This window comes from Aythya marila (assembly GCF_965140915.1).
Source record: "Aythya marila genome assembly, chromosome: 4".
Classification (NCBI taxonomy): domain Eukaryota; kingdom Metazoa; phylum Chordata; class Aves; order Anseriformes; family Anatidae; genus Aythya; species Aythya marila.
Window position 1 is genome coordinate 52,370,440 of NC_139045.1, and position 241,275 is coordinate 52,611,714.

A 241,275-nucleotide genomic window follows, 5' to 3' on the forward strand; every position below is an offset into this window, starting at 1 on the left:
TCTGAGTGTTCATTTATCCCACCTCACCTGAAATTGAAATAAATGTGATGTCAAATTGCAACTTAAGAGCTCGAGCAGAAAAGTAGTGCAGCTCTGAAACATGTTATCCAGACACTAAGGCATCTCCATCCCCATCCCCAAAGGCCTTCAAAGGAAAAGCAGCAACTGCCCTACCCACCTGAGGCAGGTATTATTTAACTCAAGAGAAGGACTTTGAGGGTCCCTTGAAAGCAGTATTTATACGGTGTCACATGCAACTCTGGAGAAAGGACATGAACACTGAACTCCACTTAGTCTTCCAGCAGAAAGTTTTATTCTCATTAAGGACATGGAAATATCAACCAACAGCTCAATTAACAGACACAGATTAAACAAGCCCTGTTAAGCATTTTCTACTTAACATGTGAAAAAACAGAGTCTAAAGACATCCAATGTGTCTAAACTGTTCACGTTAAAACTTGAGCTCATCCTTTAACATAAGCTCAACTGATGTTGCTCCTGTGTATAGCAAAGGGTGGAAACAATTTAAGTTACCAGAACAGCTGTGTTTAACAAGTACTGAAGCACTGGAGTTTAGACTGCATTTACTGTGTGCTATTAGACTGTTTTCCTTGCGCCTCTTCAGAGTCTCAGGCAGACTTGCAGAAAGCCACAGCAGAAAAACGAACTTCTCCTTTCTCACGTTCTGTAAATTGCCTGCAGATCTTAGCAGAATCCTTAAAAAGAAAAACAAGGTTTAGATGATTGGGACACACACTTGCTGTAGAGGCTCTAGGGAAGTCTGTGGCTCCTCCAAGTCCCCACAGAGAAATTACTAACAGCACCAGCTAATAAATATACTTACAGATATCTAGGTCTGTATGACCTTATTACCATGGTGTAAGGAGTAGTTTCCACAGCAAGTACAGAAACTATATCCTGCAAGCACACCCTTCAGCCTTTTAGAAGCCTCATTTTCAGGGAATGAGACAGACTGGGAAGTCTTACCTTCAAGAGCAAGTCATCTGAGCTTGTGCCATGGTTCACAGGAAATGGCATGCGCCCATCTGTAAAAGAAAGTGCTATCACTCAGTGTGCTTACTACTTCTGTAAGAATAGAACTCAGCACAGCAAGCCCAAAAAACAAGTATATAAAGGTCTCTGGAGAAGGTCAGAATAAGTTGTCAATACATGCCCAAATGATAAGGGGACCAAGTATTCCCAGCTCTACAGGAGATGACATGCTTTCCAAGAGAATGTAGGTGTTCAGTGCAACTCACCTTCTATTAAAAATCTAAAAGTGAAAACTATGAATTGGCTTTGAGGATGTCAGTAAACAGCTTGACTAGCAGCAAGCTTCTAGCCCGATCCACCAGCTCTGCTGTACAGCGTGAAGCAGGCACACTCCAACTCTAGAGCTCTCAGGACCTTACCCAGCTCATACAGATGTCCATCCACGTTGGCAAACAGGATGAAGTGGAAGTTCACGCTGTTGTCATCAACCTTAGGACAGACCATTAGATACAGTAGTTAGACTGAAAAAAGCTTACTACTATGAATCCTACCTGTGACTACAAGACAATGACAGCATCAGCAAGAAAAAACACCAGAGAACTAACAAACCAGCTGAAGAGGCCTCTGCAAGGCTTCTAAAAGGTAAAATCCCAAAAGCCCTAACACTAACACTTTAGGAAGTCTGAACCTAAATTTCTAGCCCATTTGAGGAAGAAATCCTGCACATTCACCTGGAAGTCATTTGTTTCTCCTGCCTCATGAGCCATAAGAGTTATCTGCCAGACAAAAGCATGCAGTGCTCTACCACCTTCTATATTCTCTTCTCCCAGGATTTTACCTATTCGGATCTTACCCGACACTGTCCTTCTTGTGCAACAGAGTTGTGGACTTCTTGTATAGCCTGAAAAAGAAAGCAGATACAGGTTACTACATCTGTAAGTGGTGATAGCCATCAGCTACTTGTATAGTTCATGTACCTTATTACTTGCAAAGTGCTTGGCTCTCTCTTCAGGAGAGAGATCAGCTGTTTCATCAAGGAATTTCTTCAGGGCAGACCCCTCATCTGCACAAGATAAAAGATTTTGTTCAGCATAGGTAGAGACCAGACAGCTTACAACACTCAATGCTCATTGTGCTAACTAGGAGTAATTGTATTCAGCCTGGAACCATCTCCAGCATAAACATATTACAACTACCACTTAAAGTGGAAGTAAACTATTTATCCAGAAGCTATTGATGACAATCTACACAAACAGCCAGAGTTCCAGTGCCTCAGGATACTCTGAAGACTCATCTCAAAACAGACTTTCAACTGGGACTTGGCATTCCTGATTTTCCCTGCAGACTTGGCAGAAGCTTACCAGCTTCATGTGTCTTAAAGAACGGTACCAGTGGCAAGAATGCAGTTTTATCTATCCATATTCTGTCAACTGATATTTAAGTTCTGTCCTTTGAGACTCTGCAGATGAATATAGCTCTTGGTTATGCTAGGCTTATTTTGTCTTCCCAGAGCATGAACTAGTAGTGCAGTACTAGGACACACTGAATTCCTAGTCTTACCTGAAAAAGATGCCATAGCACTCAGGGGTGCTATCTCAGAGACACCTTTCAAGGAGCATAAAGCAAAGCTGGTCTGAATCTTGCCTTCCACACATCCTTTTCCTTGGTGTAAGAACCCCTTGGGTCATGTGGGATTTCAAGTTCAAGGGACAGTGACAAGAAGTTGCTGTATTTTGCAGTTTGAACAGGAAGGTACTTTTTGACCCAGTGACAAGCCTTTCTTTTCAAGAACTTGTAAGCCTGCTTGCTAGGAAATGGAAGGCTCCAGTCACCTGTTACCTAGGCCAGTTTTGTATCTTTTCCTATAGAAAGGGAACCAATCAAACCCATCCTTTATAGGAAGTTTATTTCCACACCCATATCATCCTGTATTACTTTCCTACAGAAAAATGAACAATTTAAATTGATTTATGGACTACCCTGAGCAAATCTATGACAGACATAACTGTCATTATGAATTTTATCTGTTCAGTTGACATCAACACCAGTGACAGTGGCCACTTCTGAACATGATGCTTCCAAGTTACAGATACATTGGCCAGTCCTGCCGTGCATCCTCCCCCACCCTACGATACTCACTAGGGTACCTCTGCAGTCACCAGAGTCAAGACATTCACTTCTGCAATTTGTGCTTCTCTCCAACATATACAAAGCCCACTTACCAGCAGCAGCACAACATGTCTACTACAGCTCACACCCACTTAGCCTTCCTCTGTTGTGAAGAACACTGGAAATTCAAGCACTCCAGAACATTCATACTCACCAAGTTTCACCTTGTCTTTGTTATTAGCAACTGCGTGTATCAGACCAATTGTCCCACACGAGTTACTGACAGTCTGCTTCAGGAAATACACCTTGGAACTGATTTCTTGGTCCTTTATTTTCTCAGTCTGTTGTTTCCTGAAGTTCTCATGCTGTAAACACGTAATCATTTCAAACATTTCACTATAGCGTTACCTTTTTATTATGCAAATTGCCACACAGACAGATATGCAGGAGAACCAATACCAGGTCTAGACAGAAAAGACTCGCACAGAGAGTCATCTTCATGGCATGGGTCCAGTAAAGCATTGTAATGCCTACTCTGGATGCAGGCCAAGCCTTAATGGACTACCTGCATGACTCAGTCATATCCAAAAGCATTGCTCTTGGCCTCTCCATCTGTGTCGTACACTGGAAATAGCTTGAGGGGGAAGTCATAATGGACAGGCTCTTTTATCCTCTCAATTGTTTTGCCTATTTAATGAGACTACTCAGCATGTCTCCGCTTTTGTACCGTTAGGTTACCTCCCTTCACAAACCCCTCCCTATCAGCAGGATGTATAGACCAGTGTAAAACCCATTGCTACTGAAAGGTTATAACCTTTCAGTTAATTAACATCAAGCATCTTTTGTTTCAAAGACCACCTCCTCATTCAGTTCTTCAGCATCGGCCGGACAAAGCACCTTAATCACCCAGGAGTGGTTTAGGCCTTCCCGAGCAATGATTCAGCATGATGGCTGAACCACCATTCCCCACACTCAAGGCGGCATTTTCTTCAGCTGGGCACACAAACCGAAGCACAGGAGGTGTATCGGAGCAAGCAGCCTTATTTTCTGGCTTGTTTTCCCTCAGCTCAAGCTGTTTGGAGGCGAGTGCTGAGCACAGGCACCCACCAGACCACACCCACTCCGCAATATCTGACCACTGCCTGCCCAGACAGCATCCCTACCAACCGGGAAAGGTACCCTTACTAAACAGGAAGGTTATAGGCTGCCAGCTTGTTTTTTTATTTCATTTTAGGCACAACCCAGCCTGCAGAAACCCCACAGAGCACTGCCTGCTGTGCAAGCACCAGGGCGAGCTGCAGGCTGGCAGCTCACCCTGCCACCAGCGAGGGGATGGGCAGGGGGTGCCCGGCAGCCCTCGGCACGGCTCAGGGCCCCACCTACCTGCTCGGTGAGGGGGAAGAGCAGCAGCAGGGCGCAGGCCGGGCTGGGCACGGCGCCCAGCGCCTCCTCCTCGAAGCCCAGCACGTCCACGAAGCGCCAGCCGGGGCTCACACCCAGGCGGGCCAGCACCTGCGGGGCACAGCGGGCGGGTGGCACGGCCGCAGCCCCTCAGGGCCCCGCCACCCGCCGCGGTGACACAGGGAACAAGGAAGAGGAGGAGGAGGAGGAAGGCGCCGCGCACTCACTTTGTTCAGCATCTGCAAGACAACGAGGGGGAGACGGGGGCTGAGTGGAAGCTCAACGCCTCGCCTCCCCTCCCCTCCCCTCAACTCACCGCCCGGCCCCCCGCGCGCACCTCAGGGTTGATCTCCATGGGCTGCCACGCCATGGCTGCAGGCAGGAGGCGATGTCCCCTCACGCGGCGATGTCCCCCGGTAGCGGCAGCAGCACCGCCCGCACCTCGCCGCCGCCCTCAGCGCTGTGGCGCGGAGCCGCCCACCCCGGCCCTTATATAGCGGCGGGACGGACCACGCGGCGCCGCGGTGGGGGGGGAGCGAGGGAGGGAGGAGCGGGGCGAGACCAAGGCGGGGGGAGGAGGGGGAGACCCCGGCCCCTGTGGTGTGGTGAGGCGGGGGGGAAGGTGCTAGAAGGGGCCCCTCGTCCCGCCCTGCCACCCAGCGGGGCTGTCGCTGTCCCCAGGGCCAGCATGGGGCAGGTGCTCCCTCTGTGGCTTAAAGGTGTTCAATACAGGCAGTACGTGCTGTTGAAACAATAATACGACAAAAAAAAAAAAAAAAAAAAGATAATAAATGCAACAAAACCCGTCGTCGTCAGCCTGCTGGTTGCATCGCTGCAGCTCGGCTCAATTCCTGCCTTCGAGTCGAGCCCTCTGCAGCTAATTATAAAACACCGGGCTTTTTATCTTTTATTCATGACTGACAGCTTCTCCATTCTGGCCTCGGGTGTGAGCACAGCAACAAACCCAGGCTCTGCCACACAACCTGTCCTGATCTCAGCTGAGCAACCCCTCTGCTGTGAGCAGGAGCTTGGCATGGAGACATCCTAAGAGCCCTTCCAACCCGAGGCATCCTGCGATTCCTCCTGTCACAGTAAAGGCAAAGCAGTATACACCGATCAACACCAAAGATTTCTTTTTTGGGGGGGTGGAAGATGTCACAGGAAACGACAGCATCATTTATTTCTGTCTTTTCCCCTTAGGTTTTAGCTGAAAGCATTGACACCCATCAGAAAGCCCAACATGTCTGTTGGGTACACAGTACCTTTGACTACCATACTTTTTGTGATCTACTCTGCCTGTGCTGGAAGATGCAAGTATCCCAAAAACTTGAATCAACAAGTATGAAGCTAACGATTGCTGATACATATGTAGAAGACTGCACGCAGCTCCTCTGAGAGGATGACAAGTCTTGCAGCCCAGAAAAGGGAAGGCTATAAATGGCAAGAAAAATCCTGCTTCTGAATTGCTCAGTGGCAAATGGTGGTTATAACTCCAGCCTGCCTCGGAGTAGTAGCAGCGCTCAGATCTCTGGGTTACTGTCATCCTTGGGATGGCCACTACATCTGTGCAAGCAGCACACAAGGGCCATAGCATTTCTAAGGGATGATCTGCCAAATCTATCAGTACATTACACTTAAATAAACAGTAAATGTAACTGGTAAAAATCTGCTGCAGTTGCATAAAGATGCCTGCCTCTGGGAAGCCACGTAAAAGTGAGTGCTGTGTCATATCCAGTACCCATCTACCTCCTTGCAAAGAGGAAGTCTCTGTACCATCTTCCCTCAGTGCAGGTAGATGCATATGGCAAATTTAACCCAATTCTTTCCCATCATTGCAATAAAATCAGATCACCAGAAAAATTGACTGGAAATATTTGTAAACATTTTGCATTGTCCAAATATAGTAATACTTGTGGTGTTTAACACTGCCTGTGAGTAAAGCTTTCACTCAGATGCCTAATCTGGAAGGAAGAATCTTCACTACATATATAGTCTTTGGGCAGATTTCTTTCTCCTAAATATAGGGCCCAGTGGTAATATTTACTTTCTCCCTGTGTTTCAGTTTAAGGTTTACACAAGGAAGATCTAGACCTAAATTTAAGGGCCTTTTCCGAGTTCAGAAGCTCTCCTAACAGGAGTGACTATGACAAGCAGGGTGGTGTGGGAGATGGAGCTGGTCTTATGCAATGCAGAGCCCCTGATGTGGAAACTGAGGTCATAAACTGCTTTAGAAGATCATTTTCCTATTTCCTCTGCCAGAAGCTAAGCCCTGAGACCTTCCAAGTCCCTACCTTCAGCTGCATTATCCACACCTCCCTACCAAACACCTCAGACCTGTGCCTTCCTTTGTTTTCCTGTGATATTATTCACTTCCCAAAAGAAGGACCCCAAACCCATTTCTGGAAATCTAAACTCCCTACCTCCCAAACAGACAAATCGTATCCTTGGCTTGCCGGTTGGGCCCAGGGCAGGAGGAGCTGTGCACCGCTGCATCCCACAGGAACCCATTGCTGCAGGTCAGCAATTTCTCGGCACCTGCCCATATGCACTTACACTGCAATGTGCTGAAAGCATCGGAATCACTGTGATTATCTGTTGTAAGTCATTTATTGGGCTGGGGTAAAAGCCTGCCTGAGAGCAGTTATTACAGCTCAGTTATATCATAGTAGTGTGCTTGAGGGAGAGGTTGCCCTATACAGAAATGCAGCATCCTTGAAGAGTTGCTTGGACTACTTTTACTAAGGCCAGTGTCGACATAACTCGTAGCACAGCTATGTTGATACCCTTCCTATTATCATAGGGGCATTTAGGATCCCTTCATAATTAACAGCAAGAAGAAGAAATCTGAGAGTATAACTCAGTGGACCAAATGGAGATGTTAGCTTTGGGCAGAGACAAACTGCTCTAGAAACACCAGTTTCTTTCCCTTAATAATAAAGGGGATCTGTGGGACCCAGCTCAGGTGACTTTTAGATGGATGAATCCAACCTTATCTGCCTGGATATTAGCAAATCCTTGTAGCTTGCCATAGCTAATGTTATGATAATGTATGATTGAGCATGCATTATGACATATAGCAAGGACAGACTTTATTTCTGGTTTGGAATTTCCCAAAAGTCAGCAGGACTGCCATAAGCCTGCTGAGGCAAGACGAGATTTGCAAGGACTCCACATGCACAACTTACTGAAAGCATGAGAGGCTTTTAGCCTGGTAGGTAAGTGGCTGTGAAACAAGACAAGTTCCTATCACTTAGCAACAAGTATGCAGTAGGTGATTGGAAAGCTAATAAAACACAGTCTTATTTTCCACCACTATCTTTTTCCCTGTCAGGGTATCTCCACATGTCAATGGCTGCATCGTTGTGAAGGACAGATGTAAGGGAATTGCAACTGCGTTTGCATACAGGTTCCACCAAGCACACGTTATATTCTGTGTATCACCATTCCAGCTATACCACAAAATGTGTATAGCTTTCCAAAAATGAAAAGCTGGGATGTGCTGAAGAAAGCCTTTCTCCCAGATTCGATGGTGGGGAAAGCCCCTTTCTGGTACGTAAACCCTGGTGGGCAGCTGAGCCCCGCACAGCTTGCTCACCACCCCCCAGAGAGAATCAGAAGGGCAAAAGTGAGAAAAGCTGTAGGCTGAGATGAAGATGGTTTAATAAGTTAAGGCCTTAAAAAAAATAAAATAAAATAAAAGATAAAAAATAACAACAAAGAACAAATGATGCAAAAAGCAATCACCGCCAACTGTCTGACAGGCAGCCAACCCCTGAACAGCAGTCTCCTGGGAAACTCCCCCCACCAAGATTTTATTGCTAAGCTCAATGTTACACGGTATGGAATATGCCCTTGGTCAGCTGGGAGCAGCTGTGTCCCCTCACAGCAACCTGTGCACCCCCAGGCTCCTGGCTGCGGGGGTAGAGTGGGAAACAGAGAAGGCCTTGAGGCTGGGAAGCACTGCTCAGCAACAGCTGAAGCATGGGTGCCTATCAGCACTGTTTTGGTCCCAGATCCAAAACACAACATTTTATGAGCTGAGGTGGAAAAAATTAACTCCATCCCAGCCAGACCTAGTACACTATGCCATAAGGTGCCAGACATAAAACATGGCAAATATTTCTGAGGCCATAACAGGGACAGTGGGCATCTGGGGGCTGTGTAAGGTAGTAACATCTCCCTTTTCTTCTGGTAAATTGCATGAACCGCAGCAGTAATTCCTCTGTATTAGTGCCTCAGCCCTTAGAAGATCAGAGAGATCAATAATGAAAGCACAGAAGACTGTTATCATAAAGGGCCTGTGTCCATGAAAGCTTCGAGCAGGACCAGAGGTGTGTGTTTGCATTGCTGAGTTGCAGTCAGCTTCATTTAAACACTTGTGCGAGGATTCTCAGTGACTCAGGAGATGTTCTGGCCAGGAGGTGGAATGAGTAGGGACTGCTGAGGTGGCGACCTGCTGAAGCATATGAATTCTTGGTTGAATATATGATGAAGGAGGCATCTGGTAACTGGAGGCAGGCAGCACTGAAGCTCTGCAGATAAAAGGGTTAGGATGGTGAGGCTGCTCTGCCAAGGACTACCTCTGTGCATATCGACTGCCAGCAATGATTCTGCAGTCACTGCAGCCAAGTCCTCTAGCATGTAAAAAATGCCTCCACAGAATGCAATAGCTCTTCTGGAAATCTGTAGGTGGAAGTGTTCCCTGAGGTGCTAAAATGTAGCTTTAAAGGCCTGCCTTCAGCATTTCAGCTCTGAAGAGTGTGGCTGTGATTTTCCAGGATTCGGATTTGTCTGGCAGGATGCTCGAGATTCTTCACCTTGCTCCTCTGCAAAGTTGTGTCCACCACAGGCGATGGTGCTTTATAGGATGCTTTGTTTCCTGGTCGAAGCAGGACGAACAAGGAGTGACTCCTTTCTCTCTCCGCAAGGAAAGGCAGAAGGGAAATAACTGCTGACAAGGGTTTCTTAGTTCCAACCAGATGATACACTATCTGTTTTTACTTGGTATGAAGGCTTGCTGGGCTTTCAACAGATGAGGAAGACACATGGGCAGTTATGTCTCATTTTTCTTACATGCTTTCTTTGGGTGACATTAGCAAGCTACCCGTCTTCCTCTGTAGGCAAGAACAACCCATCTTTCCAGTCTGTAGGGGAGAACAATCTCTCTCTCCTTCCTCGGTCTTTGTTTAGGTAATCTATACATTCTCGGGATTAGGATTCTTTATCTGGAGATGCCAATTACACATCTCAAATAAGAGGACCTCATTTTGTGTGATGTTTTTGTGTAATACATAAAATAGGTAATAATAACGAATTCCAGTTTTGATGTAAAGGTTGGATGATATCTGTGATAGGCACCTGTGTCACTACTTATTTTTTCATCCACCCAGTGCCTCTCATATGAAGGGGTTTTATTCTGAAATGTTGTTACTCCGCCAGTTCAGCAGCACAAAGCATCTTCCATTGTGTCCTGGAGCTCAGATTTTTCTTTCTTTTCTTCTCTCTCTCTTTTTTTTCTTTTCTTATTTATTTATTTATTTTCCTGGGGGCAAGAGGGGCTAGTGATGGGGATTAATCCAGATAGAAAAGGCAGTCCTACAACCCATCTTTTCACACCAATGGAGACCTTTAGCAGGATGTTGAAGTAGCTGACAATGGGAATAAGTGAGCAACAAAGCCACATCATAAAAAAGCCATTCAGCTTAACTCGGTCACAGTATCCTGAAAGATGCCTGCTTTGTTCCAGGCATCTGGCACAGTTCTGTGTTCCTGCTGGATCTTATAAGTAGTTTTCTGGTGAAACATTTCCATCTGTTTTATACATGTACATATATATATATTTACTGCCACATATAAATTCTGAAGCAAGGTGTGCTCAGCTCAACATGTTCTGCTGAAAGCTGTGCTTCAGTAACAAAATTGTCTCAGGTAGTACAAGTCTCACTACCATTCTGTACATCAACGGGGACACACCACAGTAAGTATTGACTCCTGACCTATATGTCACTCTTGGGAAGTCCAAGGATTTTGTTTTTAATAAGGGAAGCACCCCGAATTAAATCTTCAGGCACAGACCAGTTGTGAGTTCCAATGTGAGTTCATTTTCTGCATCTAAGCCAGCCCCAGCTACCTCCTCTTCATCACTCCTAAGGCCCGTGGCATATCTTAGAGCTCCCAGCCACAGAAATACACAGGTATTTTTGGTGTGCCGCTCTGGGGGGCTGCTGGCTTGGGAATGACTCAGAGCAGCACAGCTCTGAGGCTTTCTCAGTGTGACTGCAGCAGATGCAAAGCCTCGCAGGCCTAGATCTGCGCTGTTCTTCTGATCTGCTAAACGGAACCAGCTCCCGTGTTAATTACAAATTAACAGTAGCTATTCACTTGTACTTATAAGACACGGCTTTGATTTCAAAATATGTAAGAGCAAGAGACTTAACCCCATGTTTACAACCACTTTCCAGAAGTACATCTGGCAGATCATACCCCTTTGGTTCAGCTTTAATTCTGTCGCAAAGTCTTCTACAGATGGTGACCACCCAGGGAACTGCTAATGGAAAGCAGTTGTGCTGGACGTGGAGCTTTCACCGGCTGGGGGACACGGCAGCGCCGGGGCCCTACCACTCTGTCTCCCCAGGGCATGCCACTGGAGGAAAGTTATTGGCTGTGGATGGTTCAACTGCAAGCGAGGAGCATTAAAACACAGCGAAACCAGCCCAGTTGTCCCTTGTAGGCCTGCCTTTGCTCTGAGCTGCTCTCAGAGCAGAAATCTGTGGTGCCACCTTTGCATCTACCTCAGAGCATCAGCAGTGGGGAGCAGAGGGAGGCTTTTTGTCCTCTCTGTTCCAGGAATTTTTCCACATTCTTCAAGGAGGAGATCGATTCCAACCCCCCACCTTCAAGAGAAATGTTTCGTGTTTGTTGCTGATGGAGAAAGGGTTTTCCTGAAGATCAGTCTAACAAGCACTGTTTTGAAATGCTTACCGAGGCCGCATGTAAGGATGAAGAACACCATCGTTGGCCCTCAAGCCTTACTCGTTTCAGTGGAGGTGTTTGGTTTAGGAATGTGCATGCAGAAACACATCCCTGTCTCAGTGGAGAAAAATATTTACATGGTGAGGGGAACTGCAGCATGGATCAGAAAAACAACGGGACTGTATCGCATTCTGCAGCTGTAAATACAAATGCAAAACATGCCACTCTTTCCAGGGTATGTTTGTACACACAGGGCAAAATTCCCATCGAGTGCATTTGCAGCCTGGGTTTTTCTGGCTGTATTTAGCGCACTAGACACTGGACTTTTGTCTCTTGCTTCAGAGACAAAGCTCTCCTGTTAGTAAGCTTACTGTTTCCATCTTTGTCTTAGCTTTTTCACCACTTAATTCGTGTTTATTAGTGGATGTGAATGTGTAAACAGCCATATATATGGAAAATGAGTGGGATAGCCATTCTGACCTGAGACCTGGGTTTGCTGATGGCCTCGCTGGGAGCTACCCTGCTGCACCACCTTGGATGTCCATCGGGAGCGGAACCAGCAGCACTTCCAGCAAAAGTTCCAAGGTGTGAGAGGGCCGGGGCTGAAAGCCAGCAGCTGCTGGCGTATTCTCAAAATAAGGAAAAAATGTAGTCTGAAAGGCAAGCAGCACTCCCAAATCTTTGTCTTGTACTCACTTTTCAGATATAAAAAAGTATTGTAAATCACATGTGTCAGTGGCCATCACAAAGCAGAGCTATATTTCTTGCATTCGTTTTAAGCATCCAAGGCAAGACTAGATACCTTTTAGCTTTGCAAATTTGAGCTATTTTCTTTATTTGACTAATTACAGCCCTTGCTTTCTTAGGACTTTGGAATATTTTTTTGTGTGCCAGAGACACAAAAAACAGTAAATGGAGCTTGCTGAAAAGTCAGCCCTTCCATCCCAGTGCCTAAGCAGCTGTTGTAGGATTTAAAAATTCTGCATCTTTTCTTAGTTTTCCCTCACTTGGTTGCTCTAGCTAGAAGGAAGTCCAAAATGGGTTGTTTTCCTGCAGTGATCAGATGCTGAAAGTCTTCTGGTTCTTCCATTTTAAATGTGTGGGTTTTTTGTTTGTTTGTTTCAAATATTGCTATAGTTTTCAAGCCAACACCATCATCCTGCTTGCCTCCCCCAAAACTTGTAATGATAAAAAATGGAGCTGCTCCAGACTTGATGAGTGGTTGGTCGCCTTTCCTTCACCTCACTGTCAGGAAATCCCTGTATACCACTGTACAACAGACAGGGAAAGGATGGATCAGAGAATTCCATCTAGTAAAATATCTCAAAGATCATAAGCCTGTAATGAAGAGAGATATCCTGTGAGTCTAATTCTTGAATCTTCTAGCTGTATGTGCGTGTGGTGGTGTTCTTTATTTGGGGAAATTTATTTGATTTAGCATTTTGAGATGGAGACTTGATAATACAGTGATCAGTGTGAAAATGTTAGAGACTCAGTTCCAAAGCAAATTACTGTTCTGCTATAACTGAATTTTCCTCATTAAGTTTCTATGTTAAGCTCAGTTTTTGGAATAATATATTCAGTGAAAGGTTATTTGATGGTGTAGGTTCCTCTGAAATATTAAACCACGATTGCACCGCTAGATGGTAGTCTTGCTTATTCCATATTCACCGCTTTTCTACTTTCATCTGCAGAGAGAAACCGTTTCTCATGAGACAGGATTGGTGCGTACTTTAACTATCCCCCTACAGGGAATAACCCTTAAGTAAAAAGCTGGGATATAAAATAAGGCAGAGGAAGAAACTGTATTAACTTCTCCTGAGAGGGCAATCAGAGGCACAGTCAATCTCAGAGTAGGATCTGTAAACCCATGCTGCACTGAGGAAGCTAGTGTGCAGGCAGCTATTTGCCACTGGAAGCTCAGATGGTCGCTCATTCCTTGTTGCAAAGTCAGATGGACATTGACCAAAATAAATTTGCAATTTGCATTCGTAGTTCAAACATTGGGACAGCAAGATGATGATGAAATGATTTGGTTATGAACTGGTAATATAGAAAGGCCTCTCCTCTTATTATTTGTAATGTTTAGAAGTATTGTTTCAGTGGATGTTTGTGGCTTACAAAAAGAGGTAGTAAGGGCTTCGTATCAGTACCTTTAGCCCGCAACTGCAGGAGCCATTTCATTGTACTCGGAAAGTTAACACATCAGATTGCTCTAAAACAAGAGATCTATATTTGATGAGACTGGCCGAGCCTATGCAAGCAGTATATCCACATGGAAACGTTTCAGAGAAGTCTGAGTGTATTGAGCTGCTGTCCATTTAGGATGTATATGAAATTCCTTATTTAGTTTCCTCAACACTTCATTTTTATGACTCTGCTTACTATACTGCAAACCAAAGTGCATTATATGGACCATATAACTAAATGTTAATCATATTTTTAACCACATAGCAAAAACCACAATGCAGTGCTTTTACACTTCTCATCAAAGGAATGTGAATTTATGACCGTCTTGCTTGGCCACTGATGTCAGGAGAACATATTAATAGGCTATTCACTCATAATCTTGGGTAACCCAACAGTTGCCTTGCATCTCTCCGATAGATGAAGTGCAAATTCCAGAGAGAGTTCTGCTCCATTATGCCTTCAAAGTCTCTGCATAAAGGCTTTCCCTGCTGCTGGACGATGTGCTTTCTTGGAGAGGAATGCACCCTGATTTGCAGACATTGGAATTCGATGAATCACCTTTGGATGTCTCAGGAGGTCATCAGTCCTTCCTGAGCTGATCAAGATGATACATTTCTATCACAGATAATTAGGACTATTTGGAGGGTTTTCTTTGGATGTCCACCATAGTTCTGGATCTGAAAGAGTGAATTAAAATGTGAGTCTTAGCATAAGGAAGTGTTGTTCTTTTTATACAAATCTTGACTAACTCATGTCCACATTTGAGAAAAATGCAAGTACCACTGTAAACAAGAAGAATAAATTTAGGAGTAAGTGTTAAGTGATTAAGTATAATTTCCAAGTGCTTTGCTCTGAACTATGACATCTTTGTCTAATTGTCGCTTCTTCTTGTTCATCACAGTAGTGCTCATAATTGCTTTTTTTTTTTTTTCCTGTTCTTTAGGCTGATGGATGTCAGTATGACCTGCTAAAAACACGAATATTTCTAATTAAAGATGTTATATTCCTATTCATCTTAATTGTCCCTATAATTATAGTCAGTCCATCCAAGTTCTGCTGTTAGGGGCATAAACCCAGAAAACAAAATAGTGAAGGTTCTGGAAATGCAAAGAAAAAAAACATCCCTTCTAGATTAATAGATTCACCATTAGAAATGGTGCAATAAATTTTGAAATGGTCTTGGGCACTCTTAATAGGATTGCTGAATGTGTTTTAATTTAAGAGAAAAATCAGCCTGGCCATTTCATTATTGTAACTGTCTTCTTTGACCTCCTAGGGCATCTTTGGTTACTCTGATGTGGCACTGTATTTTATTAGTGATTGTTTTGCACCTGCTTTTCCAGTCTTTGTAAGATTGTTAGGTGGAAGAATGAAAGATCTGCTTGCAGTTGCCACTCAACTACTATGTCATTTTATTTTTTTTTGCCTCAGTAATGAGTATTTTTTTCCCCTGTAACCTCAAAAGCTTACGTTGAAAGGACAGAACCCCAAGTATTTGGTAAGGCTTTAAACAGAAGGAGCTTCTCATAGGTGTGCTCTTTTAAGCCTCGCTACTAACTCCCCACAACGTCGCTGTGATCCCCTGCTCCTTCCTCTCCAGATGCACCCAGGGCTTCACTCGCAACCTGCTCCTGTTGTTCTGCAGGTGCCTTAAAGCCTCGAGGTTTCCAGGACTGCTCCTTTTGCTCATTTTCCACGTTTGGGAGCACACCCTGGACCTTTCCCCCCTGTGCGGGCTGGGTGCCTTTGGAGCCCCCCCACCACCACAGGGCTGCCTGGAGCACCCCCAGCGCGCTCCCTTTGTCAAGCAGCCGCCTGCCTCTCCCTCCTCCCGGGGGGCAGCACAAACCACCGCTGCCTCCCCACACAACCCCTAGCCCCTGGGGGTCGGGAAACCTGCCCTGGAAGCCACCTCAGCCCCGGAGGGAAGCTCCTTGGCGGCCGGGAGCCGCTCCCGGAGCCGCAGGTGGGAGCCGGCCGCCCCGAGGCACCGGCGGCGCCATGTTGTGCGCCCTCCGCCGCCGCCGCCCCGCCCGGCCGGCCCCCTGCGGGCCGCGGCGCTGGGCGGCGGCCAGGGAGGAGGGAGAGGAGCCGGGAGGAGAGAGGAGAGGAGAGAAGAGGAGGGGCGGCGGTGGCGGCCGGCGGCCGGAATCGTTTCCTGGGTAAGGCTGGGAAGCGTTTCCGGAGGGCTGGCTGCATCCCGCAGCGGGCTCCGGGCGCCTCGGGAGCGGCGCGGTGCGGTGCGGTGCTGCGGGCAGGGCAGGTGCGCGCTCCCCGCGGCGGGGACGGGGCGGTGCGGGGCTCCCGGGCAGCCCCGGAGCCTTCCCCCGGGGAGATTTGGGTGGGTTTCGGGGCTTCCCGCGATTTCAGCGCTGGTTACTGCTGCTCGGGGGCCGTGCGGGTGGGAGCCGGGGGGGAGCAGCCCTCGGGGCGCAGCGCGGAGCCGCGTTAATGTCGGGCGGTGCGGGGGGGCTTGATGGCGGTGTCCTGCTGGGGCTCAGCCTTGTGGCTCTGCCCCTCCAGCACCAAATATTGCAGCGCACACCGCCTGCAGGGCGCAGTTGTGCTGCTGCCGTGCCGCAGGCTGTGCAGGGCACTGCCCGCAGCGGGCTGGGAGCCGGGCAGGATGCGCTGCGCTGCGCGGCGCTGCCCCGGGGGCCAGCTCCGGGCGTGCCGTGCCCTCCGGCTTCTCACCGGGTCCCTCCGGCTCCTTCTGCAGCCCACACGCCACCACCCTGCTGCCTGATGCTCTGGTGCTTTCCAAAAGCCCCAGCGAGTTGGCTGCCTTGCGGTTGAAAGTGTTTTCTGCCTAGGTTCAGCTGGAGGGTGTGCGGATGCTGGAGCACTCGGAGGGGGAGACATCCTCGTGCGGTGACCTTGTGGCAAAATCTTGGCTGGTTAACTTCTTTCCTGAAAGCAGCCAAGCTAAGCACGGGTGTTTTGACTCTTCCCTTGCAGCAATGAGCGTGCGATGGAGCACTTTAGGGCTTTTCTTTTTTTTTCTGGTTGTTTAAGGGAAATCAAGATTTGGAGAGGACTCTTCAAGAAGAATACAAGTTTTGTTGCATGTTACCAGAAATTTATGACTGTTCTTAACACTGAGGCAGCCCAAGTGAACTTCATCCTCTGTGATGAAGGAGAAGGTCTAAGCAGTGGGTCACAGCGGTGTGGGAGCCATTTCTTAGCAGAGGGGATGCACAACTTGCAAGCCTGGGTTATTGTTGTTGTTTTCAATTTTGCAGCTAAGGAGCCAGTGAGCAAAAATGATCAATTTTGGTGGGGCACTGGGTGGATTCTGCTGTTCCCTTGGTCAGAAGGGAGAGTGACGTGCTTAGGAAATGCTTGGGGGTGTGTAGTGAGGACTGGTGCAGTGTTGGAGCTGAAGAGAGTTGTGACTTGAGGAGCTGGTTAGGAGGAATGTGAGTGCTTGAGATTGCCTGCTGTAAGGATTTCTTACCAGGGGCTGGGAGAAGGCCACAATGAATCCTGGTAGTTGGTAGGTGATGGTAGGTAATCAACTGATTGCATCTCCATAAGATGGCAGATCTGTGTTTTACAGAAGCTCTGACCTAGGATGTGCAATCCCACTTGAAATCCATGCTGAAAAGAGACTATACCACCCGTATGGCTCCTTTGGGTAGAAGACAAGGGTTTGCCTCTGTCCTGTGCTGTAAGCAAGGAACTCAGCTGCTGGGAACACCAGAGCAGAAGGAGATGTGCAGGGCACATTAGCTCCTTACTTGCTAAACTGCTGCTGTCCTGCTGCCATGGAGAAGGTGACAAATGATGGGGCGTGTTGGGCAGGAGACTGGCAGGAAGGACTGGTGGGATGGGTGGGAGCTCCGGGGGTTATCGGGCACATCTTGTCACTTGTGCTTCTGGTGGAGCAGGTGCAGAGAGTGGCTGGGGTAAAGAAACAATCGCACCAGAGGAGACAAGGAAAGCCTGGCTCGTCTAGCCTAGGAAATGAGGCCTGAGAGGGGATACAATTGCAATCTGCAGATACAGCAGGGATATAAACAGTAGAAACAGAGAGGAGCTATTTAAACTAAAGAACAATGTTGGCACGAGAACAAATGGATGTAAACTGGCATGAATAAACTTCGGCTGGAATTTCGTTTCTTCCCTAAATGGAGTGAGGTTCTGGAATGACCTTCAAAGGGGAGAAGTGGGAGCAAGACCCCTGGCTGGCTCTTAAAGATATATTGAGGAAGTTTGTATCATGTGCCTGGCTCTGTGGCATTAAGAGCTGAGGCTCGGTGACTCAGGGAAACCTTTTCTGTACGTGTGAGTTAACCAAGTATAGATTTTCTGTGTTAATGTTTCTTATTTTAAAAATCTGACATTCAGAACTGACATCAGAATAAACTGCTCACTTTACGGTTTGTATCACTGCTTAGAAAGGATTGTGATGTGCTTAGTGGCTGCTTCCTGAAATATTTTACAAGTTTAGGTTTTCTTTCCTCCAAAACGTTGTATTGGCTTGCAGCAGTATCTGATTATGGGGAAATGTCTATTTTTCATTGTGAAAATTGTGCAAAAGACTATTTTTTAGTTTGTGTATCACAGCAGTTTGAGTTTATTCTTCAGGTTACAAAATAAACCGCAGAAAAAGTGTTTCTTGATTGAAGAAATTGTTAAATCCTGTAAAAGCAGGAGTTGGAAGGGGACAGCTGATCCAGATGGTGTGAATTGAGACCAGTGTTCCCAGCTACGCTGCGACTGGAGGGCTTGAAAGTAACTTTGAAGACAAGTCTAGTTTATGTAGTTGTCTGCAGGTTTGTTTCATTTACTGTTAGGCAGAACAGCTGAGAGTTATCTTGAGTGGTGGTTATAGCAGTCCAACTCGTAGAGAAGTCTGTAGGCCATTCTAAAAATATGGTGTGCAGCACAAAACACAACCAGCTGCAGATCCTGCGTAATAGGTCCTGTGACTGTCAGAAGTACGTGACAGCTTCCAGAAGATGCAATAAATATAAAAAAGGAAGAGCAGCAGTGGTGGGCCAAGGCCTCACCTGTCTGCCCTGGTAGCCAGCTGGGGCTCGACCCAGCCACGTGGCACTCAGCTGGCTTCATCTCTGAGCAGCACCTCCCAGGTGTCTCCAAATGCTTCTGCAGCTCGATGGGCTGATGGCCCCCAGCCCTGATGGGCAGCATCCCAGCACCTCTGGACCCGTGTCACTGTCCTCGTCTCTCTGTGGGTGAGCACTGCTGGCTGCTGCCCCGTAGCTGTGAGGAGTTGGGAGTGCTCTGTGTACTGTTCTGCTTTAGCTTCCTTCTTAAAATAAACAAACAACTCCTTCACCTTCAGCCTCCTTCTGTTCCAAATCCTCATCTGATCTGTCTGCAGCCCCCCGGGACTGTATTGCAGCCTCCACGGCCTTTGCCCAGGAGCACAGCTTGTCTGCAGGCCTGCTTCTGGTTGTGTAAGAACTCCCTCCTCCTGTTTCTTCTCTGCTGGATTCCTTTCTCTGGTGGCTCGTAGCTCCCATGTGGCAGAGGCAGTGAGAGATCCTGCATTATGACATTTATAACTTTGTAGTCCTCTGTCTTCCTCCTCCATTTGTAGTTTTACCTGACTGAAGAGCTGCTTACTCAGCTGTTCTTTGAACAGAGGCTGTCCCTGAGTTTGAGTGCCCTTTCCAGGAGTCCTTTCTACCTCTAAAGATCCTTTTAGGGTGGGAGGATCGGGACTGCATGCAGTTTTCAGCAAGTAGGTGAGCTCTGGGGCTGTGCAGTGACATAACCGTGCTTTGTTTTCGTAGCGATTTATAACGTTTGATGAGCTTTTGGGGCTGCTGATGAGCTCATTTCATGGATGCGTGCAGTCGTAACCTCGCGATGTTGCTCCAGCGTACGATCATTTTGGGGCCTATCAGCCACGTAAAGTTGCGGTTGTGCCTTTCCCATGTCCGTGTCCTTCCATCTGCTGTGTTTATTTGCATTAGTTCTCATCTCTGTGCTGTTGACTCAGTCTCGCAGGATTGTCTGGAATCCTTCACATCCTGTCCTTGCCGCCCGAATAATGTTTCATCAGCAAACTTCCTCGGCCCGTTGCTCCGTGCCCTTTCCAGGTCTCATGTGAGCATCTCAGGCAGCCCGAGTCTGAGCACAGGTTGCTGCTGAACTTCACTGGTGACTTCTGGTTGCTCCAAGAGAGACTGTTTACCTTTATCCTTACCCTGCTTCTGTTTTTCCACCCTCTGCATGTCCACGTGAAACCTCTTCTCTTACCTCTCTCGGCTTAGTTCCCATGAGGAGCCCAATACCTGATGGTAAGCCCTTTTGGAAACTCAAGGAGATGGAAACAAATGGATATATCCCACGTTTGGTACCAACTCTGAAACACTTATAAAGCAGGGCTACTCCTCCTGAAACTGTGGACTTTTCCAAAACTCTGTCCCTTTATTACCAGCATCTGTTAAGCTCATTTTGAGCCCAGTAGAGGTGCTTGGCCGTGCAGTTCATGCTTCCCTGAAGCCCTGCTGAAATCCTCGCCTTTTGCCACTTTCCTTTCCCCTGCTGCATAGGATCCAAGGTGGATCTCTAATTCTGTCTTCTGCAGTCAAATCCTTTTTTTTCTTAAACTAAATTATGCTGAGCTTCTGTCTTCTCCCTTGAAAATATGTCATTCGCATAGGCAACTGCTTAGATATTTTCATTTTTTATTTTTTTTACTGCTGAAGAAACTTTGCATCTGTGTGTTACACTGATGAGTGCCTTTAAAGTATTCTGCGTAACAATTAGGGTGATTAAAAAGATGCAGATTCCTGCTTTTATCAGTAGTCTGCGTGCTGCATGTGTGGTGCGCTTAGAAACCTGCCGTGGATCTCAGCTGAATGGAGTCAGGTGCGATTTACTTGAGGATATTTCCTCGGGAATGTAAACGATCAACTTCAGTCGTAGCACATTAAGAGTAACAATATGTGACAGAGAAGGGTTGCTACGAAATCAAAACATGTAAATTTTTGCTTCTGATCTCAATATGGGATAGCCGGTGTCTGTAGTTGTGGTTTATTTTACCTTGTGAATAGTGCTGCTGCTGTTAAAGTACTGCTCTGCAAATTTCTGGCAGACCTCTTATTGACAGCTTAATCTTTTGGACTTCACGACTCCAAAAACCTCTGCAGAAATCTCAGCGGTGTCCCTCTCCAACGTGGCCAAAACCGAGTAATAACCTGCTGATGTAGTCTCCTAGCCCTTATTGTTTGGCTGTCCTTTTTTTCCCTGCAGAAATCTTTCTCTCTCCTTTGTCTTCCTGGCCGGGTTGTGTTGCTCCCCAGGTAATGTATCCCGGCAGACAAGCATCAGCCCTGCCTGCCCTGGGGAAAAGCCTCCTGGAAGCACGAGGCTTGCTCTGCAATGACACGCTCTTAAGCCATGTTGAGTTCCTTTGTTGAAGGGTTTTTTTTTTTTTTTTTTTGTTTTGTTTTGTTTTTCTTTTAATGCAAATATAGCTTAATTTTCAAAGGCACCAAGAGGAGTATTTCTAAACTTCTGCAGATATCCACGGAGAATGGGTGTTTGAAACAAAAAAACACCACACCCCAAGGGCTGGATACAGGCACTAAACGTAGCTCAGTCAGGACTAATTTTTCTTATGTTTATTAGCTGGCTGTGGGGGGAGGTTTCCTGGTTCCAAAGGGAATGAAAACAGCAGGAACAAAATGTTCCCTACCGTTATGAATCAACTTGTTGGAGCAGAATAACCCACCAGAAATTTTACATATTTTTGTTGTTGTCTATTTGTAGAAACATGCCATTTCTTTGTAGCATTTTCAGGGTAGAAAGCACTCCAAACAGTTACCAAATTACAATAATTTGGTGTGACTAATATTGGCAGGATTTAGTGAAGCCTTTATCGGGAACCTCTTAAGTGTAATTTCTCAAATGGGATGGAGGGAGATGCTGCAGGGCGCTTGCTGGCCAGCTGCCTGGCTTAGAAAATTCGGAGCTTGACGTGAAGCCATCCCATGTATGCGGTATAGAAATTCACTGTAAGGACCTGGAAGCAGTAGTTTGGGTAAATGTGGCAACTAATTCATGGCTAAGGTGTTTACATTTGCCTAACTAATTCTGTTTGAGGGGAGGATTATTGCGAGGAAGGGATGCTTCTCAGCGAGGTATTGACCTGTGTGCCTGTGGGAGATGAAAGGGAGTCGCAGGGTGTATCCAGGAAAAGAAAAGCCATTTCTGCAAGTGTCTCTTGCTGTTTTTTCCCCAAAGTGCCTAGCTGGGCGTTTTTCCCTGGGTGTGTGCAGCACTGAGGGTGTTTTTGGCGGCACAGCCCCTCGAAGAGCTGCGTGGGCCTGACCCCTGCAACCGGGCTGAGGTGGGGCACGGGGAGAGGCTCTGCAGTGGGGAAGCTTGGGACCAAAAACCCTGTGCCCTTTAAGAAATTAAATTTCATTTTTATACTAGTTTTTCCCAAAGGTACAGACATAAAAGTCAGCTTAAAAATACAATAGAAATAGCATACATACTGGTGGGTGGGTAAAGGGAAAGGTTATGAAGATAACTGTGTAATGCATGCGTAAGGAAAATGTTTGGTACCTGTGTATATGGAAACTGGAGCATTAACAAAGCAAAATAGCTTCAGTTCGTTCCATCTTTGTTCTTCAGAAGTATTTGGGATTGGATTTGTTGTTATATAAGTTTGTGGGCTGATAAGATGACTACCCAAGGAGATTAAAATAACTTGGTGACAAGACAGTATTTGCTTCAAACATGTGCTGTTATTTAAACATGCGCGAGAACTGCTAGCAAACAATGCTTGACTATATACATGTATTTTAACCTTATTTTTATAATCTTTGCATGCTGTTACATCAGCATTTATCTGTTTGTTGGTTGTTTTTTGTTTTGTTTTGTTTTCACCAATTCTTGGCAATTCTAAACTCTTTTCAGTAAAATATCCTGTATGTTTTCAACTGATGCAAGAACAAATTGGGGAAAAAAACAAAGTGGGGAAAAAAAATGAATAAACTTAATGGTCGAGATATTATATATGCCAAAACAGTATCCAGAAAGTTGACTGGTGGAGACGTGTGGGCATTTAGAGGTCAGTAGGTCTCTTTTGAAGACGAAAGTAGATGTATCTGAAGGTGACAAAGCTGGGTGCTGTTGGTCAGGGTAGTCACATCCATGGTCCTGGGGAAGGTTCTTTGCAGCCTGACAGCATGCTGATACCTCGGTGCCCTCACGTTGAAAGATGTGTGATGGAAGGCTGTTCAGGGAACTGAAAATAATGACAGAAAGCTCAGGTGTGGCAGTGAGGGATCTGTGTGGGGAAGGAGGATCTGGAGGGAGAACCAGGAGGCTCCCGGGGATGTCACCACTACGGTGAGGCTCGCTTCTGAGGAGGACCAGGAGGAGTGGGAACATCAGAGCATTTGTACCAGCTTTGTCCCTCAGGTGGGAGTCAAGCTTTTGTAGTTTCCCAGCTTGCTTTAAGCTGAGAATCAGCCAGCTCTGCCATGGCCTGGTTGTGCTACATCTGCGTGCACGTCCCTACCGCTGCGGCCGACCTTGCCGGTGGGCGCTGTGTGGAAGATTTCCTCTGGTAGCAGCCACTGTGGTGGTGCTGGGAGCTCCTGGGCCTTGCCTCGTGGTAACCTGCATGCTGTAATGAGCCCAGCCACCCTGCAAGTGCCTGAGAAGACACAGGAGCCGGCGCCTGGCCGCTTGCCACCCTGCAGCACAGTGCGTCTCGCTGCTGTCCCAGCCCAGCAGGTAGGAGTGCTGCCGGTGTGAAAGAAAGACATTTTGTGGGATCTGTCCAAATCCATAGCGGGTTGAACAGGAGGGAGACCGAAATTCTTCAGCTGTGCCTTGTTCAGCCTTCCAGTGGAAGAGAAACCCGTCTTCCTCCTAACGCGTGCCCAAGGTTTTGCGAATATACAAGGTAAAATGATTATTATCCTAGATTTAAAGCCTGGATTCTCCTTCCGTGAGTTCCCGTGGATGGCTAAATCTGTGCCACTTTGAAAACCCCTCTGAAGACAGATAACCTGGGCTTCTCTGAACCCTTCCTGGAAGATTCACTTTGAGGGATTTGGCCTGCTTCTCTGCTTCTGCTGTGTGCTTCTGAATAATCCTTGAACTGTAAATACAGCGCTGGAAAAAATAACATTTGAGCTGGCTGACAATATTGTGGCTCACATTAGGACTTAAATTAAGAAATACGAGCTTATGCTATAAATCAAAAATTTGGGTTTGTAACCCCTTAATTTTTGGCCTGATAAATCCTATTACTCCCAGAAAGCTGTTAAGGTTCATCTCAGTAAGTGCTAAGGATGTTTTAAATCCATGGATTATTTAAGTTCCACCTGTGCCAAGGTTTAAAATAAGACTGCTAATGCACGGGACACGCCAGCTGTAAAACCAGGAGTGGATGGTGTGGAATCAATGCAGGAGACACCGAGCGACCTATCCAACTTCAGACCTACCTAGCGTTCAACTTTAACTCCTGCTGCCTGGACTGCTTTTGCTAGCCTGCTGTACAGGGACAGAAAATTCACTATGCCTATTTTTTCACTAGTATCATTAGTATTCTTGATTAAAAACACTCAAGGATGACCTTATGAAGCCAAGTTGCCCACTGAAGGATCCTTTTCTTTATATTTGATAACTGCGTTGTGTGCCCTGCCAGGAATGCTTCTGTGGAGGGATGAAGATGCTGAAGCTGTTGAGTTCAGGCTTGCTTGCCTGCCCCTTGGCCATCGAGGCTGAAAGTTGCACACTTTTCATTTGGTGTACTCTGCTGGGCAGGGAAATAGGGGCTGCAAGCGTGCTCCTCGCTTGGTGGTGGTGTCCCTCTCTGGCTCTCCTGTGGAGTTCTTGCTTGGTGGGTGGGCATTAGCACCTCCTGGGCTCTCCCTGCTGCTGAGTGGAAGTGTTACAGAGCTTCCTCAAGCAGGAAACTGGGCTTTCCCAGTTTTGGGGTTGCTTTTTGAATCGAGACTGCAAGAAAATGGTTTTGGCGTAGGTGAATGCAATGTGTTGCTATGGCAGGATATGAAGCCTCCAAGCAGGAGGAGGTGTGGAAATTCTAGATCTCTCAAGAGAGAGGCTTAAGCTGAATTTGCTTAGATTTTAAAAACTGATGGAGGTAAGGATATCTAAGGATAGTGATGCGCATACCCTGTGAATCTAAATCGAAGGTATCGATGCTTCCAAACAATGGCTCAGGAAAGGCTCGTGCCAGTGAGCTCAGGTGGAGGCAGCAGCTAGCATATAAATAGATTGACAAGAATTTTAATTACACAGCGGAGCTAGATGATGAAACCGGCTGCAAAACCCAGGAGCAAAATACGCCTAAATCTCTTGGGCAGCATTAGGCACCAACCTGGAAATAGCACTCCACCATGGAGCAGTGGGGAGGAATGCTCTGTACCAAGTATAACATAAACACGCCTAAAAATGTTTTCTAGGCTTATTTTATTTTTTCCCCTCTCCTTACTTGTTTTAAGGCCTAGATTTGTTCTGAAAGATTCTAAAATTATCTAAATTTGAGAATAAAGCTGATTTGTTTCACAGAAACTAAGTTTGGGTCTGGGAGTTTTAAGCTATGCTCCTTTGCGGTTTCTTGGCAATTCCTAGCGTAGTGTGGTGTCCGTAACTTTTATTTATCACTTTTAATTCAGAAGTGCTAGATAACTCAACTGCTGTCACAGCACAACAGGAAATTCTAAAAGGCCTTGAGAGATTCAGTATAAAGCTAGCAAAACGGCCACAGCTGGATGGTAAAAATGAAAACAAAACCAGGCATTTTCCAACAAGATGTCATTTGGATGTGACAGGCTCAGGGACGAGCAGCAGTTCTGCCTTCCTCAAAAGCTTTTCATGAAAGAACCTTTTTTTTTTTTTTTTTACAGCAGAGCAGTACACGTGTTGAAACTTGGCTCTTACAGAGAAGCTTTCTATAACGTGATACTGGAAGTATCTGCTTGCCATATGGAAATTGGTAGTAACATTACCTGCGCTTTTGAAGTGAGTATTTCCCTATTTGTTAGCCATAACTTGAAAGCACCGCAGTATCTTAAGCTCAACGAAATGCTTAAACTTGAAGCAAAACAGTTACTTTAAAGGAACTTCAGTGATGGAGAACCTCTCTGTTTTGCAAGGTGGGAGCAATGCAGCTGGAGCAGGTTGGTGTCACTGAGCTGCAGGAGGCTGATGGACACAAACCATTGCCCTGAAATAACAGCATGGTCCCGATCCCCTCCAGTGGGGAACAAGTATTGGGACAACCCAGAGCCACTACTGAGTAGCCTAATTCTACACTGTTGTCTTAAAAAACACCAGAAATGGCTTCAGAAATTGAACTGTTGTTGTAGAAAGCTCTCTGTAACAACCAAGCTCAGGATACTTGCTTTCTCGCCTCAGAGCAGGTGTGATCTCTGGGCTACTATTGCACATCTCATGGTGTAACAATTTGTGTTGAAAACACCTTTTTTCCTTACAAGATAGAGAGCAAAGCATTCCCACTGTTAGCATGGGGTTAATGTCTTTTAATTACGTGCTTTAAATACAAAGCGAAGAGATGTTGGATAAAACTAGGGCTCAGGAGTGATGGTAGCACACAAGTTTCTTCAAGATTGCTTTTAGCAAAAGGGATCTGTTAGGCTAGATGTTTGCTGGTGAGTGTTATCACTTAGCTCCTTTTGTCTTGATTTAACTAATCTTACCTTTAGCCTGCATCCTGTTTCTGTGTAAATCACTAGTTGCTCTTCTGTGAGCAACCACCAGCTTTGGGATCATATGACTGCTGAGGAACTCTTGGTGTTTGAATTGTGTGTGATGTCCCCTGGCTGTGTACAGCACTGCCAGTTTTGTTGTTTATTTTTTCTGTGAATTTCTGAGCTGCTGCTCTTAAGATGAGCTTTTAGGTGGAAGCCTATAGTTGCTTCTCCCGATAAGCTTGGCACATAAGCCCCGGAGAACTTCACTATGCTGGATGCGTTCTCATGCTCTCGGGTATCAAAACTGGCTTAAACCTTTCGGTTTGATTTCATGTCGGTGACCACTTTGCACAAACACATGCTTGGGTCACCCTGGGACAGGCATGTGGAAGTGCTGAGGAGTGTGGCGTGCCGAGGGGAGCTGAGAGGAGGATGCCCCACGTGCCCCTTCCCCAGCACGGGGCAGTTCAGTGCCTCTTCCAGAGCCTCATGGCAGGGCATCGCTTCCCTGCTCTAGAAAAGGTTTGTGTGACTTAAGCACAAGTTGTTTGTTTTCCACTCGTACATCAGCCCTATTTGTAGAGAATTTTGTGGGTTTTCAGTGTTTTGCTTTTTTTTTTTTTTTTCAGCCTTGAAAGAGTTTTTAAACTTCCACCCTGCACATTGAAGTATTATTATTACTATTTTATTTATTCTTTGCTATTTCTTGGTTTTGGTTCTAATAGAACATGAACCAGTGCACAAGTTATTTATTTGCTTAAATGGTAGCAGCCTCGGTGTGTTTGCAGCGAGGTGTTGTGTGTTTACAGAACAAACAGTCTGGTAATACGTAAAGTTTTAAAACAAATATCGAAGGAAAGAATAACTAAAAACATGAAGGGAAATGGGAAAAATTGCAACATACGTTTATCCATAGCGAGGCTGTGCCAGAGTAAATGACTTTTATTTCTTTGTACCTTGAGCTGTGAGTTGGGTTAAGTGTGTTACGTTTATCTGGTCTATAAGGAAACATTTGTTATGGCATGAAGAGGAAAACGCTGAGCCACGGGTGCTAAGGTGATGAAAGGCCTGGTTAAAGGGGAAAGAGGAGGCTGAAGAGCAAAGGAGCCGCCTTGGCTGGAGGAGGACTCGTGCTGGGATATCTTCACAAGAGCTTTGGCAACCAGAAGTTAGGAACGTGCAGAAGACGTGTTAATCTTGCTGGTATTCAGCGAGATGTTTGTAGGCATGGCGATGTATCGAGCCGCTATGTAGCGTGCTGCTGGGGTCTCGTCTAGGAAGAAGTGAATCATATTGATAGTGAGAAAGATGATTTGAGATTCTGTGTGAAGGCAGCTCCTCGTACTGAACACGTTCATTGGCTTTGGCCCAAGTGGTACCCAGCTTTTCAGGGGGAGATGCTCTGAGCTTTCTCGTCTCATGTTTTCTCAGGTCTTCCCCAGTTTCCTTTCCGGCTCTGCCTCAGTTTGCCTTGGTTTATCACACTTTCTCTTCACAAAGTAGCACAGTACCCTGCTATGCTCAGGATCCCGGAAAGCTGGTTGAAGCTAGACTGTGCTAATGGGCTTTGGAAGCAGCACTCAGGGTAACTTGGGCTGCTTTACTCGGCCTGGGAAAGGGAAGGACCTCTATAAGGCCTATAATCCAAAGATTAAAGTCTCTATAAGTCTATAACCCAAAGGCCTATGTGTAAGGGCTCTCTCTATACGTTTGTATATGTCAAGGTCTATATATAAGGTGTCTATAATCCAAATATTTGGTCTTTGGACTGCCTGTGGCTCCATATTTTCCCAGGCTGAGGATGCAGCTTCTGATGTGGCCTCTCATACCTTGCCGTGAGGTGGATTCACAAGGCGTTGGTAGAGCTCTGGCTTTTCCCTGCTTGCTTCAACGCAAAGACTTGAGGAAGGACTTGACTGCTTATGTGATTATAGTAACAGGACATTAAATGCAGGCGGTTACCTCATACGTTTCTATTAATTAAATGGTGTATTTGACTGTGAACTAAAGTAGACTGTGAGTGACCTGAAGCCCCATTGGGTTTCAGGCTTAGCTTGTGCTTTATAGTTGTCTGTCGTAATAAATAAATATAAAAATAACACACACAATCTTCCTTCCTTGATTTTTAAATGTCAGCACAGCCCTACTTCTGTGCAAGTGATTTTATCTTTAAACATAGCACCGGGGAAGGATGAGCAGTCCTAGGAGCAGTGTTTGGAGGTCAGTTTGAGCCCTCCTCCTGCTTAATTCTGTAAGAGATGTTGTCTCCAATATCCTCAGACCTATGGGTCTGAACGGTTTAGGATGCTGCTATTCAGTTACCACAGGGATTTTGATGGTCTGGGAAGATGTTTTTACCTGCCAGAAAACGACTTTGTTCATTTTACTTAGCTCATGAGGCAGCATCAGGGTCTTGGTTTGGCTGTGGGCTGACGGTGCCTGAGCACCAGCCGGGTTGGAGCGCCTTTTGGACAGCCTCTCCTGGCAGACAGGGTGACCTTTGTAGTTTGAGGATATTGTTTTACAGATGTGTGCTTTTAGGCCTAATGGCTCAGCTGGTACTTCTTTAAAATTGATGTGTATCCAAGAGCTAAGTCAAACTGTGTGTCTGGGGGCTGAATTAGGCTGCCGAAGGATTGAGGTCAGGATACTCTTTGGTTGCAAATATTTTCTCGTTAGCTTTGACAAGTAGTGTGTCTTCTTGCCATAAAGAAACTGCAGAACATGAGGCAAAATTACCGGAAGCCAAAGATTTATTGACTCTTAGATTTTTTTTTTAATTTTTTTTCCGAAAAGGGCTCTAGTGCTCTGTGGAGGAGGATGGCTGTATTTGGACTCAAGTGCCCAGCGTCTGCTTACTGACTGCAGCACTTGATGCAGAGCAGCATTCAGAAGCCACGTGGCTTTGCGTGGAAAGCAGCAGCACAGCTGGGGAAGGTTACTGATGGCTCTGTACATGATTAAACATGGGCAGAGGCATGGAAGAGGTGGCACAGAGCAGAGGAGGCACCAGCACGTGTGCCATTTGGCTCTCGTTCAGCCTTTCCTGGAGGGTTGGGCCATAAACTTCTCTCCTCCATCTCCCCCTGCAGATTGTGCTCCCTGCCAAGGAAAACTTAAACCTGCAGAGTTTTCTTTTCTGTGCAGACATACCTTTTGACTGTGATCATGATGGAACATCTCCCTTGCCATGGGTAACCTTTTGCAGCACCGCTTGTGTCCCTGCGTGAGCACAAGTATAGGAAAAGATTAATAAAGGCTTTCCAGCTGCACCTTTTTTTTTCCCCCTCCAAGGTGAAGTGCATAGGAAAGTTCAGTGTGGCTGATGTTCTGATTTTTTTAAATGTTTTTGTAAAAACAAATAATTCAAGCTTGCTATTAAATGCCCTTTGATTTTCTTTCTTAATTCATCTGGTTGTATCCAACTGCCTACCTTGTATTCTTAGTGTTGTTTGGGGAAAGTTTTATATTTAGGAAAACACTTTGTCAAACACTTTTAACATAATATTAAAAAAGAGTGACAGATAATATTAAAAATGACCAATGAGAAGATTTATGTTGTGAAGGCAACTGTGTTTCACCTTATGAGACATCAGAACAACATGGGTGTTGGGGGTTGTGCCACGAAGGTGCCCGTCTCCAGTTCCCCACGTAACTGTGTAATTGTGTTTCATCACGAGAGGGCCTGTGGATGTTGGTGGTGCTGGGGAATTCAAGACGTGCTCTAATGTCTGGTTTATGCCAGGATTCCTGCATATATTAAATAGTTGGTAACTGCGCTGATGCGTTTTGGGAGGCGGCTTGAGTAATGCTGTGCAGTCGGCGGTAAGCTCGATATGCATCTGCCTTTTCTTCCTGAGTCACAGCGGGATGGGAGATGTAGGCGTCCCACGGCTTCATTTTCCATAGCCTCTGGGGAGATTTCTCCACCTCCATCCCTTCAGAACCTTGGAGGGGTGAATTCCTGTCTCAGCTCCTGCCTGGCTGCTGCCAAGGATGCTTTTTGTGGTGCTGTGCACACCCCCCTTCCACAGTTACCTGGGTGGTAGTTTGATCTGTTAACCTGGCTTCAGTTTTGGCTTTCAGATGGAAGCTGTAAGTGCTGTGGGTGCCAGCATTGCTGTTAGAAATGGCAGCTGCTGGTCGTGTAGATGATAACTTGCACATTGGTGGATATATCCATGGATGTGGTCTGACATCCAGGAGTTGGCACAACTGAAATTTGTCTGGCTGGTTACTTGCAGTTCATCCCTTTTTTTTGTAGAGAATCTTTCTCTTTAAGATGAGAAAAGACTTCATAAGTGACCTGGAGTCACCGACAGAAAGAGCTGTCTAGGCCCTGCTTGAAGTTGTTTAAGTGTTTAATCATTTTGTGTTTAATCAAGTGTTTAATCTTTAAATGTTTAATCATAAGTGTTTTTTTCTTTTTCCCCTTCAGTGATCACTTTGGTCAGAGCGGAAGGCAAAGCCCACCAGCTTGTTTGCAACCCAAGCAGCTGCACTGTTCTGGAGGACTGCTTCTGGCACTCTGATGAGCTGGGGCTCTCCAAGTTGAAACGGGAAGATTTTCTTGGAAATGTAAGTTAGGTGCTTTTGAGACTTGCCTGATTCCCTAAAATATGTGCAGTTAAAAGTTTGGTCAAAGCTGTGATGCATCAGTATGATTAAATGAGAACAAAACAATGTTTGTGGCTAAGGGCTGCATTTCATAAGTTTCCTGTTCAGTTCTTTAAAAGCATTGATATTCAGCTACTTGGTTCCAGAGCTCTTTCCTCTCCTTAATGGAAAAGTTCAGTTCTGGTGTTTTTTTTCATGCCTTGACAACTGCACTCATAGTTTTAAATTAATTTACAGTAAGACAGGTCAAAACAAGGGCAAACAATTTGGAAGGGAATTTTTAGACTTTTTTTCTCCAGACTTTTTTTTTTTTTGGGGGGGGGAAGAGGGTAGTAGTGTTTTTTTCCTTTTTTTTTTTTTTTTTTTCTACAGAGAAACCAGACTTGAGGTTTTAAGGCAAAGGTTTAGGCAACAGCAGAACAGCAGTAGTTATGGCCATCTCATCTGCAAGGATACAAGGAAGGTGCTGCTGTTAGCTCTTCCAAGAGTTAGTAGTTGAATCCAAAAAAAGGCAGGTTTGGAAACCTTCAAAGACCACATTCAGGCTAAATATAATTTTATATTCATGCTGCTTCTTTTCAAGAGCTTTTATTGCACATCACTGAGAACAAGCAGAAAGAATATGTGGAGAAAAGAAACGAACAATAATGTGTATGTTGTTAGAGCAGAGTAGAACGTGATGAAAGTGGTACAACTCCTGTTACCCATTTCCACTTTTTTTGGCCAAACTTGGCAGGGATAGTTGCACAGCACCTAGGAAGTGCAGGAGGAGGTGAAGCCAAAATGTAATTTAGTATAATAGCAGACTCATGAGACACATTTATAGTTTATAAATATGTATATGATAAATACAAATATATATGCATTGCAGATAGTGATGAATTCAGTGCCACCTCTTACTGTTACAAAATATATATGGCCTGTATAAAAGCAGATTGTGGAGCGGGACTCCTTTCTGCTTGGGGCTGCTAACTGAGGGCATGTATACTGAGTGATTAGCAATTTGGGAAGGGTGTTGCTTATGTCACTTTTGTGTTGTGCAGTGGTGGGGCAGCTGCGGTTTAATCCGTCTTGGACGTGAAGATGGTAGTAGCCTTCTTAGCTCAAACATAAGTTGTATAAATTTGTGTTTCTGAAAATCTTATCAACTGTTAAGATAAAAGATACACTGTGATAAGTCTGAATTGCTGCTGAAGGAATAATGATGAGAGGAAAAATGGAATGTTAGATACTGTTTTAACTTAGCAGCTGCGGTTTCTGTGATAAAGGCACATAAATCCCTTCACATGAATCAAACCACAGTTTAGGAATTCTTTTAAATATTTTGAGCCTGTTTTGATTATGTATTTACATTTAAAAATACTTCAAATTCCGAGAGGAAGTTTTCTTCACTCTTCCTGATGCTGTGTGAAGTCCTTTGAGAGGAAAGGAAGGGAGTGTTCAGAAAGCTATTTCTGACATTAAAGGGCTTCAGAAATGCTGAGTGCATAAAACCTTGAATTTGCCTTTTGGGAGTTTGCGTTCGCAGGACGGGAATGGTTTAATTTAGAAGTCAGTGGTCCGTGCAGGGCCAGGGGAGGCATGCACAGGTCTGGGGAGCCCATCAGGCTCTGGCATTGGTCCCCAGCCCTGCTCTGCTGGAGGTGGGACTGGCAGGATGCTGCCACCTGGCCCAGGGCTGGCCACTCAGCTGAAACCCATCCCCAGAGCTCCCCTCCTGCCCAGTGTGCCACCAAGCTGAACAAATTCCAGTGCTAGTGGAGCTTGTAATCAATTAGTCACAAGGCAAAAAGGATGGGAAAGAAATACAAAAGGCAATAGCTGGGCTTCTAGAATCGGCAGGGACTTATTAAGGGCCATGTGATTGACAGCTACTCAGCACCTTCATTTGTGTGTGAGCAAGCTGTGCCAAAAGCATCCATAGCATAGGTTGCACATATGGAATTGACTTTTATCCCCACATTTAACTATTTGCACATCCAGGGACATTCTCTGCTTCGAAAATAACCTGACCTGTATCGCTGCTCTCTCCAATGTCGGTGTTTTTCCACCTCATTCCCCAGTAGTTTCTGGTCTATGCATTCAGACTAAATGTGGTTTCTTCAGATCCTTTAACTTTGTCCTTATCTGATTTACATCAGCTGCCTGAGGAGTTGTGAACTCCCCTCACAGTTTGTACTCAGCATGCTTTTCTTTTTAAATTTTTTTTAAAGAAGGTAGATGTGAAGTGCATGAATCAGACTCCAGAAGCGTTTCTCCAGCGCCTGCTGTCTATGCATGAGAAGGGAAACCAAATTCTGGAGGGAAAAGCTGTCATTATGGCAGCAGAAATAATTTCTGATTGAGACTTGCTATTCAGATGCTTCTTTTATGTTTCCTATTTCAATCTCTAGCAGAGTCTGTGTATTATATGGTGAATTAAATGGCTTTTTAATAAGCTTGTAACTACTATCTCCCAAACTCTGTAATTTAGACACTTCTGTGAATAATAGCACATGATGTATAATAGCATGTTGCCTTCAGTCTTCTAAACTCTAATAGAGGGCAATGCTGCACAAATGTATAATTAATTAGGTCTTAATTTTTAGTACGTTGCAGCCTACTTTATGCAGATATCTTTATTTGTATTGCAGTGCAATTGAATCACTGGAATAATTAATCTGCTGAGGAGTTAGGCTACCCAATTACGATAGCAGAGAGAATAATAAATGGATCCCCACTGGAAGTTATTTTTGTTTTGATTGAGTAAAGCATACAGGCAAAACTGGCAAAAGTCCTCAGTTTTTAACTTTGGAACTGGGTTAGTACACACATGCACACCTCAGGGATCTCTGCTGTTAGTTTCCGATGGAGCCCTGCCTCCACAGCACGGCTGGTGCCTGAATGGGAGCGTTGACCCCTAGCTTCTGCCCAAGACAGCTGTGTAAGGGCCACTGTCACCCTGCTGTAGTGGGAAGAGCAAATAGTTTGTTTCTGGACAGGACTAATGAGGCACTGCAGTGGAGTGGGATCTGCCCGTGCCTCAGGTCCTTACAATGGCTGGGATTTCAGGCACGTTGAAATGTTCTCCTTTAGAGTTATGGAATGGTTTGTGTTGGAAGGGACCTTAAAGCTCATCAAATTGCAACCCCTCTGCCGTGGGCAGGGATACCTCCAACCTGGCCTTAAAATCTAACACTGCCAAGAGGTGAGTGTAACTGGGAGCAGCGAGTGGTGACATGCTTTCTGTGACTGGAGCTGATGAGCTTCCAGAGGAAACAGTGGAGGATTTCCAGTTGTGTCTCCTTCACTGATGACACTTGTGTCTTCCAGCCAGGCAGACCTGTTGAGTGTTGGTAATTCACTGTTATGCAGGAAAAAAGGAAGGAAATTGCAAGCTATTTTATGTACATAACAGTCTTGTTGATGGCATTGCACTTCTAGCATCTATACTGAAATAATTGGTGTTGAATTATTTACTTGTTGATGTTCCATCCCCCATGAGGGATTGTCTTAGCGCTGCTTGGTGGATTATTGGAAGGTAGCCACTGAGCATTTTTCCAAAATATGGAGTGGCTTTCATCATACTGAAGGACTTCAGTTCAATGGAATTGGTAACAGGAGAGTGAGAAGACCTGGTCGTCATCTTGCAGTTGGCACTCAGATAATAACTGGGTCTTTAGTCATGCAAGAAAATGAGGAGGCCCACCCAGAGTCCAATGGGTTACATTTCCTGAGCTGATGTCTCAGGTCAAGGGGACTTTTAAAAGGAGATCCTGGGAAGAAGATGGGATTTGAACGATCTGGAGGTTACCCACTTCAGAAGGTAACAGCCTGGAAAAGCAGGGACTTGGACAGCAGTGACGGTTGCTCTCCTAGGACAGGAAGGCAGATACTTGGGCCTAACATGAATGTTAAATACTGCATAATGCAAAGTAAGGTTTTTCGTATATCCTGGCTCTGTAGTGATCCCTTTGGGTAGAAAAACTGTTTTGAAGCAGTTGCCACTAAGCCTTGCTTTAGTCAGCTGGTGTCACAGTTTCCTAGAAGGAGACGTGCATAGGCCCAAATTCTCGACGGCTCCATGTGTCTCCACAGTGACAGCAGCTGGAAAACTGCAGGGTTCGCAGCCTGGAGGAGTGGAGGCTGGAGGTTGATGGCTGTGCTGCTCTGCCTGGTGAAACCCGAGGACACGAGGCTCGCTTCAGAAGCATAACAAATCTCGATGGCTAAATTCTTAGCCTCCAAAGACAACTTAATTACTTTCTCTGTGTTCAGAGCTGATTGTATTTCCCTAGCTTATGAAATGCATAAAGCCTTCATTTTTCTTCAGTGGGAAATAAATTCTTCTGGTTTCCTCTCAGAGGGCAGTGAGGTGCTTTAATCTATGGGGTATTGATTTATCTAAACTTCAAGCCAGGACATTAAGTTCTCTGAGAAAATAGATCTTTGCCCACGCATGGCTCTAAATATATACTTCCTGAGGTGAAAGGGTTGAGTTGTCTTTAGCAACACATGCACTACTGAGATAATCATTAAGGAAACTGTACATTCTCCAGTGCTTAATATCTAATTCTCAGAACAATTTAAGCTTTGGGCAATTTATGTGGAGTGTCCTGTTGCGTCCTTTTTCTGTGGAGCAACAAAAGGAGGAGGAGAGCTCTGTGGCTGGGGTAGATGGCTTCCAAAAAGGTCTGTCAAATCAATGGATAGGAGATGCACTAAAGCATCATCGAAGTCCGTATTCTAGAGCTATGTAAGAGGTGAGTCTGAGATCAGACAGCACTCAAAGCAAAGCTAACTTGCTCTGAGCAGCTCTTGGGTGCTGTTTGTGTGGGGTGTCTTCCCCACTTCTATGAGTGTCAGAGGCTCCAGTGGGCTGCGCAGTGAACAAACACTAAGCCACAGACTCTCCGATCTAAAAGCTTGCATTTTAAGGTTGACTGTATGGTCTTCTTTCTGGATCTTGGCACTGCATCTTCCTTAGAAGGTCCTTACTTCTTTTTCCATTTCCAGAGCCAGACACGTTGTCTATTCCTGAAAACATGTTGGCTTTAGCAGCATCTGTTGGGGTGGCTAGCACAGCATGGTATTCTAGAAGAGCCTGCACTATTGTCTTCTGGAAGACAATAGTTAGAATAACATCATTCATTATCTCAGTTCTGTTCATGCAAGGCTATGGAATTTGTGGTTCATTTTTTTTGTTCTTTTAAACCATGGCTGCATCTTGAATATGGATTTCTGCTGAGCCATTCCAAGTTCCTTTCTAGAGTTAATGGTTTATTTAAAAATCATAAGAGGTTTTATAATGAAATGTACAAGTTTGCATTTGGTGTGTATTAATTTGCATTTGTCACTACTGAATTTCACTGCTGTTATTCCTTGTCCATCCATATCGCTTAATTCTCTCTGAGAACGGATAGTCCCTTCAGATATTGCCTTTCAGCATGTCAGCTGCTGATGTTACTGCCCTTAACCTCTCACTCCTCCATCCTTGCTTTCAGTTCATTGAACTATGAAATACTTTAAAACACAAGGGCATGGGAGGCAGGCTGCTGCAAACCTTTGCTGCTGTTCACATTAAGCCTTTATTTTCTCACTGTTGCTGGTGATTTCCTAACCAGGGTTTAGTATGTGTGCATCCCTCTACCCATCCATCACCTGGGAAAGCACAAGTGGTAATCCCTGTTTCCATCCTCTCTTGACTGGGTAGGCAACACAAAGCACATCTTGTTCAAAACGCTTCAGGAAATACCAAATCTCAAAGCTGCTCTCAAAAATCGCTGTGTTGTGGTTGGCCAGGGTCTTTTAATGTAGTGACCAGAAAAATTTGGGCTCGCTTGCCAGGTCTTGGTGGTATTCCCAGAGCCAGTCCAGTATGGGTTCATTTGTGCTTTTAATTCTTTTTGTAAAATACATCTGTATTGATAATTGTGTGTGTAATGTGGTAGGTCAAAGAACAAGGAGCAATTCAGGCAAGTAGTCCAGAGTCTTACCTTAGTGACTAGTTATTTAAGAACTATGAAAAATAATAATTTAATATAAATGTTTTAACTGAGATTAACTTATTTTTTGTCTTTGGCCAGTAAATGTCAATTGCTTTAGAAACATGGAAAGCTTGGGTGTGTTCCAACCTCATCTTTCAAGCCTTTCTTCTTCCTTTTCCGTCTTTACTTAGCTTTATGCCAAGAAATACATCAACTCTGGTGACTCAGATGTGAGAACTCTATTTCCTTTCATTTTTAGTCCACCTCTTATATACATGTGCCTATATACTATTAACTTCTAAAAAGCCTCTATTTAGAATTAACACTAATCAGTAACGATGAAAGCGTGTGGTTAATTCCATGGTGTAAAAACTTGTATTAGTTGAAATTTCTGGAGCGTGGGTCTGATGTGCAGTGAGATGTGGCTGCACAGCTGGGCACTGGGCAGATGCTGGCGAACACTCAGAGCTGCAAAATGGGAGTGTTCAGCTCAGGTTTCCAGCACGGTGCTGGTTCCCATCCCCTGGTCCAAAATTGCTCGTTATGACTTCAGTATCTTTAGATAGCTGACGGAAAAGCACATGCTTTGAAATACAGCTTTACGAGCATTTCTCTGTGCTGTAGTCCAAATTTTCATGAGTGCTGTGGAGATAGTTGTGTTACTTTTTATTGACCCACAATGGCATTTTTATCTCAAAATGTGTGCTCCCTATCCTGAGGAAACAAGGCTTTATGGTTCTATTAAATAAAACATCACATCAGAATCCATACACATGTGGTGAATGTGGTGTTACGCTGGTTAGAGTTTGGCTTGATGAAAGCATCACTTGACATGTAGCTCTGGTTTTGGTGGGTACGAGCCTTAGTTTTTGAAGGTTCTTATTTCTTCTGTATTCAAATGTTAAAAGATATTTTGGGGTAGCTTCCAACAATAAAATTAAACTGACTGGCTTTCCTGTTAAACTTCCTGTGCTTCCTGCTTCTGTTCTGGCTTAAAATTAATGGTGTTAAAAAAACACCCTTTCTTGTGTCATTTCTACTTATGATTTTAGCCAGAATGTGAAGGCAAGGAAGCATTATAACACTTTAAAAACAAACAAACAAACAAACAAACAAAATAACAATAACAACAAAAGAAAACAACTAAAAACCAACCAACCAAAACAAACAAACAAACAAAACACCTTCAGCATGATTACCTTTTTTTTTAAATGACAGCCAGAATTTGAGGTTTCTGTCACCCATTTTTATATAAAATGGGTATAAAAGGCTTATCCTTCCACACATTAACATCTCAGTGCTTATATGGACAGAGAAAAAAAAATGAGTTAGTAAGAAAGAGCAAGCAGTCAAAAAAAAAGGATGCTCTCTGTAAAAATTACTTGAGTTGATGGAAAATTGGAAGATTAGCCCAGGTAATGGCATGTGTGTTAATTTGGGGAAGTTTTATCAAGCAACGTGTGAGCACACTGCTGGGATTAAATGGTGATTGAGCATTAGTCAGTAATTCTATACGTGTGGGTCAAGTATATGCTCTTGAGTTGTTTCTGTATATGGTGTGCTGATCGTACCCATTATTTTTGTGCTTTCCAAGACAGTAGCCACTTTCTTTCTAATTTAAGTCGTCTTTTCTTAGGACAGTCAATGCCAATTACTTCAGAAGCATTGAAAACATGGTGTGTTGCATGAACATCGTCCTGGCTTGTGTTTGTGATTCTCCCTGTGCGGTTGTGAGGTGGTCATTTAGGATAGGACAGTTATTTCTTTCCTTTGCAGTGCTTGAAAATCGCCTGTTTGGCATTTGGTGCTGCACAGTACAGATGAAGGTGTCTGGAAAAAGAGCATCATGGCAATTTTTGTTATAATAATGTATGCTAAGTGAGAAAAGTGAAGAGGAATCCTGCAAGCAGACTCTTGCTCTGGAATACCTTTACTCTGAGTTTTCAAAGCTGAAGCCCAGTCTGCACTTTCTTCTTGAGAAGCTGTAGGTCAACTTCCCAAATCTCCCCAAACGCACAGCTACAATGCTATGGGTAGGATGTGTTTCTGGGAAATTAGAGCCAACACACAGCAGAAGTGTGGGAAGGGAAGAAATTAAACCCAAACTTTAACAAGGGTGAGGGAATTAGGAAGGGTTAAAAAAAAAAAAAAAAAGTGAGGGTCATTAGTATTAGATATGTAAATTAGTGTAATTTCTGATGTAGGCTTTATTTGTTGGGAAGTAAAGCAAGAAGACTTCAGGCAGCAAGATACAGAAACACAGCAATGCCAGCAGCTTGTGTTCCTGACTTTGCATCTGGATACAAGCAAGCACAGCAGTAGCCCCCTGGCTGAAATTATTGCAGGGCTGTATAACATTTCCAAACAGCACTTTGAATTTGGCCCCACTGGAGACGAGAACAGTTACAGTTCTGAGTATGCCCTATCTCAGCGTCTTCTCCTGAGAGCATGGTTCCAGAGTGTGGTTTTTCTGTTTTTAAAGGTTGTGCTCAGGCACGGATCGTTTTAAAGGTTTTAAATGCAAGAATGGAAGAGCAGTGCAATGTAGTAAATGGGGATCTAGGTTAGGACACCTGAGCTGGTTGAACCGAACCTGTGCTCTGGGTGGGTGACAAAATTGCACTGACTTGAGTAGCATTGGGCTTTCACACAGTTTCTAGTCTTGGCCAGCGATGCAGGGGATGCAGGGCAGGCAGTGCTGCTTCCACGTGTGCTGCTTGCCTGCCATTCCTTGTGCCTTGCCCCATCTCTGCAGGAGTGCCTCTTGCTGCATTATGAGCTGCTGGTGTTGGATCCAGAGGGCCTGTCATATCCTGACAATCCAAAATGTGTTTTTTTGTGTTTTTTTTTTTTTTTTTTTTTCTAAAGGGGAATACAGGGAGAAACTAACAAACCTCCGTCACTTTTTGCAATGCCCTTATTGCTGGTCAATAACCCACCTATGTACCACGTGCAGGCTGCCAGCTGTCTGAAGAGGTGTGTGCGCTTTCTTCCCTTGCCTCGCTACAGGATATGTTTCATTTCATGAAGCTGGTACGCTGAAGTAAGAATTAGGAACTCACAGCTTTTATTTGTTTAATAATCATCAGCAACAAGCAACTTCATCAGTCTGGGCTGATGCTGTGGCAGGGTGCATCTGTGCTTTGGAATCAGCCTCACTGGTGTTTCTAATGTGATCCTGTACCCTAGTTGATGTCTCTTGCATTATTTCTCCTTTTTGCATTTAAGAGACTGTTTAAAAGAAAAGGGTTTATATGTTAAAAAAAAAAAAAATAATAATAATCACTTGTAACGAGTCACTTGTCCAGGCTTTCTATCCTTTTCATTTTTATAAGGCAAATAAAGTTGTAATGTATGTAAACAACACTTGGACTCTACGATAGTATTATTTTATGGCACTATGCCTGAAGGTCTTTAAGCCTTGCTGTTTTATAAATTCACTTTGGGTTTCTGTGGGGGGGAAAACTGCTGATATATTCAGTGAATCTAAGGGATTAAGGTGAGGAGGAAGCTAAGTCTCCTCAGCTGCGTGTTGGAGTTCTAGAAACACCAACAGGAGGATGTGAAAGATGTTAGGGAACAATCTGTTCTCTGTTACAGTTTTAGAGACCTCCAGTGAAAGAGGGCTTTTTTTGTTTCTGCACACCCTGAGGAATGCACTCTTGTATAGGTGGGGTACCTTTGAATGCTTTTAACAGCTTAATCAGTGCATAAACAAAACCACCCCAAAGGCTGCTTTGTTAGTGGAACAACAGTGCTTGTGTGGTATGCCTTTCTGGCTAGGTCTAAGCAGGGGTTTTCTGGAGGCCTTTTTGCATTTTTGGTGGTAGCCCTGTGAACTCAGAGAATACCCCCGCTGCGTTCCTTGCTCTTCGGTCTTGTCACTGGTCAGTGCTGTGAAAGCCTTGTCTACAAGAGCATTTGCTCATACCTTTTTAAGGTTTGACACGTATGTCTCTTCTTGGCAGTTTGCAGGGGTACTTTTCTTTCTGTTAGGTTGAGATTTTACAGCGTTGTTCACAGCAGTGCACACCAGCGTAAGCTGGCGCTTGTGGCGAGGATGCCTTGTGGGCAAGCTGCGAGCGTTAGGCTACAGCCTTAGCACTGCGGGCTGCTGCCGGGTTAGACTTGTGTGCTGGGAGCAACTGGACGTGTTTCACGGCTTCTGGAGAAGCTAAGTGTTCAGTTCCCCAGGGTGAATTTCCTTGATTAGCTGTCAGACTCTTTAACTTTCCAAAAGCTGGTTCTTATCTGATAATACAAAACGGAGCCTGACTGTTCAGGTTGGTGCTGGGAAGCAAGGAAGACTCCCTGTTCCTGCTTGTGCTGCGAAGAAGCTGGGCACCCGAGGTATGTGGCTTATGAAATGCTTCTGAGAATTGTCTGAATGTGGTTTGTTTCCCTGCAGAGCATCAGGCCGTGTGGTGGATTCTGGACCTGCTGCTACATTTCAAACATTATCTCAGAGGTTAGAAGAATCTAAATTCCTGTAATGCAAATGTATGGCTCTAGTGCCTTCACACTGCTTACAGCTGGCTTGCGTTGTTTGCAAGGCCAGCAGAAGCACAGAGGGACCACTACAACCTCTGCATCCAAACCCCTAGTAGAGAACAATGCACCAAAACGTTGGTGTGGTGTTCCTCGTGAATAGCCCTGCTCATGCACTGATATTTATTTATTCATTTTTAAGGTCTCAGCCTGGGTTTTCTGTGGTTGATTAAAATTGGCCTTGCCTTTTTTTCACGTAAAGCAACTTGACGTTTGTTAGCTGGGACAGCTAAAGTGTGCGTACATGTGCTCTCCTTTCATTGCAGCTGTAAGCTAGAGATATTTTCTGAGGGGTTTTGGGGCCATTTTTTGATGTGGAGCAGTTTGAACTGTGCAGGGATTTTCGGTGTGTCCAAGTGATTTCTAAATACTCTGAGCCACTGGTTAGCAGTGACATTAACTCTGTGTTAGGAGGAGTTCTGAGCAGTTCAGGAATGAAGTTGTTGGAGCAAAGAGAGGAGCATTGGCACAAGCAAACCAAACAAATGAAGACGCTAGCTAAAGTATGCTGCAAACTGAAAAGTGGGAAGGGATTTGTTTTTAAAGGACTTAGTTCTTTTACAGCCGCTTTGAACAAGAGCCGAGGAAGAAGATGACAGGACTTGTGATGCTCATCTAAGCATTTTGCAGCTGACAGCATTTCTTTCAGAGTAACTCCCATGGCATAAAGAGCTAAGTACCAGGCTGGCGTAACTGCTCAAGATGGGCAGGGTGACAGCTGGCCACTCTTTTGCTATGCACGTGCAGTCTTTCATCTTATGGAGAGCTTTCTGTGCTGTAAAATGAGGACAGGAATCATCATCTCCCCTTTTTTACCATCATCTCTTGTGTTCAAAAGCCTATGTCCTTGCATAGGTTTATCGCACTACAATATTTCGTGCAACAGAAGGTTGGCTTGTGAGTGTCTGGACAGAAACGGAGTGCTTTTTCCTTTTAATGTATATGATGGTGGATTGCTAAAGACGCTTCACTGACATTTGTACCTTCCAGTTAGTGAAGCACAGTGTGAAGACCAGAGGAAGAGCTAAAAGCAGGGAGATCCTGTTGTGTTAGTAGTGATGGTGACCTTTCTACTGCTGTGATCCTGGGAGACCCATCTGCTGCTTACTGCTGGATTAAGGTTGCTATACGTGGACAGAACATATTCCAGTCTTGCTGTATCTCACAAGCTCTTATTTAAAGAAATTATTCTACTGTGTAATGTTACTCTTTACAAGTCTGAAGTAAGCATTTTAGCAAAACTGAGTGCTCATTCACTGGCCTCGACAGCCCACAGAAACCTGGTGCTTTGCAAGTGTTTTCTGTTCCACAGAACTCCCGTTTCCCTTATTTTTTTGGACTGTTTCCCAGTATTGCCGTTTCATGCTCTCCACATCCAGCGGTGAGGTAACACAGCGTGCCTTTGTCCCCGCTCAGACGGTGCCGTTTTGGAGTGGGAATCGGTGGGAGGAAGTGGGCGGCTGGTGCTTGCAGGCCCCAGGAGGAACGGGGCAAAATGGTCCCCATTGATGGGGCCCTGCTAGTGAATACCTTCCCAGGTCTCTCACTGCTTGATTTTTCTTGGCTCTGTGAATCGCTTGAGTTGCTGAAAGCTGCTGGCTCTCAGTGCTCAAGGGTGTTTTGCGTGGTTGAGCCTGAGGTACCTCAGGCGGCTTCCTCGCCATCTTGGGGCTGCTTGTCCCCCTGCAGCCCATCCAGGCTGGTCCTGTGTCGATCAAGCTTTTGTGGCAGAAGGCTTGTGTCCTGTGGTGAATAGTTTGAGCTGGCATGGCAAAAGATGATTTCAAAGACAGAGCAGCCCTCAGGTGTGACTGAGCAAGGGTGCCTTGGCTGCCTTCTGCGCCATCTGGCCTCTGGGCATGGAGAAGGGGAATGTGGTGCTGTGGGGTTCGTGCTGTGCTATGCTCAGGGTTTGCTTTCCTCTGGTTGCTTTAGGGCTGTCTTGCTACGAGGTAAACCGTCAAGTATTCTTGCTGGACTTGGGTAGTTCTCAAGGTCCTGTTTAGTTTCACTTGGGAATTGTGAATGTATTATAAAGCTTGCAGCAGAAAGGGGGAGGATTTCCTCTCTCCCTGTTAAAAATAGCCTGTAGCCTAAGGAGGAATCAGAATTCCCAGAAGCTTGACTCAATGTGCTGGGCAAAACTCATCCTGCTGCAGGCTTGCTTGTGGCCTCCCAGGGGGAATGGGTTTTGTACAGCCTCTAGCAGACTAAAGGCCACGGGGAGAGTTGCTGCAGGGGGGAAAGTGGGAGAGAAATAGCCTATAAAAACCAGCTGCAGTTGACTCTGAAATAATTTCTCTGATAGTCTGGGAAGTTAGTCTCTGGTATTTGAGGCTAAAGACTAGTTAGTGCCTGGGGCTGGTGTCCTCTTTGGAAAAGGATGTGTAACATATATCTTAGTGTATTAGACTTCAATAGTTGGAGATGCTCCCTGCAGGCCTGTGGTGCTTACAGGAGGCAGGAGCTGCAAGGGAGCCAGCCTAGCCAAAGGCTGTTCCGGAGCTGCAGTGTTCCTAGCAGCAGCACCCTGTTGCAGCTCTTCCCAGATTAATTAGCGGTGTTTAATAATGAACAGTGCTCCCCATGATGGTAGCGGTACTCCTGCAGCAGGTACTGGTTCCCCACAGTGTATCCAGTCCTTGATCCCTTATGGGAGAACAAGCTTGAGCCTGTTTCCTCTGCACAAGCTGTATTTCAACAAATAGGTGAGATGATGTCAAAGCAGAAATGCAATTCTTATGCATTTTGCTTGGTGTGTAATGCATACCTGGCTCTAGTTCTTGTAGTAAGTCTCACTGAACAGGGTAACTTACATGAGTATGCTGTTACCGTGTTGGAGAACATCATTGTTCTCCAATACAATTGAGAACTCATGGTTCAGTAAAGACTTGGCTCTATTTAAGTCAAGTCTTTTCTTATTACTTTACAACTCTCTTTCTTTTTTAGTGATTCTACTGTTTCAGACCATGGGGAATGAAAACATTCGAAATACGAACTGCAGTCCTCTCACCAGTTACCATAGAAATCTAAATAAAGAGTGCTTTGCAAATAGTGTAAATATAGCACTTTAACAGCTCTCACTTTCTTAAAAAGACATGCCACTGCTCAGATTTCTGTAGGAGTGGATCAGGTAAGGGCCATTGCATGTATTCAGAATAAAAGTGCTGTAGAAATGCTGCGTTAACACTATTTGCAAAGTATTTTCAATATTAGAAAACTTTTCTGTTTCTGATTTTCATATCAGTTTGCTGTTGAGATTAGCAGTGATAAAAGAGACCAGAAAGGATGCTTTGTGCTCTTTTATAGAGTTGCAAAGCACTCAAGATTGTGTGGATTGTGAATGAGTCACTTACAGAGCTGGTCCTGTAGTTCCAGTGGGAAATGAGACCTGGTGACATGCAGAGGAGCTTAAAATTGCAGCCAGAAATTCAGGATATTAGAAGCCTGGAAGTGCCTGCTTTTCTGGGCACCTCTCAGACCCTCCCCTGCTCTCACAGCACTCGTTGTACAGCTCCAGAGGGGAAAAAGGAGGGAGTTGAATTTGGATTTGGGCTGCTTTGTGCTCTGCAAGTGGCATGGCAGTCCTCAGTCTGATCTGATCTCAGACACGCTGGCTTGTGACCCAGCATTGTTAGGAGAGGAGAGCTGCGCCAGGTTTTCCCCCTGCCCTGAGGAACACGTGTGGTGCGTGTCTCCTCTGGTGGGAACTGCTGTGTGCTCAGAAGTGCTGCGAGAAGATTTGCTGCAAGAGCAAATCCTGTCCATCTACCTGTGGCAGCGTGGTATTCTCATCACTTTTCATTGTTATCAAAGTAAATATGAAGGCGTTTTCTGAAAGCAGTCACTGATTTCAGCAGTCTTCATGTGCTTTCAGTCATCTGATATCATGTAAATCACTTTCATATTCCATTGATTTTTTTTTTCTTTTTTCCTAGGGCTGTCTGGATGGTAGTAGGAACCTCCTTGTAGAAAGGCAGCTAAGCATGTAAGAATTTTAAATGAGTTTCCATCTGGTGTTGTTTTTGGCTTTGTAACAGGAATAAAAATGTTTTGCATTTTTACAAAGTGGAGGATTTTTTTTTTTTTACCCTCCTGATAATTAAAAATTGGATCTGAAAAGCAAAATGGAAATTTACTGATTTGCAGAGCTAGATAACTGAGCTGTGCCCTTACACTAGCACACAGCTGGGAGTCCAAAAAGCATCTGCACCATATGATGGATGGGCAAATGTGGCTTTTTTTTTTATATATAGAAAAATCAGAGCTGATACAGCTTTTTGCTGCTCTCTGAGCAGTGTGGAGGTACTCCTAAGATGCTGTGCTCTTGCAAGCTTCTTAATTAGCTTTACCAGTCATCTCTAATTAAAACAAATTACAGTTCCTAGGTCTACATCAGGTTCAAGTGTTAGGTCGGATAATTCTGTGCAGTGCTTCCTTGGGTGTTGACGCTTCCATTGCTACTTAACACCCTGGCATAGGTTTGGAGAAAACCAGGCAGTAATTCTGGACTGGCAGGGTATTGATGCTTTCTGGAATTCCTTCCTTTTTTTTATTTTTTTTTCTTTTTGCAGCTTGTGCTCATCACCTTGTCCTAGCAACTCTGTCTGGATGAAGTGGTTGGGACTTCTTGTCTGGGGAGAGACAAGGCTTTTGCAGGGTGTTTGTTTGTTTGTTTGTTTTTTTCCAGTTTTGCTGCATTTGTCCTGTGGTCCAGAAAAGCAGACACCTTTCTAATGAGTGGGGTGATATTGCATAAGGACAAATGGGAGATGATGACTAATTTTTCTACATTTGTTTTATAACTTGACACTGGGAAGGTTTAATTGAGCAGGATTTCAGCAGGCTTCAAAATTCACTTTGGCTGTGCTTTGTCTGAATGCTTTTTCCATCGCTCTTCCTTCAAACTGTTTTCTTCCCTTTCTGATCCTGTTTTATGGTTCCAGAGGCTTCAGGTTGCTTCAAAGGCTCAGGTAAGGCCAAAACCTGGCTCTTGTATTTATCCTGATGCCTGCACTGTGCTCTCCCCTTGAAGATTGTCAGCCCTGTAGGCATAAGTCACAGGGCTGAGATCCTTGCTTTTTGAGGGCAAAAGGATCTGGGGGACATTTTCTTTTTTAACAGGATGCAATTGGTGGTGTTTTGAGTCCATCTTCTTGACATTCTGCCAAAAGAGAAATAGTTGTTTCACTTGCAATTTTACCCAACCTCTGTGATGAGGAAGAAGCTGATCTGAACTCCGCTGTGTTTTTTTAATTGATCTACAATTACACTTTTTTTTTCTTGTCCTGCTCTCTAAAACAGCCAGCTCAGTAAATCTAGCAGCTATTACAGTAGTTGCCTAGTGGCTGTGTTTTTAAATGCTTGCAAAAAATAGTAGATGGTAGAATTGAGCTAAGCACTTCTCTCCTTAGATCTGTGCTAATATGGGGTTGCACTTCTTTTCCTCCACCAAGTCATCAAAATTGAAGGCAGTTCTCATTAAAGATTAACGTGATAAAGAAAAGTTGAATTTAGATATAACGCTGCCAACTAATTACAGGCTAGCACTTGTGCACTAATATAAATCTTGCTTGTTTATATGTTTAATTGCATTTGAAATAATCTCAGCTATAAACTACTATTTTTTTTATTTTTTTTACTTAAGGCCTGCACGTGGCGTTTGTTGGTCTGCGTGTAGCTAGTGGCTATTTTTCTTTCCCTCCACACAATAAAGGAATTTAACATTTAATATTTAATACATTTACTATTTATTTTTCAGTTTCTTCTTCAGTTATCTAAGATCAAATGTTTCTGAGGTCAGGGGCTCTGCCTGTTTCTCTCTTCAAAGGAACTGAGATTCGCAAAACAGTGCAGAAGTGCTAAGCCAAAGGCTGGAGAACAAAGATGAACATTTTAAGTCCCCAGCTTCTGACTTAAATGAAAGGAGGGAGGTCAATGCAAGCTCTGCCTCCAAAACTCATGAGCCGTGTCCATGAGAAACACAGAACTGACTTAACGTGATGCTGAGGAATGGGGAGGTGGAGTTGTGCTGCCTTCCGAGATACAATACCATTTTTTTCCTGTATTTGTTTCTTTTTTAATTATTATAAATTGAAGTGTTACGTGCAATCACTGAACTATGCAGCCACTTGGTTGTAAGAAGTGCACGTGGTTGTGCAAGCTGTGCGGTTCTGAGCGCTGCAGAAATAAGGGCTTCCACTGAAATGCTTCAACTTTAATTACAAAGAGAGAGAGAGTGAGTGCATATTGGTACAGAAGGCTCTCTGGGAAAGGAGTTCTCACAGAATTAAGAACATCCTTTTAGCCAAATACCTTTGTGTGGGAGGAAAACTAATGTTATAGCAAAGCTGGTAGGTTACTGCTGAAAGGGGCTATCCTTATTTTATTTATTTATTCTTATTTCCCTGTGCACGTTGTGTGATGTGGCCCTGCCTCCTTGTTTCTGCCAGCGCTGGCACTTTTTTTTTGATTCAACGCTAGGAATTAAATACACCATCAGGGTTTGTCCTACTCCTTATCCCTTGGGGTTCTGGTGGCTTATTTCCCTGTGTAGGACCCTGTACAATGAAATGGATACAGAAGCTCATACAATTCTTTCACTGGGCACAGCTGCTTCAGATTTGGGGTGCATTGGATTTCATTTTTTCAGAAATATCACGAGTTTCTTGGGATGCTGCAAGAGTGGTCTGTCAGGGCTCCTGAGAGCTGGAATTGAGCAAAGACATTGAAATGCAATGGATGCTCATCTCGTACGCTTTGCAGTAGGTAAAAAGGAAGCTTTTTGCCCTTGAATCCTTAGTGTCTTGCAGCGTATTGCTGCTGCTCGTGATCTGTGCTGCTGGGTGGCTGGTAGCCCTGCTGTGTTTCACACCTGTGCCGCTGGTGTGGATTCCCAGAGGTACCCAGAGCAGCCGGGTTTGCCTTCAGTGCCTCCTACCTGCGTCCCTGTCAGGAAGAGAAATCTGCTCTGTGCACCTAACCCCCTCTGTGCACCTAACCCCCTCCCCAGCAGCAAAGTGGCTATCGAGCCTTTTTCACTGAAGCTGTTTACTTTGTCAGAGGAAGACAAATACACGCTGATTACCACCACGCTGATTGCACTGTGCCATTCCCTCAGTCACTGTAAATTGCAGCAGTTCTCTCCCACCACCAGCTCAAGGACCTTTGGTACCAGACTGGCCCTGAGTGTTGCAGACATCAAATATGTACTTGTTACTGCAGAAATCTGCCAGAAAAGAAAGTGTTGCAAAATGTGGATGGATTTTGAGAATCAATGTTACTAAAGCTTCTCTTGTGCAAGGGCCAGGCGTGAGTGTAAGCTTTTGTGCTGTGCAGTGCTGTGGCTGCTGTCAGCTCTGAATCAATCACTGCATTTGACAGCACTTCTGCAGCCAGCTCTCGCAGCTGTAAGACTTGTGCAACTGCAGCAGTGTTGTACAGGTTTTTCAGATGGTCTAAGTAAATGCATCTTCGTGGTTTTATTTAGTTCTTGCAGATGTTGTCCTGAAAGGCCCTGGTTATATCCTGTAGGACGCTGCGCATCGCTTCCTGGAATTGCTGAGGGAAGATTGTGATTCTTGATGTCTTAACAATTGATCAGGATTCAGCAATTTTTCCGGACCTAAAGCAAGAAGTTGAGCTAATTTGCTGTGTGTTTGCCCACAGCTTGAGCATAACCCAGTAAGGATTTGAGGATCAAACTGCCCCGTCCTCAGACATCTGGCTGCTGGGAATGGCTTCTGTCGATTGCAGTGCTCACACTAATGAGCTGGTGCAGCAGTTTCTTGAAACACGTGCCCTGTAAGGGAGGTGGAAGCTTCTTACACTCTTCAGTCATAGGCTGTGGTACGTGTTACTCCTCAGCCTGCAGTTTTGCTCAGTCTCCAGTTTATTGTTGTTACCAGTCGTTCCACCAAACAGCAGCTAAATGGGCCGCTTGGGAAGAGCTGCTCTTGTTGCAACCATTTATAGGCACCTGGGTTTGCTGTGAGTAAAATTAATGGAAGCTTTGTGCTCCACTCAAATGGAGCCAAATTTATTACCTCCTAACCTTCCAAGGGATACAAGTAAAACTGCACATAAATTACACACTAATTAGGGCTTCATGATAAAACAAAACAATCTTTATATAGCTTTTTTTGATATAAAGTGCCTTACCTGGACCTGAAATGAAGGAAACCTTAAGAACAAAAAATGTGTAGCTTATGTTTACTAATGATATCTACTTGTGTGTTGTGTTTTATCAGTGGATCTGGAGATGTCATGTGGGCTTCCAGCAGCTTATCTCGTCCTGTAAGTTAGGGGTTAAGAGCACCAGAAGCTGTGCATTTCTAGGCAGCAAGTCGCATTACAGGGGGAGGTGACAGCAGGCATTTGGCTCAGCTTCCCTGCCTTGTGGGCAGGTCTGGCTGAAGTCCTGAAGATGCTTCTGATCTTGCAGGGGTTTGGTGTGAGAGTTGTCAGTCTGCGGCTCCTCTGACTGCCTGCTGAGGCTTTCTTGCTTGTGAGCAGTAGGTGCCTTTGTTTTTCTGTGGCTTGTACCATATCCCATTTGCTTGGTTATCACTTTGTTGTACCCTGCTGTTGTCCTCTGGGTGGAAAATTGTGGAGAGAACTCAATTCTGTTTCTTATGTACAGGGCAAATCTAAATGGAGGGTCCATAAGCAGTGTCCAAAAGAGTTATTTAAAGGATGTTAGGTGTTATCTCTTCCAGATTGTCTTATCACATCTGTCAAGAAGCCACAGGTGCTATTTGTGGTGCTTGTGTGTTTTAGTAGGCGTCTTGCCCATTTGACAGCAAGCATGGACAGTTTGTACAAGGCTACTCTCACTGTTAATAGTGAAAGAAAATCCTTGGTCTTCCAGTTCTGAGCTCTCACTTTGTGTTTGGCCTCAGTTACCATTTTTCATTGACCTAATATTTAAAGAAATCTCTTGAAGTGGTACTAGTTCAGCTGGATCCAAAAAGAAGTTTAGGTGCCTGTAAGTACCCGGCAGTTGCAGCTAACTAGTAGGAGCACAGCTTGCACAGCTGCACGGTTGTAGATATTTACCTCCCGCTGTACTTGAGAGCAGTTCAGCTTAAGGAAGGCTGAGGCTTGCAGGAATTACCATGTCCTCCCTTTATGTTTGGGGAGATTAAAGGAAATGTATTATTGCTGTTAAACTGCGTCTCTGAAGAAACAACGGAGTCTTTAGAAACAAATTTTAAGTGCAAAAGAAGAGTTTGATCTTCTCGTGCTCTCAGGTGAAATAAATTCAATTGTTTTAAGACCTCTATAGTAGCTCTCTTTTTTTTTCCCAACTGTAACCACTGTTCCCATGTTTCCTCACTGAAACCATGTTTTGTCTTCAACAGTTATTTGCAAAGAAACCGCATTTGTTGTAAATGTTGTAAATTTGTTGTAAACAAAGGCAGTAGAGTATCTTAATTTTTTCTGGTGCCTCATATCTTCATCAGGAAGAGAGGGGCTTTTTCTAAGTTGGGATAGATGACACCATCAGTTGTGTTTTGTGCAATTTGTTAATTTCCAAGTAACAGTTGTACCTTCTTAATGGAAAACCGTAGATGACAAAATTTCTAGTTGACATTTTAAACATGACCTCGTAGCTGGAGAGGAAACATGGCATGTTTGGAAAAAGCATGCCGATGCACTGTGTTTCTGAGCAGATGCCTCCTGTTTCAATGTAGGTTAAACTCTCCAAGAACAAGTTTTGAAACAGGTTTTGTACTGAGATTTCGCCTTGTGTTTTACTTTATATCCATGGTTCTTGGAAGATGCAGCACAACATACAGTCTAGTCTGTGACTGTGGCAGCGAGCCCCCATGTCAGCAGTGCAGAGTATCTATAATATCTATGGTAATTGGCAGCTCTGACAGAAAAAAAACACGAAATAGATGGCATGATTTTTAGTCCTCTGTGAATTCTAATTCTTATTTTCCTGTTGAATGACCTACAATTTCTTGTTTTTTTTTTTTCCCCTATGTTTTTGACCCTAACAAAGTGATTAATACGTGGGTTGCTGGTGGCTAGACTACCTACAGTATAAGAACAGTTTGGCTTGTAACTTGTTGAATGGCACTGGGGCTTAAAAAGGCTAGAAAACTGCAACCTTGGCCAGTGAGAGTGCCTGGCGTCACGTCTGGCAAATGAGCTGGCTGGGAGTGAACTTCGCAGGAACTGCGGAGAACAGCCCAACTTGAAGAAAACCAAGAACGTCACTTTCTTTAAAAGGTATCCCTTCAGAAGTCTTCTAGACTATTGCAAAGTCAGCAATAATCTGCCCCAAAATTACTGAAGAAAGGTAATGTTTTGGGTCATTTTTCACCGCTATCTTCTCTTGCTACCCTGGCAAGGCGTGCTTTTGTCTGGGCACTTCATCCGCTACCGAGTGCAGAGATGGGAGTGCTGCTCTCTGCCTCACCTGCAACAGAGGTAACGTGCCAGATGACTCACTTCATATTTATTTCCTCTCCTGGGGCCTGTTTTATTTAAGCCATCAAAATAGAAATCTTTGCTTGGCTTACACAAAGCAGAGTCACTTCCTTTCCTAGCTGTCAGGATTCACAGAATTAGCCTAGTTACGTTTTTGGGCCATTACAAACCTGCTAGTGAAAAAGAAGGCAAGTGCTTGTGTGGTGTGTGTATTTTTTTTTATTTTTATTTTTTAACTGTTCTTTTCATTGTGAATTTCTTGCACAGAAGTGGGAAGAGAAGCTGCTGCTGCTTCTGCTTTTTGGTCTGTCTACTCTCCAAGTGCTTTTTCAGCCTGAGGCAAGCTGCTGTGGCCGACCTACATTAGATGTGAGGTGGGCTGCTGTGTCCTCAGCTGAGGCTTAAGGTTTAATCGTAGAGCAGAGTGCTTGTCCTGGAGTAGTTATGGATTATTTTCTAACTGGAAATAGGCTCGATATTTTATTTCTTTTAATATTCTGTTTTGAAGTTAGAATCACAGAATCACAGAACTTCTAGGTTAGAAGAGACCTCAAGATCATCGAGTCCAACCTCTGACCTAACACTAACAGTCCCCACTAAACCATATCCCTAAGCTTCCTCTAGAAGCAGAGGCAGAAGCAGGATTAATTAGAAGGATGGTCAGTAGCACCCCAGGGGGCAGGTGGCAGATGGCTCCTGGCAGGAATGTCCTGAGAACATGAAGGTGTTCTCTCAAACCAGGTTTTTAAACACACATCTATCTCGGTGTGTTATATGTAGGGTCTGTTGTGGGTTTTTTAAATCCATTTAGTGCATTGACTTCTCTACAGATTTGATAGCTTGTGTGCACAGAATTGAAAAGAAATGTAACAAACACCACTGGTGTTAGTGGTGGAAGCAACGGGCAGAACCCACTGGTTTCACTAGGCACAGATTTTGTCTGCTAATTGCTGCTGCAAAGAGGTTCCTCCTCTGGCTTGTACCAAAGCACTCTGCGCTGATTTGAGACCATGCTTAAATCAGTGTGATGGAAAATCCCTCTGCCAGTAGTGCTTTTTAATTCCCTCGGGAAGGGATGCAGAACTCCCTGGTCTCTGTTATGTTTTTTAATCTTTGGCTGTCTTTGAACTGCAGTGTTGGTGCCTTCATCAACTTTATCTACATTTTGACTCTAATACTGTAGGGACTGTTGCATCAGCTATTCAACTTGCAGTAGCACTGTCACCTCTTTGCCAGGTAAGCATTTTTCTGACCAGGTATCCAGTGTACAGGGACTCCTGTGATGCTTCTCTAAGCAAAACCCCATTGCTGCCTGCTGCACTCCACCTCCTGCACCTGCTGAAGACCGCAGGACTTCTGGGCATTGCCCAGCTGATGCTTCTGACATAAGGTCTCTCTCTAACAAATGCTTCTTTGCAGCTTGTTACCACGGGCTGTGCATGCTAGTTTCTTTTGGAGGGCTTTTGCTCTTTTGCTTAGGCAGATGTTGGGGTCACCCTTCCCGTGTGAGCAGGGCTGTCTGTGGCAGCTGCTGTGTCCTCCGTCTGGACCTTCAGAGGACGAGGACCTGTTCTGCTGTGCTGAAGTTAGGTCAGGTTCCTCACTGCCTTTCTCTGAACGCTGTCTGGTATTTATTCAAGCCCCTCTGTGTGTTCCTGTGAGCTTCGGGGAAGGCTGCAGTGAGAATCCCCCCTGCAGTTCATTAAATCACTAATGAATGATGGAAGCGCGGTTGGCCAGGATGTGAGTCAGGCGCGGTGGTGAGGTTACGTGTGTCATCTGAGTCACTGTGCTGATGCTGCTCTTGGCCTGTCCCTGGCGTTAGGTCTGACATCTTTCAGTAAGGTTTAAAGGCGTGGTGAAAGATTACGGGCACGGTTTCACATCGCTTCAGCCTGCTCCAAAGTCAGCGTTACGGCTGTTACCGACAGCAGCTGGTGAAGGCTGTCCCTGTTCTTCACGCTGCTACAGCACACCTGCTCCTTGTCCCTTGCACCCTCGTGGCCTCCTGTACAAGCTGAGTGGTTTGATGACCCAGCTGAAAACTAACCCCTCAGAGAAGAGGAGAGCTTTTGGTCTTGCCCAACGTGGATCCAACCCATCATGGGAGCCCTGGAGCCAGCACAAGTCGGGAGGTTGACCCTTAAGAAACTATTGGATTCCTGCACGGCCTGCTCTGTCCCCACGAAAAACCATCACCACAGCCCAGCTCTGGACAAGGCATCGCTTTGAAATCTCCTGCCTGGAGCAGGGAGAGGGATTGCCAGCAAGAGGGGAAGAGCACAGGGGCGGGCAGGCTGGGGGTGGTGGTGCTTGGACTTGAAGCAGCCGCAGCCAGCATCCTTCTGGCGGTGTCACTGCGGTGAGACAGCTGAGCTGCTCCAAAGCCAGCTGCTGCTGGGAGGGACAGGTGGCTTAAATCAGCGTGGATGTGAAACCCTACCATGGCGTGAAGCATTTGACTTGGCTGGCTGTGGAACAGCAGCATTCACTTCGTGCAGCTGAAGGTCTGTGAAACGATCCCTGAAGCTGAGGTGAGCACCACATGGTCGTACTCAGAGTTCGCGTTGTTGGGTCCGGCACTCTTTATTCCATTTAAATTCTGCCTACTTCACGTAGGCAGAATTATTCCATCATATTTCCAGCTTTTATTTATGCATGTAGTAAGCTGAGCATAAACTTAAAAGCTATACTAACTTCCCCTGTCTTTACTTGACTGTAGGAGTAAGTTGATTTTTACATGAAGATTCAAAGTTGGGTGTCCTTGCAGGCATCTAAAATGTGTGTGCAGGTCCATGCACATATCTGTACGTACATTTGTAGTCCTGCAAACACACATCCTTGCTTTCAGAAGGAAGTCTTGGAGCCACTGGCTCTGTTGTAGGAAGCTGGCTGTGCTCAGTATTCCTCGTTGGGTAAACTGCGAACAATGGGAGCTCTTCCTCCTGGCTGCTGAGGGCTTCAGCTGAGGCTGCTCATTCTCATAATGTTTCCTGGCAGCTTTAGGGTTTTTTTTTTTTTTTTTTTTTTTTTTTTTTTTTTTTTTAAGTGTCTGGTACAGAGTTGTGATGTTTTGACTTACAGCCACCTCTCTTAAGTCTCGGTGCTGCTGTGGCCAGGGACTTTCTTCCTAAAGGTGCGATCCTGCACTTGTCTCTGAACCCACCAGAGTACCTCTTGGAGGTGCCATGGCTGAGGGGAAAATACTCCTAAGCCAACAGGATTTCAAATCTGATTTTTCAGTTCTGGCAAGACCTCATGGAGATTCTGTGAAATCTGTCTGGGTTCTGTGAAATTAGTGGCTAAACTCCAGTTGTTTTACGGGAGCCTTCCTCAGACTTCTGCATTAGTACATCAGCTCAATTAGTTTTATATATTACATGTTTTTTTTTTTTTCTTGTTGTAGAGCAGCTTCTTTTTAATTTTTTATTTCATAATACTTGGCATCTTTGTCACAGTTTAGCCTGAAGATCAATACGCAGAAAGCTCCCTGTCAAAACCTGCATTGTTCTCGTGCTTCTGGTTGTTATTGGTACTTGTTTAATGAGTCTGGCCCCTCTGCCTCTGGTGTAGAGGTCACATTTTTGCAATATTGATTAACTTAACCGTTTTGAGTAAATTTTACAGCCCCTGGCTGCTGCTGACCCTAAATTCCTGCAGCACCTCCAAGCAAGATGCTGAACATAGTTCGCATTCCTCGTGCGGCACAAATGGGTGTGCTGTCAGTCGGTGGGTGCTAGGGCACAGCACGGCAGTGTGCACCCAGGAAAATCCTTTATTTGGAAAAAAATCAGTTGAATTTACTGTGGAGCACTGCATTGGTAGGTGAGATCCTTCTTGCTGTGGTTATGAGTGATGCTCTTTGGTTTCATATGGGCTTGGATGGCTTTGCATGAATTGGAAATCTTGAGGTGAGTGCTAATCAAGGCCTTATTAAAAACAAGGGGGTGGCAGGAGATTTTAATCCTTTCTGGCTGCGAGAAGGGAGCAAGGGTGAAGGAACATGATCTGGGTGAATTTAATATTCTTTTTATTGTAGCTTCCTTCTGGAGCACGTGGTATTAGCTGCTGTCAGGTCTGTCCTGACGTGGTATTTCCTCTGTTTTAATGAAAGCGGTTGTAGCAGTGTGCAGGGCATTTTACTGGAGACACAACAATATTGCAGCAACGTATTAATTCTGACGTTCCACTTTTTGGAATAGACCTGAAGTGTAACTATAACCATGTGGCAGTGTGTGTGTAATGTCCTGTGGGAAAACTTCCTTCCCCTTCAAGAGGAAGTTCATTTAGAGACTTTTGCTGTAATGAAGACGTAGCCGCCTTGTGTCCGTGGGATTTTAGTTAAAAATACCCCACCATGCACCATTTGCTAATGAAATCTAGGTCTTGAGACCTTAGGAATGGAGAACCTGAAAAGAACCAAAATGAGCACACTTTGGGCATAGTATAAATCTAATTAATCTGCAGCCTTACTGTTGTTAACTTGTTAAAGGCATTGGTAGTGCTTGTCTTTTGAAAGAGCTTCCAAAGTAAGCAACTTCATTCCTACTCTTTTGAATAAATAAAAAGATTTATTTTTTTTTTAGTCTGGTCCCTAGTTGGTATATCCTGACTTGTGAGCACACATTGTGTTTTTTGTCCGTATCATACACCAGCAGAAGTCATTACTGAGAAGTGTTAATTTTTGGTAACAAGGCAGAAGCACTGAATGCAGGCCTGCAGCACGTCGTTCTTTGAATATCATGCGTTGTCTTTCAGATGAATTAAGAAATTGCGTGTTACACAATGCAACTTGGCTAAATTTAAGGGAATAAACTTCTGAAGCCTGTAGGATTAAGGAAAACTTTGTATAATTTATGGCAAAAGCTTCGTGAACGCTCTCCTCAAGTCAGAAGTAATCCTAAGCTCAATGCCAAGTCGTTGTCTAAACAGGAAGCAAGCGCACTATGCACAAATAATGTCTCCATTAAGTACCAAATTTCTGTCATCTTGCAGTTTACTCTTTAGGCATTGGTTTTCATGACTTTCTTTTGTAGCTGATGCTTTTGTATCTTTCGTCTTCCTAATTTCTCTTCTATGGAAAGCGTATTTTCTCCTGGTGGTGCTACAGGAGTTGGTCAGTGTTTCTGCAGTGTTTCTACCAGTGGCCTCCAGTTGGTATATTTAAAATCAGCAAACAAATAAAACCTAAAAGCATACACTAGTGAAGAGGTTTCAGTGTCAGAGCAGATCCTATGATGCAATAAGATGATTGTTTGTTTTTTTTTTTTTGTAGGTGATCAAAAGGTTGACCTTTCTTTTCCTCAGGCTGTTGTTCCACTGATAGATCTCCCTGTCAGAGATAAGGAATTGAGCATGTACTTCAGAGCACTAGACCTGTGGCCTTAACTAAAAATAAATAAATAAATAAATCTAAATATATTTATCTTGGTCAGAATTGTGAAATCACAGCTGCTGTATTTTTTTTTATCTGCTTTACTTCCTGGAGAGATCAACCCTGGATGGTGAGTCAGCTCGCTAGCAAAAATGATTAATCGAGCAATAAGCTAAATAAGGACTTTCCTATTAACCACAAGCTATTCTGAGGAAGAAATATTCCCAGTACTCGCTGACCCTGTTTTGTTGGCTTTTGTTTTATTTTTCAAATTAAAATCGGTTGTTTTATTTGAGGTAATGGAGGTGGGACAGGTCTGGTAGTTAATTCTAACAGCAGTTCTGCCTTAATTCCACTGAGCACATGGATAAGTGATGCATCCCAAATCCTTCATAGCCTCGCAGAAGATCTTTTATGGTGTAGAAAAAATGTGATGTCTTCTCCCCATTCCTCCTGAACAGAAATGGCCAGGGCTTGTAAAGAGAAGAGAAGATCCCCTTTTGCAGCTGAAAGCTCCTCGGCAAGAAGTTCTGGACGTGCTGTCCTAGCACGCAGACTCAGTATGGTTTCTGTTAGCACACTGCAGAAGTTGCAGTTAAGGGTTCTGTATTGGCTGCTGGCTGGCTTTGAAGCCAAATTCAGGAGGGCTTGTAACAGCATCATTAACATTGATTATGACTAAAACGGGAGAGAGACCTGAACCTTTTATTTTGCATTTTTTCATTGTGCTCATTCGAAGTGCACAGTCTGAGAGTCTGCCTGAACTTTCTCAAGTCTCCTCTTGGGCAGATTTGCCTATATAGATTTCTTGAATATATGAAAATAAATGTAAAAGAAACAGCATGAAATAATGCAGATGTGAGACAAAGACGCTCTTCTAATGGCATAATAAATATGTGGAGTGAGTGGATGCCCAGGCTGATGTGAAAACAGCAAAGGCCAGCAGTACTGGCAGAGGGCCTGGCCAAGCAAGATGTGGAAAGGCAGAAAGTTGCAGAGGAGCCAGGCTGGCATTGCTAAGTGCCTCGTGGTGAAGCACATCTCTTGGGAAACGTGGACTGAGGAGTACCTGGTTGGGAAAAATGTGTTTCTGGCTCGTGGAGCTCCTGCGTTGAGCAGATGTAGTATTAAACATCACCTGGTGAGAGGGTACAGTGCATCCTGCTTGTGTCTCCGGCTCTTCCCCAACAGCCCATCCTGTTTTGCTGGGTTTGACCTGTGAATGGATGCGTGGAATGGGAAGGGGAGAGAAAATAATGAAAAAACGTGGTGTGCCCTGAGGGGGGAAAGGATGGCTTAGGCTAAAATGCTGCCTCCGTGTCCCATGGGGATGATATGTGGTGGAGTGACTGCATCTCCTGCATTATTCATCGCCACTGGCTCCTGCTGTGCCGTGGGTATTTATCACATGAATAGCAGTGCTGTGGGTTGCTGCAGAAAAGGTGTGTGTGACCTGAATGCTCATCGCCCTCAGGTCTTTCTCCAAGTGACAGATAAGACCTGGTCTCCAGGCTGGTATGTCTGCTGAGAAGTTGAATTGTTTGGAAATGTTTTTCTCTCCAGTAGCTTCTGGACAAACATCTTTAGTTGCCTCTAACCTCGTGGTTTACCCTCTGTCCCATATATCGGCATGAATTCTCAGGCTTTCAAGTCCTTCCTTAAAATTTGATGTCTCCATAAAAGTAAGTTGGCTTCTTAACGTGTAGATGGAAGAATGCTCAGCTAAGTAAGTTGCACCCATTGTATGGAGGGTTAAGGGTAAGATCTCTGAGAGGAGTTCCAGGCTCCTTTGCTTGAATACTGAATAAGATTTATTTCCACTTTTATTTTTTCCCCTTCTCTTCAGCTCCTCCAGCTTAAGCATTTTCAAAGCACACTCATGTTGCTGCTTAAGTGTTAGCAGCAAATCAAACATGTGGCCTCTGTCAATTGTAAAGCTTGGGTCAGGAGAGATAAGAGAACAGAAAACACAACCTGATTGCCATCCACCGGGGGGAAGACAGAGGCTGCAGTGGTGCTGGGGCTGTGCCCTGCCAGTCGCCGTGGAGCACTACACGTGTACCCTGTGGGGATCGTGCTGTGCTTCTTGGCATCATAACCCAGGACCGCCAGCCTCAGCCCAGATGTTTCCTCAGACAGTTTCATGATAGCAGCCACTTGTCTCTTCTGTCTGGGTTCTGCTGCAGGCTGAGCAGCAGTCGTGGCTGTAGCAATGCTGAAAGGTGGAGGAAAGGGATGGGTTTGGGGACGGAAAGTTGGGAGAGAAGGGTTCATGCTGCCTGGGGGGATGCTGTGTGCACTGCAAACCCATCTCAGGGCATAGGAATTGTGTGCGGGACACTTCTGGGCTCTCCTTCCCCCACCAACGGGTCTGCATGACTAGATTGCACCTCCTTGGTGTGCAGGATTCCCTGGGTTTTGCCTGGAGGGTGAAGTCCCTGCTGTAGGGCATGGTGCAGCCCCTCAGGCAGCATCACCTTCATGTGGACAGAGCCGCAGTGCTGCCTGGAAAACAACTGGTGGTTTTATTTTAGAGGCGTGAAGGAAGAGCACAAGGTAGGCAAGGAAGTTCTGGGTAAGAAGCTTAAAGTAAACATGGGAAGAAATATAAGGAGCAGCTCGTGCTGGAGCTGGAGCACGCTGAGAGGCAGCTATTTGAGCAGCAGACTCGTCCTTTGCCCTGGGCAGGATGCGAAGCACATCTGGCAGTTGCCAAAATGAGGATACAGATTCGGTCCAGAGCAGCGTGAAAGGCAAGTTTGTTAGTCTGCCCTTTATTCCCCTTGTCCCTTTGTGCAAAACTCTAAAAAGGAAAAGCCAAAACCACCTTCCAACTTCCACTTCAGACGTTTTTCATAGAAAGATTCACTCAAATGGAGGAGATGGAGCTGGGTATCTGTCACGGATATCAAGCCCTTCTCTTCTCCTTGTCCCTTCCGTGGTTGACATGCCTTGTGGGGAGGCAGGAGACCCATCCCCTCGTTCAGTCCTGGCCCAGCAGGACCTTACCTTCCTCTCTGCCCTTTCCACGAGCATGTCCTGGCCCTGTGGCATGGCACAGGGGGCTGCTGGAGCCCTCCCTGCGGAGGGAGCTTGGTGATGGGTTGCTCATCTGGGTGGGTGAGAGCTGGCTTGCAGCCCCGGCACGTAATGTAGAGCTTATATTTCAAAAAGTCTCATAATTCCTACAGGTAGGATTAGAAGGTCATTGCCCAGAATGTTTTTCTAACCAGGAAGGGGAAGGGTGGGGCCCCTCCTGCAAATAATGGATTACCAAATCTCTTCATTTTTGTTGCACTTCTCAGAGCTCATAATTAATGCAGCGCCACACAAGTTTCACTTGTAGCCACTAATTGTGAAAGAAATGCTCCTGAATGCGCTGAGGTATGATGGGATAAGTGAAAGTCTTCCCTCCCAATGCATCTTCCTGACCTTCAAAAACTTGGGAAGGTAAAATGCCATCTAAATGATGCTCTCTTACTTGCAGCCCTCTAGGGCACTCAGTGAATTAATGTATAAGATGCTCCCTTCTATGGATTTGGAAAAATCTGCTGTCAAAGAAGGTAAGATTTCTTTGCAGACAAAGGAAGGTAGATACTAAAAACGTCAGGAAAATCTTGAGGCAGTGACGGCAGCTTTCTCCCCTACCCCCTTCTTAATGACTCTTTTACCCTTCAGCGTGTCATCAGCATCCTTCACTCGTGTCAGACTGAAGCACAACTTGTTAATTCAACTGGCACTTTCCTTGCTTTAAGAAAATAGTAATCTGTGTTTGCTTGTTTTTTAACTATTTCCACGCTAAGGGCCCTAGAAACAGCAGAACAAAACTCAGCTCCTCCTTCTCTTTTTCTTTTTGAGAACCTCCAGCAGCCTGTGTTTGTGGGGTGGTTGCAGGTGACTTACCGGCGGGCTAATGGTCTGGAGTTAGGCACTGGTAATTGGCTTTCTGGAAGGAAAGAGAATAATCCATCCCTAAAATAGATGACCACGTTGTACTTATTAAATATTGATGTTGTGCTGGACTCTTCCTATTCCAGTATTTTTAAACTGGGGGAAAGAGGTGGAAATTTCAAGAAGTGAGATCCTTCACTCCCTGTTTAAAAGACGCCTAAGGCAGAGCTCCCAGTCTGATAACCCAGCTGCAGCGTGTCTGCGTGTGCAGGGGGCAGGCTGGAGCACGATACCTGGTACAGGGTTTGTAGTGATACAGTTCATTCATCACTATGAGATGAATACCGTACATACGTAATATATATTTTCAGTCTCCATACATAAATTAATGTGTGTTTCAATTCCATGCCACGCATGTGGCCTGCAGTGGGGCACGGGGGGGAGCTGCGGTGGTTCCTTGCTCACGAAGACCTGCTTAGCCTCAGGAAGGTGGCTTTGGTCTGATGCTGAAGCTCACGGGGAGTCTTCATCAGCTAGATGTTACTTCTACAGCTCTCTCAAAACAAAGTGAGGTTTGTGCTAGCATCTCAACAAGGGTGATAGCTCCCTGATCCCTTCCTTGCCAGCTGGTGTTTCCTGCTTGTTTTTTTTATTTCTAACTCAGGTGCTGTCATGTGCACGAGGCTGTGCTGCGTGGTGGCACCTGTGAGGCTAGCTGAGGAGTGAACTGCAGGTCTGTGTCCCATGGAAATCCAGCAACATCTAATTCTGTTTCAAGTGTACATAGCTGTCACTCCGTCTTTGCAGAGGAGGGAGATGGGGACTATTTGGTTTTCTGCACTTGCACCTAGAGCTGCCTCAAGCAGCCAGTTGTTTATTTCACTAATTGAAACAGTGTGTGCCTCCTTTGTCCTTTGTGGGCGTTAAGCATCTGCTGATTCATTTCTGAAGGATGCTCTCCATGCTTGCATGTTATCTGCCTTCCAATTTACCGCTTTTAATCAAGTCCTAAATTAATTATTCTCGTTCGTATAGGTTTGGGAGACAGCTTGCTGCGCTGTTGGCTGTCTGAGGTTTTCTTTGAAACATTAAGTTATGTAAGTAGGAAGGGGGGAAAAAAACAAAACACAACAGGTCCTGTCTTCATCCCCCAGTCGTTGTTCTCCAATCTGCCAGTTTTCAAGGCAGGCAGCGTGGTGAGAGTGTGGGTGGGGAGGTGGACGTGTTGTGCGGGACGTGGAGAGCTGGGGAGGGCTGGGCTGGGTGAGCATCCTCAGCTGGGAAATAAAAAATCCTGGGGGTGCAGCAGCCCTGTGGCAGGAGCTGATGGCAGCAGCAATGTCTCCTTGGATCTGAAGTTGTTGAAACTTTGTTTTGCACTTTCCTACAAAGAGTTATTGAAGAATTTCCCAAGGAGTCTTTAAAGGCACAGTCACAGATCCCCTGTGCTGGGGAAGCTGTGATTTAGCCATCGTCTTCCTCCTGCGTCTTGCAAAGGGAAGGCAAGAAGAGAATTTGTCTCCTTCCAGGCATAAAATTCCTTTTGAGTTGTCTGGTTTTTATTGAATTAGCCACTGCTTCTGCTGCTATTACACTAGGCTTGGTCTAAAGCAAATTAGGTTTCAGATATAGGATGAAGAGTGTTAATTATAACAACGGCCACACCAGCATCTGTTTATCTCAGGAAGAAACCCTTAGAATTATTAGGGAGGAAAAAACCTAGCCTGTGTGCCCGGTCTGTGCAGAAGGTTGGGGTCTTAAGGCTTACCCCAGGAAGGTTTGTTCATATGAACCCTGTGAATCTCAAACAGAAGTAAGTGCCTGCTTGCTTGGCTTTGCTGGCACGAGGGTGTTCACATAGCATGTTCTGTCCCTCAGTGAAATCTGATCGTCTGGTACAAAAGTCCACACAACTGTGCCCATTAAATTGGGTTAGAACATTAGGCTAATGAGCACGAAGCATTGTTCTGCTTCCTTCCTGCCCACTGGAAGAGGTGGCAGGTTTTTTTAATCTGCTTCATTATTGCAATAAAAATGAGTATATTTTCTCGATTCCTTCAAAAAGCTTTAAATTTTAAAATTATTTTTCATTTGTTTACAAAAGTTTCAACTTTTAAGCCTCCAAATGACAAATCCAATTTTAAAGAGAGCGTTTTTATCTCTTAAGTACCAAGACAAAACAGATCACTTAACTGGGATTTAGAGTTCTTGAATTCCTTTTAGAACAAGGACAGGAAAGAACAGCTCTCTTAAAATGGAATATAGTTTGGCTTGGTTTAGACTGGCTTTTGCTTTAATAAAAAAAATAAAATAAATTTGAAGCTTTACAGCAGATGAGATTTGTATCTGCAGTCTTGCATATTTATTTCCTCCAGATGGGGAGAGAAATATGAAGCTGAATAATACCTTGAATCCTAGAGCGTGGTTTGACAGATCTGCTGCCACTGACGGAGCATCTCCTGATGGGGAGATAACCTCGCTTCTATCACTATGTGGCAACAATTCCAATATATTTTTCAATACCAAAATCCACAGCATTAACGTAATCGTTTACCAGAGGGCAGGAAGGCTGAGGTCTGACTGTGTTGTAGTGTACAGACTGCAAAAATGAATGATGTACTTGGTGTCTGCTGAACACAGGCTTAACGGTGAAGATTTTTGACTTTATTTTCTGAAGCAGGTTATGAATGTGCTGTTTAGTGAGGACTTCTTGCTGCTTTTTTAGTAATTTAGGGCTCTTCTTCATCTAAAGGCACTTTCTCACCAATATTCAGTGTTTATGCATGCCATCGTCCAACATCAGCTTATGACATCCGCCTGGTTTGTGAAGATCCCTGCGCCATAATATAAGGATCCAGGGGTCTCTGCCTCTGTTCTGCTTTTACTTCTCCTGAGAATGCATTGCAGAATGCTGTGGTAGATTTTATGGGGCTAACTAGAGATGATGTTGGAGTTACTTGGTCACTTGCACGGCTTTTCTGGTTCCCAGCCTTGTGTCGCCTCTGGTGCAGTGGAGGGTGGCTGTGAGCATTTGTTCCATTAACCCTGACCTCCAGCAGCTCAGCAGTTCTCATTAATCCCTCCTTGGCTCCTCATAAACAAAAGCCCTAATATGCCACACTTTTGTTTTGCAGCTTTCCTCGTTTCTTCATTGTGACCTGAGAGGGTGTTGGTGCCGAGGTCTCGAGGACTTAGTACTCCAGTGCGGACTTCCCACCAGCGAGCTGGGGAGGGTAAGTCATCTGCTGTGGGTCCAGGGGCCTGCTGGGGTGGGGGAGCTCCTTCTGACCCTCTCATATCTCACATCTCAGGCACTGAGCTCTCAGACCTCTTCCAGCACAGCCAGGAGGTGCCTGTGTTTCTACGTATCGCTCACATTGTTATCGTGACATTTCTTAACAAAGATGTTCCAGCTCCTCTGCGACTCTAGCAAGAACAGTAATTAATTAGTCTTGCATATTGTAGGTTTTTTCAGCTGTTTGTGCAACAAAGCACTGCAGCTTTGCCTCCTCACTTGAGAAAGGGTTGTATGCAACAAAGGTGTGTTGTAGTAGTGCTCTTCCTCTGTGGTACCAGTAAATCTGCTAACGTGGACACCCCTGGTAGATTTCAGTGTACTTTATAGCAGGAGTGTGGCTTCCTGTGATGTGTTCAACAGTTCAGGGTGTGCTTTGAAGTGGGAGAGAGCCAGCATCAGCTGCTTTGTGTTACTGGCTGAGGCTATCTACGTGAAGGGACTTAGAAGCCTCTGGCACCGTGGCTTTCCCTTCCACTGCAGCAACCTGACAGGCTGGGTGTGCTTCCCCACACCTGGCAAGCCATGGGGCTTCCCATCCTCAGAAGGAAGGTGTTTGAGAGGTCTGGCATTGTCTATCCATAAAGAGTGCTGATAGCTGGGAGGCTTGGGCTAAGCGTGTAGGTCTGGACTCCCTTTATGTCTTTAATTATTGCTGGAGTTAGAGCTATAAAGGTGCCTGATTTTTTTCCCCATAAGAAGCCCAGGAAATCTGCTTTGAGAATACTGGCTCTTGTGAACTTCTTTCAAAACGGAGCTTTCTCCTTTGTTCTTCACAAGCCCTGTGTTCAGAATCTGACATCTGACTGTCATGTCATACTGCCATTGCTGCCCCCCTCAGGTTTCAGTGTACAGCAGTTATAGACTATAATTATGTGTGTATTTGGATTATTTACTCACTAAGTCATGTACTCACTACGTCAAACCATGTTCCCAGCTGTCCCTGGGCGCTGAGTAACCTGCTGGAGTTGTAGTACGCTGCATGCTGTCTCTCTCACGCTGTGCTGGTTGTAAGCTTTGCCTGGGTTATGGTCTTCTTCAGTTGGGAAAGGATGGAATCTGGCTCTGGGAGCCTGGTGTGCAAGCCCTGGCTGATGGCTTCCTGGTTACATGCTGTACTTTCCTAATGAAGGTAACCCTAAGTAGGGGAGTTTTGGCATTTATGAGCCAAAGACTTGCGCTTGGCACATTCAGTAGCAGAACGGGAGGAAGAGCTGGAAGGCACAAATCGTAGGAATCCTGCCTTTGTCACATCCAGTGGCAGAAGTCATGTTGCTTTTTTGACCAAAGCAAATAGTCACGAACTGATCCCCGTTGTGTGGGGGGATGATGCTGCTGAATCCAGGGGTAAGTGGGTCTCCAGAGGAGGTGAAGCAGCTGAGGTTGCAATTTCCTGCTGGGGCACAGTGGTTATTTGTGCCCCCTTATTCCAGGCAGAGAGGAAAGACCTGGCCATGTGATTTTAATAATTTGGAGAACAGTGTTTTGTTTAGCTGGTTCTTGCCTGGTCTAACTTTTTTTTTTTTTTTTGAGTTTTGAGATAATTTGGTTCTTTTTCTAACAGCTAGGAAACTATTAAGGGAGTCATGATTAATTTGGTCAGTAAATGTTCTTGGAGTTCCTCCTTGCTAATGAATGCTTTCAGACAAAGAAAAGGGAGGAAATAGGAGCTGGGCAGCAGTCTGTCTACCTCTGGTCTTATTAGCTGATAATGTTACTGTGGTCAAATTCTCGTGATGATCTAACGAGGAGGTGCTGGGATTTGGAGCTGTTGAGCTCCCTTTTCTGCCTCACATCAAGTTTTTTGTGTTACCTTGGAGCATTTGTGTGGTTTTGCTGCCAAAGGGAGTGCTCGAATGTCTGTACTTCCCCAGATTACTGACTTTTGACTTTGTTGATTGCAGCACTGCAGATTCCAGCAGCCTGATGGAGGCCTTCAGAGCCTCTGTGGGCCTGCAGCTCCGTGACCCCAGGTCCAACCAGGAGCAAGACTGAGCACGTAGTCCCACAGGAGCACAGCCAACCAAACACACTCATCTGGCTGCAGAAATCAACACAGGCAGGAACACTCAGCAGTTGTGCAAGCACAAACACAGCTAGTGCCCTCGCCCAGGCCCCTCTTGGGCAGACCAGGAGGAGAGCTGTTAATGGGAAATAGGAGCACGTCCCTGGGGTCAGGGCAGGCCACAAGCACCCCAGGAATGTGTCCGGATCCCCAGCTGGAGGGTTGTGCAGCTGTGTGTGCTGTTGGTAATATTTACACATACACCACGTGTGCTATTTATGGTATTTGCAGGGTGCAGTTGAGTTTTAAAGAAGGAATTAGAGGGGTATAGAGGCAAAGGATGTAGGGAATGGCCAGAAGCACCTGATTCTTCTCGGGAAGGTGAGGCTGAAACATGTATGTTGAAACATGCCAGTTGCTTGCCCACTTTCCCCCAGCAGGATGGAGAAGTGTAAAGGTGAGAAGCCTTGGTGGGTCAAGGGCAAGTTGAATAGGTGAAGCCAAGCTGTGTGTGTGAGTTCCCTACTCCTGTAGGCAGTGACCATCTTCATTCTGAAGGGCTGACCTGGAGAGCTGCTGCCCTTGACTCATCTGAGGTCACATCCAGCCCCCATGGGGTTGAGGTTCCCCTGGGACAGCCCTGGCAGGGGCTGGGTTAGTGTCTGTGGGGTAATTGGGATTCCCTCACTTGCCACTGAACTTCTTTGTGTGTGGAGATAAGCTTTTTATCACGTAACCTAACACACAGCAGTTCTGATCAGCTTCACATGATGCTATGAGCTTTACTCCCAGGCACTTCATCTTCTGATAAAACACCCTGTAACCACAACGTCTTGTGTTTACCGCATGTGTATATATAATATCTGTGTTGAATATGGTTCTCTGTGGTTATTAAAAAGCAAAATACGCGTTTAACGTGTCTGTGGAACATGCTTTAAGGATCAAAGTCCATGCCAAGAACAAACTGTGTGTGGACACAGCAGTAGCTCAGGTTGTCTTTCAGGTGCATCAGCATCTTCCTCCATGGCCCAGTGAATGAGTTCAGTTTCCATGGCTGCAGTTCTGCTGAGACATTAATTTCTGTAATGTGCGGGCCTCTATGTTAAGGGCTGACCCAGAATCATTAGTTTTGTAGGCTTAGTAGAAAATCAGTGGTTGCTGCCACCTCAGGCTGTACTTGGTGACCCCTTTTTACTTCAACAGTTTCTTATTGTGAGACATTTCAGACTATTGGGTACGAAGCCATGCAGTTGGTGGAGTCTGACCAAGTGTGGCCCAAAACACACATACTTGGTGGTGTTTCACGGGGAGGTTTGTGTCCCATTGTGATTGACCTCCTTTTGGCCTGTCTCTGCCCTTCCAGCAGAGGAGCTGGAACCTCAGGGGATGACCTGGAACATTTGTTGCTTGGCAAATGTGGTAGCTCCCCAGTTGGGCCCTGCAAGCCTTTTTCCATGGCATAAGAAGCTATCAGAAAGCTTCTGCTGTATGTTATCTTCACTTAAGACTGGAAAGAATAGCTTCTTGGTTGTGGAAGATGCTATTCACAAAGTCAGGCTGCTTCCCTGGTGCCCAATGTGGCTCCTAACAGCAGCGCTGTGCAGTAGGGTGGGAAGGAAGCCCTGGGGAACTCCTCAGACTGCAGCAGGTGCATGGCATGGGCTGTGCTTGTGCTGTCATTGTTTATTGTCGCCTTTTGCCACTGGTAATGGCAGCAGAAGATGTAGTAGGGGGTAGTGCAGGACATGGTTCAGCCATTTTTACAACCTTGGTATATCATACTTCCAAAAAGAAATAAATTTCGTGCTATATCGATGGCAATTGTCCTTGCAAACCAAGGACACAGCTCTTGCCTTGGGGGAGGGCATCGTGGAGTGGAGAGACCTGGAAAAAAAATTGAGTCTGAGCTGGTGGTTTGTTGCTTTTTTTCACCAGACTCATCTGCTTTGTCAAATAAAGTAAATTAGTACCGTGAGGTAGAAATGTACAGTATTTTTTTTAAAGCATGTTTAAAGAGAATCCTTTGTTGTTTTTGGTTTTTTTATTATTATTATTATTTTTAATGGAGTATTGTGTTACTTAACAACATTGTTCCTGGCTCAGGATTCGGAAGCATCAGACACAACACAAAACTCAATTCTGATTATTCAGACAGATTATTAATTTTTTAAAAAAATTTCCTAATAATAAGTTCTTCCATCAGACTCAGGAAAGGTGGAAGTTTTTATGTGATAACTGAGGGTAATAAACCATATCTTGACTTGTGTCTCAGGTAATAATTTTTCCCTTTTGAACGCTGAGAATCCTTTCCACTGCATGGTGGCAGAGAAACGTGGCACGTGGCCTGTCAACCTAGGAACAACTTACGCTTTACTGCAACATCTGTCAGTATAATATGGGATGTGAATGGAAGAGGAAAGAGAAGAGGTGCCCAGGAATGTGCTAACCTTATTCTAAAAGCATTTCCTCGTTATCTTTGAGGAAAGAATCAAAGAGCCCCAAATGAGGGCCTGTCTCACAGCCACTGTTTGGTTGTTCACGCGTGTGATTGCAGCAACTGACGGCAGTACGGAGCTGGAGCAACAGGCAGAGAGGATCATGTCCACTGCGTAATGCAACATCCAAAAAAGGATTACCAAGTGGTTTTTGTCAATATACCAGCTATGGGTTTTGAATAGGCATTTAGTTAAATGAAACTACAAATCCAACATGCTATGGTTTGGTTGTCTCTTGTAGTCATCATTTTTGAGAGATGGTCAGGTTAAAGAAGCACGTTGGCAAAAACTCCTCTATTGTTTTCAGTATAGTTACTATTTGGTAAGCTTCTTCCAAAGTATTTCATTACAACATTGCTACGTAAATCATGAAGTTTTGTTGTAGAACTATGGGGGTAGTTTCTGTAGCTTTCTTCTAGAAGTATGTTAAAAACACAACTTTTTCTTTCCTTATTTCATTAACTAGTCTTAAATATTAGGAGTAATTTCTGCAGCATCACTGGAAAAATATTACTTTATTACTAAAATGCTGCAGATTGTATGGCTGATGTACAGCTGTGAAGTCAATAGAAATGTTCAAACATACAGAAGAATGGTTTGGGTTGGGAAGGACCTTAAAGGTCACCTAATTACAACCCCCTGCCAGGGGTAGGGACAGCTCCCACTAGACCAGGTTGCTCAGAGCCCCATCCAGCCTGGTCTTGATGTTATATGAAAGTATATAATGTCTCATTCATAAAACCTGTCAAAACTGGAAACAAAGGAGAGTTTTATTTTGTGTGTACTTGATTTGGATTCTACAGTGCTGTTCTGTGTAAGTTCCTCATGACTTTCCATTTCTTATTCTTTCACATCTCTGTGAGGAGGGAAAAAAAAGACACACGTACACCAATCCCCCCTCAAATACAAACAAAGCAATAACAAAAGAGCTTAAAAAAAAAAAAAAGTGTAAATATTATCCTGAATCGTGCTTCAGAAATGGTTCATCTGTTTTCAGTCATTGCTGGTTTCAGCTGCTTCAGAGCAGTAAGAAGTCAGAGAAAAAATGCAGAAGGCAGATTGAGTAGCCTGTTTACAAAGTTTCATCCAGATTTCTACTAGATGAAAGTCGTTTTATGCTTTGAAACTTGATACCCCAAATCTTAGTTATCTCTTTTTAACTTTGTGTTCCAGATATGTTTGTTATTCGGTAATTTTGCAGTTTTATAACCCTGCTGAATTCTAGTCCCGAGATTGTGGTTTAGGTTCTTGTTCACCTCTTGGTGAATTCCACAGACAAATTGCGGACAGTGGGTTTAAAAAAAAATCACCTAAGAGGACTAAACCACTAGGAAGCATCTCCTTTTGAGACGCTTAACCCCATCATGTTACCCAGTTCGTGACTTTTACGATGAAGCCCCATTAGCTTGTTGTTAGCTAATTATTACACCCTTCAGAAGGCTGTTCTTGGACCACATCTCTCTGATGTTAGCTGTGTTCTAATTTCCAGCCTAAATTTAGTAATGACTGCTTTAGGTGCTCTTTCTTCTTGTGCCAACATTACAGTTTTTTTGGTGCTTCTCTCAGCCGTCATTTTGCTGCAAGCCAAACTCCTAATATCCACGTACAAGACAAAAATCTGTTACCTTGATTATCTTCCAATTTCCCGTGTTTTCCATTAATCACTCTGGTGTGTGAGGGACCAGATGCTGCTGCGCTGCTGGGATGAGGCCTGGGCATTGCCTTGTACAAATGCTCTGCAGGGGGCTGGCACCTGACAGCACATTTTCCTTCCCTGTGAGTGCATCGCACCAAAAACAGCGTAGGTCAGTGCCCTGCTGATGTACCTGGGTCTCTTCCTTCCATCGTGGCCCAGCACTGATAGCAGAATTTCTTAGCAGTTCCCTGAATGACTGACCTTGTGCTCTGTCATTTCACTTCATTACTTTTCTATTACATTCCTTTCCCAGGCTTCAGCTTTCCTTCTGGTGATTGCAGCTTTCTCCTTGCAGAAGAGCTTCCGTATTTGTGCCACCAGCAGATTTCACTAACACCTTTTATGACAAAGTCATTAATGATAATACAAATAGCAATTTTCTTTCAACATCCAATACTTTCAGCTCTTCCCTATGACTTGTATTTCCTTTCCCCGTTGATTGTGGCACAGGATGGCCAGAAGTTCCCAGTTTTCTTCCACTGAACCATTTTTTGGGACCTTTCTTTGAGTTCAGCCTTGTTACCTCCTCTGAGGTAAACATTTTGTGCTTCCCTCCATGCATGAGAGTTCTTCAATACCTTTGATAATTGTCCATTCACTAAGTATTTTTTTTATGGTCTTTGAAAAATACGCTTCAAGAAGCTGCCTGGGCTTGTCTGGGCAGCTGAAGTTTGTATGTGTGAGATCAAAATCAAGTATGAAGAAAGCCTGTGCTAATGTCTTCCATTGCCACAAGTGAAATAATAGTTTGTTAAAATAATTTTGTTCCAACGTCAGTCCTCTGCTTTGAATTATAAATTGTATTTTAGACAGTTGTGCCTGTATATATCTATATGGATGTGATGTGATCCATATAGATTAATATGTGATAGGGCTCCACTTTTTTGAGAGGAATCCCTGCCCTGAGGTTTTGAAACACAACCTTCACTGCATTTGTTTGCATTTGCTACCACCAGGTCCCCAAGCAGCAGCACCAGCCAGTGCTGGGGCTCTGGTGCATTGCAGACTGGGGATGTAATGCGTTAACTTAGATAGCAATAGGAGTTGAAAGTCTGGTGACAGGAGGAATGAGTAATAAGAATCGAACAGAACTCTTGTGGCTTTATTTTGGTGTTTCATTTCAAAGGTAGAAAGAGAGTGGCAGCTTGGGACAGCGACAAGGGAAGTTGCAGGAGGTATCTGTGGTGGCTGGTAGTGGGACGACTACTCCAGAAGGAGCTGTCTAAAGAAACCATTTTTTGTTTTGGTTTACATTGCTGCTTTTCTGTCCTCGCACTCTGGAAACCATCTGAGTTCAGCTTCATCTTATGTCCAGCTTGTCTTTTGAGGGCTTTCTTGTAACCATGGGAGTTGGAAACAGCCCTGGCTTGAAGTCCTGCTCTTCTGGCAGTGTATGGGATCCGCTTGCTCCCTAATGCCTTTGTAAGGGTGAAATGCAGGGAGAGCCTCTTAGGCTCTAATGCTAACATGGCTGCTAATGGGTAAGGTGGATGAATGAACTGGGAGATAGTCTCAAGTAATAAAACACAGTCATTCTCTTTGCTGTGTTTCAGTGCTTAATGGAGGATACCAACAAAATGAGAAATGTGGTCATTTGGGCCTTGTCCCATTTGAGCAGTTAATGAACATTTTGGGTTTAGCAGATGCATCAGTTTGAAGAAAGAAATTGTAGCTAATGCCATTAGTTAATTGAGAGCTGGCAAGCACAGAAATGAAGACATTTTCTGATGTTTCTAGTACTATTTTTCTCCACTTCCAAGTTTTGCATCCGTTCCTAGAAGGACAGCAGCAACATTGTGTTCGTTCCTACAATATACAGGGAAAAGGTGGCATAGTAGTGCTGAAATGCTGTGACAGAAGTCCCGGTTGTGCTTGAAAAGCTTCCCGTGGAAAACAAAACAGAGTGGCATCTGCAGCTGCAGAAGGAACAGACGCCTTCTCGTGCAGAATTACTGCCAGTCAGCTCTGAAAAATGCTGTTCTCTGATCTTAGTGCAAATGAGATTCAGAAATTGCCACTGTAACCCCAAATATTGTAACCCCCCTTGTTTTGGTCTTTGTTGGAAGATCGGTGGTAGCTGATGATGATTGCTCCATGCAATGAGGTCTGCGTGCAGACACACCATGGTCACTGCCCTCTGAGCCTCGCGTGCAGGCAGATTGAAAAGCAGCTGGCTGGGAAAGCTGTGTTTTTTTACTATTTTTATTTATTTTTATGGAAGGCATTCCCCTTGCACATCCCCTAGCAGAATTATTTCCTGCTGTTCAAAGCCAGACGTTAAAGGAAGGATGGTGCATTTTGTCAGAACATCACCCAGAGAGCACTGCAATGTGATTTTATTTTTTTTTGAGTAGGTGTCCCTTGAGAAACTACTTGCAATGGCGTTCTCCCTTCCCTGCTGTGTGTAGCTGTTCTTCGTGGCTGCTGAATGATGGAGTCAGTCACGCTTGGGTGACTTCTGTAGGTAATTTGCAGCCTTTTGTCTTTTTTCATATCCTTTTTCTTGGGCATCTGCTGGCAACCTATTGTACATACGCACTGGCCACCAGAACCTTGTAGATTGTTTGAATGCAGGTGTAATTTATAGCAAATATTGATGGAGGGGATCCAGGGAAGGTGAAGGAGTCAGCTGGCCATTTAATACTCTCATAAGCAGCAGCGTACTTGAACAAATTCAAGTAAAAAAAAAAAAAAAAAGGTTTAATGTCTTCTACATGCATGGCACTTAGATTATGAGTTGGTTGTGCTACAGAATTAAGTGAAGCAAATGATCCTATCCACCCAGTGTTTGGACATAACTTCTTGATACACATTTAAAACAAATAAACAGAAAAAAACAGAGTTGTATTTATTTTTCACTAGTGTCAGATTCGTACAAGTCAAACGAAACTATTATGCAGTGGTTATAAACACTAAGAAACGTAGAAGAGCTGCGACAAGCCCTGTAAAGAAGATGATTTAGGAAGGTGACAGCCTCAGCAGAAAGTCAGAGCAGACTTCTCTGCAAGGTGATTTATGCCCTCATTTACGCATGGTGACGAGTGGCTGTAAGGTCTGGCACTGCAGCTATCAGAAATGTGAGGGCATCAGGTGAGGTGGATGCTGGTTTTGGGGATGAGAAGGTGCTGTGCAGGCTTTGTGTGATGGCTGTCTGCAAGTGCTCGCAGTGCTGGGCTTCTCCGTGCCTTCACCTCGGAGAGAAATCATGGAAGATCATCGAGAAGGACCAAAATAATTCTTCAGGCAGAGTCAAATTAAAACACTTCTTGGAGAAAAATCATTAGACTATATGTGCATGTGTGTGTATATATATATATATGTAGTTTTTCATTTAACTACAATGATGTAAAAGTTACTATAAAGCATGACTTAATGTGGTTTTGCAATAGAATAAAATAAAATAAACAGCTGTTAAAAAACAAACAACAACAACAATAAAAAACAGATTAAAAACTCATACTTTGAAGACCTGACCTGATGCGTTAGGTACACTCAGGCTTACCTCAGATCCGTGTGCAGGTGGATAGCTGGGTGGTGTACATTGAATAAACAAATCTGCCTCTATCCTACTTTGAAAGGTATGTTCATTCTGCTCACAATTAAAAGATAATTCTTGAAAAAGAACAAAAAGCCAAGCTGCTGCTTCATTTATCTTAATTCTGGTGTGTTCCTGCTGGCAGGTACAGCCCAGCCAGTAACAGTGTTGTTTCCCAGGACAGTTGCCTTACCCTGTCTGTGTGGCACTTGTTTCCAAATTGACTTCTGATAGGTCGGCTTTCATCCAGGTTCTAAATTTCTGCTGGTCTCATTTTATACAGAAACTAATAAAACCTCTGCTTTACTGAGAATGTATCTTCATGTTGTCTTTTTCAGAGATTTGGGGATTGTTAAAATGTCATATTTTAAAACAGCTGTACATCTGTGTCCCTACCTGGCCTCTCCTAAGAGTTATTTGTTCCCGTTGTGGCCATGCTTCTTTAGGAAATCCTTATTCTAGTGGAATTCAGTTGTTTAAGAGCATAGTTATGGGGATTGGGAGTTTTTATTTATTTAATGATGTGATGCAGACGGCCCCCTCCAATGCTGTCCTGCTAGGGAGGGAAGGCCAGATCACCAGGGAAGTGCAGGGATGCCAATGGCAGTGGGAGGAAGAAGTGGGGGGTAGCAGGGGGGCTGGATTTGGGTTGACTGAAAGCTGATACAGAGCAACAGCTGGAAGGGAGAGAATGAAATCAAAATAAAAGTATCTTTATAAATCATGTGGTTGATGGGTAGTGGGTATTGGGAGACATCTGGGAACGTGAAGGTTGTTCAGGTAGTCTGAGAAAAGGGGAAAGCTGAAAATTAACTTTCAGATTTTGTACTAAATCTTGCACTGAAGATAGAAACAATGGGACTTCTTGTTTTTAGGCTAAAAGATTTTATACTTGGTATTTGACAAGTTTAGGAGCATTTCAGTTAAGATTTTGAATTTGTGATTTGTGATTTTTTTATTCCAGGCTGACCCTGATACGTGTTGTACAATTCTTGGGTCAGATGGGGGTTTTGATACTTAAAGAAAAGTGCTGCACTAGTATTAAGACTGCATTCGTGTAAAGCCAGTAATGGTTTTAGAGGCAGATTCAAAGCAATTATACCCTGTTGTTGTACGGATAAGTTCTGCTTCCATAGTGATCTGTTCACCAACTTGTTGCTTACTGATCGCTTCACAAAAATTAAGATGTTTGGTCTCACCTGCTGCCTGTACTTAAAGCTAAAAGCATACTCTTTCTTTCTCAATGTTTGTTTTTCTGTTGGTATTGAGGGCCAAATTAAACTGCTGTATGACCCGAGACTTCTGTGTGCCTCAAAATTTATGTAAGCTTATTAATGGAGGCCAAGCACTAATAATAAATTTATGCTGCATGTATAGCACAACAGTTCATCTACTCTGACAACATGACCATGAATAATTTATACACATAGTTATCCTGAAATTTGTAGGGGTCATTAGCATTTTAATGAAAAAGATACAGCTGTTGCACTAAATCTTCACTCATTTTTTTCTCCTCCCCCAGCTAAGCGTTTCGATCCGTACTGGGAGAGCAGCGGACGGCGTGCGGTGATGTGCTGACTGGCACTATGGGCAGGCGGTACCCGGGGGCTCACTATCAGCCAAGCAGCTCATGTACGTATGCACTTGGTCTAATTTATTTGTCACTTTATTAATTTGGAAGACGGCTAAGTTTATAATTTTTTTTTGAAATAGTATTTGTGAAAGGATGCTGACACACTCTAATCAATACATGCAGCTCTCCCGTGTGTATACCCAAATGGTAAGTATATGGATTTATGTTCAAACTGCAAAGGCATTTTTGAGAACTTTGGAAATAAATAAAACAAACAAACAAACAAAAAAACAACGTACAGTTTGACTGGACCAAGTCTACAGCCGTGTGCTGTGTTCTGTGTCCATGATTCATTTATTACAGGGTTCAAAAGTTTAGCTGCTATTCCTTCTCACTCCCATCCCAAATTTTTAGCAGCGCGTACCTTCAAGTTAACAGACAGCTTGAGCCTATCCTAAAGCGTCACAGTGCACTATTGCTTTAATTGCTTATAACTGCAACTAACAGCACCAGTTTTGGCTATTGATGTGTTTGAGGTCAATACCATTCACTCTGTATTTTCTCTGAATTGTATCCTCCTAGATTATATTAAGCTATCTTGTACTGAAGGGTGTCTTCTGTGAAAGCGGCGCTTCCTAGGGGGTCCTTTGCCATCAAGAGGGTGGAACTGATGGTCAGGTCCAGTAGAACGTGATTTTGTGAAGTTTTTCTTAACCCCAAGGCTAAATCTTGGAAAACATTTTTACTCTCTGCTGCAGACTAGTTATAGGTGTCATGAAGGAATATGTTAAAATGGTTCGTTAGAAACATTTTAGATGGTACTTTAGCAAAGAGTTTGCCTTGGATATGAACATTGGGATATTGTCAATGCTAGAACTGGGAGAAGAAATGGCTGGTACAGCTTTGATATGTCTTGATATGTTTGAACCACTTGATCTTATATCTAGGAAGTGGCCTTCAAGCCTGGCCTCTCATGCATCCTGCAAGACATGATATCCGTGTCCCAGCCCAGGCTTGAAGCTCAGAGCTTTACAATGATCTTTTGTAATGGTAGATAGTCTATCCCATTTCTACCTAGACAGAACAAGTAATGGGCATTACATTATTGCCAGAAGAGCCTAGGATGTTTTTCCTATTGTCTATTTTAATAGCTGCAGACAGTGATCACAGAATCACAGAATTTCTAGGTTGGAAGAGACCTCAAGGTCATCGAGTCCAACCTTCAACCTAACGCTAACAGCCCTCCACTAAACCATATCCCTAAGCTCTACATCTAAACGTCTTTTGAAGACTTCCAGGGATGGTGACTCCACCACTTCCCTGGGCAGCCTGTTCCAGTGCCTCACAACCCTTTCAGTGAAGAAGTTCTTCCTAACATCTAGCCTAAAACTCCCCTGGCTCAACTTAAACCCATTCCCCCTCGTCCTGTCACCAGGCACGTGGGAGAACAGGCCAACCCCCACCTCGCTACAGCCTCCCTTGAGGTACCTAAAAAGAGCGATAAGGTCGCCCCTGAGCCTCCTCTTCTCCAGGCTGAACAAGCCCAGCTCCCTCAGCCGCTCCTCGTAGGACTTGTTCTCCAGGCCCCTCACCAGCTTCGTCGCCCTTCTCTGGACCCGCTCAAGCACCTCCATGTCCTTCTTGTAGCGAGGGGCCCAAAACTGAACACAGTACTCGAGGTGCGGCCTCACCAGAGCTGAGTACAGGGGGACGATCACCTCCCTAGCCCTGCTGGTCACGCTGTTCCTGATACAAGCCAGGATGCCGTTGGCCTTCTTGGCCACCTGAGCACACTGCTGGCTCATATTCAGCCGACTGTCCACCATCACTCCCAGGTCCTTCTCTGCCTGGCAGCTTTCCAACCATTCCTCTCCCAGTCTGTAGCTCTGCTTGGGGTTATTGCGCCCCAGGTGCAGGACCCGGCACTTGGCCTTGTTGAACTTCATGCAGTTGACCTCAGCCCATCGGTGCAGCCTATCCAGATCCTCCTGCAGAGCTTTCCTACCCTCAAGCAGATCGACACACGCACCTAACTTGGTGTCATCTGCAAACTTACTGAGGGTGCACTCGATGCCCTCGTCCAGATCATCGATGAAGATATTAAAGAGGACCGGCCCCAGCACCGAGCCCTGGGGGACGCCACTAGTGACTGGCCTCCAACTGGACTTGGCTCCATTCACCACGACTCTTTGGGCCCGGCTATCCAGCCAGTTTCTAACCCAACGAAGCGTGCGCCAGTCCAAGCCAAGAGCAGCCAGTTTCTTGAGGAGAATGCTGTGGGAGACGGTGTCAAAAGCCTTGCTGAAGTCAAGGTAGACCACATCCACAGCCTTTCCCTCGTCCACCCAGCGCGTCACTCTGTCATAGAAGGAGATCAGGTTCGTCAGGCATGACCTGCCTTTCATAAAGCCATGCTGACTGGGCCTGATCGCCTGCTTCCCCTTCAAGTGCTGCATGAACTGGAATTGTTTGCCTGGGGAAGGTGGGCTTCTTCTCTGGGGTTCCTCACGGGCAGTCAAACACTGGACAGGCTTCCTAGCAAGGTGGTTGATGTCCCGTGCCTGTCAGTGTGCAAGAGGCACTTGGACAGAGTCCTCAATGGTATGTTTTAACTTCTAGCCCTAAAGCAGTCAGGCGGTTGGACTGGATGATCCTTGAAAGTCCCTTCCAAGTGAACTGTTCTGTTCTGTCATCTGCCAAGTCAGAGGTTAGTGTCAGGAACAACTGATGCCAGAGCTCCTGTCTGAGGACAGGGATAGCAAAACGTCTGCTTCATGGTTGCTTTATTCTTTAGTTTATCCAAGTTTTCCCTTCCTTTAACCTGTTGTGGTCTCTAAGCCAGGAAATTTGCTTTCTTCTTTTGGTTTTGCTGCTGTATGATTTGTGCGACTTCCTGGTGCCTGGCATAATAAGGGCTTTGGGCATCCAACAGTAATGGCATTGAAATTGCCCAGTCTTTGGGAGATACATCTCTGATAGCAGAATAGGTCCTAGTGAAAGTACTGGCAAAATACATCATTTTGTTTTTGTTTTCTTTGTGTAAGTGATGAGTAATTGCAGCATCTCAGTTATTGTATTTCAGGCATCACAGTTGTTGCAAATACAGGAATTGCTTTACCCTCATTTTCTGATCTTCCTGTTGCACTGTTAAGGACTTGGTGCAGTCTTAAGCCTTTGTCTCTGACTTTTCTTTTGTCTGTCTGCATGGATATAGATAACCACCCTTATGTAAATAAATTAATTCTGTGAGGGGAAGAACTAGGTGTGTGCGGAGTATGCCAGTTGTATTGCTCCTTTGTTGGTAAGATGACCTTTCAGTCATTTATGGCACTGACTGCTTTGTTGAATTATTTCATGAATTTAGCAAATGTCGTATTGCGTAGTCTTAGGAAAGGAGCAGAAGTTTTTATATGCAAGGAAACGTAACAGTTTAAATAGAAAACAGCTTATTTGCAGTCCAGTGCTAGGAAATACATTTGAAATACAGGTGCTGAAGGCATAGAAGAAGCAAGATGTTTAAAATGTAAAATTGAGAGTGGTGAATTTAACAGGTGCCTGCTAGTTTAGACTTTTTAAACGTGTAATTAAAGAGAAGTGATGTCTCTTGATTACTACTATGAAGAAAACAGTCTTGGGTGTTTCCTTGTCTCTACTTAACACTGCTTGTCTTGACTTCATACTAAACAGAGCCTCCCTTGTGTGCTGTTTTGGTGGTGGTGTTTTTTTCTGTGTTTTTCTTCTGAAAATTATAGGCTTAACAATGGAAAATCTCCAGCTACTGAGAAGCTACGTTTTGTAAACAGACTTCTCCTTCATGAATTTCTTGTAAGCTTCATTCATACTTTTATCTCTTCTAATATTTGCCTGTAAAACCTACTTTTCTGCAGCGACCCACTTGGAAACACAAGAGTTGTGTTGTTTAGGTAGCCTCAAATTTTCTTTCACACTGGCTAAAATTTTGGTTCTCCACACCAGAGCAAAAGGCTTCTGTATGTCTGATACAGCTTTCTGATGTGATGCCTGTACATAGTCTGTCCCCAGAATAATTAATTTGTGTTAGTTACTGAAGTTGAAGCAAAGAATTTCTGAAAAATTGAAGTTGGTTTCAGTACCATTTTGTTCTCAGAAGACCTGAGAAGCGAGGAAATGCAGGAATTTCTGGGAGGTAGTTTCAGTACTTGCTGACCTTTGGAGTATGCCAGGGCGGAGGCACAGTCCCACACTGGCACTCGCTGGAAGGGACGTGCTTGTGCCTGCAGCTCCGTCTTCATCCTTTCCTTCTGCAGAAGACAGCACCACGTCTGCCTTGCGTAAGTCGCCCTGAGCAACTCTTTGATTCAATCTGCAGTTTCCTGCCCTGTATCTTCTGGCCTTTCCAGACTTCGGTGTAAAGAGATCTTAGTGTGAGACTCAGGTATCAGCACTGCTTGGGTCATGCTCAGGAGGTGCAGTTCTCATAAAGTTGCTGACAAGCTGCATAAAATCATTATATCTTAGATGAGGAAAAGCCAGGAATACAAGGAGTACAATTTACAAAGGTACCCAATGGCACATATGTTGCTCTCCCCCTTAGAGCCTCTCTTGTTTAGGTTTCTACCTTTCCTAGGTTTAGGTTTCTACCTTTTCCAGTCTCTCTGGAGTCTTTCATGACAGCTTCATCAAGGTCCCTTGGGAAATCCTGGCAAAGCCCCAGGACAGGTGCTGGATCCCACAGATAAGAAGTCAAGTCTGTAGCGCTGACCTCCTTTGCCAGCTCACTGGGAGCCTGTGGAGAAAAAGCTTCCTTTACAAACCATGGATGCATATTGACACTTCTCTTTATTTCTTAATACAGTTAAATACTTGCAGGTCATTGCAATACACCAGCTCCCTGACAGGTCCACTTCTTCTCAACGATAAAACTGGAGAAGAGTGCCCTGAAGCTGAAGGTTTCCCAGTAGCTCTGCCACACGTTCATGGACAACCACCACCTTATGGGGCTGTGCAGTGTGTGCACTTTGGTTCCCTCAGTGTAAAAGCACCTTGTAAAGGTCTGAGTTGTAGGTGGTGACAGCACAAGAGAAAGGAGTATTTTAGCTAGCACATCGAGACCTTAAGACTCCTTGCTGAAATCTAGGCCAGTAACGCTAGCAGCTTGTTCTTTGCCACTTGTTTGAAGACTTTCACAGCCAAGTTTGTTGAAACTGAACACACTTTTAGCCACACTTTAGAGGAATATAAATGTCAGTAAGTGCTGTTGCTTTTTTTATTATGTTCTCCTTCCACTTTATTATGGATTGATCTGTTTAGTTTATGGGGACCATAAAGAAAATAGGCATGCAATAAAGCATTGATTTTATTTATAAGCATGCCCTTTTGTTTTATATAAGAGTTCTGTGGGTAAAAGTTTCTCACTGCAGTACAGCAGCATTCTCAAGGAGCTTTACTTGCTTCAGTAGGCCAAAATTAAAGTTATCTCTGTATTCTAGTAGCACAGAAACACTTAGGGGAGTTACTATGGGATATGGGCCTCTTAATCATCTCGCAGCTGCCTGTCAGCTTAAGCAGTACTGCAGCAATTGGTATATAAACTGTTCCTGTGTGGTGAAGTATTTCCTGGTTGTCCCATTAAGGTTTGGTTGAGGACAATACGTAGTTTCACTGGCAAATGTTGAGTCTGGCTGAAATTGTTCTTTGCGTAATGAGCCTTATTTTAAGTTTGGCTTTTAATGGAAGAACAAATTGCAAACTAAAAATGTGGACATGATTTCTGGTTTGATGCACCCTCTGCTCTGAAATACATCTTACTCCATTACTGGGAGAAAGGGATATGTGGGGAGGACACGGGTCCAACTTTAAGACAGTTTTAGCAGATGTGTACATACAATCACCTTGCTTAGCATAGATACAAAATGTTTTTAATATACGTGGAACAGAATGAATGTTGTCAATGTGAAAAATCTGTAGTTCCCTCTCCTTAATAGTCCTGATCATCTCCTTTTACAAAACCTGGCAATCAATTTAATTGTGTTCTAAGACTTGTACTTTTTTTTTGCTCACTTGTCTCAATTTACTGTTTGCAGTTTGAAATGATTTTGAAATGAAAACACCATGAATAAATTAAATTAGGAGGTTTGATTCTTTATATTGAGTCTAAAAATATATACATTTCATTTTCTTTCATTTTCTTTCATATATTTTCTTTCATTTTCTTTTCATATAGAGAGTTTTCTGAAAGGTTGTCCCATTCATTTGGTTTTCAGATTAACATGTGTAGAGCCCAACCTGACATTAAGTACAATCTTATAGTAACAAGAAAACAGTGCAGGTGTACCATGCTCTTTCAAATGTATTTTGAGTTATCAGCTATGAGGTAATTGCTGGCTCAGAACTATTACTACCAGTCTGGGTAATTTGAGGGTAAAAACATTTCTGGATAACCTTATAAGAGCTTAATGTGTAACTAGCCATAAATTTATTATATGTAATTCAGAGGGCAACTGAAGTTTGTTGCAGGTGAAATCCTGATTCCAGGCCACCAGGAACTTAATTGCTAAAATATATTCTTTTAAAAGGCAAACCTGAACTGTCTGTGTATCTGTATATACACATAGTTGTTCCTGGAGAAGCTGTTTGTGCTCAGGCATATGCAGTAGGCTTTGTAGGCTTTGTGGGAATAGTGAAGTGTTTGCAAACTGCAAACAGCAGGCTTGCAGACGAGATGTGTGAGAGGTGGATAATGATAATCGTAATTTTTTTATTTCTTGTTCAGCACAGATGCTGTGCTGGAACTGAGCTCATCCATCACATCTGACAGGGGGTCAGTTAAATTTTTTTTTTTTTTTTGCTCCTTCTGTTAATAATGCTGTCACCTGTGCTAAATCTTTGCTTTTGTTGCCTGTGTCTCCTGACCCAAGAGGCTGGTGCTGCTGAGTTGGTGCCATCGCGAGCAGGTGGAACGCTGGTGTTGCGCTGGATCCTGCCAACCTCTTTAGTCCTGGTCAGGAATCAGTCATCTTTCTAATAGAGCTGCTTCCTGGTTATGGGGTTGTCAGATGATCTAAGTTAAATTTATGTGGAGGCTCAAAATTCCCTGGTCTGCATTCAGCCTGAATCAGTCTAAGTCATTTTGTGTGCCAAACCTGTGACCACCGATTCCCTACTGTTGTTTTATTAAGCACCCGGAAGGACTGCCTGTCCTGCACAGCATTTTGGTTGCTTTGGTTTTCGTAATTCTGATCAGGTCTGATTACATCTTATTTACCTTCAGAATTTGTAAATGCTTTGGGGAGGCACTTGAGACTGAAGTTGCAGGATTTAGAGGACCAAGTCCTCCTTACTTTGTCAGTCTCAACTGCAGAAACTTCAGTTACTATTTCTGAGTTAGTCTCTGTAAGAGAGAATGAAATGAATGCTTGCTCTCTAGAGTGAAGCATGCATTTAAACTAGAGTTGTTTATTTGTAATTAACTAGTCTGAGATATTATCTTTATTTGCAGAGATTCAGTGGTTAATACCTGTAATAATAAAATAAATAAAAGAGCCTAAGGCTCAGAAGTTAAATTTACACAATAGAATAAAAAATAAGGCTGAAGTTCAGTTAATAAATGTCTGAAAACGCGTGGATCAGATGGCAGAAGGTCTTAATATATTTGCTTTCCAGTAGCCAAAAGATAAAACACGCTCCGTCTCCTTGCCGTGACAACCCTGGTTTTGCCTGCCAGACTTTTCCATTCTGCATAGGGGTGAAAATCTGATTAAGGGAAGAAAATCAAATTTGGAGAAGACTTGGTACCTTGTTTTTCCCTTTAGTAAATGCTGGCTTAATCCCGATGGCGTGTCATGGTGACGCCTTCTGTAAATGGCAGCGCTGCTCCTTGTTTCCTGTGGTCACTTGGCTGCAGGACACTCCGAGCAGCGTGAGATGAGCTGGGGTGGTCGGCAGCACGGCGTTTGTCATGGCCAAATCTCTACCGCTCACTTACATGCGTCAAGCTTAATAACATTATAAGGAAAGAAGCAGTATATTTAGCATATTTCTTGATTATTTTTCCCTTTATAGCTGCTAGAATCTGTTTTGTGAGATATTTTGTACCTCGCTTCTTGCTCGGTGAGGAATTGGACTGGAAGGATGGGACGGAGGAAGGAGAAAATGGCAAACGAGAGGGTGTGCTCCACCAAAATGCCATAACTCTTTGCAAGACCTTACGTTGTCTTTTCCTTAAAAACCTCATCGAAAGGCAGATCAACATTATGGATTTCCATTAATAAGCGCATCAGGAGAACACAACCCTGCTGCTGGGCTGGTGCAGTCAGTTGGCAGCGTGGTTAGCTCTGAAGGGAGAAATGTGATTTTGTGGCAGCAGCGGCTGGCAGGCGGGGAAACGGAAGCCAGGAGGGGAAGCTGGTCGCTGGGTGGTGGTTTCAGTGGGGCTACGTGGGCAGAAGGGGCTGGAAATGGGAGAAGCTGCATTCACAAGCAGGTCGGGGAGGTGATTTTGTTGGGTGTGAGGGCAGAGCCAGGGTGGGTGGAGAAAGCGGTGATGATGCCCTGCTTGAGCTTGACTAAGTGGCCTCAAGAGATCCCTCTGATCCTCAGCAGCTCAGAGGTCTGTGTGGAGGAGTCTGCACACAAGTGTGAGGACACATGTGCAAGCTGCTTGCAACCCTGCTCCTTTCCTGCTCTTGTGATCCCCAAGCTGCTCTGTGCCCTTTCAGAGTCTAGGGCTTAGCTTGCTTTGCTGGCTTTGCTGAGCTTTCTCCCCCCAGCCTCCAGGCTTGGTCCAGCAGAGATGTCATTGCCGGAGGGAGCCGTGGGAAGAAAGCCACTGGCTGTAGGAACACCCTTGGTTGCCGTTGTTTACCACAGCATTTCATCCAAGTGTTTTTCCCTCTCCTTTTCCCTTCTGAAAATATTTTATATCCCCTGGAATTTGTGTAGGTACATGGGCTAAAAGGAGCCCTTGATTTGAGTCTTTTAGTCTCCGTTCTGATTTCAGCTGCGTTAATGTAAGCCCAGACTTCATTAGGAGGTTTTCAGCTGAAATCTGTTTATTACCATTTAGCTGGTTTTAATGGAAGAAAAATGGAGATGTGAGAAGATGGTGCTAGGATACTTAATTGTGAATTAATGTTTTAACATTGCCATTTACCCTTTGAAGCTGGGGGATTAGCTAGTGCCAAGCTGGAACCATTCTCTCCACCTGCTTAGGCTTCAATGAGGTGAAGTCTGCAGGGCCTGTGGGCGTAGCCCCACAGCTTGATTTGGTCATTAAACATCTTGTCTTCAGCAGAGAGCCTTGCAGAAGGGAAATCTACTTTATGAAAGGTTTGTATTATTTCTTTTCTATGTTCCCTCGACACGACAGCAGCAGTACTCATAGGCACACAGAAATGCCTTGGCTTCCAGCGTATGCATTGCTTGCATCCAAACCAGAGACTACAGCAAAAGTGGCTTAGCTCCAAAAAGATGGCTATAAGAGGGACCTGTACAGGAGGCAGCTGCATAGTTTGCTTTTAGTGATTCCCTCTGGTTGGATCTGCTCTGCAGACTGCATTTACTAGTTTCATATGCTGGATGTCATTCTGCAAATTGTGCACGTGAATATGCCTTACTGCTGGGTTTATTTTACCAGTGCTGGTGTAGTTTCATGAGTAAGCTATAGGAGAGTAATTGGGGAGGGGGGGGGGACAAAAACAGATTTGCTAACCTCCTGATGTTTTTGCTGCAGTATGTTGTATAAAACTGGAGAATATTGTTGAACTTCTGCTCTTAATAAATCATACATTAAGAAAATGATGTCTGTGTTAGTTTTAATTACTTGTTCTCATTAGTTGTAGACCAGTGACTACCACACTTTGATTGTCAGATAGATTTGAAAGCTCAGTAGATCATCACTGTTATATTATCAGGGTTTGTTTAGAATACTTAAATATTTTATTTTGTGTTTTCCTTTGGTTTTAATTCTTACATGATCCCTCTTTTCAGATTTCAAATTATAATCTATTTCCTGATGCATTGCTGACGCCCTGTGAGCCATGTCAGAAGTACTTCAAGGTCAGATGCCCTTTAAAAGATTCTGCTATGCAAATATATGAAACTTTCTATTTTTTCTTCTTCTTCCCAGGCCCATTTTTCGCTTTCATTCTGCACTTAAAAAAAATGAAAAAAGAGCAAGGATTTTCATTTCTTTTTAACACTGCCTTTTTGAATAAATTCTATTCAGCTTTTTAAAACCTATTCCTATAGATTACATGATGCAAAAAACTCTTATTTCAGTTAAAGCTAAATCAGTCATGCACTAATGTTGTTTCTGTTTGTAATGACATTTTCTCTCTCCTCCTCCCAGCTCTGTAGCGTTTATGACATGATTGAGAAACATCAATAAAAGCCATTCAAGTAATAGTGTTATTTATATTATTATGATGCTTAGAAAACTGGGGCTTTTTCCTGTTCAGCACGTTATGCTGGTGAGAGTGTATTAATCTATCTATAGCTATGTGTGTATATAGCAGACGTATGCAGCTGAGACTGATTTCTTTTTAATAGTAAGCAAGCTAGAATCATTAATGAATTGCTATGACAGATCCTCTACCTACTTCAGTGCTGTCTTAAAGCACCTGCATTTTGCTGATATCTGGGATGGGCTTCCTTTGGGAATAGCTGGGATGGGCTTCCTTTGGGAATAAAGATGTGTTTTGAGCATCGTGGTGTCCTGTATAAAGGAGGTGGGGCAGGCTACCTTTTTCTTTCCTCATGCTGTTCTGTTGTGCAAGCAATTTAGGCTTTCTTTTGTGTATTTAAGCATTTCCTTGCATTCAAATATTTTTCCAGCCCTTCATTTAATCCTGGGTTGGTAGCAACTTCTGACCTTGAAACCCAAAACCTATCCTTGCCATTTGTTTTTCTTCTTTTTTTTCGCCTCTGTTGTTGCTTCTCTTCTTCCCAGCTTTATTCATGATTGAGAGAGGACGGTGCTGGCTGTGCCTCTTGCAGAGCCTGGCCTGGCTCGCGAGCTGACGTCCAGCAAGAGGGCAGGGTGCTCCTCTGTACGCACCTCCCAGTCCTGCTTGTTTGCACAAGCTCGGGAGGGGAGGTGGTACCCAACAAAAGGTTCACACTGACATTTTTCTGCAAACAATCACACTACGAGCAGCCCAATTCGGTGCCCAGCTTATCAGCATTGCTCGGTGGTGGCCAAGGCATCACGTGGAGCCTCTGGAGGCTTTGCTTCAGTCATCGGTCCGCGTGCCAGTGTTAGTCGTAAATCAACTGGGCAGCTTCATCAAGTAGATTAGCAGAAGATAGTGAATCTTGTTTCTGTGTCTCTCCGGGCTTATTCTTACAGTATTTCTGATATGTGAACTTCCAGCTGCAGGATGTTGGCTGAAGATAATCCGGCAGGCGGATACTTAAGCTTTATCAGGGAGGATTATTATTTTTTTTAAAGAAACTTGTTCAGTGGTAGAAAATAGTGGCAAACACGGTAATGCAGCAACTCGACAAAGGACAGGAATAACTTTGGTCTTGTTTCAGATTGTGGCAGTTGTATTTATTGATGAAAAAATAAATGCTTCTTTTAATTTCCTGAAATGTAAAGGAAAACTTAATCTAGTGAAATCCGCAGATATCGTGCAGTTCCACAAACTGCAAAGGTCAGGCAATGGATGAAACTTACTCTGCCCTGTACATTTATTTTTATATGCAACTTCCAAATTGTCAGACTTGAACTGATTCAGAAAAAAACACAAAGCATCAGTCTATAAACAGTTGTGTGTTTTTTTTAATGTTTTTTAGATTAAAATGTGCTTTGGTAAAATTAAGTTGGATCAGACGTGACCTTGCTTGCGCTGGACTTAATTGTTTTTAGGCAAGATTCAGGAAGCAACATCTATTATGTATTTATGGGATGTACGCTTTAAAACTGGCTTTAAATTATGTGATGATTGTGTTTTAGAAGTCTTCCATGACTGAAACTGGAATTGTCAATAGGGTGTTTGTTAACTGTTAGGTGAAGTGACACAGGCTGGTGCACAGTGTGCACGGATGGTCCATCCTCTGAAGAACTTGCAGTTGGTCTATACTGATAGAGAGGTATTTGAGGAAATATCAGAAGTGTGAACTTGTAAAACTTAGTTTAAATTCTGTTTTGAACAAGCTTTAGAAGTTATTCTAGGTGGGTGATTCAAAGAAGAAAGATGAAATTTGGTCTGCTTGGTTTTAAATGGAGTGGAGTGATGGTTGGGAGCACGTGGCTTTGCAAGCCCATGAAAGAGCAGGGAATATGAGTGACTGTGCCTTTGGTTATTAATGCTGTGAAGTGCTCCTTTTCACTGCGTGTTTACATAGATATTTGTTTAAAACCCATATGTTTAACCTCTTGTAAATCTATACAGCAGTCCATTCCATCCGATATCAAACACACAAGGATGCAGCACAGCTCGGCTGGAAGTCTCTCTCATCAGCTAGCTCAGCTTAGAGCTTCTCATTCCAGGGGAAGCCCCAAGCATGTTCCCTGGTGCAGTGTGAGCAGTCAGTGATAGCTGAGAATTGGTACCAACAGAAAGGGTGTTCTGTGCTGTGCCAGGTGGGAGCCATTTATCAATTGGCCTCTTCTGTGGTTGCCAGCTATCAAAGCACTGTGAGCACTGCAGCGTGCAGGTGGAGGTGCTCAGGGAGTGTTTGTGCAGATTAGTGGGAGCCGTGAACAGACAGCAGAGGAACATGTGATATTTCTTAAAAATCATTTCTTCAGAGTCTAAAAATGTATTCCCTCAAGAAACTGTATTTTTCAGAGTGTGAGCTGTACCCCAGCTAATTAAAATCAGAAACTTGTCCACAAAGAGAAGACTGGTTTTATTTAACTGTGACGTGTAGTCTTAGGATGTATGTCACATCCTTAAGCTTGAAGTTTGTGAGCTGTAGAAATAGTGACCCATCTTCATCTCTGGAGTAGTCTCCTTTTAAGTGGATTGAACTAGAGCAGGACATTATGGAGTGATTTTTGATAACTATCTCCCCCCCTCCCAGAAATCGAGTACAGTTTTGTGTAACACAGTGCTGTGTCTAGCAAAGCATCCAGGTTGCTTCCTCCTCTTTTTGTCTTCCCTGTCTCTCCTCTCTGCTTTCTGACCCTCATCCCTCCTTCCCACAAAAAGAGAATAAAGAAAATAAAGAAATGGCAGAGAAATTTCTGATGTTAAGAGGCAGGAGCAGGCTGGCCAGCCAGGCTGACAGTTAGCAGTCAGTGAGAAAGGAGCAACATCTGCCTGCAGTCTGTTCACAAATTTCTCAAATATGGCTTGTCACTAGGAAGCAGAATAACGGGGTCCTTACCCTCTTCCTCCTCTGAGGTGGTAGTGGTGCAGAACTAAAATAAAGCGACAACCTGGGCAGTGCTTGGACTCCGAGGTGTTTGCCATGGGCTCCTCTCCTATCCCCTGCAGTCCCCTTGGGCCACAGAAACTCCGACAGAAAAAAACCTGCATCCATTATATAGGGTCAAGCTTTCTGCTCGTTTCTCAGCTTCACAGTCCTGATCTCTCCCTGTTTTTCTGCCTCTGTTTTTCCTTATTAAATAAGCTAAGTTGTCTATTCTCTTACCCGCTTAGGTTGTGGTCATTTTCCTACTGTAAAGCGAATACGTAAAGTGCCGCATCCCTTCACCAGAAGCCCTGGCAAAATACTCCGTAACGAATGTGTTTCATGGCTGCTCCTTTTTTGCTCTTGCAGTCGATTCCGGTGTGGACGCGCTGGCGGTGTTTATGGCAAGCAGCAGCACACCTGACGCCGTGAATCGCAATAACCCCGCCACCCCGCCGACCACCCTCCACCTGCGCTCCTCTCACAACGAGCTGCTGAACGCGGAGATCAGGCACGCCGAGGCCAGGAACAGCACCCCCCCCAAATGCAGGAAGAAATACGCCCTGACGAACATTCAGACGGCCATGGGCCTTTCCGACCCTGCAGCGCAGCCCCTTCTGGGGAGCAGCTCTGCCAACATAAAGCTAGTGAAGAACGGAGAAAACCAGCTGAGGAAAGCGGCAGAGCAGGGACAGCAGGATCCCAACAGAAACCTCACTACCACGGCAGGCATGAACGTAACTTCTGAGAAGTTTGAAGGTAAAGAGCCAGCCCCGCAGGATTCCTCCGGCTGTGAAATATTACCCATGCAGCCCAGGAGGACCAAGAGCTTCCTGAATTACTATGCAGACCTGGAGACATCCACTAGAGAGCTAGAGCAGAGCTTTGTGGCGATGGAGGATAAATCTGCCCAAAGCAACAGCCAGGCTTCTACCATTATTGTCAATGGGGAGGCCCTGCCCCGGAAACAAAACAAGCAGTCAAGCCCAGAGGATGGCCAAACTGCCACGGTGTCTTCGAGCCCTGAGACTAAGAAAGACCACCCGAAAACGGGGGCCAAAACGGACTGTGCGCTCCACAGGATTCAAAACCTGGCTCCGAGCGACGAGGACTCCAGCTGGACCACACTGTCCCAGGACAGCGCTTCGCCGAGCTCACCCGACGAGACAGGTAGGCGAGCAAAAACTGCTTGTAGTTTTGGGAACATGTTGCTGAGTCTTCTCAGCTGGTGGCTGGAAGGAATGAGGCGACTCAGCACTGCTTTTAGTGGGGAAGGGGTTGAAAGACAAATGCTGGGCCACCATACAGCTCCCCATCCTTCAGGGAATGCTTGGCAGCCTCCTGTTTGGTCATAGTGACTTGCCTTTCCCTTTAGGAAGGGCGCTGTCAGCTGCTGTATTCAGGGCCCTAAAAATCAAGAGACCTTAATTTTCGCAGTAATTCCTAACTGCCTCAACACCATCACTAATAGATGAGCTCACCATTGCTAGTTTGTGATTGCTTCACTGCTTGGTGGGTAGTTGTTATGAGATGTACCTAACTGTCTGGAGGTGCCTGGTAATTAATAGGCATCATTGCCTTATATTTGCCTACAGATGGCAAGCAGAAACCGTTCTGAGTAAGAACTGTTGCTTTTGAGCAAGGATTTCCAGGCACAGAGATTTTAGTTTTCTATTTTGACTCTGTGAGCATCCCCACTCCACTCCCAGTCACTTGATATACTTTTATATACTTTTCAAGACCCATTTAACTTGGGTCATTTAACTAATGTGTTTGATTTTTTTATGCAGCAGCTCCATGCAGTAATTCAGAAGCTGAAATCGTGGCGTGTCATTTTTTGAAAGCCTGGGCTCATTAATTATTTGAGCAGTAATGGTGACTTCTGCACGGGCTTTGTTGTGATTTACAACACGTCTGTATTGTTTTTAAACAGCAGAGATCTCATTTATTCTGGTTCATGGACTTTGTAGATAGACTTGGATATAAAAAAAAAAAAGATACGACTGTCAAAATGAGGGCAGGCAGTGCGATTCTCAAGGTGATGTGTGGCTAAACAAATGTGTCGCATGTTGTTTGTATTTAAGTGACTTCATTTATTACAGTGTAGAGTTGTTGTACTGTTTGTAGGTTGCAGTGATCCAAATTCACAGCTTCATTACACGTCTATAGCATTTGTGGCAGTCTCAGTTGTGTGTGATTACAACAAATAGTGAGTTTGATTTTTTAGTGTGTTTTTTGCTACACACAGCAAGAAGTCCCCACCCACTACGTGACACACACTGGATCCTCTGATCTTTTCTGACGCGTAACAAACCTTTTGCTGTTCAGAGAACGTTTGTGCAGTCATCTCTTCGTGTGCAAAATGAAATTTGTTTTCAGTTGACTGAGATTGCTGCCTGTGTGTCCTGAGCAATAATGTGAATTCAAGGTGTGTGGCAGCACTGATGGCATTTGCTGGAGAAAACATCAGTAGGAGGTTTTTAGATAACAATGCTGAGTGTGTCAGCTCTGCCTTTGTGCTTGCCGCAGGCTTGGGGGCAGAAATGTGGGTAGAAGATTTACATGCAGTGAAAACTAAATGAGAATAATTCCAAGTAACTTAATTAAATAAGGGTCACCTAGGATGAGCTGGTGTAAGTTTTGTCTCTCTTTCTGTTAATTAACGTGTTTAATTTTTTTCTTCCAAGCTGTGTATTGCCCCTGTGTCACGTCCAGGCTCTTTCAGCACTCAGCAAAGAGGATTTTCTGGGCTATGTTTAGGGGCTGGCAGCTTTGCTAATGCTTGATAGGACGGGTACCACCAGGGCTCCTCTCTGCCCCTGCACCTGGGCAGGAGGAGTGCACTGCATGTGGTCCTCCAACCCTTGTGCTCGTGCCTCAGCAATTAACGGCAGCGACCAAAGGGAGAAGGGCATCCAGGAGAAAAATCTGCAAAAGCAGACAGTTTTAGTTATATGGCTTCTGGGAAGGGAAAAAAGATGCAGTTTCAAGAACAGTTAATCCATTAAATAGTGAGAGGAGATGCCTGGAGAATTATTAATGTCCAAGCCAGAGATACCGGGTACTTTGCAGTACGTGGATGAAAATTGCAATATGCTGCTTTCAGGTCTGTTGGATCGTTTTGGCATTCTCATCTCTCTCACACAACTTTCCTATCTTGGTTAACTGAATGTCTGGGGGTTTTCGTGGTTTATTTCCTTTTACTTGTTTTTGGAGGTATGGAATTCAACAACCCTGAAGAATTTACTCTCAAGTTTAACTGCGTGCGCTGGGGATGCATCACTGCTTAGACAACGTCCTCCTGAGCTGTTTTTCAGGCAGGAGGCTCGTCTTTGTGATCTCGTGAGAAGGTGTTTTCAGGAGACTGGCCTCTTTTTCTGAGTCAGGAGGCAAACATAACACCGCCCAAGTTCAGGAAGCAAAACAACTTCTGGTCAACGACTGGCTGGATATTAAACAGACATTAATGCGGTTAATTAGTAATACTGTTAAACAAATGTAATGGAGCCAATTAATGACAAGCACAGTATGGTACGCTGTTAGGGTTGTGGCTTGAGGATGCTCCTTTCTCTTCCAAAGAAGTTCTCTGTATCCACAGCTGGACAAGAAGAGCACTGACTTCAGCCGTCAGAGGTTTTTATGAGGTCTTACAGTTTTCTGACCGTCTTACTGAGATTCAGTGCTGCAGAAAAGAAAGTGTCCAGGCTGATTTGAGAAGCAGGAAAGAGCTGTGGACAGCAAACCAATACTTTGCTAGAGGTGCTTAGCAAGAGTCAAGCCCGAATGGGTTTCGTGCAGCCTTTCCCAGAGCTGATTCTCTCCCAGCACTGCAGGTGGCCCTCCCCGAGCAGGCGAGCTTTCCCCTGCTGCCCTCAGCCCCCACAGTGGGGGAAGAAATAATTTGTTTGCCCAAAACCCAAGAAAAATACTGGAATTTAATTTTGCTTCCTGTTTCATCATCGTTTGAAGCCTCCTGAAGATGGGGAAGGAGACTAAGAACCCCTGATCCATGAGGAGGAAGGCCCTTGGGGTCTGTACAGCTACAGCTTTATTTTATTTTTATTTTTTTTTGCGGCTGAGCAGGGACAGCAGCCTCCCCCCGCTGCCCAGCTTCTCAGCCCTTGGCTCACGCAGCGTGCTGTTTCTCCCTGGATGAAAATATCAATCAAAGGGGAGTCAAAAGTGCAATTTTCCTCCTTTCAGGCAGCGCTGCTGCTGGATGTGAGTGCCATACGCTGAACGCCTGCCTGCTGCTGCTCTCCCAGCAAATGCAGGATGGCAGCTTAATAGCTGGTTACAAACAAACAAGTTCAGCCCCGTGCAGAAATGACAGCAATGAGACTGGCCCTTGGGGATTGGGAGTTTGAATCTTGTAAATAGATCCTGCTATGCTGAAGTAATAGTGTGTCTGGCTGGAATAGCCCCCTAATACAATAAAAATTGCAGCAAATCATGAACTAGTCAGAAAGATTTATACCAATGGTCAGTCCTGCCCCTGATTTTAACCAGCGTCTTTGACAAAATTAAAATGAATGTCCTTTAAAAGCGCCCGTTTTCCTCTGCAGTACCTATCTGATACAGACAACAAGTATGTTATTTACTACAGAACATGTTTTCTCTGCTCCTGAGTGTGGAAAAAGATTTATGGTGGTAGGAATCCAGTCAATTACACTTGGGCTAAACCCAAGTCCTGTAAAGCCGGGGACAGAATATACTGTCACCTAACAGTTATAGGATTCCAAGTAAACACCCCATTTTCACTGACTTTCAGGAGGGCAATGTGGTTATTTGTACGACGTCCACAATAATGATCAGCGTTCAGGGCCTACTGGTGGGAGGCCATAAAATAAATGGAAGTTGGTAGAAAATTGAACTTGAGAGGTGCCTCTTGGGCACCCGCTGCGGCTGTCGGTTACCCGGAGCTGCCCAGGGGCAGCCAGGTCAGCCTTCCTGGGGTTCTTAAATCCTCAGCTTCTGTTCTCAGAGAAGTGCTCTGCCTTGAAACACGAAGTTTTCAAGGTGAAGAGGGGTGATCAGCACCCTTTTGCATTTGGACACTTCATAAAAATAGGTATATAAATTGAATTAACATGCATAAATTCAGGAATTGGAGAACAGATGTTTTACACAGCAGCGATGAACATCCTCTCCCAAACTGTTACCAGCACCAGGGATTTGGGGCTATACAGGACACGTTGTGTAGTCACAGCTGTAGTTTCATCCTTGCTGTTTACCAGACAGATACAGAAGGGTTCTTTGTTTTGTCAGAGCCATTGATTTCCCTCCCCTGGGAGGCTTGATCCAGCTGCCTGCCTCCTGTCCCCGAGGTGCCTGGCAGTGTCCCAGGTGAGCACAGAGGCAGAAACGAGGGCTTGAGCTGTGGAGGATCGACTGCAGGCTAAGCAAGACACGCATCAGATAGCACTCACAGAGCGTATTAACCAGCTGGAGAGAGCCTGCAACATCTACCCTGCAGCGCAGAAAAGAAATTTGTTCCTTTCCTGGGCCTGGCTTTGCTTTAAACATCGCTCCCTGGTAACCTCTGCGACATGGTGCCTGTGGGGTCGGGGATGTTTGTGTCATATTCTTTGCAAACACAGCTCTCTGCAGCGTGACATCTCTGAGTGCTCTGGGGCCAGAGGACATCGAGCTGACAGTTGTCTTCTAGTGGCCGTGCATTGGCTACCAACACCGTGCCAGCTCAGTGCTTTGCCCAAAATAACGTCAAATACAGACCCATCCTAGCGCATCCTAGCTGACATTGCTTCATTAATTTTGATTTATTTTTTTTTTTCTGCCTGAACTTCTGACCACTCGATAGGAGTTTAAGAAGCTGTCTTATTTTGCCTGTGATGCATCACTTCTTGTACACTGCTGGTCTTTTTGTGGATGTCTTACTTGGTGGTGTAGCAAAGCACACAATTCCTGGTCTGGATGAAAGCAGAGCGCTGCTTTAAGTGCTGTGCTATGGTTGTGAGTTGTTTTAAAATCAGCATTTTCACTCAGTAAAATATATGGCTGTGGGGTAATTAATGCCTATGTAGCTGGAGGTTGTGGTGAGACGATGTAGGAAAGTGAATGTTGGCATTGTACTACCACCAGAGTGGAAGCTAGAGCGTGGTTTGCAAGATCTTCAGATCCAAAAGTTTTCCCTGACTGTGTAAATTACATTGTTTTGTGGTGCCAAGGGACATTTGGATTTGCCTCTCAGGGCTCATTGTATAGAAGAGGCTTCTGAGCATCTGTAGGGAAAACTTGGGTTCCAGGAGTGATGGATGGGTAGCTTCATGTTTCTTACTTGACAAATGATTTCTGGGGGCTTTTCAAGCTTCTGTTGTTCCAGGGGTGTACAAGTCTCTCTCATCTGAGATTATGGAAAGGAGTTCAGTTTCAGTCAGACACATTACCACGGAAAAGGGAAGTGAAAACAACCTCACAGAAGGAATTCAGAGGAGGTAATGGGAAAAAGTCAGGATCCTAATGGCCCTTTCAGAAGGATGTTAAGGAAGGAGGCTGTGCAGAAGAAAATCCACCACTAATAGCAGACTAACAGTCTTTCTTTTTTCTTTTATAAAAAAAAAATAAAAATCAGTTCATAAAGCTGTAAAAGTAATAGCTTATTAAGACCAAAATTGATCCAGCAAACCTCTGCCTCAGCACTTCTGAATGGTGCATAAAACCCAGACCGAATTTCATTCCGCCTGACTGATGCTTTTGAAATGGGTGCTGAAATCTGCAGGGGAGGGAAGGAAGACCCATAGCTACCTTTGGAAAGGCTCTTAACCTGCAGACCACTGTTCCTTAAGGCAAAATGAATATTTAAGAGTAGCTGACAGCAGAGAAGGGTGGGCTGGGTGTGTTGTGTGTGCTGCCCTGGCACGCTGGAGCAGGCCAGGTCCTGGTTTGCCACCTGAGGTGCTCCTGTGCCTCAGCTGCAGTAGGTGCGATAAAGGAATGGTGTTGGCACTCGGGTGGGGGCATCTATTGATGCCTGTATGAACCTGGGCAAAAAGCATCTAAGCCCCCTTTATTCCTGGATTTCACAGAACTCAGCAGTCTGCCCCAGTTACTCCACTGAGGGATGTCAGGAAGAGCCGATGCTTTGGTCCTGTTGCTTTCCATGTGCTTCAAGCTGGGCCTACAGGAGTCACTTAAACTTGCGCTTTCTTACAGAAAAGTAAAGTTTCTTATAGAAGTCGTGAAAACTCACAGCAGGCAAAACCAGAGGAGCTTTGGATGAAAGTCTTTTTCAATCCTGAAGTACCTTTAAGAGAAAACGAAATCCTTGCTGAGGGTTGGGTTCAGGCTGTGGTAAAGGAGATGTAAGTGCAGTGAGGAGCACAGACCTAACCTGGGGGAGCTCCTGCCCTGCTGTATCCACACCTGGAGGCCTCTCTCTTCATCTCCCCAAGTTCATGGCTCATTCAGACCCCAATCTTTCAGTGCACCGGTTCCTTACATGCATACCTCTCACACCGTTCAGCTTTCAGTGACTGAAATTGAATTCGGGAGAGGATTTGTGTGGTGGGCCTTGGCATGCCTCACAGAACTGGCTCTGAACTCAGGCTTCGCTTGAGAGTGGGTATTTGCTCCCTGCCCTAAGGGACGTGAAGCCTTTTTTAAGCAGTCCCATGAAAACATGTACATTTGCCATTAAAACTCAATTGCTTGATATTTCCTGGTGACAGGACGAGGGGGAATGGGCTTAAGTTGAGCCAGGGGAGTTTTAGGTTGGATGTTAGGAAGAACTTCTTTACTGAAAGGGTTGTGAGGCATTGGAACAGGCTGCCCAGGGAAGTGGTGGAGTCACCATCCCTGGAAGTCTTTAAGAGACGTTTAGATGTAGAGCTTAGGGATATGGTTTAGTGGGGACTGTTAGCGTTAGGTCAGAGGTTGGACTCGATGACCTTGAGGTCTCTTCCAACCTAGAAATTCTGTGATTCTGTGATATCAAGATGTGTGGAGCCCCTGGGTGCTCAGCATTAGGCCGTAAATGTCCAGTACCAGGATGCCACAGAGCCTAGGGTAATGACATTACGTGGGTTTCCTGTAGGGTCTGAGATTGGGATTTCTAAAGCCAGCAGAGTATGCCCTTCATTTTGCACAGTGAATCTATCCATGATACTCAGAGACGAGAAATCCTCAAGCTGAGGGGAAGAACAGCTCCAGATCCCATGGGTGTGTTTTTTCTGCCTGCTCTCTGTGTCTGGGGCATTTGAAGCTTAAATCTGTTTTTATACCGTATTATGATACAGGGGTTGTTTTTAACCACTACTTGTTATGTAGGCATTATATACGCACATCACTTGGTATTCTGGACTAATTTATAACTTAATATCAAGTAGTCAGTCTTAGAACTGTTCAAGAAACTGTCTTAAATTGTTGTTTTTTTTCCCTAAACAGTGTCATAATTTAACATTAATTCAACTAATTCTTCCAATTATTTTCTTTTTAATAGCTTTTCAATTCAGATTCTGCAGGGCTAAATTTAAAAATTAAGCCCTTCTTCCATTATTATCTCAGAGGTAGTTGCAATGAACTGACATGGGCACAGTAGCACTGTCATAATACTCAAATAACAGTTGTAAAACTGTAGGGTGCATTTCTTGTTTGTGTGTAAGCAAGCACCACAGGATAAAATACTCTAAATCTAAGGTTATAGCTTCTAAAAAGGGAAGGAAGTAGATTTTGGCTTTCCATGAACCTGAGAAGTTCTTGATAAGGAAGAGAAGAGCCCTTCCTCCTCCCCATCTCAAAATGAAAGCCAATTTGAGAATGCATGTCTCAAATTGTCCAAATTAGCTTTTGAATTAGAATATATTCCCATTCAGGCCTTAATTTAATTTTTACTTTTACTCTGCAAGAAAGAGAAAGTCAGTTATCCTGGTCATTTTGGCTGACATGATTCTTGGCTTTGCTTAAATTATTGATTATAACAAGGGGAGGGACTTTGTGATGAGAACAGCGCTCCTGCTAATAGAAGCCTTTCACTAAATCAATTTCTACCATTGCTGCAATGCACCTCCGGGGAGTTAGAGGTTAGCAGCCTTAAGAAGAATTTTGTCCTCAAAGAGTGGATATTTGCCATACGTTTTTCTAAACCTTCTCATGTTTATACAGGCAGCTAAGGGGAAAAAAAAAAAAAAAAAAAAAAAAAAAAAAAAGAGAGAGAGAGAGAAAAACACCACAAGTATATTTCCGGGGTTGATTTGCAGGGTGAGGGGCTGTTCTGGTCCAAAGTTGAGCTGATTAAATCTTGATGTGATTGATATCCAGGGGCTTGTGGGCTGAAAGTACTGTTTCAAAAGCTTGTCTCCTGAGCAGAGTCAGTCAGAAAATATATCAAATCAATGTCTTGCAAGCTGGAATCAATTCAGTAGAGAATACACTGTATGCACACACTGCTGCAATTCCTCTGTAGCAAGCTCTCTCAGTTTTTCTTGGCTTCCTAGAAAATGCAGTCATTTATATGGTCAACATGTGGTGTTTCCTCTGTTATATCTACCGTCAGTGGAATAGGGGTGGCTTGTCCTTTCTCCCACCCAAAGCACCATTCCTCGTTAGACTAATTAAGTAAGTGTCTGTTTAAGCATAGCAGTGTGTTTTCCCATATTTGAGCTGGAAACTGATTTGGAGGTACAACCCAGAAGGAGAATATGAAGCTGTTGGGACATGCACAGAGCAAACTTTAAGGATGCTGGTAGCAGATCAGTACGTGTTGAACTATATGGGAGCATCTGGTAACTGTAAGTAACGCTTTCTTTTTTATTCTACTTCTTCCAAGCTATGGTTTATAGTGCCTCTTAGCTCTGGGTGTTGAATACAGTTAATTCATTTGTTAATAAAAATGGAGCAGTGGAAGATCAGCTGATATGTGACAAAGGCAGCGTGCATGGTGCAGAGTAAATACTGTAAAGGTGTCATTTCTGGATGCTTGGCTTGTCACTTAAGGAGTGAATTGACAAGTGATGTTTTAGATTTGTGATCCATAGAGCGTGAAGGTTTTTACATAGGTTGGAAATCCATTGTGAATTGGACTTTTATTTTCTCCTTCACGTGTCACAAATGCCTCCCCTGGGACTGCTTTATTTAATGCAGCCGAGGGAGGGGTGCGTGGGGGAAATCTGGCTAGAGCAGTACCTGCAGTTGTTCCCTGAAGTTCAAGGTAAAGCAACTTTTGATATACCGAGTGAGCTTTGGGGGGTTACAAGGGTGAGCTGGTTTACAGCTACTATTTGATAGGTATCTGTCAAAGAGTGTTGACTGACATCTTGGAAACTTTTTTTGTCTGTTTTTAGTGACCACCAGTTTTGCCAGTCCTAAATCAATCAGTTTGGCTGGCTCAGAAAAATGATCTTTGGTCAGGAAGCTGGTCCACACAAAACCTTACTGTAAACAGTTTTTTTTTTGTCTTCGTTTGTGGAATTGTAATTAAATAATGTAACTGTATTTGCTCCTTCCAAAACCGAGCAATAAGAAATAGTGTTCTGTTTTGGTGTTTGTAAAAATCATTTCAAATTCAATTCTTTTTTTGTAGGTAAGCCAACATCACTTGTCACACTATGTAGCCATGGCAGGTTTTCAGATAATATTTCTTGTTAAGCTTAAATTGCCTTGTTTTCTTTCGTGCCTAACCAAACCAGAATAATGAGGCTCCATTTTTTTTTTTTTTTGCCCCTGGAGCCTTTCAGTAGATTGACTAAGGAACTTTTTAGTCTCCTGGCTACACAAATTTCCTTTGGTTAATTGTGCTCAAATATAGCCAACGCTTTGCTAACAGAGACCTAACGAGAAGGAAGAATACATATGAAAAATAGAGATTTTAGGACTAAGCTTTTACTTGCACAGAGCATGAATTTTATTTGACTTTTTTATTTCATGAAGTGTTGGTGACTTGGTGGTGTTTTTTTTTGAGGGGGGGAGTAGGGTGGATTTAGAGTTCCATGGTGTTTTGTTTTCTGAAATGGGTGTGTCAGGCTTTGTAAAATTGCATTCTGGATACATTAAGAAATAAGTCCCTTTAACAACGATCAAAATGAATGTGGGATCATTAATAGCAAGTGTCTTTTCTGTATTTCTCTTGATTCCATGTCATAGTGGAACTCTGATTTCATAACTGTACGCCAGACTTCTGTACATTAAATATACTAAGTGTATAACTTTATCGGAAGTTTCTCCACCCTGAGATTATCCAACTCTAAAATTGCTTCACAGGGAAAGCGCAGTTTCTTAAGAAGGCTTCTCAGGGAGCAGAGTGCCATGGAAGTTGCCCCATTCTCTGTTCCTTTCAGTGACTTCTGTCCACGTCCACTTTCTGTGGTTCTAGTTTCAAGGAGCTGATCCAGAAATCAGGGGTGCACAGTTCAGCGCGCTTAATGCTTCCCAGAGGAAAACTGCCTGGCTGTTCCGGAGCTTCTAACTTGGGAGTGACTCTTCTTAGTCTGTGACAAGCTTCAGCTATAGCAATCCCAAATAAATGCGTGGGCTGTGCCTCAGAAAGAATGGTGGTTTCCCAAGAGTGGTGCTGACGGGAGGGTTGTTTCTGAAGTGTCTCTGCCAGGAATACGAGGAGATGCTATCTACATGCTTGACCAACCACTACTTCCAAATTTTGGTAACTTCACTATAATAAGTACTTGATGGTATTTTAAAAAAGGAGGAAAAAGAAAATCTACCACTGATCTAAAAGTTTTTATTAACTGTACAATTATTTTACATCCTCTCTTTAATTATAAAAGAATGCTTATTGGTATCTTGCATTTATAAAGGCTGTTTGTTAGTACAGATGAATAAGAATGGTTGTTTCAATTTACACCAAGAAACCAGTTAAAAATAACATGAAAGCAGAGCTTTAACTTTTCTCTTAAAATAAATACACCCAGGCCCCAAGCAGTAGTCTAAAAAGTATTTGTCTTCAAAAACAAGAATTGAATGTAGGTCATTGTTTATCTTTTAGATTAAGATTTTATTCTAATTAATTCTAATTTTATTCTAATTAGATTAAGATTTTATTCTAATTTCATTTTTTCATTTTTTTGGTAAACGTGGAAGTTTCTATGGTTTTTAGTGAAACTTGTCCTTTGTTGTGGGCTATCTTCAGATTTTCTCTTAATTCCAGAAGTTGGGGACTTAAATACCAAACATCACAAAACGCAATATAAAATTATAAAAATAAATAAAGTCTGTCAAAGCATTGAAAATAAGCATACATTCATGAGTGGAGTATTTCTTTTCTGTTTATTGTTATTTATTGTTTTAAAAGTAAAGTTTCTGAAAGCCTTGCAGCTTCAGTTCTGCACTGATGAACAAATCTGGAACTTCACTTGGTAACAGACTAAAGCGTGTCAGTGGGACATGCTTTTGTATTTTGTGACTTGCTGATGGGCAAGGTGGTGGTCCATGTCTGGAAGACAGAAAACTCTCTTCTTCTATTAAAGCTGTTGCAAATGGGTCAGTTTAAAGGCCACCACATCTAGTTCTTTTGACTTCAGTTATTTTTCTTTTGGTTTATCGCTTTACAAATCCTGTGCTAGTGCTGCGTGTTGTGCTGCCCGAGGTATTTTATCTAGGCTAACTGTTTGCAGAAGGTGACAGGATTCACTGGGAAATGACTCGGTGCAGGAACAGTGAATTCCTAGCTAGCATCTCACATGTATGTTGCTGTCATCTCTCCCTTCTATCTCTTAATTCTCGTGGAATACAAATAATGTGAGACACAAGCCTATAAACATTTACTGACAGAGCTCTCTTGAACAATAATAATGGTGTTATGCAGAAGCTTGTAGTTTAAGCATCTAATGACATTAATTGCAGTCAGGTAAAGGAAAATAGTTGAGGTTAAGCTCCCCCTCTCCACCAAACACCTAAATATGTCTCTCAAGAGCAATGGGCTCTACGCTAATCACTAGATCAGAGCTACTCACAGTGCCTGTACTTCATGGCGCTTCTGATACATTCCTCTTTCCATATTCATCAAGGTATTGAAACCAGGTAAATGTATTTGCTTGTGAAGACATTCCCATGCATTAAATGGCTCTGTACAATTTAATGTAGTAACGTTGTCCTTTTAAATATGTGCTAATAGAAAATTGAAGGTGAAAAATGTGTAGGGATAATGATATTCAGTCCCGTAACTCCTGTGCTGCTGCTGTCATATCAAGTCATTGTGTACCTTTATGAGAACAATTTTTTGGTGCATTTTCCTTCTGGGAATGTATTACCCCTCAGAGGAAGCTTGGGTATGATAAAGCAGTTTGAAGAATCTCGTATCAGATGTGGCTTTTTAATCTGACACGGTGTAATTGTTGTGGTTACTGCTATCAAAATCTTTCAGTCCTGTTGTTAAATCCACTGTTTCCAATGCAAACCCTGTGCTGACTTGAAGCTCGAGCTTGCTTATGAAGGTTACAGGGGCTACGGGTCAGGTCTGTACCTCAGTGGGTACATCAGCTTGTAGGAATAGCCGTATCCAGCAGACCTTAGACTCAGTTCTTCATGGATTGCTTCTTACAGGGGTCAGTAGCACAAATTTATGAGGAAAAAAAAGACTAAAAACAAGAAAAAACAGGGCTAACTACAGCAGTCCTCCCCCTGTTATATCCTTTCCACTTTTAGCAGTCGGTGGATTTAGGGCTTTCAGACTTGGTATGCCATTCACATTATCTTCTTTAATTGTTCTTGATAGACCTTTCTAACATGAATTTATTTAATCATTTTTGATCTCATTTGTATTTCTGGCATACACAACATCCTGTGACCAGGAGTCCCGCAATTTAATTACGTGGTGCATGAAGAAGTACTTCCCTCTCTTATAAAATTGCTCTCTGGTAATTTCGTTAGGTGCCCCCTGCTTTACTGCTGTAGGAAGCAGTAAATAACAGCGACTGTTCATTTCCTTTCCATCCTTGCCTTCTTCACACCATTCGTGGCTTTACAGATTCCTGTGACATCCTGCCCTCCTCCCACCGTCCCTCCAGGCTCCTACCACGCTCCATGGCTCTGCCTGCAGAAGCAGTTTTATATTTCTCTCTCTTTATGGCTTTTCCCATTCTGCTGTGCCCATTTTTATAATGGGCTGTGTGGACATGTGTGCACTAGTCCCGTGATAGTGCCTCTCCACATTAAAAGCGCAGGCATAAGGGTTTTGTCTTGCTCTTCCTTCCTAACGTAGAGTCACGCTGCTCTTTTCGGAGAGCTTGTCAGTGACCTTGGTCCTTCCAAGTGGCAGAAGGTAACTGACTGCCTGTCACTGCATGTGAGCAGTTTAAGGAGCAGAACAGAACGGTAACAGTAAAGGAACTTTGAGAAATTAATAAAAACCAGGACCTGGAAATCCATCTGGTCGGGAAACTGAAGGCTGCGCATTGGAAAAGCTGCTCTTGAAGCCATGCGTGTCCTAGTCCTGGAGGGCCTTTTGGCAGTCTTTTGTTTTTCTATATCAACCAGGTAAATACAAATCCAGAAGGGGAAAACTTCTCATCCTACGCAACCACGGCTTTCCCTAGAGCCCCTGCAGCCCTTTGGCACATCCACAAATTACAGCATTTCCACCAAAGATCAGGTGATGTTTTCAGCTGGGGAAGGACCACACTATTCCTTATACATATCTCGATCTTTCATGGTTTGTGACAACTTTGGGTGACAGCTGTGTTTTTTTCCATAGTGCTAATAGGTCTCAATGGCTTGTGGTATGTCATATGCTAGAGATATTTTGTGTATTGTTTTTACTGGATCTTGGCATTCTCACATTCTTGCAAGATAGGAGATTCTAGCTCAGGGTTCATAATAAAGAGGACTTTTGATGGTTGTTATGGTCTGGGTATATGCAGCTTTAAGGAGTTTGTCCTCAGTTTTTCAAAGTGAGTTTTGATGATAAACCTTGCATCGAGCAAGAAAACAGGAGGTGCAAATTGCAAGTGAAATTCTGTTGTGATTCTGCAGAATTCACCCTTTTTTTTCCCATCTCAAATGCTTGTCCAGCATAAGACTCCAGCTGATGTGCTAGTTTTGTTCCTGGCTTCCATTTCTTGTTAGACTTGCCAGGACAGTCTGTGACACAAGTTATTTTCCTGAATTTTCTTCTAATTCTTGGTGGTGGTTATCTCGCTGATACTAGTTCTGTCTCCTTAAATCTGGATTTCTGAATCTAGCTTCAATTATGTCCATAAATCCATCCCTATGAAAAATAAATACAAAATTATAGCGCTGGGGTGACATGAAATAGATACAAGAATGCAAATAATGAATTTGTTTGTGCTGGGTGGATGCTTTCAGAGATGATTTATCTCTCTGAGTTTGCTGTAATGCCTAAAGATACCTGGATGCTATGAATAAAGTTTTAATAGAAATCTTATAATGATGTAGAGAGGGGAAATACTTAAACCTCCGGGCTGTGGTAGCCCCGTTTGCTCCACCAGCGGGCTTCCCTCTGGCCTGGAGGAGGCTGCGGCCCATGGAGAGCCCCCACAGGAGCAGGCCCCGGGCCAGAGCTGCAGCCCGTGGAGAGGAGCCCACGCAGGAGCAGGGGGTCTGGGGGGAGCTGTCACCCATGGGGGACCCGTGCTGGAGCAGTTTGCTCCTGGGGGATGGACCCCGTAGGACGGAGCCGTGTGGGAGAAGTGCTTGAGGAGCTGCTGCCTGTGGGAAGCCCCCCAGGCTCAGTTGGGGAAGGACGGCATCCCATGGGAGGGACCCCATGGGAAGCAGGGCAGAGAGTGACTGTGAAGGAGCAGAGATAATTGTTGAGTGGTCTCCCTGTCCTTATCTCAATCCTTGAGCCCTTTCCATGGTATTTTTTCTCCCTTTCACATTGAGGAGAGGTAGTGAGCGAGAGGTTGTGGTGGAGCTCAGCTGCCCAGCTGGGCATACAAAGCCCTGGGCATGGCTCTGGGCAAGCTATTTCATGTATCTCAGACCTCTCCTCCTACCTCTGCTCACTGTGTTTAAAGTGGAGCTCACTCTCTGCTGCTATGAAGATAAATTCATTCATACAATGCTTTGTGGTGCCCCAGAACAACCACTGTGCTTTGCCACGCACCCACGTTGACTGAGCTATGTGCAGACCTTGTGCCAGAGGAAGGAAACGGCTCTTCTTGCAGGTTTTACTTTTTTCTTCAAGAGAAACATTTAATTTCAGAGAGTAACACGCTTGTAATTCAATTTTATGTTCTGTTTTCATTGAATCATTAAATTCAGAAAAAGAGGGTTTTCGAAGGCATTTGCACAGGGCTATGAATGAAGCCGTCAAAGGAAGGTGGTTTTAGCCAAGCTGAACTGTGTCTGCACCAGTGGCCAACTTCACTGGCTCTTAATTAGCCAATGATAGGCACAAAACCCACTAATGAGAGCTTCTTTAAAATTTCAGGCTGTCAGTGTGTTTATTCAATACGTTCTCCAGAGAAGTGCAGTCCTGCCTTTGGCTCTGCACCTTGTTCCCCCCTGAATTCGGCAGGCTTCCTCGTATTTTACATTAAGAAAATGATCGGTTGCCTGGCACCTCACTTCTTAGGCCATTTTTTATTCTCTGCAGTTCGTATTCTAATGGGAAAAAAGTGCTGACTGTGGCGGATCCCTTCTTCCATGCTCTTACTGTCATTCAGATTGAAGAGATGTGCTAATGCCACCAGATTTAAACTCGAGGCTCCTTGCCTTCCTCAGCTGGAATAAATCTGTAAAATTGTGGCGTCTGAGCCTGCTGCCCTGCCTGCAGCACGCACAGTCCCTCTGAACAGCGCCTGCTTCCCCTCTCGCAGTCAGAAAGGCATCAGTGTAAAACTGCTCTTTGTGTCAGCACTTACAGCCTGAATTTAGCCCGGATTGTATTTGTTCGTTGCCCAAAATTAAATCGTTAATGGTTTCTTCTCTGAACAGCTGCACGCTAACATATGGATTCACATTGATCAGACAGAGTCAGGCTCTGTATTTTAGCAGAGAAGCACATAAATTCAGAGGTGCCACCACGCTGATGTTTCCCTGCTTTTTCTGCCAAAGAGTTGGCTGCCGTTGCTGAGACAGACGAATTTTCTGGGGGTGGGAGAGGCTGGGCACTGCGTGCATGAATTGCTCTCCCTGTGCTGGGGTGTGCTGGGCAGGGTGCCTGCTGGGGCGGCAGGGCCTGTGGGGACCCTGCTGCCTGAGGACTGCAGTCCCTTCTCTCACATGGCTGTTGGGTTTTTTGCCTTTAGATCAAGCAAATCCCCCTTCTTAAACAATGCAAAGCGGTTAAGTAAGATATAAACCCAAAACACTGGAGCACATGCAGCAATCTTGTGGGGAAAGGTACAGGAAGGAGAGAGATGGTGCCAAAAATCAGAAAAGCAGATGCAAACTGCTGCTGCCGGATTGTTGTAGCCCTGCAAGCTAAGTCACGAAACCACACTTACTGGTTTGCTACTGAGGAAGAAGGTATTGGTCTGGATGAATTTAGTTGCTTTTTATCTCTCGAGGCACAGCACAATGCACGCTCACCATGGGTTTGGAGCAAGCTAGAGGTAGGCTCTGCTGTGTGCTGACCTATTGTTATTTTTTCAAGCAAAAGCTTTTGCCACCTAGTGGAAAAAAACTAGCACTTCAGCTAAGCAAGAAACCCCCTCACCCTGGTCATATACAAAGTGTGTTTACACGCATGGGTCACTCGCTAGAACAGGAGCAGATTATTCTGATTTCACTTGGAATTTAGAAGCAGAAATCTTCTGAGGTGATGGTGCATTTTGTTCACGTGTTATTTAGGGCTGTGTCTCATTTAAGATGGTGAAGAAAGGGTGTTTGTTTGTGTGCTGCTCTCTCAGGATGAACACAGTTTAACAAGTGAAGGAAAGCAATGAATCAAGTGATGCAGAAGTTTCTGCAACCCACTACGGCACCTACAAGCAATGATTCATCAGCGTTTGCTGAGGTGCTCCATCCTCATGCCACTTGATTCCCAGTGCTCTTGCTGTGCCACCATCACTCTGTCCTCCTCCTCCTCCTTCCTGCAGGTGGGGTGAGCCTTCCCAGATCATGGCTTGCTTCTTCCTGGACCACAGATTCTGTCACAAGAGCCCTGCAGGGCACCCCCAAGTCTCATTTCTTACCTTTGCCAGACTTTGTGTGTTTTGTGGCTGGCTATTTCTTGTTAACAAATGGGTTAGTCCTCCCATTCTTACCTATTTTGGTCTGTTTTCCTGGAGGGAGCACGTGGACGTTTCCTTGCGGTGTCTCTGAGGCACTTTTCCCTGCTCCTGCTGTTAGTAACAACTCCTGCAAGCACAAGCAGAGGGGCTGGTTTCTCAGCTTCACCTCTGGTCCTCAGGCTGTGTTCCCTCTCCGCAGAGACCTCACAGAGCCCCCGAAATCTCCCTTTTACTCAGGACAGGCGGTACTGTTCTGGATACTCATCCAGAGCCACCATCAACAGGTATCTCAAGGACCCCAAAGCTTTTTTCCCCCTGATCCTTCCATGATCCTGCAGGCTGAGCACGCACATCCTCTGATGCTGTAGGTTGGGGCTTTCTTGCCCCGTGGTTTCATGGGCTCCTGTTAAACAGGAAAACTGTTTCTGAGCAATAATTCCCCAAGCCTATCTCCATCCCTCTTGGGAAAGTGTAGCTTTTTCTCTCCTCAAGTCACTTGCCCTTGGTTTTCTTCTGTTATTGTGCTGCTGCTTTGGTTCCTATGTCAACAGCTTGGGTTTTGGTGGTTGAAAGGGAGAAGGTGCCAGGCAGGACCTGCAAACAAGTGGGTTTAATGCTTTTTTTCTTCCCTCTGAATGTTGACTAATCTGCTTTCCTCTCTCTTCCCTCAGATTAGTCATCTCTGCTTGAACGCCTTGTGTGCCTGTAGTAGCTCATTATTTACATAGCAGGGCAAAGATCACATTGTCTTTTAAAAAACCTATTAAGAGAGAACAGCACAAGCACTTCATCCCAAGCTTCTGTAGGATTTGCAAGTCATCAGGCTTTTCCGGTAATGCCTTATATCACAGGTGGCCAAAATGGCAGCTCCTTTTGGCACGGGTGGTGCCGGGTAGGGCTATGCCCGTCCACACCACGCTGCAGCACTGTTTCCCGGACCCATTTGGAGATCTCCCTCCTCCGAGCTCCCAAAAAGAAATGCAGGCAGCTGGCTCAGCAGCCCCGTGAGGAGGAGGAGGAGGATGGGGTTGTCATGCCAACCAGCTGCCTGCTGTTCTGTGAGGAAAGGTGACACCGAATGGCCGGCTTCTGCCTGTTTGTCACTCCTCCTCAAGCAGCGCTCCCCACATTAGGCAGGCTTGCTTGATTTATAATCACCCATCCCGGTGACTTGTGGCTCTGCTGCCTTTATTTCTGAGATGCTCGGAGAGGCTACCTGCTGCCCATCGCTGCTCTGAATTACGAGGAGGGGCGGTACCATCAGCAGTGCTGTAAGGCATGAGGAGTGAGGAGAAAATTTGTCTTCTGGGTGTGTTTGGTTGGCACACCCCGGCAGCTGGACCTCGTGCACTGAGCCCGCTGCTGGAAATGAATGGGATAAAAACATTCGGGGTCAGTGCTCTTTGTGTCGCGCTGTTTAATGGAGGGTGCTTGTTTATTTTTGCCTGCACTCATTAATTTGTCTTCCTGTCCCTTCTCATGCCTTTCTTGATCTTCAGTGTGAGTATGAGGTAGGCAGAGGGGGGAATACATTCCCTTTAGGGTCAAATGCCAAATCTGTTGAAATCAGTGGGATCTTCTCAAGAAAAATCAGTTTGTGATTTTTGTTTGGTGTTTTTTTTTTGTTTGTTTGTTTGTTTTTTTGTTTAGGCCCAGGAGATAGAAGGAAAACATTTTTTATTTCAAGATCCTAAGGGCTCTGAAGAGGAAGAAATGCTTTCCCCCACCCTACCCCCCTCATTTTTAATAAATCCTTTCTATCCGTTCTATCATTTTTAATAAAACCTTTCTTTCCCCCTTCCCATCTTCTCCTTGTGTGCCCAGAAGAACAATATCTACAACAAATACATCACATTATGAGTCTGCTCTTTCCTTATGCTTTCACGCCAGCAATGAAGGAAGCCATCAGGTTTTATGTAGTGGTTTCCCACTGCTGCCTGAAACCTGGGACAGCATGCTCTTGGATCCTGTCACCAGCCCATTGTTTGCAATTTTTCTCATTAGGAACTTTACTGCAGATCCTGTACTTTAAAATGAGCTTTAATAGTTTAAATTCCTTCGTGTACAATGTATTTGCTGGGATGTGAGCAATGGAAGGGCCAGAGACTGAAAAAATGGATTTGTGGATTTACTGATGGCCGGATTACTTTTCTCGATTTGGAGGAATCTGAGCATGTCCCTCTTTGGACCATTGTGCTTCCAGCCTGGACACTGAATGCTCCTTTTCTTTTCAATTAACTTCTCGATGTGGAAATATGCTTTTGAGAGAATCAAAGTCTAGATCAAGTCCTGCAGTTGGATGGTATCCCTTTTGTTTGGAAGATTATTTTAGGAAGAGCAGACACAAAACAAGAATTGAGAGAGCTAAACCAAGCGTACCTACTTTCTGAAAGGAGAAAAGTGAGATCTCTCATCTTTATCTTCGCACAGTATGGGTATTTTATTTCCTAACCTATTTAGATAATGAGGATCAAGTGCTTGCAGGTATTGTTGGGTCTTGCTGGCAAGCAGTCTCACTTGGTCATTCAGCTGCCACACAGTGAAAGGACTGACAGAAAATCAGGCCCTTCCCGTGATTCCAGCGGAGCTGCATTTGCATCAGCTGGAGACTGCATTTACATCATCAGCTGCTTCCAAGTACAAGCAATGATGGCCATGGAAGCGAATCCCTTAAAAAAATTTAGTCACCGACTTTTGTCTCCATCCACTGCGCCGTGTTTGTCATCACCACCAGGTTCTCACTGAAGTGGAGATAACACCAAGCTGCTGCTTTTATCAGTCTATGATTAGTTTATCTAAAGGAAAACAGAAAAGGTGCTTCTAGTCTATTTTAAATTATTTTTTATGTTCATGTACGGTTCCCGTGCTAGTGCATTTTTCCCTGAGGTATCAATTATCAGGTTTTCTTTGTATCACAAAATATGATCTTTTTCTTCCAGGCCTAAGCAACCTGTAAATACACCAGGCATCTTCCTCTACCTTATCTCTGCAAAGGGAAGGAGCTAGATTGTTTTTTTTCCAGCCAAGAGTGTTGAGATTTGCTACTGAAATGAGGTGGGATTTCTAGCCTTTGTCAAGAAGAGATCCAGGTTTATTTAATTTAGCACAAACACAGTGCCATACAGCCTGATTTTCAGTACTGGACTGGTGATAAATCAACTGACGACATTGGTGGGTGGGGTGTTTGGCTTGTTTTATGCTGATAAATACCGATTTTACAAGGGACAGCGGAGATACTGGATTATGGGGTAGCAGAATTTGGTCCATAGGAAATCAAGTGTATAGCTAATGTTCCCCTAGATATATATATATATAAAATGAAAACTTCAATGCAACTTACTCTTTAATTAACAAATACTGTGTTGCACCTTTGCATTCCTGCTCTTCTGGAAATTTCCTGCAGAGCTCTGGCCAATTTCTTCCAGTCTGTGTTTTTTCTGAGTGACTGGCCTGGGTCTCCCCTGGCAGTGGTTTCTAGCTCTGCCTGCAGAAGAAGGCCTGAACAGGCCGCTCCCGCTGCATGGCACTTGGCCTCTCTAATTGTGAAACATCCACAAATGACACACCGACAGCAAACAGTCCGGAGCAGCAGCTGGAAGGCTGCTGTGTTTAGGTTCAGGGCGCACTGTTTGCAGCTGTCGTGGTGCCACCGATAAGGCCTGCACTCGGTGAGCACTGCCCTGGAGTGACACAGGGTGACTGCTGTGAGGGAACGGTCATGTCTGTGGCATTGTAAAAGGATGGAGAAATAGATGGCCTCGCATACTGCACATGTTTGCTCTGAATGCTGCGGTAATTGAATGAGGGCTAAAGAGTGATTCGTAGTGGCAGCAAGTTGATTAGTATTCTTTCTTCCCCTGAAACAGCAGTGAAATAAATGATCGAAGTCCTACTTTTGCAAAAGAACCTCCTCACCAATCACATGTGCTCTTCAGTAAAATATATTGTTACCATCTCTTTTCAGTATCGTAACAGTTTTCCTAGATCAGCACCAGATCATAAAATAGTTTTACTTCGAAATAACAATGTAATTCCTAACTTCTCTAGTTGCTGTGCCAGGCTTAGTACCTGATCCGTAGCTACAGCATGGAATTTGAGTGCACACCGTCAGGTAGCTGGCAGAGGCTGACATTTGGGAAAGGGAGTTACAAGCAGCAGTATGGTACACTGTATGGGCTTTATGGGATCTTCTTCAGAATGCAAAATGTGTTCACAAAGCTGTCCTAGCCTGAATTACCAGCTAAATGTGTTTGTCTTTATGGAGGTTTGTGCCTGCTAGTTCTTTCAAAAGAGAGAAGTAGCAGTTTCCTTTTGTGTACCAGGCTTTATTTTCCTGGTATTTTTGAAGTTTTTACTGAACTCCTCAGTTACAGTGATACCAGGATGAAGGCTGTATTAGGTGGTGGTGGTTTTTTTTTTTTCATTACAGGCTGCTTGCTTCAGCCATTCAGACAAAAATTCAGACACAAGCATTTATTTGAGTGAAACTAGACAAGACAGTTGCAGCAAGAGAACAAGTCTTTTCAGACTGTTTTACTCCTTTGCACGTTTATTAAAAATGGAAGCATCTATTTATCCCTTAAAAAAACAAACAAACAAAAAAAATAGGTACTTTTCTAAAACTTTACTACATGCTTTTTGGGTTAGTTCTTTCTATTTTCATCTTTAAAGAGAAATGACTAACACGAATTCCCCATTTGGTTTTAAAAGGGGATGGTAAAGCCTTTCAGGCACTGCCTTCATTGTGGGCTCCTACTTCTGATTTTTTCTTTTTTATCATCCCTTTCCCCTTCTTTTAGAAATGATCCTATCATCCCTGTGGTGCTGAGTCTCCACGTAAGCTGTGTGGTGACAGTCCAGCTGTCCAGGAGGTGGTTCACCCATGAGACCTGTGGAGCTGTGGGGGCAGAGCCATCCAGCCTTGCTTCTGGTGGCCCTTCCACACCTCGTGCTCAGGCAGTGCAGTAAGAGGAGGTGAAGGGTGAGCTGCAGCCTTGCTGCTGTGCTGAGCTGTGCACGTGGAGCTTCTAGCCCCCTGCCTTTGGGGCTGACACTGGACTTCATCACCTGTGTGCATGCAGGCAGAGGAGTCACCCCTATGTACCAAGTGCTCCAGAAAAACTGGCTTTCAAAGATCTGCAGCCTTGTGGGAACCTGCATGGCTTAGAGCTCATCCTTTTGTGTGGTTGTGCAGTGGTCTTTTCCACTGATCAGAATCTGAATCTTTCTTGCTGTAGAGAGATAAGCTCTAGAGGTAATATGAAGCCAGGTTCTTAATCTCAATGTCTTTTTTTTTTTTTCCTGCAGTTCAGATACAGTGGTTTTATTGTACTCTATTTCAGAATTGCTTTTCTTAGTCCTGTTGCTTTATGCATTTCATGCAAGAAACCTCTTCTAGTATAGCCTTCCAGGAGACCCTGGCCTTCTGTAATATGCGTGGTAAATAAACCAACCATAGTACAAACGGATACACATTTTTTTTTGAATTATGTCCTAATTTTGTTTTGTAAGCCATGCTTTTCATATTATCAGAACAACAACAATTTCCAAAAAGCACACACAGGCCTGTTTCTTTGAGCCTGTCTGTGCTTTTGGTTTCTCACTGTGATAGGCCTGCTTCTGTTGTACAGAAATTTTTCAGTTATTAGTTTCACAAAAAGTCTTTCTAGAGGGAGTGCATCCACCTTTCCTGGCCTCACATCTGCCTTTTGGAAGGCATGATTGTACCGTATGTCATCAGGATATAAGAGTTCATACCGGCAGTCTACACGGAGTCACAGCTAGAACTATTTCATCAGCAAATCAGTGAAGGGCACGGAAAAGGCCAGGAGATGCCAGGCAGAACTTTACGTCCTGGGAATGACTGGGGAGGAATTGCAGGAGAGTTCCTGATGGCCATAAATCATCTGCCACTGAGGAAGCCTGTATGTCTCGGTCATCCACAGACTAGAAAGAGCCACTTCCATGTAATATTTTAAGCTCCAAAACCTTGGAGACATAAAAGAGGAGTTCTTAATTTGAGATGAAGTCCAAGGTGTTCAGTTATATTTTCTCTTGGGTTCGTTACATGCAGGTTGTCTGGTGCAAAGTGAACAGAATTGGCTTGCGTAGATAGAGATGCCTGCTTCCCTTCTCCCTCGTCTTGTGGCTGGCACTTTCCCTTTTGAAGAAAATTGGAACTGAAGGGACCATTGGGTGTAGGAGGGTATCAGTAGGGTGCCTTCATGTTCCCTGTGCCCTGGTAAGGAACCATCCTTACAGTGGCCCGTGCAACAAACAGTAGGCTTTCTGACTCCATGTCATGCTATTTAACAACGTCCTTTAGTTTCAGAGAAAAAAAAAATATTTTACTACCTATAATTCTATATTGAAGGAAAGAAAACGTGTGGGTGTCCTGTAGTAGGTCTCTGGTGCCACAGTGCCCTGTCAGATTGTATTTGTATGTTGACTCTTACTTTCAGCTCTTGTGTGCTGTATCTCTTGCAATGGTTCATTGCCTTTGACTTGCACGATGAATGCTTTCATCTCCGAGAGCAGGCAGTGAAGTAGGCAGGCTTTCTAGTCTGTGTTTTTATTCCTTTAACTGACTGCTTTGGCAAATGGTGTTTCAGTGTGAGCACATCAGGTCTGGCTTCGTCCTGTTCAGCTGTGTTCATTGCATGGTCCCAGCCCAGTACCTCTGCACGAGGAGTACCCCAACACGAGCACCAGGTGTCTCACCCACGGACATGCATCCTGGTTTTGTGTGGGAAATACAGCTCTTTGAATGTCCTGGGCTGTAGTAATTGAAATAGTTTTGTTTAGGTCTTTCTGGCACAATTATTGTAACAAGTTTGTTGTGTCCTCTGCATCCTTGGTTGATTGGTTTGAAAGAAATAATGCAGTGCAGCCATAGCGTAACACTTTGCTAACTGTATATGTAAATACGTGTGCACACGTGTCTGTATACCAGGGACAGAAGCAGTGTCTACCTTAAAGTGAGGAGAAGGCATTTCATGTCATGGCAATGCTGAAGTATGATTGTTTAATACCATAAACTGCATGAACCTGAACTAGTCTGAAATTCTCTTCTCTATATAACAAAGGCTTATTATTTTCCTGTTCCAGCATGCACGGAAAGGCCTGATATGTGTTTTGTGAACACTGGCATTATTGTGATGTTTTGTAATTCCATGAACCGGTTATTTACATTTACCCACGTGTACATGGACTTGCAGATGTCACCGCACAGACTTCAGTGTGATATTTAGACATATTCAGTATTTGTACCTGTCACTTTTTGCCTGATGTGATCAAATTATTGAAAGTCTTTTGCTTTTGTTTTATTTTTTTGTGGTTGGGAAAAGTGCAGGTAAGTTGTTGGACTGGAAAAATAAAACATGCAAGACTGAAGGTGAATGGGGCTTTAGAGCACGTAAGACCTTGGAGTCAAGAACTACGTGGGTGAAGGCAGTAGAGAATATAGAGGGGGGGCATATAGAAGTGGGTGTTCACTGTACTTGGGAGTTTTTGGAGTTGATTATTTGAATGTCACTGTTTTCAGATACTGGGCCACGAATTGTGGTCTGTGAGGCTCATTATTGAATTTAAGTGTAATGATGCTGTCGTGTTTCTTCTCAGCAGAGCTTTCTCAGATTAGTCTTGAAGTCATAAATCAGTGACTTAAGAACTGTGAGTGGCTTTGTGGGAGAAATAACCTGGGTTGTGTCCTAAAGTGAGAATCAGATCAAGTTATGCCGTTTGTGTGCATGCAGGTGCATAAATATGGATAGCAGAAATGAGAGGGATTCAATGGGCAACAGAAGTGCTAAAGCACTTAAGAGACTTGAGGTCAGATTAACAAGAAACTTTTAATTCAAAAAAGACATGGAAGAGAAATAAAACTGTATAAATCAAGATGTTAAGATGTTCTGTTGTCTTTTCCTGTTGGCTCTTTTTCACAATAATGTAAGAAAACCCTCTGTAAAATGTGTTGTCCATCAGTTTCAAATTATTGACCTTCCATTTGAGCTTCCAAATTATTGAGCTTCCATTAATTTCATACAAGTCACAATAATGGAGTGTTTATCCTATCAGCTTCAGAACAATTTCCTAAACAAATTCCAGCGTTTCTGATGGGGTGGACATCTTCCCCTGGTCAGGTTATTCATCTGCCCTCCGCTCTGTGTGTTTTGAGGACTGTCTTTGAAGGTTGGAAAAGTTGCAGGAGTAGATGAGCCGCTGCTCCTTGGTATAGTGCTTTCTTTCTTTTTCTTTCTTTTTTTTTTTTTCTTCTCGCAATAGCTCAGTTCAGAGTGCCAGGATCAGTTCTCGTCATGTCTGCTTGAGTGCTGGTGAAATGTCCAGGAGGGTACTCATCTTTCCCTGCATCTTGGCAGTTCTTGGAGTACAGCATAGCAGCTGGTTGATAGCGCTGAACATAATGACACCTCCAAAGCAGTTTAGCAGTGAGGTTTAGAAGAGCACTGGCTCCCTTCCCAGCCTCTGAAGAGCACATAGCCCTCAGAAGACAATTGTCCCTGTGGTGTGCACACAGGCAATACCCCTGCCTTTCTAAAAATCACTGTTTTTTCCACTGGTGTCATCTCTTACATGCATCTGTAATCACATATTATTCTGGGAATGTCTCTGGTTTTGATATGTATTGCTGGCATGTTCTTAAGTTAACAGGAGGTTCACCAGAAGAGCCAGCTTATCATCCCTGTGTTAGCACTGTTGGTGAGTTTTGTTTTTTTCCTACCCCACTATAAAGCCAATTCAAACCAGTATGTTTGTGACAGTCATGGTTGTATGTAAAATGATCAGTCTGTTCTTTTATTCACATGGTTTTGAGCAAGCAGTCTCTTGGATGTTGCAAGTAAAGCCAGTGCAGGTTCTCCGATTGTTTTATTGTTTTATTTGTTGTTTTGTTGTTGAAGCTAAACCTTATTAGAAGAACTAGTTTATCTGATGGCATTAGGAAACCTCCATATTGGAAGGGCTCTTTGGTAAGATTTCCCTCTCTTTGTAGGCTAATTGAAGCCATGCAGGTTTTGTTACCATATTGTGAGACTCAATAATTCAGTGAGTTTTTCTGGTGTTCATTTTCACAAGAGCAGTACATCAGCAGTACCTGCTGTGCATTGCTTGTATCACGGAGAAAGCCCATGAAAAAACTGCTCATATCTTCATAGCATTGATTCTTTTTTCTTTTTTCTTTTTCTTTCTCTGTTCCCAGCAGATATATGGAGTGATCAATCGTTTCAGACAGACCCAGACTTACCACCTGGCTGGAAAAAGATCACTGACATTGCTGGGATCTACTACTGGCACATACCAACAGGAACAACTCAATGGCAACGTCCAGTGTCCATTCCAACAGATCTCCAGGGCTCACGGAAAGGATCCCTTGGCTCCATTACTCCATCCCCTACTCCAGAAACTGAGGTAACACACTGTCCTGTTATGTGCTGCATACTGCATAAAAAAATATTGATATAAGTTTTTGAAGTAGCAGTTCATTACCTAAAGTAAGCTTTAGAACACAGGGCCTGATATTATCCCAAAGCATAGCTATTTGTTGATATATTGATGTATATTTTGTACTAGCTGTGCCTCATGGAGCATCCTAGACCTTGGATGCGTAGGATGAAATCAGACATCTCACATAAATTACTTAGTGTGTGATTGATGTGAAATGATTGTAGTTCTCTAGCATGTGCTGAAGCACTACTCCATTATACAGGTACAGGATACGTAAAATTTTTGCACATTGTAGCAATCTTTTTCTTTTTTTGTTAGACTCTTTGTAATTGCATCTTTCTGTTTCACGTGGTTGGAGTAGCACACAAAGATAACCTGAGTCATCATTTGAGACACCAGTTCCTTTACAGGGTAGCTTCTATTAACTAAACAGCAAATATTCTGAAGTATAAGCCTCTTAACTCCCATGAGTACAAAATATCTGCACAAGTGGATCACTGTGTTGCAGTCAGTCTTTAACTAAAAACAGAAAGAAACACGCTCTTTTCTTCCACATGGGCTGAAAGAGCAATAGATGATACAGCCTCTTAAAATAATCCTTGTAGGCACCATCCAGAAGGTTGATTGATGTCATATATGTAGAAATATAAAATAAATCCTCAGAAAGAAGAGTGTGCTTCAAAAAGTGCTATCGTTTTAGTTTTATAAGTTGGGAAGATTTTTGTGGGCTGGAGTACTAACACTATCAAATCATTTTGAAATGTAATCTTTTTTGAACTAATCTTTCAGAAGAATGTGCACAGTTTTTACAGAATCAATGGAAGTCTTTGTACTAGCTTTGGTTTTTGGATCAGGCAATGCTTGATCTTTATTTATTTTTAATTGTATTTAGATATGACGTTTCTTCTGTTCTTGATTTTGTTGATACGTGAACCGGAATAACTTAAATGAAAGCTAAGAGCAGTTAAGGACATCCAAGTGTGTATTATAGTCTTGACCCTTATCCCAGATAGGCTTAAACATGTACCTTCTTGTTCCTTATTTCAGAAGGAATGCTCCCACATGTTCATAAATGTTAGTCATAAGGTTACAAACAACCACAACATCTCAGTTACAGTTCACAGTCGAGCTCCTGTGGAATGCACTGTGCACCAAACACATCGGAAATTATTTCTGAGAGAGATTCATGGAGAAAGACAACAATTTGTATCAGTCATGTAGAAAACAAGAAAAATACTCAGAAATGCTGAAAGTAAAGTGCTGCACATTCTTCCAGTATAAATTCCTGGAATGTTTAAGTGAGGGATATAACTTCACCACTTCACCACTTTCTTGTACTCTAGGATATGGACAACAGGGCTTCAATTACAGTAAGTTAGAGATGTCTTTCAGGAGCCCCCAGAAATCAGTTTAGTTGGCAGAACTGCAGAGACAGAATGCATATATTCATTTGAAGTATTTTTCTACCCCGGCTTAAAATGTCTCTACAAGGAAAATGTCAGACCTGCTAGTAATGTGGCAGATGCACCTTTAACCTTTTATTATTCTGTTTGCTTTAAAAAGAGAAGAGTTTGTCACTATAAATAATGATAATTCCCAGCATTACCATCAAGAGTATGAAATGTAGGCATTGTAACAACATAGGTTTTAATACAGTGCAGATGCATAAAATAATGCATTTGAGGAGTTATTCTAAAATGTGGTATGTGCAAGTACATAATAGGCCCATTTAGGTTTTGATGTGGAAGTGCTAATGCACTGGAGAATCAGATCCAGCCACGATGTACGCATTTGCAGATCTTTGGCAGCATCAAAACCATACACTGCAGTTTAAAAGATGATGCAGAAAATAAGCAAGTCTCTAATACTTATATTAATATGATAATATCATATGGCTATTTAAATTGTAGGTATAGGCTGAAGCATTTGTCTCTTGAGGGTTTTGCATTCATCTATAAGCTTCTAACATACCATTATTTAAATAATACTGATTTATTTTATTTTGACTTAGCCATTACAAAGATAACATTGCCCTAAAATTCCAGCAGACTGATAGGATTAATCTGGAAATCTGTGGTCTGGCCAATCTGACACGTCACAAAACATGTGGATTTTGGTCTAGAATAGGGGCTCCCAAGCATCTTTATCCTGGTGCTGCCACTGGCAGCAGCAGCGGTGGTGGACAGGCTCCAGCTCCAAGCTGGAGCACGCGGGAGCTGTGCTCGGCTGCTTCCCACAGAGCTGTTGGAAGCCTGTGCTTTGGGAGGGCTGTTGTAGCTCGTTCCCATGTGCTGGTATTTGTGTTGTTGTCTTCTGAAAAGGCTGGGGAAACTGAGGTGTTAGAGGGATGGAAGAGTATAATCTAGGATCGAAGCATGGGTGGTGCTTCTTACCTGTCCCAGCAGGCTTCCATGAGTCCCTAAAAGTCTTTTTATCCTTTTCACATTTTTCTGTGAAACATCACGTGCTAGAGCTGAGATGAGTTTATTTGGGCTATTTCAGCTTCTGGGTTTGTCAAATAAACATTTAGAAACACTTCTTTATTATTATTTTTTTTTTCCCCCAGGCTAATGTTATTTTCACCCTTTGTCTTGTTCCTTCTTTTTATTTTTTATTTTTATTTTGAACTTCATGTCCCTGTCTCTCAAATGATATGACAAACAGAAACTTTGCTTCCTTTGACACATGTGGTAATCCAGTAAGAGCTTCTTTGAGGTCCCGGCCCCATTTGGTGATGGTAGCTGTGTCTTCTTAAAGGCTGACTCATCACAGGCCTGCATCACCTGTAGGAGCTCTTCTGTAGGTAACGTAGCTGCTAGCAGCTAATAATTAAAAATGAGGGGATTGGTAGGAAAAGCTAACAGCTGTTAAGCAATTCAGAGTTGTGCTCAGGCAGAGTTACTGATGGGAATTGTTTTTCACAAATAATTGCTCCAGTGGGAATATCCTGAAAACACTTCCAAGGTGAGAGGCTCAGAGCTGGGCAACCTGGAGGGCTCATCTTGAGAGGGTTTAAAGCAGTGAGTAGCTGGGGGTTTGGGGAGCTGCCAAGAGGGGCGTCTCAGCACCCAAATCTCCTGTCCCACCTGGCTCTTGTTCAGGACTATGGGGTCCCTGTCCCTATGGGGAAGCAGAGGGACAGCTCCACCACCAGCTGCTCCTGCCAGGCTTTGCAGAGGACAAACCTCAGGTTGCTGTAGGGCTAAACCCACTCCTCTCTCTTGACTGCACCAGTGAAGGCCTCCAAAACCTTTTAGAAAGTTGAATGGAAAATGAAAGGGTGGGTGGTTTGTTTCTTTTTTGCTTGTTTTTTACTGGTTCTGTTTTTGTTTTTAAAGGCTGGTAGACTTTACAAAACTATTTCTTCAGCCAGACATCTCTCTGTACTCCTTACTAATCCTCCTTCCCTTCGCTGTCCATTTCTTGTGCTTTTTCTCTAGAAAGTATTTGATCTTTACCTTGTATGTACCTTATCCTTGTATATATCGTTGTGTATACCTAGTTCCAGTAGTGTTAGTCTTTTAACAAATGTGCCAATCAAATGGAAATCCTAATGTTTCCCCTTAATTGCTGTTTATCAAAGGCTGTAGCAGCTGTGGCCAACATTCATATTCAGATTCATTTTGCTTGCTTTTTAAGATCATAGTTAAAGAGTAATTTCATTGTCCGTTCCTAATTTATATTAACTTCCCTTGTTTCAATCATTTGTTTTGGTAAGTAACTGTTAGAGGCATGTCTTCTCTCCCCTTTCCTCCAAATGCCACGATACAGTAATTAGCTGAAGTTTGAGGTGATCTGTTCCCTAACCCATCCTGTAAATATCAATGCTAACAACAGTGTCTTGTGTTTTTTTTCTTTTTCTTTTTTCTTTTTTTTTTTTTTTTTTATCAATGTGCTTCTTCCTGTGTGAATAATTATGTGTCTAGAAACAGCCATGGAGTGATTTTGCTGTACTGAATGGGGGAAAGATTAATAGTGACATTTGGAAGGCAAGTATATTGTCAGATTTTAGAACCTTTAATACTATTACCCTTGTTTTTTGCATGGCAGTGGCTGTTTTTTCCCCTTTTATTTTTCCATGAATGTCATTCATAACCTAGGCTGAAGTGAATGGGGGTACTGCTAGGGATGTCTAGCTCACAAACATGCTGCTTTTTCTGATCTTTCCACTTGGAATGGATTCAGTCTAAACTTGCAGGGCAACTGCCATAAGTAATGAATAAGATGCCTGCACTGAATGAAATGCAGCTTGAGACTATGTATGCATGCCTCTTTTCAACTTCAGCCAGAAATACTATCGCTTCTTTGCAGGGAGGATTTAATTTCCCTTTGAAATAAGAACTAACGTGGTGGTGTCCTTAATACTACGCTGACAATGCTACCTTTATCTCTAGGATCTGCATGCAGCCACTGTGAACCCAGACCCAAGTCTGAAGGAGTTTGAAGGAGCAACGTTGCGCTATGCCTCCTTGAAGCTCAGGTACAGTGACTTCAGAAGTCTCTGGAATGACCAGATCCATCTCATGCTTTGCTGTAATTTATTTTTTTTTGTGATTTTAAGGTTGATTTTTATTTTTTTTCTGTAACAGAAATGCTCCTCAGTCTGATGATGATGATTCTTGTAGCATCAACAGCGATCCAGAAGCCAAGGTCTGTAACAAGATACACAAAATGGCATCATGATTAAAAATTTGCAATTGTGAACATAACTTGCATGCTGCAGAATGTCTCCTTGGTTGCGAAGTTAAATACACTCCTCCTTTTGGCACAATGTAGATTGACCACTCAAGACTTACTCCATCAAAGAAATTTGCAGATTTGTTTCATTCAGTTTGGCCAGGAAAATGTGACAGTGTTACAGCTGGAGATTCTACTGTCCAGAAGTAAGAAATGACCCCTTGCACAACCAAGCAAGTCTTCTGTCCTAAATACGAGAGGGATCTGTAGTTTGTCGTGGCTGGATAGCTTCCTGGGGCTTTCCATGACAGCATTTGTTCTGTATTCTGAAGTCTATCCCCCTTTTAAATACCCTTGTTCATGTGGCTTCTCAAATTCTCAGCTAGTAACAGGGTATCTGCTTTTTTAAAACAAGGAACTTTGTATTTTAGAGAACAGAGAATGCAATTTAGTTTGAGGATAAAATTTGTGAAGAAAAATGAGACCACTATGTGAGCAAGTACCATAATTAAATCAGGGCCTTTACTGATGTAATCTAAAGTTTTTGAGGGGAAAGAAGTAGCAGAAGGTCTTGAGTGCTTGCATACATATCTCCAGATTTGTCTTGTTGACAGTTTTGCCATGTGCTTGCATCCATTTTTAAGGATGTATGTGAATTGCTATAATTGGAAATCCAAGTAATTTCAATAAGTGTTTTGGCTGTGCCATGTAACTGCAGTGACTGACAGGAGCAGAAGCTGCTTATATGCAGAAAGACAGTATGCAACAGATTTAATAATTATAATAGCATTAATGATATATTTTAAGAGAGAAAACAGATTGATCAGGGCACTTAAACGTCTTTGTCATCTTGATTATTTGGCTTGTGATGTTTAAATCAGATGTAAATAAGCGTGCTCCGCTCGGCAGGCTGGCAGTTAAAAAGCAAGGTTTCAGCTGCGCTCCTTATAATGACGGGCACGGTAATGGAGTGGGGGAGTGATGAGCGTTAGGTAGCAGTTCTCAGAACCAGGAAGCTGTCCCTTAAAAGATAAGTCTGAGGGTGTGGAAAGCATTGCAGGGAGACAGTATTTTGCTAGGTCTGATTCTTTACCAGGTGCTAGGTAGGATTAGGGAGCCCCTCCTGCATGGAGGACTGTGGCAGTGTTTGTGTGGACAAGGAATACTTGTGTCAGCATCTCCCACCCTGTCTGGCTAGCTCTTTAACTCCAAGAGTTATGGAACTGACACCCATCCAGTATCTGTGAAATTGGTTGAAGCCAAAAGCTTGTCTGTATCAGCTGTTTGTTTCTCCTGTTTAGGCCAAACCATGCTGATGACACTTACATGAGTAATAGCTGAACACTGAAGCATTCACAGGAGAAGTGACTGAGAGGAGCAAGACGAGAAATAGAGGAGGAATTACACATGTATTTTATGTTTTTCTAAATCTCTTGACTCAAAGACAAGCAGCTGCTGCACAGCCGTACTTGGCAGGGATGGGAGATGGTCAGGAAACTAGAGGGAGATCCCATTACCTGTGGGATCTTCAGTGCTCACGCGGATGGTAAGGGTGTGTGTGGTAGGTGAATTCCTTGCTTAGCCCATTGTACCCGAAATACTGTGAGTAAAAGTGTGATAAGATTTGAAACGGGTGCCCTGACACTTGTATAATGCAGAATTTTAGCCTCTCCTCTGCCACGTGGCTTGCCTTAACTGTATTTGTTCAAAGCCTGCTCTTGTGTGGCAGCAAGCACAGATTTTTTTTTCTTTCATTACAGCCTAGAAGGAAGCTTTTTTAACTCATTAAACTCTCTATTGGAAGAATTTGTTAAAATGATCCTTGTTAGAGAGATTTTGGAGATTTTAAACCTATTCATGGTAATGGCCAGTACATTTTAAAAATAAATAAATAAATAAATTATTAAATTCCCTCAGTGGCACTGAGTAATGCTGTCTTTCAGCAAAGGGAACTGTGCCACCTTGTGGAAAGCTTAGGTAGTTACCTTCCCTAGAGACTAAAGATTTTAGCACTGCAAAAATGTCAGTGTTAAGAAAAGTATGTCAGAGAATTCACATAGATCCCGTAAGAAAAAGGATTTATGCAGTGATGCAGTCAGGCATTCAAAATTGTGCATAAACAAACATTTCCCTGTATATCACGCGTTCAAGGTACAGTTCTCAGCTTCAGATCCTTGGCATTTGGTGCAGGTTGTCTGCACAAGACCATAAAAGAGAAGGGGAAGGGGGAGGAAGGGGAGGATGATTACATCGAGCTTCTCAATTTCAGTGATTTATTTTGGTAGGAATTTCTTGAAGAGATGGCTCATTGCGCTTGACAGGGATACTAATTCTGCATGTGAAACATGCACAACTGGAAATGAATTTTGAATTGGTGCTTCCCAGGAGACAGATCATAACCTTCCTAGTTAATTTATAGAGAAACCTGTGCCTTCCTAATTGAGTTTCAAGGGATGTAAAAAGATACTTTTCCCAGTCCTGGACTGTAAACTTCTCTGGCTTGTCTCTTTTTACAGTGCTGTAAAATATGATGGCTGTGTGTAAAAGAGTAGAAAGATGCTAAATTTTTTCCTTGTGGTGGTGCACAGAAACTGAACCTCCTGGGAAATCTGTCTCCATCTCCAGGGAGGGGCTGAAACATGGAAGAGCAGTGGGACTCGATTTCCCTGAAATCTGAACAGAATTGGCCTGACATTTGGACTTGCTTTTTTTTTTTCCATTCAAATGTGGTTTTCTGCTTAGGCTTAATGTAGTCTTTCTGTATGGATTTTCAAATTCCCAGTCTACGTTAGCTTGTTCAGCAGGGCTCTGCTTTCCAGCTTTGCCATTTTAGAGTAGCTCTGTATTGATGTCTAAGAAATGGAAGACGTATTTATATCTGCTGAAGTACTAAGCAATTGCTCCAAAAGTCTGTTTTCTAATTTAGAAATCAGTAAATGTTCAGTGTCTCAAAAGAAAGGAAAAGGACGTCATTTCTAAGTTGGGTGGAGGTAGGAGATGCTGATGTCAGGTATTTAAATTTGATGACTTATCTGCAGGTGAATGACAATTCAGTTGAAGATCCAGAAAATGAGTTGGTGATGAATTCCTATGCATTTCCTGAGCACTAAGGATTAACCAGTTGGGCCTTACGCAGTGATGCAAGGGACGTTTCTGACTAGGTGTCTTGTCATGCTACTTGTGGCTGTCCTGAAAGCAGCCTGTAAGTGGTATAATTGAAATATTCTTTACAAAATACTAAGTGGCCCCCAAGGAATTAATTTCCATCTCTGTGCTGCTTCTCTTGCTGTGGAGGTAGGTACATGTGGCTTGGAGACACCCTGTTTTCGTTTGATTCCCATCTTTTCCAAAAGCAAACATCCTGGCTAGACACAGGACTTTTAGCAGTCAGCCTGTCTCCTTAACGATGGAGATGAGTCTGATTTCTCATCCAAGTGAAGACTTAACCAGAGAACAGTAGTTTCTGTCCTGTCAAGTAATTAGAAGAAAGGATAATCTTTCCACTTTAAAGTCTGTAATTCTCTCTCAAATTCAGAGTGGCTTCTAAAATTGTTGGTACAAACAGGGAGCATTCAGTGCTTTTCCAGTAGTTCCACAGTCCTGTATATAAACTTCTTGTGAGCACATGAAACTCTACAAAAAGCTTTGATTTAGTCCATCTCAACTAAAATCTGGGGTTGCTATCTCCCTATAATATGAGCGCTTGTTTCTTTGAGCATTGTAGAAAACAAAGAGCTGCTGCCTTTAAGTACAGCTGATCAGGTTTGTAACTTTGGATGGACTTTTTTCCAATACCTTGTAGAGGAGATCTAAAATAGCCACCCTCCCTACTGGAAAATTCTTGATATGCAATTCCATTTACTTTTTCAGCTTCTGCCTGTAATCCCTTTCCTTGCAACTTAAGCCATAATTACAGGCAGTATTTATAAGTGATTGTCAGATGAGGCAATGGAAAAAAAAGTTCTGGATTTCAATATCACTTGGGCGTGGGGGGGAGCCTTATTTTTTCAAGTATTTTTGCTAGCAGCTGAAATTTTCTTGTGAACAGCAGAAATTTCTGTTTGGGTGGTTAGCCCAAAGAACACCTAAGGACGTCTTTGAAAAGGCTGAAAGGCAGGTGTTTTGTTTTGTTTTGTTTTGTTTTTCATGTTGTTCATGAAACAGCATAAAAATAGTTGCTCAAAATGCAGGAAAAAAGATTATATTCGGTGCTCATGGATCTTCCTTAAGTGATATTTGGGAATGTTTTAAATCAGAAGAACTAGAATAAGATTTAAGTACTTTCATTTTTTTTTCCTTTTGGTATTGGCCTATTTTAGACTTTCAGTGGGAAGAATGGTAATGTGGAAATGAAGTCTTAATAAATACTACTAACATCTACTGTGTCATTAGGTGATGTTATAAGTGATAATGTTATGATGTGGCATCCATCATAATATGGATTTCCATCTGTAGAATATTTTCTTCCATCTTGTCCCTAAATGGGGTGTTAGTTATAATCAAACACAAAAATTAGCCCAAGAAAGAGGAAGACAGAGGTACAGACAGAGGAAGACAGAGGTGTTTGGGTACAACAAGAGGTTGTACCCAAATCTCATTGACTGGCTTGTTAGTGGTATACATAGCTACAATCTGCTTATTTATTATAATATATGTATAATATAAATATCTGGGATAATATAATTTAATTACTTGAGCCCTTCAAGATTATGAGATTTATTGTTAGATCCTGCAAAAATATTGCATGTCTTTCACTCCTAGAAATCCAGCTTCTCTCTGAGATCTAATTAGATACGAGTCTGCTGTGGCAGATCAGGACATGGGTGACTGAGCAGCAGAAGAGATATGCAGGGAAAGATTTTCTTGAAACCTTTCTTAGAAAAAGGTTTCACAAAGCCATTCCTCATGGGAGCAAGAATGGAAGATGCTTTAAAATCTACCGTAAGTCTCCAGGTTTGTAGAGCAATAATAATGTCTTGAATTTGGGGACATTATCAGTGTTTTATTTATTGAGATACAATGGACAAAAGGTTTGCACTATAGGCTGCTGGATTTCTACAGGAGTGGGAAAAGAGAAGATAAAATACGAGAACCCTTTTGTCTCAAATTATACTTTTCCCTTGATGCAATGACATAAGTGTTGTGGGTTTTATTTTAATGTTTCTTATTTTATCTTATCTTTAATTAATCACAGTTTGCTCAGTGCTCTGTGGCTCAGCACAGTATCAACTCTTCCTGGGCCAGCAGTGCTGTATGCGTGACTGATAAGGAGTCCTTGGGAATGGGCAGAAACTGGGGGAAGAAGCAATGTTCGTCACACTTATGTCCCATGGCAGAAAGCTCCTCTTGCTGTTCTGCAGATCAATGGATTTGGTGTGCAGGAAGCTCCCTGTTTAGCTCAGCCTCTGCTGGTATTGCTTTGTTAATACACTGCTGAAGTAATCACAGCTTGCAGCCCTTCATACTCCCCACTGGAGACCGATTATTTTACCTCTAAAACAATATATAGCCTCCACCAGCTCCAGTTTTAGAAGAGACTGTTGATCATGAACTGCCTCTGGAATATCTGTTCATCATGTTGCTGCTACAAAATGAACTGACCAGATGATATTTTTGTGCTTCTCTTCAATTATTTATATTAGCTTGCCAGTTGAGGGCGGCTCAGGGAAAGCAGCCCGTGCTTGTCTGCAGTGTCACAAACTTTATCACTATGTTGCATAGATTTTTAATGAAAAAACACAGAGTGCATATTGAGATACTATATATCCATATGCATTACATATTTATGTATGTTATGTATATACACAATATATATTATTTATACACAGTTTGAAAACAGCATGGTAAAACTTTGGTGGGTTATTTGTCTATAGTGGGCTTGCTGAAAGCTAGATTTATGGAGGAAGTTAATTTAAAAATCAATTTAAATGCAACATTGTGTTGAATGACAGCAATATTTAGATAGTTCTAACTTGTGTGCATTTTTATTTTGGTATTAGTTCTAGCTCTAGATGGTACTTTAAAGGAGCGGAGGTCTTGGGTGCCAACATTTCTTGCATTTCAGCAAAGAGAAAAGGGAGTAGGAGGCAATATTTACCACTTAGGAGTTGTAAAAGCATGAGATATGCAATACATTGTGGCGCCATGTTGCTACGTTTTCAGGTATGCAATATTCCATATGCTTTAAGATGATAGCTCTGCAGTGCTGCAGGGAGGCAGTGGGACAGTGAATGGGTCCTCAGACATGGGAAGCCCACCAGGGTTTGGGAATCAAGATTTCTGGACTTGGGATTCACGTTCATTTCGGTCACTTTCAAATAAAAGAGTGAAATCAATCAGCAGTGATTGAACTTCACTGACTTTTATATCCTGTCCTAAATATAATCACTGCACAAAACAAATTACTCTTAACAACGTTGCTTCTAAAGAGACCTGAAATCCTGACTGTACTGAAGGCAGGTTTTTTTGCCATTGTTTCATTAAGGTTGAGAGTTCACCTAAAGACTTATTTTTTTTATTTTTATTTTTTTAGTTGGATGTCATACATACTACCTTTGAAATTGCATACAACAGTACTGAATGAAGTACTTCTGGCTCCGTTAGAACCTCTTACATCCATCAGCTTGCACAAGAGCCCTCATCAGAAAAATGGCTATATTTCACTTAAGGTTAAGGATAACAACTGCAGAGCATCAGTTTTTTAAAAATGAACATACATTCTTCCATAACCTGTGAACTCCTGCAGGGCTTGTCTTCACTGGCAATGCAAATATGTGTTTCCTAGTGTCTTTTTTGTGCATAGCAGAATAACAAAACCTGGTTCAGTTATCCTACAGGTCAGTTATTCTGCAAGATAGACCCTCACTTGAGCATTATTGTAACAATCATCCTTTGTTAGTTTCTGGTGAACAAAGTGACTGCCTTTTCTGCACAGAGGAAGCATATTTTTTATTTCACTATATTAAAATGAAAACCAAAACACCATTTGTAGCTCAAAGCAAAGTCCATAACCCCAGCCTTTTAGGGTATGAAGTTAAGGTACCTGCAAAGCATCTGAAATCAAAGCCTATTCTTTACTGAGAAGACCAGAGAAAAGGCAATTTTAATTTCTTCTTCAGAACTGTATTTACCAAATGGGTATCAGTTGAGAATAATAGCATCCATTCCATTTTGCTCAACTGAGTAGGCTTTTTACTTGATCAGAAATGTAGTAATGAATAAAAAAAATGGGATTCATAAAAATCTTGAACCAGCACAATGGTCCTGCAAGGCTTTCTTGTCTTGATAGAGTGGATTTGACCTCTGGCTGTGAGCCAGTAGGCACCACTGAGACAAGTATTAAACTGAAAAGAAGAGAGCCACTTCTGTCATCCCACGCACCGGAGTCTGAGAGTCTGGAAAAAATGAGGCTGTAGTGTCTTGGAGAATGAGCGAGGGACTGACAAAGCAGAGAGTTCAATATTGACCTGCCCTAGAGATATAATTTATTTAAAAAGTTAATTTACAGTATTTGTAAAGCCCTCACATTCTACTCCGCAAGAGCTGAATTTATAACCCCCTCCTTGCAATAGCAATTACTAGTGGATTTCTGAATCCTGTTGTGACTTGAGCATCTGTGTGCAAATTTGTGTATGATCTACACATTCTCAGCAGTTCAGATAATACAACATGAACTGCAACAGAAAGCTGGAAATGGTGAAAAATCTTATTAGTATGGGTTTGTTTCTGCATTTCGAATTTTGTTAATTAAGAAGTTTTATGTGACAACTGAGCGTTTCTATGAGAAAATGGATGCAATGATGTCTGTTCGCAGCAATTAAATGGAAGTGTTTGTTGGTTAATTGCATAGCAGCATCTCTTTATTCTTTTGTTACTCGGTTTGGCTTTGATCATCTCCAATATTTTCATCTGAAATCGATGCAAATTGATGGATGCAGGCAAACATATTGGGACGTATTTCTTTCCTCGGATGCAGCAGCTGTATTTTATGGTACTTCCAAAACATAAAGCAAGGAGATGGGTTGTTTTATTTTGAAGCCATTAAAGACAAAGTAATTGGAATTTTCAAGATTGTGCTGGCTGCATAAGGAGCGATTAATAATGTGACCTACATGCTGCATCCCAGGCACAAGTCTGCTCAGTGGCCTGTGATAAAAGGCCCTATTGAACACTGTAGTGATTTACGTATATCTGCTGACAGATACAGCCTTTAAAAAGGAAAAACATAAAGGGAAATGAAGAAAATAAGCTCAAATTAAAGTCCTGTAGAAGTAGAGAAGAAATCAGTAGCATATGTATAAATCACCAAGGAACACATACCCAAATGTGATCGTTTGTAGTAGGTACCAGCAGCTGTGTGACCTAAAAGCAGTCAGTCTGTGTTTTTAGCATGTTCCTTAGTTCATTGTACTCAAGCTGATGTCCTAAAGCAATTTTTCCTTGTCATGGGGTCTTGTCTACCCGTGTCCTTACGATCCACCCAGTTTCCAGTACTGCTCTGATTTCAGTCTTGTGTAATTGCCCTCTGCCTAGCAGGGGATTGCATTTGCTTTGGGTTTTTAATTATTTTTTTTTCTAACGCTACCTGTGTAGCACTACATGAGGCAACAGCTAGAACGTGGTACTTGCTTTCATGCAGAGATATTGGAGTCCTACATTGCTGGAAAAGCTCCTGCTGATGATTCTCTTGGAAAAGTTCTCGCAGAGCGGGACCATTCCCTGTTGGGAAGGCATTTGTGACACTAAAGAGCAGGAGAGCAAACCATGATTCGCCAAATTCATTCAAACCTCTAAAACTACTCAGCTTTATGTGATACTTTAAGTCTGAATTGCACTGTGAGAGAGATTTACAGCCTTTTACAGGGTTTGGATTGCAGCATTTATGAGTTGGGTTCTTTGACTGCAGACCATTAACTCTTAAACAGTAATTGGATTTGCAGCTAGGCAAACAAATGCTCTCTGCAACTGGAAAACTGAACGGGGATACCTGCCTTTTCATTCCGTATCTTTAATTTCTCCCCATCCCAAACAGTAATGTCCAAATGCTTCCAATGCAGTACACCCTTCTTAAACCTGTCGTTCTTCCTATGTATGTGTTCTTTGGTTTGCTTCAGACCTAGCTGTCTTTGCCAGCACTTGGAAAACTTGGAAAGAGTCTGGGGACATTAGATTCAAGCAAGCAGGAAAATCATGCTTCATTTATTCAGATACATTTTTCTAAACCATCCTTTTTAGGGACTTGATATTGAGATAATGCAGAGAGTCCTAACCAGGCACAAAAAGCTAAGATTTTGTTTTGTACGTTAGTGGTGAAAACGTCTAACATGACATAAAGGTACAACAAACAAACGACAGTTTGTTTACGCCCTAAGGGAGGGGGGGAAATTATAATGAGGTAGACTTCTGTAGGCTTAAAGTTGGCATCTGGATTACCTTGAAATGATCGTTTGCCAATAATTAGCTGTGAGCCTTGAGCAGAGGGACTTAACCAGCTGGCATTACCAGGGGTGTCTGTTTTAACAAGCTCCTAAGCTCTTAGTCAAGGAGGGCTGCACTCTGGTTTCCAGTGTGGCTGGTTTTGACTCCACGTGTTAGTTCCAGGAGAGAGGAGGCTGCATGAGCAGAGCTCGCTCAGCTCAAGGAAGCACTTTCTTAGCTTGTGAGTGTGGTTGGATGGAGCTGGGAACCGTGATGCCGTGATGCTCTGCCAGCTAGTGAAGCACTTCTGCTGCCGTGGCCAGCTCAGCTAACCCTGATGTAACAACTAGGTCGTACCTAACTGGAGAGACTGGGTGGGTTGCTTATGCTGTGCTTTGTTTCTTTTGTTTTAAAAAGTACTTCTCAGCGAGATAATTAAGAAAACAAAAAAACACCAATGAGAAAACATGAAGTGGATCTTCTGTAAGTTTTCTACAATTACTGGCAATGCACAAGAGGGGCATGCAGCATGCACGAACACACTTCTACTGCCCTCCCCCTTGTACAAGTGCATGTATATGTACTTCTGTTATCTATTATACTCATGAAAAATAAACCATAGTATCTATCTCATGTTAATCATATTAATTAGAGCAGAAATCTGCTCAAAAGTCTGTCCCTACCTCCAAGTCAGACCAGCACAGGTATTCAGTTAAGCCACACAAAAAAAAATTGCCAGGTGCCAGAAGCTGCCTGGTTTTCTTTCGTCTACCTGTCGTGGAAGCACTGAGGGGCTGGAGGTGAGGAAGGATGCCAGGCTCCCCCTGTGAAGGGGAACGTGTGGGACGGACAGCAGAGCATCCTCTTCAGCTCGCTGCGCTGTCATGATAGTGGGCTACAAAGGGAAAGAAATGCAGCAGGTGCCACCACTGGTGAATTTAAAACACAGAATAATGATGTGTAAGAGAAGGAAAAAAAGCAAAAACACCAGTTCACCATGCACACCTTCGTTACTAATCAGAGCTGTGCCTGCTGTCAACTTGAGCTGATTGCTTTTCACCAGTTGTTGGCCTTAAGGTATATACTCCGTTCAGTGCAAGGACTGGATTTCTCTCAGTGTTTGGAAATCAGCTAACAAATTGCAGATGTTGATGAGATATGAAGAATAATGAGGAAGCAATATGCTTGTTACATACATTTAGCTTTTCATTTCTCCTCAGCCAATTTAGGAAATTATTCTCACTGCTAGTATCCTATACCCAGTGCAATATTGAAATATTTGTATTAAAACCCAAGCCAAAACAGAATAAAAAAGCCTTCCGGCCCAGTAAAAAAAAAAAAATCTGTATTTAAAAAGCTTGCAAAGATAAATATTTAATACCTGCATGGGCATCACAGCACTTTCAGCAAGATTCATGAGCATCTGATGTGCCAAAACTAATCCTGCAATTTTAAGATTAGATGAGCTTAATAATGGCTTAAAAAAAAGGGGGGGGGGGGGGCTGATAGCTTGTATAGCCCTGAAGTGAAGAGGACCCCCTCAGTGGTGACTCCTCCACTGTTTCCTCTTTCACCTTCTTCCTCGTCTCTCTGTGCAGCTGGAAGGCAGCACCTCTGTGGCTTCCTGCAGAGCCGGGCCAGGCAGCAGGCGGTGTAGGAGAATTTGCGTATTGGTTTCCTTCTTTTTGAGGCAAAAATAATAAAAGCCAAGAAAAACGTGGAGGCACGGGAGGCTTTTGCACAGGGTGTTTGTTGTCTTCTGCCTTCGATGAGAAGGCTCAGTGCTGATTAACACCGATCCTTGACCCACTTTGGAAAGAGGAGGCCGAGGCTGAAAGAACAACGATGATGGACAGTGGCAGGTTTTCAGTGAATAATTCTTCCTTGTCCCACTTTTGCTTCTGTAACTTGTGCCTGCCAAATCCTGCACCTCCACAGGTGGCAGTGAGGCTGGCAACGAGGATTTGAGTGCAGGGAATGAGCGCAGGGTCAGTCCTGAGGCACTCCTGACTTAAATAAACAGTTTCTTCATGTTATTCTAGCAAAACTGGAGTGCAGAGATGGGATGGGATTTGATTTAGCACTGTTTGATGCCCATTGCCATATTATATGCCTAGAAGGGAGCAGGAATTGTATGCGGGGTGGCTCAGGAACTATTATTGTTGAACCTTTTGGGACCATCGTAAAAGTTTGGTGTGTCTGTTGTGCATCCTTTGCTGGCAGTGTGGTGCGACACAAGAACGAGATGCTCGTGATGTTCTCTGGTTAAATCTTAGTCTCACAGACAAGCTCCCATTGCTTTACTGTGCAGTCTGTATTTCACCTGCTGTAAAACCTTGAGAGCAAATATGGTGTGGTTTGGTATTTCTTTTTCAAAAGTTGGTGTTTGTTTTTTTAATCTCTGCCCTGGTAAATGTAGGGTAAAAATACTTCCCTTCAATTTCTCTCATTTTGTTTTGTTTGCAGAAAGCACCATATGTGTAAAGCATTGCCACCATAGATTGTTCTGCCAACTCCGTGCTCTGGTTGGCTAAACATCCTTCTGCTTAAAAAACTGTATAATTAACTTGTTTTGTTTTAAAGGTCATTTTTAATTTCTTCTAGGAAAATCCTGCCTTCCTCTTACGCTAGCTTATCATTTTGTCAGTCCTTTAACTTTGTTATTGCTGGCTACCTTAAACTTACTGTAAAAAATGATTGCTGTAATCCACAAAAAAAAATCCAGATAGAAGCCAGGCAGTGAGATATACTATGAGCATGAATTTCACAACAGACTTAATCCAATAGTATTTTCTTTCTTGTCAAGTAGAGCTCAAGATACTTGCTAAAATTTCCTTCTATTGTATCTGGGCTTTTTCCTTTTTCACTCTGTGTGTGTCTGTGTTTGTGTCGCGGCAGTCACTGTGTTGTGCACTATGATCCATGTTCAGATATTTTCTGGTTTCTTTTCTAGTGCTTTGCTGTGCGCTCTCTGGGCTGGGTAGAAATGGCTGAAGAAGATCTTGCTCCTGGAAAAAGCAGTGTTGCTGTGAACAATTGCATCAGACAACTCTCTTACTGTAAAAACGACATCAGAGACACCGTTGGCATCTGGGGAGAGGTAAGAACAGATAAACTTGTCCTCCTCTTGGAACATCCCTCTCATGTTTTAAAACAGCTCGAAAGAAGAGCTCTAAGGCAAATATATCCATGTTCTATGTTTGGGATATCTCTATCCCAGCTGATCCTGCTAGAAAATATGAAAGGGTTCAAGGACAGTGCTGACATAGTTTTGTTCCAAACTGCAGGGGCCCCAAAGACCTCACCTTAACATTTACGTCTTTACTAGTACACACCTGTGCAATATCAGAGTTGGGGACACGCAAGCAAAACTGTTGAAATCCTTCTCTTGGCCAGAGGTTTTAATGTGATGCTTTGGAACAGCATCTTCACATGTTTCCCAGGGACAACAGGGCTTTAAGGAAACCCTGGCTGGCGTGACCTGTGCTTCTAACATGGGTGAGAAGGTTGAGAGTGATGGACAGATGGCGTATTTTAAGATGATTATTTTATCAGTCTTTCAGAAAGAAATGAATTTCATCAGTCTGTCTGTTGGTTCCTCTCCAATAGTTCTTGAATGCATTGACCAGTGTTGTTCAGTTGTGAAGGGTGTCAGATTCCCACAAACTGAAGGAAAATCAGAGTGCAGAGGGCAGTGCGCCCTCATCAGCCTGAATGCTGCAAGGTCCGTGCTGTATTTCTGGAGTGGCAGCAAATACAGAGTAACACGGTGGGAGCTAAGGTGCAGACATGAAGGCAGGCAGAGGTGGTGTGGTGTGGAGAGCAGGTGTGCTGGGGACAATGAAAGAGCCGAAGGTGTGGAGGAATCAGTAGATGAAATAAGACAGGAAAAACTGGTGTTATAGTGGTGGGATGTACAGAGGACACGAGACAAACCCACAGGAAATCAGTCTTCATTGTTTGATTGTTCATGAAACAACATCCTTAAACTTCAGTTACATCTCATCTTCAACCACTTTCCTGGCCTGTTTTCAGGGGAGTTACACTAATGTGGATACTGCACAAGACCTGAATGAAAAAGTGCTGCAAGAGTGAATGTTGTTAGCTTCATTGGTATTTATCGTAGCGAAACAGCACTACCAAAAGAAGAGAATTGCCTGTTTAGGTTAAATAAAGAAATAAATTGGGGAAAAATCCTTCATTCTCTACAGTCTGTGGCTTATGTTCTCAGTCGTGGCTCAACCACAGCAACGCAGAGACCCTTCAGAGGAGCAGCTGGGAGGAAGAACCTGTTTAAAAATGAAAATAATGTTTCTGGGGGCACACATTTGAAGTGCTCCATCTATAGAAAGTAATTTCAGAAGGTGTTTTTTTTAATGTAAGAAGTGTGTATTATGCATACAAATAAGCAAGATAACCGGTCTGCCTTTTCCTTACTTCTGGAAATGGTTTTATTCAGTTAGCATACCTAGACAAGCAGATAGAGATGACTCAGTTGTAGACTTTGGACTTACTGTTGTTCCTGGCAGGGGTGAAAAAAAAAACACCATTCTCTTCAAATGTGTGTAATCCCATCTATTTTTAAGAAAACAGAACTTTGATGAGCTTGAAATGCTTCCTTTGAAATCATATGTTTTATATTGTTTAAAATTTAATGTTCAGATTTGTCCTTATTCCCCTCTGTCAATCCCATTGTTCTTTGTTCAAAACTCTTGCCAGTTTTCAAGCCAAACTGGTGACAAGTTTTGGTCCCCTGGAAAAGAATTTTTAATTCATCGTGATATTCATAAAAAATAAAATAAAAATGAGCACGACAAAACAATAGAGATGCTGTGCTTGAGTAGGTGGCTCCTGAAGTAAATTGTCTTCTTGATTTAAAAAGAAATCATTACAACCACGTTTTTCTGCTGGCAATGTAGTGTTTTGAGAGTGATTGGAAGAGGCATGGTTTAGAGAGGAATCTGAAAAATGTGGTTGTCATTGTCATAACAGAGCTCGTACAGCAGAAATCTATTACGAAGCTGGAACTGATGGCTGCAGATAGGGGTTTTAAGATTGCCTCGAGATTTATTTTAGCTAGAATGTAATGAAAGTGAAATTGGGACTAGGACTATCCCCAAATTTTCATGAATAAAAAATAAAGAAACAGAAAAACAAACCACCCTGAATAAAATTCTGACCCTACAGAAGCTTTGTCACTGGCTTTGGTACAGGCTTTCACACCTCCTCCCAACACAAATTCCCTGTAAATTTCTAACTTTCACAGTTCTCTAGAATCTAAGGGAAAAAATAAAAGCAACTCACCTGTTTGTATCACTACTTTGCCGTGCATTATATCCCTTTACCTTCCAAAATCACTTCAGTGAAGATGTACTGATGCCATTGGCCTCTATACCACCATACCTAACACCTCCCTGAAATGCCTTTGGGTCTGAGACTTTCCTTTATTCCCTTTCCCTTCGTGGTCCTTCCTGCGAGAGCCCTCCTCCTTGGAGCATCAGGTCCCTGCAGCTCTTCAGCCATCCGAGACGATCAGGTTCCGCGTGTGTCTAAATCCTTTCTCCATGCCCATTGTGGTATTTCCATCTTTAAAATAGCTTTTGTATAATAAAGCAACAAAACGTAGCAAAATATATCGCTTCTGGCTGCAGCCAAGCCGTCCCTCGAGCATTGCAAGGATAATTTCCTGTGACTTATGTTCTTTATCTGTCCATTTTTCCAATCTTCTCCAGCTAATTTGGATTTAGTTTTATTACCTTAATCCCAGCGTATTTTGCATGATGAACAGATTTTACCTTCGTGTAATAATTTTCTTCTGGAATAAATACATACGTAGAAAATGGGTCAGAAAAGCAATCTTGTGGCACTTGGTAACATTTTTTACACAAACTACTTACTGCTTCAGACCTCCAAGCACATTTCTCACCCTTTTTTCTTTATGGTGAATATGTTCTCAGTTTTGTTTCCTCCATCCTCCCGGTCTACCTATGCTATCCTGGCTTCTGTCCTTTATTTCCCATGGTTTTGCCCCATTTACATGCATGGTTATGGGGCTAAATGATGTTTTTGTGCAGACACCAGGTATAGCAGCCTGCCTCCCTCTCCTCTCCCATGCCCCTCTCAGAGCTCACGTTGCCAGCTCTGTGTCACAGTTTGGATGCTCATTAGGGGATTTTGGGGGGGAGAGGTGGTTGGACCCACATAGGGCAGAAGGTTTAGGCTGGGGTCCCTGTGGTTCACCACCTTCCCCCATCAGTGGGCAGTGCCTGCCCCTCGCTGCCTGGCCTTGAAACCCTGGGGGCAGGGTGACATCAGTATATGTCACATACAAACACAAAATTAGACATCATTAAAACTTGAGCCACTGTAACCAGGCAGGGAGAGGCTTTCTGTGTCATTGAGGTGAAGAAAAAGGTCATTTCTGAAATACTTGTCAGTGGGAAGTCAGACCCTTTCCATTCTTTCTGTTCATTTATAGACTCTGGCACAATAGAGGGGAAACAAATTACTCTATATTTAGCTGATAGTTCCCACCTTCTTATCAGCAGGAGCTTGTCGTATGTCTCTGGCAATAAGTCCGGGATCATTTCCATGGGATCCCACAGTCTGCAGCCTCTGGGAAGAGAGCTATTAAATGTGGCAGAAGAAGCAACAGCCTTTCTGCAGATGCTAGCAATAGGAGGAAGATTAACACTTCTGAATTAGCATCCAAAGGAAAATTGCCCATAAATTTATTTCCTCTAAAGGGAAAAAGAATTCTCCCTGTTCTTACATGCCAGAAAAATTAGGGAGAAATCCTGGCTCCAGGATTCTGCAGTCACTGGCAGAATTTGCATTCATGCCTTAATGCTATTTTTTTCCCTTTAATTAATCTTTCTTCAATGAGTATCCTATAAATCCTCTGGCACATACAAATTGCTGTCTGTTCCCATGACCCACTGGCTAAAGTTTATGGAAACAAAGCACGTATTGTTTGAAGGAGGGAACTCTTCCCTAAGAGTATAGAGAGGTTGATGCAAGCCTTTACTATTAACACAGTTCTTCTGCTATATTTAGAAGAATTTACTAGAGATAGGATAAGCAAAATAAGCTATTGAGTTACTCAACAAATTGCGGTTGAATGAGTCAAACAGTTGCGTTTAAAAGATATCAAAGGTTTTTGTAATTGGGATAATTCAAAAATATAGGAGTAACAAAATGCTATCTTTTATCTTTTTCACACTAGAAGTGAACAAGCTTGTTCTATATTGTTCTTGGGACAAATTGAAACTTTGAGTTTCAGTGGGACAAACTTTGAGTTTCAGTTTGTCCCAAGAAGATGAAGGCATAACGCCTTGATCCCAGTTTTGAGAGGGGGACGTACTCTGTAACTGTACCTTTTCTGGAGTTGCAGGGCAAGGACATGTACCTGATCCTGGAGAACGACATGCTGAACCTGATCGACCCCATGGATCGCACAGTTCTTCACTCGCAGCCCATCGTGAGCATCAGAGTGTGGGGCGTGGGGCGTGACAACGGCCGGTGAGTCTGCACTCTCCTTGTTCCTACTGACCTGGTGCTTCCTATGTCTTGCCACATACACATACAGGAGTGTGGGTATATCTGGAGTGAGTTAGGTATCAAAACCATCCATTTGGTTGGGTAATTGTGACCTGGGATGATGAGAGAATAGGTAATTTTTTTTTCTTACTCGTGGTACGTTTTTTTTTTAATCTCTGCTTTTCGTAGCATATCGCTTGTATCCTGTTTTGCTAAACCTGTGTTGAGGAAACATTTCAAATGAATTCAGCTAGGCACATCAAACGGGACATGCAACTTTGTTTTGTTTTGTTTGTGTATTTAATACCATTTCATATCAAACCATGTTTTCAAATATGGCCCATAATGTAGTTCTCCTGGCTGTGTGAAAGCAATTCTTCCTGCTGCTGCAAAATAACTGTGCTCCTTATTTTTCCATGAGTGTGTGCATTTGTTTCCGCTTTCTTGGCATGTTTGATTTGACTGAGGGAAAAGTAATAGTTTTACTCCATGACTATTGCTTAAAGCTTCTGATGCAAGAAAATTCCAAAGCGTGTTGCAGAAAAGTGAGTTTTTTCACTAACACGTGACTGATGGTGAGCTCAAGCTGCCCTAGGGAGCAACCCTCAATGTGTGTGTAAAGGCTTTCCTGAACAGGAGCCTGTCTTGCATTAGCTCTCATTCCTGATTGATCTTTTGGGAGCATCCTTTTCCATGCTCTATCTGCTATGGAAACAGGATTGTGAAGGTAACTTATTTAGAGCAGGATAGCGAGCTGTTTCCTTGTCCCACTGAGCTTTCTTACCTATACAGAATATTTCCACTCACATAGAGCAATTCCAGGATCTTCAGGCAGAACCCATCCTGGGTAGTAAGGATTGAGTCATGCTAAAGCGTTGCTGCCTTTTGTGGTCATGTTTGAGACAGAACATACTATTTTTACTGGCATTTGCTGTGTTTGCGTTGTGTTTTTTTTTTTCACCAGAGTAAGTTTGATTTCAGATTCTTACTCCTTCAAGAATTTTGATGGATTCTTCAATGTATATTGTGTGTCCAGTATGGCTTTTGGGACTGGAGCCCATGCTTTTTGAAATGCAATTTATTTAACATTTTATTAACCCATTAAAAAAAAAAAAAAAAAAAAGATAGTTGGAAAAACAGAGTGTACATTATTTGTAAGTAAACTCAGACTGCACGTGATGTTAGTTAACAGATAGAAGATCCAAAAGACAAGCAGAAAGTTACAAACTTGTGACTGAGCAGTCAGACGTACAACGTGTTCTGCATATAGAGAGGGTCAGTGTAGGAAATGCACTCTGGAGGGTAGCATAAATGATGTAACATTTGCTCAACAAGCGCCAGCACACAAGAAAAACGCTTCAGGTGACAAGAACCTGAGCTGTGATGGAAGGCCAAAAGAGAGCCTATCATCTCAGCATTTGGTTTGCTGTTTGGGAGTAGAAGAAAACCTCACTGCTGACTTGGAAAGGAAATTGCATTGTATCTCTTTTCATGTACGCATTTGCATGCAGACCTTGGGTTCATTCTGGTAAAATTAGCTGTGGTCCTGAGGTAAGAAACACCAGAGTCATGCAATAACTGCAACCGCAGCTTTCCCTGACGATGAGTTTGTCATCATTAGAGAAAAGAAAGGGGAACGCCTTGCTGTTTGTAGTGGATTAACTGTGTGATATGGTGACAAAATCCCACTTTCTGGCATGAAACTTGCCCAGAAGTTGTTGCACATGGAAGTTGATCATTAGCTACATTTCGTGTTCCAAGAGTCCATATAATAAAATCAACTGGGTTTGTTCTGAAAGACAGTGTTTAAATACTGTAGAAATGCATGTTTTCTTCTCTTTTGACCTTCTTGAAATGCATAATGACCCACTAGCCCTCATTTTTAACTGCATTTTCCTTGTAGTAGTTTTTTTGGGTAGATCTGGCTTTGCAAGATGAAAAGGTTTTCTAATGACACCTGACCGGATGATTTTCTAAGCAACGCCATAATGAAAGATTGATGAAATACAGCGATTTGCTGATGAAAGTTTAATCTAAGGATATGTCAGCTAGCTCACCTCAGGCAGAAACATCTACTGGGAGGCTGTAATAATTCTCTCCATACATTGCACTGTTATCTTGACCTCTAGAGTTACCATAAAAAAAAAAGAGAGAGAGAAAAAAAACATACACACAAAATAGTTGTGTGATAAGCAAAGACTCCATCATTTTGTTGACCTAAGCTGTGTGGTGATTCTGTGTTTTGAAAAGGAGCATCCTTTGTTTCAAATTAATCACTTAGTACAGTGTGTTTGACCTTAGGAAAGACCAGAGTGCCTTCATAAAATCGTGAACAAAAGCAGGTTCCCACCAGAGAAGCTAAGCTGGAGGTTATGCATGCATGGCTGTATGCATAGACTCTGAGCTCCTGTGTTTGATATGCATGTATGGGCAATGAAGGAAAATAAAATATACTGTACCTGGCCATCCTTTTTGGCAGAGTCTGTGTTTCTTAGGCGACATCTTGTGACTTTTTAAGAGTGAAAGCCATTGCATTTTGTTGCCTTTACCAAAAAGATCATGATACTTCGTTTATTATTTCTTAAATATGAGAAAAATCCTGGCACTCAGTTAAACTGTGTGACGGGTGGTATCACAGGGGTACCAGCATCATTTGTGGAGCTGCAGTCCCTTCTTAACAAGTAGGCCATGACGTGTTCTTTTCTGGGCATTAAAAGCATCGTGGAAAAGATCAGCTTTACTGAAGCTGTGCCAGGGTTGTTCTCTTCAGTTGTGAGCTGCAGGACTGTACATTAATCATGCTTTTGGTTGGGTTTTGTGACTCCTTCTCAGCTGCTGGTGCATGCCCTTTGCTTTCTGAGCAGCTCTAACTAGTAAGGGAGGTAATGGCCCATCCATTTTCACACAGAATCACAGAATTTCTAGGTTGGAAGAGACCTCAAGATCATCGAGTTTTGTACAAGAGTTTCTGTTAGCACATCCCTTAAATCCTCCTCTATCTTCATTGCTCTTCCACCAATGCAAAGCCCAGCTCAACTTTTAAAACCTCTTTCATGAGTTTGTTTTTTTGGTATGGTTTGTGTGTTTCTGTGGAGGCAGAGAATGGAGGGCAGTTGTTCTTGGCTCTTAAATGGGGGAGATTCTCTCACTGGGGCTTCATGGTCTCACAATCCCTGAACAGACAGTGCCAAAGTGTTGTGCTCCCTCCTCTGCCCTAACACCACCCGTTTGGGCAGGTGGTGGTGGTGAGGATCTCTGCAGCTGTGTGGATGTCCATACTCCCATTTCTTTGGACTGCTCGTGGTTCATTGCTCCCTTAGATATCAGGACTAAAATGAGGCTGGCAATCAAAAAGGGGCAGAGGGGAGGACAATGCTGGAGAAAGTGGCACGATGCACACACTGAAAATGAGGCAGTCAGCCACAGGGTGGGAGGTAGGCAGCAAAATGAATGAATGCCCCAAGTCAGATGGGAATAATCCTGTAAGGCTGGAGGAGAAGAAAGTCTCAGCAAACCAGGAACTACTTTTCTCTGGACAGCCAGATTTGGAGGTTTTCACTTGAACAGCATTGCTACAGCAGGTTAAGCATTTTGTTTTTAATTGTGAGTGCATGTCAAGGTAAGAGGGATGAAGAAAGGCTTGGCAAAAGAATTGGTTTGTTAGAGGAGAGGAGGGGGAGGGTGGGGAATCTGGAGGCTGTGCAGCAGGTAGGGTGGCTGTCTCGTGGAGTTATAACCCCTATTTCCTGGCTGAGACTGTGTATTTACATGAACTACCTGTCTTGAACCCCACTGCACATCTATCATATAGGCATCAGATTTGGGGAGGGATACCTGGCCTTAATTAGGTAATTTAAAGCTAAGTGTGTACAATAAAGATAAGTTTAGTGTGCCTGGGGTATCTGTAATTTATCATTCCCCCTTTCAGAAAATATTCTGTGTACAAGCAACACAACATCAGGCTTCGGTGATGTAGTGTGACTTATAATTGCATTGTTCAGGGAGGTGTTGAAGGCCTTTTAGATTTGCCTTCCCTTTAAGGTGGTGATTGAAACCCTGAATGTGCTCTGAGGTCGAGCCTTTCTCCAATTCTGTGTGAGAAGCTTATCGAGCTGGGCGAGATAACAAGTAATAAACTTTCTCTTCCGCATAAAGAGACATGGTCAAGAAAAGCTGAAAATAAAATAAATTAAAACCGAGATGGTGCATGCACCTGCTCTTCTAAGGAGATAACACCCTTCAAAGCACGTGTAATTCCAGCTGAACTCTTCAAACTCAGAGATGCCGTGAATCAATATTGCCTATTCCCCTCGGGCCTTGTAACCTTGGAATGAGGACAAAGCGTGCAGTTAGGAATCAGGTAATAGGGCACAGGTGAGGGATTACACAGGGGAAAAGGCTTGCTCTGGCTTTTCTCACCCATATACTTTGCTGGCTTTTGTAAGTAATCTCTTCTTTTCTCCTTTTCCCTAAGCCAATTGTACCTGAATATCCTTTTTGATATATTTTGATAGCATTTTCCTCTCACTAAACAATAGTTTAGATGATTTTCTGTACAAAACTTCAGTTCATGCCCATAAGGCCTGACATGCCCATTTGCAGGTGCAGTGTGTAGTAAGGAGTAATGAAACACTGCAGCTGTGAAGGGAGAAATGTATTTTCAAAGAAATGTGGTTAAGTGGGTGCAAAAAGCTGTATGTGTGCATTCTTATTTTGGTTAACAAAAGTGGTGTGTTTTAGTTTCAGAGTTTTAGCCTAAAAGACATAGTACGTTGAAGGTGAGTTGAAACAGGGCCATACTAACTTGAAATAAGCATCTCTAGTTTTCCTCTAATGTATGGTTTTGTATCAGTAGTGGTTTACACCACGTTAGGGCAGCATCTCTAATATCCCTTCTGCCCAGTTCCACTAATGGGATGAAAAATGATTACATGTGACAACAGGGGATTCTTTCTCACAGTTAAGTCAAATTGTATATCTGAGCCTGGACTACAAATAACCACAGTGATGCTGCCGGGTTATCTCAATTAGTAGAAAAGATGGCATAATGACTTAGTAAGGCTTAGTGTGTTTGTACAGATTTGTGCTAGAAAATCTCCGTACACTCCCTGGGAATCCAGCTGTTAAAGGATTTAGGATACAACTAGGGTAATCTGTGTGATAGCCACTCAAATTCTCAGGTCCCTTGATAATAGCTGGACTGCCTGTGAAAAGTGTCTGTGGCACAGGAGAGCTACTGTCTGCTGTTGTAGGGTAGAAATCTGATGCTTCTGTTATTCTTTCCACTGTATGTTAATCAAACAGGTGCTGCATGCAGGCTGAGCTCCTGTATTTACCTGCTTTAACTTCATGGCAAAACACTGATGCAAGTGATGCAAAAGGCAGCTGCTTTCCTGCTGGGACAGCAAATGTCCCACTCCCAAGCTCTCTGCAAGCCCCCTTGTTTTCAACACCAACTAGAAGCTTGGGTCTTAAGTGCCAATGAAAGGTGATTTCAAATTAATTTATTTACTTTGCCTTGTCATGCACATGGGTGCACGTGCAATCAGTTGCGCATGCAGAGACTGCACTAAAAAATAGCATCCTCCCTCTGAAGCTGTTCAGTTACCAATAAGATGGGCATGTGAAAACCTGACCAGAAAAGGCACAGAGAGCACAGGTCACCAAAGAAACAAGCAGTGTTTAAAGAAAAATCATGCTAAGAATACTTAAAAGCCCCATGCTGGCTGAAATGCCCGACACAGCTCCCAGTTACCTTGATTACAGCATGTCTGTGTGAGCAGTAACAGACGCTCTGTCATGCGGGAGCTTATTTGGAAAGGTCAACGTTTTGTAAGACATATTTACTTCGCTCATTGTTTTGTGTGGTAGGCAAAAACTTGACTTCCTACAAATGATTACTGGACTGGGCAAGTCATTTCTGGTAAAGTAATTCAGAGGAGAAAACTTCCTGGGCAGTAGAAAGGGTTTAATTTGATTATCTCTGTGTTACACTACTTAATGAAATGTGGGGCATTCATGACTTGCTAATACAGCAAATTAAAAAGCAAAAGTGCAGCCAGAAAATGATCCATCTCTTGTTTTTCCTTCTCCTCAGGCAGTTCATGTGCGGTGCTGGAGAGTTATAGATGGGATGTTTCTATATGTGCCTTCACCGTGTAAATATTTACATCCAACCTACGTAAACACTTTGCATCAGTGTTATACTCTGATATCAAGGGCACTTGTGAGATGCCTGTGTATTTGTAAACCACTGAAGGTCTTCTGAAATTCAACATGTGCTAGAGTAAAATAAGCTCTCAGGGTTGTGCTGTCTCTCTCTGAGCTCTGTCACAAACTTGACTGAAGTGCACCGCTCTAGTCATTTGGAACATGCCTCTAAAACACAAGGGGATGAGCTTGCTCTCAGCTCCCCACTTCAATTATTTAAATGCTGTGTCTGCCTCAGGATCCCTTTCCCTGTTCACTACTAGATGATTAAGATTCAAATATTTATATGCAGGATGTCTTTATGGAAATCAGAGCGTGTACAGCCTTAACCATTATGTGTGCTTAGAAACCGTTTTCACTCCAGGCTCATAATTCTGCGAGCGATGCGTTGGCTTGGTTCCTGATGTTGGCTCCACAGGGGAAGGGCCTTTGTTTGGCTGTGGTATTCAGCACAGTTCGCCCTCCGGCCATGGAGACAGGTAGCCTCCTGAAGTCTCTTTGATATGTGCAAATTGATTAGCAGAAACTTAAACACTAATTTGAGTAAACTGAAAGATTTTTTTTTCAACAGATGCTTCACGTGTCTTAAACGTTTAGGGTTTTTTTTTTTACTGACTGACTTGGTTTTGTGTTAAGTGTTACGTGAACGTCTGTAGTTTTGCAGGAAGAAACTTGTGCTTGATGACACTGAAAATTTGATGACACTGAAAAATCTGTGCATTATATCTTTCATATCTCACATAAATGCTATTCATCTTAATTCAACTTAATGCTGTAAAAATAAGTTAAATTTATAATTTGAATGATGCATTAAATACAGAACTCAATTGCCTCTAAAATTTATTGCTTGAAGTTCTCCTTTCTGCACTGTGACAAATTTCAAAGCTGGCTAGAAGTAGGCTCTTGTGCCCTCTGGGTCTGACCAAATTCCCCTTTTAATTAATGGGAAGTCTTTCATTACCTTCAGCATGGGTTGGGTTAGTCCATAACTTACAGGTGCAGGGCTGGAAACCCTGGGCATTGCTGAGTACAATCGTGTAAGACCTCGGGGAGCAGCAGGATAGTTCAGCTGTTATTCCCCAGCAGGGCTAGGGTGGTTCTTGTAATAGCCGAAAATAACTGGTGAAAAAGAAAGCAGCAAACGATGAATCTTAAAAAGAGTACAAAGGAGTTTGAGGTCTGCAAGGTCAGGAAGGATGGCTGGCATCAGTACCTGACCTGGTATCCTGCTGACTTTATGTTTATCGTGGCTGAAGTCAGTGATTTTTTCTGTTTTAGCCAAGCTCCTGTGATATTGAGCTTGCCTTTGTTCTGGGATGCCTGTTACTGATACACGGCCGTGTTTGGGGTGATGCTGTGTTTGGCAAGAAGATGCATAAAGAGGAATTGTAGATTACTTGAGGAATAATTTTTCAGTAGCTCCAACTGGAAGGGTCTACCTGGGTCCTTATGGCCTTTCCTCTGCATTTGCAGACAGTCTCTTAATGGTGTAGGTCTTTGGGCAAGCCAATAGCAGGTCTAGGTCAGTTAGCTATGGATATATTGAATTGCTTTTGCTTTGTAGCTGTGTATCATCAGCCTTTATTGCTTGAGAAGTTTTATCTTCTGCCTGTTCCTTTTGGTGCAGTCTGAAGAGTCTAAATAAACCTTACGTGTATGTCTCCAAAATGTAGATACACATTTGATATAAAAAGTACCCAAACCCACAAGAACAGATGCACTAAGAAAGATTTTTTTTTTGGCACCGTGTGTATTTAATTAGGAAAATTGCTTTTAATCTCTGCTATCGCTCAACTTCCAACAGCAGCATAATGAGATGAATTAGGCAAAGCAAACTGAACGCTTGCTCGTGGCCTCTATTCATTTCTGAAGTACGTACATGGCTTCAGGGGGCTGAGTGTAAAAAAGCAAACAAAGCCCTTATGGGATATTGCCAACTGAGGCGTTCAGAAATGGTAATCATTTTGTCACATTAGAACCTTTAGGGGTAAAGGTAGGATTTCAAACTTCCCTCACCCATCCACAGATGCTGGAAGTGTGTTCTGCAGTGTGTATGGAGATTCTTAGATCCCTGTCCGAATCCAGGATTTAAACTTTATGAAATGTTCCCTCACTTTCTCCCTGCTCTTTTTGAAAATAATATGAAATTTCAGATAAATCAGAAGATTTGGCAGTGCTGTGGCTTCTTGATAATTTGTGATGAAACTAGATAGAGAGGATGTGCAAGAATGGGACTCCAGATCCACCATGCTTTGGATTTGCATCCGTGTGTTTCAGCAACACTCCCCAAATCCACTTCTTCAATCCACAGTCTTCTGAAGATCTGCCAGTACCTCCAGGGTGGGTGCAGCGAGGATCTCGGCTGCTGGTGGTGTTCACCTTTCTGTAGCCCAGCCACGGCTCTGCTGGCATTACAGGGCTGTGTGTTGGGATGTGTGGTGTTTTGCTCCGAGTTAAATCAGCTTCTGGCTGTGCAAGAGGAATATTTGATGAATCTGGGGAGGATGTGCTCCCATCCCCGTGCCTACAGCATAAGCTAGGTTCGTTTGCTCGGTTGCCCTGCTGTTCTCTGCCAGTTTAACCGGGGAGCTGGGCTCAGCACCAAGTGCATGGAGACCTGCCCAGATTCTTCCCTGTTAAATATCCATTCCCTCACTGTTAGCTTGGCTGAACCTTATCTCCAGTGAGGAACAGAGCAGCCTGGGGATATATAACCCAGCTGGAGACCCAGGAAAGGGGGCACGTGATAGCTGGGAGAGGCTGGAACGACATGTGTTGAGTTCACATACCAGGCAGGCCCCAAAACATCCCTGCTGCCTTGAATTCAGCACATCTATCAGTGCAGGAGTTGAACTTGTTGGGTGCTGAGAGCTCTCCTGGGAAGTGTTCACCTTGTCAGGGCTTGGCAGTGGGGAACATGTTGGCCCATTTTGTCCTGCAAGCTCAATTTTTCTGCTGCCTGTAGGGAAAGTGCACCACTGACAGCCCTCCCGCTTCCTGATGAGGGGTTCGGGTGTGAGCTCCCACCTCTGGCTGGCACTGGGGAACTGGACTTGGTGCAGTTTGTGCTAGAAGTGTTTGTGATAGCTCCCTAGATATAGCCTGTATACAGAATTTTAAATGCATGTCCAAGGTTAGCCACTGCACAATTTTGGGTTGGGCTGAGGACTGGCAAAGTTAAGTTTTGCCAGAGCTGTGAGTATGAATTATGGCTGTGGTTCCTAAGCAAGTTGTATGTGCACAAAATGGAAGATGCTGGGCCCAAATTGCTTTCTCATTTTTGGGAACTGCCGGCTGGCCAAGCCCTGGGAGATTTTCCTCTTGCTGACGGCAGAGGTAAACCCATTGCTCTTTCTGTAACTAGAAGGCACAAACGTAGAGCAGAGAGCGTGGGGTAGGGGAAGGGAAGCTGAAAGGCTGACAGCAGGGCTCAGTAGTGGAGCCAGCATGCTCCTACCCAGCCATATCTTTACTCAAAGGTGCACAGACCACAAGTATCGTGTACCAAAATAACAAAACCAACAAGGGATTAGAATTCGGTCCCAGTTCATTTACTGGATAGCCAGCTAGAAAGTTGAAACCTGGGATGTTTCATTAGGCTAATTTTTACACATTTCCAGTGTTCAAGGAACAGTGGTTCTCTCCCACAAACTGTTTCAGCATATTAAAACAGCAAAGTTTGGCTTCTCTCCTTAGGAGCCTTTCAAGTTGGTGTCTAACGTTGTTCTCACAAGCGCTGTCGTTTGGCCAGCTGGAAAACCACCATGGCCTGTAAGTGCTGTACTTGCTGAGAGTGAAGGAGGGGAACAGCAGCAGAGAGAGAGGGCAGTTCTTATCGCTGTCAGGTTAATTGTCGTCATTTTCAAGCTTAAATGAGCTATGCTGAAAGAGTCAACATTATTATATGGTCTTGAATTCTTGCTAGTGCTGGGCATCCAGCACGTCCAAGAAAGAAAGCGCTGGATCTGTTTCTTCGTAGGCAGCATTGACAGCTTTGTTTATTAAATTCCAACCTGTTATTCCCACGGAAATCAACAGAAAGCTTTCGGGATGGCACAGGTTGCATAATTCAGCCTGCCAAACCTTGTTGATGGCACACAGGAAGGAAGGAAGGAACCTCTGTAGACTCTCAGGGTATTTTTAGGCTGTGAACAAACATCCTGCTCCAGAAAGATCCGGGTGGCTGGAAGGAGCACCTGCCAGCAAGCCGTCCTTGGATGCTTTTCACCCTTCTATCTGCGGGGGGGAACACCCCTGGTTGTGTTCCTTGCCCTGCTGGCACTCGTGTTCAGCCATTCGTCCCCCCGGCACCCAGAGGCACCCACTTTTCTCTCTGAGGTTTCCCAAAAGAGAATAAAAATGGGAGCTGCAGGAGGCTGGTTTTCCTGTCACCTTTAGAGCAAAGCAGCCCCTCTAAATTAGATTTCCTATTGCCGCATGTGGCAGTTCGGGAAATCAAATTATTTGGCGTGTTTGTTTTTACGGCTCAGGGATCAATCCCACTCCGAGCATGAGCAGGTGTAATTCCACTGGAGTAAACACGGTTGTACTTCTGCCTGACTCCTCGGGTTTGGCAGTACATCTCGGCAGCCTGTTCAAGAGACTTTCCCCGTCGCAGCCGGTTGCAGTCACGTTGTGAACACGCTGCACGGGGTCGGGGAAACTGCGGGGGAAGAGTCCCTGCACACCTCGGCATCCCGCAGAAGATCTCTGCTGTCAGAGCACATCGCCTGGCAAGTTCACGGGCTGGAAACGTGGTGCAGGGGGTGGAGAGGGGCTTCTCCAGCCACTCGGAGCCCATGGTAAAGCCAACGGGAAGGGAGAAGAAGAGCAGAGCCCTTTGGGGGAAGCGCCGCCGGCTCGCAGCTGGAGCAGGCGAACAGAAGCGCGCCCAGTCTGTCAGGAGAGGGGGAGCCTGTGTGGTGTGTGGTGCTCGCTGCAAAATGAATGAGCTGCTGTGCTCGGGGGCAGTCAGCCCCCACTGATGGAGAGCCTGTGCGTGGCGTGCATCATCTGGTGCCGGGACGCACGCTGCGGGCAGAGCGTTGCGTTGGGTGTTGGCGTGCCACCTGCCTGGAGTTACACTCCTGCTCGCTGCAAGAACAAGGTAAGAAACTTAGAAAGTGGCAGGAAAAATCCTCATGCCCCATCCCTATCCCCACCCCCTCACAGACAACAGTCTCATGTTGGTAGGAGCCTTTGTCTCTAGCTGTATTTTCAAAGCCGTGGTCCATTAGCCTAAAGCCTCTGTGTGGATGCCTGCGAGGCAAATTGCGGCTCCTGGTGTGACAAAGGCAAGTCAGATCTCTTTTCTCCAAGAGCTGCCGCTTAACAGCCTTTGGGAGAGCGCTGTAGCAGAAATGCTGGGCTGTGTGGAAAGCAGTGAGTGTTTGATGCTGCTCTCCCTTCAGATGCGCTCATTTGAGCAGTAAGCAGTAAGTAATGGACCTTGATGTTTAAGGGGCTTGGGGGGGTCTGTATTCAGTTCAAAATTAATTGTTCCTGAGCCAGCTGCAGTTACTGGATGCATATTGACCAGCTGGAGTCTGTAGAGGATAATCATGATTTGTTTTCACTGCTAATGTTGCATTAATGGGCAAATAGGTGCTGTAGTTGTGAATAGCAAGAACCTTGTGTACTGAAAAAGAAGAAACCTCTCTGTTTTAACTCAAACATTCAGTGTGTACATAATGATTTTTGTGTCATTCCCAGATAACTTCTAGCCAGCTAGTCTGGGCTTTCTTCCTTCAGCCCATACTTGTCAATGGGCATCATTCGATCTGTGGCAGTCCAAAAGAATTAAACATTTTGCAGGCAGAAGTGTCACACTGTGTGTAGGGATACATGCATGTAAAAATATGTGTAGTTGAAGTGAAATGGTTAATGGCTCTTTTGACAGACGAGGAAACTTCGTGATTTAAATGTAATGTATTGCCTTGAGGTCTCTGGGCTTGCTTAATCCTATCTGTATTCATAAAGAATTTGCAGCAGGAGAAATTTCATTGATTTGTTAATTGATATATAGCTTTGAATCCTCGTTACGTTGGGTGCAGAGGGGAGGGAAGAGAGACAAGCACATTAATCTTTTTCTTTAAACTCAGCAGCTTCACTCTTAAATTAGGTCTCTCACACCTTACAGAGCTTTGTTGCGCTCCCTGTTCTGGGCAGTAGGCTTTGCTTCCTTAAAGGATACTGAACACTGTGAAGTCTTGATATTTATTAGTGAAATATATGAACTGTTTAATCTCTTAAAACCATGGCTTTAATTACGGTTGTGTAGCTGTTGCCTCACAGTTAATGTAAATATAACAACTTGTGAGTGAGGAGAAGGATGTTATTTAGCCCTGGAGCATTTCTCAGTAAAAAATGGCTTGTTTATTTTCATGAGGATTTAGAAGAAAGATAGTGTGGCTTTCTTATGTAATGCAAGTTAGATTTGTTAAAGTACAGATTAGTTTTCCCTTTTACAAGAGTGGATGTATATAAATCGTTTCAAGACTCTCTGTATGAAGTTATTTTAAACACCACTCAGCTGAAATACAGACGGTGTGAGTTAGTATTTTGGGTGAGGAAGCGGCGTGTCTGTTGGATGCCTCTGCACTGGGACAGTCTGTTGGGTGTCCTGTGCAGCAGGCCGTTGTGGTTTGCCGTGCAGACTTTCCTGTGTTTCATGACGTGAAAAGTCTGTGTTACTGTGGACACCACTCTGATCTAATTGATAGGAGCGCTAATATTGATTCAATGCTCTCTAGGCCTTTAATTAGCAATCGAGTGCAGGTTTTGCTCCAGTGGAGTTTGAGATAGGTTGAAATGCCCTCATTCTCTGGGTGAAGTTAATCCAGGTCAAAAACTTAAATCAGGGAATATCAATTCAGTAATAAGTGCTCAGCTTCATGTCCTTGTTTTAGAAAATAAGTGGCATGTCACTGCATTTGGTTTGGTGTCTGCCAAAAAAAAAAAATACCCATTTTTCTTACAGTATTTTGATTTAATATTAAATTCTTCTCTATGTGTTTTATCAAGTTTCCAAACTGATGTGCTGCAATATCTTTTTGGCTGAATTCAGTAATTCTATAAAAAATTAAAACAGGGAATCACTGGGAACACTGACCTGCTGTTCAAAGTTCTTTTCATGCTGCCAGGTTCCTAACAAGCCAAGCATAACGTTTCCCAAGGAGAGGGAAAGCAGTGGTCTGCAGCGGGTAAGGAAAGCCCTTCAATGTAGGCTTACATCAGGTGAGCGAGTGCCCGGGGTATCCGTGAGCTTCAGGGGTCTGTAAGGGCAGCATCTCTTTCATCTCAGGGCGTCAGTCGCTGTGCACAGGTGAGGGAAGCCCTGAAGATGTGGTGAAGTAACCTGGGGTTGCTCCGTGCTTATTTTTGGTCTGGGCTTGAGGAGTAACAAGGACCCATCTTGCCTGTCAGATGCCAATGTAATGTCTAGCACCCAAACCATCAGTGGGACTTACAGATTCAGAGCCTCTGGTCATAAGAGCAGAGTTCAGCCATTACAAAACGTGGGTTCATTTGATGTGGCAAGCTGCCTCGTATTTTCTTTTTCTTTTAAAAATAGAACCCGACTAGGTTATTGCAGTCTTCATAATATATGATTAGCAGCAGAAGGCTAGATCAAGCCATCAATTTTTAAGCAGAAACCTTCTTTCCTACCAGTAGTGAATTGCTTAAAAATTGATGGCACAATCTGGCCCACGGTGAACAGGGACTTTCTGCTGTAGGGCTGGGCTGTGCTTCAGCTCAGTCTCCGTGCTGGTGGTGAGAGGGGCCCAGAAACACAAGGCCACAGCTTGTTGGAATAGTCTGATACTTTTTGGAAGACAGAAAGCCTAAGGATCATTTACAAAAAAAAAAAAAAAAAGGTTAAGGAGCTACTGAACCCTTAGAATACTGTAAGCTTTTACATTTTACATTCAGCGAAAACAAATATATTTTTCTAATGGCATACATAGGCGGAAGAACATAATCACCCTCTAAGCAACAGAGGAACTTCAGCTGCATGGAAATGAAGGTCGTTTATTTGATCATGTTATGATATTGAGGTGTAAGTACATTTTACGTAAACATTTTGCTGCATAAAGTGCTCCTACACTTTGTAATTACAAATTAGAAAACCAGAGCAGGGCCTCAGAGGGTACTCCTGGGCGGGGACTTACAGCTGTAAATAAGGTGCCACGCATCAGTGTTTTTAACCAAGTAAAATGTGCCTGGAAATAAAATCTTCCAGTAATTGAAAGCAAAGAAAATTCAGTTAGTCATTATCACTGAGAGATGGCCAGAGCAGATTGTGCCTTGTGTAGCCCCACGTGGAGATGTCTGAGGGCTGTGGAGGTCAGAGGGCAGACCCCTGCACTTGCGCGTGGTGTAGGCGACATGTGGCAGCCTGGTTTCCTTCTGATCTGCTCAAACAAGATAACTGGGGGAGCTGCAGTCAGCCAGACTCCGGGGGAAGCTACGGGAATGAAGATGTGTCAAATGCTAACCTCTTCACCCTGTTAGCTGAGTGTGTCAGACACCCAGGTGGCCAGGCTGTGTTTAAATTCACCTGCCGGGCACAGGGAGGGAGGCTCCTAATGCTCTCACGTGCAGCACAGTGACCATCAAAGCATTACTCGAGCAGAGCAGCGTTACCCTGCTTCTTTAGTAACTTGCCAGAGGTGCCAGCAAGAGCAAAACCTGCCAAGTTTCTCGCTGCGGTTTATTTTCCATTGCACAGTGGCTCTGCTTTGTTGAAGTAGGAGACTCCACAGAGGCTGTGGGTTGATGCACTTCTGCTCTCCTGGGACAGGGGCGAGGACAAGGACACATTGTGCTGTTCGCTCTGCGAAAGGAGAGAGGATGAAGGGGGGTGATTGGGGGAAGTAGGCGACCCTGGCATAACTGCAATGTGCTTGGAAGTCAGAAAACAACCCAGAATAAATGGGCCTGGCAGAGATCATCACCTCCTTCCCGGGGAGGAAGCATCCCCTGGGGGCTGTCCCTGGCAGGGATGCTCCTTGCTCACATCCCCGCAGGCTGGGAGGTAACAGGCTGTTTTCCGCACAGGACTTGGCCTTTTCCCCTCAGAAATGAATCTCAAATGCTGCATAGCAGCCCTGGCAGTATTTTCTAGGTATCATCTTCCCAATATAGGCAGGCTCTGGCTTGACCCCTTTTAACTCAGTCAGCTTGGAAAAGAATATATAGAGCGCTGCACTGAGGAACTTGCACAGCTGCTCTCATGGCATTTCTGGCACTTAGAGCCATCAATAAAATCTGCCAGGAAACTGAAAACTTTCCATGGCTGCTTTCTATCCTTGGGGTGCATTTTGTTCTTTTTTTTTTTTTTTTCCTTTTTTTATTTTAAAGGTAAATGATTCAACTGTATTTGAGCTACTGGAATATGAAAGGAACACAGGCAAGTAGTCTTCTGTATGAAATTAATTCATTAATTACAAGGCACTCTGTGAAGAGCTACTGGATTAATTTGGAAGCTGTAATTAACTGATTAAAAGCGGGATGCAGCCCTGCTGGATGTGTGAGAATCCCACAGCCGGAGCCCCATTCGCTGCCTGGGGAAGTCCGGCAGCCTGACTGCTTGTGTTTTTCTCACCTTCCTGAATTTCCTTCTCTGGTTTTTTGTTTTTTTATTGTTTTGTTTGTCTGCACTTGCAGCTGTGATGTGCTTGTTCTGTACAAGTGCATATTGCACAGTGACGGGAAAATTAATAGATTTCCCTTCGAGAGTCTGCACCAGCAGGTCATGGCTTGTGTTTAACTGTACTACATTCAAAACCTGCTAGATCCAAGGCATAACTTCTTCTAGTTCTTTTTTCCATTCCCTAGTACATTGTGTCTAAACTGCTGGAAGATATTTCCAATGTAAAGCTTTGTTGGGAGAGGTAATCACTCCATGTCCACTTCATATAAAGCCAGTGATTAACATGTGGAGATGATGATCCCTGTTCTGCTGCGCATACTGCTTGGAAACATTGACTCTATTCTCCTGGAAAGTACAAATCATACTCTTTTTTTATTTGTATTTTCAAGTTGACATTGAGATAAAGAATCAGGGCTGTCTGTGCTCAAAAAGCTTTCAGTATTCACAGTACAGAGATCTACTTTTAACCTCTTGGTCTATTGCATGCTGGCAGCCTGGTGAAATCCTTTCCAGCCCAGCTGAAAGCCTGTGGAGCTGGAGCGAAGGTGTGAGTGGGGTTTTGGTTGAGGACATCTCCACTGGTCACCACTGGATGTCAAAAAGGGGGAACTCCCAAGTTCACCACCTGGAAAGAAGCAGAGTAGAGGGCCCCGTATTATTTCTTCTTTACAACCGGACTACGGCCCGTGCTTCCACCGTACCATTTCTGGGAATGTCTGCTACGTTCATAAATATGGATCTTGTGTCCAGCTTGGCTGCTTTCACTAGCCACGCTGTGGAGTGTTTTGGACAATGGAAAGCACACCACTACTCTGCTTATGCTGAAATCAGTAATACTAAGATGAAGGAGTCTATAAATAGAAAAAAAAATCCATTACAGGATCAAAAAGTAACCATAACAATTATTTAAATGCCTGAATCAAGCCTTTATAGAGCAATTTGTCATCAGCTCCTCTCAGGAGCAGCCTCTGTACTCTTTTGACAAGGAAAATAGGTCAGGGCTGCATTGTGTTCTAACAGCAACTGTATGCCAGCAGCTCAAGGAGTTGCTGCCTTTCTTTGTACTGGCACCTTGGCCCTCTGCACAAAACGGAATGAATGAGTCCAGGAGAAAAATGAAGCCTGGATTTGTTCTTAAATAGAGAGATCAGAAACCAGGTCCTGCACATGAAGAAAGAAAATATTAAGGAATGAGAAGAAACTGATCTGGGGAGAGAGTTAACGTACTAGGATTTGTGGATGTTGCTGTGCTGTCCTGGTAAAACTGGGGGATATTCATGATCTAAGCAGTAAGTCAGAATCCTTTTGTCAAGGATGTTACTTCTGTCAGCTACCTGTGTTCGCCGTTGTGATGACAGAAGTGAGTAAAATAATGGAAATAAACTTAGGTGAGGGAGGGTGAGAATTGGAACATCTAGAGTTTCAACAGTTCTTAAGGTCAAGCATTAGGAACTGCACCAGACAAGCTTTTTGTTTGTTTTTTAACAAATTTTGTTCTGGGGTATCTAAGGAGATCGAGTGTATTTGTTTTTCTCAAGCAATCTGGGTACTACATTGGTAAAATGGATTTGTTCTTTAGGCAAAAACAAGGATAAACTGCTTCAGTACTCAGATGTACTGAATGCTTCATTTATGATATAAAACATTAGCTTTAAAGGACACGAATGCGTGTGCTTTGTTTCTGAGGCATGAATATGAAATCTTAGTAGAACTTCATGCTTTATAGTTTGAGATTTGCCAGGTGCAGAAGATGGGATCTGTAGAGGTCCTTTTTGCATAGGTATTGCCACTGGCTCGTCTCAAGTCATTGCTGAAGCAGACTTCTGTGTGCTTGTTGTAAGCCTGAAGTTTTAAATTCCAGGCTATGACATTTAAAGGGTGTTTCTCGTCTTTTTAAAATGTGGCTTTAAAATCAAATCCAACAGTTCCTTTAAACATTATATAAGTGCCACAGCAAGCTGTGCAGAAGGCTCGTGGAGTCGTATCCTGCAATTAAACCTCCAGCTCTGGACATATGCACCCATGTGTGCTCGCACCCCCATGTTGGATGGGCGCATTCGTTAACCATATGCACATTTACTTAAAACCTGGCTTAGAAAGCCTCTGTTTATTCCAGATCTACTCCCTAAGCCATTTCTAAGCAACAGATACCCGTGTAAGCTTCACAAGCTTGCTAAAGTGAGATGTCTAATGGGAATTGGATCCCTTCCCTTCAGCGTGTTCTGTCTCTAATCCTACCCTTAAGTACGCGGGGTGACTTTTCCACTCCACTACTCGTTTCTCAGAGGCAGAACTAACCAGGGTGATGTAGAGTCCCACAGTTCTTGTGCTTTGCGTGAATCTTGCTCAGATGAGTCCTTAAAAGACCTGAGGTCTGTGGTGCATGGGGGTGGAGGGCAGGACTGCATAGCCCATGGAGACTTGTTTGCGAGGACCTGTTGGAAAGCTGGATACATGGTTGTGCTTTGCAGAATGTGGCTCCTCAGCCTGGCTTTCCCTGACGTCTAGAGGAGCAGAAAGCAGCTCCCACCTCCACAGGCTAAAGTTGTTATCTATGCAGTGGCACTGTGCGTCGCAGGAAGCTCTGTCCTGTTCTCAGGGAGAGGTGGGGAGAAGCAGGCAGCAACCCACCTAGCTTTGTGGAAATGTCAGGTGAAAACAGCTGCTTTCTGCACGTGGCACCCCTACAAGGACACAGTCCTGGCCCTGTCCTGCCCATCTTTAGGAAGGGGTATACAAAGTGTTGGTGTCTGCACAGTCCTGAGTTCCTCAGGAATGAAGGCGTGCAGGGATTTTGTGCTCCTGCCGTCAGCTCAGTGCCTGTGCGAGGTGGTTCCCCAGGCTGTGACTTCTGCAGCGTGTGCCTTCTGGGGCAGCCCGAGTGACCTCAGAGCAGGAGCTTGTGGAAAAGGCACTCAACGTGCTCATGCAGATCTATATGCTCCTGCAGTTTAAACAACTGTAAGGTTTTCACAGCCTGAACAATTGTTTGTTTTGTCAGTGTCTGCTCTAAGTAGAGTTATTTTAGAAGAAGGAGGGTTTGTGCACTTTGTCAGTCCATTTTTGCTTACCGCGTACTACTTCCCCTGTTTGTGTGTGGTATTTTAAGCTTCATTACCTCCCCGTGTTGATATGTCTGTGCTGCCTCTCTAAATTCAGCTGATGCCTGTTGGCTTCATTGCATGTTTCCAAAAATACGAACTTCAGAGCAACAGGATTCAACCAAAATAAGCGCTGGAAGGAAATAGTTGCAGGACACTTGGATACGCTGTGCTACAAACAAGTAGTGAATACGAAATGTACAGCACTTTACAGCCACCCTGTCTCATCGTATGCTGGAGATCTGTCTGTGTGAGTGCTTTCTAACTTGCTCTTTCTCTTTCTTCATGCTTTCCTGGATTCAGAGAGAGGTAAATGATTTTCATTTTCCCATTTTTCTCTGTTTATCCTCCTGGCATGCACCAAACAGTGCTTGTATCAGTTTGCTTGTGAACACTGTCCTACAGAAGCTAAAGTTCAGCCAGGTGAATTCACGTGTCTGTCACCTTCTCAGCTTGCTATTAACTGCACTGCCGAGTTGAATTGACTATTTCTTTCTTTTCCAGGACCCAGACCCTCAAGTTTTAGCACAGTTTAAAGCCATGCAATACAGAGGGTTGTGATGTTGGCTTCTGGTGTAGATATTGCTGTTCTCTGTAATCTGAAATGCAGAAAAGTTATATTAAAATACCATCTTTCATTTTTAAAAAGTGTGATGTTAAGAGCAGGGGGCTAGAGGAGCTAATTATAGTGGCAGCTGGAAATGTTGATCCCTTATTTCCCATTTTTTGCATTCGTTTTGGTTGCAGCTGGGCTGCTCGCTCGTCCTTTGAGCGGGACGAAAAGTTCTCACCGGTGCGTTGGGTTTGTTCGGCCATACAAAGGGACCGTTTGGGACCCCGGACAATGCTGCCCGTGTGTGGGAGCGCACACAGCGAGGCATTGTAGTCCCGTGCTTTGCAGCACAAGGGCTGCAGCCACGCCAAAGTCTCCTGCTGCTGGAATCGTATCCCACGGATGAGATGTGGGTTTTATTTGCCCTTCTAAATTGCAAAGACTTGATGCTGGGACCGGGTGGAGGAAGAGTGGTTTAGAGATGCAAGCGGTTGCTCAGGTTTGCTTTGTGGAATGTAATGAGGACGCTTTCCAGGCTTGGCTGGTTTTTAATCAGTTCTTCAGGCAGCGCTGGCCTAGGGAAATGTTTGAACTTTCCTGATGATGGCTTTGCAATCTAATGCAGGCTTCATGCATGCGGGAAGCGAGCATCCTCCCGGACGAACACGGGCAGAAGTGTGCTGCAAGCAGATTCGGGGGTAGTGTCTGTGCATGACTGCGGTGTTCTCTGTCTGCATAACAAAGAGCAAGGGGAACCAGTGAGCATCGCTTATAAAACGATTCTCAGTGGAGACATTAGCTGCTCTGGTGGAGTCTGCCGTCTTCGCTTAAATGCGCAGCGCTGCTTTGAGCGTCTCAACTTGATGTATTTCTTTATAAAATCGTTAAATATTCCCTGTAAACAGCGGCCTACATCTTCCAATTAGATCTGGAAGACGGAAGCATTGTCAGAAATGTCTAAGTACTAATTTGTTAAAATCAAATTTACAGGATCGATTGCACAAAGGCTGTTTGGTGGTTCATAGGCATAACAACACGTTCATCTATTTTAAGGAAATACAGCATCCATGAAATATGATAGACCAGCCGTCCCAAGGACTTAAACCAACAGTTTGTGTTGCTACAAAAGGGAAGCAGCAGCTGCAGTGGGCCTGACAAGTTTCCTCATTTGTGTGCTTTCCCTGAGCCACGCTGCACGGGGTCGGAAGGCAGCCCCCTGCCCATGCATATTTCATAAACGCTGTGAAGCAATTAAAAAAAATCACCTTGAAAGATAAAATACAATGTCAAGAGTCATTGTCTCCACCAGTTTTCGTAGGATCTACCCCTGAAGTTCTGTCTTCATTTACATTTGTTTTAAAAACCAGGGGATGCCTGAACTGCTGCTTGCCAGCCTGCCCTGTCTATCCAGCAGCAGGAGAGTAGCAGTGAGCCCCACCTGCCCCCCGAGCCCAATGTGGGACACTGGTGGCCACCTGCAGGCACATGGTATGGGGGTCCTCCATGCTCTGGTGGAGGTGCATGGACACCCTGGTGCTTGCCCTCACCAGCACGCTGCCAGCACTATGAGATGGAGTCTCCGGGGCAGCCTTGGTGGTGAGCACAGCTGATAGGCAATCCTCCTCGCCTTGCCCATGAAGGCAGTGCTTCAGCTGTTTGAGTGTGAGGTGAGGTTGGGAAGGAAAACCAGCATGGAACAGGAATCGTAGCTCTACGAGGTGTGTTGCTGCTCCTGTGTTGGCACAGCTGAGGGATCTGGAGAGCTCATATATAACGTTGCACCTTGGCACGGCTCTGTTTATGTAAATCTCTGGTCCTCCGCAGCCCTTGGTAGTAAAAAGAGAAGGGATTGTAACATCTCAGAGCCATCCTCTGGCTGGGGAGGCAGTGGCAGTAAGTCTAAGGGGAGCCCTGACCGAGAGGAGGTGGCAGCCAGCCTGGAGATGTGGGAACACATCTTGGGGAACAGCTTCTGCAGCTTTGTGTGGTTCAATGTGCCAGAAAGAAAACGGAGTGAAAGTCGTGCAAATGCTTCCAGGCTTGGAAGCGCTGGGCTCCAGAGGGCCGAGCTGGGTATCAGACGTATATCAGCTCCATGAGGGTTTTAACAAACTGACTTGGAAGGGCGCAGAACAGTGGCAACGATAAGACATCAAAGAGCAAGCGGCAGGCTGTGTGTTTTAGGGCTGCCAGATGAAAGCCTCTGAGTATCGCACAAAGTAGCCACGGCTCCTCCTCGAGAGCTGGCGAGTGACGTTACCAAGGAACGAAGCGAACTCAGCCTTCCAGCAGGGGATAATTTGCACTGCACATTTTATGCATGAATTAGAAAAACAAGCTACACTCTGTCAGCGCCAGACCCTTTGAGGAGAATTTAATAAGTGCAGAACTGATGTTTTGCTTCAAGGAAACCCCATTTTTTTCTTTTTTTCTTTTTTTTTTTTTTTAAGTTGTATGAGTATTGAAATAAGAAGTCTCTGCTTGCTTAACTACCTCGGCCAAAACTGAATGCCCAGGGCCTGTAATGGTGGAGAAGCTTGCCATACTAGGTTGCAACTGGGGAGCAGCCAAACAGCACAGGAGCTCTGTAGGCTGGAGTGAAGAGAAATTGCACGGCTTTTGTACATTTTTAGGATTGCCAGCAACTATCAGAAACTTTGGGAAAATTCCTTTTCTCCCACAATTTTTCCAACTCTAATCATTGATTAGAGAGGAATATATGTGGTTAAATGCAGAGAGACTGTCTGGGGGAAATGGGAAGGAGAAGACTCATGAGTGGGGATTTTTTTTCCTTCTCCTGCAGGATTTTATTCCACAGTGGATGAGATAGTTAATTGGTGAAGAGGGTTATGAGTTTCCTTTGAAGGGAGTGGAAGGAAAGCAATGGTCTCATTCAGTGTCTGATATCTGGCAGGTGAAATGCAAGTTGAAAGGTCCTCAGTAAATCTTCTCCAAAGAGATTTTGCAGCTTGTGTGAATGTTGTTTCATCTAGTTCTGGTTTCTTGCCTTTGGATTTTTCTCCCCAACATTGCAAACTACTTGATGTGAGCCTGCTAAAAACAACTGGCCTGAGCAGCATCCCACACTTGTTTCAGTTACAAACCATTTCCCTTCCTCCTGTGTGAAACAGCAGTCTTGGTAAAAGATTTAAAGCATTAATCCAGAAGCCTTCTAGTTGTTGTCATATGTATTACTGCACAGCTTCTTGCTCCTCAACGTCTCTGTGGTTCGTGATACTGGAATATTTGTGTGTCACAGAAAAACCTAATGAGCGTGATCTTGTGCTTTGTGGCCCCACACTCATGGGTGCGTGTGTGGTGTGCATCAGGACATAGAAATCAACAGTCATTTTCTGTAGGCTCTTTTGGGTGAATTGGAATGAATTTTAAGCCAAGCCCAGAGAATATCATTTTCTGCTCTGAGGATTCTTGTTACAGTTTGTAATACATAAATCTGCAAAGCAATTTAAATTTTTTGCACAGGTATCATTTTAACACAGTTGTTTAAAATAGACACCACTCAATTTTGATTGATACAAGTAAAAATTTCAGGGTTCAAGACTAGGCTGTTGGCTTTATTATTATTATTATTATTAAACAACAAGAGAAAAAAAAAGGGTTAATGCAGTTCTACACACCTTTGGAAAAGTAAATTTATATTGAGAAGGCAATGGAGGATGTGCTGCTCTTTCAGGCCGTACCTAATTGGGATGTCTCCTAGGACTTCAGCGTAATAATGGCAAATGGCCGTGACTGCCACTCAGACAGGACAGCATTAGCATAAATCACATTTAATGTGATTATATTCATCCAGGGTTAAGCATCTAAGTGATGCCTAGCCAGGTGTTAAATAGGTATGGCTATCTAAGTTGCAGACAATTACTGTAGACATTCAACAATTAAGGAGGGTAAAAGAGCAAATAAAAATGAAATTCGTTTCTACTTAGCACCTTACATTGCCCTTGCAGTTCTCTAAATTGCTTTTTAAAATGTCTCTTGGTAGCACTGCACTCTATGAAAAATTAAGAAATTTCTGCTGTATTTTTTAACTATTCAGCAGAGCCAGTCTTGCCCATTAGTCTTGTGCAGCAAAATAAATTTCTCACCTACTTTTCTGGTTTTCTGGCTTTTTTTCCAGAGTACTGATTTACACCCAGCTCCTGTATCCTGAAAGATACTGGTGGATCTTGTACTACACTTGCAAGTGATTAAAACATAATCCAATCTATGCAGTCTCCTTCTCTATAATCCTGTACCAACAGAGCTGGTGTGTTTGTGTTGTAAACTTTCAGTAAATATAAAGCTTTTTGCTGCAATGAAATACATTATTCTCCCATTAAACTCCCCTGTTCTCCTTGCTGAAGGGAATTTTACCAGGAGCTGTGGTTCAAAGCCTACAAATTTCACAGGTGCACACATCTTTTTGAGATGGGTAAGACTCCAGCTGGATGAGATGTGATCTATTAATCCTGTGCTGTAATCTGTATCCAGCGATGGGTTTTATAAAGGCTTTTCATTTTCTTCTCTCCCTTGTTCTCCCAGCAAGGTGTAAAGGCAGGAGAACGGTCAGAGGAGGCATTTGCCCTTTTCCATAAATTTCTATTACAAACACGTTACTTGGCACTTCTTCATTATCAAAGGGGCTGGTTGCACATAAATCTCACTTAAATGTTAATCAGCTTCAAGTGAGCTGCCATAGAATGAAAGAGTAAGCGACCCAGAAGGGACCTGAAGCAAAAGAAGCATCGGAGAGCAGTCTTAGGGCTTGCTCGGTACTCGAGGCTCTGGGCAGATTGTTAGTTGCCTTCTGGTCCTATGTAAGGAAATAAGGCTTCTCCCAAGTTTTATTCTGTTACTGATGATGCTGGGACAGATGCTGTGGAGTGCTCAGAGCCATGCCCTTTGCCAGGAAAGCTTTGTTGTCCCTGCACACAGAAATGCCTGAAGCAAGGCTGCTGCTGGGGATGGAGGAGCCACCAGCCTGCTCAGCCTTCTCCAGGTGCCTGCTGCTGGCCTGCCCTGTGGGGGTGCTCCTGGGAGCGTGGCATCGGGGTGACTTCAGGAATTAAGGAAATTGGAAGTATTGTTTGCACGCTGTCAAAATGGGAGAGGGTGGCTTGCTAGCTAATTTTGATTGATGACTTGAAAGCAGATGGTGCTGGCAGGGCTGGGGATGATGCACTGCCGCCAGTTTCGAGGAACTCACATTTCCTCCTCTGTCTCAGCAGATTTATAGACGTGGGCCCTGATCATCTAAAGGTTTATGCATATTCACAATTACCATATGTAATTAGCTGATTTACTTTGTTCAAGCTGTTCAGGTACTTAAAGTGAAACACTGGCGTGTGCGCCTGAAACACCGCTCTGCGGGCTTTATTAGCTCAGTCAAAATTGATGTAGTAGCTGGTGTTTCATTCGCTGCTGTAACGGTGCTGTAATTTCATACCGCCTTGTTTGCACATGCATGCTGTTACACACAGAAATATTTACAGAAGCAGCAGGACCAAACGCCAGAGTCGGGAGGTGCTTGTGAGAGGTGTTTGTGTTGAGGCCACGTTGGCTGAGCCGAGGGGTCCAGGGCCCTCCTGGCAGCTCCATCCCAGCACCCACCGGCAGTACCCACATCAGGAACTGCTGCTTTTTGCACTTCCTTAGGTTGACAGAGTGTGAGTGAGATTTCACAGGACAAAGAAAAGATGTTTCTCACAGCTTAGGGGGCTTAACAGGCCAAACAGGAGAGAGGCATTAACACTTCTTCAAGACATCCGTGGTGGAGAGTGTTAGGTGACCTGGGGTTGCTACCAGCTCTGTCAGAAAATGAAAGCGATGCGTTTTGACTAAAAGGAACATTTTTGTGGGCAGTATTTGCCCTTTGGCAAGTGCAGAGCTCTCATCAGGACTGCTGTCATCCTCCTCTAACAGGGACAACAGGAGCAGAGAGGGAGGTGGGCCCCTCGCCATGACTATGGTGACTTGGTCCCTTGGCTGCTGTTAGGCCTGCAGGGACAGAGGAATGTCGCCTCTGCCTGAAAAGCAGGCATGCTCATTAAGTGCCAGTGCTGTCCTCCTTCCACATGGCTCTCCTTTGGTCAGAAAACTGAATTTATGCTTGTGAGAGAAGTGAGGCTCAGCGGGCTGCCCTGAGTCCATGCCTCTCCCTTTAAAGGCCTGCTGAAAATACTCTCGCCTAAGGTGTTTCCAACTTACAGGGCATAGTTGTGAGTGTTGTTTAATCGTGACTGAAATCTTGTCTTTGATCCTGACAGAACTCAGTCTTTAACACCATTTTCATCATTCAACTGATTTTTATCTCTACAATCCTTGGAGCGTTTCACAGGGAGGTGAGGTGCTGGCTAAATGCATGTAGTGTTACTTTACAGACTCCCTTAAGGCCTGAAATCCTCACATCTGATTCTAGGCCTCAGGGAATCTCGCTGCAGGGTGAGATTTCACGTGGCTATGGGGGCTGGTCAGCAAAACCCATAAGGGCTGGGTGGCACAGAGCCAGAGCCCTGCCTGTCCTGGTGTCCTGTGTAGTTGGTTGTGGCAGTCACAGTCAGTCTCTGAGGCTGTTAAAACTTGAGTTGCTGGCAGTGCATTACATCTTCCAAGCCCCTGTGACTTGCTTTGGTGGCTTTGCCCCATCTTGTTTTTTAATAACAATATGTTTCCGATAGCTTTCTGGCTACCAGAAGGTGCGAGTTATCATCTGTGTTTGTGCAGCCCCTCAGAGGTGATGGCTTTGTCTAATCCTGGTACCGCACAGTGCTCCAGGGGCTGGGCAGGTTGCTGCTTCGTTAAGTGGGTTGCACAGCATGAGCAATTCAGCAAAACAGCACAGGCTACTGCTCCTGGGATCGTCTTGTTAAGGAACACATAAATCACTCATTTACGTGTCCTCAAAGGAGTATTACTGATTTGAGGTTAATGCTCATAAATGGTAATAAATAGCCATGCAACTAATGGTACCACAGATGACTTTCAGTGCTGTTTAAGTTAATGTGAGCACTGGTTTCAGCTCTTACATCTGCCCTCTGAAAGAACAGGCTTGTTCCAGCAGTGAGGTGTGTGCAGCAGGCTCCCTGTCTCTGCATCTTTGTTAGCCTGCAGCGATGGTCACTGCCAGCAAGTTTGGCGTGTGTGTGATTCCAGCTGGGAATCTTCATTTTGCTTTTGAACCATTCAGCTAGGAGGAAAGAAGCCCTTTTAAAGCAAGGCTTGGCACACGTGCGGAGAAGCAAAGAAGCACCATCTTTTTCCAGGACACTCAATGCCTCAGTGAGCTTGCAGTGCAGTGCAAGGGAAGAAGTTGCTGGGAGGCTCTTGTGGATTGTGGCTGAAGTACTCAAGCATGAAGCTGGAGCTAGGAAACCTCCAGGCATCCTCCTTAATAGACAGCACCTTCCTGGACTATTACACTGGACTAAACCACAGTCTCTGGTTTTCCACAGTGACTTCAGGACAAACATCTTCAACTCAATTAGCTTCTACAGTGAATGAAGAACTTGGCAATCCATGCTAAGTTGAACCCTGCTAGGGATATTTACAGACTTTACATATTTTTTGAAATATTCCTATATACAAATCACATGGTTTAGGAGGGAAGGGGGACGTTATGGTTCTTTTTGTCCACATGGGATATCCCTCCAATTTCTTCAACAGTTAGGGTATTGCTGGCAATTGGTTACATGTAAAGAGGAAAGGCAGTGAAAGGGGCTTCGGGTGTAGCAGGCTGCTGGGGGCTTCTGCTTCCCTGGTCAGTTCTAATTCCAGTTAGCAACTCACCACCACTCTGCTAGAGAAGCAGAGTCACAAAGAAATCTGCAGACAGCACAAGGGTCCCAAAGTAGGATGGGGCGGTGGCTGCTCAGAGGACATGAAAAGGCAGAGGTGCAAAACCAGAGAGTGCAGTGTCTGCACTCAACTTGTGGTGACTGGTTGGTACAGTGCAAATTATCTCTTTTGTAGGGCATCCTTATTTAACTTTTGAAAAAAGAAGGTCAGAAATTTAGGCCAATTAATGTGAGCAAAGCTCAGCAGGTTCACATCTCCCTTATGCAACCAGATCTCTAATTATTATCTGCATATTTTAAACACTTTTTACAGTCCTTTGAAATACATTGTTCTCTACCTAATGCTGTATGCTGTTTCTCAGCTTTTCTATCATTTAAGAGCTTCGCATGTTTTCTTTTTTGTCTTATTCTGCAGTTCTCTCCTCTCCTTTGTCTTCAATAAAATATTTGAGTAAATTTTTTTGGTGTATTTACAAATGCAGTTGGAATTACAGGTTGTAAGTTCAATGAATCGCCAGTGTTATGAAACTGTAACGAGCTCTTTAATTGTATAGGTTAAGCATCAAACCTTAGCTATGTTTTAGGGTATGCAGTTTATTAATTTTGTAGATTTGCTTTGTCTAAGGCATGCTTTATTGTCTGGCAGCTGAGACGTAACACTTGTTAAATTAAAGCAGGATTTACTGTTTTGCAGGTACTACTGTTTCTAACGTGTTAATTCGTTTTGTCTGTGCAGAGACTTTGCTTATGTGGCAAGAGACAAGGACACAAGAATTCTGAAATGTCATGTGTTTCGATGTGACACACCAGCAAAAGCCATCGCCACAAGTTTACACGAAATCTGTTCAAAGGCAAGTAGATTTAAAGGCAGCTGCATTAGTCTGCTGGGAGATCCCTGAGCACAATGCATGATCAGTGATCTTACGCACCATTGGTTTATTTTTTCTCTCTGGCAATAGGAAATGGTGTAGAGAATTGCTAAAGGAAAGGACACGAATGGGCATGGTGGGAGGGTGAGCATAAAGATCTGGGTTCAAAATGGAAAAAGAACATGCAGTTTCAATGACAGTGAAATGTGATATGAAACTTCGTATCAGACCTTGTTTGAATGGTAATCTTCAAGCATGAAAACAGTTGCTAACATGATAGTGCCCAATTAAAAAAAAAACAGTGAGATGGAAGGAGTTAAGCTACTGTAGTTACAAATAAATGAAGGATCTTGGTACCTGTAGTAGTTCAGTCTGTAATGCTGGAGAGGACTGTTCTTTTCTGTCCTTTCACCCTACATATCTGTCGCCATTCCCTGGTTATTAATTTTGGTTTTCATGAATGGTCAGCTCATGAGTGTCCCCTGTACGGTCATTTCATGCAGTGTTAAGGCAGCACATCCTTTACAGCAGGAAAATCTGTTTGAAAGGCTTTATAGCAAGAAACTTAAAACAGACTGCTTGAAACTATTTTGAATTCTCTTACTGAGCTGTGGTGAACTTGAGACTATATTTGCTTTTTTAAAAATATTACACTGCTCATTCTGGTTTTTGTTAAAACATGTCACATTGCACCAGAGGAAGAGGGGACAGTGGGGACAGAAGAACACGATCAGTTCTCCCTGTGTAACTTGTCCTCCTCATGAGTCACAGCTCTTCCAGAAAAGCTCATTATTAAACCCTTGGGTTTTAAAATTCTGCTGATTTATTTTATGCCTGTGCTTGTTTCCTTTTTACATTTTGTGTTCATGTTAGTGAGTGAAGGTCAGAGATGTCAAGTTCCTCTCTGTAGCCAGCTGTATAGTCTAAAAATGTTTAATTTTTACAACACTGCAGACAGGGCTACTGAATTCGTGATGTTTCACACCAACAAAGTGCAAATTTACCCTGTATTTATTACTGTGACCTTCCTGGCAGCAGGGTTTGCCCGAGGCAGCAGCAGAAGGTTGTCCTTGTGCAAAGCTGCCCGGGGACACGCTCGGCTCCCTAGCCGCAGGGGCTGAGGCTGGCGAAGCCTGGACCTGCTGTGTCCCTCGTCCTCCAGCTTTCAGTTCTCGCAGGTGTTTCTAGCAAGTCTAGCAGGGAAAAACGTGCTATGTGGGCCCTGCCACAGCTGCTTCTACCCAGCCAGCGCAGCATCTAGGAAATGCCACGGCGGCTATACACAGGGGTATCTGTGCTGTCAGCAAGGCAGCAGAGCTGTCACGTGTGTAATTGTGGCATGAAACTCCCAGCAATAATTTGGGATCAGAGAGCAACTGAGCGTTTTCAGCCATAGCTAAGTGTAACACGGAATGAAATAGGGTTGTGCTGTTAGGCAGAGCCTGTTCCTTCGTAGTTCAGCAATAGGTATAACCCTGATTCAGCCAGCTCTTGGCATGTGCTCTCTGGCACACCGGACCCCTTTGCTGAGTCAGGGCTTATCCCTAAGCTAGTGCATATCATTTTTCATCCTCGGGGGAAGTACTGTCATATGTCCCTGTAACAGAAAATACTTACAAATATGAAACCTAGAAGGAAAAAAAAGAAAGAAGTTTGCCAGAAGTATCTTCAGACCAAGCGTTGTCTGCTGGAACACTAGTTATCTCTGTAGCTTAATTACAATTGATAGTCATCAGTGTGAAGAAGTAGATAAAAATGTTTCATACATGAGCTTTGGAAAACCTCCTTTAGCTTCCCTGGGTCCCTCCTCAGTCACACATTTTTAGGGAATAATCATCCAAAGTGCCTATTTTGATGTGTTTTCTTCTAGTGCTAGTATTGTACATTTTGGGGAGGAACACGTTCCATTTTGCGTGGGATTTTTAATTCCGGAAGAAACATAAAAATGGAGGAAAAAATGACACGTAGCAGAAGATAGATCAGAGGAACATAAATAATGAACACACTTCTTTGTACATTAAATATTTATATTTCTTGCTTTGTTACTCCTCCCTGCAATTTTTCTGTTGATAAAAATGGCTGTGTTTTTTTTAATTTATTTATTTTCCTCTTCCATTTGTCTCTTACCTAGGCTTGGGCGTCTCTTAGGCTCGTAATGTAGATAAAGAATGATGAATAAACTGGCAGCAAATTAAAGTTCTTTACAAAGTATAACCTGTTTAGTTATGTAATTCCTGACTAATTTCTGGAATGAGGGTTGTAATAGGAGTAAAGTTATACTTGGAGATACTACTGCACTACATTTTTGAAAAAATGTCACGTTATCACTGTCTTACTCAGATTATGGCTGAACGGAAGAATGCTAAAGCTATGGCTTGCAGCTCACTACAAGAGAGGAGTAACGTCACCCTTGATGTTCCTCTGCAAGGTACTATACATTACAGCTTAAATCCTTGGGATTGTGGTATTTTAGATATGTTTCATTGCTGCTGCTGCTTTTGACCAAAATGGGTGGAGAGTTTGGGAGTGTAATCCTGTTTTAACTACTGAATCTGGTAAGCTGGTATTGTATGAAACATTTCTAATTCTTGGTCATGTTTATAGTAATGCAGTCATGACAGCTTGTGCATTCCAAAATACGAATTTTGCAAACACAAAATCTTACTTATGGCTACTTGCACGTATATCCTGCCCACATCAAAATACTCCTGACTTTAGACTGCACAAGTTGGCCAAATATGCCCTAAGAGCACACTACGCTCCAGTTAACCACATAGATTCAGAGGAGCTGTAGGACACCTCCCCCTAGGTTTTATCATCAATTTTAGCAGCTTCCAAGGCAAGAGGTGCAAGTGGGTTGCCATCCAACCTAAGGGTCTTCTTTACACACTCTACTGCATGGTAAAAGCAAGTTGCCTTTGCATGCCTTTGTTGGTTCTAGCTGAATAGCTGCTGTTTTGAAAGTATTCCCGGAGAACAAATGTACTATGTGCGAGCTTACAAGAAAATACATGCTTTTAGATCCACCAGTTCATACTAAAGAGCTTACCCTTAATCCATCAACATGTGTAATTTTCTGCTCAGGCAGAAGTATTGATTACTTGTAGCCTGTGCTTAACACATTAACAGGGATGGTATTAAAACAGTTTCCAGACTTTACATGGTTATGCAATGAAACTCAGGTCTGTATGTCTCAGAGGCATGTTCATTTATATTCCTTGTTGTTTTTTTTTAATGTGTCAGCAATACAATGTGACCCTATTTTTAGCGTAAATGAAGAAGAATTGAAGTGAAGAATTAGATGATGCAACATTCTAATTCTCTTAGAAATTATTTGTCATTATTCTTGTCAGAGGAAGTGTCGATTTGTTTTAATCAATACAATATCTGCAGAGTATAATGACTAGGTAAACTATTTTATGTTATTGATGAAATAAAAGTCTTTTTCCCAGCCGTGAGTAGTGATAAACAGAAATCTATCTTTGCTCCCATGCAGTAGATTTCCCAACACCAAAGACAGAACTGGTGCAGAAGTTCCACGTCCAGTACCTGGGCATGCTGCCTGTAGCTAAACCTGTGGGTATGTACCACTGTGACTTCTGACTTCAAAGGTAACTTCCATAAACTCTAAGGACTGGATTCTGGCTCGCCAAGTGTAAATGCATGATTTTCAAAGGGTAGCACTTCTTGAACGTCAGTCATAACAGCCAGACTTGAAGACGTCTTAGTGTTCAACACTTCATGTAAATGTGTGTTTTGCAACCAGGGTATTTTGGGAGCTGCTAAGAAAGCATTTTCTTTATACTTCTTTCTCTGAATATGAGCTCTGCTACTAATGAGAAGGGCCTTAGAGAACTGAAATGGTGCAGCAGCTAAACACTTTTTTTTTCTAAGCCAGAGACACCTGTTTTGCTTTTGCAGATGAAGAAAACTAACTTCACAACCCATCATCAAATTCTTTTTAATGATTCCAAAACAATGTGTTTTCTGTACTCCTATGTGCAAATAGAATTGTTACTGTTCACTTACATGCATTTTCTTCTGTTTCAGGGATGGATACTCTGAACAGTGCTATTGAAAGTCTGATGGCTTCCTCTAGCCAGGAGGACTGGATGCCAGTTACCATGAATGTTGCCGACGCTACTGTCACAGTCATCAATGAAAGAGTAAGGCAGACTGTCTTGTTTAAAACATATTTAACATGAGTGTTGAAAGCCGGGAACATACAAGCTCTAGAAGAAAGTGTTCGTTTTTACTAGAATTCATTTACTTACTTTACATTTTATTTCTTTCCAGGGCTGTGAGTCTGCACACATATGTGTTTTATAGAGGCTGTTACTGCTTGTTTCAGCTTTGGCTTTATTTACCATTCCAAGCATATTCTCAGAAATATAAATTATAAGTATTCATTAGATACTTAAATTCAGTGTTATCCTTTCTAGAAGTTTTGAGCCTAAAATATTGCAGGATAAGCCCTAAGCAGCAATCCAACTTTATTCTTGGTATTGAAGCCAAAGGTAATACTACAATTTGTTTCACATCCTGTCCTTTTATCTACATCTGTTGATGACATGCTAAAGCAACATTTCTATACACCAGTGATAGGGGAATATCTTTTGAAGTCACAATAGCCATGCATTCTTCACAAAATTACTACATCAGTTTTAAACATGCAGTACTTAAAGATGCACAAGGTGCTCAGTGGTGATGCTCCAAGCCCTTGTGTTCTGCTGATAGCTGAGAAGGAGAGATCCAGCACAGGCCTTTGGACACCGGGTATACGTAGATAGATAAAAGGAATTCCACAGTACTGCATCAGTGTTCCCTCCCTGTTTATTCAACCTAAAGTTGGTAGTAAAGTTCTGTAAAATACCCCGTAGTAATGCACATTCATTTTATTCATAACCAGAATGAAGAGGAAATCATGGTGGAATGTCGTGTACGGTTCCTGTCCTTCATGGGAGTCGGCAAGGATGTTCACACATTCGCCTTCATTATGGATACAGGAAACCAGCATTTTGAGTGCCATGTTTTTTGGTGTGAGCCAAATGCAGCCAACGTATCAGAAGCTGTTCAGGCTGCTTGTATGGTAAGTGACCTTCAAAAGGCACCTAACAGTACGTAAGATTTTCCGCTACCTCAATAAACGTATTTCCAAATTTGCAATTATATTAATTTTCTGAGATAGAAGGAACACACAAAGCTAGTAATTGGGATTCTGATCTATTTAATGAGTTTGAAATGTCAATTTAGTGAGCAATGCCCCTTTAACGTCTTACCTCCACCAATGTTTCAACACCTGTGTAAGGTAGAGATCTCTTCCTTTGTTACAGAAGTTACCTAATGCTGGAAAAACACTGTGCTTAGAGCTGTGTTATACAATGCAGTGACAGAGCACTGAAAAATAATTCCTGTTCAAGAACAGATGAATCCAGAAAACTTATTTTTCAATTTACAAAGGGTTGTTCCTATGACTTAGTATAGCACATCCGTCATGTGCTAAAGTAGAGACTGACAGACCCACGTCCCATTGACTTCAGTAGGGTTGTTTGTCACAGTTAAAATGGAGGTTTGACTGTATTTCATGAGAAAATATTAAAAATGTATTTAAAATGCTCTGAAAGTGTTGGACACAGTGAGGATTGCAGAATGCTTTTGCTTTGTTGCAGTTACGGTATCAGAAGTGCTTAGTAGCCAGACCACCTTCACAGAAAGTTCGGCCACCCCCACCTCCTGCAGATTCGGTGACAAGAAGAGTTACAACTAACGTAAAAAGAGGAGTGTTATCCCTCATTGACACTTTGAAACAGAAACGCCCCGTCACCGAGATGCCCTAGCTGCGTACAAGAGAAGATTCTCCTAACGTTTAACTGCAGATAACAGTAGCTACACTAAGGAAAATGAACTGACAACGTTTGGCCTTCCATTTCAAATTGCTGATGCTTTGTCTTCAGAGAATTTATCCTTATCAAAACAATGTTAGACAAGCATGTTCTCTCGTTCTTGCCACCATCGTGTGATATGAAAAGAAGCATGAATAATTTTTTGCTGTCAGTGAGTTACACCATGAGCAATGGAAGGTCTGCTTGACTGTAAATACATGAACATTACCGAAACTCACACAAAAAAAGAATATGGCCACGTCCTTCCCAGTGAACTCATGCTAAAGTCCTTGGAATGAGTGATGCCAGAGTTGATAGGTTCACCGTCCCGAGCTGGATTTGCCACAAACCAATCTTAAATCCTACCGCACTTTGCTCGGTTTTCAACACTGGAGTAGGTACCAAGGATCAGCTGCCGTTGAATTACTGTAGATTAAATACCAAGTTTTATTTTTTACTGAACTACACCTGTTAGTTTTAAATTGTTTGTCAGCATTGGTCTAGCAATCACTGCAGCATCTCCCTGACGTGCTTTTGAATCATTGCGTCATTTGATCGCCTGTTTCTACATTATGGTTGTAAAGAAGAATCACGTCTGATACCAAACCAATGCTGAAAAATCAAGGAGTATTTTCAGTAATTGAGTACAGGGTGACCCACTGAAGCTTTTCATTTTTAAACGTATAAATGCAAATGTTGGCAGTTAAACTCATTGTCCCGAATCTGTCATTAATCCGTCAGAAATACAATTTGTTCCACACAGAGCTCATACCAACCAGGAATAAGAAAGAATCGGTAGTTTTACCCTCTTAAAACTCTTACAGAGACTAAAATGTTGCCTATCTTTTCCATATGAGTATTTGATTGTATGTTTAATTAATTTTCTGGTTGCACAACTCCCCCTTCCCTTCAGTTTGTTGCTGAATACTTAGGCTGTCACAAAAAGAACAATCATATTTTTTATTTGCACAATTCAATGAAATTTCTTTTACTTTTAATGCTCTGTGACAGAATAATGTGAGAGATGTTTTCTAACAGGGCAGTGCTTCAAGTGGGACAACTTAATTTCAGTGCTTTTGCTCCAAAGGCCTCCTGTAATTGCCTTGATCCACACAGTAGTGCAGATCCTGACAAAGTCAGCACAGTATTGCCCCTTGAAATTGTACTTAATGCTAATCTTCAACTGCAGTTACATATCTTTAGTTTCTCCCTTCGCCATCTTCTCTTTAGACCTGCAGGTTGGTACAAATTTTGGAAATGGAAAATTGAAGACATTTTAAACTAGCATTAAAAATGTTTTGCCTCCACTTACAGGTATGTTCCAAACTGTATCTGTCTCTGAAGTCTGTAAATTTGGTCACAACGTAATTCTAAAAGAACATTGCCAATGCTGTTTTTTACAAGGACTTTTTATTTTACTCTACTAGATTGTTCTAAACAAATAATTTTATTTTTTTTTCATATTGGAAGAAATCAACAGCAATACCTGGGCAAAGCAAATTGAGAATAAAGGGGAAAATAATTATGATTCAAGACATTTCTGCATGGAAAATGTAGAACTATTAGAGTAAACTCAGCCTAAGGTATGAGCAGGTGTAGGTGAAGGCTAGCTATGCAACTGTGGACATCTAAACTGGAGGAGCTGAGCCTCCTCTGATCTCTGCATGACAGGGAGTCTGCACCCATGGCAGTGGAGCAATTCTTTCCTTTCCTGCTGCCTCCTTTGGACCAGATCTGTTGTTCATACAGTTGGAAGCGAAGTCAGATCAGCCTAATGTGAAGAAACTTAGAGAAATCAGCCAGGTCTCTGAATGTGATCCAGTTGGCTACTTGGCTGTGCGGATGACAGGTTATGCCAAGCAGGCAGGGAAAGCTGGAGGTGATGGAAGGCAAACCCACCCCATTCAGGATTTGGATTTGCAGCTGTTCTACAAAGAATTTTAAGCAGTATAATCCAGTTTGGTAGTTGTACCTACACAGTGCTGAGTCTCCCCAAGAGAGATACAGACTCTGTGTTTAAACTAAACCCCCACTTAAGAAACAGCAGTGTAAAGGTAAGAACCTGGGCGAAGAACCTTTACACATCCATGTCATCAAGGCTAGAACATCTAGTTAGCTTTCACTAGCAAAACGTGCAGCTGCAGGAAGGGCTGAAGGAGAAGACAGGTATTTGAAAAGCTGTAGTCACTTGCCAATACATGTTTTGAGTTTTGTGTCCGTTACCAAAATGCTGTTGATTTTGCAAATATTTAAGCAGTGTGCCAAATGGTCTGAATACATTTGGCCCTTTTGCTGCAGCAGAACTCCTTATTTTCAAAAAAATTAAACACACCCAGGTGTTTGCAGAATCAGAACTATTTTGCAAAGCCCATTACCTTTTGTTAAACAATCTATCAAGACACTTTCACCATGGCCAAAAATGTATGTATGCCATACGTGCGTTTGAGTAATTGTCACTGTTTTAGTTGATGTTCTAGCAACTCTTCAGTTATCTATGCATTTTTTTATAATACCTAGTGATTCTGTAGGCAGGCAGCCATGTTCAGTATGCCTTGTATGTCTGATGCCATATTTTAAATTAACCTGTTAAATACAGCTTAAAATATTTTTATTTTATTTATTCTATTTTTACTGAAATATTCTGCATTATTATGTTGATGTATTGTCTTTACTGGACGTGATCTTGTAACATTCTCTACTCTGTATACTATAGGTTGCCTAAAAAAGGCAAGCCTTGTAATTATTTGTAGTCACATTTTTATTGAAGCCTGTAGAAAAATCATGTAAAGCAAAGCTAATTTCTTAATTTTTTCAATGCAAGTAGTAAGTTAGAGGTAAGTATCACATGTCAGTCATGTCATTAATGTGCTCCCTTGCAGAAGCAAGGAGATTTATATTCACAGTCGGAAACTAGAGATAAAAGCCTTTCTTTTGAAATCTGCAGTGCTGGCTGTAGGTTTTATTTAAGCCACTTACTTTCATTTGAAGGGGGAAAATGGGATGCGGGAGATGTAAGGCCACAGAGGCCACCTACAGGGGGGTTAAGTGGGAGTAACAAAAATTGCATGGAAGGGGCATAGAATCCACTCACAATAAAATGAGTTCTTAGTGATAAACATTATGTGCAGAGCCACCTCTACCTCTTGAAACAAGAGGCCCCTCTGTGATAGGAAGAAAAGCTGGGGAGTATCTAATAGCTTAGGCCAGTTCTGTGTAATTTACTGAGAGTTTGACATCCCTTTTAATTTTATCAAGCATTTCATAGGTCATTGTTTGATTAGGGATCTAAAATTGTTAGTAAAGCACCCACAGAAAACAGAACTTTATTTCAGCAGCTAATCGGGGCTCAGCCTTTACAGTGTTACCAGTAATGCCGTGATTCCTTCCTCAGGCAGGTCAGTACGTTACTAAAACTTGTGCTGTACAATCAGCAGAAGCAAGTTGGATTTATTTTAACAGCATTAAGAAAGAAGGAAACAGCCACTGTTTATTAGCAGAGCTCAGTCTTGCACAAAGCACCGAATTGACACTGAAAAGGATAATTTTCCCTGCTGTTGACCACTTCTGCACATTTAAATGTAATCTGTTCTGAGAATAAATTTAGCTGCATAAAATGATTGTCTCAACTGTTACTGGGCCATGGAACTGGAAAATTCTTTTTTTTTTTTTTTTTTCTTCAAATTGGGAGGGAAAAACATACTGGTTGTTTAGAGTCAATGGAGCTTTTTGCATCTGGAAAGCTGAATTAACAGTTTCTAGATGAAAGTTACAAATATGCAACTAGTTTTCTGCCACTTAGTTATGAAAGATACAATGTTACTGTAAAAAAATCACTTTTAAAGTGTTTGAGTACTCAGGCTTCTATCTACAAGACAGCTGAAGTTAGCCCTAGATATCGCCACCATGCGATGTTTGGTGCTTGCAGAGTAAGCTGGTGACCTGCACAATCAAGTTCTTCACTAGGGCTCTTTGATATTTTTGTTAAGTTCATAACTGGTTTAGCCTCCACAACGTTTCAGAGACTCGAACCTCGCCAAGCAAGATAAGGCCAATGGTGGAACACCGTGATGTTTGTTATGTAAGTAGCCCTGCATAGCTGTCATCAGACAAGTATGTGTTCATCTTGAAGTCATTTCAATAACAACTAATAAATGAGTGACACCAATTTTGATACATATATTTTTTTAATTTGAGTTCATTTCTGTAACTACAAAATCTGTTATTTTTAAGGCATTTAACAACAGTATTTAAAAAAACACACTCCTTACTTTCCTTTCCTTTTGTCTAGCGTTGAATCCTCCTTTAAGATGGTTTTGAAACAAAATGGGGATTTCTTTTCAGTTCTATCCATTAGAAGCATGCAGGTCTAGATACATCCTTAGAGTTTCTCCAGAAACAGAGCTTATCCTTTTCTTGGAACAGGTAAGGAGCACGGGTACACAAGGATATACAGCAGGTGAGTGATGATTAAGTACAACAGCTGGTGAGGATTAAAAACACTAAGAGAAGTGTTCACTGATTTGGTGAGGCACTGATATTTACGTGATGAACACGAGGCAGCTGTCTACACTGGTGGTGTAATACATCCTTTTTTCCTAAAGCTCATCCAGCTACATTGACTGGTGCTAAGGGAAAACATACACGTGTTAAAACATTTTCTCTGGATAGGTCTAAATCCTAACAATCCCCAAATTACCTCTTACAGTCGTTTTGTCAGTTTGCCATTTTCATACTTACATTGCCACATTTAACAATAAATCAGTTATTAAAAGTGTGTGTCCCTTTCATGCTATGCTCAGACTATAAAACAAGTGTAGGTATTTACCAGTTACTCTTCATTTGCTTGCAGCAGGGAGCAGGTTAGAATCCCACAGCTAATTTCTAAAGAAAGACAAACTACTCTGTGCTTAGTCATTATTCAGATGATTAGCAATACTATTTATAAAAATAACCTACTTTGACAGTAACGCCTCTTTTCAACTCAGATGAGTTGTGGCATTGTCTGACATTACATTATTATGACTATTCATTATTTTTAGTATCAGACTATCTAGTTTCCACTGATGATAGTTTTTAAGCACTTGGGGGTAAAAATTGAAGGAATAAGTATTAGAAAGCAAACCATGTGTTTGGCCAGATGCTGTACAAAATTTCACACCCAGTCAGAAATATAGCTGAGCTACCTGGCTTACTGTGCAAGGCTTAGTTTCCATGTGTCACAGTCTAAAACGTAATTTACAAAAATGTTTTCTAGCACTTGTAAACACAAACAATCATTTACTAAATGTAGGTTCACTCAAATATGTGAATATATATTAAATGTTCATACAGATGTATGCAGGTCATAGGCAAAAAGAAAGCTATGCTTTAACTAGTCATTTTAAAGTGTAGAGCAAGAAGCTGTAGTATTTTTTTTACCTCACTCCCCCAGTGGTCTACCAGACTTATACATCTAGACTGCATTCACTTTAAAATGTAATTACAGATTTTACGTGATTAACATGGCTATTTCCATCCAGGTATCCCATAGTATGTTTCCCATAGTTAGATTATCCTGAATAATGATAAACTGTAATGCAAGTGTGTAAATGAATATATTCAGGAATCCTTACCTTTTCTGTAAATCTGGAGGAAAGTTTAAGGACCCTTAAAGCCACGGCCGATTCCTTAGCACGGTTGGTTTGACGACTTTTAGGCAGAGGTGGTGGAAGCACCCTGTCACTCATGCTCTTTGCTCCAGTCCGATCAAAATAGGAACTGGAAGTTGGCATCCCGGGTTGGGGACGTCCATATGGTGATATCACTGGAGGAAAAACAATTTCCACAGGCTTCAACACAACCTTCTTACGTTCTGCGCGTGCCTTTCTGGCAAGCATCTGTCTTCCGTGCACCTTGCCAATGGATGGCAAATGAGCTGTGTGTTTCAGCACTCGAGGAAGACCTGTGCCTGCAGCTGGGCTGACAGGTTTCTTCAGTTGAACATAACTGACTGGTTGGCTGACGTTCTTTTTTCTCAGTTTAGTTACTGCTTTAGATACTGAAACTGCAGTATTAATATTAGATGGTGATGGAACTTTATGGTGATGGAACTCAGCCCTCCCTGGCTTTGTACCACTAGCAGTAACACCATTTCCATGTTCTGTCACTTTCCATTGCTTTTTTTCATCGTCCTTTGTTTCTTCTGCAGTGCTGCCCAGTAGTCCTTTAGATGCAGCACGAGCCAAAATGTCTTGAACGGACACATTTTCAGAAGAATCTTTCTGAAAATTTCAAAGGAAACAATAATACATCTACGCCACAGCTGTAAACTCATCACATTGATCCGATTCCTCAGAATTTACCCACAAGAAAAGTATGGCAGACTCTAGCAGAAATACTTCAGTCACATTTGATAAACAGTAACTATTTATTCAAGAAATACATAATATGGCTGTTGGGTAAAGTGGTATCTGCACAGTTGCTCTTCACAGACTTTGCCCTGAAAAGTAGAAATGAATTCTGGACTTTTTAATGCATCTCCCTTATTGATTTGCTTTGTAACATATCTATAACACTGTGTGTGAGAGAGAAATAATTACTAAAATACAGAATTATTAATAATAATGTCAAGCATGACTGATTTTCATGATACTGAAAATCTCTGTTCATAATACATAAGCAAAGAATGCAAACTATATTAACTAGGAACTAGGTCAATAGCCAAACACTGGAAGAGAAGCAAGGGGGAAGAAATCATTTAAAACTACACAAAAAGGGTAGATACCTGAAAAAGAGGCTGCAGTTTAACTTTTCAGGGTAAGTTTTGTTAGAAAATCCCAATTTCTAGAGTCTCCTAAAATCTGATCACTGATGCAATTAGGAGCAATTGGTTCTGTGCAGTAGAGTTTCACTGAAAAATGGTTCAAATCAATTACCTAAAACAAGTGTTTCTTTCTCTGATTGGAGAGAATAGGGTAGACATATGTACACACCATGATTAACTAAAACTTACTAGCTCAGAAAGCCAGGTTTGAAAATATTCTATATGGAAAAGAAAGAGGTCAATAATAGATAACCTGAAAGGCTTTTCAAGTGTGATCCTCTTACTCTCAAAAAATATTCCCCTTTTAATTCTCCCCAGGACACACAAGCTTCTTTCAGGCACTGGAATTGGGAGTATGACAGAAAGTGATACAAATAACCAAATAAGATCTTGTATCTTTAATTTTCAGTGGAATTTCTGATTAGCTCCTCCTGCTTTCTTCTTTTGGTGAAGAAAGTCCGACTTTCCTCAGCCACAAGATGAAAAGCTTGATGCTAAGGGGTACAAACCATCCCTACAAGGCCTTTCCTCAGACTTTTACATTTAGCCAGCAAAAGCCTTCTGCTTTTCAACCCAGATCTGCATATGCCTTAGTTTTGGAAAGAAACGTTCATACCTATTTTAGTAAAATTATAATGAAGTTTTAATCCCTACTGCTGACATTGCCTGCTTTGATACTGGCAAGGCTTGGTGATACATACAGACCTAACGTATAACTTCCCTAGACACCATTTATCATGATTCTCAATCAAACTGCATATTCTATTCCAAGGTGTGACAACAGTGTATTTCCTCTAAAAATGTTCCTCACACAGACCTAGATTAAGTGACTGCTCTGACCACAAACTGCTCTGACATAAAAAGCATGTTGGAAAGATGTGCTAAACATAAAACCCTAGGAGTTGCACATTTCAATTAATTATCTCTAGAAAATCTGCAGCATTGCTCCCCTGATATTTGGTCTTTTTGAGACATCCAAAGATGGGCAAGGTTTTTGTGTGTGTGTGCGCGCACGTGTATTTTTAAACTGTTCCATTTTATATATTCTTTTGTGGAAAATGACAATATTCTTTTTCTGTGTAGCGCTTTTAAATTGTAATTTTCTTAGCTTACCTCTCTTGCTATAATAGCTAGGAAACAGCCACTGGAAATTTCTGATAGTTCTGTTCTGAAAAAGAAGTCAGTGCAGGACTCTGGATTGGAGCATGTAGGAAAAACAGGAGGAATAAGCCTACAGAAAATAAAGAAATGACCAATAGATATTATTTAAGGATATAAAAGAGGGTAAATGATATATTAAGAGCAATTTCCAAATTATATCTTGCAATGACAGTTTTATGAAGCCTATTTTCACTTTAAAAAAAAAAAAAAAAAAAGGCAACTCAAGACAAACATGAGAACTCAATTAATCATATTAACCACCAAATGCTAAAATGCTAATCCTTAGTCTGATTGCTATATACAGGTCACTGTTACCATGAGTCTATTTAATGGATGAGCTGACCCTGAAAATTAATGCAGAATTTAACTTAAATTTGATATGGCCAAAAGAAAAGCCATGAATGGTTTGGAGTCTCTCCTCCATACACCTGTTTGCAGTGTGTACTCTTATGTAAGGTAGAGCCTTTGCAATGAACTATATCCTTAAAGAAAGCTCAGCGTGAAAAGTGGGTACACATTTGAAAATGCCCTTGACATTTTCACAGCCATAAGACTGGCTGTTTGACCGCAAACTCCAGCATGGCCTTACCATTTTGTTTGACACCACTCCAGCAATGCAGAATAATTCCAAAACACCTAACACACATTAAGTGCAACTGGCCCGAGAGTTTCCTGAGAGTCCTCCATTTTCTTGGAAAACCAAACTAGTACTAAGTAGATGTGTGATGATCACACAGGGTGTTGTATTGGGATAACCTGTTTCTCTCAAAGCCACTACTCCCAGCACAGGTGCCAGTAGTTATGTGACAGTTTTTCATTCTATTCTGCATTATTTTAGTCAAACGTTAGCTAATTCTAAGGAAGGTGCCTAAGGAACTGTCATAAGTAATAAACAGCTCCAGCTTTCACCTTAAGACAAGTATCATCCCACTACGTATTTTATTTACAGCATTCTGTTACTGCTCTGTTTACACTGGCTACCAGCAGCTTTATTACAGCAACAACTATGCATGGAAAAAGTCCAAGATCTGTGCGTGACAATGAAGGATTCTGGAGTTGGCATTTAGGAAGTTCCAGCAGTCTTCACTCACAAATTTGCTCAGGTCTGCAAAAATTCTAATGTAATTTCACCTTCCCTTTCCTACCATCTGAGATTTGAAAGTAAAAGTATAATTTGGTGGTACGACAAGTTTCATAACATTGCTGTAAAACACAGAATCTGTTTTTGACTTTGGGGAAAAATTTGGGTGAGGGGGATTTTTTCCTGAAAAAGTCAAAGCTCATGAAAAAAATCCTGTTTTTTCTTTTTTCTTTTTTTTTTTTTTTAAATAAGTATTAAATTCATTATTTATATAACAAAACTATGTACTATTTATGTTCAAATAATTCAGAGACCTTTGTGTTCCAAGGTCCTCATAATTCACCTGCAGTAATAGCTGCATAGACTTCAAGACATGACAGACTAACAGAATTTCAAATCCTAAAGGAAAAGATAATTTAGAGTAGGAGGCTACAAACACTTTGGGACTAGCACAGCACCACTGACAAGACATGCCCTGCTTTCATTCATACCATTTGGAGTAAAGTTTCCAGCAGGTTGCTCTTTTCTACTGGTGACTTGAAAGAAAGATGCATTTTATTGCACTGTATCTTAGTACGTGTAACATCTTTCTTTTTAAAGTCTTTGGGTTGGTCATAGCTAATATTTAACGTTTTAATCATACAAAATGTAAATACACTGAATGCTACCTTTCCCCAAGATAGGCAAGTCATTCACTTAATCTAGGATAGGTTAAAAATAAATAAATAAATAAATCAAAAAATACTGTATTATTCTCTCATGCAACAAAAACTCTTAACCTGCATCCTGTAATCAATTGTTTTATCTATGGGCGAGCAAGTACCAACTGTTTGCATTTATGCAACTGACTACAAGGAAAATCAAAACATCCATCAGACTTCTAACAACTTCTTTAGCTGACAAGGATGACAGCTGACATGTTTTAACTACATATACAGTATACACACAAACACACATACTTTCTTCATCTATATATATTCGCATCTATTATGATTACACAGGATGCTCTGTAACTATAACATGTTCCCCCTCAGAAGTCCATTCATCTGAATACAGGCACAAACTGCTGAGCAGCAGAGGTTCTCATTCTATATTATGACATTTTAAGACTTATCTTCTTTCTCCTTTTCCTTTTTCCTAGAACTGATCATTCTAGGTCAGAAGCTGAGAGCACACTAGCAGGCTCATTGAATTCTAGTCTCATTTTATCTTAAACTAGCTTCTTTCTCCTTTAAGCTACTTACACGGTGAAAGCAATAGATGAAAAAGTTGCATACTACTTAGTACTCAGAGCATCAAAAGGAACAGAATCAGAGGCAGCAAAAAAAAACATTGTAAATGTTAATGTAATAGAAGAGACAGAACAATCTAGGATAAGAATTATGCTACAATTTAAACTTATACTTTAAGTTGTCCATAGACAGAACTACTCATTTCATACCTAAATTGTTTTAGTTTATGTCCTTCCACACCAGATTCCAGTGCTTTTTTCACTACTAGTTCATTCTCTTCTGGGTAAACTGAAGAAGTGCAGTAAACAATAGCTTGTACTTTAACTACAAAAATAAAAACATATATATATATATAAGTGCTAAAATTCTTCCTACACACAGTGGTTTAGTAAGAACCAAAAGCAGCATAAAACTTATGCTTGTATGTCACTTTTACCAATAAAGTATATTAAAAAACTTATGTGCAGGAGGATAATCAAAACCTTTTCAAATATTTGCAGATTTCAGCACAAATTCAGGGCTGCATCCAGTCTTTTCACACAGCTGCTAATGGGAGGGGGGTGAAGAAAGTAGCAGCATGAACATGGAGTCAGAACCAAGTAAGACTCAGCCCATTCTCCACACAAACCTGAAGATAATTGTATTAATGGCTGGTGAATATTACAGCACAGAAATACCCTTAGTGTTGTGAGGATCATTATTTAGAGCTTTTGGTTACACACTTGCTGTTAATAATCAGCATGTCTTGAACAATACTACAACTGGTTGTAGTACAGTGAAGCTGATAGTACCAGGTGTTCTCAGAAGCCTAAGAGGCAGCACACTCACATCTCATTGCATGCATCAACTCGGTAAGCTGCCGCTCAGCAAGACGACAGAGTTTATCCTTGGACACAGATCCTTGTAAAAGGTCTCTTAGCAATCCTGCATCTAAATACAAAGAGTTGTAAATTTATTAATACTCCTGTTATTAGCGTCTTAAAATTCAGTTCTTAGCAGAAAAAGCTTTGGTAACAAACTATCATTACTGGTGCAGTGGGAAGGTAGGCTTTATGAATTACAATACTAAGGAGTACCTAAACAATTCTTTCTTTCTTAAGTTTACTTCTGATTACTACTGCCTCTTCTTTGTTTCTGTTTAATGAGAATTGGACAATGAATAGACTTACATAAAGTCAATAAAGGAACGTGATTAATGGAAAACTGTATACTCACTGGTATATTGAATGATATTTTTCTGCCTATAGTCTTTTTACTTTAGGAAAAGATATATAGATAGATATATCTATATATATCTATGTGTATATATATATATATACACACACACATATATAGATATATAGATATATCTATATATATCTGTGTATATATATATATACACAGATATATATATATACACAGATATATATAGATATATCTATATATATCTATGTGTATATATATATACACAGATATATATATACACAGATATATATAGATATATCTATATATATCTATGTGTATATATATATACACAGATATATATATACACAGATATATATAGATATATCTATATATATCTATGTGTATATATATATACACAGATATATATAGATATATCTATATATCTATATATGTGTGTGTGTATATATATATATACACATAGATATATATAGATATATCTATCTATATATCTTTTCCTAAAGTAAAAAGACTATAGGCAGAAAAATATCATTCAATATACCAGTGAGTATACAGTTTTCCATTAATCACGTTCCTTTATTGACTTTATGTAAGTCTATTCATATTCCATATGAATATATTCTATATCATATAGAATATGATATATCATATTCTATAGATAGATATATCTCTATATATCTATGTGTATATATGTATATGTATATATATATGTATATATACATATGTATATATATATACACATAGATATATAGAGATATATCTATATATATCTATCTTTTTTTTATATATATAGATAGATACACACACAAGCTGCCACCCAGAACAACCCCAAACTTCACACTATTGACTTGAAATTGCTTTTACAAAATGCTCTTAATCCTTCAGTGCCACACAGAAAGATTTTTTTTTTTCTTATTGAGAATCCTAAGCTAGGCCAAATACACTCCCACTCATTTTATGTAGAAAAATCGTAATTGATTTTACATTATTCTCTTTTGCACAAGTAGACTACTGTGGAAATCCATTATACACACAGATTTATGCAAGTCATGTAATGTAAGTTTTATAGTAGTTAGAATTCTAAAAGGAAGTTTTTAGGGAAAGGGGTGTTTTGTTTTTTTAAAAAAAAAGTTACAATGAAAAAGTTTATTTAAAAAAGTATCAAAAGTTACCTCCATGTTCACTTAGAATAAAATCTATTGGATTACTGAAACCCAGTCCAGAGCATTGTGGTATCAACAAAATCACTTTCGCGTTTTGAAGTCTGGGATCTGTTGGTCGAATCTCAGTAAAATCTTCATATAACAACTGAATATCTGAAAGAAAACAAAAATAGAGTGGGAGGGAGGAAACTCGGTGGTTCCACAAGAAGGCAAGCCTGCCCAATTTTAATGTGGTAAGGTTGAAGAAACAATGGTGTTCCACAAATTGCCATAGAGCTACAGCCTGCTAGACCAGATCCTCTAAAGTATGTCCCGCTGATTTCAAACAGCCAGAAGGATTAGGCCTTACAGACTTCCTCTGAAGAGACTGATAATGGGGTGCCAGTCTTGTTACAGTCTGTTCTGATCACGTCCTCTGAGTAAGCTGGATGAATGCATGGATTTTGGATTAATGTTCTTACAAACAGGTATAAATCAACCTGAAAGCAACAGCCAAGGCACCAAATACACTGATTCCAAAGTTCCCAGACACCAACCATTAATATATTAACTACTTATGTGGAGAACTTCGGCATGACCTATCAGGAGTCTGAATCTATGACACGATTAATCTGCAAACTTGATAAGCTTGAGTGTAAATGAAGAGTTCTCAGTTCACCTTGTAACAAAAAATAAGTTGTTACTACCCTCCCAAACCCTCAAACAAGTGATACTAAATTCTGATAGAATTATCGTATTTATAGATATCACAAACATGTAACATATACTGATCTCACATCTATAGAGATACCACACCTACATAACAATACCTTATGCAAATCACCTGTTTAAACACATACTTTCACATCCCATATGATTGAACAAGCTCCTCAGTTCATCTGCTTTTGCTGAAGATTTTACACCACAAACAAAAACTCTGGACATGCTGCGATTTCTCAGCGCTGACATATGGGCGATGGTCAGATGGGAACCTACATGAGCCACTATAACGTCGCCATCCATATTCAGCAGCGCCTGTACAGAGTGTACAGCAAGACTGCGGGACTTATCCTACAAAATAATGACACAAAAAATTAAATACAACCAACTAATTTGGTTTCTCACAATACCACCCTTTTCCAAATTAGGAAGTTATTTCACTGTTTTCATGACAAACAGGAAAGAGGGGAGAAGAAAAATTAATCAGATATAGCTAATATAGGATTTAAAAAAAAATACAGACTCGAACATCTGAAGTCAAACTCACTAAATTTAAATAGTTTAATGCTTAATGGAACATAGTATCTATACGTGAAAAGAAATGTGTGCGTATTATCCCCTTAAGAGGGGACTCTTAATGACAGTTCCAGGAAAGACAAACATGGTACATAACATGCAAAATTCATCCTCAGGTGCAGCTTATCAAGGAAAAGTAAAGCTATTCACACAGCTCCAGAAGGAGAGCGATATAGGCGAAATGAAGCACTTACAGATTAAAAAGTAGTATTTTGCTTAAGTTCGGACAACACAGTGACAGATTTGCACACAGAAAGTATAGACAACACGTGTAAATCATCTCACACTACAGATACTGAAGAGGAAAAAGTGACATATATCAAACATCTCTATCAAATTCCTTGAAATGGCAGAGTGAAGATATGAAGCACAGGTGCAAACTTTTGGACAAAATCTGGCAAACACTTATGTTAGGGGTGGGAGAGCAGCACTAAGTTCACATTAGTATCTCTATATACACATCAGTCAAGAACCACCTTGTCCCACTAGAGAGAAATGGAGCTTTTCAGGGTTCTGTTTCCTCACTTCGAAAATTTTTAAATAGTAACATTCAGAATTTGCTTCCATAACCTATTGAGAGCATGTTTATGCCTGAACAACTGAATAGGACGGTCACACAATATGTAACTTCATCCTAATATTATATTATTTTAGTTTGCAGATTAGTATCACTCACTTAAGGGTGACATCAACTCACCTGTAATAAGAGTTTGCAATCTGCAAAAAGATCTGAATTCAGCAGTTCTTCTTTAAGAGAGGAAGGAAAAAACAATACATCGTGGCAATGCTGGTCCATACAGTAAGTGTAACGGTTGAAGTCTGACACAGATTCAACTTCTGTGAATCCCTTATTCTTCAGATCTCTGACGACATCTTGAAGGCTGTTAACATACAGCCCTGACCATTAAATATACAGTGCTTATTTAAGCAGTATAATTCACGTTGATATCGATGACCTGGATTGTTGCCTTTAGTGATTTCTTAGTGGGTGTTGCCTTTAGACTGATTTCTTTAATGTGTATGTACACACACCTCTGCAGGCACGTAAAACATTTATTGTATGTGTATCTAAAACACATATTTTTACAGACTAAACACACAAACAAATATAAAAACATAAAATTGTAATACTGCCTAATGCAGGAGGAGAATTCACACTATTTAAGACATCTAAGTTCCATTTCAAAACACTTAAGTTACTAAGTCTGAGTAAGTCTGATAACAGAAATAAAGAAAGAGGCATGTGTCTCCAGAGGATGATTCAAAGCATCAATATGCAACTGTCCATGTGCTCTGGAGACCCTGTAGCAAATTTACTGCTGAAATAGCTTGGTTCTTTCAATTGCTTTCAAAGTAGTTCAGCTCACCAATGAATTTAACAGCTAATATCTGAAGTAATCCTTCTGTAAACATAATGAAGTTAGAAATGCTGAGGTTTGCAATTCGAATATAATGAAGATTTAAAGGTATATACACCAAGACTTGTTTGTTGAAATGCAGTTTTAGATAGTGCTATAAACTTATATAGTACTTTAAATGCAGAGCCAACACTGCAGCTTTCAGACTAATCTTAGCTAAACTTTACAAAATTACAACTGGTGTAAAACACCTTTATCTTAAAAAGCCCGTAATGTAAGCACAAAACACTGATCCAAAACAAAAGTATTAAAATGTTTAAAACAAGATAAAATGCATTATCTGTATAACAAAATGCATAACAAAATAACCCAGTATGGTTTAACTTATCACCGTGGGACTGGGAGCACTAGTGTTCATATGGAGTGATACACAGATTAATGATTTTTAAAAGTGTATTTTAATTTCACATTTATGCTACCCTTACAGAATAAACACCAATTTTAAGTATTGCACCTGTCTCTGCACCCTTGGCCGACGTTATCACTTACAGCAATACACCCACTTTTTAAGAGTTTTTCATCCACATAGTTCTTTTTAACTTTCTAAAACAACAGAATATAACAAACTCTATCTTTCATTTACAGTTTATGAATACCATTACTGCAATATATAAAAACTTCCAAAAAGCATAAGGCAATGTTACTGTACTAAGCAGTATTTACTATAAGAAACTTAAGTTCCTGGTAATAATATAACCTGGAAATTCCAAAACAAGTGTATGGGACCTATGTGATGGCATATGTAAAAAAAAAAAAAAAAAAAAAAAAAAAAAAAAAAAAAAAAGTTATGTGATACTTTTAAGATGTTACCTGGTCTTAAACGTATTTATCCAGACACACAAAGGTAAGGCAGAAGCCCTTTGTTCATGCTTCCGTATGGTTTCTGGTAGGATGTATTCAACTGAAAGAGCATCATGTTTAATGCGATATCTTGCTAGTGCAGCTGCCAATTTGATCCTAAAACTACAAAACATAGTCACAGGTTTAATACGTTTCTACCAATGTTTGCACCAACTACTGACATGCAACAATTCCATTACAATAGTGTCTTGCTCAGAAACCAACAGCGATACTGTGCTTTGCAAGCTGTTACAGAAAATACATAGAGGTATTTTACTATATACATAGTGAGAGGTATTTTACTATATACTGGTATAGCTGAAACTATTTTATTTGAATACACACGGGACTGGAATTCTGACAACTGACTCCACAAGTCAATTTTCTCACCTTTGAAAGAACAAGGCAAATATGTATTAGAACTGCAATCTGTGGAATATAACCACATTTTTGTTAGGTATTTAATGACATAAACACATGCATTTGCAGAATGAGCATCTGAAAAAAGCTGACCTCTAAACATATGCAGAAACAATAGAATTATGATGGAAATCGGGAATCAGTTTTGTTAGCATACAATCATAGAATGGTTTGGGTTGGAAAGGACCTTAAAGACCAGGTAGTTTCAACCCCCCTGCCATGGGCCGGGAAACTTTGCCCTAGACCAGGTTGTTCAAAGGGGGATGGGGATCCAACCCAGCCTTAGACACTTCTAGGGATGAGACATCCACAACTTCTCCGTTACATGAAATGTCAGATGAAATATTCCTGGTCTTTTCCTCCTAAAAGCTTTAGGCCTAATCTCGATACATGATACTTCAAACCAAATAAAAATCACTGGTGAGCTACTTCAAATATTAAGATACATTGCTTACTGCCTTGCAGGAATACCTTGCGTTTAGGATGTTCACAAACTTTTGGGGCTACTCTGTAGCTAGCAGCAAGACAATTGTGTCTACCAAATACCAGTTGATTTCTTCAGACTTAGGAAACAAATACTTGAATACTATTTAAAATGTTTATTGTACCTATTGTTTTTTTACCTGTCATTACTTAAAATAAATACATATTATCAAAGTTCCAAAACAGCAGCATAGCTAAATAAATGTATGTTATTCCATTACACAACACTTAGGCTCTAAACTCTGCTACTTTCATAAATATGAATGTTTACTAAATATTTCTTCTTTCCTAAAATTGCATGAAAAAGAAGTTCAACAACTCCACAATAACATAACTTTTTTTCTAGTAAAATAATCTAGTGAAGTATAGTTTGTTAGCAATATTTTTCTTAGCTATAAGAATATGAAACTTTCCCTTCAAATCACTTTCTCATCAAAAATTAAAAACAAAGTCCACAAAATTTCAAGATGAAAGGCGTCTGTGATATTCACAAATTAAAAAAAGGCAGTGGCTATAAAAATCTGTTTCTGCTAATATGTAACACACACACAAAAAAAGAAATTCTTAGCATGCATACCTGTATAGAAAATGTTCTATCTTCCTAACTTCTGCTACAGGTTCCTCTTCATCAAAAATCTCTCGTGCTTCAAACTTTCGGTCTTGGAGGTCATAAAGCATCACAACAAGCAAGCTGGTTAATTCATCTGGCTGCAACAGAAAAACAACTGGATAAAGAACATGGCACAAAGCTTGTCTTACTTCTGCAAAGAGATCCATATCAGACAGCAGTCTCCCACATAAGAAGCATAAAAACCTCCAATGAAACACTTCTTTCTGAGAATATGTAAATAATTCCTCATGAAGAATTCGTAAAATTAGTAAACTACCAAAAAAAAATTTAAAAACAACAAAATATAATATTATTTAGCTTATCAGAACTTAAAAACATTCTTTATACACACAGATAATGTAGGATATCTTAAGAACTTTAACTGTTCTCAGAATTTAAACTTGCAAGTTATTTTCTTCTCATAAAGTAGTTCCCTCAGTAGCTAAGGTAACAAAAACTTCCTAGCAATTTGTCTCTTGTAGGATTCTTTGATATATAGCAACTCATGAGCTCAAACAACTCTGCAGTTGGGACAAATGTAAAATTTCTTTCCCATGTCTAAATGTCGGAATAAGGCAGCATTTCCTTAAAGACACTAGTTACAAGAATTTCAGTTGCATCTTACTTTCTCACAAACATGACTGAAACAAGCTAGAAAACTCAAGTTACTAGGGACACACGTGAAACATAACATGTCATTACCTAAGTCTCATTTCCTTACAAGCATAAGCTGAAAATCAAACATTAGCGTTAGATCATTTGCCTACTCACATCAATCTTGGTGATTAACATCAGTTCAAATTCATCTTATAATTTTCAAAAGGCATCAGAGACTAAACTAGAAGGAATAGCAGATTATTCAGCCACCTCTAGATTTTCTTTTCTCATTACAGCAGGGAAGTATGATGACAGAGTAAGCTGGACCTACTGTTGCCAGAACAAGTACAATGGTTGTACACAATGCAGTTTGTCCAGGAAATTACACTTGGGTTCAGTGCTTTCTTTTGTCTGGTAGGGTTTACTCTATGCTCTCCTCTCACAAGGGGACACAGGTGGGAAGGAAAGCACAAAGGGAAGTTATTTATTTTACTGAAAGCATGTTTAATATAAAAACAACGGGAAACCAAAACAGAATCCAGAAGTTTTCCCTTCAGAAACCCTGATTTCTGTACTTGGACCAGCCTTGCTTTTATACCCACTAAGACTGGACAAGCTGCACATTGCATTCAACAGGCAGCATCACACTAAGAGGAAGAAAAGGACCCTTGCCTGCAGGACTACTCAGGATGCTCCTGGGAAGTGGCACATGAGTTTGAACTGCCTCATAACAACAAATACACGCAACCCAGGAGTCAAACTTCCTGGTCAAGCACCATAATCTCTAGTATTCTTTTCCTGGCTCACGGACAACATCACAGAGCAGTAAGCATCATCACTGCAGTAAGCATTATGGTTCACTCTCCTAGTTTCTTTCTTTGAAGCTTTTAATTCCCAGCATCAGGGTACAACACTCATCTAGTAGCTTCGAGATGAATGCTTTAGGCAAATAACTAAAAAAAGACGGCAATATTTCAGACTCAGGCTACCATCCAGTCAGGATCCTCCGGAAAGATTCTGATTACATCAACTCAGAAAATACAAAATATGTTTCCTTAAAAAAAATGTTCACTTACTATTGACTGACAAGGGTAAACACAACTGTCTAGCAGTATTTCTTCAAGAAGCTCTTGATCTGGAAAAAAAAAATATTCACAAGTTATACTATGAAATACAAGACTATATGCAAGAAAAATAAAAACTTATCAACTACTAGAAAAAAGCCTGGAAGTTTGTATCATGAAAATTAAAGCCAAGTTCACCCACAAACAGTAACAACTCTATGCATAATTATCTTACATGAAAAAACATAGATTTTAAATGCTTGATTCCACAAAACACTACCAACACTTAGATATATTTAAACATTTGAGGGATAGTATTCGTCTAGTAGTAACCTACTACTTCATTTGCAAAAACTTACCCAAATCTCTGCTGCCAAGCTGAAACTAATCACTTAGATTTTATACACTTTTCCCTGCTACATCACTTCTGTTGGCAATTCTTTGAAAAAAGTTTTGTACTTACATTTCAGAGCATTGAAAGCTAGTTCGTAAGACACACGCTGGGAATACTCATCTTCAAAAGTTAGCGCAGGAGATACTGAGTCATCGCCATACCGCACTAACATCTTATCTTTAGGTTTTTTATTACGAATGCCTTGAAAAATCTTAGCGGCGTTTATGTAGACAGAGTCGTGACAGACATTCTTCCCAATCAGAGTCATTGTTCTTTTCTCAGCAGATCCTTTTACATCCGAAATTTTCATTTCACTCAAGTGAAAAGTATCATTTGTAACATCCTCATGAAAAGACACCGATTTACTTTTAGAACGTGGCATTCTTCCAGTCCTTGATTGGGCAAGTGCAAGTCACAGGCTTGCTGCCTCTGCAAAAAAAACAAAGTTTGCATTGAATTATGACATTTTCTGTTACTAGAACACTCTTTTACCTTCATTTTCAGATTTTCCATAGAATTTGTTTCTAGGCTCTAATTCTGCAAATACATATATACTTGCGTAAGTCTGTCATAGAATCAGAGAAGCATTTAGGTTGGAGAAGACCCCCAAGATAATCTGGTCCAACCTTTAACCTAGCACTGACAAGTCCACCACTAAACCATGTCACTAAGCTCTACATCTACATGTGCTTTGAAGCCCCCCAGGGATGTTGACTCAACTACCTCCCTGGGCAGCCTACTTCACAACCCTTTCAGTTGAAGAAAATTTCAGTGAAGAAAATTTTCCTAATATCCAACCTAAACCTCCCCTGCTGCAACTTGAGGCCATTTCCTCTTGTCTTACCACTTGGTGCTTGGGAGAAGATGCTGTGGTCAGACAAATGTCTTCTTCTGTTGAGAGTCAAGCACCAGTGTGCCTAGTGTTAGGTGCAGCACAGATGGATCCATGGAGCGAATGTAAATTTATTTTACGATGTCATATTGAAACCTAGCAAGTAGTTCTACCAGAAGAAAACTGTGACTCTTTGCTAGAGTAGAGTTTCAGATTACCTAAATGAAACCAGAACTTGTATGTTTTGAATGAAGAAAAATTTTAAATGCTGTCAAGTTACTTTGTACTAATTCGATCTGAGGACAGATATCCCTCATTTTGCAGAAATGAGGACAGCACCTAACATGGACCTGGAGCTCAAACCCCTCCTCCAGCTGAACACAAAATATTTATTTTGAGAATAAAGTGAACCAATTTTTGTAGTGTCAGGACTTTCAAGCCTTGTAGAATTCCTGATTGTTTGTAAATTCTTTGACAAGCTGCCTTTACTGACACTGCTATTAAGATGATTCAATGAATATGCTTTCCCCAAAGACAAATGTCATCTTAATAAAGATGAGATGACAGTGCTCTACCCTGTGCAGACACACTGCATTGTTGCAGTACTGTTAATCATAGCTTGGATTACTGAACTGTGTGCCAAGCAGAGAACACCAAGCTTGATTAATAGGAAGCTCTGCTGGGAGGAAGTAGAGGGGAGAGAAAAGACCCATTCCATTTATCTATGGAAGAAATGAATCTCAAACAGATTACTCAGTTGAGGGGAAAGAAAAAACAAACCGTCGAGATCCCAAAGATCCCAAAGCACTGAAAACAGGCAGGAAAGTATCTCCTCACTTCTGGTTCCAAGTCATAATCCACTAAAGCAGTAACAATGATCAAGAAGCCCACTGTTAGCACAACAGTTCAATGAGTACTACCAGTAGCATCACAAGGCAAAAGTGGAGTTGATTGTGTCCATTACCTGTGCAAAGGGATGTAAACATCTCTCTTCTGAAAACATCTGTATTATGGAAGCTGGCAGACTCCTGTAACACAAATTACTGTTATCTAAGTACAAACAATAGCAATGAAGATAAGAAGACTGCAGGTTTCCATTAGTAGAGTAGGAACGTGGCAAGCACTGAGCAATAAGGCAGCTGGGGAACCGAGCTACATAACCTTTCTGCCAGGCAGTGCATCTTAAGAGGCTTCAGGGTGTTCACAGTGGAGGAATAACATTTTTTTTTCCTTTTTTTTTCCCAGTGATTGAGTAGAGGTCTCAGCAAATATTTGGAGGGTTCAACATCTATAAGACTACAGGAAAGTCCCAGGAACAGCACATAAAGAGAATGTGGGTGACAGGGAATAAAGCCTTTATGTTCAATCTCTTGAACAACAAGCTTGGGGTGGTCTTTGCCCTCAGTCTCTAAACCATTTGGGAAAGAATGATACACCAAACGTCTGCCAAGTATCCTCACAGGATATCCACCAAATACAACTGTCTCAAGGCCATCAGGTCTAAATCATTGAGAGATTTTTCAGTTATCACTTCCCAACACCAGAGGTGCACCACCCTTTCCAGCACGAGGTTTACCAGTGAAGAAAAATTGTGTTCATTTATTTGAATGCTGTTTCAAGCAAAGCTGCCCACAACCCATGCAGTCTTGCAATTACAAACTGAATTAACAGCACTAGACAAATGCACTATTTCTGGCACACAATATAGATCGATATGAAGAGCAAGTCAGAAAAACAAATGCTTCCAGTTTATATGTAACTTCACTTAGATTTAAGTCAACTAACATAAACAGATGGCTTTTAGGATGGCTCCAGCTTTAACTTTATGAACTCAAGTGAACAGAACTATGACATTTACTCACTATAGACTCAAATATACTCACTATTTTGTCAGTTATCACCTACTTTTGGAAGCCTCTACCACAACTAGATTCAGAAAAGGCAATAAGCAACCCCTCAGCATTTGGGTTATGCCAGGTAAGGCAGGCTGGCCACCTGTTCGCATTAATGGGAATTCACGCTAACAGGAATTGATGCAGAGCGGCTGTGGGCATGGACGGGGTTCCTTATACATCAAGGGAAAAGCCTTGGCAGCTCCCTACTGTAGTTTACCCTGGTAATCGCATGGGTACACACAACCATACCTGCTAACATCAGCCGTGACCGTCTGTCCCAGAGCTCCTACAGACTGCCAAGCTTCCCGCAGTCCCAATCTCCATTAACGAAGCTGGAGGTGAAGGAAGACGAGTTAAAAACCACCGACGCCAGCCCCAAGCACACCCCCCAGCACCCCTTTAACAGCAAACATGCCGAGCCAGGAAGCAGGGACCCACCCAGCAGGGCGCTACCCACCTGCACACCCACCCCACGGGCTCCCCGGGGTGCCCCATGAGCCCTATGCCGGCCCCTGCCCCGGGCGGCGGGCACCGAGCTCCCCCGGGTGCCCCGGGGCCGTTGGGCTCGGGCCGGGGCTCGCCGCTCCTCAGCAGCAGGGAGCCGGGGTGCTGGGGGTGCCCTGCGGGGCCTGGGCCGGCCGGGAGGGGGCTGCAGGGGCCGGGCTGAGCCGCCCTTAAAGCCCGGGTCCTCCCCGGGCCGCCTGAGGGATTGCAGCCGCCATGGAGCCCGCCCTGGCAACGGCGGGGGTGGATCTGTGCGCGCCGTGAGCCCGTGACGGGACCTCGGAGGAAAAGCCCCATTTCTGGGCAGCGAGAGCTCACCCCGTGCCCCTTCCTGGTTTTGGGGCTTAGTGTTTGGTTTGGTTTTGTTTTGTTTTCGGTGGTGGTGGTTTCTTTGTTTTGCTTTGTTTTCAACGTTTACATCCCCATACGGCACGAATTCTTGTAAACTCAACGTCTCCTTTTAAATTATAAATCTTTCATACACACATATTTTACTCCATCAAAACCACCTCCAGTTGCGGGGCTGGAAATTGCTGGATATCGACGCGTAACACCGGTTACCCACCCAGACAAGGCACTCACTGTTCATTTGCACTTGAAATTAACAAGGTGCTCTGAGAGCGTTTTAACCACTTCAATCTCGTTTTTTATTCCATCTTGATACACATAAATGGATCAGGCCTTTATTTACTTCCAGGCTTTTTAATGGTTTACAAACAGTTTTTGACACTATTCCTAATAGCTGAGCCATCACCTTGTCAAAAATCTACTTCATCCCCATAAACCTTGTTCCTGTTACATCCTGTTATGGGCAATGCTTAAATTCTGCTGAATAAAGGAAAACAGTAAAATCCCCCGTGATTCAGTTAAAATCTACGATGCCTGACAGCATGTCCTTTCCTGCATGTTGCCTGAGCATCTGCCACATGCAGAAGTCCTAGAAAGTTAAGTTCTTTAGACTCGCTTCTGCAGTAGGACTGCTCAAAAACTGACTAACCAGGATCAGGGGCTAGGTTGGCAGTATGTTTAGTGAGGCTTAGCACAAATATAGCACACACACATTTTTAGAAATTGAGGCCCCAGACCTTTTGGGGAATGTTATATATGGAGTGGTAATTCGTGTCGAGAAAATGGTTGATATTAATAAAGAAGGGGGAGATGTGGGAGTGTGGCCATGGGGGTCAGCGAGCCCCATGTTTGATGGTAACATCAGACTCTTAACGATGAGGCCATCAGGAATGTAAAAGAGTTTAGAGGGAACAAGAAAGGGTGATACAGGAGACTTCATGCAGTCTCCGGTTTCTTGTTCTCCGTTAAGGCATGGAAGTTTCTGGGTGTTTGCTGTTGCTGTTATATTCAAAGTTGTTTGACCAATGAAAGGTTGTTTTTGAAAAGGACTGCTGTGGGGAGAAGGGTATATGAGGGGAGTCTGCCCTCAAGATAAAGAAGGCAACACAATGAAGTTATGTCATCAATAAAGAAGCAGAAAGAAGGAATGAAGAGGAACAGGCTAGCAGAACAGGGACCAGGACAAGAACAGGCACATTGATTGCCTCATGAAGATGGGTTCAGCCAGACTCAGCAAACCGCTCAGAGAAGCTCGCACAGAAAGTCGCTGGGAATGGCACACCAGAGCTGGAGAGAAGCTCAAGCTGAGAGAAGCGGAGCTGTGCACACAGCTGCCCCTCGCTGGTAAGCAGCTGCACATTGTGGGGAATCATACGTCCTTAGAAACAAACTGTCCTGGTAACCTTACAGCTTATTCTCCTTTTTAACAATCGGACAGTTTATGATCCTGGAACATGGGACCAAATTGAGGTCAAGGTGTGGGACTCTGCTACTAAAGACAACAAGGTTGCAGTGGGACTGCTCAGCACCTGGCAAGCAATCTCTGAGGCCTTAAAGAGCCCTGTGGGACCACAGTCAGAAACGTGTGGTTTGCCAGACAGTGAGGGAGCTGCAGGCTCGTTTACTGATCTGACTGCTATGCCATCGGCCCCTCTGCTGCCACAGCCATCGAAGGCTTTTGCTGTTACGCCCCCTGCTGACCTGGACGTGCCTTTTGACCCTGGACTATTGGCCTTGAAAAGGAGACTGGTATGTTTTTATTCGATCTGGGAAGATTAGGATACATAAGGCCCGAAGACCGAGTTGCTTGACAACTTAAAGCGAGACATATTGTTCAAAAGGAATGGAAAATGAAGACTTGTTTGCAATTAAGACAAGGAATGAAAAATGGAGACTGTTAAGTCATGGAACTTCAAGGATTGTTTGTTACCTTTTCTGATTGTATAGGCATACTTGGGTTTAGTATGTAAAGCAATGTTCTGTATATTTAGAATGTTTGATGTTCGTGTGTGTGTTGGTGGAGCATAACCTCCCCACACACCCAGTGCTGTTTCCTTGCCTTTTATACCTTTTATAAATATTACAAAATTCAGATTGAGATGAGACTTCATTTATAACGAAGACTATTCAGGGGGATTGGACTAGAGGATCTCTGGAGGTCCCTTCCAGCCTCAGCCGTTCCGTGATTCTGGGATTCTGGGACAGGGGTGGCTCAGGCTGGCTGTGAGGAAAAGGTGCTGCACCGAGAGGGTGGTCGGGCTCTGGAAAAGGCTCCCCAGGGCAGTGGTCACAGCACCAAGCCTGCCAGAGTTCAAGAAGCGTTTGGACAATGCTCTTGGACACAGGCTCTGATTTTTTGGGTGGTCCTTTGGAGACTCAGGAGTTGGACTCAGCGATCCTCATGGGTCCCTTCCAACTCAGGACATTCTGTGATTCTATGACCCCAGTGGAGAAGTGGTGAAAGGTGACAACCAGACCAAGATACGGTAGGTTTGCCAGGATGGATTTCAAGTTTCCTCCTCGAGTCTACTTCAGCCATGAGCTAGGGACGGCCCTCTGTGTGGTAACAGGCCCTGGTGGTGATGTCACAGCGTATCCCTCCTGTATCCCTCCTATGTCCCTCTGCCGTGGGTGCTAGCTGTGGCCCAGTTGCTTGTGGGGCCTGTAGGAGGAGGACCCAGAGAGAGCATTGTGTCTATCTGGGGACATCCTGCTGCGATGGAGAGGCTGAGAGCCCTTAGCGGTGAGGGGCAGCGGGAGGGAGGTTGGGGGCTGAAGCAGGACCCTTCCCAGCAGGCTGCTTGGGGCTGCACCTCCTGCGGAGATTTCTCTCCCAACTGGCCAAGATCCTCGTCCCTACCAGCTCCAGCCCCCTGCAGCCAGCAGCACCGATGCCACCTGCTCAGTTCTTTCCTTCCTTCCAGGTGTGGGCTGCTGGCCCAGACGTAAACGTCGCCAGGGCAGAGGCAGGGTGCCAGGGCCTGTCCCTGAAGCAGCCCCGACCTCTGCCACTGTTGTGACTTTGCTAGAGCACCTGCAAGACGAGGAGGTGAGCTGGGGGCTCCCCACCATGATGCAGCGGGGTTCCCTGGGGGAGCAGGGGGAGACTGTGCCTGGCGGCACCTTTGCCCTCCTGGTTTTCTCGTTCAGAAGCCCCGGCACAGGGCAGTGCCCAGCCTGGAGCTTCTCAAGGAGCAGTCATTTGCCCGGGCCCCATCCCAAGGTCCCATGGCTGCCCAAGCCCAGAGGCCAGGGGCTTTGTGTCCCTATTGCAGCTTCCCAGCCCCAGCAGCACATCCCTAGGCTCTGCAGAGCGAGGGCGGGCAGCTGGTAGCACGCTGGGAAGAGGAGCAAAGCAAGTGCAACTGATCCCTATGGTGGTCTGTCCCCAGGGTGACAGAGCGCAGACTTACTGCGAGCTCGAGACCGTCTTGTGGGGAGATGACAGCTGCCTGCAGTGCGGTGTCGTGAACCGGCTGCTAGCAGAGGTGTCCTGGGACCTGACAGCTGACCAGGTGAGACGGTGCTCTTGGAAGGCGATGGGAGCAGCCTGCCAGGCATTGGAGGGCAATGTGGAGCAGCACAGACAGGTTTTTCTGGCCTTGGGGCCCCACAGAGGCTCTTGAGCCAACCTGAGCCTCTTTTTCAGGGCGTGACAGAAGACACGAAGGTGGCTGCCAGCGATGTCCTGGTGGCTCTGGCCCGCTCCCACTTCAGCTTTGTGCTAGCTGAGCTCCTGGCCCAGCTGAATGCCCCAGGGCAGATCTCCAAGGAGTTTGTGCTCATCGCTGTGGGCAAACTCCTCAGCACCAACGGTATGGTCCAGCACCACCATCCTCCCTCCCTCCTTCCCTCCCGCTTTGGTCCAGGCTGGGAGAGCTGGGATAGAAAGGGATCCTTCCCCTCTCCACGCCAGCCGTGCTGAGCTGGGGGGCACCGTGGCTGCAGCGCCTCCTCCCTCGCTGCCAGTGCCGGCTGGGGGCTCTGACCGTGGCCACTCTCCGTTCTCTTCGCAGCCCTGCAGTGCATCCCCTTCATGCGCGTGGTGCTGTTGGGGCTGCGCACCGTGGTGGGCCAGTTAGGGAGCGGCCGGATCCTGCGTGCTGCCTGCGGTGGTGAGTGGACCCTGGGGAGGGGCAGGGGCAGGGGCAGGGCAGCCCCTGGCACCTCGCTCTGGTCTCAGAGCGGGCATGGTGGGCCTGAGCCCACAGTGCTGCCAGCCCTGAGCCATCCCAAAGCATCGGGGGCCCCTGGAAAGGGTGGGTGAAGGTTTCTGTGGGCTGGAGGTGAAGGTGCCCAGGAACTCCTGGGTCCCTTTGCTGCCTTCCTGGGCTTTCCCACCGGGTTCATGTGCCCTGATGGGCAAAACTTGGGGAAGGGAAGGACAGAGGAAGGCTGCAGAGGAAAATGCTGGAGCCTGTGAGGAGACGGTGTCATGTGGAGGACAGAAACGGTGTGGCATTGTCATTGAGACACCTCGAGCACACAACTTGCCCTCGAACCTAGATCTGCTCCTGAGCTGAATGAACTGTGCTTCCAGCAGGCTGGCGGGGGGTGCTGCTCCCTTCCCTGCTCCAGGCTCCTTTTTCTCTTCTCTTGGTGCAGCTCTGGAGCAGTGGGCCAAAGTGGTCAACGTTTACATCTGCACCTGGAAAGGATGCTCCTTGCCTGCTACGGAGAAGGAGCAGCTGTATGAAAACCTTTCCCAGGTGTTCTGCTCTGTGGCAAGAAACTGGCTGGACTGCCAGGAGGAAGAGGTGAGAAGTGCTGCTTTCCCAGCTGGGGATGGCAGCAGGGATGTCCCCGCCTGTGCCTCTGTCTGTGCCCAGCGGGCTGGCTGCAAGAGGCCCCAGACTGGCTCTGTGCCTGGGGCTGGGGGCTCCCTGCGGGGAAGCAGCTGAAGCCCAGGGCATTTGGGCAGGCAGGGCAGGGGGTGAAGGGTGGGGAAAACCTCTCTGCCCTCCAGAGCAAGCCCATCTCCTGCAGGGCAGAAGGGAAAGGGGGAGGGGGAGGGAGAGGGAGAGTTAGAGGGAGAGAGAGAGTTAGAGGGAGAGGGAGAGGGAGAGGGAGAGGGAGAGGGAAGGAAAAAGGGCAAGGGGAAGACCTCTGTGGGCAGGGCAGACCTTCAGCCTTTGACGCTGGGCCTCCCCGGTTCGTCTCCAGGACAAGCAAGCTGTCATCGGGGCCATGACTCCCTTGATGCGTGTACTTCTGCACAAGGAGGAGCACCGGGAGCATGTCTGGGAGCAGCTCCTCTGGCTCCTGCACCAGTATCGGACGGTCCAAGACGCCTCCAGGGTGACCAAGGTGAGGTGTGGCGCAGGGCCTGGCACGGCTGTGGGGTCTGTGCAAGTGGCACAAGGGCTCAGGGATCTGTGGCATGCAGGGAGGAGCCAGGGAGCTCCCCTTAGAGAAACGTGCAACAGGGAGGTCAATGGAGATGCGAGGCTCCCTCGGCTCTTCAGGCAAGGGAAGAGCAACCATGATGGGGCCAGGAGGGAGCCAAGAGGCAGTGGGGCCCACCTCTGGGAGATGGGAGGCTTTGCTCCCACCTCCCTGGGGGCTGTTTGCACGGGGAGCTCTGTTGCTGTGCACAGTTTCTCCATTCGCAAGTGGCTTGACATGGCTTCGGCCCTTTCTTCCTCTCCTGTTCTCTTGCAGAGCCTCCTTTATTTCCTGGAGGCCCTGGAGCAAGTTCAAATCCCCGTCCCCAAGGGCAAGTGTCTTGCCATTAACAGCGTCGTGTACAGCGAGGTAAGGGGAGCCTGCACCCACACAGCCACAGCAATTCCCTCTTGGCTGAGTCTCGGGAGGACTCCAGAGCCCTGAGTCTTTGAATGCTGCTCAGCCTTGGCTCCTGGGTGGCTCCTGGGTGCTCCAGACCTGTGCGTGTGTCCCTGGGGACGCTGTGGGGTGGGCTGGGTTTTGGCTGGGGGTCCTCTTGCCACAAGTGCCCAGGGAGATGAGAGCTGGCAGCGCCGTTTCTTTTCGGGCCCTCTCAATGCTGCTGGGACTTTCTCCACCATGTGGGACCTTGTTCCCACAGCTCACTGACGACACCAAAGAGCACAGCCAGGACCATAAGGCAGAGCTGAGCCAGTGCATCCTGCTGCAAGGTAAGGAGAGGAGCTGTGGCGATGCCCCGTGGTGTCCCAGCAGCTCTCTCCCAAAGCTCAGAAATGGGGATAAGCTGCTTGCTAATGCAGGATGGGATTTCCTCCCCACAGCTCGGATCTGCCCAGAGGAGACGATCCTGTTCCTGGAGTCCCAGCTGGGCCACGAGAGGGAGGCCGTGCGCGTGGCAGCCCTGGGTCTGCTCGGTGCTCTGGCACGCTGTGACGGTCAGTACTGCGGGGTCAGGGCTTGGAGGGCTCTCTTCCGCCCTCTGGGCTGTGCCTCCACGCATGCCTCACTGGATCTCTTGCAGAGCCCGCGATGGCAGAGAAGCTGCCCCAGGTCGTGGAGGCTGTCAAGTGTGTGTGCAGGGACCCCAGCATCCAGGTGAGCTGCTTTGGGAAGGGACTGTGCCATCGGGGTCAGGGTCGGGGTGGGAGAGAAACCTTTTCCCTCAGGGCAGAGGCAGAGCCTGGCAAGGCTGGACTAGAAGGGCTCTGACCTAGACAGCCATTGCCCCGCTCCTTCGTGTTTACCGGAGGGAGGCCAGAGGTGATGCCGCTGCCAGCAAGGGCAGGTCCCCGTGCCCCTGTGCTAACCACACTTGACCCCTGGCAGGTGAGGAGGGCAGTTCTGCACTTCATCAGGGAGCTGCTCGGTGCCAATGCCCAGAGCTGCTCAGCGTGGGACGTTGTGGGCTACATCTTCAGTGAGTTCAGCCAGAGCTCGAGCAGAAGGGTAAGGACAGCGTGCAACATCTGCCCTTGGGAGATCTGCTGCCAGGAGGCTGGCATGGGAGCCTGCTGGGGCAGGAACTGAGAGCAACCGGGGCGGGGTGTTCCCAATGTTGTCTTGCAGGCTGCAGGACTCCTGTCTGCCCAGGAAGCCCAGGAAGAAGGAGGTCTCCAAGGGCTGTGCATGGACGTCCTGGGGTCACTGGACATCTCTGTGAGAGGGATGGCCAAAGTAAGTCCTCCTCTGTCCTGCTGCTGCTGCTCCTCTCCTCTCCTCTCCTTCAGGCCATTTGTTCCTAGCCCCCTTTGCACACCTGAGAGCTCCCCCCCAGCATGCTCTGAAGTGCTCCGGGAGATGCACACCATCCTCCCCAGCTCTGAGCTGAGGCAGAAATGCTGACGGGCTGAATTGTCTCATTGCCTACAGCTCCTGTGGCCGAGGCTGCTGATCTATGTGATGCCAGCCAAGTACACGGGCATGCTGATCCCCCTCTCGCGCTGTCTCCGCGCCCTGGCTGAGAGCAATGAGCTGACAGCAGGGCACGAGCATCACGAACTGGATCCCGATGTCCTCAGCTCCCTGTTGCAAGGTAGGAGTAGCAACTCCCCCAGTGAGCTCTGCTGACCTCTGGGTCTGCGTCCTGCAGGGACGGCAGCGCGGCAGGGCACGGTGTGGCTCGGCATCTCACCCAGCATTTCTTTCTCCCCGCAGAGACAATGCTGACTCCGCACAACTTGCTGGCTCGCCTGCTGGTGGTGGCGGGGTCTCCTTTTGCGGGCAGTGAACTCCAAGCTGCTGCCTTGCTGGTGATGCAGAGCCTCCACAGCAGGATCCATGGAGCTGTGGGGGCCACGTGGAACACCGAGATTCCCCTGCTGCTGCAGTACCTCCAAGGTAAAGTGCTGCTGGGGAGGGGAAGGGGAGGGAGGGCATGGCAAGTCAGCTTCCCAGCATGGCTAAGGGGAATCCCCGCCTGGTGCCCAGTGCTTGTTCTGCTGCTGTTTCGTTTCCCTTCCGGGGAGCCAGCACTGAAGCTGGGGGAAGCAGTCCCACAGCGATCCATTCATCCCGGTGCATGCATGGGGCCCTTCCTGTCCCCTTGGACAGCATGTTGGTCCTGGCAGCACCTCCATGGCCCTGCTGGGGCAGTGCTTGTGGGGAGGGACGGACGGCTGCCTCTGGAGCGAGTGCAGCCACCAGCTTCCCTGGGCCAGGCCAGCTTTGCAGCAGCTCTTCTTTTGTGGCTTGGTCCCAAGCAAGGATTTTTGTCTTCTTCCTACTTTCTAGGAGGAAAGGGGAACATCCCAGATGCTGCTGAGTGGGAGCGCCGTCTGCTTCAGGTACTGCAGCCTTGGGAGGCGTAGCATATAGAGGTGGCCTTCCCCAGCTGGCAGGGGTGTTTCCCAGGCACCCCACGCCTCCTCCTGCAGCAGGTGCCCGCCTGCCTAGAGGAGTCTCTCCCTTCTCACACGGGCCACAGCTCTCGTGGAAGGCCACCCTGGCGTGGCCGTGTGCCTTGGCACTGCCTCTTCCTGCTTGTCAAAGGCCAAGAACCATTCGCTTCCTCTCCTGTTCTCTCCTGCAGTTCCTGAGGGCATCCCTGGAAACCATCGGGGATGACGCCTGGACCAAGCGCCTGAGCTGTGCGCTGAGCCAGCGGCTGGACAGCTCTCCCAGCAGCTCTGGGGAGAAGGTCGGTTCCCTGCCCGGCTCTCTCCTGGCAGCGCAGCCACGGGGCCCCTGCCCACGTGCGGGGCTGGGGCTGGGGCTGCAGGCAGTGCTCTGCCCACGAGGGCTGTCTGCGCTGCTTCCCCGGCCCTTGCCCCCCGCGGCCTTTCCCTCCGTGCTGAGCGGGGCTGGCGAAAGCCCATCCCTGCGTCCGGGCTCGGCTGCTCCCCGTGCGCTGGCGCCTGTCCTGCTCTGGCCCCGTTGCAGCACGCCAGGCTGTTGCTGCATCTCGGGCTCGGCTTTTTCCCTTGCAGGCTTTCCTGTACAAGGCTCTTGGGACAACGCTGGGAGCTTGTCAGGAACTCCCACACGTCCAAGAGAACCTGCTGCAACATCTGACGAGAGCACAACCTGAGCAGCCATCTGAGGCCCAGGTGAGCTTCCCTGCTCTGTCCCTGGGCCCTGCTCCAGGCCTTTTCCAGCTCCTCATCGCTGCCCACCACTGTGGCTGGCCATGTCTGAACGGCTGGGCCTGTGCCAACTGCCCCTCGCTCTTTTGTTGCAGGGAATCATTTCTCTCGTCTGCCAAGCCGCCGACAGCCACTTCGGCCTGGTCTTGGAGACACTGACAACATTTGCTGCCACCTCGTGCAGTGTCCGGAGCTTGAGGGTTTCCAGACACAGGAAGGTGAGGTGTTTGGGGTTTCACTCCCTGGCTTTCTTCCACCTGCTTTTCATCGTGGGCTGTGGGGGGCCATCGGGCGGACGTCTCACAGCATCTCTCACAACGCAGACGACCCAGGCCAGCAGGAGAGCTGAGGCCACTTGCAGTGCTGTCATGCTCGCCCACAGCAGCATGGCACTGCGTGCCTCCAAGGAACAACTGCTCGCCCACGTGGAGGCAGACATCGCGGGCAACATCCTGCTGCTCTCCATCTCCAGCAGCCAGGTGAGAGCTCGGGGAGTGCAGAGGCAGGGCTGCTGGGTGCCCCAGCTCCAAGCCCTCCGTGCTAGGGCATCCTGAGCCAGGCCGTCTCTTTCTAAAGGTGCCCTGAGGAACGGTTTGTCCCAGCAGGAAGATCCAAGCCCTTCCCCTAGATTTCCCCCGTGTGCACATGTTCCTCTCGCAGCCCGTAGCCCTTCCTCCAGTTCAAAGGGTTTTCTTCTCTCTTGGGCCCCAGAACTTGCAGACCAATCTTGCTCTGGTGCAGAGCATCCTTGAGGTCGGCTGTGCCATCCAAGCTGTGGGGAACTTGGGCAGCTTCCATCCTGTCCTGAAGCACAAGCTGCTGCTGATCCTGCAGGTGAGTGCCCAGAGCCAGGGCTGCCTTGCAGGGGAGTTTGGGGCCATGCCAGGGGGCAGGAAGGTCTCCCTCCTGAGCTCCTACAGCCGTGTCCCCAGCTGGGCCCTTGGGTGCTGGCAGTCCGTGGCCATGGCTGGGCAGCTGCTGGGGAGCTGCTCCATCCTACAGCGCCCCTGTGGGAGCTGCGGGAGCGCTGCAGCCAGTGTCTGGCAGTAGTGCCCATCCCCGGGCAGGGTGCGAGAGCTCTCCTGTGCCCAATGCCCACTTGGCAAATTTCTCTTGCAGAACTTGCTGAAGACGACTCTCTGGGACTTCCCAGCAGCGTCACTGCACCTGAAGGTGATTCTGGCCCTGGAGCAGTGGAGGTAAGAGCGAGGAGCTGCGGGGGCTGTGAGGCGGGATGACGTTCCTCCTGTCGGGGAGCTCCCGAAGAGCAGCTCTCCCTGCCACAGCCTAGGCTGGTTGGATTTGGGGCTGTCGATGAGGACAAGCCCAGATGCCATGCGACCCTCTCTGGACAGCGCTAGTAACTCCTCTTTTTTATTGTTTTCCCTCATCTTCCTTTTTCCCCTTGCCAGCAAGCTGGAGATCTCGTTCAGCAGCAAGGAAATTTGCAGCCTGCTGTCTGATTGCTGCCGGGCCATCCTGCCACTTCCTTCAGCGGCTGAGCAGATTGGGGAGATCAGGAACGCAGAGGAGGCAGTGCTGCAGCTCCAGGTAACTTGCTGTCCCTTCCCTGCCCACCTCTCGGTCAGGACCCCTCCCCAGCACAAGCTGTGTGCTGGCAGCAGCCGTGATCCTGCATCTCCGTCCCTCTCCTCCGCTTTCAGTCTCTGCACATGGCCACGAAGGCTCTGGGCCGGCTCATGGCAGTCCTGCTCAAGACAAAGCCGAGCCCTGTCCACTTCGTAGACATCGCCGAGGTGAGTATCCATGGGGTGACGGGGCAAGCATCCCTCCTGCCACCAGTGGGGACCCTGGGGAGTTAGCAGAGGAGCAGGAACCTCCTGCTGCCACACCAGGTTTTTGTGAGCTCGGGGAGGCCAAGAAGTGGGCCCTGCAGGGGGGAAAGCCAAGAGGCAGCCCCTGGCTGGCTGCAGGGAAAAGCTCCTGGGTGGGAGCAGGTGCGTCTGAAGAGAGTGGGGCAGTGCCGCAGGGCAGGCCCTCAGGGAAAGTGCCAGGAAGGGAGGGAAATGGAGAGGGATGGCGGGCAGGGAAAGATGCCCCTTGGCAGACAGAGCTGCTCTGCCCCAGGTCCTGTGGTTCTGGCTCTCCTCGGACAATCCGTGGGAGTGCAAGAGGGCCCTGCAGGTCTGCGCCCAGCTGCTGGAGGACTGCAGAGATGGAGTCGCTTTTCAGGTGAGGAAGGATGCCCACCGTGTGCCCCCTGCTCCCTCCCCAACCACCTGCAAGGGCCTGGCAGGGCAGCTCTGCCCAGCTGTGCACGGGCTGTGGGGTCCCCCAGCGCAGCGCTCTGGGGTGGCCCCTCTGCCCAGTCCTGGCCTGAGCAGGGCGCAGGTGGGAGACGCAAGGGAGTGCTGGGGCCACCTCCAGCCCTTGTTCTTCCTCTCGCCCCTGCAGACAAGAGGTGCCTACCTGCCGTTTGGCGCCTTGGCGGGATTGCTGGGGCCTCTGACCTGTGAGCCCACGACCAGCTCTCGCCAGCTGGCCGCTGCCTGCCTCAGCTCCCTTCTCCACATCCAAGGTGAGTGTGAGTAGAGCAGGCGCCTGCCGGCCCTCTGCCCCGCCTGGCCCTACCGGGATCCCGCCAGGAGGGAGAGGAGAGGCACGGTGCTCGGCTGCTGTCCTGTCCCCACCCTGTTTGTCCTCCACCTCCCCAGGCACCTGGGGAGGGATCCTGGCAGAGGGCCACCCAGTGCCACCTGCCAGCAGCGTTTCCTGCAGCCGGGGGCACTCAGAACCTGGCAAGGGCCATCCTGCTGCACCGAGTTCAAGACTGACTCCCCTGGCCCCTTCAGCAAAGGCTGGGAAGGGAAGTTCAGTTGCCCTAAGTGGGACTCCCCTTTTCTCCCCGTGCTCGTTCCAGCCAAGGCCACGAACAGGGTGTTGGAGACAGACGACCCTGTGAGCTTGTGTGAGGGGCTGAGTGCTCGCAGCGACACCTCTCAGCAGCTCCAGACCTCCATCCGAATCGCAGAGGTAAAGAGTGCCCTCAAGCTTGCATTATGTTCAGAAGAGCTGGAGCAGAGCCGTGATGGGATCTCTCCGGGTTCTTGCATCTTTCCAGATCGTTTGCAGAAACTTCCCCAAAGAGCAGGCCGCACACTTCATGAATGCCATCCAGGAGCCCTTCCGGCATGCCAGAGGAAGCCGCGTGCATGCTGCAGGCAACTGGATGCTCACCTTTCTGGAAACATGTGGCAAGGACATTGGTCCAGACGTAAGAGACATTTTGCCATGCCTTGGACTTTCTTGCTTTGGCTGTCGCACCACACATCTTGCCGTTTGTGTGCTAAAGAAGCTCTCGGTGCAGAGTCAGGGCTCGGGCAGGGTGCTGGGGTGAAATTTCGCCTTAGAGCGTGAAAGCGTGGCAAGGGAGCAGGCGTGGCTCATGGGCTGAACGTCCATGTTCCCAGAGAAGCGAGGACGTGCCAAGACGTTCTTTCTCCCCTGCTTCTTTCAGGTGCAAGGAATCCTCTCTGTCCTGCACACCTGCACAGAGTCCATGCTGGAGCCCTCGTTCATGTACTTCGTGCGCCATGCGGTGCTGATCCTGGCCCGCCATCACCAGCAGCTCACGATGAACGTCATCCTCCAGAAGTTTGTGCCTATGGACAGGTACATGCGCTCCTCCCTTTCCTGCTGGGCTCAGAGAGCCGTAGCTTGCCTCCCCTCCCCTAGAGCGATCCAAGGGAAGCAGCAGCTCCTTCTCCTCCACCCAAATGTCGAAGGTGTGCTGGTACCACTGGGAGGAACCGGGCATCTTCAGCCCGGCTGCTGAAGAAGCGTGAGGTGAAGGCATCCCAGGTCACAGAGCATACGGGCTCACGGCTGCACATCTCTTGGCAGAAACACACTGGAGCTGTGGAGGACTCTGGGGAGAGACAGCATTGGCATCGGTGTGCTGAAGTGCTTAGCGAGGAAGCTGAGGAGAGTGGGAGACAACAGCTCCCAGCCCAGCTCGTCCAGTCGCAGCTTGCACGCCCAGCAGCCTTCTCCGGAGTCCTTGATTGTACGTTCAGTGGCAGAGGCTTTGTGTCTGCTCCCCCACTCCCAGTGCGAGGGCAAGGCGTTGGGTGCCCTTTGCAAGCGTCTCTGGACACCGCCAGGACACTGCTGCAGTGTCTCAGCAGCTCGGGACGGCCGGGACAGCCGCTGCTCCCAGGCTGCAAGGCTGTCCTGGAGACGGGGCGTGCAGGCAGTAGAAGTGCCCCAGGCAGCCAGCGGGCCGGGGCTGGTGGCAAAGCTCTTGTTTAACGGGTGCTTCTCGGGTGGTCTCATTTCCCTGCAGGTCACCTGTGCCATCTCCGAAATGGTGTCCGTGCAGTCCAAGGAGGGGGTCCAGAGCTTGCTTCCCTCTCTCCTCCCTGGGCTCCTGCTGCAGCTCAGCAAGGCGCTGGGGGAAGAGATGCTGTTTGCGCCCCTCAGCCCCTGGAGAGGGCACGCTGAGCATCAGCGGCAAGAGGGCAACGTGTGCAGGTCAGGAGCAGGAGGGGCAGGGCAAGGGGGGCTTGAATTGCCTAGCCAAGCATGGTTGGTTGTTTCCTGTCCTGCTTCCTAGGCGGGAGGCCACTCGAGGCTGCAGATTTGCTTTTTTCCTCCCATCCCTGTTTGTTTGGAGCTTGGGATGAGTGAAGAAGCGGCTCGTAAAGCTGCTGAGCATTCTTGCTCTGCTAAGTCTTCCCCTGCGGAACACTGCTCTGATCTGAGACTTCTCTGGCTCTTGCTCTTTCCCCAGGCCTTTTTGTGAGACTCTCATGTCAGTGCTGAGCAAATGCGCTGAGAAGAACTGGCTGACGCCGTTCTGGAGGCAGCAAATGTCAGCGCTGCTGGAGAGCCCCCGCACTTATGCCGAGGGCATGTGCCTCCTGACAAGGTGAGAGCCCCAGGGCAGCATCTCGCCTTCCTCTCGGTAGCTGCGCCCAGGGGAACGGCTGCCGGGGCCCTTTCCTGCGTGCTCGGGGAGCTCTGTGCAGGGCAGAGCAGCGCCTGTGCTGGAGGAGGGGAAGTCCGCGGTGGCAGCCTGCAGCCTTCCCACTTGACCGGGCGTTGCCCCTTGTGCTCTTTGTGCAGTGTCCTGGTCCGTGCCAAGCTCATCTCCCGGGAGCTGATTGAGATCTTCTCCCAGTGGCTGCGCTGGCCATCAGCAAACCTGCAGCTGACGGCCATGGCGTTCTTTGCTGAGGTGAGGCAGTAGGAGGGCAGGGGGGTTCCCGAGGGCTTTTCTGAAAGAGATTGCTGCTTGGGCTGCCTCTTGCTGTGGGGAGAGATGAGAAGAAAGCGTCCCCATCGAGACTCCGTTGTCCGAAAGCTCCTTTGTCCGAAGCCTGCTTGTGTGCTGTGCCTGGGCTGAGGTTGTGTCCTGACTCTCGTGGCTGTGTTGCTCTGTTGCAGCTGATGAAGGAGCCGCCTCTTGAGAAGAGGAACATCCTGAAGACTCTGCGTGTCTTGGCTGAGAAAGCACACCACCGAAGCAGCACCATAAGGCAGCTGGCAGCGAGAGCTCTGGGCAACGCAGCCGGCAGCATGCCCGTGGAGGTGAGACGGATTTCCCTGCGCTCTGACTGCAGGGATATTCCCCTCCCTAGCAAGACCCCGGGGGAGAGCTGCTTCAAGGGCCTGGACAGAGCAGCAAAGGCAAAAGCAGGGCTCCTTCCTAAGGCCACGCTCCTTTCCCTGATGCCAGCAGGGCTGCCGAGGGAAAATTGGGTGCCAAATGTCAGAGGAACAGTGCTTTGGAACAGAGCTGTCAGCCACGGAAAGAAAGAGCAGCCCTTGGAGGCAGGGAGAGCCCTAAGTCTGTGCATGTCTGTGGCTTTGCAGGTGCGGAAGCACGGGAGACAATTTGTCCAGGTGCTGCAACAGAGCCTGGCGGACACTGCCTGTCCCGAGGTGGCTGCAGAAAGCATGCTGGCGCTAGCTGAGCTCGTGAGGGTGCTGCAGGCGGTGAACTTGGGATCAGCCTTTGAAGACATTGCCAGGTCCACCAAGATGTTCTTCGAGTCTGTGAGTGAACCCAGCTCTTCCTGCCGCTGCTCTGAGAAGCGTGGGGTGGGCAGGGGCCTGCACGCGCCGCCTGGACGGCCTCTGCTGGCTGAGTGTCTGCTTCGGCCTCGTTACCCAGCTGACAAACAGCTTTCTGGTTGCAGGAAGAAGAGTGCCTTCGCTACTCGGCCTTGCGCCTCTATTCAGTCCTGGCCTCCTCAGCCTCGAGCAAGCGGTCGTTCTTTGCCGGAGAAGTGGCGGAAACATGGGTCAGCCTTTTCCTGCACCTCCGGGATCCCGACTTTGCAGTTGCCAGCGTAAGTGCCCTTGGAGCTTGCTCCCAAAGCCCAGAAAGCTGCGTGGCCACGGCCAAGGCGTTCTGCCACTCCTGCCTGCTCAGCGGCTGCCGGGCGTCTCTGCAGATCCCCCCTAAAAGTGTTCCAGCAAGCCTTCCGCTGTGCTGCCCAGGGCAGTCTTGCCAGCATCGCTGGCAGGACCATCTCAGGCCTCTGGGCCCTTTTGCTGGCCACGTGCCTTCGTGCCTGCCTTTGCCTCCCGGAGCTGGTGCTCCCCTGGGAGCGGGCAGTGGGGAGCAAGCCCACGGATTCGGCCGCCAGGCATCAGGACTGGGTCGGGTGCCAGCCTAAGGGATGCAGCAGGTCCCCTCTGCTGCCGCCAGTGCCAGCGAGTGCCCCTCGGGCAGACCCCACCAGGTGGAGCTCAGCAGCACATGGCTGGCTGAGCTCCCTGGGCAGGTCCCAGATGCTGCTGGAGGAGGAATGATGGCACAACTCTCTTTTCCAGATGTGCAAGATCACCTTCAGTCTCTGTGTTCCATTTATGGGGCTGAGTCGGCCGCAGGAGATCATCTATCTCTCCGAGAGGCTGGGTGCACGAAAGCTGCAGGATGCGCTCTGCAGTTACCTGGTAAGTAAGTTGTGCTCCAGCGAGACGTCAGGGCCCTGCGGCCCTGCCCTGGCTCCCTCAGGGGAGCGTGCGGTGATGCACGTGGGGCTGGCCGGGACTGGGACATGGCCATCCCTCCTGGCCACCCACTGCCTCTCCCCTTCCCCCTGCCCCAGCTGGCTGAGGGGCAACAGAAGGCATCTTTTTGGACCCCCGTGAACTTGTGCTTTCCTGTCTTGCCCTAGGCCAGAAACGCCCCCCCCATGTTGGAGAGGCTCCGTACCGTAGCCAGGAGAGGCTGCCTAGAGAACGGGCAAAGGCTGCACCCATCGACCTTCGAAACCCTTGGTGAGAGCCCGCACTGGAACTTACCACTCCCTTTCCTGACCAGAGAGCTGTAGGGGCCTCTGCTTTCTCTGTCCTCTTTCCTCCGGGCCCTGCCTTTGCAGAACAGGGCAGACACCGTGCTGTGTCCCATGGGCTGAAGATGGGGTAGACAGGGACGCAGGGCTTTGCCTTGCAACCTGCCTCCAAGTTCCTTCAAAAGCTTGAGCAACCATCAAGGAGTGATCTGAAGAGCCTTGCACAGTGGCTCCCCAAGCATGTGTCCCAGCTGGAGGGCAGGGCTGGAAGCCAGGGCTGTGGAGCGGTGCTCTGATGGTTGCCTCTTTGCTCTGTACTTTAGCTGCCATCCTGGCAAGGAGAAGAAGGAAATGAGGCTCCGTCAGAGAGCAGGTTGCTTCACATGGGGCTGAGCTCCGGATCCGTGGGGCTGGGCAGAGGTCAGAGCCCAGAAGCAGCCCGGCAAATGCCCAGCACCAGGGGCCGGCCAGCCAGGGGGGAGCAGCTCCAGGGTGGCAGGGGGCACAGCTGCCTGGGCTGGCTGCTCACAGCTCTGTCTGTCTTGTTGCAGCTTTCCGGGGCCTGAGCAGCACTGAGGACACCCGAGTACGGAGAAGGCAGACAAGGCCCTCTGTGACTGTGGCACGCTTTGGCAATAAAACTCTGTACATGTACGTGGTCTCACCGCTCGCTGTGTCCTTGGGGAAATCCAACTCAACGTGGCCTCCCCTCTGTGGACAAAGGGTCTTTTTTGTAGGGCCGGGGGGCACGTTGGGGCCTGTGGGGAAAAGCCTGGCAGGATGCACAAATGGATTCTGAAGGAGTTGGTGGACCTAACTGTGAGGCCTCCCAGGATTATCCATCAAACGTCACCACGATCAGGAGAGGCTGCTGACAAACGGGAGAAAGCAAACGTCGCCCCTCCAAATTGGTTTCTTCCCTTAAAAAGAAACTTAACTTCCTTAACTTCCCTTAAAAAGAAACTGCTTGCCACTTCTGTTCCCAACGTGTACATTTCATGAGAAGCGCAGAGAACGTATACTACTATAACCTGGATCTTAACTTTTTCCCCCAGGTTTCACTAAAGCGCCCTTTGCACCCTTTGCACATTCCAGGAACTCATCTTGGGCATCTTTGGAAAACTGCTCTCAAAAGCAGTTCTCAACATGTGCTTCTGGGATGGTTTTACTCGGGTGGGCAGCTGAGCTCCACTACAACCGCTCTCTCACTCCCCCTCCTCAAAGAGGAACAGGGAGGAAAGAGGATGCAAAGGGCTTGAGGGTTGAGATAAGGATGGGGAGATTGCTCAACAATTATCGTGACAGGCAAAACAGAGTAGGGAGACAGTCACATTTATTGCCTATTCCTAACAAGCTAGAGAAGTGAGAAACAAAGGAAAGAACCCCAAAATGCCATCCACCCTCTTCCACCTCCTCCCCCCCAAGCGGCGCAGGGGAATGGGGGCTGTGGTCAGTCTATGGCACTTCATTCACTGCTCCTTCTTGGTCACTCTTGTCCTCTGTGCTGTGGAGTCGCTCCCATGGGATGCCATCCTTCCCAAACTGATCCTGCGGGGGCTTTGGTTTTAAGAATCTTGGTGCTCTGAACAAGAGAACTAGGTGGGGAAACAAGATTTTATACATACCTATGAGTAGGCAAAATTGCATTAAAAAATCTCTCCATCATCAATTTCAGCTCATAACAAAACTGCAGAAAATATACACAGGAGACTCCAAACTTCATCTTTACCGCACAGGTCAAAAATGGGGCAACAATGCTAAAATCAGAAGAATAGCTGCCCAGGATCAGACCAAAGGTTCATCTGCTCCACTGTTCTGTACCCAACAGCAGCAAAAAGCAGTTGTCTAGAGAACAGAATAAAAATAGGACAAGCACATAATACCTCCCCTAGGTACCTTCCTGCTATTCAAGCCATTTGCAGCTCAGGACTCTTTGAGCCACCCGTGGTATTTTATGTGACATACTTCTCATTGGACTTCTATTCCAAGAATTATTCCAAACTCTGCTTAAACCCATGGAAACTTTTAACATACACCAGCATCTACAGCAAAGATTCTTCATATTGTCTGAAGAGCAATTTATTTGCTTTGAGCCTCTTCCGTCTGATGTAGGTTCCTCACATTCCTTTCTATCGCAATAGACAATTTAGTCTGTTAGGTTATTAGTCTCTAAACACTATGCCTATGCCTGTGGTGATTTTGGAGACCTTGCATCTCCACTAAGACTTATTTTTTCCAGGATAGAAAGTCCTATTATATACATGTGCTTGTTTTATTGTGTTCCTCCCATATTGTATACTTTTGGAGATGGGGGGAATTAGAAACATAGTTTTAACGATGTTGGGAAACCATGGAACCAGTGGCATGGAAGTTTTAGTTTTTTACTCCTTCCTGCTTTTTCATTTATTTATTTATTTATTTATTTATTTATTTATTTATTGAATGCTATGCATTGAATGGATACTTTTATGGAAACTGTCAATAATGGGGAACAAGGCCTTGCTCCTGAGTGGCACATGCCAGCTCAGAGTCAATCTGCCTGTGTTTGAAACAAGGACTCTTTTTCCTGTGTGCATCATTTACCTGCACTGATTTTATCTGCCATTTTATTGACTGGTCACTCAGTCTTACAAGGTCTTTCTGACCTCATTTCTAACACCTTCCCTCATCCTCACTACTCTGAATGTCTTCATATATAAGCAAACTATTTTATCTCATTGCTTCTCTCCCTTTCCAGGTAGTTGCTGAACACAAAAGAAAATGCCAATGTGAATTACTGGAGAATTCCACTGGTGACTTCCCATTACAGCTTCCCTTCCTATCTTCTCATCAATCATTCTTCCATGCAGGGACATTTTTATCCCCATTGTTTTGAAATTACAGTCCAAATATGGTAAAATATAGAAAGGCAAAAAGACCCAAATCTGCCAATAAGGCTAATGCCCACAGACTTCTTGTCGTTGCCGATTTGTGAAATGTTGAATTTCCCAAAGAAATCAAGAAACCCCAAACATTTGATTTTTCAAATGAAATGGCAGGTGCAGACAACGAACGTATCAAAACCTAAGATACCTGTTCATGTGACTTTCCTATCATCCAAGTCTTTCACCTGCTAGAAGAGATTTTTCATGACTTTTCACTCACAAGAACTTGCATTTAATAGGCTGTGAACTTGTTCATAATGAGTGATCAATATATAATTTACTTGAAGTAAATAAGACATTGTTAATGTTAGCTACCAGAGTGCCATGTGTAATATAGACGTCTGCATTTAGCATCATGTTCTTGACCCTTTGTGTTGTTGCTCTGTTGTGGTGGCTCTGTCAGACATACTAGATTAAACCTATGAGGAACGATACCATTTTTATCTGACCCAACACAGGTTGCAAAATTTATCTGTAAATAGATCTATTTATATAGCAACAGAAAGTTAGTAACAGAACAAAGACATCAAGGGTTTTTTCTCTTGTTAATTTCTGTGTGAGTTAACCATGGTTTAATAGATCTGAATTTGAAAGCAAGTTTTGTTGCAGAATTTTTCAGAAATATGATGGTTCAAAACTGAGAGTCACTGTAATGTTTTGGTGGCTCAAAGATGTCTTTGTTTTGCTTTTAAAGCATTTAACAAGAACTGTGTCTTAAATTTAAAGCCTTCAAGGAGATACTGTGGGAAAAGACATATGAGAACTACTTTAAATTCCATTTTTTCTTGTATGCCATTCCTTCATGTTGATGCATTACACTTACTATAAATTTCTGAAATATTCTTTGGTATTTTGATTAGGGTCAGGTCTCCTGCCTCAGAAGATTTAAGTACTGGAGCAGAAAGTCAGTATTTCATTAGAGTTAGAAGTTAATCTGAATATAGTATAATAACTTCAACCTTAAATACCATTCAACCATACAAAAACTAATTCCTGGCCTCCAAACTAAGCTGAGAATATAGGACTGAGAAAAGAAAGGTGATAAAACAAATCTTCCTCCCTTGCTTTTCTAGCCTACTTGCAAATCCAGCCAAAATATCTTAGAGGTTCATTTTAAAAATGTCAAAACAATTTTTGACATTCAGTTTGTCTGGATTTTTTTTTTAAGCTAATGGCCAAATGAGTCCAAAAATTGCTACCAGCTTCAGAATGATCAACTGCTCACTGAAATGGTTGCCCAGATACATGTATGTTCTTTACTCAACAACTGTGCTTTCATTTACTTTTTGTTGTTGTTGTTGTTGTTGTTGTTGTTATAATGATTACAAGAATCTTGGATTATGTTTTATGATATTAAAAAAAAGTTTAGTTTGATCCAGAACATCATAATTTTCCCCATTCACTCTTCCAACCATTTCTTTTACAGCTTGGAGGACCTTGGCCGTAAATCAGTAAGAACAATGAAAAGGCTTAAGATTTACGAATATCCTGCTACTAAACAGTAGTATTAATAAAACATTATTTTAGAAATTTGAAGCATGAAGGACAAGGGAAAGCTGATTTTGAGGTCTCAGAAAGAAATCTGAACGTGAAACACCAGAATAGTTGCTGTTAATAAGATGTGTAGAGGCTTAGAAAAGGAGTGCTTGGACAAGAGGAACGTGAACTGCTTCAGGGCAACAGGAGTAAGAGAGAAATAGAGCCAAAGTTGCTATCCAGAGGCCATCGAAAAAGGAGCAGAGAAGAATAGCACAGCTTCCAGTCAGAAAGAAACATGGTAAAATGGCCGTAATTGCAGTAGTGATTAATGTATTCTGGCACTAGTGACCTTAGCTTTCCAAGTCTTCAAAGGCTATGATTAAGATTTTTGGTAGAAACACTGTAGTCAGAGTATTCATAAAACAATCTTCTTTAATTTCATTGGTCTATAAGTTAGGTAAGTGTTATTTACCAAGAAAAATGTAAGGTTATGTTCCTTGTTTCTGATGGTTATGACCTTTAACTAATATGGCAATCGTTGCTGCTAATGTTAGGATTCAACAGTGATTTTCTACTCATAGATACTTTTAAGAAACATTTCCATCACAGGCAAGAACTCCTGTTGGCATAAGTGGACAATTCTCATCATAATTTCATGTAACAAATCTGAACTTTGGCTTATCCTTCAAAAAAACAAAAACAAAACAAACAAACAAAAAAACCCCTTTTGAGTTGTGCTTAAAATAAATGTAGCTACATTTACAATAATATTCCTTGAAGTAAAGAACAGAAAAAAAATAACCAGTACAGATGAGGCGATCGGCTCCGGGGCAGACGTGTTCTGCAGTGAAGCGGGGCATCGAACAGGCAGGGCTAATTTTTCTGGCACCGAGCCCACTCGAGGGAGCCACCAGGACCCAGCAGGCCTCATGAGGGAGGTGAAGGAGGCGAGAACGAGGCGTAGGCGGAGCCACAACCAGGAATATGGCGAACAGGACGGGCAAACAGGGCGTGGCGCATCAGAAGGGAGTGGCGCGGCAGTTCGCGCAGGCAGGGTGAGCAGGCAGGACAGAGCGCTCCCCCCCGCCCATACGAACACCTCCTCTAACGGTGGTCTACCGCTAGCTCAGCTGCAATGGTGTACACCAGGCACAGTGCGCTCTCCAGGAAGTCTGTACATACCCAGACCGACTGCCCGCTCAAAACTGCGGCAGTTCAGGTCTCCGGGTGCAGGGAGTGCCTGAGCCTGCTGCTATCACCTGCAGGGGGCAAAGAGACTGTGTGTGAGGTGCGAGCAGGTGGACAACCTGGTCCGCCAGTGGCAGAACTTAAGGAGGAGGTCGAGAGGTTGAGGGATATCAGGGAGTGTGAGCGGGAGATAGACTTGTGGAGCAACTCCCTGAGCGGCCTGAAGGACAGGTGCTGGGGTGAGACACCCCAGATGGGGGTGGACCCCCTGCCCTGTTGCTGTCGGGCAGAGGCAGGGGACCTAGGAGTTGAGGAGGAATGGAAACAGGTCCCTGCTCGACATCGCAGGAGATGCCCTTCCCCACTGGCCCCACCTTCCCAGGTGCCCTTACGCAACAGGTTTGAGGCCCTGCAGCTTGAGAGACCGGTAGCTGAGGAAGAGGTAGAAAGTCTACCCAGGAGGATGCCTAGGGCGAGGAAGTCGACTCCACGCCTCAGGACTGCCTCCACCAGGACAGAAAGAAGGGTGATTGTTGTGGGCGACTCCCTTCTCAGGGGAACAGAGGGACCTATTTGTCGCCTGACCCTACCCGTAGGGAAGTCTGCTGCCTCCCTGGGGCCAGGGTCAGGGACATTTCCAGAAAGCTTCCCAACCTGGTCCATCCCTCTGACCATTATCCTCTTTTAATAGTCCAGTGATGACATTGAAGAGAGAAGCCTGAAGACCATCAAATGGGACTTGAGGGGACTGGGACGGTTAGTGGATGGAGTGGGAGTACAGGTGGTGTTTTCGTCCATCCCTACGGTGGCAGGGAGGGGTACAGGGAGGACACGGAAAGCCCACCTGATAAACACGTGGCTCAGAGGCTGGTGCCAACACAGAAGTTTTGGTTTTTTTGACCATTGGGCGCTTTACTTGGCACCTGGCCCGATGGCCACAGACAGGTCCCTATCTCTAAGGGAAAAACGGATCCTAGGCCAAGAGCTGTCGGGACTCTTTGAGAGGGCTTTAACCTAGGTGAGAAGGGGAACAGGGCTGAAACAAGGCTTGTTAGAGCTGTGCCAGGGGGAACAATGGCAAGGCTGGGAGAGAAGGCAATGTCGACTGGCGGCTAGCAAACATGATGCCCATCTACAAGAAGGGCCGGAGGGCAGACCCAGGAAACTATAGGCCTGTCAGTTTGACCTCAGTGCCAGGGAGTAGATTATCTTGAGTGTCATCACGCAGTACTCATACTGCGGGTCACTAGTGGCGTTCCCCAGGGCTCGGTACTGGGGCTGGGCCTCTTTAATATCTTCATCGATGATCTGGACGAGGGCATCGAGTGCACCCTCAGTAAGTTCGCAGATGACACCAAGTTAGGTGCGTATGTCGATCTGCTCTAGGGTAGGAAGGCTCTGCAGGAGGATCTGGATAGGCTGCACCGATGGGCTGAGGTCAACTGCATGAAGTTCAACAAGACCAAGTGCCGGGTCCTGCACCTGGGGCGCAATAACCCCAAGCAGAGCTACAGGCTGGGAGATGAGTGGTTGGAAAGCTGCCAGGCAGAGAAGGACCTGGGAGTGATGGTTGATAGTCGGCTGAATATGAGCCAGCAGTGCGCTCAGGTGGCCAAGAAGGCCAACGGCATCCTGGCTTGCATAAGAAGTAGTGTGGCCGGCAGGGCTAGGGAGGTGATTGTCCCCCTGTACTCGGCTCTGGTGAGGCCGCACCTCAAGTACTGTGTTCAGTTTTGGGCCCCTCACTACAAGAAGGACATTGAGGTGCTCAAAAGAGTCCAGAGAAGGGCAACAAAACTGGTGAGGGGTCTGGAGAACAAGTCCTACGAGGAGCGGCTGAGGGAGCTGGGCTTGTTCAGCCTGGAGAAGAGAAGGCTCAGGGGTGACTTTATTGCTCTTTATAAGTACATTAAAAGAAGCTGTAGAGAGGTGGGGGTTGGTCTGTTCTCCCACGTGCCTGGTGACAGGACGAGGGGGAACGGGCTAAAGTTGCGCCAGGGGTGTTTTAGGTTGGGTATTAGGAAGAACTTCTTTACTGAGAGGGTTGTGAGGCATTGGAATGGGCTGCCCAGGGAAGTGGTGGAGTCACCATCCCTGGAGGTCTTTAAAAGATGTTTAGATGTTGAACTTAGCGATATGGTTTAGTGGAGGACTTGTTAGTGTTAGGTCAGAGGTTGGACTCGATGATCTTGAGGTCTCTTCCAACCTGTGAAATATTTCTTCCCGTAATCTAATTACAGCTCAAAAATACAGATATAATCTGTGTCACATCAATTGCCAACATTCATAGTTTATCATGAAAAACAAAAGCATTGCATACATTCCATAGAAACCATTTGTGCAAGACAATATTGATTTATGTATATGCTAATAAAATTGCAAAGATGCCAGCCAGGAACATAAAGGAGATCCAGTAAAGAGAAGTAAAGCACAGTCAGATAATTTGACACCAAAAAGGAGCGGTCGTGTGGTTTGGCAAGGTATAAGAGAGAACATTCTTTCACCTGTCAGGGACAACATGTTCAGGTTTTAGTGACATAAACAACTCATTTAATTTTCTTCTTGTACAATGGCAAGCACATCTATACAGAATGGAAGGCCCTGAAGCTATAAATGCATGAAGAACTGAAGCTCAAAAGATTTGTTCGTGTTACTACAATTGCAAATAAAATTATAACCTGCCTTGTTAGTAAAATTTTTGTGGAATGTGTTTAATGTGGTGCACAACACTTTGTCTGTTGTGCTCCTTTCTCCTATAATTCAGGTTCAGAGACAATCCTCAAGTGTCTAGAACAAACAGAGCAGATGTACAGAAGTGGACCCCTTTGTTCTTCTCTAGTACCCCACAGCGGTACTAATAGAAGTCAGAACAGATTTCAGCTAGTGGGGTCCTGGCAGCTTTCCCTCTCACAACCTGCATCCATTGAGCTGAATTTAAACATTCCTACCAAATTCAGTGATACAGGATCAAGACTCTTGCCTCCTGCTTCTGCCCAGTTAATGTCCACCAATTATGTCAGCTTTGAGATCCTTAGTGCGTTGTGGCATTTGTCCCAAATAATTTTTCAAATTCCTTCCATCTTCAGCTGAGGCTCCAGCCTTTTACGTAGAATACTAGGAGGACCTGTCTGCCAGATCAAACAACTTTGTCTGTTTGTCCAGGGCACCCATGCCTGATGTTGGGACGATTTAGCAGATGTGCTTTCCAGTGATCTTCCCTGTGACTCACTACCATTCAGCAACATACTTTTCACATATTTCAGCCAAGGCTATTTTCATGTGTCTTTTAAAAGTTTGTCATATATTAGGAAGTGTTATAAAACAAATCTGTGAAGCTTAAAACCATGGAGATTCATATTTTCTGGGCTTAAACCCTCAACTAGTTTGGCACATTATTGTAAGAAACCCTCTTGCAATCCAGTAGACTTCACGGGATCAGGCTCTCAACTATCAACTAAGGCAGAAAATGGGCATCTTTGTCATGATTTTCTTGCTTTCTTTGCCTACTGGAAATTATTCTTTGAAGAGCTAAGTCTCAGTTGAATGTCAACATGCTGACTTTGCCACTTAAGATACAGGGCATCTTTGTTATAGACTATCTTCCTGATTAAGAGTGTTCATCGTGGTGCCTGTACATATTTTTCTCTGGTGAGGAAGCTGAGCCCTGTTTCAGAAATCTCTGGCACTGCTCTGCAGATAACAATATTTTAGAGAAGGCCATGAGTCCAACTCTCCTTGGAATAATGCCAGCCATTTTAAGTCTCAGAATTAACTTAACTCAGCCCTATTCACAAGATCATTCAGTTACCTCTCAAATGTATTTTATATGAAACAGATTTGTGAAAACCGTTTCTTGAGCAATACAATTTCAATGCAGCTATTGTGGCAGTGCATATGCATTATCAAATCTTTGGCTGGGAATGAGGTTGCTTGATCTATTACGCAGTCATTGGAATAAGAAACACACTGTGCTACTGCTTGTTGCTTTTTACCATTTGCAGCTCACTTGAAGTGCTCTTGCATGGGATTTTTCCCTTATAAATTATTTGTCACAGTTTTCGAGCAATAACAACAAAATACTCCATTAATAACATGAATCGACAAGTTTTTTAATATGTCTATTGCATTCTGATAAGTACTTTCACCAACACCTAGCAAACAGTGATAACGAAAATGCACATTCTTTGTCCTGACAAGTCACAGCTGCATTTTCATGTTCCTGAGTGAACAAAAATGAAATAGTTCTCCCAACCAGAGATGAAAAGAAAATAATTCACTCAACAAGCAGAGGCAGCATAAGAGTGTTCATCAAAGTTGGGAAGAGGAAGCGCAGGGTTTGGGGATCACAGTTTGTTCTCTGGCCTTTTGCTGGAGTTCAGTGTTGTTCAGGATATAACCTGAAATTATATGAAACTTGTCACTGGGTGCCTTCTGACATAGCTCAGATTAGTGTCTCTTTTTAGACATACTGCCAGAGAAACAGGTAACCTGCATACCCCAATGACTTTCACACTTGGCTTCTTGTTGTCTAGGATAGATGCTGCTAAGGGTTGGAGCCTGTCTTCACAGTGCCTATCCTTTCCTCTCTTCATATTCCTCACTGTAAAACTAGTTTATTTCAAGGAACAGAGCACAGCAGAGGCCTGACAGAAAGTCTGGCACTTCCTTAGGCTCTATCCTGCAATGTTTAAGTACTCTGCAAAATAAGGCAGGTGTAGAAGACACAACCTTCCAACTGCTTTCATGCATCTAATAGTAGCCTTGTAGGCAAGGAATAGTATACGTGCCACAAACATGTAAGTGACCACACTGTTGAAGTACAAAGACATAGAGATAAGCTCAGAAAACTGAGCTTATTTACAAGCTGCTGATTTCAGATTTTCAGGTTTCAGTTGGTTCTATGCAGGCCAAAGTCATCACTGCAGTATCAGGTTGGCCAACATGCAGTGAAGAAGACAATTTTCTTGCCTGTGATTTTAGCATAAAAATTTTTACACTGTTGGTCTCTTGCTGTTCTTATTATGGACTGGCCTGTGTATAGAACCTTGCACTTCGTGTTATATTTGCTTTTTTGTATTACTCAGTTGATGTTGGTGATAAGGCTGCATTTTCTGAGCAGTTAATTCATTAGCATTATTAGCTAGGGCTGCTGAATCCCATTGCATACCACTGTGATCATATTAGCTCTCTGAACAAAACTTTCCTGAACAGAAATAGCAGTGTGCTTATCTGTCCTAAATCAAAACAACTACATTGTTTTGGCTTCATGTAAAATTTCACTGATTCTGCATCTGAACACTGATCTGGTTCAAGCAAAAGAACACTGTGTGCATGAGCATGTCACAACTGAGTAACCACTCTTGAACATTACGTGTTCCCATAGAGGCTATTAAAATCAGAATTTTGATGGGAAAAAAATGGTTTTATTCAAAGTACCGCAAGGAAACTAGAAGGAAAATACTAAACAAAAAGAAAGAAAATAAAAGATTGAGCATAGTGCACAGTTACCATCCATCTCCTTTTTCCAAAACTTTGCCTCTACCAAATTCTTGGTGAAGAGCTCGTTCCATTACACTAGTGAAGGATATCATAACATGAACTTGTAAAAATACATAGAAAACTGTTGCTGTTCTATTCTTTCCATTGTTAAAAAGCTCAGTGATGGTATTAATGATAATAGAAGGACTGCAGGTCTCTGAGTTTCGACTTTGATGATGAAATGAATCTGTTTGATATTTACTTATTTATTGTTAATTTGAAGGTTTTGTTCTTAACAGCAGTTTTATATGCGCCTCTGAATTTCCCCTTCTCTATAAAACCTCAGTGAAAGGAAAATAAAAGCATGCAAGTCTAGGCACTATTTTTTTTTTCTGAAACAAGATCTTAAATAAGTTTATACCTAAATTATAGAACAAGACCTCCATTTTGTAATCTTTCTTTTCTAATTTATTAAATCCCTATCTTGTCCATTCAGATCACCTCCCCTTGGTTTCAGCAGCATATTACTGATCATTGCAAGCCCTGGACAGACAAAATACTGCATTAGCTCACCCAGTTTGAGCTAAAACTGTATTAGCTAAAGGTCTGAATTAAACATGTCCTTGTTACATGAAATCGAGCCATTTCTTAATTTATTCATTGAGATGACTGGCATTTACGAAAATTGATAAATGTTGCTATAGCAAATGAAAAGCATTTTACTTTGGCCTGAGGATATTCACCCAGCAGTTTCATGCCACTTAATTAGTGCAACTTGTAACTTGAGGTCTACCAGTAAAAATGAGAAATAATTACAACGAGGTTAATTTCAGTGATATTCCAGTGATTAGCCTGAACCTTCTAAACAGGCATCACGTTGCTCTTGAGAAACCTTCCAGGTTTAGTGTCTCAAGTTTGTCTTTAAAGTTCACAGCATGAACAGTCAGATGACAGATTCAGAACTTTGGGCAAATTTTCTCGTGTTCCTTTAGCGGTTTGAAGCTCTGATACTTGGCAATAACCCCCACTGATGTGAAAGCTCCCCCCATGTGTGGAGAGGTCAGTAGGGAGTTAGCCTCCTGGTCTGAAAGATTTATAGAAATGGGTTGTGTTGTAATTTCATTTCAACCAAGAGAACAGGTAGAGGTAGCTAAAATCACATTCTATGTGATGCTGAGTTTTTGATGTTTCTGGTACTCCCAGGCATTATTCAAGCTCTTCAAGCTTACTTTGCAGAGCTAGAGTCACAGTTACATCCTGATACCTGAACTGAAGCATCTGTAAATGGAAATATACTACCTGATATGGTTTAGCATAAAAAGAAATCCCAGAGGGATATATATATATATATTATATATATATATATATATAATAACATATAAATAACATTATTCCCAAACTGAGTTTTGCCAGATTAATACAGATTTATTTTTTAATAATAAACTTTATAACACAATTCTGTAACATTGCACTAAATTTCCTACACATAATATATATAAAAATTCAACAGAGGACACGGTCAATTTGGCAATGTTTGATCAGACAGCTCAGTTATCTGATTGCATTAATGCTACGTATCCAAATTCTCCTTGTTCTGTCTTTATATCTCTCCCTGTTGAAATCCAAGCCCTGGAGTCAAATAAGAAAATTTCCCTAACTCTTTGAAATCTTTGGATCAAAGGAATGAATGACAGCTGTGATCTCAGAGAGTAAAAAAGCACGTGTTTTGGTAAGCTGTATCTCGCTGTTCAGAAAATATGACTGGAGACATAGCACATGGTAACGGCAGAGTTAGGGGCCAACTCGTAAGTCCGAGCTTTGCATGAAACTGAATTAATTAATGGCGTGATTCCTGCTGGTAATGTTCACTACTGGACTCGCAGTCGTGCCTGGTTCTCGCTGCCATCAGCTCGGCTGCGAGCCGGGCGCTGCGGCCTCCCCTGGAGCTGGCGCAGGCCGCAGGCCGCGGCCGTGGCTGCGGTGCCACCTGCCGGCGGCTGCCGGGCACCAGCCGGGGCGGCCCGGCCTGCGCCAGGGCGGCCATTTCCTGACCCACTGCCAGGGGGTTGCTGTGGTGTGTGCCGTATTGCTACCCTGCAGGGAAGGCTGCTAAGGTGTTCCGTGTGCGTCGACTTCAAGCGCGATGCAAAATTCAGTGTTTGTTCTCTAGCACCTAAGACAAATGGGAAGTGGTCTACAGCCTCCTTTTTCTTGCCCCTGCTTTACCGTCTGTCCCACTCCCCTATATAACCAGTATGTGGTGGGGACACACCCCGCGTCCTGCACAGAAGTAAAGCTAGGCTTAGATTTATGTTTGACAAATGAGTTAGAGCTAATGCCGTATCACACCTCTCACCCAGGATTTATTATCGCTGCTCCACCAGATACCCCTTGTGGGATCACACGAGTGAACACTCCTCAGCCACATCAGGACAAAGTCTGGTGGCATAGCTTTATCTGTTGTGGAAGGTGGTTCAAGCTACACTGCATGGTTTTGCATGGATGCACAGGAATGGCCATGTGTTCTCTTCAGTCAGCAGAATACGTTCAGAGAGGGCAACATACAGCTGGGAGCCATAGCACTGTGAATCTCTTGACACTTTTTTCTGTGACTATTTTCTGTCTGATTTCCACCTTGTCTTTCGGTATGGCCCTTTTCCCTAGGGTCTTTTAACAGAAGTATGCACAGAGCTCAGTCTCATTTAAAGTAGAGCAAAAGACTTACCGTTTTGTTTGAGTCTTCCTCGACTTACTGGGTATGAAACATTTTAACATTAAGTTTGGCAAATGCATTTCCCCTTACAGTTTTACAGATGCATTTTCTATTTAAATCTCAGAAATATATCAAAACATTAAAGTGCTGAGTAGTTAATAAATACAACAAAACCAGTAGAAAAATATTGTGGTTGCCATTATGTAGCCTTTCTTCTGTGTCTCCAGTTGGATGAATATGCCCAGTTTTACAACAGCAGAGAGGCTGTTTAATTAGATTTTTAAATTACATTTTGTAGACATGTGAAGAAGAAGGCAATAGAGGCCAAAAGATACCCTGGCAGCAGAGAAACTCATCATCTAGGCAGCATTCTGGAAGAGAAGATAATTTCCCATGGCCTTACTACACTGGAGGAAGAAGCGTTGCAAACTCTATCACAGAAAGAGTGCTTATGTGAGGACTTCAAACTAGAAGGCATGCTGAGGGTCTTTATGTATTTGAACACCTTATGCAAACATACTAAGATAGAAAAAGAGACCTGAACTTAGGGCAGCATTTTAGAATTCCTACATCAGTAGCTTCATACACAGTTTCCCAAAGTAAAAACTAATTTATTGAAATTTTTTTAATGTATTATGGCAAAGCTAAAGCTCATTTTTGGAAGCTTTTTTTTTCCTCTGGGTAAATGCTATATGTCAGTCTTCAGGAGTGGCAGCTCAGCACTTTTCACCACCTTTTCATTAAGCACACTTTAAATGTAAAAGACACCTATGGGTCTACTATTTCTGAAATAGAGCAGAAATCACAATGCTAATTGAGAGTCAAACTTCTCAGACATTGTTTCTTCCTGGATGCGGGTCATGAACTTAAATTTAACTAGATTTAAAGACCTCAATGGGTAAACAATTCAACATCCAGAGTCCCACTGATCATTGGAAAATTATTGTGATGTGAATAGTTGTTTTATGGATGATGACTTCTGAGCTGTTTTTTAAACTTATCTGAGTACTGTGAAACTAAATGTTTTGTCTGGTACTGATGAATGTATATATCAATGTAATTATCAATTCATTTCAGTATTTTTTCTTGCCATAGTATCATCTCCTAGTATTTAGCAAGCTTGCAGCCAGAAGGCAACATATTTCTGCCAGAAGGACTGAGGCATATAACCACACTATTTTAACTCTGCATTATGGCAGCGTATATTTTCAGGCATTTCCCTTTATTAAATGATGAAAGGGTTCCTTCAGCTGGAAGCTGGAAAATGACTTGTCTTGTTTGTTGCTTACAGTACAGAAAGCAAGAATCAACCGCCTCTCTTTTACCTTTTTTTTGACCCTGCATCTCTACAGCTCGTCCAGCAAGGGGAGTTGTAGGAACAACACAGCCAATTTCTCCCAGGCTTAATCCTCAAGAAAAACACCTGCAGTTATTAGTAAAGCGAGTTCCCCTTTTTCTAAGGTACTATACAATAGTTCAAATATAGGACATTTATGAGACACTCATTTACTGTCTGCTGATTTATTCTCAGTTTTGCTGAGGATTACAAGATACATTGTGAACTTAGTATTTTCCAGTACTCATGGGTACTATTTTTTGTTGTTGTTGCTTTTGCTTTCAATCATCAGCAACTCTGTACATGACATCTGTGCAATCCAGGTGCAAGAGACTTGATGTTATGAATATGGTTGAAAGGAAGGTTTAATTTTGTTTATCTTTTACTTATTTATTGGAGTATTTTGAAACAAAGAGAATAGCGTGCCATAAACAAAGGTATTTAAAACGGCAGCTTAAAATCATTGCCGGTGTATGGCAATAGATATTTACTATCAATAATCTAGAAGACATCAGCATACATTTTTCCCCTACCTTATCTGTATATTGGTCCATTTCATGACTAAAATGTATTAATTCTATTGTTATATCTTGGCCTCTACCCTTGATCTCCTTCATGGACGTTTGTTTCTTACTGTTCATTTATCTTATGGTAGTACTCTGTCGGGATCAGATCCTGCAACAAGTTGTCTATGTGGGTTTTATTTCAGTCCTACACCTCTACCTGCCAATGCTTTTGTACTTCTGGGGTGTTAGGAATGCGAGTAGACCTAAGAAACAAGGGCAGCAAAAAGGCAACTTACTTGCTTTAAGTTAGTAAGTACAAAGCTCTCTGCAGGATGTGGGTCTTATTCTTATCAGGTTTATCCAATAACTTCCCTCTGGCTAGTTTTTGCTGGCTGGTTTGGTTGTTATCTTTGTTCCTCATGACTCTATCCCTAACTGTGCAGTGTCACACTGGTCTTTTTTCCCTCCCTCATTAAGTGTTTGTAAGACCAAGGCTTATTTTTCATTCAGCAAGCTGGGCACCCTAGTAAACAATAAAATAACTGTCCAGCTCCTAAAAGCATTTGACATTCGTGCACAAGGAATGAATATAAATTGATTTGAGGCCCACTGTGACCGGATACTTACACTTTTTGCCTGAATGCCTTTTATGGCCAAGTGATGTGCAGCTCTGGTAGGTCTTCTAATTCTGGGTCAGGTGTTATACTACGAGCTCCCTCGTTAGGTGCGTATCTAAACCGTAGATCAGAAGAAGCCCCAAGGCCAAATACAAAATACACAAATCTGTATTTTAGCAAAGTTTGGGTTAAGATAGGGATCCAGAATTTTACAGTTAATGCTTCCTTTGAAATATACTTTTTTTTTTTTTTTTTTTTTTTTTTTTTTTTTTTTTCCAGGTGGTTTGCCCAATACTTCTTCAAAGCTCCAGGGACATGGACATAAGACTCAAAGTGCCAATCAGCAGTATATATTAATTTCCAGCTATACTGTCCTGTCTATTGGTTATATCAGCCTGGCACGTTCCTAAATCCAGGTGAAAAATAATTTTACTGAGATGAAATTTGTCTTCTTCTCTGCCTACTTCATCGTATCATCAAAAGATGCTTTAGCAACCACTTGACTGGTGATAAATTTATGTGGGTCTTGCCACACACAGTCAGGAATTGTTCCGGTCAGATTGGGGCAGAGAAATCTCCATGCAAAGAATAGGTGAGGAAAGGCCAGAAGCTTATCCTGGAAGCTTCCCATGCCATACTTGGTGATAACATTAGACCCTCTGCTTCCTTTAATCAAAAGGATGGACTTTTAGCATGTGTCACTGTGAACATGTTTATTTGTTTAGAGCTACTCGATCAAGTGGGAATGGGAGACAGTCACACAGGATAACCACAAGCAGAGCAAGCCCACAAGCAATCTTTGCAGAGCTGTGCAAGTCTGGAACTGAAAAGGAAGAAAATGGAGGCTGGGTCGTGTCTACCTCAGCCTCACCAGGCAGAATCACCAAGCTTTTGCACCAGGAGCTGATGTATGGAGACCATGGCTCAGAAATGTCATGCTGAAGGGTTTCTAGGAACTCCCCAATGTCTGTCTGCCCATGTTCTGCCCATGTTTCTGATATATGTAAAACACCATAAAGCTGTTTGGGATATTTGTGTTTCAGTAGGAAATTGCACGTCTGGTGGTTATGGCATCTTTTGGGGGGAACATTTCTGATCACCTTCAAGCACGAATCTTTGGTTGTAAACAGAAAGGTGAAGCTTGAGGCATAAATACAGTGCAGTTGCACCCTGATAACTGCAGGCACACAAAGAGACCAGGTGTTGAAATGCAGGTATTTGAAAATATGAAAAATATATATATGTGGATCTAAATTTGTGGATCTACATTTGATACCACTGTGAAGGAAAGAGTTGCACTGCTTTTAGAGATCACCTTGTATCTGCAGTTTTTTTTAAGTCAGGGCAACTTGACTTTTTCCAGGTTCTGTGCCTGAGCTAATGTGCCATCAGGAAATGCAGGGACTTGGTCCTACTTCAAAGTCCAGTTGAAACTCAGAGGTGAATGTGAGCCATTATCTTCCTCATGCTCTTTTTCTGAGAGCCCTTCCTTTGTTTACTCACTCCTGAAACAAAACTTATCTGCCACCCTGTTCAGACTACAAAGAAATTGATTTTCCTTCCCCTTTCATCACTTGCATTTTTTGAACTACCACCTTATCTCCAGCTTGAAAGCTGGGATAAGTTTGTGTCTTCATCTGAGTATAGCTCTAGGCTTCCACTGAGAGCACTACAGAGCATGCTTTAGCATCTAGTGAGAACAGCAATCCTGCTTCGTGGATTTAGATTCAGTATAGGTAGCTTTGAAAGGTCTGCAGTCAGTAATTACCCATCTTTATAATATAATTTTTTATATTGCAAGATCCCAATCAAGACTAGGGATTACAAATTTGCTGGCTAAAAATGTCTAGGGTTTCGACAAGTATGTTCATCACTGATGTTCTAATTGTATAAAGTAGATGTGGATGTAAACAGGAAAGTATTTTTTTCCACGGCTAATAAAAATAAATGTAGAAAAAAGTGAGTGTAATATGGTGTCAGATTTAAAAGGTAAGAAATGTATCATTGAATGTCTGATGATCTCTGAATTTGGCTTCTATCTTGCTCAATTTCACAAAATAAAAGCCATAAAATATATGTTCATCATCATTGATGGGTAATATTGTTCAGGAATTAGTATATGAATCTTTTTAAGGTACAGTAGGAGTGGGAGAATTTACAAAGTCAACCGTGTCAAATTTCTGAATAAACATTGCTAAATATATTTATATATATTATATATATACACACATATCATTATGTTCCCCAAGCTCGCAACAAACTGTCTAGATATAACAAAACAGGAATGCTTGGATTTAATACTGAGTGAAAGAAAGCAAAACTATTCTGTTTTGATACATATTCAAATAGTGAAGGGGTACCTCCATCTGTAATGGAGTCTTATTCTACCATTTTTTGCTAGAATAAGAAAGACAATGCTCTGCTCAATGGTAGAGAGTCCCTAATCCTTTTTTTTCCCTGAAAATGATAAATTACTACTGTGTATTTATTGCAGTTTTTCATTATCTTTACTGCGTGCCCTTTAACTCATTGATAGGTAATTAATAATAAATTTGGGTTTGGGATTATTTTCATTTGTAACATTACTCTTGGGGAATTGTAGCCAATCTGGACTGTACCTGACCTGACTTTCCAAGTTATTCTTAAGAGCAAGGTTATCACCCTTCAGGCTTCTCAAGCTGAGTTGAACATTAATGTTTTCTAAGTAAGGACCACAATTAAAATTCCTGCATCCTATTTTTTTTCTGAATTGCATTTAGGTGGCTACTCAAGTAGCTAACCAAGAAAGTTAGTTTTGTGATCTGGCCTCATAACCTTTTGCACTTGCACTTTTGCTCTGACGTAACAAGAAGCACAATGCTGTCTTTGTCAAAAGTACAGCCATGTCCTTGAAAACTATCAAAATCACTTACCCATTCCTTAAATCATTGCAGACTCACATGCATGCACACGTGCACACATCCATGAGGGTAAAAGGCTTTGCTCCTTTAGTAGGCGTCATTGAAATGCCGCTTGTTTTTAAATGCAACTTTAAAATGTGCCTAAAAACAATAATCTCTACTGAACTTTCAGATGCACTTTTTGTGCATCGTTTGTATCAACATGCCTCCTCATTTTTGTGCTGTGAAACTAGTGAGCCACACCTTGCTGACATTAAGGGAAGGCAGAGCACTAATTGTGTGGTTGGAACTTGGGGAGAACAATTACAGTGACTCCCAGGATGCTTTCAGTGATACACAAAGCGGAGCATCAAAGCGTTTTCCTTTGTTTCACATTCCCACAAAGCAAAGCCATAGATTTGCTTGATGTATGGTAGTTTTTTTTCTCCCTTCTGTGCTGCCTGGAGCTTCCTGCTGTTGTCCCTGTTCTCTGTTTTCATCCCTGTGCCCCAGAGGCTTGTGGTGCCTCTGCCATGAATTGTTTACAGGTAACATGTGCTGCGTGTGGCCATGCAACTCGGTGCCCTTCAGAAAATCCTACAGCTCCCCTTTCTCCTCTGTCAGTAGGGCTGGGTGCCAGCAGCTCCTCACTTATGCTCCAGCCACCTCGGCTGTGTAAGAGGCACAACGCTGCCTTGCAGGGTTCTTTGGGGTAGCTTGCAATACAGGGCAGTGTGATCTGGATGTGGCAGGAAAGGCAGGCTTTGGAGTGGTTTCCCAAAGCAGTCATTAATAATCAGGAATGAATCAATACAGCATAACCCACTGTGCTTCCAAAAGAAGTTATGCATCCATTCCTCTGTGTCCAGAAATGTGCAGCTGCCCCTGTAAGCACTGCTGCCATAGCCCAAATTGTAGTAGTTTGAGCTTTTAACTTTGGAGGTCCCCAGTGATGGTGGCATCACAAACGGAGAATTCCTGAGGAAGGGAGAGCCAGCCTCCTCTCCAGATCAAGAGGAGGTGGTTAGAGACTACTCTGAAGATGTGAAGCTGTAAACCAGCTGTAACCCCCTCTGCTGAAGAGAAGAGCGTTTGTGAAACCAGTGGTAGTGGCCAGAGCCAACTGGGGGAAAAAAAGGTTGCAAGAAAAATAAATAAATAAATAATAATAATAATAATAATTAATAAAAAGGAAATGATCCATACACCTCTTATTGGGGCCATATTCAATCAAGGTGCTAGAAGACAGTTCAACAATTTGAGAGGTGGAAGTCTCATAGGCCAACAGAGTCTTTGCAAGTTGAAAGACGTGATGTTTGTGCTTCCTTGGGCTAGTAACTGCTCGATTTCATGAGGAGGTTGAATGAGATGTGATGAAGAAGGCTCTAATGCAATGCATCCTTCAGATGTGTCCTTAGGAAGTAGGAGAGGCTTCTCATTTGGAGAACCGAGGCAGACCTGTGCAGTAAGCTTGTACAACCAAATGTAAGCACCTGACGTTGTGCTCAGAAATCTGCAGGCCTCATTTCCTATCTGTTTAAATTGTCTGTGATCTGCTGATAGTGAAGTAGAAGACCCATATTACATGATTATGGAAGATTTATCTAAAAATATGAATTTATTTAAGTATTCTAGTATCAGACAAAAAAGCCATGGCTTGACAAAGAAAGAGAATAAGATGAGGACTAGTATTATTTCACCAGTGTAGTGTATGCCTGGTAAGAACTGTGTTTCTAGTAAAGTTCTGAAATTCAGTTGCAAGGCAGAATTACCTAAACAGTGAAAGTTAAATTTTATATTTTGAATTTTACATTTAAATTTTTTATTTTTCATTCTGAATCAACCCAGCACAGCTCTAGTGGAATAGAAATTTTGAATTAGACCTAGTCTTCATTTCAGATATACTTTTTGCAGATATGTGGCATCTGCTATAAAAAGTTGTGCTTGATGGTACCTGTTATTTTAGAGATTTCATTTTCTCATTGCATTTAAACATATTCCTTCTGGATTCAGCCAGCAGGTAGGCAAGTGGTCAGGCAGAGAGGGAAGTGAAGGGGTGTCAGTGCTTACATTCTGTTTATCATAGCCCAAAAAAGAGGTGAAAGAAAGATCTTGTCATCCCTTAGGCCATGGTTCTGAGAACATTTCCCCTGGTGACTTGTGCTGGTGCAAACTACATCTCATCCCCACAAAGAGTTTCACAAAATTCCCTGAAATACTGCAGTGTTTGGGACATTTCAGCTCTTTAAATCTGGTGGGGTCTTGAAAATAATTAAGTCACTTTAAGTCAAAATTCAGGAATATTCGGTCAACATTATGTTATGGCAAAAATTTCCTCATGACATAACAACCCCATAAACAAGGAAAGACTGTTATACTACTAGTTAAAGTAACATTATGCCTGTATGTAAATAAGCAATGTTAGCTTGCCTGACTTGCTCAAGGACCTCTGAAAGCACTTGTGTAGCAAAACTCCCATTGACCGTGTGTGACCAGGAGTGACACCTTGGGACAGGAAACCTCTCACCTGCCTGTGTATACTGGACACATTTACACATGCAGTTTTCTGAACATGGTCTCACCTGCATTTTTTGGGCCCTCATTTTGCCTGACATTGTTAGATCCAGCACACACTCTTCTTCCATCAGACTAAACCCCAGCTATATTTACCTTCCCGAATTTGTGTAGGATGATGCAGGAGGTGCTATAAGACCTTTGCTACTCCCCTGGATTGGAGGAATCTGTCCTAGAGCTGTCTTTGAATAGTTTGCTTGTCTGCATTCACCATCTATCTTTCAACAATCAGCACAAAAGGAAAGAAGCCAAGTAATGCTGCTGGTTAGAAGTTTCCCCTATTGTTCAGTGAAAATGAGCACATAGCCTAAAGCTAGTGAAGCGGTCTGAGGCGCAGGGTTACAGCCTGCAAAACCATAGCTTAAAAAAAAAAAAAAAGAAAATAAAAAAAAAAAGAGAGAGAGAAAGAGAGAGAGAAGGGAGAGATAAAAAGAAAAGAAAAGAGTAACAGCACATTTTTTTATAGCCCTGAGAAATAACTTAATAGACTAGGTCTTGTATGTCTTAAGTTTTTCTTTACGGAGGCTTCCTCAAGTACTTTACAAATGCTTTCTTTAGCTGGGGAATTTGACACTATTGTTTAATACAATTATGTGGTTGCAACACTGAAAAGTAATGTTTTTTTACAATGAGGGATTTTTTTGTGCGGTTGTGTTTTCATTGTTTGATGTAGGTGAGGTGATCTATACCCAGGTCAATGCTTTGGAATGCTTTAAAAATGTTTTTTTTTAAAAAAAGAAAGACAGAGAGAAAGAAAACCCCACCTTCTAGATTTCCTATATATTAGATCTCTTTTACTCCGTTGCAAAATGCCAAGAACCTAAACAAAAGCCTGTCTATCTATAAACAGAGCTATCAGGCCAAAGAGGGCCCTGCTGAGCTTTCATTCACCTGCTTTGTTTGTCTCTCGTCCTTCATGAGAACCATATTTCTGTCAGTCATGTACTTTATCAGATTGGCTGGTTGGCTATGGGTATACTCTGCAGAAAAAAGCAAAGAATGATCATTTTAAAGCTTTATGTAAAGAAAATACTACGTATTACATACCACTCTTGGTTACAATTACACTGTCACCTAAGTGGGTTATATCATTATTATGGGATATGGCTCATTATGAGGAAGAGAAGGTTACTTCCCTGTAACATGAAGTTTGTGAGCTATGTGTTGTTTGTTTTTGTTTGTTTGTTTTGTTTTTGTTTTTCTGCAGAGCATTAGTAAGTCTAACTTAACAGGCCATAAAAAGCCATGCAAATAATTTTTACCAGTTTTGTATTGAATAGAAAGAGTATAAATTTGAAGGGTGTCCTCTGGCCTCTTCATTACATTGTCAGTGTTCATGTAGTTCATGTTCTGCTGAGAACTCACAAAGGCAGCTGCTGCTTCTGAGCAGCTCTGCCATACCATCGAAGTAATAGAACAGTACTAATATTCACTTTGAAAATCAGATGGGGTAGGGAAAAGGAAAAGAGAGCTTTTAACTTTGTATCTCTCCCTTCCAGTTCTTCCCAGCCAGCTTTTTCCACCTCAGAGAAGGAAAGCAAGAGGCTTGTCCTACTGTTCCCTACGATCACACCACAGAGTTCATGGGAGGTCACCTGGGACAGCACCAGAGCAGAAAAAACTTTGCATGGCCTGCCAAAGGGTTTGAGGGGATATTTAGACACTTAAAAACAAAACAAAACAAAAACAAAAACAAAAAACAAACAAACAAAAAAAAAAAAGACTCCTTATCTTAGTGCCTGGCAGCTGTAGCTTTGCAGGAACCCCCAGCCAGCCTCCTCCTGGCCCTGGCCACGCTGGTCACACATGCCACCAAGAGGAGGAGGTTGCACTGGGGACCTTGGTGGCTGTGGGCCTGCATCCACAACTCATCCTCACATGTCCCACAACTCTCGGCTTGCTCCAGCTGGGCTGTATCTGCCATTCCTTCTTCTCTAGGCTGGGCTTGAGCCTGGACACCTCTGTGCTCTTCCTGCATGTGCCACCAGCAAGGGACATTTAGAATAAGGGAATTTCCAGGGTTTTATGTATCCCTCTAAGCCTTTTCCCTTCTCTCTTGATTTTACCCATTTCTGTTTGTATTTCTTTCCTTCAGAAGTTTTATATCCCTAAACAAGCATCATTCATGTCTGCTAGTAACAGTTTGGTGAGCAACCCAAGGAAGAATATAAGACTTTTCAGAAAGGCTGTGTGGTTTTCTGTTTTTTTTTTTTTTTTTTTTTTTTTTTTTTTTTTTTTTTTTCTTGACAAAGGTAATAGCTAGTGTTTGGCCAATAGCTTCAAAACACCAGGCTAGAATGCATAAAAGGAAAATATAGCAGCAATTTTGTTTTGTTTTGTTTTTGTTTTTGTTTGGTTTGGATTTTGTTTTGTTTTATTTTTTTTCCAAAATGCCTTTCTCTTTAGGTAATACAAGTGAGGTCAGCTTCCAAACATGAGGTTTGTATAAGCAGAAGACTACAGGCCCAGAGCTGAGTAGTCTGTGTTGGAGACATCAGGTTCAGCTGGAAGGAGTTTGCATCTGGATGTGTAAGTCAGCTGAGACTCAGGAAGACAATTTCCCAATATGAAGACTTTGAGACACTTAATGTTGAGACAGCACTGCTGGATCTTTCTGTTCTTCAAGACATCAGAAACTGCTTGGAGTTGGAGAATATATGTGCAAATTACAAGTGGTCACATTTGACTGCACTGGGTTTTCAGTTCTTGTACCAGCCCCACAGGTTCCATTTGTACCTGTACTGCTTGCTGGAGTTTGACTGGTGCATGCCCTTTGCAAGACCTCACAGTTAAATGCATGGCTAGCTCTTCATTATTATAATGTTTTTAAATATAGGGTGGCATTATATAAATGAACTGCCTTACTCAGCAGTTTTCCACAAATAATAGGCACTTTATTAAAAAAATTCCAGATCAGCTTACAGCTTAACCCTAGTCATTGACAACCATCATTAACAACAAACGACTACTTTTCAGGGAATGAGGCTGGTGTATAATATTGAAAGATCAAGTCTGTGACTGACATACTTTTTAAAGATCCTCAAAATTAGATACCTCAAATATCCTTGCAGAGTGATGGTTTAAACACCTCCTCTCTGAGGTCTTGCATGAGTTAGGAGGAAAGAGTCATTTGTTGAGTTGCAGATCCTCTTATTGATGTAGTTTGAAATAGTTGGGATATTTCATTGCTGGCATAGTTTATAAACTGAGGAAAACAGTCTATAGATAGTATATGGTCTAATAGACAGCAAAGAATTCTTTTGCTGGTATCGTTGCCAACCAACTGGCTTCTTCCTGCACAGGGTAAGTCATTAATTTTGCACTTTTTACAACATAGCTAAGCTGTCAAGAGCTTTAAGCACCATCTGTGCCTGTACTTACTTAAAAGAACAGGAACATCAGAAAATCCTGAGAATATGAGGGGAAAAAAAGTGATGCAAATGATTCAGAATACCTAGTAGCCCTTGCAATATGCCATCCTCCAAAATCAGCCTTTGTTCCAAGCATCTGCAAGTAAAATGTAGCACATAGGCCTCATTTTCTTATTTAAGGAAATGGTTTGACTGAAGCTGGCTGTAATATGGCCATGTTTTAGATAACCCAAAGGTAGATGGACTTCCAACTCTTTTTTTTTTTTTTTTTTTTCTGATGGAAGGGCCACACTAGTGGTGTGATCGTTGCTTGGCAGTGTGGCTGCAAGAGGAACTGATGGGGAGGGACCTGTGGGCTGAAGGTAAATTAATCTAAAAAAAAACAAACTTCTGTAGTTCAGAGTTTAGGAAACTTGTGTATTTATGCAAGTATTTATGATCTCTGCATCCCTTTACCAAGAACTGATATAAATGAATGGGGAAGGCATTCATTTCTTCACAGGAAAGAACTGCTTTTTTGCTGCAATGGAAGCATGGCCTCAACACTGCGAAGGGTGGATTTTTCTGCCTTCTGCAAAATAAAGCCAGCAATCCCCATTAGCTCAAGGTAGTGGCTGCCCTTCATGTTTTTTCTCTTTTCCAGCAAAGCCTCGCTCCTGGAGACATTTTGTTCTTGCAGTTGTCCTGGCAGCCAAGGGGACAAAATGGCCGTTCGCTGGCAGCTGGGCCTGCTCCTAGCAGGCTGCTGGTGCTACTGTGCACCAGGCCTTACCCCCAGGCCTGGCAGTTGCTGGTAACTCTTGAATCCACCATTTTCTCTTGAAATGCACAGAGAGGAAAAAACACTGCTCTTCTCACAATTTTTCTTCCTGAAGTTGGTGGAAAATTATAAGTAAATTTACATATATATATATATATATTTGGAATAGGATATGAAACCATGCTGCCATTGCTGCACTTAATCCTAATTCAAATTGCTTTTGCTAACTAATAAGTAATTTTAAGAAAGTTTACTTCCAAACATTGGTACCAGGTAATTACAGTGCCTGCATACTTCAGCCTTACAGGCTACAGCTTCTGATCACACTCCGTAACAAGTGTATAAGGCCAATCGTATTTGTTTTCAAAGTTCTTTTGTAAGAAATTATAACATTAGGTCACAGTATAGATGACATTTCTAAGCTTTATGTACATAATCTTCCATTTTTTTTTCTAAATCAGTAATAATATTTTCAACTTTTAATTGTATGCGTTCTCCCATTTTAGAAATACGACAACAGGCCAACCAAGCACCTGAATAAAGCACAGCTCTCTTTCTGCCTGTCTTTGTGAAAGATTTTATATGCTGACAGAACACAGGCTGTCACCTTCCTGGCATATTTTCATTTACAAAGTTTCTAGAGATATTTTCTAAACATATATTCCTTATTTAGAAAGAACTAAAAGTTTTGCCCGAAGAGCAACTAGCCACTCTGAATATTTGCCTCTTTCCCCAAGTGTGCTTCCTCACGCTTGCCCAGTTTCCTCTACAGCAACAATAAAGCAACCAATTCCTATTAAATTGTTGTATTGCCTTTTTGTCTCTTCATCAGGAAATCTCTTCCCTTGGTTTATATGACACGCTTTATGCAAGATAGCATTTTCTTCCCCTCTAAACAAGGGTTAAAAAAATGGCCAGTACAAGACAAAATAAATCAGATCTCTAAATGCCTCTGGAAAGCCAGATTCCTCCTCTGACACCTTAAAGCTTCATCTCTGGCCATGGCCTAGCATATCTCCACTGTTCTTGTTTGTTTACGTCCTCCCTGTGTGTATTTTCACCATGACCTAGAGATTGTCCCCCAGCGGAGGTGATGCAACATGTAAGTGCAGCATCCCTTCTGTGACCGGCAGTGCTGTGTTTGTCTCCCCGTGCTCCCAATCTCCACCAGTAATGACTCCAGTTCTGTTTATCGTGGGGAATCAACACAGATCTATTTACTGTCTAGTAGCCTCAACTCTCCGAGATTACTCCCAACTGTAGGAGTTGTCCCAAAACATCTCCACTGCGGTGACTGCATTAGCCAGCACCTCTTTGAAATGCAGGCTCCAGGTGATTGACTTCCAAGTAAGTGGAGCTGAATGGGTTTAGGCAGATTAACATTCTAGCGGTGAGTGGCAGTCATTCCAGGGAGCTAAATCAAATTCTCAAGTGCTCATTAGCAAGAGGGAAAAAAAACATAGTTTGAGAACATAAAAAAACAGCGCATAATGGAGAGATTTGGAGGAAGCTGTTTTCTTCATTAGACTTTTTCATTGATGGCCATCTCCTTTAAACACCAGGTCATGTGGCACTGCTGCCTAGCATTTTTTTTATAACATAAAGCATGAAGGTGCGGTTGAACCAGGTTCACTCCAAGTTCAGCATCAGCCTGGGAAGGTGTGTGTCGCACAACATGCATTAGCAATACTGTATTTCAGCAGCAGGGTGAAAATTGCTGTGGCTGCCATTTGCTGTCCAGTGTTAGAAGGAGTATTAAACGCCCCTGAGAAACAAAATAAAAGCCTGCTGTGATGATTTCACTTGGGTCATCCAGGGCACTGCATGTGCTCATAATAATTTGTCTGTTTGGAGTGTCCTAATAGGACATAATTGCATAAATTGTCATGTGGGGGAGGTAGAGAGGATGTTCACTGCTTAGCAATCCAGACTAGAAATACTGCTCTGGCTCAGGGCATGCAGGGACAGCGGTTTCACTGCAGGGTTGTAAAGGTGTGTCAGTGCTAGCCATGTCCAAACAACATGCTGCTGATATCTACGCAGCACTGAAAAGCATTGTGCCTGGTTCCTGGTGCCCTCAGCAGCCACCCCATGCACCCCCTGCCCTCCAGCCTCCCCCCCAGCACTGGCCTCATCGCTGGCCTCAGCTTTGGGTGGCCCATGGAACAAGCATGAACCATGGGCCTGAGCCTTACCAGTGAGTGGAGTAGTTTACATTAATTAAAAATATTTACTGTTTTTTCTTAAGCTTGTTTTCCCAGAGTTCTTGGAGTTGTGCAAACAGATTTTGTCAGTTTAGGCAACAGCACTGCAAAAGTTCACCTGTTCTCACTGAAAACATAGTAAAAAGCATAACCAGGAAAGTTTGAAATGATTTACAATTTGTCCTATCGAAGAAAAATCAGCTCTAACTGGTTAAGGTTTTCTATGCCCAGTGCAGTGTTGGAGAAACCCCAATTACTTTTCCCATGTCAGAACCAGCAGAGGCAAATCCTGCCTCATATCTCACTCTTGCTGCTTGGTGTAGTCCTAGAAATATTTCCTCTGCTGCTTCATGCTGAGATAATGAATCTAAAACATGGTGGTGAGCAGACCCTGGGCTGTACCCAGTGTCTATGATGGCCTGAAGAAGAGGAATCAATGTGGGAGCAGGGACAGCCAGGCCATTGGTCCAGGCTGTGCCTTTCTTTTATGGGCTGGCTATTGTTGGCTGTCTGGGGGTTTTGTAGCATGGACATCTATACGCACTCAAGGGATAACTATTGAGATAGAAAGCCACGATGTGTTCAGGCTGCGCTGGTATAGTCTCTTGCTTCTGCAACCCAGTCACATAATGTGAATCAGATTTGGATGCCTGATGGAAAGCCTAGCAGAGAAGGACCTGGGTGTCCTGGTGGGCACCAAGTTGAATGTGAGCCTGCAAAGTGCCCTTGCTGCAAAGAAGGTATCATGGGCTGTGGTAGCAGGTCCAGCAGGTCGAGGGAGGCCGTCCTTACCCTCTGCTCAGCACTGGTGTGGCTGCATCTTGAGTGCAGGGCCCTATTCTGGGCTCCCCAGAACAAGAGAAGCATGGACATACTGGAGAGAGTCCAACAAAGGACCACCAAGATGGTCAAAGAACTGGAGCGTCTCTCCAGTCAGGAATGGCTGAGAGAGCTGGGCCTGTTCAGCCTGGAGAAGAGGAGGCTTAGATTTAAATCAGGCACCCACAGCAGGCCCTCTGTTCCTGCTCCCAGCTTGCTGGGTTCTCTGGGGCTGCATTTCCTTCCCCCCTGTGCCCTCACCTGCCCTGGTGTTTGGTGTAAGCAAATCTCAGCCTCTGCACAGAGACACCATTGCCATGGGGAAGCACAGGGAGTCACCATGAGGCCTGGATGCAGTTTGTTGAACATGTTCCCCTGACCAGAACCCACATTTATAATGCTTCTAGAAAGCTTCTTCAGATGGGTAGGAAAAAAAAAAAAAAAAAAAAAAAGGCAGCAAACAGAGCAAGATGTCAGGA

The 241,275-nt window shown here is 43.9% G+C and overlaps 4 protein-coding genes across 18 annotated transcripts; 2 read left to right on the forward strand and 2 right to left on the reverse strand.

Annotated features, from left to right (window-relative positions):
- Window positions 1–296: 296 nt before the first annotated feature.
- UCHL1 (ubiquitin C-terminal hydrolase L1) lies at window positions 297–4,952 on the reverse strand. Its single transcript, XM_082758566.1, has 9 exons — window positions 4,841–4,952; window positions 4,731–4,742; window positions 4,486–4,614; window positions 3,317–3,467; window positions 1,971–2,056; window positions 1,847–1,894; window positions 1,413–1,482; window positions 988–1,046; window positions 297–716 (listed from the first exon to the last, which is right to left on the reverse strand). Exons 1-9 carry the CDS (start codon window positions 4,871–4,873, stop codon window positions 630–632), a joined length of 675 nt encoding a protein of 224 aa, XP_082614692.1. The 5' UTR covers window positions 4,874–4,952; the 3' UTR covers window positions 297–629.
- Window positions 4,953–15,720: 10,768 nt separating this feature from the next.
- Window positions 15,721–174,178, forward strand: APBB2 (amyloid beta precursor protein binding family B member 2). 15 transcript variants are annotated; one of them, XM_082759972.1, is made up of 19 exons: window positions 15,851–15,928; window positions 30,787–30,926; window positions 64,319–64,417; window positions 73,030–73,139; window positions 75,733–75,842; window positions 85,750–85,818; window positions 89,494–90,294; window positions 116,452–116,660; window positions 120,623–120,685; window positions 121,091–121,176; window positions 121,286–121,346; window positions 133,744–133,890; window positions 138,184–138,311; window positions 166,378–166,492; window positions 168,851–168,938; window positions 170,007–170,090; window positions 170,561–170,676; window positions 171,420–171,599; window positions 172,180–174,178. In XM_082759972.1, the coding sequence occupies exons 6-19, from the start codon at window positions 85,800–85,802 to the stop codon at window positions 172,345–172,347; spliced, it is 2,265 nt and encodes a 754-aa protein (XP_082616098.1). In that variant the 5' UTR covers window positions 15,851–15,928; window positions 30,787–30,926; window positions 64,319–64,417; window positions 73,030–73,139; window positions 75,733–75,842; window positions 85,750–85,799; the 3' UTR covers window positions 172,348–174,178. The 15 variants fall into 15 exon arrangements, with proteins under 15 accessions (XP_082616105.1, XP_082616098.1, XP_082616099.1 ...); XM_082759973.1 differs by lacking the exon at window positions 73,030–73,139 and adding an exon at window positions 75,924–75,990; XM_082759981.1 differs by lacking the exon at window positions 85,750–85,818.
- A 146-nt stretch (window positions 174,179–174,324) lies between these two features.
- Window positions 174,325–195,443, reverse strand: NSUN7 (NOP2/Sun RNA methyltransferase family member 7). The gene is made up of 15 exons (XM_082759996.1): window positions 195,299–195,443; window positions 195,091–195,173; window positions 193,911–193,974; window positions 192,184–192,543; window positions 191,733–191,791; window positions 190,027–190,157; window positions 188,517–188,669; window positions 186,986–187,169; window positions 185,853–186,063; window positions 185,023–185,166; window positions 183,497–183,598; window positions 182,878–182,992; window positions 180,308–180,425; window positions 178,005–178,652; window positions 174,325–177,017 (listed from the first exon to the last, which is right to left on the reverse strand). The coding sequence occupies exons 4-15, from the start codon at window positions 192,494–192,496 to the stop codon at window positions 177,003–177,005; spliced, it is 2,193 nt and encodes a 730-aa protein (XP_082616122.1). The 5' UTR covers window positions 192,497–192,543; window positions 193,911–193,974; window positions 195,091–195,173; window positions 195,299–195,443; the 3' UTR covers window positions 174,325–177,002.
- A 2,750-nt stretch (window positions 195,444–198,193) lies between these two features.
- LOC309877820 (maestro heat-like repeat-containing protein family member 2B) lies at window positions 198,194–225,068 on the forward strand (the record flags this gene model as incomplete). The annotated part of the gene is made up of 40 exons (XM_082759584.1): window positions 198,194–198,256; window positions 199,086–199,208; window positions 199,343–199,508; window positions 199,710–199,808; window positions 200,299–200,450; window positions 200,857–201,000; window positions 201,355–201,447; window positions 201,740–201,809; window positions 201,921–202,034; window positions 202,121–202,194; window positions 202,426–202,545; window positions 202,666–202,773; window positions 202,969–203,131; window positions 203,254–203,436; window positions 203,830–203,882; window positions 204,128–204,235; window positions 204,525–204,644; window positions 204,776–204,898; window positions 205,004–205,159; window positions 205,341–205,514; window positions 205,800–205,879; window positions 206,093–206,231; window positions 206,345–206,437; window positions 206,769–206,873; window positions 207,096–207,219; window positions 207,562–207,674; window positions 207,763–207,915; window positions 208,159–208,313; window positions 208,545–208,707; window positions 208,987–209,174; window positions 209,434–209,571; window positions 209,769–209,880; window positions 210,090–210,233; window positions 210,519–210,701; window positions 210,845–210,997; window positions 211,485–211,607; window positions 211,832–211,934; window positions 212,500–212,534; window positions 213,044–213,121; window positions 224,901–225,068. The coding sequence occupies 40 exons, from the start codon at window positions 198,194–198,196 to the stop codon at window positions 225,066–225,068; spliced, it is 4,956 nt and encodes a 1,651-aa protein (XP_082615710.1).
- Window positions 225,069–241,275: the final 16,207 nt, after the last annotated feature.

What these genes read in the sequence shown, in the direction of transcription:
- NSUN7 (XM_082759996.1), bottom strand. Translation starts at nt 192,496, where the DNA reads ATGCCACGTTCTAAAAGTAAATCGGTGTCTTTTCATGAGGATGTTACA. An exon ending in ATAGAACATTTTCTATACAG is followed by an intron (nt 188,670 to 190,026) that starts GTATGCATGCTA and finishes TATGTTTTGTAG; the next exon opens with TTTTAGGATCAAATTGGCAG. An exon ending in TATTCTAAGTGAACATGGAG is followed by an intron (nt 183,599 to 185,022) that starts GTAACTTTTGAT and finishes CTTTGTATTTAG; the next exon opens with ATGCAGGATTGCTAAGAGAC.
- APBB2 (XM_082759979.1), top strand. Translation starts at nt 75,797, where the DNA reads ATGGGCAGGCGGTACCCGGGGGCTCACTATCAGCCAAGCAGCTCAT. An exon ending in TCACAGTCATCAATGAAAGA is followed by an intron (nt 170,677 to 171,419) that starts GTAAGGCAGACT and finishes ATTCATAACCAG; the next exon opens with AATGAAGAGGAAATCATGGT. An exon ending in CTGTTCAGGCTGCTTGTATG is followed by an intron (nt 171,600 to 172,179) that starts GTAAGTGACCTT and finishes GCTTTGTTGCAG; the next exon opens with TTACGGTATCAGAAGTGCTT.
- UCHL1 (XM_082758566.1), bottom strand. Translation starts at nt 4,873, where the DNA reads ATGGCGTGGCAGCCCATGGAGATCAACCCTGAG. An exon ending in CAAAGACAAGGTGAAACTTG is followed by an intron (nt 2,057 to 3,316) that starts GTGAGTATGAAT and finishes TATCTTGTGCAG; the next exon opens with ATGAGGGGTCTGCCCTGAAG. An exon ending in AGCACTTTGCAAGTAATAAG is followed by an intron (nt 1,895 to 1,970) that starts GTACATGAACTA and finishes TTTCTTTTTCAG; the next exon opens with GCTATACAAGAAGTCCACAA.